General features: G+C 39.5%; 3 protein-coding genes, 1 long non-coding RNA gene and 1 other non-coding gene across 18 annotated transcripts; 1 reads left to right on the forward strand and 4 right to left on the reverse strand.

Annotated features, from left to right (window-relative positions):
• Positions 1 to 722: 722 nt before the first annotated feature.
• Positions 723 to 4,242, reverse strand: MYOCOS (myocilin opposite strand). Its single transcript, XM_033859261.1, has 2 exons — positions 4,148 to 4,242; positions 723 to 882 (listed from the first exon to the last, which is right to left on the reverse strand). The coding sequence occupies exons 1-2, from the start codon at positions 4,240 to 4,242 to the stop codon at positions 723 to 725; spliced, it is 255 nt and encodes an 84-aa protein (XP_033715152.1).
• LOC141279335 (uncharacterized) lies at positions 4,241 to 15,063 on the reverse strand. Its single transcript, XR_012333391.1, has 4 exons — positions 14,937 to 15,063; positions 14,100 to 14,162; positions 13,043 to 13,136; positions 4,241 to 4,284 (listed from the first exon to the last, which is right to left on the reverse strand). It is a non-coding gene; the product is annotated as an uncharacterized lncRNA (long non-coding RNA).
• Positions 15,064 to 22,112: 7,049 nt separating this feature from the next.
• PRRC2C (proline rich coiled-coil 2C) lies at positions 22,113 to 121,219 on the reverse strand. Of its 14 annotated transcripts, XM_019952519.3 has the most exons (36): positions 121,002 to 121,219; positions 93,792 to 93,957; positions 92,119 to 92,296; positions 90,625 to 90,734; positions 89,392 to 89,517; positions 87,218 to 87,438; positions 83,005 to 83,087; positions 82,274 to 82,407; positions 82,106 to 82,193; positions 80,929 to 81,073; positions 79,352 to 79,405; positions 74,356 to 74,989; positions 67,887 to 68,056; positions 67,182 to 67,431; positions 65,949 to 66,159; positions 62,484 to 64,736; positions 60,042 to 60,250; positions 55,573 to 55,727; positions 53,705 to 54,518; positions 53,200 to 53,285; positions 47,694 to 47,882; positions 47,303 to 47,554; positions 46,013 to 46,105; positions 42,830 to 42,931; positions 39,228 to 39,429; positions 36,818 to 37,021; positions 34,620 to 34,732; positions 34,233 to 34,369; positions 30,402 to 30,633; positions 30,058 to 30,180; positions 28,734 to 28,952; positions 28,293 to 28,396; positions 27,776 to 27,902; positions 26,694 to 26,930; positions 25,115 to 25,167; positions 24,458 to 24,665 (listed from the first exon to the last, which is right to left on the reverse strand). In XM_019952519.3, exons 2-36 carry the CDS (start codon positions 93,901 to 93,903, stop codon positions 24,593 to 24,595), a joined length of 8,493 nt encoding a protein of 2,830 aa, XP_019808078.2. In that variant the 5' UTR covers positions 93,904 to 93,957; positions 121,002 to 121,219; the 3' UTR covers positions 24,458 to 24,592. The 14 variants fall into 14 exon arrangements, with proteins under 14 accessions (XP_033711085.1, XP_019808072.2, XP_019808076.2 ...); XM_033855194.2 differs by lacking the exon at positions 25,115 to 25,167 and having other exon boundaries at positions 22,113 to 24,665; positions 90,640 to 90,734; positions 121,002 to 121,218; XM_019952513.3 differs by lacking the exon at positions 25,115 to 25,167 and having other exon boundaries at positions 22,113 to 24,665; positions 53,200 to 53,282; positions 121,002 to 121,218.
• Positions 62,328 to 62,400, forward strand: TRNAE-UUC (transfer RNA glutamic acid (anticodon UUC)). Its single transcript has one exon. It is a non-coding gene; the product is annotated as a tRNA-Glu (tRNA).
• A 64,567-nt stretch (positions 121,220 to 185,786) lies between the features above and the next one.
• FMO4 (flavin containing dimethylaniline monoxygenase 4) lies at positions 185,787 to 219,826 on the reverse strand. The gene is given in 10 exon segments (XM_019918376.2): positions 185,787 to 187,512; positions 187,514 to 187,868; positions 194,029 to 194,098; positions 199,866 to 200,218; positions 201,283 to 201,479; positions 202,383 to 202,525; positions 212,789 to 212,951; positions 213,580 to 213,768; positions 215,953 to 216,092; positions 219,537 to 219,826. Coding segments are annotated over 10 exon segments (1,734 nt in total). The 5' UTR covers positions 219,589 to 219,826; the 3' UTR covers positions 185,787 to 187,440.
• Positions 219,827 to 221,085: the final 1,259 nt, after the last annotated feature.

Raw genomic sequence — 221,085 nt, forward strand, 5'->3', positions numbered from 1 at the left:
ATTTCCCCCTCCCCAACGGCAGCTGAGGACATTTCCCAGAAGTGGATTTGAATGATCACCTCTTTAATGCTTTCTGACTCTTCAGAAGAGTCCTGTGGGTCCTTAGAAGCGCTCTGGGGAGTCTTGAGCATGAGACCTAACTAAGGTCCCTCCTCCCTAACTAAGCTGCTCTGCGCTTGGCTGCTGTTGAAGTTAAGTTTCTTCTGTTAGAGTTTGAAATTCACTTGAAAATCTCCAAGAAACAAACTTTGAAAATTTCGTCCATCAATGTGAAATGCAGCCCAGTCCAAGCCCAGGAGATGCCACAAAAGGCCACAAAACTGTCACGTCCCAGGCTGAGGTTTGAAAACCCAAACCCCTTAGGGTTCTCTGGAGCTCAGATCTTTAAATTGAGATTTTCGCTCATCCAGGTTTAGTAACAAACACTGAGGCCTGATAATTTTTTTTTTTAATTCAAATACAACTGACTACCATAAGTGTTCTACCGTGTGGCATAAATTAAAGACCAAACAGAGACATCAGAGACTTGGCTTGAGAAACCAAAGATTACTCTAAGTGCATAAGTAAGGATAAACAATGCTCAACAGTGGTTGTAGGAGAAGAAAACTAGGAAAGAAAGAACAAAGATTTTCCAAGAGAGTCTTCAAAGCCAACCCCAGTGACTTCACGGAAACTGTTTTTTGGAGTTTTCTGTCAAAGTCTAGTTCAAAATGATTGATGTTTTAGGTGCTTAAGAAGGAAACTTTGGAGTCTTCAGTTGGAGAAGGAGGTGGGGCTGGGGGTACTTCGGAGCCAGCTGCACTAGGAGGACGAGCTTGTCCCAAATCCATATCTGAGGGTATCTCCCCGGCTTCATCACTTTTCTTGGTAAATCTCTCTTCTCTGGGAAGAAAGGCACACTGAATGTCATTTAAAGGTGGGATTTTTAAAAAGAACCCCCAGATCCCAGCACCTAAAGAGCATACAGTATTTTGGAGGACATCTTGACTCACCTACCCACGTTTACAGAGCCATCACCTGGCAAAGATAAGATACACTCTATTTACACTTTGTGTGTCTGCTCTTCTCAGAGACAATTTAACCATCTCCACTGGTCCCATGGAACCAGTGTAGCTGGGGTCCACCCCTACCAGCCAGCTCTCTGTAGTTTCAGTCCAGGGCAGGCTCTCTCTCTCAATGTTTTATTTGCATACCAGCTATTCTCTGGCTAGTTCAGCCTGGGCTCACTTCAGCTCTCCTTTCTGCCTAGTCACCCCCTGCCCCCCTGTCCCCACCTCCAGCCTGCCAGGTTCTCCTTCCCATCTGCTAGAATGCACCAGGCATCTCCATTCTACTCAGGTCTGGGCAAACCCTGCCTTCAAGGGAATAGGACTAGCCAGTTAAGTGATTAGAGATTCAGAATTAACTGTTCGCTGAATGAACACCTACTCTGGTCTAGGGACTTGGAAATTAACTAGAAACTAACTACATTCAGATTCTCAAGGACAGCTCACCCCTGTTAAGTTTTTCAGCTGAGGAAGCTGAGACAGAAGGCGATTTACCCGGGTCATATGGCCAGTAAAATACAGAACTGGAGGGCTTCCCTGGTGGCGCAGTGGTTGAGAGTCTGCCTGCCAATGCAGGGCACATGGGTTCGAGCCCTGGTCTGGGAGGATCCCGCATGCTGCGGAGCGACTAGGCCCGTGAGCCACAGCTACTGAGCCTGCGCGTCTGGAGCCTGTGCTCCGCAGCAGGAGAGACCGCGATAGTGAGAGGCCCGCGCACCGCGATGAAGAGTGGCCCCCGCTTGCCACAGCTGGAGAAAGCCCTCACACAGAAACGAAGACCAACACAGCCATAAATAGATAAATAAATAAAATAAAATAAAAAGGGAGATGGGTCACAAAAAAAAAAAAATACAGAACTGGAATCCAAACTCAGATTTCCTGATCACAAGTTCACTGCTGCATCTCCCAGTGAGAGCTGATGCCTAATGTTGCTGCGGGGATGTGGGGGAATGGGGAGGGGCTAACCGGGAAGGAAGCCAGGAGAGGCCCCAGAACTGTGGGATCTCTTCCTTCCTGAGTGGATTTTAGAACATAGTGACCACAGCACCCTGGAGACAATGCCCACTCCACAGTCTAACCAGTGGTGTCAAATTTGCCACGCAGCCCCATCTGTAAAGGTTTAAAACTCCATACCTATGTTAACTAAGAAATTGTACATAATTTTTAAAATCAATTCACTAATATCTTACATCCCAACAAACTCTAAAGTCAAGAAGCACTGTGAACAAACTGGACAGAGGTTCCTATTTCAAATCAATAATTTTTATTTTGAGCCAACTTGTCAGGTTTCACAAAATCATTATTTTTAAGCTCATACTATACCCACAGAACTCAGACCAAAAGTGTCAGCTCTGCCAATTGTTGTTTACTCATATCTGCATTATTAGAATGACTTCAACCCAGGTTTCTTGGCAGAAATTTGTTAGGCCACTTTTCTCTGTTGAGGGTTGCATTCATTAAGACTAGACACAATAGGGCTTCCCTGGTGGCGCAGTGGTTGAGAGTCCGCCTGCCGATGCAGGGGATATGGGTTCATGCCCCGGTCTGGGAAGATCCCACATGCCGCGGAGCGGCTGGGTCTGTGAGCCATGGCCGCTGAGCCTGCGTGTCCGGAGCCTGTGCTCCGCAACAGGAGAGGCCGCAACAGTGAGAGGCCCGTGTACCGCAAAAAAAAAAAAAAAAAAAAAAAAAAAAAGGACTAGACACAATAACTTATAAGTCCACTTAACTCACACAGACAAATTGCAACATGTTGGCATTTGCTGCGAGTGAGTGAAGCAGTCCAGTGAAGGTGGCCTTCCTCCAGCTTTGCAGCTCCCGTCCTCCCATCTGGAAAGTCTCAATCTACACACAACCTCCTGACACACAGGGAAGGTGCAGCATCCAACCAACATCAATTTCAATAGAGCTCAGTTTTCCTATAAATTGGAGTCCTAATGTTTTCTTTATATACCTTTATATATGAGATGTCTCAGGCACCTGACTTGATCTGGGTATCTCAGACCAGAGAGAGTGCAGAGCATCCCACAGTGGCCATCGTAGGCTTGCCAGATTTAGCAAAGGAAAATACAGGGTGCCCAGTTAAATTGGAATTTCAGATAAACAACTTTTACTGTAAGTATATCACAGATATCACACAGACTTACTTAGGCCAAAAAAACCCCAAATTTAACTAGGCATCCTGTATTTTATCCACTGAGCCTACAATCAGGGGAAGGTGTCAGGCAGTGGACTTGTTTGAGAACTCCAGCATGCAGCTCAGGCAGCTAACTACTCCAAGGCAGGCAAACCCTCTCCTTTGTGCCAGATAAGCTGTCGAGGCCTCCCCTTGCTAAGGGCATGCTAGCACAGTCCTGGGCACCAGGTGCAGAGTCATGAAGGAGAAAAGCAGTCCTTGCAGGGAGCTTACAGCCTAGCTGGGAATGAGGACAAGCTTCGGGGAGTCCATGCTGTTCAAACTTTGCAAAGTCATGCATTTTTACACTGAGAGGGTACATCATAACTTCCAGCTGATTATCAACGTGATCCTCACTCCCCAGTCAAGAGCCACTGACCTGAAGTTCATCCCAGCGCCCTTATCATTGCCTATTGAAGGATCACGTGACAAGGGTCTGTTTCCCACAGTGGGTGACAAAGTGTTTTCTCATCTGTAAAATCTGCCTTGCTAGAGAATGGACTTGAGGATATGGGGAGCGGGAAGGGTAAGCTCTGACAAAGCGAGAGAGAGGGATGGACATATATACACTACCAAACGTAAAATAGATAGCTAGTGGGAAGCAGCCGCATGGCACAGGGAGATCAGCTCGGTGCTTTGTGACCACCTGGAGGGGTGGGGTAGGGAGGGTGGGAGGGAGGGAGACGCAAGAGGGAAGAGATATGGGAACATATGTATAACTGATTCACTTTGTTGTAAAGCAGAAACTAACACACCATTGTAAAGCAATTATACTCCAATAAAGATGTAAAAAAAAAAAACAATCTGCCTTGCTGCAATGGATGAATACATTTACATAAACCAGCATCTGGAGGCATTTTACGGCACTTGGTGAGGATCAGCATTTATGTTCCATCCTAACCCCCACCAGAGACCCCGGAAATACCTCATGGTCATGGTGATTCGGCGCTTGGTCACCTCGGAGGCCAGGTCTCTGTAGGGGAGGTTAATGCTGCTGCCCATGGAGCGTTTCTCTGCCATGGCCTTGCACTCAGAGGATTTATATTCACCGCACCTGCGAATCTAAAAGCACCAGCAAACATGCTTCAGGGGCTGGGACTGCTCTGCCTGGGTCCAACATGGCACGGTTTGCAGAGGACTTTCACTGCCATGTTCTCAGTGGGTCCTCCCTACAGCCCACCCCCCTCCCCCCATTCCCCAGTCCCACCCCTGTCACGAGGCAGACATTTTCTCATTCAAATACCTGCTGTGGGGGAAGAGCAAGGTCCTCCCCACCTTAGATAGAACAGGTATTATTAACCCAATCTCATGCTATGGAAACCAAGGGCAGCGATGGTTTCCCCCAGGGAACAGCTGAGGAAACGGAGGCCCAGAGAGGTGAACAGTTTCTCCCCAGGTTGCACAGCTGGGCCCTGTCGGTGCTGCTTCCCCTCTAACGAGTGCCACTTCCATGGAGCCCTTCTCTCACAGGGCTGTTTGGCATCACTGACACACGCAGAGCCGCCCTCTTCCTGGAGCACTTACCTTCTAAAGAACAGGAAAGGGACATAGGATTGACAAGGCTACTTATTCAGATATGCACCTGGCAGAGATACTGGAGGCTTGATATTGAGAAGAAAAATAACAGCAGTGGGACCTCTTTAGCGTCGGATGTGGGATATCCTTTTACAGTATTCTGTTTGGTAACCACAGTAACTCGCAAGATAAGTTATTATGATCCCCATTGAGCCAATGGGGAAACGGAGCAGCAGAGAAATTAGGTAGCTTCCCCAGGGGGAATAGACCTAGAATCTCAACCTACGTCTGCCTGGCTTCAAAGACTCCAGTACAGAGTCAAGTGACCCTCCAGTTCTGCCTCGGTGCCAAGCCATTTCCAAAGGAGTAAGGGATGAGTCTTCATTCCTGGATACCTGGTCACACTTACGGGGTGACATGGCCGTTCTCAGAACGTGAGTTGCAATGGCCTGAGCTCGCCAGCCTGGTCTGCTGGCTGGAAAGGTTTGTTCTTAGGAGGAAGCCCAAATGACTCACCTTTTGATTCCAGATCAGCTCACGATATGACCCTTTCCACACCTCAGCTCATGGTCTTTGAAGAAATGCCCTCATTCTGTGCAGTCTCTGTTCCCACACGTCAGTTACTCCACCGTCTCAGAGAAGGAAAAGTCTAAAACCACCACTACTGCCGCCAACTGCCTCCCAGCCTTTTTAAATCCTCCTGTAGTCAATCTCTCTCAAGAGCTTGAGTTAATTGATTGATTTTTGCCCTTCAAAGGTAGCAGCTGGGACTTTCCTGGTGGTACAGTGGTTAAGACTCTGAGCTCCCAATGCAGGGGGCCTGGGTTCGATATCTGGTCAGGGAACTAGATCACCCATGCATGCCGCAACTAAGAGTTCACATGCTGGAGCTAAGGAGACCGCGAGCTGCAACTAAGGAGTCCACCTGTTGCAACTAAGACCCAGTGCAACTAAATAAATAAATAAGTTAGCAGCTGACACAGATTTTCCCTGCAGAATTGACCTTGATGAGAAATCTCCAAAGATGTTGCAGCAGGGGAGATGGGTCTTGAGTGCAAAGCAGGGCAAGAGCCTTGGGCGACATGAGCAACGACGAAGCACAGAAAGAGGCTGGAAAGCATGACCTGTTACTACTGACTACATTTAAAAAGCTAATTCATGTACAGCTGTCCTCCCAGCACCATCATAATAATTGATCCCACTCCTTCCTGATGACTCAGCACTTCTGCTGAGGCGGCAGGTGCTTTGACTTTGAAATAAAAGGTATTGACTGATTTCATGACTCTCACTTTTGAGCTGCATGATCTTGGGCAAGTAATTTAACTTCTATAAGCCTCAGTTTTCCTACCCGTAAAAGAGGAGTAATACTCATAGCAGCACTATTCACAATAGCCAAGATATGAAAACAAACTAAATGTCCATCGACAGATGAATGGGTAAAGAAGAAGATGTGGTGTGTATACACACACACACACACACACACACACACACACACACACACACAATGGAATACTACTCAGCCATAGAAAAGAATGAAATAATGCCATTTGCAGCAACATGGATGGACTTAGAGATTATCATACTAAGTCAGTCAGAACGAAAAAGACAAATACCATATGATATCGCTTACATGTGGAATCTAAAATATGACACAAATGAACCTATCTATGAAACAGAAACAGACTCACAGAGAACAAACTTGTGGTTGTCAGTGAAGGGGGAGTGGGGGAGAGATGGAGTGGGAGTTTGGGATTAGCAGATGCAAACCATTATATATAGAATGGATAAAAAACAGGGTCCTACTGTATAGCACAGGGAACTATATTCAATATCCTGTGATAAACTATAATGGAAAAGAATTTTTAAAGAATGTATATATATATATATATAATTGAATCACTGTGCTGTACAGCAGAAATTAACACAACATTGTAAATCAATTATACTTCAATTACAAAAAGTAATAATCTCTACAAGGGCAGTTGTGAGGATTGAGAAAATATTTGCAAAAATCCCTAATTTAACCTTTTTTGGGCTTTTAAAATGTTTAAATTCGTGTTTATATACACATACACACACACATATATATATATACATATATATACATTTAGCCCAGGATGAATATGAATATGTGTGTATACTGCCCTTGATGTAGTAACATGAATGTAAGCCTTTTCCTCACAAACTCAATTATATACTTTTTGAAAGTAGGAGCCCTATTTTTTTTTAAATTTTTTTATTTTTGGCTGTGTTGGGTCTTCATTGCTGCGTGCAGGCTTTCTCTAGTTGTGGTGAGCGGGGGCTACTCTGTTGCGGTGCACAAGCTTCTCATTGGGGTGTCTTGTCTTGTTGCAGAGCACGGGCTCTAGGCACACGGACTCAGCAGTTGTGGCTCGCAGGCTCTAGAGCGCAGGCTCAGTAGCTGTGGTGCATGGGGTTAGTTGTTACGCATCATGTGGATGTTCTCGGACCAGGGCTTGAACCCGTGTCCCCTGAATTGGCAGGCAGATTCTTAACTACTGCACCACCAGGGAAGCCCAGGAGCCCTACTTTTTCCCTCCCTCCTAACCCAGGCTTGGCACAGTGTTGAGTTCCTAGTGGGATCCCAACAATTACTTAAATTAAATCAGAAACTGCAATAGCATTGTGTTCCCATCTGTCTCCTTTAGCCATGTGATTACTAAAGTCTAACATAATCAAATTTCTCTATTGTGTTTGAATATGTCAGAAACAATTATTGGTTTGTTTTGTGTTTGTCTGGTGTTCTTTTGGCCCAATGACTTTGGAGAACGAAGTCTGAGCTCTTAAGTAGGAACCCTTGGGAAGTTTGCTGTCGTCAGATATATCTGAATGATTAACAGCAATACAAACCTGGACAAACCCCTACCTCCTCTGCTAGCCATCCTTTATGATATTCCATACAAATCTAAAACATGTTTCTGAACCCTGACATCCAAACATGAAGTTGACACTTCAGATGTGTAAGAAGAAGCCCTGGTAATAGAGTAGTTTGGTGGTAAGAGAATCGGTATTTCTATCCATTAACTATAATGAAATCACATTAGAAATTAGCTGCTACTTGTGAGATAACATGTGTTAAAGCTGGGGTTCATGAGGGGCAGGACCAGAATAAAGACGCAGACGTAGAGAATGGACTTGAGGACACGGGGAGGGGGCAGGGTGAGCTGGGACTACATGAGAGAGTAGCACTGACATATATACACTACCAAATGTAAAACAGATAGCTAGTGGGAAGCAGCCGCATAACACAGGGAGATCAGCTCGGTGCTTTGTGACCACCTAGAGGGATGGGATAGGGAGGGTGGGAGGGAGACGCAAGAGGGAGGGGATATGGGGATATATGTATGCATATAGCTGATTCACTTTTTAATACAACAGAAACTAACACAACATTGTAAAGTAATTACACTCCAATAAAGATGTTAAAAAAAAAAAAGCTGGGCTTCAAAACATGGTCTACCTGACACCAAAGTTCACATATTTAATGACTGCGGTTTTCCACACACAAAATAGAATAAAATGAAAACATGTATTCTCTAAAAAACAACAGAAAACTATACAACTACCAATATTACTAATTTTACAACAGGGGAACTGAAACTTCTCTCTTAGGCTCTCTCAGCTATGTGGAACAAAGACCAAGGGATAGGGATTGTTGGGAGGATATGCAGGCAAAAGAGGGACAGGAATCCTCCTGGAAGAACAGGATGGGTCACCCTGCTGTGCCTCCCAGGAAGACTTGAACTGCGAAAGCCAAAGTGGAGACACCTCTAGGGACTATATTATCTTGCCATCCCTACAGCTACAAAAATTTATGGCTCTAGCACTCTACCCTGAACGGGATTCAGTTAGTCTCAATCTCTGCAAGATGTATAAGCCGGGTATAATTTTTATAGGCATAGATGCCTAGCTGAGGTAACAGGATAATTAGCACTAACACAGGTGTGTGAGCCCTCAAGTCTACTCTCAGCTCCCTTGACCCCCTCTCTAGTCTGCATTTGCTTGGCTGAGTGCCAGCCTAAGTTACATTCACCTCTCTACCTCTTGACGCTCCAACACACACCTTGATGACTACTCACTTGAAATTCATGACGGCAAACTTCAACTGGGTACTTATCTCAGGCCTAGAAACCTTCTCATCTCTTCCCAAACCTCCAACCCTTCTTCCTAATTCTCATTTTCAGCTGAGGAAAACAGCGACAATCAAGAGAACTTCCAAAAGTACCCACCACCCACCCATCTACCCACCTTCCAGCTTTTGTGCCATATTGTTTGCCTCTTCTCCCGTTACTATCAATGCCTTTTCAGAGACCAGTGCTTGCACTCGGACACCTGACCCCATCCTCTCTCATCCACATCAGGTCTTCACTCCAGTAATCCTCTCCTCTTGAATATCAAATGTCCCCTCTCTACTGGATCTTTCCCATCAGTGTTCAAACATTATTTCTCCCATCTTAAAACTCTGTCTTGAATCCAGTTTTCCCCACCGCAAAACAAGTCAAGAAAAATTTCTTGAAGAAGAGTTGTTTGTATTCATTGTCTCCAATTGCTTTCCTTCCATCCTCTATCAAATCCACGCCAGTGGTGAATTACCAAAACAACGCTCCTCTCACTCAGCCATCAGTAGCGTTTGAAACAGTAGATCACTCCCTTCCCCTTGAAACATTTCCTCATTGGCTTCCAGGACACCACACGTCTCCTGCCCCAACCTCACTGGTTACTCTTTCTTAGTTCCCTTTGCTTGTTTCTTTTCATCTTCCTAAACTCTTAACATTAGAGCATCCAAGGCTCGGTCCTTGAATCTCTTCTCTACTCTCATTTCTCTGTTGATCTCATTTAGTCACATCATTAAATTCCATCTCTAGGATGATGACATCCTGTCTGTCTCTCCAGATCTCTCTCCTGAACCACAGACTGATACATCAACTGTCCACTTGACATCTCCATTTTACTAATAAACACTTAACTCAAAACGCCTAAGAATCAACTCTTGATCAACTCCTTCAAACCTGCTCTACCTGCTGTCTTCCCCATTTCTGTTAATGGCAACCCCATCCATTCAGCTGCTTGAGCCTCAAATCTAGAAGTCATCTTTGTCTTATCTCTCTCCTCTCTCTCAAACTCACATTCAGTCCGTCAACAGATGGATTTTGAGCTCAACTTTTCAAGTTATATCCAGAATCCAGCCACTTCTCACCACCCTCACTGTTACCTGCCCTTGTCCGCAACTCGTCATTATGCTTGGCATGGATAATTGCAAAAGCCTCCTAACTGGCCTGCCTGTTTTCATCCTTGCCCCTCCTTCAACACACAGCCAGAGCAATCCTTTAAAAATATGTCATGTTCCTCCTCTGCTCCAAACCCTCCAATGGCTTTCCATTTTTACTCAGAGTAAAAGCCAAAAACCCTTGCAATGGCCTTCAGAGCTTATTACAATTTGCCTCCTTCCCTCACTCCCAATTTCTCTGACCTCGACAATTGTTACTCCCCCTTTTTCTCACTCTGGCTTCCTCGTGTTCCTGAACACCCGGGGACACTCCCTCTTCAAGCCAGGCTTTGCACTTGCTGTTGCCTCTGCCTGGAACACGCGGCCCCAAATATCTACATACCTTGTTTCCTCTGTTCCTTCAAGTCTTCGTTCAATTTTGCCTGCACAGTGATGCCTTCCTCGTGTACTCCATTTAAAATATAGAAAAAAACATAGGTTTTTGCCTGCTATACTCCCTGCTGTATCTCAACACCTGAAACAACATCCAGCGCATCGTAGCTGATGCTGTGGCACGTCATCCAGATCCTCTTTCTGGCTGAGGCACTCGTTTCCCCAGATGCTAGGAGTGTTGGCGGCTGATGGCTTTCAGGTGAGTCCCTCTCCAGGCATTGCTTTCAGCTGAAGACAGTTGCCTCAGCCCCTCCCCTAGAGACAAATGATAGCCCTCATCCAATGACTGACCAGTGTAGGGGTATGAATGCCCAGACCCATCCTACCTCAGGAGCTGCCTATAGAATCAACCGAGGCCTTTGTTGTAATTATCGATACATGGCAATTCAGCTTCTCTCTCCCATGGCTACTGATGCAGAGGGCACTCCCCCAATGAGCTTCCCGCACATAAATCTACATTTCAGTGTGTTTCCCAGGAAACTCAGTCTAGCACAGCAGGTGCCAGCAGTGGTCTAAGGAAGACGACTCTAAAAAGAGATTTTGGCTGTGGGTTACCAGGCAAAGAGAACCTTATCACTGATGGTATGTGGAGCATTAGCAGTCCCTGGCAAGCTGTAATGGCCAGTGGTTAAAATTTTCATTGATGTGCAAGAAGGAGGGAATATGGGGATATAGGTGCACATATAGCTGATTCACTTTGTTATACAGCAGAAACTAACAACATTGTAAAGCAATTATATTCCAAAAAAGTTTTTTCACTGATGGTGAATTGGGATGGGATTGTGTTGGAAGAGGATGAACTGGAAGGTTTAATATCTCAAGCTTTTCAGAGGCTCAGGGGAAGAACCAATTATAAGGACAATGCCTCTTTCTGACAAAGATGATGAAAGATTGGGGTCATTAATCAGCAGTTGAAGGTGAAGTGAGAAAGTCAGAGGCCTCTTAGGCAACAGCTTAGTTTCTGCAGCCAAAGGACAGAAGACATTGAGGATAAGGCTGAGGACGTAATTATAAAAGTAGCATTCCATGGGCTTCCCTGGTGGCGCAGTGGTTGAGAGTCTGCCTGCCGATGCCAGGGACGTGAGTTCGTGCCCCGGTCCAGGAAGATCCCACATGCCGTGGAGCGGCTGGGCCCGTGAGCCATGGCCACTGAGCCTGCGCGTCCAGAGCCTGTGTTCTGCAACGGGAGAGGCCACGACGGTGAGAGGCCTGCGTACTGCAAAAAAAAAAAAAAAAAAAAGTAGCATTCCAGAGGAGGCTGACTTCTCAGTTCCAGCAGGGCTGGGAAAAAACAGGATCCTGAGACTTGGGATGAAGAAAATCCTCAGAGGGCTTCCCTGATCGCACAGTGGTTGAGAGTCCGCCTGCCGATGCAGAGGACACAGGTTTGAGCCCTGGTCTGGGAAGATCCCACATGGTGCGGAGCAACTAAGCCCGTGCACACCACAACTACGGAGCCTGCGCTCTAGAGCCCGCGAGCCACAACTACTGAGCCCACATGCCGCAACTACTGAAGTCCGAGCATCTAGAGCCTGTGCTCTGTAACAAGAGAAGCCACTGCAATGAGAAGTCCGGGCACCGTAACAAAGAGTAGCCCGCTCTTGCCGCAACTAGAGAAAGCCTGCACGCAGCAACGAAGACCCAACGCAGCCAAAAATAAATAAATAAGTAAATTTATAAGCAAATCCTCAGGGCCTGCCGAGATGGTTTAGTCCTCCCTATTGGAGACTAGCACTCCTCTTGATTAAAGATGCTGCAGAGGCCTCTGTGTTGTAGGGTAACACACACACCCTTCAGGATCTCCATTCTGGCTGCCAGACCAATACCTAGAGTCAAGTCACCACATAGCCTGCCAGGAAACTGCTAAGGGACCAAAGGGACTATAGGAAGAAACAGCTACAGCACTCGGCTAACCTGTACCAGCTGGGCCTGGTATTAATCTACATCTGAGACCAGATCCTGTGACTGCCGGCTCAAGGGGGGTTTAGGAGAGCCCTGTCCTGCGATACATGTTTTAACTCCCCAGCAAGGACCCTGGGAGACAGTGCTCACCGGCTGCTATGATGGCTCTTGGAAGCTGACAGTAAGAGTTGGCCCATGTCAAATGAAGTACAAATTCCAGGATGGATGGTGGAAGGTAACACAAGGCTCAGAGAAATGGGCATTCTAGACTGGATATACTGTGTAGGGCAGAAAACCCAGTTGAGTAGGCTCTGGGGATGCACATGGCGGACATTCCCTTTACCAAAGGAACAAAGAATGTATTGCACAAAAGGGCTCCAGTGTCATTAGGAAGCCCAGGGGTGGCTGTCCTCTGTAGGCAAGGGCTGACAGTGGGAGATGCTATGACTGGAATTGGCCTCACGTATAGCAGCAAGCATAATAGATACTAAAGTAAGAGAGGTCAGGTGGTTAAAGATCAGGAACAGGTGGATAATGTTATCATAACCAGCAGCAAAACCAGAGTGGCAGCTGGGTGGTTTGGCCCCCACACAACTATAGAAGTGGTTCATAGAACACAGCCTTCCCAGGAATGAAGAGTCAGCAAGTATTGCTCAGTTTCTACAATCAGATCAATGCTGGATGATGAGGCCGAGGGCAGCCACCTTAATAACCCACACTCACTAAAAGAGAAATCAGGAATTTCCCCGTTGGTCCAGTGGTTCAGACTCCATCTTCCCAATGCAGGGTGCACGGGTTCGATCCCTGATCATGCATGCTGCACAGAGTGGCCAAAAAAAGAAATTAATTAATTATTTACAAATCAATCAATAAAAGAGAAATCAAGTTCTAGGAGGAGGTCCTTGCAATACCCTGGTGAGAGTATATGATAATGATTCCTCATGGGGATCTAGGGCCATTTACCCAAGTAACCATACACTGGGAATTACCTACACATTTCGAAGATTTTTGGATACAGGATTCAAGTTGACGTTGATATTTAAAGTGCCAACATGGTCCTTCTGTTAGAGTTGGGAACACATGGAGTCCAGGGATAGAGTCCTGGCCCAGGTTTGAATCACAGTGAGTCCACTGGGTCCAGGACCTACCCAGTGGTCCTTTCCACATGCTTTCCATATGCTTTTTATGATTGGAACAGACGTACTTGGAAGTCAGCAGTCCTCTCCCATTGTGCCTGGGCCTGAGGTAGGAGCTGTTGTTGTGGGAAATACTAAGTTGCTAAATGAAAGTCTCTGAAACTGTCTCCTCCCAGTCAATATAGTAAATCAAATATCTTGTGCTGGGTGGTTATCGCCCTGATGGGTACCACCCTTAGAAATCTAAAGGGTGCAGAGATACTGCCTCCCATAATATCCCCATTTAATTCGCTCCTCTGGCCTCTACAATAAACCAGACTGAAGATTACTGCAAACTCAATCCAGCTGTAGCCCTAATTGTCACTGCTGAGTCAAGTAATACATTTGTTAGAGCAGGTCGACGTGGGTCTACCCCATCAGTGAAGTTTTTAGGGATCCAGAGATCTGGGGTCATGCCGTTCCATCACCTCCAAATTAAAGGACAAAATATTGCACCTTACACCTCTCACAAAAGCACAATTGTTGGATTCTGAGGCAGCATATTCCATAATTGGGAGTACTGAGTGACATGAAAGTCTGCCAAACTTGAGCAGGTTCTAGAGCAGGAAAGGCCCCTGCAGGTACAGTGAGGCAAGTGTACTCACTTGCCACTTGGTTGATAACTGACTAGAAGACCCCATCAAAGGTATTGATGACGGGAAAAAGATCTGTGTGGCAAGATACAGTAGGAAAATTACAATGCAAGACCATCTGCAATGGAGTTTTATGTATACAAGGCTCCTGGGAGAAACAGATCACCTGACCTCAGGACGCGAAGTGACCAAATGGCCAGGACTGTTCATCTTGAGCAGCTCTGTTAGGCCCTCAGGGTCGTAAGTTGAGCAGGCCCAGCAGCAATCTATCATAAGCTATATATCTAGAACTGGGCATAAGTAGGGCCCATGCTACAAGCAGGTGGCCCAGACCCCCATATCTTTCATTAATATTGCACAGCACCTCTCCCTCAGATCATCCCTACGTTTGCATGAAGTGTCCCTTATGGTCAGCCTAGAAAGAAGGGGAAAACTCAAGTTTGGTCCCGTCAATGTAATATGTGGATGCAAGCCAAAACTGGATGGCTGCTGTGCCGTACCTCTTGTTAGTCGTGGCCCTAAATGATACGGACAAGGGAAAATTGTCCCAGTAGAGTTTTGGGCAATTCATCTGGCCATTTACTCTGTGTGGAAAGAGAAGGGCCCCAAGCCAAGAATATCTGCAAACTCATAGCAATGGGAGAAGACTTGGCTTGTTGGTCAGGAGCTTGGAAGGAAAAATGCCTGGAAGACCATCCAACCCTTTGGTGACTGGAACTGACCCATTCTGTATATGGGTTTGCCTTCGCTGCCTGCAGGACCTCAACTGGCACCATCAGAGAGCTTACAGAATGTGTGTTCTCCCCTCAAGGGTTCCTACCTCTCTTTGAACAAAGGAGCCCACCTTACCTCAAAGGAGATGTGGCAATGGACACATAACCATAGAGTCCACTGTCCTATTGCATACTGTACCAACTAGAAGCTGCCACCCCGACAGTGCAATGGAATGGCCTTTTGAAGACACAATTGAGGCACCATCTTGGAGATAATACCTGCAAAGAATGCATGGGAGAAATATGCCAACATGAAAATAGCAAAGGAATGAATCAGCAGTTTGCAGATGTAAAGAGAAATATAAAGAGAAAATGTACCAATGGAAACAGTTGAAATGTTCTGATAATTACCCACAATTTCCATATACTAGGTCCACTGCCCACTCTTATCACAGACACCATTGAATTTATTTATTTATTCAGAAAATTCCTCAATATTTATTTTAATTTTTTAAAATTAATTAATTAATTATGTCTGTGTTGGGTCTTTGTTGCTGTGCACGGGCTTCCTCTAGTTGTGGCAAGTGCAGGCTACTCTTCATTGCGATGCACGGGCTTCTCATTGTGGTGGCTTCTCCTGTTGCACAGCACGGGCTCTAGGCACACGGGCTTCAGTAGTTGTGGTGCACGGGCTCAGTAGTTGTGGCTCGCGGGCTCCAGAGCGCAGTCTCAGTAGTTGTGGTACACGGGCTTAGTTTCTCCGTGGCATGTGGCATCTTCCCAGACCAGGGCTCAAACCCGTGTCCCCTGCATTGGCAGGTGGATTCTTAACCACTGCGCCACCAGGGAAGTCCCTCCTCAATATTTATTAAAGGAAGCATGGTATGAAATAATTCTTGAGTAAAGGGGGAAATACAACCTGAAATTCCTGTTTTGTTTTTTTTTTAATTGGGGTATAGTTGTTTTACAATGTTGTGTTAGTTTCTTCTGTAGAGCAAAGTGGAGTTCCCTGTGCTATATGGCAGGTTCTCATTAGTTATCTATTCTATACATATTAGTGTATATATATTAGTCCCAATCTCACAATTCATCCCACTCCCCCTTTCTCCCCTTGGTGTCCATACGTTTGTTCTCTACATCCGTGTCTCTATTTCTGCCTTGCAAACCAGTTCATCTGTACCATTTTTCTAGATTCCACAAATGGGCATTAATATAGAATATTTTTCTCTTTCTGACTTACTTCACTCTGCATGACAGTCTCTACGTCCATCCACGTCTCTACCAATGACCCAATTTTGTTCCTCTTTATGGCTAATATTCCAGTGTATATATGTACCACATCTTCTTTATCCATTCGTCTGTCAAAGGACATTTAGGTTGCTTCCATGACCTGGCTATTGTAAATTGTGCTGCAATGAACATTGGGGTGCCTGTGTATTTTTGAATTATGGTTTTCTCTGGGTATATGTCCAGTAGTGGGATTGCTGGGTCATATGGTAGTTCTATATTTTGTTTTTTTAAAGGAACTTCCATACCGTTCTCCATAGTGGCTGTATCAATTTGCATTCCCAGCAACAGTGCAAGAGTGTTCCATTTTCTCCACACCCTCTCCAGCATTTACTGCGTGTAGATTTTTTAATGATGGCCATTCTGACCAGTGTGAGGTGATACCTCACTGTAGTTTTGATTTACATTTCTGTAATAATTAGTGCTGTTGAGCATCTTTTCATGTGCCTCTTATCCATCTGTATGTCTTCTTTGGAGAAATGTCTATTTAGATCTTCTGCCCATTTTTTGATTGGGTTGTTTGTTTTTTTGATATTGAGCTGCATGAGCTCTTTGTATATTTTGGAGATTAATCCTTTGTCCATTGATTAATTTGCAAATATTTTCTCCTATTCTGAGGGTTGTCTTTTCGTCTTGTTTATGGTTTCCTTTGCTGTGCAAAAGCTTTTAAGTTTCATTAGGCCCCATTTGTTTATTTTTGGTTTTATTTCCATTACTCTAGTAGGTGGGTCAAAAAAGATCTTGCTGTGATTTATGTCCAAGAGTGTTCTTCCTATGTTTTCCTATAAGAGGCAATTTTTTCCTCTGCATTTTTTTTTCCTCTGCAATTTTTGGGAATAGTTTCAGAAGGATAGGTGTTAACTCTTCTCTAAATGTTTGGTGGAATTCACCTATGAAGCCATCTGGTCCTGGACTTTTGCTTGTTGCAAGCTTTTAAATTACTGATTCAACTTCAGTACTTGTAATTGGTCTGAACATATTTTCTGTCTCTTCATGGTTCAGTCTTGGGAGACTGTACCTTTCTACGAATTTGTCCATTTCTTCTAGGTTGTCCATTTTATTGGCATATATTTGCTTGTAGTAGTCTCGTAAGATCCTTTGTATTTCTGTGGTGTTGGTTGTGATGTCTCCTTTTGGATTTGTTTTTATAGGTCTTTTTTTCCTCCTTTCTTCTTTTGTTCTCTTCTCTTGTGATTTGATGACTATCTTTAGTGTTATGTTTGGATTCCTTTTTCTTTTTTTGTGTGTATATCTATTATAGATTTTTGTTTTGCTTTTACCATGAGGTTCTTGTATAGCAGTCTATATATATATGCACTTGTTTTAAGTTGCTGATCTCTTAATTTCAACTCCGTTTTAGATACCCTGCATTTATACTCCCATCTCCTCATGATTACTGTTTTTGGTATATTTTCCATCTAATTGTTCTGTGTATCCCTTAATTGCTTACTGTGGATACAAGTGATTTTTACTACTTTTGTCTTTTAACCTCCCTGCTAGCTTTGTGTGTGGATGATTTCCTTCCTACCTTTCCTGTGTTTGCCTTTACTAGTGAGCTTTTCCTTTTTGTAATTTTCTTGTTTCCAATTGTGGCCTTTTTTTTTTCCACCTAGAGAAATTCCTTTAGCATTTGTTGTAAAGCTGGTTTGGTGGTGCTGAATTCTCTTAGCTTTTGCTTGTCTGTAGAGCTTTTGACTTCTCCATCAAATGTGAACGACAGCCTTTCTGGGTAGAGTATTCTGGTCATAGGTTTTTCTCTTTTATCACTTTAAGTATATCATGCCACTCCCTTCTGGCCTGTAGAGTTTCTGCTGAAAAATCAGATGATAACCTTATGAGAATTCCCATGTGTGTTATTTCTTTTCCCTTGTTGCTTTTAATATTCTCTCTTTAATTTTTGTCATTTTGATTACAATGTGTCTTGGTGTGTTCTAATGTGGGTTAATCCAGTATGGGACTCTCTGCACTCTCTGGACTTGGGTGAGTGTTTCCTTTCCCATATTAGGGAAGTTTTCAACTGTTATCTCTTCGAGTATTTTCTCAGGCTCTTTCTCTCTCTCTTCTCCTTCTGGGACCCCTACAATGTGAATATTAGTGCATTTGGTGTTGTCCCAGCAGTCTCTTAAACTGTCCTTATTTCTTTTCATTCTTTTTTCTTTATTCTGTTCAGTGGCAGTGATTCCCACTACTCTGTCTTCCAGCTCTGATCAGTTCATATGCTTCATTTAGTCTACTATTGATTCCTTACAGTGTATTTTTCATTTCAGTTATTGTATTCTCCAATTGTTTTTTTGTTCTTTATATTTTCTAATTCTTTGTTAAAAACTTTTATTTCTCGCTCTGTGCATCCATTCTTCTCCTGAGTTATTTGATCATCTTAACGATCATTACTCTTAACTCTTTCTCAGGTGGATTACCTACCTCCACATCACTTAGTTCTTCTTCTAGGGTTTATCTTGTTCCTTCATCTGAAACATATTCTGCTGTCACTTCATTTTGTCTAAATTGCTATTCGTATTTTTATGTATGTGGTAGGTTAGTTACATTTCTCGACCTTGGAGAAGTGGCCCTCTGTAGGGGACATCCTATGTGTCCCAGCAGTGCACTCCCTTATTATCACCCAAGGGCCAAGGGCCAGCTGGTCCCAGGGTAGGGTCTGGCCTGCGTTTGCCGACTCTGTCTGCAGGCCGCAGAACTGTAGTTTTCTTGCTTCTCTTTGTCCCCCGGTGGGTGGGGCTGGTCTAGAGGCTTGTGCAGGCTTCCTGGTGGGAGGGGCCTCTATCTGCCCCTTGGTGGATGGTGCTGGGTCTTGGTCTTCTAGAGATGGTGGGCAGAGCCATGTCTAAGGACGTGTGTAGAGGTGGCTGTGCTCACGAAGACTTTAGGCAGCCTGTCCGCTGACGGGTGGGGCCGTGTTCCTGCCCTGATGGTTGTTTGGCCTGAGGCATCCCAACACTGAAGCCTACAGGTTGTTGGGTGGGGCCAGGTCTTGGTTCCAAAACGACAGCCTCCAGGAGAGCTCACACGGATGAATCCTCCCTGATATGTCTGCCACCAGTGTCTATGTCCCCAGGGTGAGCCACAGCTGCCCCCCACCTCCCCAAGAGACCCTCCAAGACCAGCAGGCAGGTCCAACCCAGGCTCCTATTGAATTATTGCTTTTGCCCTTGGTCCCAGTGCACGTGAGAATTTATGTGCACCCTTTAAGAGTGAAGTCTGTATTTCCCACAATCCTATGGAGCTCCTGCAATCAAGCCCTGCTGGCCTTCAAATCCAGATACTCTGGAGGCTCCTTTTCCCAGTGGCAGACTCCTGGGCTGGGGAGCCTGATGTGGGGCTCAGAGCTCTCCCTCCTATGAGAGAACCTCTGTAATGTAATTCTTCTCCAGTTTGTAGGTCACCCACCTCGGGGGTATGGATTTGATTGTATTGTCAGTCTGCCCCTCCTACTGGTCTCCTTGTGGTTCCTTCTTTATGTCTTTAGTTGTAGAAGATCTTTTCTGGAAGGTTTTAGTCTTTTTCAGTGATGGTCGTCCTGCAGACTGTTGTGATTTTGGTCTGCTCGTGAGAGGAGGTGAACTTAGGGTCCTTCTACTCTGCCATCTTGGCAGCTCTTCTATAACTTATCTAGTTCTGGAGGCTGAGGTCAGGGTACCAGCGTGGTCAGGTAAGTGTCCTCTTCTGAGATGCAGACTTATTTTATGCTCACATAGTGGAAGGGCTAGAAATTCCAGTTTTCTGAAGAGCATAGGTACTAGTTTAGATTAAGCTATGTGGATTTAGCAAGGCATGAATCACTTTATTGCAACCTGCCAAACACCAGGCATAGTGTGTGTGGATATATGTGTGTGTATGTATATATATTTTATTTCATTTAATCAAAACCTGTGAGGAAGACTGAATCATTTCCGTTTTAGAGCTGGAGAAACAGACATAAGAGTTGTGATTTTCTTAGTAACTTCAAGTCCAGTGCTTTCATAGCAGTTCAGCTCAGTAGTTAAGAGCTTGTGCTTTGAGAATCAGAGACTTCCTGGACCAAATCCTGGCTCCTACACTTACTGCATATCCTTGGGCAAGTTATCTATGCCTCATTCTCCTCAAGTATAAATGAGAATAAAAATACCTTTTAAGGGTATTGGGAGGCATCAGTTGATACATGGTTATTAGGACAGTCCCTGGCACATTGGCATTTTCTGTTTCCTACTTTTATGCAGACATAGCAGGAGGACTAAGGAAGAAGCTAGTTTTGGACACGTGTGGCCGGAGAGTGTTACTCTTTGCGTTACCACTTTTCCCTGTGTTCTCTGGTCAGAATGTACTTGGGAGAAGCCTTTGTACTATGGATGTGGATGGGAACTTTAGAAGGAGTATGAGCATGGTCTGGCACTGGTGGCTAGGTCCTGTCCCTTCAGTAACCTAAACCACCAGGGAAGTACCACTACTGTTTGGTCACACTGTCTCTTAAACTGTGAGCTTCTTGGAGGGTGGAATCATGCCTTTGGCTTTAAACACTTAGGACCTAGCAAGGATGATGCTTCCCATGTGTTAGGTGCTGCACAAATGTTTCTGGAATAAATAGGAGTGCCCGTCTGCCTTTCCCTATGGTTAGGAATAGGATTGCTTTATGTGGGAGGCCTACTTGGCCAGGAGGGTTAAAACAAAACTCAAGCACCTGAACTATGCCCTGATTCTGGGCTGCTGAGGAAAAAAAGGTGGTAATGTCTATGAGAATTGTTTTTCCCCCATGAGGCTTTAAGCTGGATATAAAATTCTGGTAACTGAGCTGTTTAAGAGGGAACTTTATAACATCCATTTCTATTCCCAGGTTATAGAAATTCAAGACCCAATCAATCCCCCCAATGGGTATCACTACCAGCTTCTGTGGGAAGTGTGGCTTTACTCTTGGTACAATCGTCTTTTTGGCTTCTCATATTAAAGAGTTTGAGAGGGCAGCTCCTCTCTGGAATCAATTAACCTTATTCATGTTAATGCTTGTGTTTTGTAGCAGATGAATCCCTTGGCCAAAATTTTAAAGTAAAACTGCTTCAGTTGAACAGTATGTGTACTTCCAATTTGAAAACCACAACCCTAAGTCAGTAAACCACGTATCATTCCACACCTAACAGTGTGAAATTAACTGAAATTGAACACTTCCAAATCTAACTCCAGCGGGCCAAGATACATCTGTCCATCCTTTTTCTGTCCCTCTACATCATCCTTGAACCTGAACCTAAGACTTATTCATCTGGAACCTCAGGCCTGATTAACGAAATTTCCGCACTCTAATTCTCCACTGAATATTAACTCATTTAGGGGCTCCCTTTTCATCTCAGATGAACAAATTGTTGACTTTGCTTTTTTTGCTCAGAAACCAGTAAGACCAAAATTTACATATAATTCTACTACTTACTACCTAGTGTATCAAGAAATGGTGAGAAACAAGACCAGATTAGTATTACCTAAATACTTTTAGAAGGTTTTAATCATACTTAGAAGTTAAGCAGTATGGATATATGGCACGGGAAGGGAGAGATTGACTGGAAGAAGACAGCTTGAGGGACCCAGGAAATAGAGGTCAGGTATCAGTGATGGCAACCTGAAAGACTTCAAGCCAGAGATAAGATTTATATGACCAAACTGTGGAGAAGAACTTATACAAATATCTTTCTTTCATTGGCTATACTTTCATTGTCATTTTTTCCACTGTAGATCCTAGCTAATAAAGGGCCTAAGGTATTAATGGTTTCAAATTAACACAACCAACTGAACAGCACATACTTGGTGGCTTGTAAGTGAAGATGGTGCACACTATACAGCTGGTTGGTCACTCTGTAAGTCCTAAAAGTCCTAAAATTTAGGAGGACTGAACTTAAGGATGAGAATATGAAAGAGTGGTAATGGAAGTGAGTGAGAAGGCACATATGTGAAGTAGTGACTACAGCATTTTGGTAGAGGCTTGTGTTCCCAGCCTTCTCCATCATACCAAATTAGAGCACATTTAGAGAAAAACCTGAGACTGGAAAGCTTGGACATCAAGGTAGGGTTTATTAGTACTTGCATACTTTCAATGTTTAAGAATCACAGCATCTATGAGTAAAAAAGGCACACAGGTTATTAGTAACTGAATTTACTAGTTTTCCTAAAGCTGGATCTGGAAGCCACACGTTCTGGATACAGGATTTTAGGCAATTGAAATCCCTCAGTACTTCACTTCACAAATTGAGTGAATGATAAAACAAACTCCCTTACTGTCTGCTTGTGTGGGTGATAATGGCTATGAATGTGCTAGCAAAAATAAGAAAAATACAAATATAAGTACTGAGATCTATTTTGGGTCCTTCCATTTCCAGCCAGAAGCATGGCGATTCTATTTTCTACATTCAGCACTTTGCATCATCAAGAAAGACTTCTCTTCTCCTCCTCCTTGGCAGACTGCTTTCAACAGGAGTATGGCTACCTTGAGAACAGGAGCCATAAACATTATCCTCTGAAACAATCTTTACTTTGATTGAATAAGCTTTAGAGTTTTTGAAAGTTAGAAATCAAGTCTTGGGATGATGACTTTTTTCCTAGAGCATAATGTAGTCTTGATCACTCTTTTTGGTATGTGACAAGCCTTCTTGCTTCAGATTTTAGGAATGGATAAGAAGCTCCAAGACTCATTATTTAGAGAATACTTTATTAGTTTCTGTAATCAAACCCATGTAGATAAGACCTTACATATTTAATACAGTGCGTTACCCCTGTACAAATGGAAAAAATTATGTTTAATGTTTCTAGACCAATATGGCTGTTGATTTCTGTACAATGCCAACCCAACACGGTACAACTGGGATACTTCTCCAAAGTTGACAGCACAGCTAAAGTTTCCAAAAATTCAAATTATATATATATGTATATATATATATAGATAGATTTATTTATTTATATAAAAAGACCAATAGCAGTATGTTATGCATCAATAGCAGCAACAGCTTTTCCAGGTTCTGCAGTCATCTGAACAAAATTATAGAGACATCCAGCGCACTCCATTAAAAAAAAAAGTAAAAAACAAAACCTCAGAAAACAGCAAATTCTGTTACTGTTGTGGTACCTGGCACCATTTTTTTTTTTTTAATTAGCTTCTCAATTATCATCTGGAAAGAAAACATTCTAGAATAACGTCATTAAAAACAGATCTGATAAAGCACGGTCACTACTACGTATCATAAAGCAGGTACAAGATATTTTACATTCACAGAGGTATGATACAGTACTGTCCTACATCTATAATACTAGAGGATATAATTAAAAAGGCATTATTTGAGACTTGATTCTACTTTTCCAGCAGAGGGCCCAAAGGATGGTTATAACACAGCTCTAGTGCAGAAATGCACCTTCTTAGATAGGATTTCCTTTCTTTAGTGGCACAGTTCTAGGTACTCACTGATCTTCATGAACATCAGCTAAAAACCGTTTTAAAAAATAAAAAAAACTACTGGATTCATACAAAGATGACTGAGTAGAGGCAAGCAAGATTCAACCTAACTAGTATTTGACCAACTCTGTTGTGTCTGAACCGTAAGAGCTCCACGGAAGAAAGAAAACGCCAAGTAGCACATCAAACCTTTGGGCCACAACCAAAACACAGCATCTTTTCAAACAGAAGCAGTAGCCAAACACTGCCCACCTGGATATGTTCAAGGATGCTGACGACAATATTTCATCATCTGCTCACTCATTCAGGAAGAAGGGGAGATCAGTTACTGTACTTTGATTGTGTTCAACTCAATCACCACGTTACAAAAATAGCAAGCTGCCATAATAAAAAATAAGGCTCCTCTATCCAGCACCAGTTATCTTCTGTTCTTCACCACCAAGCCTATAAATGCTATAACCATATCCAAAGAACATAACGGAGCAAAGAAACCACGTCTGATGTCTTAGCTGGGATCACTGCATTGTTCAGGCTGAGCTATTCCTCTGTGATGTTACTGCCCTCACATTTCTGGTGTTTCATCTAACCAAAAGGATTTTAGTTCTAAATTATATGCACTCAAGGAATGTGTGCACATATTCGTATATAAATTTCTGACTGAAGATGCATGGCCATCAACAGAATGCATGTTATATAGTAGGTGCAAGCTGGCAAAGCCTCATTTTTACTGGTGCAGCAGCTGTGTGTCAGTGTAAATTGCTCCTATGTCCCTTGTGCACCTCCAAGCTCTGGACAGGATAACGTCAGAGACCATTTTACCCCTTTGGCTGCTGGCATTATCTGACTTCATCCTCCCTCTTTCCCCTCTCCCTTCCCCCAACCCCCTGCAACAGCCCACAGCCTTTAGGATTTTGTTTCTTCGGTTTTGATTGCCTGAGGTTTGATTGGTCCAGTTCTAACAGGTTTGGTGGCTATGGTGGGTGCAGGGGGTGGCTTTTCTTCTACTTTTTCCTGACAGACACCAGGAGGGTCGGTCAGTGTTTCAGGAGGTTTACTTGAATCATTGTCCACTTTCTGGGCTTTGCCTCCTATCTGTTTGTTCTGTTGCTGTTCAGAGAAGAACCGCTGCGTGGACTGAAGAACCTCTGCTCTCTGCTTTGCCTTAAAAAATGAGAAACAACAACTGAAAATGCTACAGTATTACCAAAGCTTGTCAATCAAGCTCAGTTCAAATTCTTTTACCAATCACAAATCAGTTTTCCCCATGTTGGTTTGGCCCCAAAGTACCTCACTGATCTTTTGGCTTTTAATGGATAGATTTCTTCCTGTTTTTGAAAACATTCCATGTGATTTAAAAAAAAAATAAAAAAAAATATAAAAAGAACAGGACCACCTCCCACCATCTTTTCAAAGTTTGCCCTTTTATAAAATAATAAAATAGAAATTGTTGTTGGTTTGTATCTTTTCTGGAACAAAGCTTATTGATATTAAATTTTATTTAGGGAGGCTGCTTGCAAATTTGAAAACATATATGTAATACTTAAAACTTCTAGTTATCAATATGTGGTCTACAATAAAATGAAAAGGAAGCACTTATATTGTGGCATTACCAACACCTAGGACCAAATGTCTTGTGGCTGAGTCCTCTTCCCACAGCTCTCTTCTGCAGGGGAAGAGCATCAGAAATTAGTAACTACAACTTCACTTGATCACTAAGTTCTGATAGCTCCTACCACATTCTGAGCTGGTAAAATAATTTCCTAGTTTTATTGACTCTGTGCCCCCACAGAATATACTTACGTCAATCTGTAAATTATACCATTGTATAACATACACAATTAAAACTAAAGTTTCTACACCTCTTGCATATAACAAAAGCCCTTCATGTTCTATAGGTAACCTGTACTATATTCAAAGATCTAAAGCAATTTTCATGAAATCTGTATCCTTCCCCAGCCCATTCATTATTAAGCTCTAATGTCATTTCCAACATGGGGATGTATGAAAATCAAGTGCCAAGAAGGCAAGAGAACTGGAAACCAAGGCCAAATGGTTTCCAAAGATTTCTACACATACTAGTATTTTTAATAGTTATGAATGGATGGAAATCCTAGGCACACAGCCTATTTTAAAATGGGTAACATTTAACAAGCATTTCACTGCAGGGCAGTCTTTAAATCTGATTACTCAGCATCAGAAACAAGGGATATCCACCCAGAAAGAAACTTTACTCAGTCAACCGAATTTTCTAGCAGGATTGTCACAAACATGTTTCTAATTCAGAGTAAAGCATTTACTATGGACATTTCCCATTTGAAAGCAGTAAGCTTTTCTTTGTTCTTGTCTGACCTGATATATAAAGTGACAAAATTGGCAAAATTATTAAGACCTCTGAAGTTAAGTGTAGAAACAGAAATAAACTGATTCAGCTAGCTGTACAGGCAGACAGGTAAGGTTTATGCTATAAAAACTGTCCCCACACAGACTCCTAAAGGCACCCTTCTGCATTAGCAAACCTCAAGTTTATCAGCGCCTTTTATCACGAAGGATCCCAAAGTGCTTTTTGAGTTCTTCATCTACACTATACAATCTGTTGTGGAATATGGCTGCCTCAGGTGGCAGGCAAAAAAAAGGGTATGAAACCAGTTTGAGAAGAAAACTATACTTGGATGACTCATGAAGGAAGAAAAATCAAGATAGGTAAATGCCTCACCCATTCCAGAGTTTTCACATAACCATGATTTATATCTTGGGATGGGGGGATGGGGGTGGGGTGGAAAGGGAGAAAAAAAAAAAAAAGAAAATGGGGAAGCCTATAATTATTCATATTACTTATTTGCTCTTCCAAAAAATGTAGTAGCTAAACTTAGATCTCCCTCAAATATTTATTTTGTAAGCAATTCATTTGGCCACAGAGTTTAAAATGTTAACTTGTTTGCTGACTATAGCTGCAAAAAACAAAAAACAACAAAAACATTAAAAAAAAGAAAGAAAAAAGTGTGGGGAGGGTAGGGAGAAAAAAAAGAAATTAAAAAAGGGGGGCGGGGTAGGATGAATAAAAGTAGTTAGTTTGGTTAAAAGTCTGCTAAGACAATGAATGCCTGGATATGCAGTTATGGGTCCAGAGGCATCTTAAGACATGGTTCAGAGACAGATTCTTGCTCTGTTGGCTGTTAACACTGTACTAACCTTCATGTCTTGTTCAGCCTTCAACGCAGCCTGGGCCTGATTACCTCTGACTCCAGATAGTGATCCACAAGGACCCCTGGCTACATGTGGCAAACGAGCATGGCTCATGAGGCCTGTGGTCAGCGGAGGAGGCATCTGACTGGCCAGTGCCATTGGTGGCCTCTGAACAGGCGCTGGGAAGGTGTTAGTATGTGGGGCTCTTACCAATGGAGGGACCAGGTTAGGCTGAGAGAGAATCTGAGTGAAAAAAACAAAACATACAACATTGAACTGTTAAAAAAAGAAAAAATTTGCCAACTAGACCAGGTTGGCTTATCCCAGAGTAAATCTGTGCCCATTCTGTCAGTGAAAGGAAGTGTATGGGTTTGTGCCATTCTATTATAAGGACCAAGAACAAATGGGCCATGCTTGGAGAATCTAACCGAAAAATTAGGCAAAGCATGCTATGGCACTTGAGTTGGTTCTAGCATTTCAGCTACAAATTCTGAAGGGGAGACAGAAAGGCTATTAATTAGGATATCTTTAAAAAAAGATATAACTGCAGAAAAGGCACATACCTATACCAAATATAATCTGAAGATAAATGAAAATAATACTAATTCAACAAATATATGAGAGTGCTTATTAACTTTAGTCCTTCCATATGATTAGCAAAGGGAAGCCAACATTTTTACACATACAATAGAACACCTTTTTGAATTTCCAGCTCAACTACATATAGTTATCTTAAAAAAACAAAAACCAACCCCCCCACCCCCCAACTTTAAAACTAGAAAACGTTAAGCACTGGGACCCTTCTCTGAAAAGTCATCTTCAAAAAGATAAAAGGATCAGGACTGAAATGAATGATCAGAGCTGTGTGGGGAATCTTATGACTATATTTCAATTGTCTGCTTTAGAACTATATGGTTACTACTTGTGTCTAGCTAAAGATTGTAGAGAATATATTTGAATGTCATAAATTTACTAAAAACTGTTTCTAAACTGGTTATAATACGGCAAGATTATTAAATCAGAGAATTAGCCAGATTAGCAATCACCTGCAAGTAAATAATACTCATTTCTCACTTATATCTGCCCACCTGGGGTGCAAACTGTGTAGGAAAAGGTTGTGTCATTCTCACAGTGGCAGGGGCTGACTGGAACTGCTTCTGATAGACAATGCTGTTCATTTTGCTGGACTGGCTGTTCGGACTTGTGGAAGTAGCCCTTGGAAAGAAGCCATCACTGGTCAGTACGGTAGTGCCACATAAATGATGCTGTTAGATTTTTAGAGACATTGCTCTTGGTAGATTCATCATACTTGGTAGTTGATGCAAATTTACCAAGGTGAGTTACCAAACATTATGGTGGTAATGAAGAGACACTGGAGGTGCAGATGTGAGAAAGCACACTAGCTAGATTTTCCCTGGGTTAAATTTTTTTTTCTTAAAATAGAGTACAGCAAATACATTCTTAATAACTTAATAGCTTAACATTTTGGTAAAACTATCAGAATGTCTTATACTTACTATAGGAAAAGTGGCATTAAGTATCTAACAAACAAATGGTGCTCAGTTATTCGGATATTCTATAAGCAAATTTAAAGGCCCATTTTACCGGAAAGGACTAGACGTTGGTGTGGTGCTTCTACCGCTGATTGGAGGTGTGCCTGGTTTTATATCAATGCCACTTCCAAAGGCTTTTAGTTCCATTTCAGACATCTGAGAAAGAGCATAAAGTAAACTTAATATTTCTGCAATTCCATAAACTAAAGTGCTGTGTTTAGTATTCTATATATGATAACTTCATCTGGCAAAGTGCAAAGAACCTCAGTACAAAATTCCTCCACAAAATTTATGAATTCTTTGTTATTAGGTAAAAACCAGAGGGGACCAAACACATTAACAGAGAGTAGATAAAAAATAAGTATATTGAGTTTGACATTTCTTGGAGGGTGGTAAAAACTGATGCATTTTATTTTTATATACTACACAGATGCATATCTAAACTCATGGCCTTAAATTCTCAAAGAAACTGCGTAAATTTCTCTTCACTTACTTTTCCTGTGGTTGCGATCATGCTGTGCTGTGTTCCAGCAGGGATTAATCCCCTGAAAGGCTGGCTTACTTGTGCAGGACGACTCATGCTCTGGGCCTGTGCTTGTGGGGTGGTATGCTGTAATGGGGGCTGAAGAGTCTGAGGCAGAGCAATTAAAGGCTGCCCGGTGGATCCAAAATTAGGCAAGGAAAGCTGGGAGGCTGGTAAAGGTACTGTAACCTAGAAAATAAGCAAACAGAAACTGTAACTATTTGCTTAGACCTGTTGTATATCCCTTTTACTATATATTATACATGACTCTTCAAATACTTTTGAGTAATGTTTTAAACAGAATACTTCAATCTATTACTATATTTCACATATAAATAGTTTGCTTAGTGACTATCTCCATTCTTTTATTAAATGTGCAACAATAAAACAGATTAGCAGTAGAGAAACTATACATATAAAATAATTATGACTATCTTTGAATTAACCCATAGTACATGCCTAATAACCACAAAATACAATAAAATTATGAATATACAATTTAAGAAAGCAGTTACAACTTTCATTTTTATAACAGACATTTTTATACTGTTTTCAGGTGTGGTCAAAATGAGCTTTGACAAAAAAATAGTCTTTCAGTTTTCATACAAATAATATTTAATTTGAACGTCAATGTGGTGATATTTTTTGAATTCTCACCCCCTAAAATAGCCACCAAAAATAGTTATGAGAAAATGACTAATGGCTTGCCTCTTTCCTCCAGCCCTCTACCAACTTTCAAAGAGTAAGCTGATTAATGACATTGCCAGAGGAGATAGTTTCATAAAAATATACATTTTTCACTGAAAATTATTATTACATTCATATACTTAAGAAATGTGTTTGGCATTTTTACTGTCATAACTCTGCCACACAGTCCTATGTATTATATTAACCGGTGTGGTGGTCTTCAGGGTCTTCCTTCACCTCTAGCACGAATGGGTAAAGCATTTATCACACTTACATGTAACTGCATATCCTGGACAATGGTTTTCAAATTTTTACATTTGTGGAATCTTTTGTTAAAATAAATGATTACACAGAAATCCATTTTAAAAAGAGGTAAAAAACATAATGGATTGAAGTGGGGGTGAGAAGAGGGGTGGTATAGGACTGAAACATGTCCCACTACTAGTGGACCCCATGGAATTCCGAGACATCTCAGAGAGAAGTCTGAAACCACTGCACCACTTCCCCATCTTGGTTCTATTTAAATTCCCCAACAATAACAAAAGCAACAGCAACAGCAACAGCAGCAACAACAACAATAATAGTAAAGAAAATTGAGGAAATTTACCATGCCATAGTTTACCTGCTGGAGAGCACTTGGTGACTGGGCAGTGTTATAAAAATTTGTCTGACCAGGCTGTTGTACTTGTCCAGAATAAAGATTTGAAGCCTGGGTAAGATTCGCTCTAGCCTAGAAAATATTTTGTAAGAAGTAAGATTGAAATATTTTTCAGTTCAGATATCAAGATCATGACTTCAAAGTAAGCTCTAAGAATTTTAGCATTAGATAGAAAGGAAGATCTTGTTTTTTCCACTGTGCCATTTAACATTTTTTTCTTTCAAAACTGTTTTCTTAAATAATTTGCTGCATAGGAATACAAAGACAGTGCATGATTCTAGCTCCTGCCTTACCTGGAGAAGATGTGTATCAATCAGTTGGGAACCCCCTAGTCCTGATGCCTGACCCAACTGATGTTCATACAGTATAGGAATAGGCTGAGTATTTGAAGTTTGCTGAAAGGCAAGACCCGACTGTGCCTTGGCAAGTTCCTGGTGTTGGACAGCTGGGAAGTTGTGGATGGCAGTACCAGAAAGTACCACAGATGGCTGGGATAGACTGCTTTGCATGAAGGCTGGCTGAGATCTACAGAAGTATTAAAGAGAAAAGGCTTGTGTTAGAAGTTAATTCTATCTGGAATCTTAAGAATGAGTATCTCAAATGACCAAATACTCTAATCAGCACAATTAAAGAGGCAGAGTGTGTCTAAAGCACTTGTTTCAAGATTTAGAGCCCTGTATACAGCAAAACTCCCCATGTAAAAGTTCTGGGAAAAGGCTTGCTCTTCCTGAGGAAATGGTAAGATTTCCTTCTCTTTAACAATGAGAATAATTCTCTTTTCATGTGTTCATTAGCCAGCTCAGAACCAAATCTGCTGTTTTTCTCTTTGGTATTGACATTCTATTCAAATTTATAGACCCCAATAGCTCTGACTTTCGTTATTCGTATTTCATTACTTCCACATATATGTGTGTGTATATACATACATACATATATATGTACATATATTTTTCCTCTAAGAGGTCTCAAGACCTCTATGGAATGAAGCAGAGTAGTAGTTAGCAACAAGATTACCCACAAAATTTTGTTTTGTTAATTGAGGTATAAGGGACTTATAACATTACACTAGTTTCGGGTGTACAACATAATGATTTGGTATTTGTATGTATGCAAAATGATCACAATGAGTCTAGTTAACATCTGTCACCACACAGTTACACATTTTTTTCTTCCTTGTGATGAGAACTTTTTAAGATCTGTTCTCTTAGCAATGTTCAGATATGCAACACACTATTATGGTCAAAGGGTATAAACCTCCCATTATAAAATAAGTCATGGGGATGTAATGTACAGCATGGTGACTATAGTTAATAATACTGTACTGCACATTTGAAAGGTTTCAAAAAAAATACAATGCTGAAATCTAACCTCAGACTGCCCTATTATTTCTGGGATGGAGGCGTCCAATCTTTACACATGTGACAGGACAAAACCCATTAAGCAGGAGCACTAGTCTAGGGTCACAAGTATTCTTTACAATGTCCACTTATAATCTGTTTCAAATATAAAATGTAAAACATAAACATACTGTTAAAACTACCCTGGTCCTGGCAGAAATTAATTCAAGGATTCCCTGTTAATAAACACTATGCTAGTTATGTTCAGAACAAGAAACAGCAGAATGATGCGGTAGGGATACAAACAACTACTTTCAAAGTTGAAACTGGTGCCTTCCAAGTAGCCATTTGCCACAATTACATATACAGCTTATATTTCTATTGAACAGGTCTGGTCTTAAAAAGTACATCTTCTGGGGCTTCCCTGGTGGCGCAGTGGTTGGGAGTCCGCCTGCCAATGCAGGGGGACATGGGTTCGTGCCCCGGTTTGGGAAGATCCCACATGCCGCGGAGCAGCTGGGCCCGTGAGCCATGGCTGCTGAGCCTGCGCATCCGGAGCCTGTGCTCCGCAACGGGAGGGGCCACAACAGTAAGAGGCCCGCGTACTGAAAAAAAAAAAGTACATCTTCCAAGGCAATTGTTAAAATGGGGGTTACAAATACAGAATTGCATTGCTAATCCATCTCCCATGGCTATGGAAGACCTTACTATTAATTACTAAACTCTTTTTAACAGAGCTGAAAAGTAGCAAACTTTTCAACAATGTTTCAAACAGCCAGTACCAATTAAAAGGAGATTAGTTCTGAGATTAAATCTATTTGCTATATCTAAATCTACTGAAGTTTTAAAATTTTAATTTTTTTTTTAAAAAATAAATTTATTTATTTATTTTTGGTTGTGTTGGGTCTTAGTTTCCGTGCGAGGGCTTTCTCCAGTTGCGGAGAGCAGGGGCCACTCTTCATCGCGGTGCGCGGGCCTCTCACTGTCACGGCCTCTCCCGTTGCGGAGCACAGGCTCCAGACGTGCAGGCTCAGTAGTTGTGGCTCACAGGCTTAGTTGCTCCACGGCATGTGGGATCTTCCCAGACCAGGGCTCGAACCCACGTCCCCTGCACTGGCAGGCAGATTCCCAACCACTGCGCCACCAGGGAAGCCTTAAAATTTTAATTTTTACCACAAATTTCAAGATAACCTCAAATTTAATAACATGAAAGAGATTGCCTATAATTCCAGTTGGGGTAAATAATTTTACTTGTAGTGAGAGAGAATTTCTTGGAATAACCAAACCCAAACTGTCATACTATACCATTACTCTGGTATGACAGAATAATACCAGAAAATAAAACATACTATATAATTATACAGATGTACTAAATTCTACTGAATAATCTTTAATAAAAAATGAAGTGAGAGCCACATTTATTAAGTTTACTAATAACTCCGTTCCTTTGAGAAAGTTTGACTAGCTGAGCCTAGCTTCTTTAGGAGTAAAACGTAATCTGAAAGAAATGAGCTGTATCAATTGATGCCAAGTTTAATCTATAAAGTATGGAAATTCTACCTGAACCACTTAAAAAGCAAAATTCCAAAAGGAAATGCCTAGTTTTGCAACCTTCTTTACAGTAAATGTCCTGAAAGGAATTTTTCTTTTTTTTAAATATTTATTTACTTATATATTTATTTGGTTGCACCAGGTCTTAGTTGCAGAAGGCAGGCTCCTTATTTGCAGCTCACGGGCTCCTTAGTTGCGGCAGGCGGGCTCCTTAGTTGTGTCATGCGAACTCTTAGTTGCAGCATGCATGTGGGATCTAGCTCCCTGACCAGGGATCGAACCCGGGCCCCTGCACTGGGAGCGTGGAGTCTTATCCACTGCGCCACCAGGGAAGTCCCTTATTTTTCTTTTTGATGGTTTAGGGCCATTACCATGAGTATCAATGACAGGTATACCATGATGATGACTGAGTTATGCCATGGTCACTGCTGTCATTCAACTCTTACCCCACTCTTCCACTCTCATTAAGTTGGAGATGAGAGACACCTGGGTTAAATCCAGGCTCTGCCACTTATTTTCAGCGTAACATTAGGATAAAATACCAAAGAATCCAAAAACAAAACAAAAAAAACCCCCACAACTTCTTCGAATGTCAAATGGGGATGACTTAATTTACCTTATATGGTTTTGTGAAAACTAAATAAATTAGTGTATGTAAAGGGCTGAATAACTATCATATATAAAGAAGTTCAATAAAGATCAGTTTTCATTACTTGCTTAACTGCAAAGATAACTTACAGTAGTGAATCTTTCAAAACAATGGTTTCTTCTACACTACAGAGCATCACCACTCATCACCACTACTTCTATTCTTTGACACTCTACTCTCTCGCTTTTATTATATTTCACCCTGGCCTCTGCCCCCTTACATACTGTAATGATATCTGCCATGCCTCAGCTCTTACACAGAGCAGGTCTGGATTTAGAGCTGTTAGCAGCGAGATGGCACTCAAACTTTCAGGTCCTTTAGCAGCTATTTTCTGTGATTTCTAATTGTTATAGGACTGCTGTTAGCCTCTTCTTCAAGACGCTTTGACGATTCACTTTGTTCAATAAAGACTGACAGAAATTACCAGAGGCTGAAGTTCATGACATATACTCAACACAATTATTTAATGTAGTTTGTAAGAGGGTCATTGAGTTTTGGAGGGGAAGGAGGGAGTAGAAAGGATATGGCAAGAAGGCTCAGCAATTACATTGTTTCCAACATCACAGACATAATTTTAAAGCTTTTACCTATATGGTTGAAGTGAAGAACTGAATAGTTCCTGAGCCTGGGAAACAGCAGGTCCAGCACCCAAACTTAGCTGGGCTTGATGCTGCCCTTGCAGTGGTGCATAAATAGGGATTGGAATCTGCTGAACTGAAGTTGGCTGCAATGCAATGAAAAAAACAATATATGAACACCATATACACAAATGACAACACCTGGAAAATAAACATTCGAGATATGAAACAAAAGATTAATGCTATGTATCAGTTCCTTTTTAAAACAAAACCAAATGTGAACATCTAAAATTTCTTTTCAATACATTACTAGTTCTACATTGAGCCCCCAAATACTATCACACCACAAAAATGCAAAGAAACAAATACAGAATGGAAGAAGCCTGTGATACTTACCTGAGAGAGACCTGGTTGGAAGCCTTGTTGCTGAGCCAAGGATGGTGGAGCCAATCGTGCATGTTGGGTATTGAATAAATGACTTGTGTCCATATAGAAAGCTGGGATTTGAGCTAGATTGGCAGGAAAAACAAGCAGCGATGAGTGTCTAAACTTCAGAATTTTCCAAATAGTAACAGAAAACCCAAAAAGCGGATTTCAAATAAAGTGAGCCCTCTGAAAATTAATACAGCCAAGGAAAAACTAGAAATGTGGAAAGATACAAATGCAAAAAGATGTAAAACTTCTTTCAGACAGGTATACGCAAAATTAAAACAATGAAACTCTAGAACTTGTGAAGGCAGACGAAAATAGACACTCTCATACAGTGCCGCCACTGCAGTATAAACTAGTAAAATTTTACATAATCCACTAAAACTGAAAATGAACCTACCTGTTTACCAGCAAATCCACTCCAATTTTAAATCTACCAACTAGAATTTAGCAAAATATTTCAAAAGAATTGACATTTAATAATTGAAAGAATTTGGTATAGATTCTTAACAGATTTCTTCTCTATGTTTATACTCACTACTTTGTATTATGCTGTTTCTATATAATAGTATGTTTGGGAGAACTTCCCATGTTGTTTTTAATTTATTATCATTATAAACAATACTGCAATGAATGAACACCCTGATACATATATCTCTGATTAATAAGTAAGTTTACCAGTACAATAAGATTCCCAACTATGAAACTGCTACTACAGTGACTATGTACACATAAAATATCCTGAGATACTTTTCTAAAAGAATTCTGCCAATTTATATGCTCACTAGCAATGTACTTTTTTTTATTATTATTTTTAATTTTTTTTGCAGTACGTGGGCATCTTACTGTTGTGGCCTCTCCCGTTGCAGAGCACAGGCTCCGGACCTGCAGGCTCAAAGGCCATGGCTCACGGGCCCAGCCGCTCCGCGGCATGTGGGATCTTCCCGGACCGGGGCACAAACCCATGTCCCCTGCATCGGCAGGCGGACTCTCAACCACTGGGCCACCAGGGAAGCCCAGCAATGTACTTTTAAGAGCCTATTAATAATACCTGTCAATCCTTATCGATAGTGGGTATTAAATATGCTGGGTATTATCAATCTTCCTAATATTTCCCACATAGAAAGACAAAAAATAGCCTCACTGTCCTTTTACTTTGAATTTAAATCATTAGTGAGCTTGAATATTTTTCAAATGCTTATTTACTATTTAACTCAGATTAACATTGTGACATTTAGGAGGACAAGTTACCCCCTGCCAATAAATATTTTTTTCTCTTCTTTGCTGTTCTTAGGTTTATTCTTCCTCATGAACTTTATCATCAATTTGTCAGGTTTCAGATAACAAACTCCAGTTATCTGTAGAGGGTTGGTTCTAGGACCACCCCCCAGATACCAAAACCTGCAAATGTAAAATGGGGTATATCATTTGCATATAACCTAAGCACATCCTCTCATATACTTCATTTTTTAATTATTTCCAATTTGTTTATTTATTTATTTTTGGCTGCACTGGGTCTTTGTTGCTGCGCGCAGGCTTTCTCTAGTTGCAGAGAGCAGGGGCTACTCTTTGTTGTGGTGCGTGGGCTTCTCATTGCAGTGGCTTCTCTTGTTGCGGAGCACGGGTTCTAGGCACGTGGGCTCTAGAGCACAGGCTCAGTAGTTGTGGCACACGGGCTTAGTTGTTCTGCGGCATGTGGGATCTCCCTGGACCAGGGCAGGCAGATTCTTAACCACTGCGCCACCAGGGAAGTCCCCTCTCATATACTTTAAATCATCTCTAGATTACTTACAATACCTAATACAATGTAAGTGCTATGTAAATAGTTACCTGTGTGCAGAAAATACAAGTTTTGTTTTTTAGAACTTTGTGAACATTTTTTTCGAATTACTTTCAATCCACAGTTGGTTAAATCGTAGACTCGGAATCCATGGATATAGACTGTACTGGACACTAATATGTCTATTATATATATAACATATGTGTAAGAAACAATTGCCACACACCCCAGAATGCTTGCCAAGGAGAGAGAGAACTCAATTCTATGAGGAAACAAATTTGCAAAGCAGATCAAAAAATATTTAAACTTGAAAGGTAAGGGAAGAGAGAAAAAAAAGCATTAAAACGTCTTCATTTTCTAAATTCCTTATATTCAAACATCTTACCTGCTGCAGACTGAGACACATAGACTTGTGGACTCTGTTGCTGCTGGGCAATAAGGGAAGGCATACAGCTTAACTGTGAAAAATGACTTGCAGAAGGCAGGCTGCTTGTCTGTAATTGTTGGGGTTTCACTTTACAAATATTAGGAGGGTCTGACGTGGTTGTAGATTTTGTACTTAAAGAAGAGGTAGTATAGGTACCAGCTCCTACATTCGGGGGAGGGATAAAATAAGGGTGAAATGTAGCATATTTTAAAGTACCACTGATGTTCACAGTAAACTCAAGCACCAACCAGAAACTGGAAAATTAATATTTATGCCCACTGTGTACTTATTAGGCGCTTATATACGGTACCTCAGACAACAAGTGGATATGAGGGGGCTTGTAAAAGGAAGACACATTTATCAGATGCAAATAAGACTATAAAATCTGGAGAAATATAAATACAAAATTAAAATGAGAAAATTTAAAAATAAACTCACAAAATAAGGAGGCTGAGAGCCTACAACATTGTTATAGTTTAGCCTCAAACTAATATTTAGTTTTTTAATCATCACAAAGGATAATCAAGAGCTTCATTCATTTATGGTGAGGCATAAATATTAGCACAAAATGGGCCTTGAGAGATCACAATTGCTCCTAAAAAGTCACATAAACTTAAGGTTAGAATTTTTTTCCTCTTTCTGGCAAAATACCTTAAGGATAATCTTTAGAAGTTCACTTATTTATAAATAAATATTTGAACATCTATTAAAGGCCAGGCATAGACATAAAAACACAGAAGGATAAACTGCCTTAAGAATAATTATTAATGTAATATAAAAATTTAATGTAAATTGCTCCTAAAAAGTCATATAAACATAAGACTATTCCTGTCTCTCCTTGTATATATACCAGCAAAAACTGGTATTTAGTGATACGTTAAAAACAAGACAAACTATTAATAATACTAGAGCAAATGACAATATAGGTATTTGATTCAAAAGTGTGATGTAGTAGTTATTATTTTCAGATATCAAATGATGTTCTAAGAGAGGACCAAGACTGAGGTACCTCTGTTCTTGCACTTGAATCTACCAGTAGGATGACTAGCCAAGAAGGTCCTTGTTAGAAGTTTATCCTAGTTGAGGGGAATGTGGGGAAACTAGACCCAAAGGAAAGGAAGTAGTTGGGTTCCAAAGAAAAAACTAGGAACCTCCCTAGTCCCTTTATTTCCTAATCTTCCTACCATACGCTCCTCCTGGTTCCTTTATAGCCTCACCCCCTATCCACCCAAGTAGTCTGGGGCCCAAGCTGGTAAGCATAATGAAGATGCCTTGGAAATGGGTGATGGGGAGTGCCTGAAAGGGTTTAAAGAGGGAAGAAGTACAGTTGGAATACTCTCTTTTGATTTGAATATCTGGGCTTGTCTTAATACATATATCTGATTCCAGATAATGTCAAAATAACTATAGTACAACCTCAGTCCTTTTGGTGCTTGAAAATAGCACAGAAAGCCAGAATACTGAAAATCATTACTGCATTCATTAAATGAGAACTAGCCAAAGCAAGTAAATTCTGTGCTGTATATATTTTACATGTATTGGAAAGGAGTTTCCCGACTGTTTTGGAAACATTAGAGAGTATTAGGAAAGCTTAAAACGAATTTCTATTTTCAGTAGAAGAAACATGGTTATACATATGGTAAAAGGGTATACCTTCTTAGAGTCAAATATTTCAGAAACATCTCTGGTTCTTTAAGAATGATAAAGCCCCACATGAAATATAGTTCAATGAAAGGATTACACACTAGAGAAACATTTAAGAAAGAAAAACATCTTTTAACTTGGGATGCTGATGGACTTTCCTTTAAAAAACAAAAACAAAAACAAAACCCCGAAACTAATGGATATCATTTACTCAAATAACACAGACTGGAAATTCTCTACCTGTAACTCTTCCCCAGAAAATATGTTAAACCAACAGACTTAGGCCAAGAGCTCCTTCAAATTAGATACAGATCACACAAAACTTAAAAGCTTTGTGATTCTGTGTTATTTCCGAGTTGGTCTAATTAGCTCTATGAGTTAAATAATAAAAATTAAAAGGTGAAATTTATAGAAAAATTTAGAGGAACAAGACAGAAAATTTCCCACCAATTCCTTACCCGTATGTGTATTGGGAGTTGGGGTGGGAAGAAGAGAGGGTCAAGCGAAGTATTTTAGTAAGCCATCATTAAATATTTGCCAAATTAAAATTGGGAGAGGGCAAGAGAGGGGAGGGAGGGAAGAAGTTTATAAACCAGCTGATAATTATCTCATGTGCAATCTTCTGTCTTTTACAAATAATACTTTGAGGGATAGTAAACAGTAAAAGATCATAAGAAACTTTAAATAATTTAAGATATTTAAAGAAAAGGTACAAGACCTCTACCTGATAGTGAAGTTGTGGGAGTGACTGAAGCAACAGGAATCTGAGGCATCGATGCACTTGAGAATGAATTGTAATTAGCAGTGCTTGGTCCACTGGCACTACTGCTGACTCCACTTGCGATTGGAGGTGCTGTGGAAGTTACTGGAGATCCCTTTTCCCTAACATTTGGAGAATTTTCCCATGCCTTACGTGCAGACTCCATCTGCAACCAAATGAACATTTTTTAAAGCCAAAAAAAAAAAGAAAATCACTATGCTAACAAAACTAATACACATATATAAACAAATACATATACATAAATGTGTTCCAACTATAACCTTTCAAAAACCACATATAAAGATGAGGACCATAAGGCTTTCAAAGCTTTCATGTTCTCCTTTATCTCTACTCCTTTACTCAAATTGGAGGCAGTGGGCTTTAATTATGTCTCTATAGAGAACTTGTTGAAAGCTTTGGCAAACAGGTCAGTGAAATATAGTCACAGCTCTTGTATCATCTAAACATGAGTCCCTATTCCTACCAGTGAATAAGGAAATGGAAATACCATGTCCCTTTAGGACTGACATAAGGCTCTGATTCTAGTAGGAAAGACACTAAAGGCCCTCCATTAAATAAATATCCATTCTCTCCAGTCTTTCTTTTTAAACCAACAGTTCTCAAATGGCAAGTGACAGGTACCTTTTGTTTGGCTGTTTTATGCTCAGTGTTTTAAAAGGCAGTGTAACCAGACAGGTTTTAGGCTTGGGTACAGTAGAAACACTTCTTGTTTCACCTCCAGACCCCATCAAGCATTTTGGGTTCTGACTGCCACCATTTGTATTTGTGGCTGCTGGTTTTACCTGTAGGCTTAGTTTAATCTATCTAGAGCTATTCAACAGACAGACAAATGAAAGCCACATATAATTTTAAATTTTCTAGTAGCCACACTTTAAAAAATAAAAATAAAGAGGTAAAACTAATTTTGGTAACATATGTTATTCAACCCAATATATCTACAATAATAATTAAAACCTATAATCAATACAAACATTGAGATGTTTTAATTAAAAAAATTAACATTTCAGATCCACCATCTATTTAATTTTAAACTTACAGCACACACCTCAACTTGGATTAGCCACATTCAAGTGCTCAATAACTACATGTGGCTTGTGGATACTGAACTGGAGAGCACAGATGTAGATCCTCAACTATCCTGAGGCTCCTTGAACAGGAAAGGAACAAACAGAGAGATTCTGAAGTTTTTAGTTCTACTAGTCAAAATACTGAGCTGAGAGGAAAAATCTAAGATAACCTATAAAATTCAGCTGCAATGACTTACACCAGGGTACTTTTCACAAATAAGATTTAAAAATACCACTGTTGGGAAGTTTGTAGGTCTCTGAAGTACCAACTTTAAAAATTTCAACCTGATTTTAAGTATTTGAGAAGTATCACATATCTCCCTACTTTCCTGTTAAAACACACACTATATATAATATAACCTCTTCTTGATGGCTAATATCATTACTACAAATTCAAAACATAGGACACTTTTAGGTTTACTTGACTCTTTCCTTTTCCTCACAATCACCTTGCTGGTTTCAAATGTATTTTATTTTAAAACAAAAGTCTTAGGGGGTAAGAAACAAAAACAAAAAACCCCCACACCACCACTTAGCAAGTTAGACAAAATGCAATTTGCTTGTACAGTCTGAGATTTTATAGCTTAGAGCAATGTTATAGACTACAATGCCTTTACAACCAGTTTTGTTGTATGGGAAATACATAAATTATAGGTTATCAATCTTACATAATACTTAAGCCATATACAGTGGTTTCATTTCATTTCTTAAGCAGCATGAAAATTTAGATTCTAATTTTGGAAATTCAAGGAAACTAAAAAGTATAATTACTTAACTACATTCATTTTTCCTTTTGGCAAGTATACTGTTGACAATACCCATATAATAGAAATTTCCATACTTCATAAATTACTCAAATAAAGGTGTCCAAAAAAAAGTGAAAATAATTGACAAGGACCTACTGTATAGCACAGGGAACTCTACTCAACATTCTGTAATAACTTATATGGGAAAAGAATCTGAAAAAGAATGGATATATGTATAGGTATAACTGAATCACTTTGCTCTACACCCAAAACTAACAAAACATTGTAAATCAACTATACCCCAATATAAAATAAAAATTAAATTAAAAAAAGTAAAAATAAACCAGAAAAAGCCTTAAGCTAATACAATTTAATTTAAATTTACTTTAATTCAAATGCATATTATTTCTTTTTGGGGTGTTAAAAACATTAAGTGAAAGGCAATGAGGAAAGGCTTTCTGAAGAATCAACAACTGGCCTGAAGAATAATTAATGATGATATTGTATTTGCTTATGCGAAATGAGACTGCCTTAAGCAGAATAACGGTAAAAACCACAAGTAAGATATAGTATGAAACACAGGTTAAGACAGTCATTCAGGTGGAAAAACAACAAAAAAGGCTGAGTAGGAACTGGCAGTAAACAGTAAGAACTGGGTAAAGATGGAGATGACACAAAGCAGAAGCGGTTGTCTTGTAAAATCTTATAGTCTCAAACTTGTATTTAAGCAGCTTCTTAAAAAGAAGTTGGGGGTGTTAAAAAAAAGTTGGGGGGGGCAAGGGGACAAGTGGTCAGGAGGCTGGAGAATCAAACAGAAAGAGTCTAGAAATAAACACTGGTCACATTATTAAAAAAAACTTAGTTACTCCCTCTCCTGAAGATCATCAAAAAGATTCACTGGCAACCAGTGTAGCATTAGAAAGCCCTGCTACAGTAGAGGATAAATACTTGCCCAGGTTATGAAACTAAACAAACAGCACCAAAGAGATAAATAAATGCAGTTAAAAAAAAAAATCCTCACTTAATTCCACATCTGTACTTTTTAACCACTGACTAATCTTGAGGTGAACAACTGATTTAAAATACTCTCAAATAACTCAATTGTAAAAAAAAGTATTAGTAACATAGCTCAAAATTATAAGAATAGGAGATTTAAAAAAAAAAGCCTAAACTTCTTGACATCAAAAAACATGTGTTGTGTAAAACTCTTTTGGACCGTTACTCAAAAATTATCCAACAAAAATCAAATCAAAATCACTTGTATTAATCTAATCAATTACATCTTCATAAAATATTCTTAATTACATTACATTCATTCAATTCACACATGACTTAGAGGAAAGACAGAAAATTAGCATTCTTACCATTATTAGTACTTAGGATAAAAAAACATGCAACACCAAGTTAGTTGTTTTCTATACAACTTATGTATCTAATAACTATTAAGATCTCTAAGAGGAACTCAGTACAAACATGAAATATAAAATGCTCTCCTGTACTTTTAAGACAAAATTCACAAGCATAATACGCCTCACTTTAAATATGAGGATATCAAGTCACTGCTATGTGGTATTAGAAACGAATACAATTTTAAGGTATAATTTGACATCATTTCTTCAGCTTAGTGTTGCTGCTTTTCACACAAAACTAGTAAAAATACCAAGAGTATTGTTAACTTATGTCCCCTTGCATGCAATAATCAAGGACCTTTAGAAATGGATGTAGTACATACCTTGAAGGTGAGGCTGAAAGTAGTGGGAGGAACTGAAGTTAGGCTGGAGCTCTGTTGTATAGTCTCCCTCTTAGGGAGGGGGAGGGTGTTGGGCAGGGGCACCTGAAAAGGTAGGCAACACATATTATAATCTAACTAAGTCTGCTACAAAAGCCCCATTAAAGATAATGCTAATGTATTCTAAGGCTATTTTCATCAGAGCCAAGAGGAATATTTGACTGCTTAGTTACCCTGTATTTATAGTAACTGATAATTCTGGACATCTTAGATAAAACTTCTGAGAAGAAATACTATCTGCTTATTTATGCATAAATTGACAGAAAAAGAATCTGTCGCAAACACAAGGTAAAAACTCAAAGGTCATGCTTCCTATATTTTAATATATATACAAAACACCTGGGGGTGTTGTTAAATGCAGATTCTGATTCACTTGGCCTGGGGAAGGCCTGAAATTCTGCCTTTCAAACAAGCTCCCAGGTGATGCTGATGCTACTGGTCCCTGGACCATACGCTGTATAGCAAAGCTCTAAGTAATATAATTTCCACCATTTACAGGGCCCACAGGTTCTATGAGAAGCATTTAACATGATAGGGTAAGTATAAGAAATTATTCTCTTTACAGCAACCTAGTCAACTTATAACTAGATTCAAGAACAAAAGTAATGTTGAGAGGAAAATATATAGTATCACCCCCACCTCATTACACTAACCAAATTGCTTTGCTATAGTAAGACATGATTATGGCAAGTACTGTTAGAAACTTGAAGATACTAGAAATTCACTACTCATATCTCTTTTCTTCCTCTAAGTCTCTGGATCTTGAGAGTTTATTATGTACTACTATATGATTGATTTGTACTACTACATGATGGTTCAGTCAGTTGTTTAAACACAAAGACTGAGTTGTTGGGGGTGGGTTTCAGATAATCACTTTGTGGTACTATGGACAATCTAATGGAGATTATTTTATAAATCTTTAAAATAGCTGTGCCATAATAATCAAAACACCACCTGCATTTAGATCTTCAAGACATTCAAGATTCCAAACAATTGTAATATAAGGTACTACAACCAATAAATATTAGCTAAGATCCTTAAAAAGTGCGTTAAGCCTCGGGAAATAAGGCTTTTTTTCAGTTTAATTTTAATTTTTAATTTTTTGGCCACGCCAGACGGCTTGTGGGATCCTAGTTCCCCAACCAGGGATCAAACCCGTGCTCCCTGCAATGGAAGTGCAGAGTCCCAACCACTGGACCACCAGGGAATTCCCCAGTTTAATTTTTAAAAAGACAAAAGTTCTATGCATAAAATGGAGCCCCCAGACTAATGAATTAGAAAGGGACATTTCAAAAGGTCCTAAAATTTTTTCCCATGTAGGACGTTTGTTTTTAACACTACGTTAAGCTCAGAATCACCACCAAACTTGGCACAAATAAGCAACACTGTGAAATCATTCCAAACTTATCACCTTTTATAATGCTCCCTGAGCCAAACTGATCTTGTTTTCAAACATACTCTGGATACACTGCTAAAGATCAAATATAGACTATTTACTTAAACCCAAGACTGGGCGTCTTCCCTTCAGTAGTCCTCTGTGTACAAGTCACTATGTTAATTAGCCTTGCAGATTAGACAGAAACCATTAAAATGCTCATATGGATATTTTCAATGAGTTTTAAGGGTTCTGAGAATAATGATCTTCCCTTCCATATTCATATTTTATAAATTATATTTTTAGAAAAGAGTTGTTTGGCAGAAAGCATCATATACTTTCTGGAAAAGGTAACATACTCTACATTTTTCTAAAGTGAGAAAAGACAGCATGATTCAAGTATAATTAAACCTTACTGAAATGTTACTAATTCAATATTTGAGAATCCATGTAGTGACATCAGGAAGTAAATTGACAGAAAGTCTTTCTGCCCTTCCCAAGTTTTCTATTACTTGCTATAAGAGGTTAAATAAACCTTTCTCCAAAAGGTCAGGGGAAGAGGATTTGGCATATGAAGTGAAGCTTCATAACATAAGTTGGACAAATTACATTAATCAGCTCCAAAAGTGTTCTCTTATCACAAAGAGAAAATGTGTGTCTTCCTCCTTTCTCTCCTTTTTCCTTCAGCTGGACTACAAAAGTTGGATTAAATGATCCCTAATGCATCTCACCTAAAAGTCTATATACCTGATGCTAGAGAGAAAAACAGAAAACATGGGAAAGACATTGTAATAAAAGATAATTGAGATTTTTATTCTAAAATAATAGAGTTAAAGCTTTTTAAGAGATCTTTAAATATATCTGTAAAGGTTATTTTTTTAAAAGAAGCCTTTGTTTAATATAGAAGGCTATATTTAAAAAAGAGACCAGATGAATTTCCACCATACCTGCTCTCCAAAACAAGAGCCATACACGTAACTTCTAAAATGCTCTTCTTCTTCCATGGGAGGTTACCTAACTTTTTTTTGGCTCACAATTTTTCACCTGTCAGTTAGTGAACTAGGCCAAATACTGGACTTCACTGGTTTTTAACAGTCTTGAATTATAACATGGTTGCTTTGGGATACTAGAGCTAAATTTACATAACTTACTGTCATCTTTTAACACATTTTTGAACGGAGACATATTACGGCCACAGGCGTTAGTTTCTGCAAAAATCCCCTGGTCCATAATGTGTTAATAGAGCATTTAAGGCTATATGAAGATATACATTATAGCTCAATCTTCACAAGAGGAATGAAGTTGTTAACGTTCAGTATAATTTAAATTCAAAAAGAAACACATAAATCTTTGGTAATAATCTAATTGTCTTTTTAAGTGAATGACCTTTCACTGCATTATAAAAAGGTGTCATTTAAGAACAAAATTACCAACCAAATAAATGCCAAATCTGTAGAATGTGAAAGCTAAGAACAAAAATTCTTACCAAACCAGGTTAATAGGATTAGTACTTATGAAACCAAGCCTCAGCATCACAAGCCTGTATATTAAACATAAAGCTGATGACTTTCAGGGGAAAAGCAACAACTCAGCTTTGACTATTTCCCCTAATTATATTACAGTGCTCCTAAATACAAACTTACTATCAACTTGTTCCCTAAGAAGAGTTAAATATTGGTTATAAAGTGTGTATTAGATAACAATAGCCAGGTTCCTATTCAAACTTGCCACATCTCAGGTTGATTACTTACATTATTAACCAAAGTATCCTCCATCTTTGCATTATTAGTAGCCACAGTGTTAGGCAGAGAGGAAGAAGGTGTAGTATAGTCTGTTACAGACTCCTGTGGAGTGGTAATAGAAAAAAATACGTTTTAAACTGAATTAAAGAGTCACTTTCTAATAACAGCCTAACAGTTGTAAAGTTGTTTGGAAGAAAGCAGGAGAGAAGAGCAGATCTTAAGACTCAAATCTTAAAGACCAAAAGTGGGATAAAACAAACATGGACCTACCACATTCCAACCACTGCTGGGGTCCTATACATTTAAAAAATATACTGTATAGTACTAGGAGGTTGTCAACAGTGTCAAATAGTTATTTCTATGGATTTCTAAAAGAACTCTGTGTGGTTCTTATACTCAATCTATAGCTTACTTTCAACTATTGATTTTTTATTTTCTTCAAAATAAAACATGGATAAACGAATGTCAAGATCTTAGTTGTCACAATTAATTAGGTTTTAGGATAAACTCCTTGTTTATCATCATGAATCTCTTCTTTAAACATGGCAGAGTTAGATTACACAAGCTTTTCACTTCTATGCACTGAGTTGTATGGCAATTAAAAAGAGAAAAATATTCAAGTAATATGAAAGATTCCATCTACCTTTCTTCTCCATGAATACATGTTCTGGAGTGAACACCAAATGGCAGATATAAATTTGCTACTCCCACAAGTGTCAGTCCCCATAAAGTCACTCAGTGTATCTTGCCTTAATGACTATTTCTAAAGATATGCATCTTTCATTCAATGTAGTTCCTAAATGCAAGTCAACCATTCCTCTGGTGCTCAACCAATGAAACATGATCTGTTCCAACCCTGAAAGAAAACTGGCTATACTGGAGTTACTAAAAGTTTATCTTTTAGTTTATCTTTCCTGACTTCAGAATCTCACTAGTGTGCAAGATAAGGAGGGGTCCACTGTAACTCCATTAACAAAATAAAAAGTAATATAGAGCAATTCTTTCAAAGTCTATAAACACGCTGAAAAGCATTCTAATCTTTGGTAAATATTTTTTCACTTTGAACTACTCAATAGTCCAGAATTAAGTTGCCATAGAAAAATAATTTACTGTAAGGAATTTCTTTAGATCACATATGCACACCATGAAATAAAATCTTCTCTGTAAGAAATAATAACCCTTATAAGCTATAGAATTATATGCCTCAAGAAAAAAAAAAAGTATTTTGTTATTGCTTTCCCCATTCATTTTAGACGTGATTTGCATCAACTGAACTGGTAATCATTGCACATTGCTTACCTTCACGTTAGTGCCATATTCTGGGGACGATACTGAGATCATTGTTCCTATTTCAGTAGACATTTCTGAAACTGCTTTGGTTTCCTTTGTTGCCACAGGATCTGTACTTCTGACTGTAGCAGGGCTTGATTTCTCTTGTCCTTCCGGCTCCACCTGTTGGGCATCTTTTACTTTTCTATTTTTTAATGAACGTTCCTTTCCAATAGGACCAGGTTTATGTTCTTTGTTTTCTACTGGACTCAAATCTGGAAGCTAAATTCAATGTTTATGACAAAAACACATCATGATCAAAGACATTCACTGAAAACTAATCCAATTTTGAAACTTATTTATTCTCCTTAAGTGTTAGTGGCTTTCATACAATTATATCTGGAACATGAACTATATTTACCTTCTGGGCTTTGATAGGGCCTGCCCGTGGCTGCTTCTGCCGTTGTTCTTTAGGTTCAGATATTTTGTCAGTAGTTTTTTCCGAAAGCACAGGAACAATTTCATTTTCACCCCCGTTTGAAGCTGGAGCACCAAACTGAATTGTGTCAATTCCAATTTCAACTCCACTTTCTTGACTATTCTTTGTTCCCTAGTAAGAGAACATTTAAAAACTTGCTTCAGATGTGAGAGAGTGGCATGGACATATATACACTACCAAATGTAAAACAGCTAGCTAGTAGTGGGAAGCAGCCACATAGCACAGGGAGATCAGCTCTGTGCTTTGTTACCACCTAGAGGGGTGGGATAGGGAGGGTGGGAGGGAGAAGCAAGCGGGAGAAGGTATGGAGATATATGTTTATGTATAGCTGATTCACTTTGTTATACAGCAGAAACTAACACACCATTGTAAAGCAATTATACTCCAATAAAGATATTAAAAAAAAACCCCTCTGGTTTTATAATGATAAAAACTTTAAAAAAAATACTTGCTTCAAAGCAGAATTCAAATTTGAATGATTTATGTAATAGCACACATTTTAAAAGTACAATAGAAGGTCTGAAGCAATCTACATCCAGCTGAGATTAACTGACCTTGGTTTATGTTTTAGGAGAACACTCCCTTAACCCTACTGATTTGTATTAGAACACAACAGATAAAATAAAAACTAGGACAAGACTTAAGTTTTAAAGTCCTGGCTTTAAGTGCCCTGGGTTGAAGGGCAAATCACAGCCTCAAGTTAAAACAAATGTAAAACATCATTTAAAACAAATGTAAAACAAATACAGAAAGGCACCACCAGCAAGAGATAAAGGAATGAATTAATGGAACAGAAAAAAGATAGGAATTCCAGTGTCACCCACTTCTGCTTTGAAAATAAAATGAATTAATATACATGAAAGTACTTCGTGATTGGTAATGGCGTGCACACACATCAGAAATTCATTCATCAATTAAACTGCTACTTTATGTAATACCTTCTTTGTGCTAGGCGCTGATCCAGGCAGGCACTACCTATCTAACTTGCATTATAATGGATGAAGAAAATAAACAACTAAAAAGTTAGATAAGGGATATGCAAAAATTAAAATATGGTTAAACCACTTAGAAAAAGGCCCTAGGAGGTCATACTGAAACTGAATCTAAACTATAGGATTAGTGGAAGGTGTTTCTGGCAGAGCAAACATCTAGTGTAAAGGTCAGGAATTTAAAAAAAAAACAAAAAAAAAAACCTAGTGAGGCTGGAACACAGCAGGTATTAGGAACAGTGGCAGAAGATGGACAAGCAGAAGGTTAGATGACATGGGGTTTTGTAAGCCTGAGGATGTTTATAACAATGTCCCTCAGTGGGCATTCAAAACCACAGATAGTACTCAACAGTGCACATACTGTGTTTTTTTCCCTATACATACACACTGATGATAAAGTTTAATTTACAAATTAAGCACAGTAAGAGAACAGCCAAATTGCCAGTCACACTATTTTTGCGCTTTGGGGCCACTATTAAGTTACGTAAGGGTTATGTGAACACAAACACACCAAAACGACCAACTTGATAACCAAGATGGCTACTAAATGACTAATGGGTGGGTGGGAACACTGGATTTCATGATGCTATTATTCAGAAGGGTGTGCACAATTTAAAACTTATGAACTGTTTTTTCCTGGAATTTTCCATTTAATATTTTCAGGCTGTGGTTGACTGCAGTTAACTGAAACCACAAAAACTGTACTTAACCTTTTCATGGAAGAACAAACAAAAAGACAAAACTAGGGACAAAGTTAAACTTCAGGCCTTGGTCTTATAATCATATCACTATTTCATATCATTTTTGGTACCCCTGAATTAAGTGTGGCAATTACTGTGTAAGGTTATTGTTATATTTATCAGTATAACAATGTCAACAGTAGGAATAAGGCATGTCATTCAGATCTATTTTTAATATCTGAACATTCACTTTCAACTACAAACAGTACTGATATAACTTAGAATAAACATCTCTGTTTTAGTCAATGTTGAAATTTTCTAGTCAGTTCAATATAAATGTACAATTAATCTTAGAAGAGAGAATGGTGCAGTACTTAATAACTGAAAGCTCTTGATTTTATGTACAAAACAATTAAGAACTTATAAATAGTTAAATGAATAGGAATATAGTTAATGGGACTAGTTAAAATAGTTAATGGGACTTAGAGAACGTTAGACAATATTATATTCTTTGAAACAAAAAATGTCTATAAAATATAGATAAGACAAGGAGAGATGACAAAATCATTCTATCCAGAAAATATAAAGAACATAAAGAGGATGAAGAAAAATATGCATGAGAAAAATGAGATACCAACAAAATATCCTGGTGCTCCAAGAGGCTGAAGAAGAATGTAAGCATCCTTCTAGTATTATCAACTTGTAGTGGAATGTCTACAACAAAAATCTTGCAGCTGAGAGATTATGGTCCCTGTACTTTAATGTCAACTTAAAAACCTGGACCAAACATTTTAATAAAATTATTAAACCAGTACACTCATCCAAAACAAAGAAAAGAAACTTTCTACTCCATCCTTCTCATTAGTAATGAAAAATCAACTTTCTATACAAGAAATGTTCTAATTAATCATAATGTCAAAACAAATAGGCAGAGGAAAAACGATTAAACTGGGCATCTCAGATACAGAATCCAGTGATTCTTAATTCTATTTTTACAAAGAGTTCTCTGTAGAACTTAAAAAAAATCAAAACAGATGATGAGGCCTACTCCAGACCTAAGTCAGAAAGCTGAACTGGGGGTAGGGAACAACAGGAAGACTTCCCTGAAAGGAAAAAAGAAGAAAAACAAAATCTCTTAACTGTATCTTCCTTGACATTTCTCTGCTCCCCTTTTATGGCAAAACTACTCTAGGTTCTCTACACAGTCAGCCTTGCCTCAGCATCCATGGGCTCCACCGCCCCTGGATTAAAAAAACCAAAAAAACACCCGAGAAAGTTCCAAAAAGTGAAACTTGAATTTGCTGCACACCGGCAACTATTTACATAGCGTTTACATCGTATTAGGTATTACAAGTAATCTAGAGATAAATATATGCAAATACCGTGCCATTTTATACAAGAGACTTGAGCATCATTCGACTCTGGTATCCGTGGGGGATCTTAGAACCAATCCCGCTGCGATACTGAGGGACGACTGTACTCATCTTTTCTCCCATTTTCTCTTAAATTCACACTAACCAGGCTTTTGCACCAAGTGCTCCACCAACATTTTTTTTGTCAAAGTCACCAGTGACCTCCACATTGTTAATGCCAACTGTCAATTCTCAGGGTCTGTCTTACTTGACTTTCCAGCAGCATTTGACACACTTGATTTATCCCTCTTTAAACTCATCTTTCATTTGGATTCCAGGACACTTTTCTCATCACTTAGCTTCTCCATCTCCCGCAACTCCCTGAGTTGGGACTCGGTTTTTGTTTCTCTTCTCTTTTTCTAACTACTTTTATAACTCATTCTCCCTTCGTGACCTCAACCAACGTCATCACTTAAGCACCATCTAAAGACTTACAAATTTATGTAGTCAAACTAGACTATCTTCTCTGAACTACAAATTCTACAAAATTCTACAAACTACAAATTTTTTTTTTTTGTGGTACGCGGGCCTCTCACTGCTGTGGCCTCTCCCGCCGCAGAGCACAGGCTCTGGACATGCAGGCCCAGCGGCCATGGCCCACGGGCCTAGCCGCTCCGTGGCATGTGGGATCCTCCCAGACCGGGGCACAAACCAGTGTCCGCCGCATCGGCAGGCGGACTCCCAACCACTGTGCCACCACGGAAGCCCTACAAATTCTTATATTCAACTACCTACTTGACATTTCCACTTAGATGTGTAATAAACATCTTAAATCTAACAAGTTCAAAACTGAATTCCCTGATCTTCTTCCCCAATGATGATTCATTTTACAGCTTCCCAATCTCAACTGATGGGAACTCTATCCCTTTTGTTGCTCAAGTCAAAAGCTTTGGAGATAACTGACTCCCTTTTCTCACATATCACATTTAATTCATCAGTAAATTTATGAGCTCTATCTTCAAATACCCAGAAACCAACCATTTCTGATCACTTTTTTTTTTTTTTTTTTTTTTTGCGGTACGCGGGCCTCTCACTGTTGTGGCCTCTCCCGTTGCGGAGCACAGGCTCTGGACGCGCAGGCTCAGGGGCCATGGCTCGCAGGCCCAGCTGCTCCGCGGCATGTGGGATCTTCCCGGACCGGGGCACGAACCCGTGTCCCCTGCATCGGCAGGCGGACTCTCAATCACTGCGCCACCAGGGAAGCCCTCTGATCACTTTTAATGTCACTTCCCTGGTTTAAGCTATCATCATTTGATTATTGCAACAGCATCTTACCATCTCTTCTTTGCTCCCACAGACTGTTCTTAACAGACTACTTAGAATAGTCTTTTAAAAAGTCAGATGCTGTCACTCTTTTTCTCAAAACTATCTACTGTCTTCCTACCATGCCCGAAGTCCCTACCGGATCCTCCACCTATTATCTTTCCAACCTCATCTGTTCTCTTTTCATCCCTACTTCAATCCAGCCATATGGACCTCTTCAAACACACCAGGCATGCTCCTGTGTTAGGGTTTTGTATTTACTATTCTCTGAACCAGGAATTCACTTTTCCTCAGACAACTGAATAGCATGCTCTCTTACCTCCTTCAAGTCTTTAATTCAAGTGTCACCTAAGTAGCCTTTTCTGGCCACCCTATTTTAAGCTGTCTCCACACCGCCTGGGAAATTCCTTATACACCTTCCTTGCTTTTGCTTTTCTCCTCAGCACTGATCACCATTTAACATTCTATGTGTTGTTTATTGTTGGTTCTCCCCAACTACAATGGAAGCCCCATGAGCACAGGGTTTTTATTCTGTTTTCACACCACCACCCACTTTTTCTAAGGCCACAGGTTAGGACAGTGCCTGATACCATCACAAGTGCTCAATAAATGTTTGTTCAATGAATGAAGAATTGCTGGCCTAAATAGTCAATTACCAATACTGCGTGTTTGAGAAATTACGTTAGAACAACCTCCCGGACACTCTGCTTCTAGGTAATTATACTGATTATTCAAACGTGCATATCATTAAAAACATAGAACAGTCCAGAAAATAGTAATTGCACTTATACTCTCTGTGTCACAAAGCTAGAACTTTTAAAATGTTAACCTTAATATGTCTAAAGGTGAGAAGCAGCTTATAACTGTTGAGATTCAGTAGCATTAACATCACTTGGGAACTTATAAGAAATGTACTCAGGCCTTAGCCCAGAACTAATGAATCAGAAACTCTGGGCATGGGTCCCAGCAATCTACTTTAATAAGCTCTCCAGGTGATTCTGATGCATGCCAAAGTTTGAAAAACTGTTTTAAGGAAACTCTGCCACACTAACCCCACAAAAGCCATTATTAAGTCTGTTCCTACCTCTGATGAAGTAGCTGATCCAAATGATGTTAGGGGCTTATTCCATGCACTGACTGAAGGTGGCTGCGGTGGACTAATGGGACCTACTGAGAAGGAGAAGCCACAGGAAATATGACCATTAAAATTTAGAGGCTAATAATCTTTAATCCATTTAACCCTTTCTTTTAATGGTAGCTAGATAATAAAACAATGACTTTTCACATGGTATATAATACTTAAAGAGATTCTTGCATACCAAAATAAATATAATCTCCTCCAAAACATTGTACCATTGTTTTATCAACACAAAGTTGTGTCCATAAAATATGGCTGTTAAAAATATAACACACTTGTCTTAGAAACAAAGGTGTTAAGAAAGGAAGCTAAGAAAAGATTACTGTTACTGCTTCCTACTGACAAAAAAGAAATGCCTAGGAAAAAACATACTGAGTATATAAATAAAATTGAAAACAAACCCCCAATTCCCATGCCATATCCCACCCCTCACTTCCTGTTGCACACTTACATTTCTTAGAGATGTCATTCAACACAGCTGGTGGGGCCACCTTGTTATCCCATAATTCAGTTGTAAGAGTGCCATGTGACTGTGGGGTCTGGATGGGTTTTCCTGTGGCTACATAATCTGTGCCATTAGGTGTCTGAGCTGAAGGCAGTCTAATTGAAGGAGGTGGCTGTTTTGAAGACTGTGTTGTAGTCTGTAGTGGACTCTGGACTGGTTTGTGAGTCTGTCCCTGAGTCTGAGCTGGGGCAGTAGGGGCTGGGACTGAGACTTGGACTAGGGCAGGGGTTGGGGCTGGGATTGAGGCAGGGACAGTCGGGGCTGAGGTGGGGGCAGCTGGGGCTGAGGTGGCTGGAGGTGGAGCTGAAGCTGGTGATAGAGCTGAAGCAAGGATAGGAATTGAGGCTGAGGCAAGGATGGGGACAGAGGCTGGGGTGGAAGCAGAGGCAAGGATTGGGGTTGGAGCTGGAGCTGGAGAAGAGGCTGTGGCTGTAGTTGAGGTGGAGGCTGGAACTGGAGCTGAGGCTGAGGCTAAGGTTGGGAGTGGAGCTGAGGTGGAGGTAAAGACTGGGACTGCAGATGGGGCTGGAACTGGAGCCGAGGGTGATGCTAAAACTGGAGCTGGGGTTGAGGCTGCAACTGGAGCTGAGGTTGTGGCTGAACCTGGAGCTGAGGCTGAACCTGGACCTGGAGCTGAGGCTAGAGCCAAAGCTGGAAGCTGTGCTTGCTGGGTTCCCGTAGCCTGTTTTTTGGCAAATCTTGGCGGGAGCTTAGAAGTCTGACTTCTTCCTTTTTCATTTGCATTCTTTTTATTCCAGACCTTAAAAAATTTGCAGGAATCATTTGTCAGTAACACAGCTGAAAGTAATAGTTCATACACAGACATTCCAACAAAGCTATCTACTGCTAATTTAGCTCCTTTACTTTACAAAATAGCTACTTGATAGAATAAAAACATCAAGGTTGCCAATGAGATTTTAAATTACAAGATGCTATAGGGGAAAAAAGACAAATATGTATTATATATTCTTGACATACAGGTCCACAATCTCTTTTCCACTATTCTGAAGTTAAAGAAATTAAGGAAATTCGCACTAAATTCATTTGGCAGCAAAATCTGACCCCACCTGACAAAAAATTACTGACTTCACTCAACTCATGTTTGCCACAGAAGCATTAATCCTGGGAGTGTTGCTAGGTATTATGCTATATAAAACACACACCAATGTATCTTCCTAAACAATAATAACAAATAAATGACTTCTGAAAATATCTAGTCCCAAGAATTATATCCAATTAAACTCAATATTACCAACCACATAGGATTTTTACAGTGTTTCCTGCTTTTAAGCCTCTCACCTGTTAGGGCTCTTTATCGGTATGACCTATGTGCTCTATTTATTTTTATCCTCTGTCAGCATTTAGTAAAATGGGTGTTGGGTTGATCTAAAGGAAATAATGTATCGTGATTCATACTATGTATTTCAAAGAACTAATTTAGATTACAACAGAAACTTGTATAGGTCAAGAATCTGCACGTTATTAGAGATCATGGCAGCTGTATTCATTAAGTTTCCAAGATGATTTAAAATTAACCCTAACTCTGCAATGAAGTATGATGGGGCAAATAAGATATATTTTGAAATAAAGTAAAGATGGTCTTCTCTAAGGCAAATGGTGAGCTAGTGATTACATTCTACTTAAAATTTACCTCATTCTGGTTAAAAAGTTTAAAGTTGTGAAAAATCAGGTCATTCTCAAAACTTGAATAATAACTGCAGCCCTGACCTTATAGGTGGATAGAAACCTTGACCATTTCCTAGTATATTTTGGGCAACAATCTAAATAACTAGTAACAAATTGAAACGCTATACCTGAATGATTTGTTCTTCCTTCTTTCGGCGTTCTTCATCCTGTAAACGTTTCTGTTGTTTTTTGGATACAACTTCAGTAAAACCATCATCATTCAAATTTGACTGGGGGTCTTCAACTACTGTTACTTCAGGATGGTCATCAATTATAACAACACCTACAGATATACAAAAAGATTTAAAATGATATTTTTTTGCAACTGAAAAGATAAATAGAAATGTTTAGTTCAGTAGTGATTAAAAAATAAAAGATATGGCAAAGATCTAGTTCTCATAACTCATAGTATATAAGTCATTTCCCACACCATAAAATGGCCATTTAGCAGCAAAATTTGAAAAGATTTCATAGATATATGAAAAAATTTCATAAACAGGTTAAAAGTCCTGAGACTATCTACTTTGAATGATATATTATACATCCTTTTTTCTTAAGCAATATAGTGGTAGCGCCTTGTTTTTTAAAATAAAAATCAAGGGCTTCCCTGGTGGCACAGTGGTTAAGAATCCGCCTGCCAATGCAGGGGACACAGGTTCGAGACCTGGTTCGGGAAGATCCCACATGCCGTGGAGCAACAAAACCTGTGCTCCACAACTACTGAGCCTGCGCTCTAGAGCCCGTGAGCCACAGCTACTGAAGCCCGGGCGCCTAGAGCCCGTGCTCCGCAACAAGACAAACCACCGCAATGGGAAGCCCACACACCACAACAAAGAGTAGCCCCCGCTCTCCGTAACTAGAGAAAGCCCGCATGCAGCAACGAAGACCCAACGCAACCAAAAATAAATAAATTTATAAAAAAAAAAAAAAGAAAGAAAAATCAAAATTGTCTTATCGTAGTCAAATCACTTAAACTCTACCTCTCCCAGCCTCAAGATGTGTGCTGTGCTATTAAAGATCTACATAGTACTTTATCTCATTTGCATCTAACCATTCTAAGAGGTGGGTATTACTATTGTTTCCCCTTTTCAAAGGATGTATGTAATAAGCTCTGAGAGGCTGATGTGCTAACAACGCGGTGTTGAACAACTAAGCTGGTCTTATAATTCTTAATGCCTCTAGTTTACGTAGACTATTGTCTATAATGTGGAGCTGTTAAAAACCATGAAATACATGTTAAAGTTCCATGTGAATGTAAAGTGGCATAGATGTACATACATCATAATAACCCAGTGGAAGAATAATTCAAGATATACTTTCAACTCATTCTCTAACAATTATTCTGGCTATCTTGTTAAATTATTCTAGGGCTTCCCTGGTGGCGCAGTGGTTGAGAGTCCGCCTGCCGATGCGGGGGACACGGGTTCGTGCCCCGGTCCGGGAGGATCCCACATGCCGCGGAGTGGCTGGGCCCGTGAGCCATGGCCGCTGAGCCTGCGCGTCCGGAGCCTGTGCACCGCGACGGGAGAGGCCAAAACGGTGAGAGGCCCCCCGTACAGCAAAAAAAAAAAAAAAAAAAAATTCTATATTCCAGTGAGTATAAGAAATCTAGATCCATTAACTAATATTTAGAAGAAAAATAAAAATAGTCCAGGTGATGTGATTTTGGGTTGTACGCATAATGTTTGCACAATAAATGTAAGAAAAGGGTGAGGCAATTCAAATAAATTATTTTAATTTTGCAAATATAAATATATAATATGTTCTGATCGGGAAACACATAATAAAAATAGATACTCGCTGGGCTTCCCTGGTGGCGCAGTGGTTGAGAGTCTGCCTGCCAATGCAGGGGACATGGGTTCGTGCCCTGGTCCGGGAGGATCCCACATGCCGCGGAGCGGCTGGGCCCGTGGGCCGTGGCTGCTAAGCCTGTGTGTCCGGAGCCTGTGCTCCGCAGTGGGAGAGGCCACAGCAGTGAGAGGCCCACATAACGCAAAAAAAAAAAAAAAAAAAAGATACTCGCTTGGGAATGATACATATACAATTCAGAATGGTGATAACTTGCGGGGCCTGGCAAGAGAATATGACCATGGAGTGGATCATAGAGAATCTACTGGCAAACAGTTCCTTTTAAATAGCTAAAAATTTGCATTTATAGAAACACTGACAGGGAAACAAAAAATAAATACTAAGACTGGCTTTCACTCTTTATAAACCTATTACTGTTACTGTTTTTCTAATAAAAGTTTAATTTCAAAGGAAAAAGCCAATTGATTCTGATTTATCTATGACGCTTCTACTTGTGTTCTAAATCCTTTAAGAAATTAACTGTGTATAACACAACACTGTAAAGCAATTATACTCCAATAAAGATGTCAAAAGAAAAACAAAGAAATTAACTGTGTAAAATGGAGCATATGCTCATCTCAATGCAAGGTTTTAGTCCAACATTTCTAAGGATGTCATGCACTCCAGTATTTCAGACTTGTGAAGAGACCTCTTCATAATTCTAAATTCATCTCGGTTTTTCACTTAAACTAAAAAGTGTGTGTGTTTAAAGCTCATCTTCATAGTCATGTCATCACTCATTATTATTATTTTTTTTTGCGGTACGCGGGCCTCTCATTTGTGGCCTCTCCCGCTGTGGGGCACAGGCTCCAGACGTGCAGGCTCAGCAGCCATGGCTCACGGGCCTAGCCGCTCCGCGGCATGTGGGATCCTCCCGGACCAGGGCACGAATCCGTGTCCCCTGCATCGGCAGGCGGACTCCCAACCACTGCGCCACCAGGGAAGCCCCATCACTCATTATTTTAATTTTCTTGCCTAAGGGCTCCGTTAGAAACCTTTTGAATAGTTCACTCAATTACATGAAGCATTTACGGACATGTGAACAATACTTTGTTCTCAACACCCTGTTCTTGCCTGGTGCTTTGCAACGTTTTGGGCTAATGGGACATTATTAGGAAGACCATTTTTAGGAAATTATAGAACATTTTTAGGAAAAGAACCTAAAGATGACTCTTAAAATTAACTTCAACAAGTTAAAACTAATAGCTCAATTTCCATTATCAATTCAGAAATAATTTGACTTCTTACCTTTTTATATTGTGTTAATCCAATAATATAATACTTTGCAAAATTTCTACTCCAGAAGTTGTTTGGAAAAAGAGAAACTAGTAAACAAATATTTGAGAAGTCTGCCATGTTCTGTGGACTTTTGTAATCTTCACTTGTCATTTTCCAAATGTAGTGTTTAGATGGATGTTAATCTCTTCTCATGGACCACAATAAGATTAGCATCCAAGCTTCCTATGGATTTACTTTAATCGCTCTCTCTAAATCAGAACTTTCCAACTTTAGCAGTATTAACATTTTGCGCTAGCTGTCCTGTGCAGGGTAGGATGTTTAGCAGCATTCCTGGCCTATACCCACTAAGATGTCAGCAGCATCCGGCCACCAGTTTTGACACAAAAAATATCTCCAGAGATTGCCAAATGCAGAACCATCCCTGTTAAGAACCACAGTTCTAAAAATTCTTAAAACGCGCAATTAAGATAAGTTTATTTCTTTCCCATGTGAATCCTAAAATGGTAGTCTAGAATTAGCTCTCAAAAGTTTGCGTGCATTGGAATCACCTGGAGAACTTGTTAAAACACAGATTGCTTCACACTCCAAGAGTTTCTAATACAGCAGGTCTGGGGTAGGGCCCAAGATTCTGTATTTCTCACAAATTTCCAAGTGATGTTGATGGTCTGAGGACCACGCTTTGAGAACCGCTGGTCTAGAAATAATAATGCCAAAGTCCTGGGCCCAAATCAAATTTAGTATGTATAAATAAGTATTAACTAGATGAAAGAAAACTCTCATCTACATCTCTAATACTGATATAACAAAAGTACCTAACCCAAGTTTCCCATTACTACTATCTGGTCTTAACTTAGTAAATCTCTCAATCTTATTCAGTATTTCCAGCTTAAGTCTCATCTGAATGAATGGCAAATAGCACCTTTTTACATGTATCAATATAAGTGTCTACTCATAGAGATTCCTTGTTAACTTCTTCATCAAATATCTCCTTCTTGCTGTGTTGTCCTTCATATTTGATATCCTATCACTCTGTGGCTTTCTGAAAGCATTTATCCATAGCAACACTACCTCCCATCCTATTATTTATTCTCTATTCATCGTATCTTAGATGCCAATTTTATCAAGGTCATAACTCACTGAGGTTAATATTTCTTTCCTTTCAGACACAGAATATGTACAGATATAACTAAGCACCTTCACATTTGGTTTTCTGTGCTTCCCCACACCTGTCTAGCAAGGTAGCGTGGTTAATTTCCTCCTTTTTTTTTTTTTTAAAGAAGAACAGTGAAACTCTGTGGATTATCTTTAACAAGAATTTTATCAAGCACTCAAGCCTATGCTAAAAGCTGGTGTTATTTCAGTTAAAGCTATATCGGTGATTCATAACCAGTCTCTATCTCTACCTTGAAGTCCAACTCTTTCTTTTTTGATGACTTCTTTATTTACAGTATCTATTTAAATGTAACAAATAGATAAACAGATAGATATATAAAAGGGACCTGAGACGCACTTGCATAGTTGTTGAGATCAAACTGTGATAGTGCATCCACTTTCTCTTTGGGTTTTTTAGGGCCTGGTTTGGGCTCTTCTCTTTTTTTCCCAGTAGAATCTTTGGAGTTCTTTTGTCCTGTACCATTAGGGGCTCCTTCCTGGTGGTGTGCAGAGCTGCCATTGACAGGATCAGCACCAGCTGTGCCTGCCGACTGGTCATCAAATGGCCTACAAAATAATAATTTGAGATTTTATTACTACCTCTACATATCCGAACAAAAGAAAAATGCTCTTAGTGGCAGTTTCTAAAGTTCAATCTAAGAAGAAATAACAGTGGGATAGAAGACCCTAACTCTAAAACCAACAAGCTTTAGTGACTTTGGTTGGGTACAACTTCACTAAGATGGAGCTTCCCAGTAAAGGAGATAAGACAAGCTCCTTAGGATTCTTTCCAGCAATTAAATTCTAAAATTCTAATTATCCTCTGAAGGTTCTTATCGTGTCTATTCTTACTGTGTCTATCATGTGATAAATGAGCTATCAACATTGTTTACAGCAGAAAATTTCTGTGATCCAAGCTAGTCCAAAGTATTCACTAGTGGATCTTCTCCACAAGAGGGCAGCATATGAAAATGTCTTTTTAAAGAATTCTATGCTTATACTACAAGTATGTTTTTTTTTAAAAGTTCAATCAGATTTATATACATGTAAACATTTTAAAAACCAGTTTTAATATGGAAACGATTCACGTCACAAAACCAAAGGTATTTCTACAGGGTTTTTTTTTTACCTAACAGATTCTTTTCTTGGGTTCATTTTATAAAAACTTCATGAAAATACACCATGAAAAATGGCCTTACCAATTCATTTCCAGCTCAGTCTATAGTATTACTCAAGATAAAAGCTTAACAAGAGGCTGACAAAAAGCATGACCTCAAACAGGTGAAGAACGAATTCATTTCTTCTAAATGGGACTCTTGCAAAACATTCATTTCACTACAGCCAGTAACTGCTATTTCTGCAGGTTCAAAGTTGTTATCATCTACATAGCACAAAAGTCTTGCTAAGTAGTTGAGATCTACAGTGCACACAAATCTGATCAATTTTTCCCTTGAGTATTATTACTTGAAATTCTAATAGTTTGGTTACAGTCAACAACTATTGATACGTTGTTATTTTAACTTATATGTTATCCTATTCTTTTGACTTTTAAAGGGAGATTTAAATTCTGTGTTAAGCAGGTACTCAAACACAACTGGTAGTATTATTTCCCTGGAACTTCGTCTAAATTATCAGAAAGCAAAAATATTTTCGCTGACTGGTATAGTAATCTGAAATGCTAAGTGTCAGTAACTAACCAATGCAGATTAAGATACTTTGCCTGAATAAATTTCCTACCAGCTCAGGCTGCAAATCTGGGAATTGGTTTTAAAAAAAAAAGAACAAACGGGCAGGCCATAATAATAGTTGCTTACTATATACCAGGTGTTACATTAAGTGTTTCACAAATATCATGTCACTAAATCTTCACACATTTTTATAAGTACTATTACTTTCTCCCCCTTTTACTGGTGAGGAAGCAGAGTTTATACCACTAGTAAATACCAGAGTCTAGATTTTAAACTAGGAATAACGCTACTTTATAATGTTTCCCAATACTAAACATAATAATAATAATTTACTATAACCAACATTTTAATATTTAAAAAAACAGACCAAGTTTAGCATAGCTGAGAAAAATTCTTTTAAAAACACCACCAATGACATGGTATTTATGTTACTGGTGGCCTTGGTGGTTGGGCAGGACTTTGCTTTCTAGGCCTCTCTCTAAGCTGGATCATTTATTGTAGGTTTGCAACTTGAGTGAGGAATATAATTTATCCTTAACTTTCAACATTCACTCTCTAGAAACCAGTACAGAGTGACTGTATATGGTTACAACATATTAATTTAAGTCCCAGAGGACACCTGTGAGCACCAGTTTTCCAAAGAGAAACCAAGAAAGAAAGGCAGGCTGCTCATCATCAGTAAGATGATTTACCAAATGGAAGACACTGTATAGGTCCTGCCCTAGGTGTGTAGATTTTCCCAAACCTACAAATTCCTAACAGGACTCTTTTGGGAAATGTAACGTAACAACAGGCAGACTCCTGAGACACACTAACCTCTTTCTCAAGCACCCTTACACTTTTAGAATAGAAAAAAATTCTAGAAGAATGTCTTGGCCCTCTATAGACTAGTTCCTTTGCACAGTTCAACCAAGAAGTATACTTTTAGCTTCGCTAAAGGTACAAAACTAGGGAATTCCCTGGTGGTCCAGTGGTTAGGACTCTGTGCTTTCACTGCCGAGGGCCCAGGTTCAATCCCTGGTCAGGGAACTAAGATCCCACAAGCCGCATGGCGGCCAAAAAAAAAAAAAGAGAAGTTGCGTAAGTAATTATATCTAACACAAAATACTCACCCTCGTTTTCCACTTTTTGATGGTGGGCCACTTCTTCTTTCATTCCTAGGACCTGAGAAATTCCTTCCGGATTTGGGTGGACCATTGTTGCCACGCCGATTCTGGCGATCTATGCCAGGTCTCTGACTAGAAAAACTTCTCTTTGCTATTTCCCTTTTTGGAGGTAAAACATTCTCTCCAGCCTTCACAACCACTTGTGCATTCAAATCAGCATTTTTTTTTTCATCCCTTTCACGCCTCTCATTGAAATCACTGCTTTCAGAAGCTGTTTCCCATTCTTCATTTGCCTGATCTGAAGAGTTCTGATTAGATAAGTCTGGTGTCTTATTCCCAGAAACATCCCCAGCAGTATTAACTGGTTCTTGAACCACATTACTAACTGTGCCATTTGTGGGCACTGCCACCTCACTGGTTTTTGAAGCAGCCTCCCTCTCTCTTAGCCGTCTAAATCGGGGAGGTTTATCTTGCCTCGGTGGTCGGGTAGGACGCTGCCTTCGGGGCCTCTCTCTAGCTGGGTCAAATTTTCGCTCAAATTTTGGAGGCCGTTTATCTGCTGGCATAGGAATAAACTGCTCATGTCTTCTTGGTGGCTCTCCATCATCTGGTTTAGGAGCTTCTGCCTGCCTTGGGTTCCACTGATTGTCCCGATAAGCAGGTCTTCGTAAAGTGGAAGGGCGTGACGGGCGACCTCCAGGATCCCTTCCACCACGTCTGAATGTTCCCCCTCTGCCTCGCCTTGTAGGCTCTCCTTTAGGAAGGAAGCCTGGTTTAGATTTATCATCATCCCTTACAAAAGGTTTTTCTAGAGGTCTACTATCTATTCGGACATGATTTTCAGGCTTGAAAGAAGATGGAGGCTTTACAGGTTTTTTGTTTTCAGACCGTTCCTCTCTTTTGGGAAGTTTACCTTTGCTTAAACTATCCTTGTCACTTGCACTTTCATGAATTTCACTGTCCGTGTCAGTCTCTGAACCTCGCTGTCTTCTTCTTTTGGGAACTACTTCAAAATCAGAGCTCTCACTTCGTGTTTCACTTTCTTCTCGCTGTCTGAGGGGCCCTGGGGGCACATGCTCTGCTCGTGGCTTACTGTCTCTATACTGAGGATAGTCTCGAGTGTGTCCTCTACCACCCCGGCCACGCCCTCCATAAGAGCCTCTATAGCTTCGCCCCCTGGAGTAATATTCACCTCGGCCTCGACCTCTGTACCCTTGATCTGGAAACCAATCTCTATCTCTAGCTTCTTTCCAATAGGCCCTAGGGGGTAAAGCTGATTCTTTCTTAGCAGTTGGTCTTAAATCTGGTCGAGACCTCTCTGTAACAAGGTCTTTGCTGATGACTTTCTCAGGTTGCTTTTCTTCCTTGACTGTTGGTGCTGGGACAGTTTGCTGGTTTACAGTTTTAGCTGCAGGCTCTACCTCAACACTACTTACAGGTTCCAAAGGCTTCTCAGTATCCTGAGGTGGCTTTTGCACCAAAGTTGAAGGTGAAGTTTCTACTGAAGGAAATTTCTCTGGTTCTGGTTGAGGTGGCAGTGGAACCGACTGTGGCTGAAGCGGTGTTACAGGTGGTGGGGGTGGAGGAAGAGGCTCTTTCTTTTCTGTCTTTTCAGGTTTTGCCATTTTTTCGGTGACCTTTTCTCCCTTTTCTCCTTCTTTCTCCTTCCTTTGCTCTCGTTCTTCTTTCATATCTCTAAGTATAGGTTTTTTAATAGGACCTGATCTTCTCACAGGCCTATCATTACCTTCTTCTCTTCTGTTGGAGCTAGGCCTTGGGCCCCAACGAGTTTCCGATTTAGATTTATACAGTTTTTCAGGTTTTGGTCCTTCAGAAGATCGTATAAAGCCCTCTTTTTTTGGTTTTTCCTCTGACCTTTCTGCTGGTTCTTTTGAATCAATGCATCTGCTAGTTACTTTAGGAATGCTTGCAGATGGCTCATTTCTCTGCTCCTCTGATTTTTGAGTATGGTTAGATCCATGGGAAACACTTCTTTTCCGGGCAGGCTGACTTTCTCCAGCTGAAATTCGCTCTTCTTGAGTGGATACAGTCTTTTGATCAGGTACATCAAAACAAGCAGGCTGATTATTTGTGTCAGTATGATGAGGTCTAATGTCTTCCACTGATCTGCTTAAAAACTTCTGTACTTCTGTCTCACTTGATTCTCTGACAAAGTCTGCTTTTGGATGAGCCTCTAACTGACTATGTTCTACTGGATAAGCAGCAGTTATCTGTTCCTGATCCAATGGGGCTTCAGGCCTATGATAAGGAGAATTCAAAGAAATAACAGCCATCAAGGCAAAAATCTTTCTCACAGGTACATGTACAGCAAAATAACCCCTCTAATTTAAAAAGAAAAAAATGGATTCTAATCATAAAGAGCTTTATATGTCTCTATAAAAAGTTTAGTGCAACATTATTCATAATAGCCAACAGATAGAAACAACCTAAATGCCTACCGACAGATGAATGGCTTAAGAAAATGTGGTAAATGCATACAATAGAATGTTGTTTAGTATTAAAAAAAGAAAGAAAATCCTGCTATATGCTATGTCATGGATGAGGACATTACACTAAGTGAAATAAACCAGTCACAGAAGGACAAATGCTGCATGATTCCACTTATATATACTATATAATGTAATCAAACTCATCCACACAGAAGGCGATTGCCAGGGACTAAGAGGAAGGCGGAAATGAGTATGATTAAATGGGTAAAAAATTTCAGTTGTGCAAGATTAAAAAGTTCTAGAGATCTGTTGTACAACATTATGCTTATACTACACACTTAAAATTCTGATAGGAGGGCAGATATGCTATGTTTCTACCCCCACAATTAAAAACAAATGAAGCTCATTCCTTAAGAGGAAGTTTAGACCATGCTGATGTGAATTTTTAAGACCGAAACTAGTCATTTCCACTTATAACGAGAGTGCACTAGAGTAGGTCCATCTTTCCCACTGAATCAGAATTTTAAAACACCATAACATACTCCTTAAAAGGGCAGAAGTTCTAACTTCATGGTTATAAACTGTTAGAGATCACCAATTGTCTGACACTTCATAGTAACTCTGTAAATTAGTGTTTGTCCTCAACTCAGCCTTAGAAAACTTCCATAAGATATCGATAATTAAATGTCTACCATATTTCTCGTTAGTGGAAGAACTACATCCACACTTTAGCCACATTACATGTCAAGTACTTAATCAACAGCAGAATCTTGCCAATTTTAACATCTACCACTGAATTTCAGCATTTAACTAAGTGTACAGAACTACGTTACAAAATGCCCTAATCAATACAGAAATGCCAGAAAAAGGAAAATACGTCCTAGAATGAAATAAGGCATACTAAAATGGGAGAAAATCAGATCGGTGGCTCAGTCCTAAATCAGAAAGATCTTCAGAGAGACTACACAGTTTTCGTTTCCCCACAATATTCTATTGGTCTACTAATAATTTTAATAATTACCTTATATCCTCAGGTTCTTCTGTTGCCTTGGGAGTGGTGGCCTGCTGAGGCTCAGTATGAGGATAGGGATCTGACCCCCACATCATACGAGGCTCAGAAAGGGAAATTGCATGATCTCTTGCAGAGCGAGCTATATGCTCAAATGACTCAGAGCTGCTCGGTGACCCTTCCATCTGGTCTCTTCTCATTAATGGCTTAGGAGGCATCATTCCTATACAAAAGATCAGAAAAAGATTGGGGGGTGGGGGTAGGAGAACGAAGGAAACAAAATCATTATAGACGTAGAATCTACATTATTACTTAATTACTATTTGGACATTCTATATTTAAACCAAAGAAATACTTTTGGCAAGTAAAACTGATTAATTCAAAAAAATAATCAGTGAAAATTATATTGAGTTTTTCTGTGAATGAGATTTTTACCGTTGCTTTTAAATAGATTTAAAAATTGAGGTAGCAAAGCAAGCAAAACCATAAGAACAGCCTATTTTACTTTAAAGGAAAGAAAAGATAATGCCTATAAAAATCAGATAACAAGCACCGTGACTCTACGCATGTTAAACATTATGACAATTACACCAAGTGACAAATTTTCAGAAAAACATTTTCTATAGAAAATCCCATTAATCTAGTTTAGTTGATCAATATGCTATAAATTATGCCTCTTAAATTTAAAATTTTCAGTGTAAATTTTAAAATAAAGATGTGATTCTTGATCATATTTTTGTCACCTCTAAATTTTCCTCTAGACTGTCTTGGTACTGGATTATCTGGATTTATTCTGATAAAGACTGCTATTTTATTTGTTTTTAGCTAAACTATTAGGAAATCCAAGTGTTAGGCTGGCAAATGACAGAGAAAATTGAAAAGCTGTAATATATAATATATGGACAAAATTCAAATGCTGAAACACCTGAAAGAATAAAAACAATGTAGCGAATAACAGATATTATAACTAAGATAGCAATTTTCCACCTGAAAATTTTAAAATAGTATTTGCAAGAGAGAAAATATATTTTCTCTTTGGTCTTACCACACTGTTGGTACAGTACCTGGCATTTAACTACTCTGTGCTGAGAGAAGACACATAATTTTATGATTAAAAAGTCCTACTTAAGTTCTGACTAGATTATAACTCTCAAAGGAATTAGGACTAAAAACGTGGGGAAAATGAAAAACTTTGAACTTGCAAAACTGCAAGTGAGCCATGAGACAATGCCAACTTAAACTTACCAGGATGAATGGGTGGAATATCCATAGCAGGTCTACCTGATATCATTCGCGGATCCATGTATGACTGCATCATGAGCCACCTTGGATCAAAACCCATAGAAGCCAAATGCTGAGGGTGAGGCTGCATGGCCTGGTAAAGAGGTCTGTGTGGTGGTGGAGGGACAGCACCACTGGATGGCTGTGAAGGAACCGTTTGTGGAAGTACACCTTGCTGCTGCTGCTGCTGCCACTGCTGCTGTTTCATCTGTTCCTAAAAAAAGCAGGACCCTACATCTGAGACTTTAGTTCCATGTGATAAATTAATACAATCAATCAGAAAACAGGCTTTTTTGAAACCTTGAGGGAAAAGAATTCCAAACACATTTGACAGTGAGAGGTGGCAAGACAAAAGAACAAAGAATAAGTTATGACATTTTGCCTTACACGTGACTTAAGCAACTAATCACTCATTAATTATACTGCAGAAACCACTTCCTAGAACGGAAGATGGTTTCTATAAATGAGGCAGATGGAAAAAAGGAACGACACAGAAGTTTCACAGTAAAGCCCTTATCAACAAACTTTTACTAATTTAAAAGGAGGAAATTTTTCAGGGAAAATTTGTATGCTTTGTGTATTTTGAGTTTTATGTCAAATTATTTCTTATACTACTGAACAATAAACCTTTTTAATCACACATACAAGATAAAATGTTTTTATTGTTACCTGCTGCCGCTGGAATCGTGGTGGTAAAGACTTCTGAAACTGTTTAAAATAGCCAGATAATATAGCAGGCCGAGGCTGAGACCCTGACTCTGGTTCTGTTTCATGTGCTGCTTGTGTGGTCTCTTTTTCACTGTGATTGTTATCTTGTCTACTGAAAACTGGGTCATCCTCTGCCCAAAGAAAAGGTGAAAGATTATTATACTCATCAACGACACTTGACAAATACATGTTGTTTGTACTGGAGTGAAATAATTAGATTGATATATTTAAAAAGTTAACAAGGAAGAAAGCATCCTTACTCTAAAACACTTTTGTATTTTAATATTGGTAACCATCAATGAGGTAACATTAGATTAACAAAACCCTAGACCTTCTCAAAGCTGGATTCTTAAGACAAATCACATGCCCAAATGCTTTACCATACAAATGTCTGTATTTGATATTTTGTGATAATAAACCATTTCAAATACTACCTATTTTGCACTGTTTCACTAAATATTAACACTACTGTCAAAATTTACTTGGGGTCCTCTAGGACTTAGGTGAAAACATAAATGGCCTATAAATACTTAAAATAGAACATACTGGTTTACTTAAAAATTTTTTTGATCAGGGGATGTTATCTATAAAGAAAACTAATGAATCTAAGTCTGATGACAACAGTGATCACCAGCTATCTTCAAATATATAAATCATTATTCTGTGATATATCTGAAGATAGATGGTGATCACTCTGTTGTCATCAGAGTTTAAAATCATTATTTTATGTAAAGGGTATCAATTATGATACACGAGAAGGAGAATCACACACATCCCCCACACACAAAAAATGTTCTCATCCCAAAGAAAACCAGAGCCATATATACATTCTAGAGAATGCTATTTGTCACAACTACAAAGCCATGCATACTATAAATTCTTTTCTCAGATAATTAGGGGTGGATTTTAATGGGAAAGTTAATGTAATGCCAATGGTAAAACGATGCAGTAAAGAATCACAAATCACATTTTGTCTGTATTACATTCAATATTAAAAATGCTAAAAAAATAAAATATTAGCGAGAAAAGAGAGCCAAGTAGGTGCAACATTTAAAAATGAAATGGGTACATCTCATGATAAACCCAGCTGAAATTAAACTGCCATCAGAAGACATATAAAATGTGAATGAAAATAAACGTGTCACTAAATAACGATTATTAAAAACAAAAGCATAATTAATTAAGTATATATAGTGGCTGCTGATGGTTAAATTAATTAATCAGGGTCATTACATGTATTCACTGGCAGAACTAGGACTAAAATGCATTTCCTTATTTCTAATCCATGGTCCTTTCTCATTAACTGTGAATGAGATTCCCTAAGGTTGTTCTCTTTCAGAATTCATCAATTTTAAAGTATACAAATGTTTTTCATTTCTGTGGTGAGAAATTTTACTTTACCTTTTTTGAGTGTTTTGAGCAAAGTGCTTAAGATATATAATAAAAGCCCATTATCAATATCAACTTATCTCTAGACTGCTTAATATAAAAATTTGTGAAATCTGGTAACTAAACAAATAATCCACATGGGCTGTATCTTATTTTTTTTAAAAATTTGAGATAAAACACTCTTACTCTTTTTATAGTTACATTAAGGACCAAGTTTGAAGGTAACCCAGAATATAGATAAAAACTTAAAGCAAAACTTTAAACAGCTTTATAACTTCAAGCAGCAGGGTCTTATAGAAAGAGCATTGGTTTTGAGGTAAAAAAAATTTCAGTATTTCCGTAACAGAAAATATACTGAAATAAAACTATTTCTATTTTAAATCACTGTTAACTCAAGCTATTCATTAAGACTGAATTTTACAGCAAGTTTGGAGCAAAGTTTTATTAATTAGAGTTTATAAGCTAAGTTGGGAAAGAACAAAAAAGCTGATTATAGCTAACAAAGGCTTTGGGTTTTTTTGGGCAGCGCTGTGTGGCTTGCAGGACCTTAGTTCCCCAGTCAGGGGTTGAACCCATGCCCCCTGAGGTAGAAGCGCAGAGTCTTAACCACTGGACTGCCAGGAAAGTCCAGCAAAGGCTCTTTTCAAAAAGCATAATTACTGTCTGGTAAGCTTATAAATGACCTGTGGAAGCTTTTCTATTCCCACTGGTAGAAAAACAAATATGAAATTATGAACAGAGTACAGTCATTTAATTATGACAATCCAAAATTCCCATTAACCTCTATTCAACTTAAGTTTTAGAGGTATTAACACATGTGAACAAATGAGATTTTATTTAGTAGTTAAATGTCTTGGAATCAGAAAAGAGTAGAAGAATCAGCATCTCCTAACTATGAAGCTAATACAATTTTGCAGACAAAATAGAATTAAAGGTCATCTAACTATATGGTATCTACAATAAACTCACTTTAGATCCAAATATGTAAATAAATTGAAAATGAAAAGATGGACAAAGATAGTCCATGGAAACAGTAACCAAAAGAGAGCAGGGTGGCTACACTAACATGAGACAAAATTGACTTTATTTATTTTTTATTTTTTTTGTGGTACGCGGGCCTCTCACTGTTGTGGTCTCTCCCGTTGCGGAGCACAGGCTCCCGACGTGCAGGCTCAGCGGCCATGGCTCACGGGCCCAGCCGCTCCACGGCATGTGGGATCTTCCTGGACCGGGGCACGAACCCGCGTCCCCTGCATCGGCAGGCGGACTCTCAACCACTGCGCCACCAGGGAAGCCCCAAAATTGACTTTAAATCAAAGAAGTTTTACAAGAGATAAAGAAAGTCATTAAATACTAATAAAAGGTTCAATACTGCAAGATACAACAATTATAAAACACTTATACACCTAGTAACAGACCATCAAAACGTATGAAGCAAAATACTGACAGAATTAAGGGGATAAATAGTTGCACATTAATAGTCAGAGGCTTCGGTCTTCCCTGGTGGTTCAGTGGTTAAGAATCCATCTGCCAGTGCAGGGGACACAGCTTCGAGCCCTGGTCCAGGAAGATCCCGCATGCTGCAGAGCAACTAAGCCCATGTGTCACAACTACTGAGCCTGCGCTCTAGAGCCCGTGAAGCACAACTACTGAGCCCATGTGCCTAGAGCCTGTGCTCCACAACAAGAGAAGCCATCACAGTGAGAAGCCTGCGCACTGCAACGAAGAGTACCCACAAGCTTGCTGCAACTAGAGAAAGCCCGTGTGCAGCAACGAAGACCCAACGCAACCAAAAATAAACAAACAAACAAATTTATATATATAAAAAAATAGTGGCTTCAACATTCCAATCCCAATAATGGCTAAAATAGCCACACAGAAGATAAATAAGGAAAGAGGACTTAATAAACCAACTAGATCCAACAGACATATACAGAACACTCTATCCCAAAACAGCATACACATTTTTCTTGAGGGACATTTCCAAGACAGATCACATTAGGCCACAAATCATCTCTCAAGAGTTAAAAAGATAGACATCACATAAAATATTTTCTCTAACCACAATGGAATGAAGTTAGAAATCACCAGAAGTAAACCTGAACAATTCACAAATCTGTGGAAATTAAACAATACACTCTTTAACAGCCAAAAGATCAAAAAAGAAAGTGCAAGGGAAATTGGAAAATACCTATGAGATGAATGAAAACAAAAGCACAACATACCAAAACTTCTGGGATGCAGCAAAAGCAAAGCAAAGAGGGAAATTTATAGCTATAAATGCTTACATTAAAAAACAGGAAAGCTCTCAAATCAGTAACCTAGAGTTATGACTTAAGGAACGAGAATAAGAAGAACAAACTAAACCCAAGGTTACTAGGAGGAAATAAAAATCACAGCAGAGATCAAGAAAATAAGAGAATAGAAAAACAGAGAAAAATCAATGAAAACAAAAGTTAGCTCGTTGACAAGATCAACAAAATTGACAAATCTTTAGCTGGGGTGGGGAGGGGGTGAACTAAGGAAAAAAGGAGACTCAAGTTACTAAAATTAGAAGTGAAAATGGGGACAATACTACCAATTCTACAGAAATAAAAAGGATTATGAGAGAATTATGGACAATTGTACACCAACAAACTGGATAACCTAGATGAAATGTACAAATTCCTAAAAACAAAAAATCTACCAAGACTAAGTCACAAAGAAATAGAAAATGTGAATAGACTTTTAACTAGTAAGGAGACTAACTTGGTAATCAAAATTCTCACGACAAAGAAAAGCCCTGGACCTGATGGCTTCACTGGCGAATTCCACCAAACATTTAAACAAATAACATCAATTATTCTCAAACTTTTCCAAAAAACTGAAGAGGAGGGAACACTTCCTAACTCATTTATAAGGCCAGCATCACCTTGATACCAAAGCCAAACAAGAACACTACAAGAAAACTACAGACAAATATCTTATGAACACTGATGCAAAAATTCTCGACACAATACTAGAAAACAGAATTTAGCAGTATACTGAAAGTGTTATACACCGTTTACCAAGTGGGATATATTCCTGGGATGCAAGGATGGTTTAACATACAAAAATCGATCAATATATTATACGCTGACAGAATGAAGGGAAAATAACACATGATCATCACAATTAACACAGAAAAGGATTCAACGAAATTCAACACATTTTTATGATAAAAATACTCAAACTAGGAACAGAAGGAAACTACCTCAACAGAATAAAATCCACTTATGAGAAACCCACAGCTAATACCACACTCAATGTTGACAGACAAAGCTTTTTTTGTAGGATGAGGAACAAGACAAGGGTGCCTCCTTTTGCCACTTTTATTCAACTTAGTACTGGATAATTTTGAGGGATTCAACACTGCAGTGGAGGAAGTAACTGCAGATGTGGTGGAAACAAGAGAACTAGAATTAGAAGTGGAGCCTGAGATATGGTGGAATTGCTGCAATATTACAATAAAACTTGAATGGATAAGGAGCTGCTTCCAATAGATGAGCAAAGAAAGTGCTTTCTTGAGATGGAATCTACTCCTAGTGAAGATGCTGTGAAGCCTGTTGAAATGACAACCAAGGATTTAGAACATTATTACATAAACTTAGTTGGTGAAGCACTGGCAGGGTTTGAGAGGATTGACTCCAATTTTGAAAGAAGATCTACTGTGGATAAATGCTATCAAACAGAACGGACGTTACAAAGAAATCATTTGTGGAAGGAAGAGTCAATCGATGTAGCAAACTTCACTGTTGTCTTATTTTAAGACATTGCCACAGCACCCCCACCTCAGCACCCTGATCAGTCAGCAGCCATCAACACTGAGGCAAGACCCTCCCTCACCCCCACAGCAAAAAGATCATGGCTCACTGAAGGCTCATTGATGGTTAGCATTTTTAGCAATAAAGTATTTTTAAGTTAAGGTATGTACATACAGCATATATGTATTTTTAGACAGAATGCTACTGCACACTTAATAGTCTATAGAATAGTGTAAACATAACTTTTATATGCACTGGGAAACCAAAAAATTCATGTGACTTGCTTTATTGCCATATCTGCTTTATTGCAATGGTCTGGTACCTAACCTGCAACATCTCTGAGGTATGCCTGTGCTCAAAATAAATGAAAGCAAGGTCTCAAAGAGATATCTGTACACTCACAGTCACATCAGTGTTATTTAAAATAGGTAAAACATGGAATCAACCCAAGTGTCCATCAACAGATTAGGTAAGCAAAATGTGGTGTGTGTGTGTATTTATATGATGATTAGTAGCCTTAAAAAGGAAGGAAATTCTGTAATATGCTACAATGGACGAAACTTAAGGACATTATGCTAAGCAAAAAAAGCCAGTTACAAAATGACAAATACTGTATGATTCCACTTACGTGAGGTACTGAGAATAGTCAAACTTACACAGAAAGAAAGCAGAATCACCATCCAGGGAGGGGCTGGGGAGAGTTACTGTTTAATGGATACAGAATTTCAATTTAAGAAGATGAAAAGAGGGGCCTCCCTGGTGGCGCAGTGGTTGAGAGTCCGCCTGCCGATGCAGGGGACGTGGGTTCGTGCCCCGGTCCAGGAAGATCCCACATGCCATGGAGCGGCTGGGCCCGTGAGCCATGGCCGCTAAGCCTGCGCGTCTGGAGCCTGTGCTCCGCAACAGGAGAGGCCACAACAGTGAGAGGCCCGTGTACCGCAAAAAAAAAAAAAAAAAAGATGAAAAGAGTTCGGGAGATGGATGGTAGTGATGGTTCATTATGAATGTTTTTAATACCACTGAACTGTACACCTAAAAATGGTTAAGATGCTAAACTTTATGTTACATGTATTTTATCATAATAAAAAAAATTACAGAAAAAAACATTTTAAAGTATCCAATAAAATTCAACCTTATCCAAAAAACACTAATCACTTTTATTCGGATTACATATTTTAAAAATACAAAAATATCCAATATCCACATGTAACATGAAGCCTTTTGTAAAGCTTATATAAAGACAAACAAGACTGTCATACCTTTGTTACAGCTGTTTTCACTTTCTGGTTTTTCTACCATAGGCTCTAAAGTAGGTTCTTTGTGTTCAATTTTTTCCTCCACCTTCTCCCTTTCTTTCTTCTCCAACTCACATTCCTTTTCCTGTTCTTTCATCTTCTGCAGTTCTTTTTCCTTTTCTTGCTGCCGTTCTAGTTCTTTCTCTTTTTCTTGCTTTCTTTCCTTCTCCATTTCTCTCTGTATTTCCTGCTCTCGCTCCAGTTCTTTTTCCTTCTCCTGTTGCCTTTCCCTTTCTTTTTCCCGCTCCTTCTCTCGCTCCCATTCTTGTTCTTTTTCAAGTTCTTTCTCACGTTCCCGTTCCTTTTCTCGTTCTTTTTCTCGCTCCCTTTCTCGAATTTCCTCTGGAGAGGGTTGTTTGTCCACTATACCAAGCTTTTCGTCTAATCGTTTAAGCTTCTCTGCACATGCTGCTTTCCTTTGCTCTTCCATTCTTCGCTCTTCCTCTTCACGCCGTTTACGAGCACGTTCCACTGCTGCAGAAAGTTCTGACTGTTGTCTTCTTCTTTGCTTCCATATTTCATCTTCATCCGGAACCTGTTGCTTAGGGGGGAAAGGGCCTGGTCTTCCAGGTACTGCCTGTCGGTCTGGAGGAGGATGCTGAAACATTAAGATAAATTATCAGATGAGTATGACAACAAAGGATATATCACAGACACGGAGCAGGAGCAAAATTCTCCAGTGTGTCAGAAATTTTCCTGAAAAACATACACGTTAAAATGTAAACAAGTAACAATGTGGGGAAAATAGTAAATCTAGTTAATTTTCGAGAATAATTAATCCAGCCATCTAATAAATATTTACTGAGAGTGTACCTATTTACTGTGCCAGACATTACTGCTCACTCAGTATTTGTTGAATAAAATTAGAAATTGCCACAACATGAATTTCAAAATCTATATTTAGAGACAAAGGAAATTTAGAATGTGAGTGCTTTAGCAGGAACTTCCAGAGATGGAATGCCTAAAGAGGGAGAAAAGAAGTCCATAAAGATGCAACATGGCACCACATGAGCCCTGAGAAGGTTGAGATACAGTTACAAGGAAAGAGCACACAGTCAAAGATGCTAAGTAAAGGACATGGAGACATTGCTGCTGCTGACATGCCAAAGGAGAGGAAATTCCTAAAAAGCAGCTTGGGTAGAGAGAATTCTATCTTTAAACTGAAAGATCCAGAAAGGCGTATCTAGATCCCATGGTGAAGAATGGGAGGATGACCTGAGAGGCTGAGTATTAATGATTTAATTTTCAACTAACGTGTTCTAAAACAATTACTACAAAGCCTAAAAATGCCAGCAACTTTGCAAAGACAAGCAGGATGAAAAAAGCACATGAAGAGCTGCAATATCAAGGAACTAAAAAATTTGTTTAAAAAGTATTGATTTTGGAGACTTCTGTGGTGGTGCAGCAGCTAAGAATCCGCCTGTCAATGCAGGGGACACAGGTTTGAGCCCTGGTCTGGGAAGATCCCACATGCCGTGGAGCAACTAAGCCCATGCGCCACAGCTACTGAGCTTGCACTCTAGAGCCCACATGCCGCAACTATGAGCCCACACACCGCAACTACTGAAGTGCACGTGCTCTAGGGCCCACGTGCCACAACTACTGAGTCCATGTGCTGTAACTACTGAAGCCTGAGCACCTAGAGCCCGTTCTCCGCAACAAGAGAAGCCACTGCAATGAGAAGCCCATGCTCAGTGACGCAGCCACAAAAAAGATTTTTAATAGTATTAGGGTGAAGAAACCTTAAAAGCCATTAGTCAGAATCCCTACAAAAGAGAAAATAATGATATGGTGAAAACACTGGACTGAATACAAAACAAAAAACCCAAACAAACCATGAATCCAGACTACCATTTACTAACAGTGCTGTCTTAGGCAAACCGTTTAATCTCTCTGGTATTTAGTTACTTCATCTATAGCTTGAAAGACAAGCTGCAAAAACAAAGTAATTATATAAACACACCTAATTTACACTGTAAACTCAGAGAGTAAGCATTTTTTAAAAAGCAACTTCACTGAAGTATAATTTACATAAAATGTGATATATATATTTTAACTGTATAGTTTGATGAGTTTGGACAAATGATAAACTTAGGTAACTACTGCCCCAATCAACATATAGAGCATTTTCATCAGTCCTCTGCCTGCATCCCTGACCTCAAGCAACCAGCAATCTACTTCTGGCAGTATAGAGTAGATCTGCCTTTCCTAAAATTTCACAAAAATGGATACATCAAGTTATATACTGTTTTGTATCTGGCTTCTTGCATTCAGGGTAATGGTTCTGAGGTCACTGTGTGTAGCAGGAGTTTACTCCATTCTATTGCTGCATAGTATGGCATCATAGGCATATTGTTTCATCTGTGGATGAACATACGGATTGCTTCTAGTTTTTTTGTTGTTGTTGTTTTGTTTTTTTGCGGTACGCGGGCCTCTCACTGTTGTGGCCTCTCCAGTTGCGGAGCACAGGCTCCAGATGCGCAGGCTCAGCGGCCATGGCTCACGGGCCTAGCCGCCCCGCGGCATGTGGGATCTTCCCGGACCGGGGCATGAACCTGTGTCCCCAGCATCGGCAGGCGGACTCTCAACCACTGCGCCACCAGGGGAGCCCGCTTCTAGTTTTTTTTTAACTAGATATAAGACAGCTATGGTCATTCATGCCTAAGTCTTTGTGTAAATGTATGTTTTCATTCCTCTTAGATGAGTACCTAAGAGTGGAACTGCCAAGTCATATAGTAACTATGTGTTTCACTTTATAAGAAACTGCCAAACTGTTTTCCAAATTGATTACAAGGTTTTACAGCTCCATGAGCAATATATGAGGGTGTCACCTGCTCTGCATCCTCCGCAATATTTGGTGTCATCAGCCTTTTAAATTCTGGATGTGTAACAGAATTTCAATGTGGTTTTACTTTCCATTTTCCTGCTGACTAAAGATACTGAACATCTTTTCATGTGCTTATTGGCCATTTGTATACCTTATTTTAAGAAGTGAATGTCCAAATCATTTTGTTGGACTTTTTGTCTTATTATTGACTTGTAAGGGCTTTAAATACACACACACCCCCATACAAGTTCTTCGTCAGATGTATTAATATCTTTCCTGTGATATCTTTTCTTCGCCTTAGAGATGTATTTCAAAGTCCAACTGATCGATTTCCTTTTTCTTTCTAATTCTTGAATTTTTTGTCTTATCTAAGACATTTTTGTTGGCCCAAGTTCATAAAGACTTTCTTCTACATTTTCTGCTAGATGTTTTAGTTTTAGCTTCTATGTGTATAGAAATGCTACAAAGAGCATTCAGTGGTTAAAAGGAAAATGACTGGTGGAGATGACGGTGATGGTGATGGTATGTGCACTGTCATTGTACAGTGATCAGGGAAGGCCTGTGCATTGTTAACACCTGAGCAAAGAACTCGACCACAGCAAGAACCTCGGAAAGAGTCTTCTGGTTAGAGGCAACAGCAAATAAAATGTCTTGAGGGTAAAATTAACACAAGAGCAATAAAGCTTGTGTGGTAAGAACAGAGAGGGAGAAAAGTAGATGAAGTCAGAAAAGGAGACAGAAACTTTAAAGACCATGAAAAGAACCTGAGCAAGGAATAACTGACCTAGTGTATGTATGTATGTATGTGTGTGTGTGTGTGTGTGTGTGTATATGTAAAACATATACATGTAATATAAGATATATAAATATATACATATTTAAAGTTATATCTGCTATAGGAGAATTCGGGGTGGACGTAGTGGGTGAGAAGGCAGCAAGACAGGAAAACAAGACGACCTGTTAAGTCCAAATGAAATATATCTGGTGGCAGCAAGTACTCAGTATAGGAATATATTCTAAAGGTAGAGGTGACAATTTGCTGATAGATTAGGTTGGATGTAAGGTAAAAAAGAAGAAAGATTTAAGAGTGACTTCCACGTTTTAACCTCAGCAATGTCATTATCTAAGATAGGGAAGACAGTAGCTGAACTGCCTAAGTGTGGGTGGGGGTTGTTATGGTTTGGACTATTAACTGTCAGATATCTACCAGAGATCCAAGTGGAAATGCTGAGCCGACTGTTGAATACATGACTTTCGAAGTCAGGATAGAGCTTTAAGGGCTCAAGAAACTTACTGAGTGCCATCAGATGATCCCCCAGGGAAAGAATATAGTTAGAAAAAGAAATGAGAACACAGCCCTGAGCCCTCCGACACCCAAAGGTTTAAGTATAGGAGGTCCAAAAGGAATATAAATTTTAAAAAGAGAACAAAACAGTATGATGTCTCAAAAGCAAGTTTTCAAAAAGTTTTAAGAAGGATGGAGGGATGAAAAGATTAACTATGTCAACTGCTGCTGAGATGAGTAATCTTGTAAATGAATACAAGAGAACTGTATTTGGCAAGATGCAACAGTCATTACTAACCTTGATACTAACAGTTTCAAAGGTATAGTGGGGAGATGAGAACATAACTGGAGAGGGTTAATGAGAGACAAAGTGAAGCCAGTAAGTGTAAACAGCTCACTAAAACAATTTTGCCATGAAGGGGAACAGAGATACAGGTAGGAAACTGGGGAAATGGAGTGTAGTGGGAGTTAAAGAAGGGTTGGTGTTTAAAACTTTTTTTTAAAGATGAGAGAGAATATTACTGGTAACTGATAGAAGATGGGATCCAGAGGACAAGTAGAAGGGTCGTCCTCAGGAGCAAGGGCAACAGGAAAGAAGTCAGACCAGGAAGGGTACTCAAATGGGAAGAAGAGCTGCTTCTTATTTTCTTAGAAAAATTAGGAATATGCTTATCAGCTGAGAAGGAAGAGGGACAGGCTAAAGAGGAAGACGTGCAGGAGCTACAAAGTAAAGTCAACAACTGTTTCATAAAAATTATAAATAAGAAACACACAGAGGACGTTTCCATTAAAACAAATAGGGCGAATAATACACACAGACCATTAACAAGCATTTAGTTAAAATTTACCTGCTGTGCAAGCAACTTTGGAGGTGGTGGCAAGTGTGAAGATGGTCCACGTTCCTATTATAAAGAAAAGGATTTTTACAAAGTAAGATAAAAAAATATCTACTTGAAATATTTCTGATTGCAATGTTTTTCAGTGAGACCAAAAGACTGCAAAAAGTAAAACATCTTTATCCTTTTCTCTTTTTAAATAAAAGTACATCAGTCTCTACAAAATAACTTTATGTTCTATACAATCACTCAGCCACTTTAATTAAGGTTACAATCTCAAATTAACTTTGTTAAGAGTAGAATCTTAGTGTACAAATTCTAGAATTTTAGCCCAGGTAATCTGGCTGTGAAGAAGTATGCCTCTAATTTCAAATTTTTATTTACATAAACCCAATATTTTTTCTAATGGCAAACTAAACCTTTCAAATTTATATAAGGAAAAGAAACATCTAAAACATTGGAACCAGATATATATAGACTATTCACTTGTTATTATACATATCAGTGTCACACGCATGCAAAACAAAACATCAAGATATGGTCTATATTTTTCTATTCTTTTATCATTCCCCATTATGCCAGTAAGTTAAAAATCACACAAAACAACAGATTTTATTTAAAAATTACTTTAAAAATCCTTCTTTTCCAGAATTCACAAATTTATTTTCCAATGGCTAACCAATGCCTTAAGAATAAAATTCAAACCTCTTGTATAGCATACAAGACTTAACAACTACTAGTTCTTACATAGCTCTCTTACTCCTCTCCCACGTCAAACTGTTGGGGACTTCTTGATTAGGCCATGCTTTACTATACTTCTCTACCCTGAACATGTTCCCACTGCTTGGAAGCACCCTCTTCCCTCTGTTTACTGGCTAATTCCTGCTTCAAGTATCAAGTCTTTTGTGAAATGTTTTACATAGAATTTTCTAAGAACTATGTGCACCCTATCACGGCACTGTTAGCTACTTACTTTTACCTCCCTGAAGGCACTGATTCCTCCATCTGTTTGGTATGAATTCAACAAATACATGCTGAGTATACTATGAATTACTTAAGTAGGCTCTCTGGAAGATAGCCCTGTTAAATTCTCACTTTGCAGTGCAGTTCTTGCTACATCTTTGAGGTAGGATCAAGTGTATCTGTTGCCCACATACTTCCCCCTTTTTAACAACATTCTTCAAAATGGCTCAGACTACATAGACTGCTCTACTCCCTAGTGTGATTTCCCTACTCAGATAACATACAATTTCACACATGAATACTAACTAGGATTTACAAAGCATTCAGTAAACTATAAAGCACTTCAGTTATGTTAGTTTGGAAAAACAATTTATCCCTCCACTCTGACATGCCCAAGCTGCTCTAAGAAGGAAGAGTGAAACTTCAGTTTCTACTTTATAATTTTAGCTACTGCATTGATAATTCCTGTTGGTATGGAATAAAATTATGGTTTAGGTCTAGAGCTATTTAAGAAAAAATATATAGTTTCCATTCCCTAGGTCTTTTTCCAACTAACTCTATGATTATGATTAATTCATCCTTGTCACTTGTCTGCAGTGACAAGAATCTCCATGAGTCCAACAAACCTGATTAAGTGGAGGTCCTTTCCCATAGGGACCTTTTGCTACTGATGGATGGGCAGGTATCTGAGAAGATGACTTAGTGTTGAAAACTTCATCTGCTTCTTTTCGGTTTTCAGTGTTTACAGAGGCTTTTGAACCTTGATCCTCACTGAAGAATCAAAATCCAGGTGAAATAAAAAATAGAGTGGACAGAATGTACCATAAGTAAATGCATTTTCTCAACGTAAAAAAGACATTATTTCCATACAATTTCAGGGGAAAAATGTATCAAGGAATGAGATGGTGTTGTAACCTAGCAGTGTTAATTTATTCATTCAAGAAATATATGCTATATATCTATAATGTGATGGGGCCTGGGCTTGGCCAGATTTATCACCACAAAATACAAGATGCGATATAGTACTTATCAAATAAGGACACTCACACCTGACACACAATATGATTCCATCATTTTCTATTACCCCCACCCAAAACTCTCATCTGAACACAACTAATATTCCAGATAATTAATTAATTAATGTATTCTAATTTGTTCTGATTTAATGGAAAAGAGAAATCAAACTACAGTATTTTTAGTAGGCATCTCACAACTGATCACGAAACAGCAGTGTATTATAACACTATGGCTGAAAAATTATACCAATATGTGCATGCAAACTCCTGTTTATCTTAAGAGCCCAATTTTTATGTTACATAACCCATATATTCCTGACTCTGATGCCCCTATATTCCAGAAAAAAAGAGAAAAAGCTCCTATTTTCAAAGATCTTATTGCTCCTTGCTAAGTTTAAAAAAAATCAAAGACTTGAAGCAGCTGTTGTAACCCAAGTAATTTTTCTCCAATTTTATAAATATGGATCAGGTCAAGTAAGTAACAAGTTTTAAATGGTCCCAAATACGGTTTCTCAAAATATTTCCAATTAGATGACAAGCATCTAAATAGCTTCTTTTTAAAAATATGTATTTTCTTTAGAAACATCAAACTCTTAATTCCTTGATTATCTGTACTTTTAAAATTTGGCTCATTAATCGCCTTCCCACTCAGTAAAACTCCTTGGGGTAGAATGTAGAAATTCTGTAAGCGGGGAACAAATACCTATTAATGAAACCTCTCTGCGTAAATGGCTCATGTCACATCAACAAATTCATACTATTATTAGTAAGAGATATCACAACTTACCTGTTGTTTTCTTTAGGACTACTACTTCCCTGCTCATCATCATCACTGAAATTCAGCTGTTCTGTATAATCTACTTCCATCTGAGCACCTATTAAATTAAGGAGAACTCAGATTGACTGTTTCAAAGCATCTAAAAACTAAAAGTGCTTAATTAATCTTGCCTCTTACCTGCCCAACCTTCATCAGCTTCAGCATCTAGATTATCAAATTTATCAAGCTCCTTCAGTTCTGATGCACTAAGGATGGAGGGGCGTTCAGGCTCAGAGGCCCATGAAGGAGGTGGGCCTCTTCCTCGAAGGCCTCTAACCAGTGACAGGTTATGAGAGAAAAGGATACTAAGTTTTAATGATACTAAATTAGGAAAATATTAAAAGACTGGAATTTAGTTCATTTCAATTCAGCATTAGTTTTCTATACCGTGATATACAAAATATTTTGCACCTGACATGTATGAAGAGATTATAAAATTAACAAAGAAATTTAAGATAATATATAATTATATTTCTTATGCAGATATTTAATAGCAAAGTTTTCAAACATCTAAAATAAAACAAATATATGTTAAAGGATGATATGGCTAAGACTAATACTAATCTCAAAATACACTAAGCAAAAAAAAAAGAGAATGGGGGTTATCAACATCATGGAAGGAAGGAGTAAACAAGTGCCATACATTTTTGGGGCCACAATTTTCAGTTTTTAGAATTTTATGTCAGCTGATTTAAAGTTTTAGAAGAATAAAGTATTTTTGTTCTGTCTTACGAAAGTTAGCCAATTACTTGTTAATGGCAAATGCACCTTGAGGACAGAAAAATAAATCCCCATAATCCACTCAACCTCCAGAAAATCTTAACAAGTATACATATACCCTGCAAACTTTAATCATTTAATAGTCTTACTTGTTTGTTTCAGTTAAAGAAGGTGGAAACCTCATGGGACCATGTAGAGGAGGATAGGCCATCCTTGGATACTGCTGAAACATCTGTATAAAAGAAACAAAAATTGATAAAATCTAGCTACCCAGTTATTTTTTTAAAAAAAGATCACCCTGACTAAGCCTGAAATTATAATTTATAGAAATGATTAAAATAAACAGTACTGTCAATAAATAATTTTATCTACTGGTATAGATGATCATTCACCCTCAATAACAAGCCATTTAAATATCTACTGCCTCCAACAAGTCATTACAAATACAGGTAATAACTAGGACACATCTTATTAAGAACTTCTGTTATCCCATTAATTAAGTTACATAAAAATGACTGTGTACTGAAATGAAAAAGTAAAAACGACGACATGCATGCACCCCAGAAAACTTCAGTTTCTTAACCAAGTTCAAATATCAATACTTGACATGATATAATGTGAGACCTCATCCTAATGCAAGAGTAGATTTGCAGATTTGCTGATAAAGAGGAACTCAGTTCAGATAAAAGGGTAGTCCATAACCCAACAGAGTTGAAGGAGGAAGTGGGTAGGGAGCTAATTGAGAGATTTTCTATGGGTGGGGCATAGGTGGATTCTGAGTCATTACACAGATAGTAATTATATACAGAGGCGCAAAGACGATGCTCTCCACGGGAACTTGGCTTTGAGAATCTGACTTTAGGAGAATTCTAAGATTATGAAGACAAATAATAACACCAAAGGATTCATCCTATGATTTGGAAGGGAAGAAGTGTCAAGGAGTGCTTGATTATTTACTATTTGCTTATATCCAGGTTAAATTATGTTTAAAAAAATGAAATTGTATTATCTTAAATACATAATTTATATCCTGAAATAGTTTAGTTTTTCTTTAAAAAAAACTGATGAGGGAATTACTTTATACTAGAAGAAAGGCTATGTTTATATGATTGTACTGTGTAAACAAGAAATGTCTAAGCAGGGTTGGAGCAAAAGTTAATTAAGATAAGCAACAGCTGAAACACAACAGGAGACGTTTTTTGTTTGGGGAACACTGCAGAATTTTTGGTTGCATCACACTTTACACTGAAATTAGCAAATACACTATTGGAGGCAAATGTTCATAGGATAAGTTGCATTAGATCTTTCTGATTATTTAGGCATAGGTATTAATTTCATGTGGTATTAATAAATGTTTGAAATTTAGGAATTTGCCACAAAAACTGCATAAACAGGGGACTCCCCTGGTGGTGCAGTGGTTAAGAATCCGCCTGCCAATGCAGGGGACACGGGTTTGATTCCTAGTCCTGGAAGATCCCACATGCCACAGAGTAACTAAGCCCGTGTGCCACACTACTGAGCCTGCACTAGAGTTGCATACACCCCAACTTTTTAGAGCCTGCGAGCCACAACTACTGAAGCCTGCGTGCCCTAGAGCCCACACGCCGCAACTACTGAATCCCATGCACTCTAGGGCCCACGTGCCGCAACTACTGAAGCCCGTGCCTAGAGCCTGTGCTCCGCAACAAGAAGCAGTGGTTAAGAATCCGCCTGCCAATGCAGGGCACATGGGTTTGATTCCTAGTCTTGGAAGATCCCACATGCCACAGAGCAACTAAGCCCTGCACCACAACTACTGAGCCTGCACTAGAGTTACATACACGCCAACTTTTTAGAGCCTGCGAGCCACAACTACAGAAGCCTGCGTGCCCTAGAGCCCGTACGCTGCAACTACTGAGCCTGCACGCCGCAACTACTGAAGCCCATGTGCTCTAGGACCTGCATGCCGCAACTACTGAAGCCCACACGCCTAGAGGCTGTGCTCCGCAACGAGAAGCCACCGCAATTAGAAGCCCACACACTGCAACGAAGAGTAGCCCATGCTCGCGCAACTAGAGAAAGCCCGCGCGCAGCAACGAAGACCCAACACAGCCAGAAAAAAAAAAAAAAATGCAGAAACAACTATAAGTTCTCAACACATAATAATGGTGTTTTAAATGTTTTTGTTTAGTGAAACGTTTTATTTGAATAAACTCATTGATGAAATTGGGAACAAAGCTCACTTGGTCTCACCTTTCCCCCTTATCCCATTCCACCCCTACACCCGGAAATTCAGGCAGGGGTCCTTGGAAGCACAATTTGAAAAATCTTAGGAGACAAGTATTTGGATGCAAATCATTATTCAAGGTCAGGTTAGCACATAAGACTGTTTTATCATACACCCCAAATTTTTAAGAAAATATTTAACAAGTAATTGTATTTAATAATTTATTTCCCTCTACCTTAGAATGGTTAAGTAATAATGATACAAAGAAAAAATAGAAAATATGGTTGGACCTTGACTACTTAGGAGTTAAGTAATAAGAAAAATAAATGTATGAACTAGATTGTTCTTTCCTTTGAGATTAATGGTTTTCTCAAAAAATGTAAAGTTATTTACTTGAGCACATGTAACTTGCCATATAATTTCACAGTAGACTGAGAGCAAACGAATGAATGAGGGCACCAAATCTAACTACTAATTTATAGGAAATATGGGGGTCAAAAGTATATATATATATGTGTGTGCGTGTATATGTGTGTGTGTGTGTGTGTGTCTGTGTGTGTATATATATATATATATATTTGTTTATTTTTTAAATTTCCCCTGTTTCTTTTTTCTTTTTTTCTTTTTGGCTGCACCGTGTGGCATGCAGGATCTTAGTTCCCTGACCAGGGATCGAACCCGTGCCTGTATTGCGAGTGTGGAGTCTTAACCACTGGACTGCCAGGGAATTCCCCTCAGAAGTATATATTAAATGAAACTACAAAGATGGAATCAGCAAAATCCAGACTATGAGAAACTGCACAGGAAAACAAATAAATTGTAATAGATATGCTCCAAAGAAAACAAGCGATAAAGGAAAAGAGGTACCCATAGATAACAAGATTACTAACAAAAATATAAACCATCTCAAGAATAGATGTTACCTGGATCCTAATTATGAGATAATCAGGGAAACTAGAATATTGACTTGGTATTTTAAAAAGAATTTTCAGGGACTTCCCTGGTGGCACAGTGGTTAAGAATCCACCTGCCAATGCAGGGGACACGGGTTCGATCCCTGGTCCAAGAAGATCCCACATGCTGCGGAGCAATTAAGCCTGTGTGCCACAATTACTGAGCCTGCGCTCTAGAGCCTGCAAGCCACAACTACTAAGTTCACATGCCACAACTACTGAGCTCACATGCCGCAACTACTGAAGCCTGCAAGCCTAGAGCCTGTGTTCCACAACAAGAGAAGCCACTGCAATGAGAAGCCCATGCACCTCAACAAAGAGTAGCTCCCGCTCACCACAACTAGAGAAAGCCCGCACGCAGCAACGAAGACCCCATGCAGCCAAAAAAAAAAAAAAATTAAATGAATAAATAAATAAATAAGAATTTCTTTTTAGGTGTGGTAATGGCACTGTGGACGTTTCCCTAGTCTTTATCTTTTAAAATATAACCTAAAATATATATGGATGAGATGATATATCTAGGATTTTAGTAATCCCAGGTGGTGAGAAACAGGTAAAAAAGATGGACCACAAATCGATAACCATTGAAGATGTATGGTAGTTATGGGAGGAAGAAAGCTCACGCTTTCTTTTATCATTTCTATTTTTGAATGTTAAAAATATTCCATTATAAAAAGTTTTTTTAAAAAATTCAAGGTATACTAATAAAAACTTTAGAACTAAAGCAGGTATTATCCTTTTCTTGTGCCATGAACAACCCCTCTGGCAGTCTGATAAATCTTACGGACCTCTTCTCACAGAAATGTTTTTAAATGTATAATTAAAAACACAGTATTACTAAGGAAACAATTATACTAAAATTCTGTTACCACAATATTTAAAAAACAAATTTGTGATACAGTAATGTATGTGCTTCATTAAATAATACTAATAACTTTTGAAGGAATGCTGAGTATAAACAATATTTGCAATACCTAAAAACAATGTAATGTGATATGAAAATACCTATGATCCCTAAGGATAAAACATGGGTACTGATACTTTCTGTGATTTGATTCCTAAATTCATAATCAAAGAAAATTTTAATTTTTAGTTAGATGTTAATGAAAATAAAGACTTCAACTTTTTCCCATTCCAATTCTTTCCTTGGAATCCAGATCAAAAACCTCTTTTTTAACCACTTGCTGATTCAACAATACTCACGTAAGAAGGCATCATAGCTCTGTATTGAGAAGCAAGGGCAGGCTGTTGTCCATTCAGTTTAGCCTGTGGAGGACCACAAGCTATCCTCTTTTCCACCACTTTGAGGATATCATTTTGCTCTGATGTTCCAGTCGTGCTTTCATCCTGGCCAGACTTTTCATCTTGGTCAGATGTTAAAGGCGAACTAGCAGATTTACCACCATCTCTCCAACAAGCAACATCTGGTATGAAGAGAGAGAAAAAATAAGAAAAAAATCTGAAAATGGAACAGAGTGAAACCAAACTAGGCACATTTCAAGAGAAGTTAAGCAAGTAAGCATAGTGAAGGAATAGTGAAAGTCTAATCTAGGCTGTACTAGAAATTTAGACTTTGAAGGTGTTTAGGTAGTCAAGAGCAGTGGCTTCCAAAGCAGAGAGGATGTACCTCAGAGCAGCGGTCCCCAACCTTTTTGCCACCAGGGACCGGTTTCATGGAAGACAATTTTTCCACAAACAGGGGGAGGGGGGTAATGGTTCAGGTAGTAATGCGAGTGATGGGGAGCGGCAGATGAAGCTTCCTCACTCGCCAGCCGCTCACCTCCTGCTGTGTGGCCTGGTTCCTAACAGGCTGTGGACTGGTACTGGTCTGCGGCCCAAGGGTTGGGGACCCCTGCCTCAGAGGGTACCACCAAAAGCAAATACTGGGGTCAGGGAAGAAAATATTAGAACTTCCCTATTAAGCTTCACCAATTTTTGATACAGAGATTAAAATCACTGTTATACCTGAGGTGTCCTAAAGAAGGGCAGAGGGAGTTCCATAACCCAGAAGGATTGACAGTGATGCATGCTCTCATTCGTTTTCAGTCTACTATTGCTAGTTACATGTGCCCAAGTGAGCAGATTTAGTGACTGCATTACCTGATTCAACTACACTTAACCAAATAAAAGAGATAAATGGTTTTACAAGGAAACCTTGTTTGGTTCGAATGGTCTCTACCTCCTGCTATTCACACCCTGTGTAGTCCCCTCTCAGCAGTGTACCAGGATTGGTCTGTGTAACCTGTAGAATAAGGCAGGAGTGTTGGCTGTCTTCTCTGAGAACAGGCTATGAAAGCCTAGGGGTTCCATCTCGGGTGAGAGATGTCTGTCTGTCCCTCCTTATTTTTTCTGAGGAAATCTGTTGTGAGCCGCCCACACAAATGAGCCACCATGAGAGAGCTTAAAACAGCAGCCCTAGTCAAGTCAGCATCGGATGACAGTTTCACTGCAATTCTGCTGACAGAGAACCAACAAAACCTAAGCTAGAACCCCCAGCTAAGTGGCTCCCAGATTCCTGACCCTCAGATACTGTGTGAAATGGTAAGCCCAGTTCAGTTTGTCTTTTTAAGCTGCCAAATTTGTTACACAGCAACAGGTAACTGGTGAAAAGAAACTAAACAAGAGAACAGTGGAGCTGACACATCTATTCCTAATACAAACTCATCAACCACATTACAGTAATTAAAAATAAAAATTAAAAAAGGTGATTTACCCAGACCTGGCAAGAAATGAGCCAAAGAGATAGAAAATGTATTAGGTTATCAAAAACATGAATTTGTAATCATTACTGTAAATAGGAACTTCCCTGTACATGGTACAGGGTTCTTTGAGATATTTGGTGACAACACTATGAATCCAATATAATTAATAAGATGTTTTAAAATCTCTCAAAGATTTTATATTTCTATTTTTAGTTTCTGCTTTATAATGTACATAATACGAGTATCTCTTACTATCCAAATTGACTGGTTCCTCGGTTTGATTTCAGAATATTAACAGAAAGCAAACGAATGGATATAAATTATAAACAAATATTTGCATATTGGGGAGGTGTGCTAAAAACTTTTACTATTGTAAAAATGACCAAATATTGATGTGCAACCAAGTCACCTAGGCATCTTGTTAAAATGCTGACTTTTGATTTAGTAGGTTGGGTGTGAGGCCCAAGACATATACTTCCAACAAGTTCTCAAGTTAAACTGATGCTGTTCATGTAAAAACCATACTTGAGTGGCAAGCAACTACAGTTACTATCTGCCTTTTCAAACTAGGTGAGTCATCATACATACAACAATAGCAGACAGGAGGTTATATCACAAGATAAAACACAAATATAATCTCATTCTGTATTTTTATTAAATAGAAAGTATTCTTACTTGGTGGGCGTAAACTGGGTCCAGGTCCATAGCTGTCATCAACTGATTCTTTTTCTTTTTTTTCTTGATCCCCAGCTGCCTGCAGGCTGGGAAATTCTTGCTGAAAATGACTATTCACCTGGATTCCTATGGATATTTTTTAAAAAACCTTACATGTAACTTTTATACTGAAGATAATTCAAAAACCCTCCCAGGATAGAGCTCTGTCTTTTTTTGATAATTTATTCCACATTTCAATGATGACTGTTTGTATCCATAAAACTTTTAAATTTATCTAGAATTAGAATCCCTTGGAAAGTTAATGAACAGCCATGAGGAAATAAAAATCTAAGAAAGGAATCTGCCAGACATTGTTCCAGTGGACTCATTAAAGATAATGAGGAAAGTAAGGAGAATTTCACTTCTGTTTCTCTTTTATTATGACTCCTTTCATTTTCAACATAAGTAAAATTCCTTTACTAATAAATAACTCTAAGAATCAGTTCAAATAATACTGCTAAAATAGAATTTATGAATCAACACTACAAGTATCATGGTGAGACTAAAATGCTTCATTTTAATTTATTGCAGAGATACTGATTGCACCTCACTATTCACTCATTCACCTATCTACCTACCTGCCCGCCTATTTATTTTTATACTTCCATATATTTAAAAGAGCTGATTTTATTAGCTTGAGGGCCCAGATGGGTTTTTCCATACAATGTTTTATAGATATGTTTTGCAAGTGGGAAAATTAAGTTTTGTTGGGGATTCCAATCATTTCTAGTAGGGAGGGAAGTATTACAGCTACTGTGCTTTATGGCTACTCTCTAGGTCTTCTCTACCACGGAAATCGTGAACAGCATATTTGAAACAGAAGAGGTTTAGGGGCACAGATGGAAAATAAAATGGTTTCTAGCAATCAACATAACGTCTGGGTACTTTTATGTCTCAGAGCTGAAGGCACAAGATTTTTTCTGGTCATGTAGGGTAAAGACAGAGTAATGTGGGGCACAAGGTACCTTAAAGGCTCCTTCTTTAATCTCTATTATTGGCTCATACATGGCTCTTAACACTGAAACTTAAGTAGCCCAAGAGAATTTTTACAAGACCCTTTTTTTCAGGGCCTGATAATACCTTTTGACAGTGTTCTCTACCCCTGCCAAAACACCATAATTCGCCCCTTATCTCCTGCATGGCTGTTCAGTAACCATCAAGCCTAACCAGTTTCACCAGCTAATGTCCACTTACCATCTCCTTGCCCACCTTGCTTGTTACTGGCCCATGATTTGGGAGCAGGTGCTACTTCTGGGGGAGCTGCAACCCCAGGTTTTGGTTGTGCTGGTGGAACTTCTGGTGCTCTTAAAAAAAATATGACTCCATTATTTCAGATATTATATGTTTAAATAAAATAAATATTGCATTTAAGCTAAATTTGTATACAAATTATTTTGGCTACATATTTACTCAGATGCACGCCACCATGTTTTCCCTCTGCAACATTCCTTTAAATTTTGTCTCCTTTCATTTCTACCCATGAATAACCCAAGGAGATGACAGCTTTGTTTTTAACTTTGGAAAGAAAAGGGGAGGAAAGGAGGGAGGGAGGAGGGGAGGAGGGGAAGAAGGAAGGAAGGAAAGAAGAGAAAGAAAGATAAAAAAGAAGCACTCATTATTGAACATAGCTACCAAAAATTTGTTTTGAAGAAATGAACATTTATAATTAGGAATAACATTATAGTCATACATACAGTCTGGATTGGTGGGATTAACCAGGGGCTAAGGCTAAGCAAGCTCTCCATTTGGCAGTCCACAGTTTCACGACTGTACATATTACTGTTAATCAAAAGAGGTAACAGCAACCTGCCTGATGCATCCCCATGAGTAAAAGGTGTTTTAAAGGGGTCTACAGTTTTATTCAATTCTTGTAATGAGTTAAGGCTTAAAAATGAAAAAGGCAGTTAACAGGCTTAAGAAATGCAATATATTTCTGGTATACTTAGATCTAAAACTGACTTGCTACTATAAAATAATTCTATAACAACTAAGAAGTAGAGAACAATAAGTCTTTAGTAAGCTTCACCCAAGCAGTTGTATTTATTATATAAAGCTCCCCAAACCAGAATATAGAAATTTAGTAACAGATATAGGCAAAAAGCATTAAGTATTCATGTTCTTGTGTTATTTTTAAAAACTACCACTACTTAGATTGGTCATTTAATAAACCAAGAGCCCTGAATAATCCATGACACAGAATGCTAAATATTTATTGAATGAATGATGATTAAGCGGGATATTACTAATTCCACGCCAGCTTTCTTGTAAATTCTTTATTCATTCAAATAATATTACTTGAGCACCTATGATGTGCATCAGGTATAGTTTCAATGAATCAGGCAGACAGAAACTCTTAGCTTCATGAAAAGTAGTTAACAGAATCAACTCTTAAATCATTTTAGAAAGAGAATGCCTGATTTGGTGAGGATGGGATAGGAGGGAGCCCGACAGTGTATGATACAAGGAAAACTGTGATTAGCAATTCTGTCAACTGTTCTACCCTGACACATAAAAATACTGCCACTAAACCCACGCATAGGAAAAATTACACAAAAGTTGACTATATAAAACACAAAAGTTGACTATATAAAAAAGGGCATAGCACAACACCTAGCACGTAACGAACTCAAACATAAGTTCCCACAAAGAAAGGGGAATGATTTCATTCTTTAACAGACTTTGACTCACTTTTCTTCTTCGTGTTGCTCTTGTTTTGATGCCCATCCTGTGCCATCTTTAGGTACGATGTTCACATTAGGATCATTGCCTTTGTTTTCCGCTTTGAGACTTGGGAGGTTAGCAGGTGGAGGCATACGCCGTGAAATACCAACTTTTCCAAGACTCTGCAATCCATGTCGAGCTGCAACTGAAGATCAGTAACATCAACTTTCTTAGTAACTATTTTATTCTTAAAACAAAATAAAAAGACAATAGGAATTAACGGGATCTTGAATTATTATTTTCTATTTTAAAATGAAAAAATTAAAACTAAGCCACACCTGCAACATAACCCAATGTAGAAATTATACTAAAATTAACTATCAAGCCACTGAGCAGATGCTTTAAAAATTCTAATAACTGGGACTTCCCTGGCAGTCCGGTGGTTAAGACTCCATGCTTCTGGGCTTCCCTGGTGGCGCAGTGGTTAAGAATCCACCTGCCGATGCACGGGACACGGGTTCAAGCCCTGGTCCAGGAAGATCCCACATGCCGCAGAGCAACTAAGCCCATGAGCTACAACTACTGAGCCCACGCACCACAACTACTGAAGCCCGTGCACCTAGAGCCCATGCTCTGCAACAAGAGAAGTCACCGCAATGAGAAGCCTGGGAACCACAATGAAGAGTAGCCCCCGCTCGCCACAACTAGAGAAAGCCCGCGCGCAGCAACAAAGACCCAAGGCAGCCAAAAATAAATAAATAAATAAAATAGAGTATACAGAAAATAAATAAAATAGAACATACATTAAAAAAAGAAAATTCTAACAACTGAACCAACTCTATAAACTATGAAAAAGAAAACACTGACAATGCTGTTTTTTAATTTTTCCAGGGAATCGATTTTAAACTCGAAACTTCGTACGTTAAAGAATAAACATGATATGAAACAGACTCACAGACATAGAGGACAGACTCATGGTTGCCAAGGGGGAGGGGAGTGGGGGGGTGAACTGGGAGTTTGGGGTTAGCAGATGCAAACTATTAAATACAGAATGGATAAACAACAAGGAGCTACTGTATTCAATATCCTGTGATAAACCATAATGGAAAATAATATGAAAAGATTGTATGTATATGTATAACTGAATCACTTTTCTGTACAGCAGAAATTAACACTACTGTAAATCAACTATACTTGAATAAATTTTAGAAAAGAAATATGCTACCTTTATGTACATAATGAACACTGTTAATGCACCATATAGCTATCATGTGTACATGGTCCAGTTTTCACTCTTCACTGTAAACACTGGGTTCAAGGTATTAAAAAACAAAACAAAACTAAGAACCACAGGACTCTCTAGTCCATAACTAAAAGTGGTAGAATAAATCCACTAATATTTATGCCTATTAATTTCATTGACCAAGTCTCCCTTTTGGAACCACATAGTTTTATTTATTTTCTGATGACAACAAACAGGAAAAAAAACCATATTTTATAACATTTATAAATTTTCAGCCTAAAAAAATTCATATCCCTTCAAAGATGTGTACGTATATAAAAAGCCCAATGTAAACAGGGCTGCATTAACATATGTTTGCCCTAGATCCTAATAGCAATAGCCCTAGTGTGTCATTTACAGTAATAAAACAAAACCATGAAAACTATAAAAAATATAAATGTCACTTGATTTTACTCACCTGTGGTTTTCTGAGTTTCTAATGATTTACCCTTGTAAGTATTAAATAAACTGAGTGTCGCATACTTTTTCCCATCCTTTGCTTTTGTGTTCTGGCCTGACTTCTCCGACATTTCAGTGGAAACTCATCGAGTCCAGAACGTCCTGCCACACCCCTTAAAACCAGTCTTTAAGATGCACATAAGAAAGAAAAACAAGGAGGAAAACTTTAGAATTAGTTTACTAAATGCTGTTAGTAAATTCAAATGTTCACAGAAATTCTGAAAAATAAAAACATGAGAAATTAAGTCAATCTTCAATAACTCACATCAACAATAATTTCAAGAGCCTGTAAAATTCCAACAACCAAAATGTGACAAAATTAATCAAAATAAACTTCCATGTGCTTAGTGAGTATATTGTTTATGATTTGTAACCATTTAACTACACTATAGAGAATAAGGGTTTCAATCCATACTGAGATGAACAGTTCAAATACAGTGAATCTATGGATAATGTCTTTCTATTTAATAAACAAATATCATTCAACTTAATAGGGTTGAGATGACTGGCATGATCAGCTTACACATATGGAATCCAAACATGACAGAAGGATAACATCATTTCCCTATAAACTGCATGCCTGTGTTTTCAGGCAGTATGTGTCTAACAAAGATCTATTAGTTTAACAGTTTAGAATAGAAAGAACATTCTATTTTCTTGATGTTCTGCAAAGGGTAGATACTTCTTTATAAACCCAAAGTACATAAAAACAATATTCTATTTCATGGCTATGGAGTAAGTGTTCAAGAAATGGTGTACACTTGTCAAAACAAATCTCTGTATATATAAGAAGTTATTAGAAGTACATAGTATTTTAATGAACATTCATATACAAAGAGAATGTTCATCTTTGGAACTCATGTACCCAATTAAAAACTAGTTTATTAATAAACAGGGCAAAAGACACAAATTAGCTCTCATACTATTTCCCTTCAATTTAGTGAGGTGTACATTATCAACCTTAGGAGTTGGATTTTTTCTGTTTGTTTTGTTTATTTTGTTTTCAGGGTGGACGTAGGACAGGAGGCGGTGAATTCCACCAATAAACCATCAACAGCTAAAAGCATGGGAGCTAAAGATAACACAGAGTAGTATATAATGCAAAAAGCATTCAAAGTCAAGGAATGCCTGTGTAGACCCTACCATCATAAAAATCATTTTATGTACTGGTTTTACATTTGTCAATTGCAGAATAAGCATCACCTGCAGAGACGTGATTTTATATTCATATCACCTGCCACAGTATTTATGGCGTTCCATAAAATTTATCAATAATTTTCACATCTGTTATCTCATTTCAGTCTAGTAACTTTATGATACAGTTAGTATTCTGATTTTACAGATAAGGAAACTGATGTTCATAGGTAAACAAGATTGGATTTGAAATCAAGGCTTCTGGGTCAGTCCATTTACACCATGCTGCCTCCTCCCCATGTAACTGTAATCACTTAGCTTCTCCAAGTATACATTTACGATAGACCATCTTTCCTTGAAATAAATTGTGAAAACGACTCATCTGAAACCAAAAGAACTACATTAATGAATATAAGATGGCTTACAATCATATGTGGCAGAATGTATATAATTAATTTTATCCCAAGGGTGCTAACGATGACGGTGTGAAGAGAGCTATCTATATACTCCGAGAATCTATCCTGTTGACATATTTTCACCAATAACATGGACAAAGATATACAGGAAGAATATTCAGCTCCAGTGACAAAAGAGGACAGTGCATATTCATTAGACGACAGAACTAAGATTCAAGGAGATCTTTCTTCAAGGTGAAAAAAAATTAACTGACATATAATAAAAAGTCAACTTGTTCTTTCACCCTCATTTGATGGCAATTTTAACACCTAAGAATCCTCAAACCCCTCTTAACACTACAACTACTCATGCAGCACTCTTAGTGGAGACCCTAACGTGCCTACATCATAAACAACGCAACGTTAAGAAAGAAACTCCTTAAACTTCCTAGGGGCAAACCTACAAGCCCACCAGCATCTACATCCATCTTTCCTAAGGGTTTCCTTTCCTTCACCTACTGTTACAGTGGTTCTCAGCATCATCTAGAAACTTGTTAGAAATGCAAATTCTCAGGCTCCAACCCATACCTACTGAATCAAACTGAGGATGGGGCCAACCACTGTGCCTTAGAAAGCCCTCCCAGTGATTCTGAAAAACACAAAAGTTCAAGACTCACTGACTTACTACAAACAGATATATGCTAAGCAGTGGTCGGTCCTTAACTCTTGCCACACATTAAAATCACCTGGGGATTTAAAACATACCAGTTTGCGACTTCCCTGGTGGCACAGTGGTTAAGGATCTGCCTGCCAATGCAGGCGACACAGGTTCGAGCCTTGGTCTGGGAAGATCCCACATGCCATGGAGCAACTAGGCCCGTGCGCCACAACTACTGAACCTGCGCTCTAGAGCCTGTGAGCCACAACTACTGAGCCTGCATGCCACAACTACTGAAGTCTGTGCACCTAGAGCCCATACTCTGCAACAAAGAGAAGCCACTGCAATGAGAAGCCCACGCACCACATCGAAGAGTAGCCCCTGCTTACTGCAACTAGAGAAAGCCTGCGTGCAGCAAGGAAGACCCAATGCAGCCAAAAATAAATAAATTTATTAAAAAAAAAAGTTTCTAGGCATGTGAGGTGGGATCTCATCATCAATCCTTATTTTGAAAATGCTCCTCAGTCAATTCTAATATGTAAGCAGTCTTCAGAACCACTGCAATAAAGGAAGTGTATCTTTCCTCCCATTCCATCTAAGGCCAGTCCTTCCTTCTGTGCTACCCATCCTGTCCTCACCTTCTTTCTCCTTCTAAATTCATCTCTGTAGGAAATCTCATCCAATTCTAAGGCTTCAACTACCAACAGATCATGCCAAATTTATATCTCCAGCCCAGAACTCTGTGTTCCTACATAATTCTACTTCCTGTTTACATTTCTCCTTTGTTTTGAATAAAGTTTCAACTTTACCTACAACACAGGCATGTATTTCACATTAAACGTTTCAGAAGCAAACCTACCGAATATTCACAAATCACAAGAGGAAAACTGTAGTTAAAAATATTAAGTTGAGAGTCAACAGGGAAAATACCTCAACATTTGACAAAATGCAAATGTTATGTAAGAAGTCAACAAATTGAAGAAAAAAACTTGCAGAAACCCAAATATTAATGCTATATGTAACAAACAATTCACTATAGAGAAATACCACTAAGCAAATGTATTAAAATGTTCAATTTTATAAGTAAACAAAATTAACAAGATAGGGCAGTTCAGCTTGTCCATAGGCTTACACAAGGAAAACAAAGTTAACATAACACAATTTAACTGTAGGGTGACAGAATATCTAATTCAACTCAGCCATCACAAAACATTAGAGCCTGGAAATAATCACAAAATGAACCTTAATTTTCCTACTTAAGAGTTAAATAAACTAAAAAATTTCCTTTAAATTATAAGGAATTTCCAAATACAAAAAAAAAAAAGAAAATTCCTGTAAATATATAATAAAATTCAAGTTTGAGTAGTTCTTTTTAAGGTTCAAAATTCTGTACAAAGTTTCTCCTTCCCCTATTAATAAACTACTGCCTATATGGTATGCCCTTCAGTACATGCTCTTTCACCAAACAGATAAACAAAATACATACTGGGTATATTCTGAGGTAAGAAATATGGCCAGGGAGTCAGCTTCTCAGGCCATTAGAATAGAGAATAAATTTATTCTTTCATATCCTATGAGCCTTTCCAGTATAAAACCCAAGAAGACTTTATAGTACCTACTACCCCCCTCCAAAAGTAAATCATAAATACATGATTGAAGCTAGTACAAATGCATTCAAAAGATAATTCAATCAAAGATAAGAACAAACTATCACAATGTACCTATTTCTATAAAAGATCATGCATTTCTAAAGACAAAGAATTTAAAGCCATAAACAATAAGACTGGATAAATCAGAAAAGCCAATTGCACTCTAATGGTTTGCCAGTTATATGTGGGCACTTTCAGAAATCCCACCCCTGGGCCTATATGCAGAGAAATCTCTAATATGAAAAGATACATGCACCCCACCCCTATGTTCATAGCAGCACTATTTACAATAGCCAAGACATGGAAGCAACCTAAGTGTCCATCAACAGATGAATGGATAAAGATGTGATATGTATCACAATGGAATACTACTCAGTCATAAAAAAGAATGAAATAATGCCATTTGCAGCTACATGGATGGACCTGGAGATTATCATACTAAGTGAAATCAGAAAGAGAAAGACATATACCATATGATATCACTTACATGTAGAATCTAAAATGATACAAATGAACTTATTTACAAAACAGAAACAGACTCAAACATAGAGAACAAACTTGTGGTTTCACCAAAGGGGTAAGAGGGGTGGAGAGGGATAGACTAGGAGTTTGGGATGAGCAGATACAAACTACTATATATAAAATAGATAAACAACAAGGTCCTACTGTATAGCACAGGGAACTAATAAACCATAATGGAAAAGAGTAGGAAAAAGAATTTGTATATATATATATATATATATATATATATATATAAAACCTGAATCACTTTGTACACATGCATATGTAATGTGTTTATATATACTGTCCAGTGCAGGTAGGTGTGTATAATTTTACTTATATATAAATAAAACAAGAACTTAAGATACTGAATTGATGTGATCCCTAACAGAGAGGAAAGAAATGAAGTGAGCCCTATGGTTTCCTGAGCTTATTGCCTGGAGAGCTCCCAGGTCATGGCACTGAGAAGGGAACTCAGAATAGAATCCAAGTGGAGGCTGGGAGACTCCCTAAGTTGAAGAAATGAAGCTGGGCATTCAGGATGACCAAGGTAGCTAGGATATAATACTGGAAAGAAGAGAGGTATACAAAGAGAAAATGCTACAGATCTGCAGAGGATCTGTTCCCCCTTGTGTATTCAGCAGAGTATCAATATGTACGTGTGTGAGGAAACCACCCAAAGCCAGGAAAGAACCATCTGAAATAATCAGAGGGAACACTGCCTGTTGCTCAGGAAGGACTGGGAATAGCACCAATTCTCACATGCTAGACTTTAAATCACACTGTTTCTGGTAACTGAGTCCCAAGCAAATCTAAAGAATGTTTATTTTAAAAAATGGAAAAATATCCAGCATCCAAGAAGGCAAAATCCACATTGAACAATTTAATTAAAAACTACGCAGGCAAAGAAGCAGGAAAATATGAACCTTATTGAAGAGAAGAATCAATCAACTGAAACCAATCTAGCTGACCTAGGTATCAGAATTAGTGGACAAAAATGTTAAGTTATTTTATATAACTGCATTCTATATGTTCAACAAGTAAAAAGATTAAATACAGAGACATGAAAGATAAGCCCTGAGACAGAGTTAGACAGCCTAATCTATGTGTAACTGGAGTCGCTCAAGGAGGTGGGGTGAAAGAAAAAATAATGGCCAGAATCTTACAAAATCTGATGAAAACTATAAATACAGATGCAAAAGACTCAACGAAGTCCAAGCATAAGAAATATGAACTAAACCATACCAAAGCACATCATAATAAAATTGTTCAAAACTAGTGATAAAGAGAAAATCTGAAAAGCAATAAGAGAAATAAACATAAGAGTTAGAGCAGAGGGAATTAATTCCCTGGTGGCCAGTGGTTAGGACTCTGCCTTTTCACTGCCAAGGGTGCGGGTTCAATCCCTGGTTTAAACTAAGAGGAACTAAGAGGTTTAACAACAACAACAAAAAAATTTGAGCAGAATCCTTGTTGGAAACCATGCAAGTGAGAAAATGTTGCAGCCACATACTTAGAAAGAAAAAACTGATAACCTAGAATTCCATATCCAGCAAAAATACTTTCAGAAATGACCAACAGGGGCTTCCCTGGTGGCGCAGTGGTTGAGAGTCCGCCTGCCGATGCAGGGGACACGGGTTCGTGCCCCGGTCCAGGAAGATCCCACATGCCGCGGAGTGGCTGGGCCCGTGAGCCATGGCCGCTGAGCCTGTGCATCAGGCTCCGCAGCGGGAGAAGCCACAGTTCACCATATAGTAAACTAAAACACACACACAATTATCTCAATATATGCTGAAAAAGTATCTCACAAAACACAACACCCATTTCTGATAAAATCTTCTCAGGAAATTAAGACTCAGCCTGATAAAGGGCATCTATTACAACCTATTTAAAAAAAATAGTCTACTAATAAAAAACAAAAACCTATAGCAACATCATACTTAATGGTAAAAGACTGAATGCTTAACCCATGTTCTAAAGAACAAAGAAAGGCTATCAACTCTCACCACTTCTGTTCAACACTGTTCTAGAATTTCTAAGCCAGTGCAGTAAGACAAGGGGGGGGGGGAAGGAAGTCAGATGGGGAAGGATGAAATAAAACTGTCTATTTGCTGACATGATCATATACGTAGAAAATCTGACTAAGTCTAAAAAAAGCTACTAGAACTAAGAAGAGAGTTAAGCAAAGTTGTATACAAGATCAACATATAAAAATCAATTATATCAGTGCATAGTAGCAACGAACAATCAGAAATTAAAGTACAACTTATAACAGCAATTAAAACTAGGAAATACTTAGGGATATATCTGACAAAAATTGTGCAATATTTGTATACTGAAAACTACAAAACACTAAAGAAGACCTAGATAAATGGAGATAGGCCATATCTGTGGGTCAAAAGACCCAATAATATGTCAATTCTTGCCAAGTTTATCTGCAGATTCAAAGCAATCCCAAACAAAACCTCAGAGGGAGTTTTTCTACGATAAACAAAAGAATTTTAAAAAGAAAAATAATGTTGGAGGGCCAATGTCACCTGATTTCAAGACTTATAAAGCGGCAATGAAGACACTGTAATAACAGTGTAAAACAGATCAACAGAACAGAATATAGAAAGATATACAAAACTTGGGACTTCCCTGGTGGTCCAGTGGATGAGATTCCGTGCCCCCAATGCAGGGGGCCCAGGGTTCCATCCCTGTTCAGGGAACTAGATTCCACATGCCACAACAAAGATCCCATATGCCGCAACTAAGACCCAGTGCAGCTAGCTAGCTGAATGAATGAATGAATACAAAAATATACAAAACTCAATGCAAAATGGACCATAGCAAAGGGTACAAACTTGCAGTTAGAAGATGGGGTAAGTTCTGGAGACCTAATGTACAGTATTATGATTATGGTCAACAACATTGTATATGTATTTCGAAGCCGCTAAGATCTTTTTTTTTTTTAAACATCTTTATTGGAGTATAATTGCTTTAAAATGGTGTGTTAGTTTCTGCTTTATAACAAAGTGAACCAGCTATACATATACATATATCCCCATATCTCCTCCCTCTTGCGTTTCCCTCCCACCCTCCCTATCCCACCCCTCTAGGTGGTCACAAAGCTCCGAGCTGATCTCCCTGTGCTATGTGGCTGCTTCCCACTAGCCATCTATTTTATATTTGGTAGTATATATAAGTCCATGCCACTCTCACTTCGTCCCAGCTTACCCTTCCCCCTTCCGATGTCCTCAAGTCCACTCTCTATGTCTGCGTCTTTATTCCTATCCCACCTCTAAGTTCTTCAGAACCTTTTTATTTTAGATTCCATATATATATGTTAGCATATGGTATTTGTTTTTCTCTTTCTTGCTTCCCTCTGTATGATAGTCTCTAGGTCCATCCACCTCACTACAAATAACTCAATTTCGTTTCTTTCTGTGGCTGAGTAATATTCCATTGTATATATGTGCCACATCTTTATCCATTCATCTGTCGATGGACACTTAGGTTGCTTCCATGACCTGGCTATTGTAAACGGAACTTCAATGAACACTGTGGTACACGACTCTTTTTGAATTATGGTTTTCTCAGGGTATATGCCCAGTAGTGGGATTGTTAGGTCGTATGGTAGTTCTATTTTTAGCTTTTTAAGGAACCTCCATACTGTTCTCCATAGTGGCTGAATCAATTTACATTCCCCCCAACAGTGCAAGAGGGTTCCCTTTTCTCCACACCCTCTCCAGCATTTACTGTTTGTAGATTTTTCGAGCTAAGATCTTAAATGATAATTATGCACGTGATGTGTGGAGGTTTAAGCTAATGCTTAACCTCCACACATCACGTGCATAATTAATCACACTGCAATATATAAATGCACAAAAATACACCTTAAACTTATATGACATCATATGTTAAAAATATCTCAAATTTTTTAAAAAGGACCACAGACAAAAGGTAAAACCTGAAACTATAAAAACTTCTAGAGAAACCATAGGAGAAAATCTTTGTGACCCTGGGTTAAATATAAAGACTTCTTAGATAGTACACTAAAAACACAATTCATAGGGAATTCCCTGGCAGTCCAGTGGTTAGGACTCAGAGCTTTCACTGCCAAAGGCGTGGGTTCAGTCCCTGGCTGGGGAACTAAGATCCTGCAAGCCGCATGCTGGTGGGGGTGGGGGCGGGGCTCACAATCCATAAAAGATGAAATTTTTAAACTAGACTTTTGCCTTTTGAAAGTTCTCACGGTTGACAATGAAAACACAATCTACTGTCTGGGAAAAAACATCTGCAGATCATGTATCTGACGCAACACTTTTATCCAGAATATGTACAAAACTCTCAGAACTCAATAATAAAACACATGACCCAATTATTTTTAAAGGGCACAGGATGTGACACTTCACCAGAGATACACAAGTGGCAAATAAACACGTGTAAAGATATTCAGCATTTCAGCACCATTAGTATTTGGGAAATGCAAATTTAGACCACAGTAAGATAACTCCATACTTCTACCGTATTGGCTAAAACTACGGAATAATTATACCAAGTGTCGACAAGGATGTGGAAGAACTGGAACTCTCATAGCCTGCTCGTGGGAATGTAAAATGGTATAACCACTTGGGAAAACAGTTTGGCAGCTTCTTTAAAAGGAAAAAAATCCCCAAACCGTACAATCCCAATTCCATTCCCAATGTTTATACAAGAAAATGAAAATATATGTCCATATGAAGACTCAGACTTGTACTCTGGTTCATAGTTTTATTTGTAATAGGCAAGCACTGGAAACAACCCAACTGTTCACGAACAGGTTACTGGATAACCATATTGTGGTATATACATAAATGGAATGAATACCCAAGTAATAAAAAAGAATGAACTACTGATAAATGTAACAACATGCATAAATCTCAAAGTCATTATGGTGAAGGAAAGAAGCTAGACTCCCAACATATACACTATATACTGAATTCAACTGTGGATGAAAAATGTTGCCTCCCATATCAGTAAACAAAGGATGTTGCCGCAGGCCAACAAGCCAGTAGCTACAGCAGCCACCGCCAACTGTGCACCCTGAGGGGATCCAGGTTGGAGAAAAAGGAGGATACTGGTCCTAGAGAGTTAAGGTGCATATCAAAGGAATGATTTCAATAAGCCCAGACCCTTGCATCTTCCCATACTAGAAAAGAGCTAAATTCATTAACTTGAGACATCTGGTTTTCTTTAATTAACCTTAACCTTTTTTGATGTTCCAACTACCTGGGTTTTGTTGCAAAACTTCTATATATCCTGGCTCCTCCCTTACCTCTCTGGACTAGTCCCTAAGAGCCATCTGAAAGGCTAACTTCCAGGCTTAAGTCTTCAGTTTTGTCCGCCAAATAAAACGTAATTCTCAACTTTTAGGTTGTGCTTTTTTTTCAGTCGACACTACAAAATGCAAATGTATCTATGGTACAGGAAGCAGATCAGTGATTGCCTATGGATAGGAACTGGGAGGAACAGAAGGAAATTTTTCTTGATATGTTCATTATCTTGACTGTGGTAAGAGTTTCATGATGTGTATATGCAAAGCATCAAACAGTATACTTTAAGTATGTGCAGTTTATTTTATGTCAATAAAAAATATTTTTTAAAAGATCAAGGACCCCTAGATTCCAAGCAAACAAGAGGGATTAGAAATGAAGTTATTACAGATATTTACACAAATTTATTGTAAGTGGAGTGTAGACTGCAAGGTATGATATTGTGATTTATAAGAAAATTATACTTGGTCTTCAGCCCCACTCCTGACACAGGGCTAAAACCCTTGGAATTTCCTAAATAATAGGAGATAAAGGTATCTTTTGTTATTCATAACAAGCCCCTTACAACCACACCTGAGGATAAGTTAGTGTAGTGACTCCAGGAAGGCCTCTAGGGGTGAGGGCTGGTTGCCAGGGGAATCAACCAAGTGATTAGAGGGCTGGCACTTTCAACACCATCCTCCTCTCCTCCAGGGTAGGGAGAGGAGCTGGAGGTTGAATTAATCACCATTGGCCAAAGATTTAATTATTCATGCCTCCATTAAGGTTGGGAGCACTTCCTGGAGGATGGAGTTCCATAAACTACACAGGGACAAAAACTCATGTGCTTGGGACTCTTCTGGACCTTGCCCTGTACATCTTTTCATTCACTCCCATACTTTAATATCTTTGTAATAAACCAGTAATCTAGCAAGTAAATTGTTTTCCTGAGTTCTGTGAACTGCTCTAGCAAATTAATCAAACATGATTTACAGCCAGCCAGCCAGTTAGCTAGCAGCATGGTTAACAATCGTTAACAATCTGGACTTTCAACTGGCATCTGAAGTATTTGAGGGGACAGTCTTGTGGGACTGAGCCCTTATTAATCTCTGGGATATAATGCTATCTCTGGGTAGTTAGATCAGAATTGAGTTAAATTTCAGGACACCCAGACAGTGGCTGGAGAATCTAACTGCTTGGTGTGGGGAACCCTGCCCTCCACGTGGTGACCAGAAATGTCAGAAGTAAAGTAGAATATTAATATAGGAGATATACAATAGTGGTTTTTTTCTTTTGTTTTTGTTTTTTTGGCTGCATTTGGTCTTCGTTGCTGTGTGCGGGCTTTCTCTAGTTGAGGTGAGTGGGGGCTACTCTTTGCTGCAGTGCGTGAGCTTCTCATTCCGGTGGCTTCTCTTGCTGCGGAGCATGGGCTCTAGGTGTGCGGGCTTCAGCAGTTGTGGCTCGCAGGCTCAGTAGTTGTGGCTCGCAGGCTCCAGAGCGCAGGCTCAGCAGTTGTGGCACACAAGCTTAGTTGCTCCACGGCATGTGGGATCTTCTTGGACTAGGGATTGAACCCATGTCCCCTGAATTGGCAGGCGGATTCTTAACCACTGCCCCACCAGGGAAGTCCCTACAGTAGTGTTTTTCATTTGTACAAGGGAAGAGGGCAGGGATGGCAGGGAGGGAAACAGGCTGGCAAGATATGAAATTGGAGAAATCAGTAGCTCTGAGAAGGAGTAATGAAGAACAATGTAATAATACAGCTCATACCAGAGCAGAAAAAAAAAATGTCAGAACATCATAAACAAGGAATCAACAAACTGTTTTTGTTCCTGGGATTGATAAGACAGTAGTTTAATATTCCTGTGGCTACAAAGTTAATAGACAAAACTAGAAATGTAGAAGAAAATCAACTGAAAGTGAAAAACAAACACACCTCTTATCAAACCATAAAGCGCAGAATCATATAATTCAAAGGAATGCTCTTAAGGACTTTCATTACCAGACAAAACAATATGTTTTAAAAGTTACCCAAAAAAAAGCAGAAAAGAAAAATCAAATTAAAAAAAAAAATAATAACTACTGATAAATTCAAGAGCTGGCTCTTTTGGAAAAAATATATATAAATTAGCTGAATCACTCTAATTTTAAGTTAACACTAAGAATGAGAAAGATGATATAAAATACACACATGAAGAGAAGGCTTTGAAATAAGGGTTTTCTAGGAAAACAGAAATTACCAGATTTGGCTCAAAATAAACAGGTAAAAACAATGGGGAAAAAAAAGTTGTCCAAAAGCTGCCCACCCCCGAAGTGTCTGGCCCAGGTGATTTCACAAGGGAATTCTGACATTAAACAGAGACAATTCACATGCTATTTACAATGAACTAAAGGCAGGCTTTGGCAAACTAACGCCTATGGCCAAATCCAGTCTGTGGTCTGTTTTGTAAGGCTTGGGTAGAGAGCTAAGAATGGTTTAGAACCCAGCAGCATAGCTTAAAACAAAGTCTAAGAATCTATCCTAAAAAAATACTAATGCGTGCAAAATACACATACACGTAAGGATATTCACTACAATATGGTATGTGGTAAAATTTATTTATAATCTATGTCAGTCATTAAGTGATCCATATTTTGAAACATTTACTGAACACCTACTATGTATGCTATTCTGTGCACTGGAGATACAAGGGGTAAGAATCTGCTCTCTCCGGTCTTACTTTCTAGTTTGGTGATTCAAATAATAGGTAAATAAAATCATTTCAGATGGTGACAAATGCCATAAATAAAACCAAACAGGACAACATGAAAGGGTGGAAACTACTTTAGAAAGGGTGGAACTACTTTAGATAAGTTGATCACTAAAGGCCTCTCTGAAGAGAGAGCTTCTGACTTGGATCTAAAGGGCAAACAGGCAGCTTCAAGGTTGAAGAAAAACCAAATGCAAAGGACCTCCGGCCCTGATATGCTAACCATGTTCAAAAAAGCTGGGGAAGCAGAAGCTAGTAAGAAAGGGACAGCTGAAGGAGAGAAAGAAGGTTGGATGAGGTGGGCCTATTAGGATTAAAAACTTTATCTTTGAAACAATGGGAAACCACTGAATTCTGAGCAAAGGCTTGTCTTTGTTTTAAAAATAGCATTCTGGGAGTTCCCTGGTGGCCTACTGGTTAAGATTCTGGGCTTTCACTGCTGTGGCCCAGGTTCAATTCCTGGTCAGAGAACTGAGAACCCTCAAGCTGTGCGGCATGGCCAAAAAAACCACCTATTTTTTATATTACTACCCTGTCTACTATGTACCTAAAAAAATCTAAATCATTAAGGGCTGAGGGTCAGTCTCCAAAATAAAGCTTTTTGAATAACACATCCCCTTTCTCTGTTTAAGGAAAGAGAAAGTAAACATCTCTCTAAATTCAAGGTTCTATAACTGAGCAATGCTGGTAAGAAACTAGCATTTTTTTCACTGAAATTAGATGTAGCAAAACATGCACCTACATTTTCCGGATTTTGAATAAATACATATTACCTTTTTTGACCAAAAAAAAAAAAAGTTAAGATGGAAGAAAGGAAGAAAAAAGAAAAAAAAAAAAGGAAGCCAGTGCTTTTAAAGCCAACAGACTGTTTCCAAAAGGTCCAAGGGAAATTTGGAAGGCAGCAGTTTACCATAATATAAACATCAACTTTTTGAAATGAAAGAATAACAAACAGTGGTAACAAAAAGATGGTTTTCATGAAAGGATAGGTATTGTAGGCGGAAAATTTGTGGGAAAAAAAATCTGTAAGAGATTTCCACATCAAGAGGAGATTAGGTACCACCTCTAAAATTCCATCAGTGCCAAAAATTGTAAGATTCTAAGGTGACTCACCTACGATTACAAAATAATTAAAAGTATTTGATACCAAAAATATTAAGTATTTAAAATCTAGTATTTAAAATCTAGTATATTTGGGGGGGAGGGAGGAACCTCATACTTTTGCAAATCACCAATTTGCAAAATTCAATTAAATGACAGAATCATAATCTTTCAGGCCTCCATGGGCTTCTAGGTATCCAGCCTCTGTTTACCTCCTTCCTCCTTATTCTTATGGTGATTGTTTAGTTCCTCTGGGAAACACAGCACAATGTCCCACTCAAATTGTTAACATTAAAAAGAAACTGCAACCATTTCCAGATGAGCCTGCTGGACACATTCAACAAATGTTTTATTGAACAAATATAGGAAGAATATATACTAATAACAGTCAAGTATCACATACAAATATAAAAATAAAGAGCTTCTGTGTAAACCATTTTCACTGGTTTCTGTGACTGACATCTGCCTCATTTTTTTTCCTATCCCTCTACATAAATGTTAGCTGCTTTTGTCAGCTCTCTTCTCTATGTGCTTACCTCTTTAGCCATCTCATCTACTGTTCACTGCTTCAGTAAGGATAATTCCCAACCAAATCCTTCCTTCAAGCTACAATCTTTAGACATTCATTTTTAATTGCGTATAGAACAAAACATCTTCACTTAAGTTTCTTGACAGAACTACGCACTAAAAATGTTTAATTCCGCCATCCACGCAAAAAAAATATTTACCCAGTGCCTACTAATCAGGCACTACTAGGAACAAATGAAAAAGAGACATGCTGATCTCATCAACTGAGTGGAGATTTGAGAAGGCTGGAAAAGATTTGCAAAGAACTGGGAGAAAAGACAGCCAACTAGTAAAACGAGGCATTGACAGGCAGCACTGAAACCTGAGTAGAAGCTGGAAACCGGGAATATACAGTATTCCCAAGCCTGTGCAGTTTGAAGACTGTTAACAATGTCCAGCAGCATGTCTAGGAGTAGGGAGTGGTGGGAGGCACAAAGCAGCTGGATCGAATAAGAAATTAGAGTTGCGCCAGGCAGGTGTAAAGAAAAGCAAGGGAGATGAGGATACTGCCAGGAGAATGGTTAGATTAACATTTCATGGAAGTCTAAATCAGAGAGTGAAGTAAGACAAGCTGGAAAAAAATAAGGAGGAGAGGAGAAGGAACTGGAAATTTCAAAAAGATTGAATAAAAGCTCTTAACAGTAGTGATTATTGAATGCTTGCTGAGTCAAGCTTACTATGGATTGCTCTGTTCATTTAATAAAAACAGCAGGAGAAAATGTACTGAATGAAAAGTGGAGGCATAGGAGCTTGTGATTTGAATGTAATGTTTCAGGTAATGACAGGGTTTAGACCAAGACATTAAAGGTCAAGAACATATGTGTGAGTGTGTGCATAGGTACATGTACACACAGAGAATGGTAAAACAAATACAGCAAACTATTAACAATCAGGGAATATGAATGAACGAATATGGAAATTCTCTGTATTATTTTTACAACATTTCTTTGAGATTAAGACTATCCAACCCCCAAAAAAGTCTAAAAGCTTATCTGTTTTCCCAAACATGTTCTTCCCAATTTCACCATAACCATTTTCCCTAACCTCTAGTTTAAAACCCTGAATAATCTTCTATATTTATTTCTCCCATTTCTAACATAAGGAGGGATCCGATTTCTATACATTCTAATTTTGTAATGTCTCTTGAAGCCAATTTTTTAAAATCTGAGCTCTAGAGATTTAGAATGTAAAAATATCAGACTGGAAATAAGAAGAGCTCAAAGCCCAAGTCACCAAAACTTACCCAATGAAGAAACAACCTTAGAGAAGTAAAACTCATAAGGCTAGGAAGTGATGGAGCCGAGATTACTGTCAAAGCCAGTAACCAAGATAACCTCACCGTATGAAAATCAGAACTCAATTTTCATTATAGAAGAGATAAGCATAAAACCTTTAAAATACATAATAAATAACATGTCATTTGAGGTTAAGAGATTTTAAAAGATTCAAGTTTTTCGTATCAAAACTTACTCTGGGGACTTCCCTGGTGGTGCAGTGGTTAAGAATCCTCCTGCCAATGCAGGGGACACGGGTTCAAGCCGTGGTCCAGGAAGATCCCACATGCCACGGAGCAACTAAGCCAGTGTGCCACAACTACTGAGCCTATGCTCTAGAGCCCACCAGCCACAACTACTGAGCCCACGTGCCACAACTTCTGAAGCCCGCGCACCTAGAGCCTGTGCTCCACAAGAAGAGAAGCCACCGCAATGAGAAGCCCATGCACTGCAATGAAGAGTAGCCCCTGCTTGCTGCAACTAGAGAAAGCCCGCGAGCAGCAATGAAGACCCAACACAGGCAAAAAATTAATTAATTAAAAAAAAAACTTACTCCGTTACAATACAGAGTTGAATATCAAGGATAAAAAAATTAAAGCAACAAAACATAGTAATATCTCAATTAATGAATGTATTCCAACTGTTGTAGAAATATTATTTTGAAGTGTAACAATGTAAAAAGCATAAAAATCAATGCACTATAGACTGTAAAAGAGGGGGTTACTATGAACTGAACTGTGTCCCCCCAAAATTCATATGTTGAAGCCCTAACTACCAATGTAATAGAAAGTATTTGGAGCTGGGACCTTTGGGAGGTAATTAGGGTTAAATGAAGTGATGAACGTGGGGCCTCATAATGGGATTAGTTCTCTTATAAGAGGAAGAGACATCAGAGCTCTACTCAGCCATGCGAGGACTCAGCTAGAAGGCATTCAGCCAAACCCGACTACACTGGCACCGTGATCTTGGACTTCCAGCCTTCAGAACTGTGAAAAGTAACTTTGTTTTTTAAGCCACCTTGCCTATGGTATTTTCTCATGGTAGCTAACAAAGATAGAGGGGATTGATGTATTAACTTCAGAAAACAGCATTTTATAACTCAAATTTTAACTCATTTAAAATAAAAAGTCAAGACATTCACCACACTCCTCTGAGTTCCAGGTCAATCAGCATTCACAAAATATTACCTTTCTAAAAAATTTTTTTAAATTAATTTTTATTGGAGTATAGTTGATTTATAATGTAAAATATTACCTTTCTAAAAAGTTTACTTTTGACTAACTCCCCCCCCGCAGTTTGACTTTAAACACATTAATCAAAGTACTAGTCTTTATACACTCCTCCTTAAATACAAATAGGATCATATAATATTTGAGGCTGAAAATTATTTTATATTCAAGTAAGTCAATATGAAGTAATGTGACCAGAAAAACTAATATATTGGACCCTGTCCTTTTCAAAGCCTTTTGTCAAAAACTTGAATAAAGACCTGGAAAGTAGACACCACATATGACACAAACATCTGAAAGAGTAACAATGCGCTTAACGACTTTCTTAAGATTTAATGACTTTCTTGGAATGCTGGATAAAATTAAATTGGATTTAAGAATAAGTAGTGGGCTTCCCTGGTGGCGCAGTGGTTGAGAGTCCACCTGCCGATGCAGGGGACACAGGTTCGTGCCCTGGTCCGGGAAGATCCCATGTGCCGCGGAGCGGCTGGGCCCGTGAGCCATGGCCGCTGAGCCTGCGCATCCGGAGCCTGTGCTCCGCAATGGGAGAGGCCACAACAGTGAGAGGCCCGCGTACCAAAAAAAAGAAAAAAAAAAAAAAAGAATAGGTAGTTAGTCATAGCTCAAGAACTGAATTCCATACAGAATACAGACCCAGCCTGTTCATATAAAACAGGACAGTTAGTAACAGCTAGTAGTGTGACAGCACTGCTTTACAAAAATTGCTACTTTGATAGAAATCTAATGCACAAATCTAGAATTGTGACAGTTCTACTGAATCTTGTGTTTATCACATTGTTTAGAGCATTACGCTCAATTCTGGTCTTCATTAAGACAAACATTAAAAACAAACTAAATTGGATACAGAAGAAAAATTTCGTAACTGTTCAGTTTACCCATAGGTGGAAACAAGTTATATCTTAAACTCATTCTCTACTTTCACCATTAGCCAAGCAACCCAAAGAGCTGTGAAATGAAGTGATAAGTAATTTTCCTGAGGCACAAAATGCCACAATGCCATGAGGTATGTAAGAGAAGGATGCTTCTAGGAAATAAGCTTAGACATCTCTCCCTATCTCTCCTGCTGTCTCATCCTCAGAGTTTGTTTTGCTTTTTAAAGAAACAGTAACTCTCGTGAAGAGATACATAACTGTTTCTTTGTGGGGGAAAAAAGAGCTCTGAAAAGAAAGCCAAATCCTCGTGCAGATGATGGAAGCCAAGTGAAAGTGAAGAGGTTTGAATGCTATCATGGTGTTCAAATATTTGGAAATTTAGAAGATCTTAAAATGACTGTTAAAGGTTGACTACAGTGTCTTCCTGGGCACCACATATGTTCAAGCAACAGCAAGATAAGCCTTTATCAAAAATATTTTAAAAGGTAACTTCTGCTTTGAGTGAGAGGTTGAACTGGTCAACTTCTAAGGTCACTTCCATTGCTAACTGTTATAATCACTTAGTTATTCAGAGTGACATAACACTATTTGCAGCAACATGGATGGACCTAGAGATTATCATACTAAGTGAAGTAAATCAGACAAAGACAAATATATGATATCACTTACATGTGAGATATCACTTTCTGTGAGAAAGACTCACAGACATAGAAAACAAACATGGTTACCAACAAGGAAAGGGTGGGGGGATAAGTTAGGAGTTTGGGATTAACAGATACACACTACTATATATATAAGAGAAACAACAAGGATCTACTGTACAGCACAGGGAACTATATTCACCATCTTGTAATAACCCATAATGGAAAAAAATCTGAAAAAGAATATATATATATGTGTATAACTGAGTCACTTTGCTATACACCTGAAACTAATACAACATTGTAAATCAACCACACTTCAATAAAAAATAAATTAAAAAAATAAAGTTAGAGTGACATCCAATATTTTTAAGATCATCTGCTATTATAATAGTAAAGCTAAGAATATCACCACGTTGACTGCCTCTACTACAAATAGCACTACAGCAAAAGCATTAAAAATTGTTATTTTTAAAAACAAAGTGTAATACCAATAAATCTGTTGCAGTTTTAATCAAAATGGTAGAAGGGCTCAGACTGTTCTTAGAAACTGAAATATGTGAATTAAGTTTCTGGGGCCAAGAAAGCCTTATCAGAAAAGAAATGTAGCTATCAAATCTTCTGTATTATAAATTACTATCCCAGCAAAGTAAAGCTGTGTGTCTATCACTTTACTCTATAAGGTGACTGCCAGAGCACTCTTTTGGACAACTTGTAGTATTTTAAAACTGTTCGTATTACACAATTACTTCTCTTACAACAGATTCAGTTTAAATCCCAGCTCTAACATTTAGTAGCGACGTGTTTTTATAGCATAATTGTGGCATACACATATTTATGGCATAAGCATTTCCAGTCATTAAATATAATCCTGAATTTTTATTTCCTCATCTGTTGGCTATATCTTCTAGTCTGTTGTGAGATTTAAGCGTGTATAAAGCTTTAGATGGTGTCTGGTACTTAATAACGAGCTTAATAAACGGTAATAACATTTTCAAAACTTATAGATAGTAAATAAAAACTAATGCATAAATAAGTTCTTAGTCAACTTTATTTTTTAAAGGCAAGTATGTTGGATTTTATGGGAGAAAAAGAGAAGCATTCTGTTCAAGATGCTCATCCAACATCATGAATTATTCTAAACCTTTCATATAACTAAAGGGCTGCCTTTAAGGGTTGGAATTGTAAGTTTAAATTTTTAAGTGTAGAGAATGGGTTAGCATCCCTCCCCACCAAGCACTGGCTCTATTCCTCTACCATTAAAACGATCTGTCTTGAGACATGTTAACCTACCCATCTCTTTCTCCTACTTTCTACTTTCATTTTTTTCCATGTTTTCAAATTTGTCATAAATATAACTATACAACCAAAGAAATTTATTTATTTATTTTTTGGTCAGGTCAGGAAATCAAGCAATCAGCACATATAAGCTATTCTTGACTTTTCAATCCTTACTCAATAGCTCTTTCTTCATCAGGAGAGATATTTTGTGTCTCCAAAATGTCAGAAGACTCTGATTCTACAGTTGGGAGATATTTCATCTTTCTACATTCTGTATCCTAATTGTGGTGTGGGCTACATGTAACTACACATATCAAAAAATCCAATTTTTCTTAATCAAAATTTTAACACTTATACAGCAATATAACCAACCTTCCACATCTCTGTCAAAAGGCTTATTTCAATAACATCCTTTCCCTGCTTTTAAAATAAAATTTCTCTATCTGTCCCATTTCAGAAGTAATTCTTCATATTATGTTCAATTAAGATCTACAAAGTTTAAACCTAACATTAAAAACAGTTACTTAGGGCTTCCCTGGTGGCGCAGTGGTTGACAGTCCGCCTACTGATGCAGGGGACACGGGTTCGTGCCCCGGTCCGGGAGGATCCCACATGCCGCAGAGCAGCTGGGCCCGTGAGCCATGGCCGCTGAGCCTGTGCTCCGCGACGGGAGAGGCCACAGCAGTGAGAGGCCCGCATACCGCAAAAACAACAACGACGACAAAAAACAAAACAAAAAAAAAAACCCCCAGTTTCTTAAAAATACAGGCCAAGGGACTTCCCTGGTGGCACAGTGGTTAAGAATCCACCTGCCTGGACCTAGAGTCTGTCATACAGAGTGAAGTAAGTCAGAAAGAGAAAAACAAATACCGTATGCTAACACATATATATGGAATCTAAGGGAAAAAAAAAAAGGTCATGAAGAACCTAGGGGTAAGACGGGAATAAAGACACACCTACTAGAGAATGGACTTGAGGATATGGGGAGGGGGAAGGGTAAGCTGTGACAAAGTGAGAGAATGGCATGGACATATATACACTACCAAACGTAAAATAGATAGCTAGTGGGAAGCAGCCACATGGCACAGGGAGATTAGCTCGGGGCTTTGTGACCACCTAGAGGGGTGGGATAGGGAAGGTGGGAGGGAGGGAGACGCAAGAGGGAAGAGATATGGGAACATATGTATAGGTATAACTGATTCACTTTGTTATAAAGCAGAAACTAACACACTGTTGTAAAGCAATTATACTCCAATAAAGGTGTTTAAAAAAAAAAAAAAAGAAATCCACCTGTCAATGCAGGGGACACGGGTTTGATCCCTGGTCCGGGAAGATCCCACATTCTGCGGAGCAACTAAGCCCGTATGCCACAACTACTGAGCCTGAGCTCTAGCGCCCATGAGCCACAGCTACTGAGCCCTCGTGCCACAACTACTGAAGCCCACGCACCTAGAGCCTGTGCTCCACAACAAGAGAAGCCACCGCAATGAGAAGCCCGCGCACCACAACGAAGAGTACCTCCCGCTCGCCACAACTAGTGAAAGCCTGCACGCAGCAATGAAGACCCAACACAGTCCCAAAAAAAAGTTCAAACATCAAAATAAATAACATTAAAAATATATACAAATATAGGCCAAGCAATAATAGTCATATTGCCAAAAATATAAATTGTAATTGCAACTGAAAAAGTATAAAGTGGTTTTTTTGAAGATTAAAATGTTAAGTATAGTTTTATTCATATATTCTCTTTCCTCTTTGAAAGCTGATAATCTACATATGATATTTTAATAAACATTTGTTTCCAAATTATTAGAAACACTTAATAAGTTATAATGCCCATCTTTAAAATACACTGGATAAACTAGAATTCTGTACTTGCTGTTGGGCAGCTACTTAACCCATTTTCATAATAAGTTCTAAGCTTTCTGTTCCTAGTGACCATTTCTCCAGTCTCCCAAATGTTTTTGATGTTGCTCTAAACCCATATCCTTAATATGTCTCCTTAAGGAGCCTTTCAGAGCACTGGCCTCCACAGGGCCTTTGTGCAAATAGAAAAACACACCCTCTGGGAAGATACAGGTACTCATCTTGGTGAGAGGGCTGATGTCTTGTGAGGGAGAAGAGAAGTGGAGGCACAATTTCTGCTGGAGGCCTAGCCAGGGCACAGGACTCTGAAAGCAGATCAAGGGCTAGATTTCAGTCCTTGTTGCCTCCTTCAGCCAGGCATCTTTGTGCAGTGCACAAATGGTACAACCATATACAGCAGCCCTGCACTTTCAGATTATTCATTAGGAAAGGAGGAAGATCGATTATTAACCTCTCTAGACACCCATTCTCTAACTACATATGCACCATGAGGAGATCTTCCAATCTCGTTGAGAACCTATCCTCCCGTAATTCAACTTTCTACTTTTCACGCGTCCCTTTTGTTTTAAATGTGGTTAAGACTCATGTGATATCAAAGAATATTAAACTCAAAAAGTATAAGAAATACATTTAATGTGATCTTTGTAACAATCCTCTAAGATAGGGGAAACCGATATTATCCTTATTTTCCAGATGAATAGTGTATCCACAACTTGAAGAAGCCAAGTCACTTGCCCCCAAGTGACAAAAGGATTAACCCCAGATTTTCAAACTCCTAGTCCAGAGCTCATTTTGAGTATTCAACACACCTAAAAATCAAGAGGTCTCACTACTTATTCCTCCCTGCTTATAACCTTTCAGCCTCATTAATTGACTTAAATTCTCTTAGGGTCACCAAGGATCACTCAAGCCAAATCCAAGAGCCCTATCTCACATATTTTTCTGAACTCTGCTACATTTGGCTGTCACAATCCTATTTTAGAGATTTTCCTTTTCCACCCTGATTTCTGTAGTGATTTCTTTCTTAAGTTAGTCATTCTTGTTCTCCTTCTCTTGCCATAGATTATCTTAGACATCCTGTTACATTTCTCTGTCTAAATAAACCCACTCCACTTTGCAGTTCATCCTGGAAATGGTTGTCCCAAGTATGTAGTTAAGGCTCTAATTTATATCTCTACTCCTGTAATGCTGCCATTTCCTGTTTGATGAATCTATTCTATTTTTAGGCTTTCATCACTTCTGGCCTTCATTAATTCCAACTGCTGCCTGATCCTATGCAGTATTCATTTCTTATAGCAGTTATGTCCCAAAGGGTAGGATACAAATGAGTACTGATGGTATATTAGATGATTTTAAGTAGTCCATAGAGGAATATTTAAAATTACATGTTTAACACATGTTGGGGGGAAAAAACTCTAACACCAAATAATCACATAAATTTTTCTTTTAAACTCACTTAATTAAAAGATAGGAAGCTAAATTAAACAAAAATATTGACAGATGGTTTGAAGATAAAGCAAAAATTGTGAATGACTGAAGTTTGAGAAACACTGGCCACTGGGAAATCCATGTAGCATAGACGTTAAGCACTCAGGCTCTGGGTCAATAATCTGAATCTCACCTTCTAGCTAAGTAACTTTGAACAAATTACTACATCTCTTTAAATCCAGTTTTCTAGTTGTGTAATGGGAATAAAATAATCCACATTCTAGGCTTATTGTATGGAATGAAAGAGATAATCCTCAAAGTGTTCTTAGCTCAGTGCCTGGCATGGTAAGTGCTCACTAAATATTAATAATTACAATTATTCTTAGTCCCTCCTGGCCATCATGCCTTTACTTGTAACCAACTGGGTACTCGACCTATATACTATGGACAATTTTCCATATATGAATTTTCTGCCCCAAATTTCCATTACCTGTCTGTATATCTTTATTTTTATATTCTGGTATGAATCCAAAGATCACATGATAACTTTTAATATTAATCCTTAAGACTGTGAACATCTCGGCAGTACGAACCAAAAGCCATTTTCCTCTCATGCACTGTGCCTTACAAAATTAAAAGAATCTGTAATGTTTGTTGAATAAATCTAAAAATTAGTAAGGATAATCTGATGCAAAGAAATCTCACAATGTACAGAACATAAACACAAACTATTTGAAAGCATCTGATACTATTCTAATAGGTAAATAAAGGGGGAAAAAGGACTGGGGTATTCTTTTGCTCCACTAAGGCATTTGTCAGTTGAACCTTAGTTGTGGGTCTAATCTTTCTGTTTCCTAATCTCATTTATTCAATAACATATAATAAACTCTAGATACATGCGAACCACTGTACAAAGTGATAAGACACGGAAACAGTCTAGTAAAGGAAAACAGACTAATATCAGAAGGCAGACAAGAAACAGAAAACTACTATATAATGTTATGTAAATAATACCCAGTATTGGGGCTTCCCTGGTTGGCGCAGTGGTTTAGAATATGCCTGCCAATGCAGGGGACACGGGTTCAAGCCCTGGTCCGGGAAGATCCCACATGCCGCGGAGCAACTAAGCCGCCCATGTGCCACAACTACTGAGCCTGTGCTCTAGAGCCCGTGAACCACAACTACTGAGCCCGCATGCCACAACTACTGAAGCCCACATGCCCAGAGCCCGTGCTCTGCAACAAGAAGCCACCACAATGAGAAGCCTGTGCATCGCGACGAAGAGTAGCCCCCGCTCGCCGCAACTAGAGAAAGCCCATGCGCAGCAACAAAGACCCAACGTAGCCAAAATTAAATAAATAAAAAAAAAACACCCAATAGTGTTTTTTTAATACTAGATGTGCTTCACAATTGCTGATTATGTCCTGCTCTTCTTTAATATAGAGCACCTAGCAGCACCACACATGGGTGAGTACATTACATTAACAGTAATAATTCCACTGCTATCTTGTGTTCAACTCTAGGTATAGGCTAACCACATAAAAGTTTCTGTCAACTAGACAACTGTTGAAACTCAGTAATAGTCCTTGTTCTGATTTGCCAGAAAATATGTGCACACAAAGCCCCCAAAATGTGACAGGCATTCTGTCAATCTAGAGCAAAATAATGACTAGAAATATAACTGGCAAAAGGGTCAGACTACATTTAGCCTTTGGGGAAGGGGGGAGGACACACATACAATAAAAACTTTACTGAAATCACCCTCTCTAGAGAACACTTTTACCCCCAAAGATGTCCTGACTGATGCATCAATGGCATTATTGAGAATTTTTAAATGTTATGACTCAAAACTAAGTTATTAATTCTCAAGACTTCGAAGCAACAGTTAACACAGACTGAGACAAGCTTTCATTGTGTCAGCCTATTCATAAGATGACAAGGCTCGCTTTACTGAAAGTATATTAGTCATAACTCAGGCAGACACAACTTTTGGATCTCCTTCATGGTAAGAATAGGGTTCTATACCAGTTTGTGTCAACATTTTATGAATGATCAATTCGTGCCTTACACAAATATGGCATAAATAGCATCTGAAAAACGAGTTCCTCAACTGAATTACAAACTGAAGTGGTGTTTGGGGTCTGGGGGAAGAAGGAAACCACTTGGAGGGAGAGGAGGACATAATATAATCTTCAAAGACATTTTACCATAAGGATGGTGGGGTGGGGTAGGGGTAGAGGGGAGACAGGGACTTTGAATGAGGCAGAACTTCTGTATTTTCAGCTATGCCCAATATACTGATCACAGGGGTACTGACTCTAGAACATGAAGAAATCTTTAAGAAACAAAACCCAATATATAAGTGTAAAAAAAAAGAAAAAAAAGATATTTAAGTCCAAAAAAGCCTTAAAAAAAAAAAAGGAAAACTATTTCTTAAGTTCCCAAAGGTATACTCCATTCTGAGAATATACAGGTTACCCACTGCTTGGAAGAAGAGTATTTTCTTCTACCAGTATTCTGTCATTCTCCTTCCACTACTAGTTGACCTTTTACTATGTACTGAGCACAGTAATAAGCTCTTTACATACATTATCTGTGATAAACCTACAGCAAGCCTTTGAAGGAGTTACTACTATTATCACCTCCATTTTACAGATGAGGAAATATTTTATCAATAATATAGGCCAGATATCAAAATTTAAAACTTATCTGTCATACCACAGCATTTGAGTTTTACTCGACTGGCTTTTCTATCCCCAGAGTAGCTATAATGTATTTTTTACACCTTGGAACACTTCAACCTTCACATGCAACCATGTTTCTATACTAAGTCAAGGAAAACAAAAACTAGGTTAATAATGCTGTATCTTATTTAGGTCCTATAGTTTGCAAAATTACAAGAAACAGGGAGGCAGTTCGACAGCTTAGAGCATCCCCTTTGCGTTTAGACAACCTGGGTTTGAATCTATACAGCACCATCAATAACTGCTGTGTGACCTTGGTCAAACTACTTTAATTTCTCAGATTTCATTTCCTCATCTGTAAAATGGGGATGATGATAGTACCTCCCTCAAAGGCTTGCTGTAGGATTAACAAAGAGAATGTCTGTAAAGAGCTTATTTATGTGCTCAGTACATGGTAAAAGGTCAACTAGTGGAGGGAAAGCAGCCACATACCGAAACACAAAAGTAAAAAGTCTATATTCTGAAAATTCCATTATGGAAAAGGAGAGAATTACTCGTTGACTATATGCTAGAAACTCAAATTCAACCTATTCCTTTTTTTAGGGGATCAATGCATTTGAAGTGAACCAGAAAAGATGCTGCAGTGCATTTATGACACACACCTAAAAATGGCTCCAGTCTGAGCAGTATCTTAATTACCAACAGAGGAGGTTAATCTACTTCTAACAAATGCTGGAGTTGGGCTTAGTGGGCGTTTAAGTATCACCCTATCATTTTTATTTGCGGGAATAAGCTATCAAGCATTTAATCAAAAATCCCGATTCTTCTGGGGGCATTCCAAATGAAAATCTTACAGCACAGTTGCCTACTGTACAATTCTAAGTACCCTGGCGAGGTATGAATCTATGGACATAGTCTGAAGATCGGTCAATGCGGAAATCCGGCTAGCCTTAGAAGCCAGCAAACATCAGACACGTCGGAAACCTCAAAAGAATCTCAGATCAAGTCAAAACATATACACATCCCTTTAAAGGAATTAACATCCCTTTAAAGGAATTAGACACATTCCTCTCAAGGGAAGGAAGAATTTATCAGTGCTCCTATTGGCCCCCTATGCCCTTTTCTTCAAGCCCTAAAGTGGGGCCTTTACCGTAACACCAACACTAATGCTATCTCAAAGAGAGAAAGCTGCGGAGTGAGATTCACCAAGCAGGTTAGCGGATGCAGAGGCCTAGGGTGAGAAAAGACTATCCGAACCCGCCTCTGGAGTTGGGGAAGCACGTCCCTAGCGGAAGTAGGACTGGTCCTCATTCCCCGAAGAGCCTCTCACCGAGCCCGGCCTTTAACCCGGTCTCTCCCGCACACTACTCATTGCAATTTTCACCCTCACTAAACATGAAGAAGAGGTAGGCATTAAAGAGCCTAGATGAGCCTCTGAGTTGTTTGGGGGGACACATACCCACACTAGGAAAAGAGACCGCGCACCCGCCTATCCCGCGGGAAGGAAACTCCCTTCCCTTACCCGGCAACGCGCGTAATCCCCCTACAGGGCCTGAGTGGGAGGAGGCCGACGGGTCCGGAACTCCCGCTGCAGACCACATGGGGCGGGTCTGACTCCGGTTTTTCCCGCTCCCCAAGCAGGAGGCCGAGGCTCCCCCAGAAGCAGAGATGATGGTAGCCAAAGAGAAAAAGAGGATGCCCGGACCCAAGGCCCTCTCCACGCGGCTCCCTCGTCTCTGGGCGCCAGGTCGGCGTGTGCTCCCACGCCCCGGGCCGCCCCACGCCAGCCCTCCCGGATAGGGCCCGCTTTGATCGCAGCTCCTACGCCCTCGCTTTCCTTACCGGCCAGGATGAGTGTCAAGCTGAGTGTGCCTGCGCGCTTCGAGGGGCTCCGCAGAGCGCTGATAGGGGGAAGGGGAAGGGGAAATTAGGGGTAGGGGGCGGCTGTAAGGACCCCGGGCCCCAGAGAGCCGAAGCTGCGGATGGACAAACCGCCAAAGCACTTTCGCTCCTTCTCGAGAGGGAAATAGCGAGCGAGAAAAAGAAGCAAGATGGCGGCTAGCCAGCCCCTACGTACGACGTCATGCGGCGGCGTACGTAAGGCAAATCCCCGCAAGACCGCCCCCCGGCGCAGAGACGGCCGGATCACGTGAGGTCTCCGTGACGACCCAACCTCGACGGAAGGCGACGGCGCCGCTTGCTGGACCGAGGGAGTTCCTGCGATCAGAGCTCAAGATGCAGGGTGAAGATTTCGCCTGAGATCTCTCCAGGAACTCTTAGAGACCTCATTACAGGTTGTTATGCCTCACGGAAGTGAGCACTCTTGTAGGTGCTGGATAGTTGTGTGAATTGGTTAAAACAACACTTTGGCAGTGTGTATCAAAATAAAACTATGCATAATCTTTAACCTTGGTATTTGGCAGTATCAGTATTTTCTAGAAATGTACATACACAATACTCAGTATTCATAATACCAAAACCTGTTTGTTAATAAAGATACAGAGATAAATGCATTATGTTACACCAATATTATGGAATATTTGGAAGCCATTAAATTCAGAATAATGTTTAAGGACAAGGGAATGCTTAAGCCATAATACGCTTATGCCCTAAATATGCTATTAAAAACACACATATATGCATAGTCATAGAAAAAAAAAGACTTTAAAATGTACTCTGGGGCTTCCCTGGTGGCGCAGTGGTTGGGAGTCCGCCTGCCGATGCAGGGGAGGCGGGTTCGTGACCCGGTCCGGGAAGATCCCACATGCCGCGGAGCGGCTGGGCCCGTCAGCCGTGGCCGCTGAGCCTGCGCGTCCGGAGCCTGTGCGCCACAATGGGAGAGGCCACAACAGTGAGAGGCCCGCATACCGCAAAAAAAAAAAAAAAAAAGTACTCTGAAATGTTTATAATGCTAAATACTTTAACAATAGTTTTCTTAGAGCCATCAGATGTTTAAAAATATTTTATGCATGGCTTTCTGTAATTTCCAGATTTTACAATCAGAAAAATTTTTGTGAGTGATAAAATTGTTATGAGAAACAAATGATAAATGTGTGTATACATATATAGTGCATACATGTGTGTATATAGTGTGCATGCTTATGTAAGTATATATAGCATTGTGTTTAAGATACAAAAAGGATTACATATTTTTTAGGCTTTAAAATAAGACTCAAACAGGTATGAATGAACAGTTCTGCTAATTAATTACTATGTAGTATGGATAAGTTAACATCCCTTAAATTCAGTTTTCTCATTTTGTAAAATGGAGAAGATAACACCTACTTCTCAAGTTTGTGTTATTGACTCACCAAATATTTATTGAGCACCTACTATATGTGCTAGGTACTGGGATACAAAGGTAAAGAAAAGTTAAGATCTTGGTCCTAATGAAACAGTGTAGTGATGCAGATCACATAGTAGATTCGGATATGTGCAGTGAAGGAAACAAACAGGATATTAAGGTAAAGAATAACTGGGAAAAAAAGGGAGAGAAAAGAAGGTCAGGAAGGAAGGAAAGACAGAGGGAAGGAAGGAAGGGAAACAGGAAGGAAGAAAAGAATAACCAGGAAGACAGGCACTCCAGATTTACTTTATGTGGTCAGTGAGTACCTTTCTGAGAAGGTGCCATTTAAACTGGGACCTAAATGATAAGAGTAGGGACCTACTCAGCAATGCATAGAGTAGGTGGAAAAGTGCTCTGGACCAAATGAACTGCAATTACAAGTGCCCTGATTTGGGAAAGAGCTTGGAATGTTCTAGGAACTAGGAGGAGTCTGTCTGGAGCTTAGTTAACAGAGAGTGGCACAAGATGAAACTAAAAGGAGAGACAAGGGCTAGGCTTAGATAGAGGGGCCTTGGAGGCCAGGGTAAGGAGTTCAGAATGTCTTCCAGGTACAGTGAAAAGTCATTGGAAGATTTTAAGAAGGGGAGTCACATGGTCTGATTTTCCATTTTAAGGAGCTCACTGTTACTGCTGAGTGAAGAGTGTGAAGAATGGATTAAAGGGAGGTGAGAATAGAAGCAAGGAGCCCCACTAGGCAGTAATGAAGTAATTACAGTAGTGAAGAATGATAGTAGCTTGGAGTAGGATAAGAGGCTGTGGGATGGAGAGAAGTAGACAGGTTTGGTATATATTTTTAGAGCTAGAATATATTTGCTTGTGGGAGATGATCACTTCTAAGTGAGGGGAAGGTGTGAAGAAGAGAGAAGAATCAATGATGACGTAGATTTAGGGACTTCCCTGGCAGTCCAGTGGTTAAGACTCTGCACTTCCACTGCAGGGGGCACAGGTTCCATCTCTGGTCAGGGACCTAAGATCCTGCATGCTGCACAATGCGGCCAAAAATTAAAAAAAAACAACGATGACATAGGTTATGGCTTGAACAATTGGGTGGATGACAGTGACATTTATAGAGACCATGGGGTTGGGAGAGGGAAGGAAAGCAGTTTGGTTGGTGGAGCAATAAAAATTAAATATTAAAAAGAAAAAATTGAGAACAGTTAGATTTTAGGCATGTTAAATTTGAGGTGTTCACATAGTGAACAGTGTCCAACTGTAGATAAAGTATGCAGTTGACATGGATGTCTTGGGCTCAGAGGGAAGGTTGGGGTTGGAGATAGAGATTTGCTCTTCATAGACATGTTTCATATGTACTTCACGTGTTTCAAGCAGTGGGAAGAAATAAGATAACTCAGAGAGAGAGATTAGAGAAACAAAAGAATAAAGGGCTAGACCTAAAGAACAACAACATTTGGAGGTTAGGTGGAGGTGGAGGATTAAGCAAAGAACACTGAGCAGATGCCAGAGAACTGGAAAACCCAAGAGGATGATGTCACAGAAGCCAAGAGAGGAGAGTGTTGTAAGAAAGTGTGAGCAATCGACTATGTTAAATGCTGCTGAGAGGTCAAGTCTTATGAAGAAGGAGCCAGAAGTGTCCGTTGTATTTGGCAACATGGAGGTTACTGGTATCTTTTACAAGAATTTTTGGTGGAGCACTGAGGTCAGAAAGCCATATGGTAGTGAGCTAAAAATTAGATAGATGTTGAGAAAGTGGAGACTATAGATAAACCATTCTTTCCAGAACTTGAACTCTGTCATGACAGGGAAAGAAAGTAGTGGCTGGAGAGATGTGGAGTAAAGAGAGACATTTTAAAACATTGGAGACAATAGATCATGTTTGTATGATAATAGGAATAATCCAGAAGAGGGAAGAGGTGGCAATTATGTAATAGAGAGAGGGAAACTAAAAGAGAGAAATCCATGAGAAGGTGTGAAGAGGTGAGTCCAGAGCACTGATGGAGGAGAAGATAGTTGCAGCTCTAGGGACAATTGATGATTTGATGATGGGAGCATAAGGGAAGTCCCATTGATGGCTTCTATTTTCTCAGCGAAGTAGGGAGCAAAGTAATCTGTTGAGAGGGCTTGGTATGTCGGAGTTTGAGGAGAAGGAGATTCAAAAGCTATCTCAGAGAGTGAAAAAGTAAACCTAGTGTGAGGAAGAGTAGGATTCGCATGATCTGCTGAGAGCATTTTTTGAAGTTGTGATTATGGATCTAAAATATGCCATTCAGTTTATTCATATGATTTCTCCAGCAATGTTAGCTCTTTTGGTACAGCTACAGAAAAGATAGAAAGATTCACCCATGCTGAGTTTTACCAGGCATGTGTAACATAGGGAGGCAAGGATATCTGTAAGTGAGGGACTGTAATGATAATACTGTGTTTAAACATATGGTGGATGTGTAGTAGATGGTAACTTGTGTCCACTTTATAAATTGTTTATGGTATATTTTATATCCAAAGGTTACCTACCACCTCTCCTGGTCTGAGCTGTCTTCTATACCATTGTGGTCATGAAATTGTCACTGTAGCAATGTTGCAATAAATAAAATAATAAAGAGAGGTAAATCACAGGCACTCAACCCCCACCCCACTGATAATCAATAGTTTTTTGAAATGGAAAAGCTTGGCTGATATAGGGTCATTGCCAGCGAAAGGCCTGCTGACTGTCCCCAGGCAGACAGGGAAGCATAACTTTGGTGAATTTTCCAAAATACTCTAGGATGTTGTCTAGAGTATTTTAGAACAGAAATATCTTTCATTAGCAATGTAGAACAGCTCCGGCCATCAGATGAACTTACCTTAACTGAGGTCACAAGACTGGTGTATACGGCCAGAATAGTTGTTAATTTCCAAGAGCTGTAATTTATATACCTGAATACTCAAGATTGCAAAGCCAGCGCATTTTCTATGTAGACAAACCTACTCAGGAAACCAAAGGCATTAACAGAAGGTTGCTTGATGAGCACAGGTTCAGAACAAGTGGAGTTGTGTATACAGACACTTCTTGATTCATCTAACTCCATGATCAGACTGTTTTGTCCCAGAGATAGAAATACTCAGTTTCCAATGGTTGCAACTTTGTACATTGATCTCCAATATAGTCGGGGCATCCTGCTGCACTGTTGATTTGGGCTCCTTCTCTCCTGACAGCATTTGGATGGGCATTGACCCTAAAGTGACCCTGTATGCTCTTTTCTCTGTTTCCATGGCTACCCAAACCTCTTAACAATATTCTTCATTAAAAGTCAAGTTACAATCAAGTCAGGCCAGTTTTTCTTTTTTTTTTTTTTCCCGGTACGCGGGCCTCTCACTGTTGTGGCCTCTCCAGTTGTGGAGCACAGGCTCTGGATACGCAGGCTCAGCGGCCATGGCTCATGGGCCCAGCCGCTCCGCGGCATGTGGGATCCCTCTGGACCGGGGCACGAACCCGCATCCCCTGCATCGGCAGGCGGACTCTCAACCACTGCGCCACCGGGTGAGCCCCAGTTTGTGTTTTAAAGGTGACTTTGCCTACTTCTGCTCATATGCATTGTATATAATCTTAAAGTTTAGCTTTCAGGAAGCAGTCGTATTATCCTTATTTCCAATATCTTGGGGAAAATCTCACTGCAATCTCTAGATATTGGTACAGTGTTCAAAGCCAAATAATACTCTTTAAAAATTTTATTTTGTTTTGGATTATTTGCGTCTCTCCTAACACCCTTTTAGTGTAGATAAATTTGTCATAACAAAAATGTTTTCATGACAGTTTGAATGAAAACTTGCATTTAATTTCCAGTTCTGCTTTTTAAACATTAATTTTAGGTTAACATCAAATTGCCAATTGATATATGAAATAGGGCAACCTAGTTTCTTACTGAAAACAAATTGATTCTCCAAACAGTATGACCTACTTTGTTTGTGATTGCCCAGGCTTATTTGCTAGCAGTTTTATTGTTTCTACCCTTCTCATTGGGATTGATTCTATAAACCCATAGGTACTGAACATTTATGGGGTATGAGGTGAAAAACAAAAGAACCAATGAAGGTATCATTCTTCATTAGTAATAGTGTTTCTTAAATATTTAGGTGCACATGACAATTTTGGTTTCCTTTCACCAATGGCCCAGCAAATCTTAATTAGTAAAATTGTGAAATAGTATGAGCCTGATATAATGAAAACCATAATACCCAAATACTGTATGAAAATGTAATCTCATTATATAAACCTCAACAGATATTGTAATTTTGCTAATAAAGAAAACATATTGCCAGTGCTTTGAAAAATTACCTTTTGCCAACTTGTAAGATGTTATATACTAAATATATTACTATATATGTTATATAAAAATATATGTAAAGGATAAAGATTTTCATTATTTATCAGACTATTCTTAATTTGCTCAGCAACCCCTTTTTATAATGGAATAAAAGGTGCATTTTTGGCTAAAAGTGTTCATTTATCACAAGTCATATGTCAAAGAAATTTGAATTAAGTGGAGTCTACTGTCCACCCAAAATTTCCCCACAATTTTCTTAGCTAAGAGGAGAAACTAAGTTCTTGGAGCAGTGGATTTAAATCAAGAGGGTATAATGTCATTAATGAACAGAGAATATCATGGAGAAGAAAGGAGGGGAAGAGGAAGGAACTAGAGGAGAGAGACTTACTGGTTCACAGTTTTGCCTTAGGCTGGAAGTTACAAGTCAGGTAGTGAGTAATGATAAAGGGCACGGATCCAGAGACCAATAGGAAAGGGAGTGGGTCTAGGGAATGCAAAATAGAAAAGATTACAAAGGAAACTAGGCAGGTGGTAATTGAAGATACAGAAAAGGTGATTTCTTAATGTTTTAGGGCAGATAATAGAAAATTGATGTATTGCTGATGGATGTAAATACAGTAGTCACTTATTACCTCTAAAGTTGTAACTTTGGCTGCTGCCTGTAGCATTCCTCAAAGTATAAGTCACTTTTAATTTTTTTGCTGCCCAACCAATTGTATGTAAAATGTAAAAGTGAAGCCACCAATTCAAATCATTTATTGCTACATAGCAATTAAGAGAAGTAAGGTTGTAGTACATTTCCCTTTTTTTAAAAAAACTATATATAGTGCCCATCAACAGATGAATGGATAAAGAAGATGTGGCACATATATACAATGGAATATTACTTAGCCATAAAAAGGAACGAAACTGAGTTATTTGTAGTGAGGTGGATGGACCTAGAGACTGTCGTACAGAGTGAGGTAAGTCAGAAAGAGAAAAACAAATACCATATGCTAACACATATATATGGAATCTAAAAAAAAAAAGAAAATGGTCAGAAGAACCTAGGGGCAAGATGGAAATAAAGATGCAGACCTACTAGAGAATGGACTTGAGGATACGGGGAGGGGGAAGGGTAAGCTGGGACAAAGTGAGAGAGTGGCATGGACATATATACACTACCAAACATAAAATAGATAGCTAGTGGGAAGCAGCCGCATAGCACAGGGAGATCAGCTCAGGGCTTTGTGACCACCTAGAGGGGTGGGATAGGGAGGGTGGGAGGGAGGGAGGTGTAATAGGGAAGAGATATGGGGACATATGTATAGGTATAACTGATTCAGTTTGTTATAAAGCAGAAACTCACACACCATTATAAAGCAATTATACTCTAATAAAGATGTTAAAAAAATTATATATATATGTGTATATATATATGCTTTCTCAGATTCTTTTCCATTATAGGTCATTACAAGATAGTGAATATAGTTCCCCGTGCAATACGTAGGACCTTGTTGTTTATCTATTTTATATAAAGTAGTGTGTATCTGTTAATCCCAAGCTCCTAATTTATCCCTCCCCCATCACTTCTCCTTTGGTAACCATGTTTGTTTTCTGTGTCTGTGAGTCTGTTTCTGTTTTGTAAATAAGTTCATTTTTATCATTTTTTGAAGATTTTTTTGATTCCACATATAAGTGAAATCATATGATATTTGTCTTTCTCCGTCTGACTTATTTCACTTAGTATGATAATCTCTAGGTCCATCCATGTTGCTGTAAATGGCATTATTTCATGATAGTACATTTCTTTGTTAGCACTGGGATTAGGTATTTTGAATAACTTTCAGGCTTCTATTGGAAAATAGAATTTCATGTGTTACAGAGTATCGGTAGTTCACACGCAGTTCAGATTTTATTTCTTTGTATTCTCCATTTTTATTCCTGCTGGGGTTAATTAAACAGTTATTTCAGAAATATTTCTTTGAGTTGCTGAGAGTATCAGTGAGATAATTGCTTCAAATGGGAATTAATAGTAAGCACAATACTCGAGGGATTGGACCATTGTTAACTTTATAGGGCACTGTCTTGATAGGAAGAAAAGAAAAGAGGAATAGTGATTGAAAGAGAATTGAGAAAAAGCTTCTCAAAGTATTTAACAGACTGGGTAAATTGCAGTGAAATGAAACTCTTCAATATTCATTATTACCTGTATGAGATTTTTACTTGGAAAGTGTTAATCATGATTAATAAAATAGTACCACCTATTAGGCTACATGTTACCAGGCCACCTGCCCAACCTTGGAAAATGCTAGGATAATGAATCATCTCAGTTTGCATGAGACTTTCGTGGTGTTAGTACTGAAGGTCCCATGATCCAAAAAACTTCTCAGTCCAGGGCAAAGTGGGATTGTTGGTCACCCTATGCTGGCTGCAATGAAGTGGAGCCATAGATCTTAGTTCTAAAGTTCTTCCACATTAAAGTCTCCTTTTGATCTCTACAATCTGCCTGAGAAGATGCCCTTTCTGGAGACCACTAACAGGAAGGGAGCCTTTTCTGATGCCAGAGAAGGTTCTTTTAATCTTGAGGGGTTAGCCAGGCTGCAGCAAACCAAGAAGTTAGGCCTTAGGAGCCCCTGGCAGCAACTGAACACATCAGTTCTGTGGTTCTCACTGGACTGTTAGTGCTGCATTAACTTCTTCTACACTGTTATAGCTGCAAATTATCACATGCTTGCTGGCCAGCACTGTTCTGGGTCCTTTACACATATCATTTTACGTGGCAAATTGCAATGCGGATCATAAAACTGGGCTCAAAAAGGATAAGGGGCTTGCTTTAAGCTCACAATGCTAATCGGTGCTAGAGTTGGTGTTTTGAACTTAGGTCTAACTTCAAAGCTGATGCAGTCTGGAAGGTTCTTTGCATACTTTCTCTGACCCTTCACTCAAGGACTGTATCTCTTCATCACTTGCTCTGTGACCTTCAGGTACAGTGACTGATGCTGTTAACTGGATCAGGCTCTTTTCTTGCTGGTAGAGCGTTATGCTGCATGACCATTGCTGGTGAAATCTCCCTCAACTCAATGACAGAAGGTGATTTAAAGTGATTCTTTAAAAAGCACAGAAAGAATAAGCATGAACAAATACTATCCATTGTTAAAAGATTAACACCAGAAGCAAGAAATACAGTTGCTTAAAATCATTAAGTAATAAATCATCAGTAATTTGGTCTGATACAATTAAAAACACTAAAGTAACTAGATTACTGATTTAGAGTGAAATCCCCAGTCACTCTCCTTAAAATTCAAATTGAATCAACAATTCAGCAATGCATTAATTATCCAACTTTATCAATGTTATGAAATGAGGAGGTAGTGAGAAAGTATTTACGCTTACGTGGTACCATGCAAATATAAGTTCTAGTTATTTGCTTAACATTTTGACCTTTATCTAAAGTCGAAGAATGAAGGAAAATTTGGGCTCAAGATTTTTATTATTACTTTTTGTTCAGCACCCAAATTTGCAAAAGGTAAGTTTTTTCCAGGAACAGTGGAAGAAAAAAACAATGAGCAACAGCCTGTTGCCTGTTCTCTAGCAGTGTGACTTCTGGGCTGGTCAGCCAGCCCATGGTACTAGTTAAGGGTTTAAGGGCTTATTAGGATGAAGTGCATTGTTAACAAATCATAACTATTGTTGCCTTGTATTAGAAGAAAGTTTCCTTAAATCAGCCTAGAGGGGACTTCCCTGGTGGTCCAGTGGTTAAGACTCCACACTTCCACTGCAGGGGGCGCCGGTTCGATCCTTGATCAGGGAAGTTCTGCATGCCGTGAGGTGTGGCCCCCCCCACCAAAAAAAAAAAAAAATCAGCCTAGAGGGAATTTTGCTTTAAAGAATTGGCATCAGTCTTGCTAATAAGTATTGCATAGAACTTTATTAGGTCACAGAGATGACCTAATGTCAGGGGAAGAATTTACCTTTTTTGAAGTGGATCGCAGAAAATAAATGGAATGGGAATTCTTTTTTTTTTTTTTTTTTTCGGTACGCAGGCCTCTAACTGTTGTGGCCTCTCCCGTTGCGGAGCACAGGCTCCGGACGCGCAGGCTTAGCGGCCATGGCTCACGGGCCTAGCTGCTCCGCGGCATGTGGGATCTTCCCAGACTGGGGCACGAACCCGTGTCCCCTGCATCGGCAGGCGGACTTTCAACCACTGCGCCACCAGGGAAGCCCTATAAGCATTTTTTATTTTGGGGGGGGGAATTCTTAATACATTACTCAAACTGTATTTGCTATTTGTAAATGTCATGATGTATATCATAAATCTGTATTATTTGCTTTAATTTTAGTATGGGACATTTAACTTTATATATGTTATACTTAACTTTTCTTTTTTCCTTCAACAAATAAGACAGTCTAAACTCCTGCTCTCAGGGAGTGTATAATCAAGTGGGATGAGAAAGGGGTGAGGTTAAAAAAATTACAAGCAATTATAACTAATGGTGATAAATGCTCTGATGAGGGAATTAAAAGGTACCATGTGAGCCAGAAGAATGGGCACCTAAGCCAAATATGCAGAGAGGGCTGGTCAGGGAAGATGGATCCTAACATTTTATAGGAATTAGCTACATATATGGGTGTATGTTAAGAGTGAGTGTGTGTCTGTGATGGGGGAGGTAATTGCAGTATTTGGTGGGACAGTGTTTGGGGAAAGAGAGGCAGCTGGCTTGCATATAGAGAAGGGTGAAGAATGGTGCAGGCAGAGGAAGCATCATATGGAAAGACACCCCTAAACCCAAGGGAACATGGCATGTTTGAGGATTTTAAAGTATCTTGGACGACTTCCCTGGTGGTCCAGTGGTTAAGACTTCACCTTCCAGTGCAGGGGGTGTGGGTTTGATCCTTGGTGGGGGAGCTAAGCTCCCACATGCCTCGTGGCCTAAAAACCAAAACATAAAACAGAAGTCATATTGTAACAGATTCAATAAAGACTTTAAATATGGTCCACATCAAAAAAATCTTGAAAAAAAAGAAAGTATCTTGGTAGCTCTGTTGCTTAAAGCGAAAGAGAAGTAGAAGTAAAAAGCAAAACTGCAGAGGTGATCAGAGACCAGACAGCAAAGAGCCTTCTAAACTGAGTCTGGATTCTACCCCAGGGGCAAGAGGAGCCTTTGGATGAATATACACTAGGATATTATGTAGTCTAGGTAAAATTGGTGAATTTTCTTGGCATCGCACATGGAATACAGTGTAATGTATATTATTCCTTAGTCATCTGTAGTCAAATGAAACTATTACCACAATCAAGGTAACATTTTCATCACTGATCTTATTATTTTTTAAATTACAAAAGCTGCATGTGCAAGCTAGTTGGAAATTATATATATGTATATATGTACAATAAGAAAATGGAAACAGAAATTTGCTCCACCCTCCCTTGGGGTAATCTTTTAAAATTTGAATCTCAACAAGTTTCTTCCTCGTCTTAAGTTCCTTTAATTGCTTCAGTTGCCTCTGTATAAAGATAAAAATCTTTACCTGAAGGCTTGCTGTGGTCCCCCACCTGCCTTTCCAGCTTTCTCTGGCAGAGCTCTCTACTTTCTAGCCAGCAGGACTGGATCTTAAACCAAGTTATGTGATGCTTTGCCCCTCTTGCCTTAGGGCCTTTGCCCTGCATTTTCCTTCTCCCTCTACTGCTCTTTTCTCTGTTTTACCCCTGCTTTTGTATATTCTTAAATATGAATGAATATTTTAAATAACTGCTAATTAATGATTATTGAGTAGTTATTTTGTCAGGTTCTGTGCTTTACATACATTGTATCTCTTTCTGGTTTTTTAAATATATTTATTTATTTATATATTTATTTTTGGCTGCATTGGGTCTTCGTTGCTGCGCGTGGGCTTTCTCTAGCTGTGGTGAGCGGGGGCTACTCTTCATTGCGGTGCACGGGCTTCTCATTGCGGTGGCTTCTCTTCTTGTGGAGCATGGGCTCTAGGCACGTGGGCATCAGTAGTTGTGGCTCTCAGGCTCTAGAGCACAGGCTCAGTAGTTGTGGCGCACGGGCTTAGTTGCTCCGCAGCACGTGGGATCTTCCCGGACCAGGGCTCGAACCCGTGTCCCCTGCATTAGCAGTCAGATTCTTAACCACTGCACCACCAGGGAAGCCCGTATACATTGTGTCTCTTAACCCTCACAAAACCTGTAACTGGTGTTGTCATTATTTTGCAAATAAGGAACTGTCATTTTCCCCAAACTGTGCAGCTAGGAAGTGGAGTTCCTGGGTTTACATGGATTCAGCTACTTCCTGAATCCTTAGACCAAAATAAGTTCCTGGTTACAGGTTCCTGTATAACATCCTTATAGTTCTAGTTCTAGTTCTAGTTCTCCCTTATAATCCTTGTTGTGTTTACTGTTAATGTCTGCCTTTCCAATTAAACTAGAAACTGTATGAAGACAGAGACCCTGTGTGATCTGCATCTATGCCAGGACCTAGTGTATAGTAAATGCTTATTACATACTTCTGGAGTGGATGTTGAATGGATAGTAATCTCCATTGCACGGTGCATAGTAGTTTTGGGGCAATAGCTTGAATTCTGGAGTCAGAAAGAAGAGAAATTCAGATACAAACTCTGCCAATATATAACCTTGAGATGGTATTTAACCTCTATAAGCCTCAATTTCTTCACCTATAACATAGAGATAATACTTTTCCCTCCATAGACTTGCTCTGAGGAATGAATAAGATGATATCAAAAAGCTCCCAGCACAGGACGTGACACATCCTTTTGTCTTATCAACTTTGAATGTAAAATATTCAAGGACATGTATCAAGCCTTGTAATCATTTTGTATCTTATACTGTGCATGACATATATAAAGTCTATAGTAGATAACCAATAAGTAGTTCCATTGAATGCCAGAGGTATTTCTGTGAGGCTAGGGTTTATGATTTCAGTCTGTTTACCTTACCAGTCAAGGGGTAAAAATAAAGCAGTTTTCTTATCACTGTTTCTTGGCTAAGTGGGATTGTTGCTGGCTGCTCAGGGTAGAATGGGGGTGAGATTACACAGATCAGAGTTGAGTCAGTGTCTATCTAAGCCAGACTATGCAAGATGCAAGACACTTAGAAGGTACGTAAACCAGTAGATCTTGGGTGTGGTTAGAACACATGGATTTGCTAATTTCCACAATCTTGACTTATTCATTCATTCAGTTATCAAACATTTATATAAAATAACTATGTGTAGAGTGCTGTTTTAGGTATTCTGGGCAGTGATTCTCACACACTCTTGGTGCTGGCCACAGAAAAAGCACCTGAGGAATTGTTAAGATCATAAATTCTTGGGTCTCACACTCTGGGATTTGTGGTAAAGGGCTGCAAGGTCCTGGGGACTCATGTTTTTAAAAAATTCTTTATGTGATTCTGATGAACTCTTCTAAGAAAGCAAATATACTGAAGGCACTGTTCCTATTCACAAAGATGACTGGGAGAGGAGCATAGCTAATAAGGAAAACTTAGTCAAGCCACATCAGTTTTTGTTGTTGTTGTTTGTTGGTTTGATTTTGGCTCTAGGTAATATAAATTTATTTGTCCATATCATCCCTCCTGCAAAATACAGCCTAAGGCTTCACAGGCAGGCCAAGTGCTATTGTTTTTTTATGTTACTGTTGGGAGTAAAAGTGTGCTGGTAGACAAATATGTGGACTGATAGAATGTGTTTATATATAAGCTGGTATGTAATTAGAAGCATACATGATAATATAAAGTCTACTTAGGTTTAGTGAATTCTAGGTCAGGAAAAGATGAAATAGAATTGTCTGGAGAGGTCTGATATCCTTACCAAGTAGGCTGTCTATCCTGAAGAATTAGTGTAAAAATAAAGTGTCGGTAAGTACCTTTCTATCAATGCCCAGAAAATGCCCCCATTATCACTCACTCTGTGGACAGTCCTCTGGCTTCCCTGAAATTTGGGGATGGGGGTGAAGTAGAGACGCTGGATGTCTCCATCCACACAAACACAAATTCAGCATGAACCCTGAATATGAACGTATAGGTTTGGGACAGCAGAAAAAATGCTGAGTGCAGAGCAAAAGCATGTATAAGAAAAACGTTTTCTCCTATTCAGTTCCAGGATGTAGAATAATACATATCCATTACATTTTACATAATCGGAAATTTAATAGTTGCTATGTTGCAAAAGTTTGGTTCCAGCATTAAATCCAGTCAGTGAATATTATTGAGCATCTACTGTGTATGGAGGGGTCTTTCTAAATATTCCAGCAGAAGTAAAACTCTGGTACTTTACTTTGACTCTAAGTTTACGCAGAGCCAGATGTTTTTACAAGCTATCTCAACATTCCTGTTATTAGTGTCTGCTTTTAGTATGGAGGGTAATGTGACCTATCACCCAATTACCATTTATATATTTTTTGTGATTTTTTACCTTTCCGGGTGTGAGTTTTTTGAGGGTGTTTTTGTACTATCTCTATGAGGCAGATAGTTGAGTCGTAGAATAGACTATTAACACGAGACTTTCCAAGTGAGTAAGTAAGCACCTCATCCAAGGTCATGGATATAGGCTCTGACAACCACCCTAATTTAGCTTTAAATTTATCTTTTGGTCAAAATTTTCTACCTCAACCTAAAAGACTTTTTCCCTGAAAAAAAAGTGTGATTAAATATATTAAACTGATTTTGAATTAAAATATCAGGAAGAAACATAACTAAAAATAACAGGATATGATTAGTGGTTTTGATTCATAGACTATTTTTATCTTCTTCTGGAATCTGAGTATCCAGATTTGTATTTGCAGAGCAATACAAGAAAAAATGAGATTGCAATCTTTAGTTTTGAAGTTCTCCTCTTTTGAATTCTTAGCCTTATTGAAAAACTTGAGATCTTGATCAATTCTTGAATACTCTCATAGAACTAAATTTCTCCTGGACTAGATGTTAGCCTGTTTAAGGGTATAATAATGTTACTGTGGTTATGTTGTTTAAAAATCCTCATCTCCTAGAGATACATATAGAAATATTTATAGGTAAAATGATACAATGTCTCAGTTTTGCTTTAAAAATATTCTAGGCAAACAAAACAAAGCAAAAAGAAAAAAACAAATGGAGGAAATGCATATGTAATAAGAATGGCAGAATGTCAATAATTGTTTAAGGTGGTTAGGGATACATTGTATTCTCTTTTCATTAATTTTTTAAAATTTCCACAATAAAAATTTTTTAAAGGTTTTTCTCAGTGACACATTCTACATCATATTCTTACTTCTCCCTGTTTTAGAAATCTTTCTGTTGACAAACCTTCTTCCAAAAGCACAGCTAGAATATAAGCACCATGAAAATGACCCTTCCCATGCTTTGCTCATGAATACAAATTTAGCACCACTTACTGAATAACTTACGCTTGGTGCAGTTGCTGCTGAAGCAGGGGGGTTCAAAAGGAGCACATGATCTGGTTACTGAGAGCAAGTCACATTTCTGATCTTCAGTTTCCTTATTGGAAAATGAGCAAACTGAACTGGATGATCTCAATAATCCCCTTCCAGTTCTAAGTGTCTTTGAATCTAGCTTCTTGGGAATAATGACCATAATGATCTTTTGGTTGAGACAGTGTAAAACAATTGGACTGTATATACATCTGCATAAAATAACAGGTGATTTGGCACCAAATGCCTGTTCCTTCATCTGATAATAGGATACCCTTCATAGCACTCCTTTCCTAGCTAATCACCCTTTATTTTCTCTGCTGGTGCTCATTTCTTTCCAAGGATAATCTGGGTTTTCCAGCCAAATCATTGCATTCAAGAACCTACCCTACAGTTTTTATGTTAGGTGAATCTTTGGAATTAGCTGGCAGTAATGTTTATTTATAGTGGAAGATGACCTAGTTGTCAGATAATTTATGCTCTAGCTTTGAAAATTCATGACATTCTAAAATATATTAGGGGCTTCCCTGGTGGTCCAGTGGGTAAGGCTCCATGCTCCTAATGCAGGGGGCCTGGGTTTGATCCCTAGTTGGGGAACTAGATCTCGCCTGCATGCCACAACTAAGAGTCCACATGCAGCACCTAAGAAGTCTGCACGCTGCAACTAAATGATCTCGCATGCCTCAACAAAGATCCCACATGCTGCAACTAAGACAGCCAAAATAAAGCGCAGCCAAAATAAAGGAAAAAAATATCATATTAAAACTTTATAATTTAATTGAGCCTAGTTTTTTTTCGTCCCCCCCCGCCACCCCACGGGAGTTAACACATTCTCAAACTTAACATGGTTATTTTCCTTAGCTACAAAGAGTAAGATCAGGACCACACTAACAGTGCAATTTTACATACTATAAAAAGAACAAATACCAGGGTATCCTGAAGAAATGAATTCAAAGTAACTGTGGTTGTTTAGCAGAAGCATGAGCAAAATGTGTTTACAGAGTTGAATGTTGCTGTGGAGAATTCAGAACTATATATATATATATATATATATATATATATATATTATATATATATATATATATAATATAAATATATATATAATATATATATTTGTCACTCACAACAGAAAAAGATAAAACAACTCCCACAATCTTTTCTTTGAAGCTTTCTTCACTAAATCTTAATTGTTATGTCTTTGTATTCTTTGGGTTCTGTTGGTATTATTAATTACATATAAGAAATAATTTTTAAATACTGTCCAAATAGTATTTTACTCAGGGAGGCTTAGAGATATATTTTGCAGCCAACATGACCAATTGTGTGTCTTTTTGCAATCTTTTCCTGGGAACTGGGAGTACAGAATGCAACTGTATGCCTTAGTTAACATTTTTATTTGCAGGGAGGTGGGGCTGGGCTGGCAGGAACAAACGTAGGTAAGTTGGTAACTTCGATTTTTCTTGTTTTACAAGTGAAAGAAAAGGCCTGTTTTTTTTTTTTTTTCCAGATCCTTCACCTATTCTTCCTCTCTCCCTTCTTTCCACAAATGTTTATGAAATTCTTTCTATGTGTCAACTTTTAGGGATTTAAAGAAGTGAAGATGGGGTTGTGACAGAGAAGAGGTTCTGACATTCCAATCATCAAGAAAGTCATGGGACTTCCCTGGCAGTCCAGTGGTTAAGACTCTGTCCTTCCACTGCAGGGGGCACAGGTTTGATCCCTGGTTGGGGAACTAAGATGCCCCTGCAGCATGGCCAAAATAACAAAAAAAACAAAAAACGTCATGATTTGTAGATTGTGGGACAGAGCTATACACAATGGCTCATATCTCTGATTCTCTCCTCAGGTCTGGAATTGCATTTCCAATTTTTAATGGGATTTTTTTTCTAGCTGTCATTTGCTAACAATTACTATTAAGCTTTACATGCATTCTGTCTTTAAACTCCCTTAAGAAACCCGTGTAAGATGGGTACTCTGCCCATTTTTTGATAAGAAGATACAGGTTTAGAGCAGTTAAGTAAATGGCTGAACCCTGGATTCAAATTGTCTGTTTATGGAAAACATCCACACTTTTGTGCCACCTCATCACTTTGCATACAGCAGGATCCCAATCCCAAATGCCTATAGGAACTGAGGGCCCAGTGCAGACTGTGGGGAGCTGTGGAGCTCCTGCTACATTCAGCTGAAGCCAAACAGAGAAGCAGTTTTGGTGTTACGGTGGTCCTGATCTTTTGAAAGACGCTGAATATAGATTTATAAAAAATAAAACCTCCCAGTTATTAAATGATGTTATTTAATTAACACATTATTTTTTAAATAATGGGAGAGCCAAAGCATATCTACAGGCACCCCAGCCTCAACACCTCTGCAACTGTGTTCTTCTCTTCTCTTCAAAACCTGTTCACATTCCTGTCCTTACCTCAGTAGTGGCACCTCTAGCCACAGAATGTGCTGGGTTCAAAACTGAAGTTGTTTCTGACTCCTTTCTCTCCTTCATCCCACATTTCCAACCCAGAAATATCTCTCAAATCTGATACTCCTCTCTATCCATTCCCCCCAACCCTCATGCTACTGTCTTTGGTCAAGTTCTTATTTCTATCTGGATTGTAGCAGTATATCTTCCCTTACATCCCTATTTCTAATCTTTCTTCTCTGCAGAACTGCCAGTCAGTTAACTTCCAAGAAAAAAAAAACAAAAACAACAAATTTGCTCCCAAATCAATAGAGAGAAAGAATGGATTATTAAAAAGATAATTTGGGGGAAATTGGCTCACTATATGGAGAAAATTAAAACCTACTTCCCACCTAACACCATATAGAAGAGTGGGCTATGGATGGATTAAAGATCTAAAAGTGAAAGGCTAAATGACAAAGTTAATAGAAGAACACGAAGGAGAATATATTTGTGATTTCGGGTCAGATGGGACTTCTTAAAATAGAACAGAAGCCTCCACTGTAAGGAAAAAAAATTGGCAAAGGCAATTATATCAAAACTGAGTATTTCTGTAAATGATGTTAACAAAGGAAAGAATAGGAAAAAGAATTTGTAATGTCTAAACCTACCTGAGGATTAATATACAGAATATTTTAAAATATTCTTACAAAAGGCAGCAACCCCAATGAAAATGGGCTAAGGATAAAAAGAAAAAAAAAAAAAAGGGCCAAAGATGTTTACAGAAGAGGAAACTTGAAAAACTAATGAATTTATGAGTAGAAGCTGGTCATTGGTAATCAGAGAAATGCAAATGAAAACAGCAATGAAATAGTTTATACCAAGTAAACTGGCAAATATTAGAAAGTTTAAGCAAAGTGAGGGAATTTACCCTCATGCATTACTGGTGAAAATGTAGGCCGGTGTAGCTGCTTTGGAGAGCAGCCTGGAATGATTTAGCCAAATTAAGAATTATCATACAGATGTATAACAGGACACATAAAAGGATGTTCATTGTAGCTTTTTCTTTTTTTTTGGTATGGTAGTGAGGAGTTGAGCATTCAACATTTGGAGAGTGGATAGTAAAATGTGATGAATGCACACCCTTATATAGCAATTACAATAAACAGATTAGATATACACAGCCATACAGATATACTTTAAAACCATAATGTTTAGTTAAAAAAAATGCTAAAGGGACTTCTTTGGTGGTCCAGCAGTTAAGAATCCACCTTCCAATGCAGGGGACGTGGTTCCATCCTTGGTCAGGAAACTAGGATCCTACATGCCGAGGGGCAACTAAGCCTGCACGTCATAACTAGAGAACAGCCTGCGTGCCTCAATGGAGAGCCTGGGCGCCACAACGAAAAATCCCACGTGCCGCAACTAAGACCCGACACAGCCAAAAATAAATAAACATAAAAAAATGCTAAAGGACTTCCCTGGCAGAGCAGTTGTTAAGAATCTGCCTGCCAATACAGGGGACATGGGTTTGAGCCCTGGTCCGGGATGATCCCACATGCCGAGGAGCAGCTAAGCCCGTGCACCACAACTAATGAGCCTGTGCTCTACAGCCTGCATACCACAACTGCTGAGCCCACGTGCCACAGCTACTGAAGCCCGCACGCCTATAGCCTGTGCTCCGCAACAAGAGAAGCCACCGCAATGAGAAGCCCGTGCACTGCAACAAAGAATAGACCCTGCTTACTGCAACTAGAGAAAGTTGGTGCACAGTAATGAAACCCAATGCAGCCAAAAATAAATAAATAAAATTTTTAAAAAGGCCCTTTAAAAAAAAACTAAAAAAAAGACCAACAAAAAAAAGAAAAAAAACGCTAAAGAGATGAACTGTGTGACAAACTATCATTTACAGAAATTAAAAGTACATGTACATTTTGTAAGAACACATAAAACAAAAAATATCATTAAACATAATATGATTACATATGGTAGGAGTTAAGGGAAATGAAAATGAATATGAGGATAAAAAGAGAATAAAAGGACCAAAAAAAATGGTACTATGCCATGACCTATCAAGTGATTAACTCATCCCTGTGCATCTGAGGTCCAATAAGAATCCTATCCCTACACATGTGAACACACAGCACAGAGAGACACACACTTTCTCCTTATTACTCCCAAAGTTAAAACCCTTCATTGACTTTCTGTCACCTATAATTTAACGTCAAATTTCATAATGAACTGGCCCTAAAGTAGGCCATCCTCCACCTCTCCCTGAAATTCTTGCCATCTGAACACAACTTTCCTATTGTTCCTGTCATGATTTTTGACCCTTATCAAATTGTATTGTGATAATTTACCTGTTTGTCTTTCCTATTAGTCTGTGAGCTTCTAAAATTCCCAAGGGCATATAAACTAATAGAATGTCTTTTGTGTTTTTTTGGCAGCACAGTGCAGCATGCAGGATCTTACTTCCCCTACCAGTGATTGAACCCGCACCCACTGCAGTGGAAGCCCGGAGTCCCAACCACTGGACTGCCAGGGACGTCCCTAGAATGTGATTTTAATCCTCAGGAAAATTATAGGTTGTCAGATGATACATCTATTGTCCAAATATACAAACATTTATTGAATGGTTTCTAAATGTTTGTTGAGTTAAGTAATCAGTGAATTATCAAATCCAGCCACAACCTTAAGAAATGAAATCTGGGGGACTTTCCTGGTGACGCAGTGGTTAAGACTCCCTGCTCCCAATGCAGGGGGCCTGGGTTTGATCCCTGGTCAGGGAACTAGATCCCACATGCATGCCGCAACTAAAAGTTCACATGCCACAACTAAGGAACCCACCGGCCACAACTAAGACCTGGTGCAACCAAATAAATAAATAAAATAAATATTAAAAAAAATTCAGTACCATGTTACCTATAGATTTTTAAAAAAGAGAGAAATCTGGCTCCAATCAAACCTCCAACGTCTTTTGGAATTGAACATTGCTGTGGGGAAATCTGGGGCCATCCTGATTTTTTTCTCCTTTATAAATGATTTAGTCTTTTTCCTGGCTGTCCAAAGTATTCTTTATTTATCTTTTCAGTCCAATAACTTTCCTAGGAAATGCTTGTGGAATAAAATTCATATTTTATGGCAAGACAAGAAAAATTTAAATAAAAAATTTCCCTGCTCTTTGGCCTCCTCTCTTCCCCCACTGTGCATTATGTATCTGCATTTTGCATCAACCAAACTTCCCCATCGGCAAAAATACCTGCTCAACCATAAAGAGCAATATTCTCCTAGCATCAGTAAGACAATTCCTTAAAGATAACATTCCTTCCACGGCACTTAGATCTGGATTATGTAAACTGTCAATAATACGTCGTTTGATGTATAGCCCCCGTCTCAAAAAACTTATATAACTGTGCCTTGACTTCTGTTGGGCAAAACAGTTCACAGAGCTTTCTGAAATGCTCTTCCTGGGTTATACTCCTCAAATTTGGCTCGAATAAAATTTTCCATTTCTTTTTTAGATCGACTGATTAATTTTTCATTGACAGCTTTTTCGGATGAATTTTCTCTGGTACTTAGTATGTTCTTCCAAAGTGTACATTCATGTCCTCATTTATTTCAGGAAAGTTTTCCTGGATATCTTTAACTATTTGTTATGACATTATTTTGGGTTTCTTCTTCAAGGATTTAAATTATGCTTGTGTTGGTGCTTCTTTACTTGTTTCCTGTATAATGCTCTCTCCTTTAAAATCTTTATATCACTTTTCTTATTTTTATACTCTGTGATCCTTACTGTGTTTTCCTTCTGTGTCTGTTCTCCCTGTGTTCCCTCTGTGTCGTCCTCATCTCTGTTGGGTTTGCTTTTTCCTGTACTTCTTTCTGTTCACATTTTATCTCCTATTATAGTCTCATCATCTCTTTCCAGAATTCTCGTCTTTCCACTTTGTGGGTGTCTTCCAGAGATATAATTACTTCATTAAGATTTCTTGAATTCATGATGAAAATTTTGGTTAAAATTTCCTGTTTCTTGATAGCTATTTTTCTCCTGGTCAGTATGACTTGCCCACTGATAAGTTTGTAATGTTTCCACATTAAAAAAAAAAGTATATATGTATCGTTCTGTGCCAGGACTTTTACCTTTTTTTATTTTTGGTGCTGAAACCCAGGAGTGCCAGAACCTTTTTTTATTGCCTAATAATGAATGAGTTAGATTTTCATAAACCACCTTCTTGCTGATTATGCACAGCAAGAGAGGTGGGTGAAGGTGGCTTTTGATGTTTTATAGCCCAAAGGTTCTCTCTTCTCTGTTGCTACAGAAGCATACTACTCCTAAAGATTTGAATTAGCTGTGTGACTCTTTGGGTAGTCCCTCCACCCATACTTCTCTTGTGGACCATACCGTGTCCAGGAAGGCTTCTGGTTAGAGCCTTGCTCACCCAAATTTCCACAAGAGTTTTTGCAAAGAAATGATATTGCCTTTTAGCTGAAAGTGAGCTCTTCACCTAAGAAAGTGAATTATTTTTCCTGCTATTTTCTGAGCTCTAATGTAAGGGTTTTTCACCACCCTTCAAATTTCTCTTCTTCACTTACTCTCACATGGATTTTGTCCATTCCCAACTGCTTTTAGCTGCCCTGACATGTTTTGGAATCTGCAGATTATATCTGTTACCTGGTCTCACTAAAAATGGAGTGTTTTTATGTATTTGTTGGGTTTTTTAATTGTGGTAAATATATATCACATAAAATTTAACCTTTTAACCATTTTGTTTATTTATTATTTATTTATTTTACGGTACGCGGGCCTCTCACTGTCGTGGCCTCTCCCGTTGCAGAGCACAGGCTCCGGACGCGCAGGCTCAGTGGCCATGGCTCACAGGCCCAGCCGCTCTGCGGCATGTGGGATCTTCCCGGACTGCATCGGCAGGTGGACTCTCAACCACTGCGCCACCAGGGAAGCCCTATCCATTCATTCTTTAATGGACATTTGGATCGTTTCCACTTTTGGGCTCTGTGGATCATGCTGCTATGAACATTTGCGTACACAAATTATATATTTGTTTTTATGTTTTATTATTGCTTTCCTCGTTGTTTTGTATACTTTCCAGGAGGTTTATGATGTTGATTTATACAGCTATAATTATTCTGGAAGTTCCTTGGAAGCTACATTTAAAAATAAATATTCCAGATATTCTTATGATCAGGCAAGTTTGGAAAACACTTTTTGCCATTTCCATCTGAATGAAATCAAGTCAAAATAATATCAGGGATAGTCTCTGAGAAGAGAAGGAGCACCCAGAAATCTGGGTAAGGTTGGTAGCAGGAGAAGCATTGATGGCAAGAGAGAGGATTGGTGCTTATGAACAGGTTACATACAGAAGAACCAATTTTTCCATTAATCACTGGCTGCCAGAGCAGCTCCTGCTTCTGTGAGTCTCTATGCAAGCAGAGGGTGAGATAGATGGGTTAAAATTTGCCTAATTCCATTTCCAGGTTGTCTGTACCTATGGAAAATTCCTATTTGGCTCTGCTTGAGGAATGCCAAGCTTAGCTCAGCACTTCCCCCGTGCATCTGCTGATGCTCACTTTTTGGACTGGAGGTAACCCAATCTATGTCAGAGTAACTGTGGGTTCTTGGTTTTAACATCAAAATTTTAGAATTTGTAAAAGTTTCCAAGAGTTAGCATCTAGTCTAAACTCATTCTTGTGTATCTCAGATTTGCACAAAGGGAATAATATGAGTACCCCAAGGGAGAACCTTGATGACATAAGCAAATTGTAGTCTCGGGAGTATCTTTGAGGCAGTTTGTTAGTGAACTGCTGTTCAAATTCCATAAAGCAGTGTGACAGTGACTCGGGTAACAGCAGTTTGGGATTTTATGGCCGACAGAGAGACACTCAGGTGGCTTTCTAGAGGGAGAAAAAACATTTCACTAGGTGCTGGCACATGTTCACTCCATAAATATTTATTGAGCTCCTATTATGTTCTAGGTGCAGTAGATCAAGCAGAGGAAAAGACTAAAAAATGTTCCTTAAGTTACTGAGCTTTTATTTTGGTGTGAGAAACAGATAATAAACAAGTGAACAAATATAAAGAGGTTTTCAGACACCAGAGTACGAAGCACCAAGTGGACCTAATTAAATACTTAATAGTGAATGATTAAAGGTATTGCAAGAATCCTTAAACTGTTAGGTCCAATGGTGTATTTCAGGTATGTTTTATCTATGAAAATATAATTTACAAACAAATGTTCCTGAAAAAAAATTACTTTGCAAAGTGAGATCTTCCTCTTTCTTAATGACTGAGAAAATGTGAAGATTTATATGTAAAGAGAACTAACAATATCAGTTAATAATATGGTTAAGTGCAAACTGGCTAGTACAGATTCTAAGTGCCATGACATTTCAGATAAGAACCAAGGTTTTCCATGGTTTTGGAGTCTCACAGTTTGGAAGCTTTTGCATCCTCAAGCAGGTTTCTAACTTCACCCACAATTTCTTAAATTGGCTTATCCACTTGTTCACTTTCTTCAGTGTTTCATCCCTCAGGAGGGAGTGGGAGGTGAGAGGAGGAGGATGTTATTATGTGCTGCTGCCTGTGGGCTGCATGTATATAAAAATGGCATGCTGGAATTGTTAGACTAGTGCTTGTTGTGTCTAACTGGGATGGCAGTGGTTGAATTTTTTTTTTTTCCTCTTCTTTTCTTTCTTTTTTTTTTTTTTGTTCAGGAAAATGTAGAAAGGAAGATCCCTGGATATTAGAGTGCCTCGAATGTCCATGCCCTTTAGTGGAAGACCATGATTCTGCTCTGGGATTTGAAAAACCCCTTCAGGAGTGAAACACTAGTCATTCTGGCTCTGAATGTGTTTCACTTCCTTTTGATAATTCTGCACAAATTACTTTCCTGAAATATTTAGGTCGAAAAAATGATTAATTACAGAAAAAGGAACACTGCCTGAAAGGTTAGAATCGGACTCAACACCACAGATTAGAAGCATAAGAGATTAAATTGGTGTATATCAAAGAGTATTTGGTGGGAGTAAAATCATTCATTTAGGTGAGATGTCACCATTGAGTATAAACTATTTCATGTACAGATAATTTTTTTTCTCTAGATGATGTTTGAACACGAATGGAATTCCTCTTTTAATCATGCCCACACATAAATATTTTGAATTTTAATTTTTTTTTAGTAGATGTTTCACTTCCAAGTTTACTCCCTTTCTAATCATATTAGGTACAAATAACTTTGCCTGTTAAATATTAATTTATTTGAAGAGTTATGAAGAAACATTTAGAAAATAGGAAGCTAGATCCAAAATTTTAATCCAATTATCAAATAGACTTCATTTTTATGGTGTTCAAATTTATGTCAAACAAAGAGAATTGCATTTTTCTTATGAAAGAACTTACAAATAAGAGAAAACATACCCATCATTCAGTTAAGTATTGTCTGGTGAGTGTGTCATTATCTGTTTATATAATAAAGTCCCAAAGGTATATGGGAAATAACTGCACGCAAATTTTCTAACCCTGAGGGACTGAAGCAATTAGCCTGGAAACTGTTTTTTAGAAGGATTGACTTTCAAAGAGTCTCCACTTCACACACTTGTTTATAAGGGCTTCCCCCCCGCCCCACCCCCGTTGTGGGGAGCTGGGGAAAACTTGTTAACAGCAGAGATGATTTAAGTTTTTCAGTAACTTTTTTAAAAATCAGAAGAGAAAAAAAATCCTTCTTTATGCAGGCTAAAATCTATTATGTTGATAGTTAAAAATCAAGCTTAAAATTTTCACTTTCAAGATTGCTTTTAAAATACGATTTAAAACAAAATGGTTCACACAATTTTGTTTCACTTATTTGTAAGTGTTTATGGACATTGAGCTGATCAAAATTGACTTTTGCTTGTTTAGTCAATAAAAATTGACAAAATTAACTTTTTGAGAATAGTGTTCTCATGTCCTTCAATACTTCTTAGCATATTGCTTGAACATGTGACCTTTTCTTTTTACACTGCTTGTTTTATAATTGCAAGACGAACCAAATTAGAGATGACTTGAGAGTAAATTATATTTACATAAGAGATAGATTGCTTACTATAATAAAATTTGATAATCTATGAAATAGGCTTCTCTACTATATTATTTAGGAGATTTTCCTCCTGAAAGAGTTGAGAATACTTTTAGAATTAGGATATTCTTAAAATGAGTAATTACTGGGGACAAATCTATATCATTAAGAAGTACATTAGAAAATATGTTTGGGGACTTCCCTGGCGGTCCAGTGGTTAAGACTTCGCCTTGCAATGCAGGGGGTGCAAGTTCGATTTTTTGGTCGGGAACTAAGATCCCACATGCCTTGGGGCCCAAAAAACATAAAACAGACGCAATATTGTAACAAATTCAATAAAGGCTTTAAAAATGGTCCACATCCAAAAAAATCTAAAATAAATAAATAAATAGCAATAATTACTCTTTAAGAAAAAGAAAATGTGTTTGGTATACTAGCAAGAGTATAATAGGTCTGGAAACTTCATAATATTGATGGTATTATTATTAATACAAATGCCCTGGAAATCCTTTGAATAATTATGAACCTCAGATGTGCATACTGATGATCTGTTCCGTAAGTGTACTGCTTTCCCCTGTTCCTCCTTCTCTTCCTCCTCTTCCTTTCTCTTCCACGTCCTTGTCTTTGTCTTTTCAACTCCACAGAGTTGAAGTCATTTAGTCATTCATTCAACATATTCTTTTTGAGTGCCTATGTGCCAGGCACCATTTTAGGCTTTGGAAATATAGCAGTGAATGAAACTTACAAAATTCCCTTTTTGGAAAAACTTGATGGACGCCACCTTAAGCAAGAGATAACATCACTAACCTTGGCACAGGCCAACATCTCATGTCTCTGAGGACACATCACTTCTGCGGTGTTCCTGCCAAAAACCCATCATCTGAATCTGATCATGAGGAACTAGACGAACCCAAATTGAGGGACAGCTACAAAATAACTGGTCTTAAGAGATGTCAAAGTGAAGAAAGACCAAAAAGAGAAAAAAAAAGGACTGAGGAGCTGTTCCAGATTAAAGGAGACTAAAGATACATGACTACTAAGTGCAATGCATAATCCTGGATTGCGCCCTGGATTAGGAAAAAAAAAAAATCTATAGACGGCACTGCTGGAACAATCGATGTTACTCGAATATGTACTGTGAATTAGAGAATAGTATTGTATAAATGTTTATACAATAAACATTTTTTAGGATTTTAGCCATTCTAGGTGTGTCATGGTATCTCATTGTTTTAATTTGCATTTCCTTAATGACATGATGTTGAGCATCTTTTCATGCACTTACTTGCCATTGGCATATCTTCTTTGGAAAGGTATCTGTTCAGATCTTTTGCCCACTTTGTTCAGATCTTTTGTCCACTTGAGGGTTGCAATTTTAAATAGTGTTGTTGGAGAAGGTCTCACTAAGACTTCTAAACAAAGATCTGAAAGAGGTGAGGGTATGAGCTGTTTGTAACTCTAAGGAAAGAGCATTCCAGGAAGCAGTATAAACACCTACCTGCAAAGGCCCTAAATAATGGGTGTGCTTGGTATGTTCTAGAATAGCAGGAGGCTAGTGTGGCATGAGGGAGTGGCCAAGGGGAGAGATTAAGAGATAAGGCCAGAGAGGCAGGTGTGTGTGAGTGGGGCCGAGTCCAGCTCATGTGACCTTGTGGGTCATTAGGACTTTGCTTTTTTTTTACTCTGAGTGAGACAGAAAACCGGAAGACCTAGAGCAGAAATTGATGTGATCTGACTTGTTTAATTGGATCATTCTGGTTGCTGTAGTGAAAATAGACCAAAGGCTGGCAGACGCAAAAGCAAAGAAACTGGTTAAGAGACTGTTGCCAAAAGTAGGCCAGAGGTGATGGTGACTAAGCCCAGGGTGATATTGATGGAAAGAATGACAAATGATTGAATTCTGCATATATTTGGAAGATAAAGGATTTATGTGGGAGAATGTGGGGGTGTGAGAGAAAGGAATGTGAGGGTGTGAGAGAAAGAAAGAAATCAGGGCTAGTTCTGTTAAAAGATAAACTGTGGCATATTAAAATATTTACGTTTATCTGAGCAGACATTGATTTTAATCAGGCAGTGCCAAACTGGAAGTGGTTAAGAGCACTCCACTGGCAGGAACTAGGGGCAAAGCTTTTATAGAGGAAACAAGGAAGCGAAGCAAGGATATTATTTGAATGGCTTTAACTTAAGGGATGCGTTATTTGGGAAAGCCTAGCTGGCTGTTTGTGATTTGTTGTTCTTCTTAACCTTGAGGCATTCACAGGATTGACTCTGGTTTAGGTTTGCTTACCTAGGCTATGCGGACACTGGAGCCACCTCAGTCTAATGGCCTTTTTGTTTGATTATTTTAACAGTTCCAAGTTTCTTTGTTTTTTTCCCTGAACAACTGAAAGAATAGCATCAATCACACTCTGTTATCTTAGGTCTACACCAGGCCTTCTCTTCTCCTCATTTCTGCTCCCCATTCTCATTACTTCTATTATCTCTCATAGGCATCCACCAGTATGCTTGAGACTTAAATATTATTTAGAGTGTTTTAAATTTACGTTGTTACAGTTCTATCCATTTTATTTTGTTTCTTACATTTTTCCCAGTTGATACTATGTCTTAAGTGCTAACCGTAGATCTAAATGTATATCTTGTTCATTAATTCTGACTGCTGCCATACAGCACAGCTGACAGTTATATCCCTGTCTACTAGCCCCCAGGCGGCTTCTAACTCCCTGATGTTGCAAACAATGCAGAGATGCACATCCTCTTACAGATTCCCACTTAAAGACCTGCATGCATGTTCCTGTGGGGTATCTTCCTAGGAGTGTGAATGCTGGGACATACTTAACTGTATAACTACTGGTAATTCACTCTCCAGTGTGGCTGCCTCAGTTAATAGTTGCAGACCAATAGCATGTGAGAGTAACCTTCCCCCACATTCTTATCAATTCTTTTTTTTTTTTTTAATAAATTTATTTATTTTTGGCTGCGTTGGGTCTTTGTTGTGCGGGCTTTCTCTAGTTGAGGCGAGCGGGGGCTACTCTTCGTTTCAGTGTGCTGGTTTCTCATTGCAGTGGCTTGTCTTGTTGCACAGCACAGGCTCTGGGCACGTGGGCTTTAGTAGCTGTGGCACGCGGGCTCAGTAGTTGTGTCTCATGGATTCTAGAGCACAGGCTCAGTAGTTGTGGTGCATGGGCTTAGTTGCTCCGCGGCATGTGGGATCTTCCCGGACCAGGGCTTGAACCCGTGTCCCCTACATTGACAGGCGGATTCTTAACCACTGCACCACCAGGAAGTCCCATTCTTACCAATTCTTTTTTTTTTTTTTTTTTTGCGGTACGCGGGCCTCTCACTGTTGTGGCCTCTCCCGTTGCGGAGCACAGGCTCCGGACGCGCAGGCTCAGCGGCCATGGCTCACGGGCCTAGCTGCTCCGCGGCATGTGGGATCTTCCCAGACCGGGGCACGAACCCGTGTCCCCTGCATCGGCAGGCGGACTCTCAACCACTGCGCCACCAGGGAAGCCCCTTATCAATCTTGATATGAAACTTTAAAATTTTTATAAAGTGCTATTTCGTTATTTTAACTTGCATTATTGGATTAATAGAGAGTTTGAGCATCTTTTCATAGATTTTTTAGACACTCAGATTCCTCCCTCTGTGATTTGCCTATTCTAATTCCTTGTCCAATTTTCTATTGAATTTCCTGCTTCTTACTTGTTGATATACAGAAGTTCTCTGTATATTCTACATACGAATTCCTTGAGTTTTAGAGGTGGCAAATATATTCTTCTAGGCTGTCATTTGTTAACTTTGTCTATGATGTCCTCCTTTGAAAAGAAATCCTTTTTTTAATATACTGAAATCCACAAATTCTCCCCCATCCCTGATGATTTGTGGTTTTTAGGCTTTCCTTACTAATTCCTTCTTAATTTCAAGGTCAGAAAAATATTTTTCTATACTTTCTGATCTTTATTGGATTCCATTTCAGATTAAAGTATCTAAAATCTACTACAGTTAGCATTTCTAGGTAGTATGAGGTAGGAATCCAACTGTATTTTTCTCCATGTAGTGAGTCAGCTCTCCTAGCATCATTTCCTAAATAATCTATCTTTGTTGATTAGAGATATCACTTCTATCATATAGAAAGTTTCCATATACATGTGGGTCTGTTTCTGGATTCCTATTTTATTCCATTGATTCATTTGTCTATTCTTATGCCAATATTAACTTATTTTTGTTGCTGTAGCTTTGTGGTATGTCTTAATATCTGGTAAGAAAAGTCCTCCATCTTTGTTCTTTTTCAAAATTGCCTTAACTACCTGTGCCTTAGCTATTCTTTGTACTTTTTTTTCCTTTATACTTTTTTAGAATCAATTTGTCACATTCCTTTCAAAATTGTGCTGGAAATTTTGACTGAAAATATGTTAAATGTATATGTTACTTTTAGAAGAAACTATACATTTTTACTGGTAAACTATTCAGCATGAATGTGATATTCTTTCTTTTCTGGCCTTCTCTTATGCTTTAATAAGGTTTGTAAGACTATTTTTAGGACTCTTGGGTATGGAAATCATTAGAGATGTATTTAAAGATATATTTACACAAGTGCAATAAATATTTGAAGACTACATGTTCCATAATAGAGGAATGGTTAAATAAATTGAAAATATTTTGATGTGTGCATTAATAGAAAATTATATTAATGAAAGCCATACTTCTAAAGAATCTTTAATGACATGAGAAAATGTTCTTGCTAAAATATTACATCATTAGTTGGTGAGATTACAGGGATTTAAATTGTCTTTATTATATATTTTTGGGTATGTCCCAAATTTTTGAAAATGAACATGCTTTATTTTTGCAATAACTGTTTGTTTGTTTGTTTGTTTTTAAAGTTATTGGAAGCAAATAAGGTTTGCCTTTGCCATCTGACTGTACAGGAACATTGGGAAAATGGTTTCTGACTCATTTGATGAGTTCATCGGATAACTCATATGCAAATTTCCTAGCTTGACTCTCAGCTTGCTCCATCTTCTGGGACTCCTCATACTTTGTTAGGCCACCTGACTCAGCTAAGCGTGAGTAAATGTAATTTCACACATTTGCTTTTTCATGTAACAAATATTTAATAACCTGCTGCTATGCGCAAAGCACTCTATTAGAACCGTTAAAGAAAAGGGATGAGTTAAATAGCTTTAGCCCTGAAGGGGCTTAGCATGGCATATAAATATCAAGAATTTGCCAGAATTTCAGGCCTACCTTTTGTGCTAACTCTCAATTCTTCTATGCTCCAGGCACTCCACACTTTTTTCACTTTTCTCATACTGTTCCCTCACTTAGGATTTCTTTCCCTCCTTATCCACCTATAAAAATGCTACTTATTTCTCACTGATGTGGGAGGACTTCCATGATCCTCTTACTTCCTCTGACACTTCACCAGCACTTTAAATAAAGCTCAGACTTGGCACATTCTTTGTGTGTTCTTGTTTTTTTAAAAGCAGAATTCTTTCCAAAAGCAAAGATGGAGGCAAGATTGTTGTCTGCGTTAAATATTGCATTTCTGGTCTTAGGAGCCAGGAAAGATGGAAATTTAAACACCTATGTTTTAGAACAACACACCCCATAACACTTTTTCCCTTGTGATGTTGGTCAGCGGATAGAAAGAATAGGGAAAGTTGTCCTGGCAGTCCTGGGCAAGTACAGGGCCCCACTGGCCACCTATGACCATTTAAAAATTTCTATCAAGATTGTCTGATTTCATTGAGTCTGAGGGGATATATATGTATATATATATATATATATATCACCGCTGTGGCCTCTCCCGCTGTGGAGCACAGGCTCCGGACGCGCAGGCTCAGCGGCCATGGCTCATGGGCCCAGCCGCTCCGCGGCATGCGGGATCCTCCTGGACGGGGGCACAAACCCGTGTCCCCTGCATCGGCAGACGAACCTCAACCATTGAGCCACCAGGGAAGCCCTGAGGGGATATTTATAGAGGCTTAAAGAATCAACAGATCTTGATAACTTAGAGACTGAAAAGAATGAATCCATCAGGAGCTGAACAAACAGAGCTTGGGGGTGGCCCTCGGGACCCTGTCCTGGGCTCTGTCCACCTGGAGAAGGTGTGTCTTATTCTAGTTCCCACAGGGTATCTTCCAGTCACCAAGCTTTGTTCTCCAGGGCTGTGCTCGCCTGTGGAGATGCCTTTTTGGACTTTGCAGAAAGGAGATATATAGGTTCCACCTGGCCATGTGAGCAGAGCAGGCTCCATTCCCTCTCCCAGATTCACCTGTAAGTTTACTCTCTTCTTCCACGTGGAGGAGTGAGTGAGGGGGTTTGGGAACATAGGCGATGTTCCTTCCATACTTCTCTCTCCTGGGATGTGAAGTTGAAATCCTCCCCACCTTCCCCCACCGTGGAAATGTGGAATGACCTCTAACAATAATCTTCAGTAGTTCTTACAACTACTCGGTGGTATTCTTACCCTCATTTTATAAATGTATGAGAAAATGGAGACGACAAGGATTGACAGATCACTTTGGAATTTTGGATGAAAAGAGGAGAAAAAGAGCTTGAGGTGCAGAGTCAGGGAACTTTTTTTTTGGAGGGAGAGACTTGTTTATATAAACAGAGAGTTTGTTTAGAGGTTAGTAGTTCTCAAACTTGACTGTATATCAGAATCACCTGGAGGGCTTGTTAAACCACAGATTGCAGGTTGTACTCACAGTTTCTGATCAGTAGGTCTGGGGTGGAGCAGGAAAATTTGCATTTTTAACAAATTCCCATGAGATGCTCATGCTGTTCTGCCCACACTCTAAGAACCACTGTTATATATAGGCTAAGGCAGAGGTTGGCAAAATATGGCCTACCTCCTGTTTTTTGTATCTTGCATGAGCTAACAGTGGTTTTTACATTTTTAAATGGTTGAAAAAAATCCAAAGAAGAATAATATTTCATGTGAAATTCAAATTTCATTGTCCATAAATAAAGTTTTATTGGAACACAGCCCTGCTTTTTCATTTTGTATTGTCCATGGTTGCTTTCGTGCCACAAGAGCAGAGTTGAGTAGTTGTGACAGAGACCATATGGCCTGCAAAACCTAGAATATTTACTATCTAGTCCTTTACAGAAAAAGTTTGTTGTCCTCTGCCCTGGCCAGGAGTCAGCTGTGATAAAGAGGTTAGTAATATAGGAAAGAGGTAGCATTCTGCCTGAGGCAAGAGGGAATGCAGTTAAGAAAGGATAGCTCATCTTCTGAAATTGGAAGGAAGTTAGTGAGGATTAGAATGAATCTAGGTAAAACTGTAGATGTGTCAATTAGTTGGAATCTGATAAACATCACTTGCTGGAAGTGAGGGGAAAGGAGAATTGATAAAGTTTGCTAAGGTTTAGAATAATATTTAAGGGGAAATAAGAGAAATCACAAAAGGCCCAGCTGAGGGGCCTTTTCATTAATTTTTACAGTGGTTCCATCTGTATAATGTGTATTATTCTATCCAGTTTTGCCTATTGTCCCAATGTTGTAGCAAAGAAGATAATCATAGGCATAGAAGATAATCCAGAATGTAAAGATAGGTGTGCCTTGGAATTGATGATTTCATGAAAGAATTGTGCATATGATCAATTACATGAGTATCCTGGGTTCAGAAGGGGAAAAGGCTGATTGAGAGAAATGAAAGGTCAAAAGGTAGGGCTGTCTAGTGAGAGTCAGAAACAATGGTGCTTAAAAGATGGGAGTCCACAGTCAGAGAGTGAATTATTATAGCTAAAAATCTAATCAATGGAACAATTCCAGGTGGTAACAAGGTCCAGGTATGATCACAAGGATGGAAACCTGGATGAAGTAAAAACAGTCATTATTGAGGTATCAAGATGCTACAAAACTAGAATATTAGAAGGATTATCCAAATGGACATGTAGGCCTTCCAAGATGGTGCCAATTTACCAGGCATTTCAAGAATGTGAGCATGTAAAGTAAGTAGATGTCAGAGACAGAACAACTGTCACAGGACCAGTGATACTTCAAGGACAGTGAAGGCCTGAAAGTGCGATTGGGAGTAAGGAAGACATTAACCTCACTTACCCACCTTTAGGTACGTAGGGTGGGAAAATGGTCAACCACCTCAGCTAGGCAGCAGGAAATTAGTGGTCTTGGACCAGAGTCAGGTCTTAATTATGACTAAGGGATTGAGGAAGCATTTTATGAGTTAGGGTACAGCGAGGCTACAGGAATAGTAGCAAAAGAAGCAGTGGAGCAATATGGGAATGAGGGTATTGGGGGGACTCTATTTTGGTAACCAGCCAATTTAGCCAACTGTTTGATGCCTAGTATGATTGAACAACTGTAGAGTCGCTCCATGCAACTCTGAGTTACATAGTCCCTGAGTCTCAAGTTCAGAGGTGAGGTCTGGATGCTGAGCCTTGTGCATTTAAAGGCCTGAGATGGTTAGTTGTGTGCCTCACTTCTTAGAAATTTTAGGCTGATGCGGGCTGAAGCCTGCTAAGTGAATTTCATCATGAAGAATTTCCATACTCAGCTTTCTGACAGGTGATTATTGAATAACTATGTTCTAGGCAAGGTAAGATACTTAGGACATAGAGATGAATAAGACAGGATCATGGTCTTTGTGTACATAAAAAGTTTAGTGTAAGAGTATGATAAGTGAACATCTAGTGGAGCGTGCGTGCGGGAGTGCACGGGAAGGGCACTTAACCCTGTTTGAGAAGATCAAGGAACACTTCCTGACCAGGTCTTCATTTGGACTCAAGAGATGATTTGTATTTAGGCCAAGCTGGGTAGAGTGGAGATGCTGGTAGTTGAGGAAGAAGAGGAAATGGAGACCGTGAGCAAAATGAAAGTGCAAAGGCCTAGAGGCTTCAAAGAATTGGCATGTTTGTAAGTAGTTGAGAACGATGGGTTTGATATGGCTGACGGCTAAAAGAGTTTGGAGATGAGACAGACACACTGTAAGCCAAATCTGTTCTTTTCTGTCAGGGTTTTGGTGAGTCACTGGAGATTTTTAAAGCCAGAAAATGACATGATGCAATTTCCATTTTAAAAAGTTCATTTTAATGACGGTGTGGAGAATGAATTGGAACCCTTTCCTCTCTAATCACTCACAAAAATTGGCATAATTGTAGCACTTCTCATGGCCAGCTGTATACTACAGATATTTGTGTAACCTGTCTTCTTTATTATTTTATGAGTTCTCAGATGCCAGGGAGCCTCATATTCAAAAGTACAATATCCACAACCATCTCTTAGCATGTTCTTGAACCTAATAGGTTCTCAGTAAGTGTGTGAATGCCAATATACTCTGTTATAGACAACAATCTTTCATATTTATCCTTGTTTCCCTCTTCTCCAGTTCCCGATTCATGCCCCACACTCAGAAATCAACATGGTTTCTTCTAGATATGGAACCCAAAATCAAAATAGATACTTTGACCAAAAATATTTTTCTTTAATTTTGAACTTATGTATATAAAAAGTCTGTGAAGAATAAGTTGCATTTGGTTATACACTATTGCTTAACACTGCTTCGGAAAGCCCAGATGGGTGGTGTCTATGCTTATGTGCATCAGGCACTTAGAATGTGATGAGGTCATTCATTTTGTTTGAAGGGCCAAAGTGACTTGTGGGTCTCCCGGGACCTCAGGAAGAAGAAAGGAAGTGGATTCTCTGCAGCTGGTCCAGGCTGAGACTCCTGAGAAGAACTCTGAGAAATGGCTTAGACTCTGCCTGAAAAATGGAGGCAAGGCCAGCACTCTGCCAGTCACCAGCAGTGATGAAAATGACTAGTGACATGAGGGAGACAGAAGGGAAGGAAGCAGAAAATCTACTTGGGTGGGGGTGTCAGGTTCCTGTGAAGCAGTGGCTGGGGGGAGTGGGTGATCCATGGGGGAGGGGGTGATCCATGGGGGAGGGAGCCAAGTGTATGCACAGGAGTCAGGAGGTTGAGGCCATTTGTAGTGACTGGGAAACTGCACGACCGTCTTGGGAGGACGCAAGGTGGGAGCTACCACCATCCCCTAAAGATTCCAAGAGAGAGCAAGGGGCTTGGACTAGGCTGGACGTTCCCAGTGTGGAAGGAAGGGTTCAGGGACTGAATGAAGAGTGGGGGGTAACTACTGGGCATATACCCTGAGAAAACCATAATTCAAAAAGAGTCGTGTACCACAGTGTTCATTGCAGCTCTATTTACAATAGCCAGGACATGGAAGCAACCTTAGTGTCCATCATCGGATGAATGGATAAAGAAGATGTTGCACATATATACAATGGAATATTACTCAGCCATAAAAAGGAATGAAATTGAGTTATTTGTAGTGAGGTGGATGGACCTAGAGTCTGTCACACAGAGTGAAGTAAGTAGAAAAACAGATACTGTATGCTAACACATATATATGGAATCTAAAAAAACAAAAAAAGGTTCTGAAGAACCTAGGGGCAGGACAGGAATAAAGACACAGACATGAAGAATGGACTTGAGGACATGGGGAGGGGGAAGGGTAAGCTGGGACGAAGTGAGAGAGTGGCATGGACCTATATACACTACCAAATATAAAATAGATAGCTAGTAGGAAGCAGCTGCATAGCACAGGGAGATCAGCTCGGTGCTTTGTGACCACCTAGACGGGTGGGATATGGAGGGTGGGAGGGAGACACAAGAGGGAGGGGATATGGGGATATATGTATATGTATAGCTGATTCACTTTGTTATACAGCAGAAACTAACACACCATTGTAAAGCAGTTATACTCCAATAAAGAGTGGCCTTGTTAAACAAAAGGCGGAGCACAGAAGAAAAAAAAAGAAAAGAGTGGGGGTAGGAGTGGTAGAGACAGCAGAAACCCTGTCCTCCCCACTGTTTCCACAGGTTGTTGTGGCCCAGCAGAAAGTACACTGTTACAAAGTCACAAACTAGAACAGTAGGGAATTATGGTTATTGTTATATTTATATCTAATTTGTATCTAGCATTTTTTCATGACTAATAGAATAATATGAGGTTTGTGCTCACTCCCTTGTATGGGAGAGGGGAGGAAGGAGGTTTACTTCTAGCTTCTAGAATTAAGGTTTTAATACTAATATTGAGCCATCACTATTGTCAGACGCCACATTTAATTATCACAGCAACTCTGGGAATTCCCTGGTGGTCCAGTGGTTAGGACTTCACGCTTCCACTGCAGCGGGCACAGGTTCGATCCCTGGTCAGGGAACTAAGATCCCACATGACCTGCAGTGTGGAAAAAAAAAAAATCATAGCAACTCAAGTAGGTACTCCTGTATCCTTTTACAGATGAGAAACTGAGGTTCAGAAATATATTAACAGCTTGGAAGTGGTTAAGTCAAGACTCCAGTGCTGACCTATGGGTCTCTGAAGACTGTGCTCCTAACCACTGGGCTCTATTGCTTCCTTAGTGCTTGTATAGTAAAGGGATCCTTCTGTACACATCCTGCCTCAGGTGAGCTTTCATAGAAGGCACTCTGGCCTGGGACACAGGTTTTCATTGAGGTGGGAAAGAAGAAGAACTGGGACTGACTCAACAGTTCTGGCTAGCTTTGCCCTGAGAAGTTCAAGTTCCCTTGGGCATGGAAAATGGGAAGGGAGGAGGAAATGTGAGGGTTTTGAGAGGAAATGAGAAAATCCCAGGTTGTAACTTGTGAGGGTGTGATTTGTCCTCCCCACAGTGTTCCCATAAACTCATTTATCTTTAGGGACCGTCTACCTACATAATGTCAGATTCCCTCCCCCATGTACACATTCCAAAATACTGGTCAAGGGCATTATGTGAAATGGGAAGGCATTGAAGGGTTTTTTTGTGTGTGTGTGAATTTTTGAATTTTATTTTATATATTTTATTATACAGCAGGTTCTTATTAGTTATCCATTTTATACATATAAGTGTATACATGTCAATCCCAATCTCCCAATTCATCACACCACCACCACCACCCCCCTAGCCGCTTTCCCCCGTTGGTGTCCATAGGTTTGTTCTCTACATCTGTGTCTCTATTTCTGCCCTGCAAACCGGTTCATCTGTACCATTGTTCTAGGTTCCACATATATGCGTTAATATATTTGTTTTTCTCTTTCTGACTTACTTCACTCTGTATGACAGTCTCTAGATTCATCCACGTCTCTACAAATGACCCAATTTCATTCCTTTTTATGGCTGAGTAATATTCCATTGTATATATGTACCACATCTTCTTTATCCATTCGTCTGTCAATGGGCATTTAGGTTACTTCCATGTCCTGGCTATTGTAAATAGTGCTGCAATGAACATTGGGGTGCATGTGTATTTTTTTTTTTTTTTGCATGGGTATTTTTGAATTATGGTTTTCTCTGGGTATATGCCCAGTAGTGGGATTGCTGGGTGATATGGTAACTCTGTTTTTAGTCTTTTAAGGAACCTCCATACTGTTCTCCATAGTGGCTGTATCAATTTGCATTCCCACCAACAGAGCAAGAGGGTTCCCTTTTCTCCGCACCCTCTCCAGCATTTGTTGTTTGTAGATTTTCTGATGATGCCCATTCTAACTGGTGTGAGGTGATACCTCATTGTAGTTCTGAGTTGCATTTCTCTAATAATTAGCGATGTATAGCAGCTTTTCATGTGCTTCTTGACCATCTGTATGTCTTCTTTGGAGACATGTCTATTCAGGTCTTCTGCCCATTTTTGCACTGGGTTGTTTGTTTTTTAATATTGAGCTGCATGAGCAGTTTATATATTATGGAGATTAACCCTTTGTCCGTTGATTCGTTTGCAAATATTTTCTCCCAATCTGAGGGCTGTCTTTTCATCTTGCTTTTAGTTTCCTTTGTTTTGCAAAAGCTTTTAAGTTTCATTAGGTCCCATTTGTTTATTTTTGTTTTTATTTCCATTACTCTAGGAGGTGGGTCAGAAAAGATCTTGCTGTGATTTATGTCACAGAGTGTTCTTCCTATGTTTTCCTCTAAAAGTTTTATAGTGTCTGGTCTTACATTTAGGTCTCTAATCAATTTTGAGTTTATTTTTGTGTATGGTGTTAGGGAGTGTTCTAATTTCATTCTTTTACATGTAGCTGTCCAGTTTCCCCAGCACCATTTATTGAAGAGACTGTCTTTTGTCCATTGTATATCCTTGCCTCCTTTGTCATAGATAAGTTGACCATAGGTGTGTGGCTTTATCTCTGGGCTTTCTATCCTGTTCCATTGATCTATATTTCTGTTTTTGTGCCAGTACCATATTGTCTTGATTACTGTAGCTTTGTAGTATAGTCTGAAGTCAGGGAGCCTGATTCCTCCAGCTCCGTTTTTTTCCCTCAAGACTGCTTTGGCAATTCAGGGTCTTTTGTGTCTCCATAACAATTTTAAGATTTTTTGTTCTAGTTCTGTGAAAAATGCCATTGGTAACTTGATAGGGATTGCATTGAATGTGTAGATTGCTTTGGGTAGTATAGTCATTTTCACAATATTGATTCTTCCAATCCAAGAACATGGTATATCTCTCCATCTATTTGTATCATCTTTAATTTCTTTCATCAGTGTCTTATAGTTTTCTGCATACAGGTCTTTTGTCTCCCTACGTAGGTTTATTCCTAGGTATTTTATTCTTTTTGTTGCAATGGTAAATGGGAGTGTTTCCTTAATTTCTCTTGCAGATTTTTCATCATTAGTGTATAGGAATGCAAGAGATTTCTGTGTATTAATTTTGTATCCTGCAACTTTACCAAATTCATTGATTAGCTCTAGTAGTTTTCTGGTGGCATCTTTAGGATTCTCTATGTATAGTATCATGTCATCTGCAAACAGTGACAGTTTCACTTCTTCTTTTCCAATTTGTATTCCTTTTATTTCTTTTTCTTCTCTGTTTGCCTTAGCTAGGACTTCCAAAACTGTGTTGAATAGTAGTAGTGAGAGTGAACATCCTTGTCTTGTTCCTGATCTTAGAGGAAATGTTTTCAGCTTTTCACCATTGAGAATGATGTTTGCTGTGGGTTTGTCATATATGACCTTTATTATGTTGAGGTAGGTTCCCTCTATGCCCACTTTCTGGAGAGTTTTGATCATAAATAGGTGTTGAATTTTGTCAAAAGCTTTTTCTGCATCTATGGAGATGATCATATTGTTTTTCTCCTGTTAATATGGTGTATCACATTGATTGATTTGCATATAGTGAAGAATCCTTGCATCCCTGGGACAAATCCCACTTGATCATGGTATATGATCTTTTAATGTGTTGTTGGATTCTGTATGCTAATATTTTGTTGAGGATTTTTCCATCTATATTCACAAGTGATATTGGTCTGTAATTTTTTTTTTTTGTATTATCTTTGTCTGGCTTTGGTATCAGGGTGATGGTGGCCTTGTAGAATGAGTTTGGAAGTGTTCCTTCCTCTGCAACTTTTTCAAAGAGTTTGAGAAGGATGGGTGTTAGCTCTTCTCTAAATGTTTGATAGAATTCACCTGTGAATCCATCTGGGCCTGGACTTTTGTTTATTGGAAGATTTTTAATCACAGTTTCAATTTCATTACTTGTGATTGGTCTGTTCATGTTTTCTATTTCTTCCTGGTTCAGTCTTGGAAGGTTATATCTTTCTAAGAATTTGTCCATTTCTTCCAGGTTGTCCATTTTATTGGCACAGTGTTGCTTGTAGTAGTCTCTTACGATGTTTTGTATTTCTGCAGTGTCCGTTGTAACTTCTCCTTTTTCATTTCTAATTTTATTGATTTGAGCCCTCTCCCTCTTTTTCTTGATGAGCCTGGCTAATGGTTTATCAGTTTTGTTTATCTTCTCAAAGAACCAGCTTTTAGTTTTATTGATCTTTGCTATTGTTTTCTTTGTTTCTATTTCATTTATTTCTGCTCTGATCTTTAAGATTTCTTTCCTTCTACTAACTTTGGGTTTTATTTGTTTTTCTTTCTCTAGTTAGTTTAGGTGTAAGATTAGATTGTTTATTTGAGATTTTTCTTATTTCTTGAGGTAGGCTTGTATAGCTATAAACTTCCCTCTTAGAACTGCTTTTACTGCATCCCATAGGTTTTGGATTGCCGTTTTTTCATTGTCATTTGTCTCTAGGTATTTTTATTCACAAACATCTCAAAAGTACTTAAATTGAACACCTAATTTCCCATTCTCAAATCTGATTTTTATCATGTCTGCTTTGTATCAGAAAACGGTGTCTCTGTTGAATCTATTTTCATGCCAGAAAATCAGAATTAAAACACCTGCTCCAGGACTTCCCTGGCGGTCCAGTGGTTAAGACTCCATGCTTCCAATACAGAGCACCCAGGTTTGATCTCTGGTCAGGAAATAGATCCCACCCGCATGCCACAACTAAGACCTGGCACAGCCAAATAATTAAATAAATAAATATGAAAAAACAAAACAAAAACACCTGCTCCTTCAATGTTACAGAGTTCAAGCTTGTATGGCCCATCACATGACAGGCCAATCAATGGAGAGATGAGGTTTTGGGGTGAGGAATAGTGACTTTATTCAGAAAACCAGCAGACCAAGATCTGTATAGCAGACTAATGTCCTAAAGAAACATCTTGTCTGGGTTTCAGTGCTAGTTTCTTTTATGGTACAGAGATGGGGAGGTGAGGAGGTAAAGTAAAAAAGGCAATAAGCTACTGCACTTATTTCCTGGTTCTGACCAGACTCCAGAGGAGATGTGTTAATATTCTTTCCTGCAGCCATTTACAGGTGGGTGTGGTCAGGATATTTTCTGTGAGCTAAACAAAAGTGTTTTAGCTTAATATCCAGGCATGGGGGCAGGGTTCCTGGAGATGAATCCTAATGTATGTTTTAAGCTATAGGGAACCTTCCTTTAGTGATTAACTTGCTGCAGGGCGATAGAATACAAAAGTTAAAGAAACAGATCCAATATGGAGTCAGACTTGTTCTTCCCTATTACAAAAAATATATCTGATTGCCAACAGGCACATGAAAAGATACTCCACCTTGCTAATTATTAGAGAAATGCAAATCAAAACTACAATGAGGTACCACCTTGCACTGGTCAGAATGGCCATCATTAAAAAGTCTACAAATGGGAATTCCCTGGCAGTCCAGTGGTTAGGACTCTGTGTGTTTGCTTCCACTGCAGGGAGCATGGATTTGATCCCTGGTCAGGGAACTAAGATACTGCAAGCTGCACAGCATGGCCAAAAAAAAAAAAAAAAAAAAAAAAAGTCTGCAAATAACAAATGCTGGAGAGGGTGTGGAGAAAAGGGAACCCTCCTACACTGTTGTTAATGTAAATTGGTGCAGCCACTATGGAGAACAGTATGGAGGTTCCTCAAAAAACTACAAATGGAGTTGCCAGCGATCCCACTCCCGGGAATATATCCAGAAAAAACTATAATTCAACAAGATACATGCACCCAATGTTCATAGCAGCACTATTCACAATAGCCAAAATATGGAAGCAACCTAAATGTCCATCGACAGATGAATGGATACAGATGTGGTATGGAATATCACTCACCATAAAACGAATGAAATATTGCCATTTGCGGCAACATGGTTGGACCTAGAGATTATTATACTAAGTGAAATAAGTTAGACAAAGACAAATATTATAAGATACCACTTATATGTGGAATCTAAAAAAATAATACAAATTTACAAACAGAAGCAGATTTACAGACATAGAAAAGAAACTTATGGTTACCAAAGGGGAAAGGGGAGGGAGAAAGATAAATTAGGAGTATGGGACTAATAGATACACAGTGCTATATATAAAATAGACAAACAACAATGGTTTACAGTAAAACACAGGAAACTATATTTAATATCTTGTAATAACCAATAATGGAAAAGAATCTGAAGCTGTATACCTGAAACTAACACAGTATTTTAACTCAACTACAGCTAAATTAAAAATAAATAAATAAAAATGAAAAGATGCTCGACATTATTATTCATTAGGGAAATGCAAATTAAAAACACAAAGAGATACTATTACACACCCACTAAAATAAGATAAAAAAGTCAGACTGTCCATGAAAAAATTAATTAGTCGATCTAAGAAAGAAATGGAAAATTTTATTTGAGCCAACTTGAGGATAGTAACCCGGGAAGAAGTCTTTCAGAAATCTGAGGACTGTTCTGCCTATTAAAGGTCAAAGCACAGTTATATAAGTTTTTGAGACAGAGGGCTGTACATTAAATGACATATTATTGACAGTTTGCACAATTCAGATCTACAGGTACAAAGTAGTGGGTGGCCTCTTAAGATCAGGGAATGTTATCTCCTAAGGAGTTGTGACCCTTGTTGAGATTAAGAAGGAATGTTATCTCCTAAAGAGTCCTGGTTAATGCAGAGGCACAATACCTACTAAAGGGGAGACAGGAGGCTGAAATGGCAAAGAAAAATTTTATGTTTAAATTTTTCTCATCTTGCTATAAAATATGGATTTTATTTCATCAGACAATAACAAGTATGGATGAGGATATATAGAAACTGGAAGTCTCATGTATTTCTAGTGGGAATGTAAAATCGCACAGCCACTTTGCAGTTTCTTTAAAAGTTAAACAGGAACTTACCATAGGACCTTGCAATTCCACTTCTCTACCCCAGAGAAATAAAACAATGTCCACACCAAGACTTGTAGATGAATGTTAATAGCATCCATATTCATAATAGACATCACCTGAAAACAATCCAAATGTCCATTGACTGGTGAATGGATAAATGTGTGTTATATGCACACCTTCAAGTGCTACTCAGCAATAAAAAGGAACAAACAGAAACTGTAACTCAGATTAGGACTTGAACCCACGATCCTTTTTTTTTTTTGCGGTACGCGGGCCTCTCACTGTTGTGGCCTCTCTCGTTGCGGAGCACAGGCTCCGGACGCGCAGGCTCAGCGGCCATGGCTCACGGGCCCAGCTGCTCCACGGCATGTGGGATCCTCCCGGACCGGGGCAGTAACCCGTGGCCCCCGCATCGGCAGGCGGACTCTCAACCAGTGCGCAACCAGGGAAGCTCGAACCCACGATCTTTTAACTGAGATCACACACCTGGTCTCAGGACTTAATGCAGCTCAGGTTCTTGATGTCTCATTGCAGAATGAATTCAGTGAGAGACAAAGTTATAGGTAAGAAGTGGATTTATTGGACTCTGTGGTGGTGCAGTTGTTAAGAGTCTGCCTTCCAATGCAAGGGACACGGGTTCGAGCCCTGGTCTGGGAAGATCCCACATGCCGTGGAGCAACTAAGCCTGTGCACCACAACTACTGAGCCTGCGCTCTAGAGCCTGTGAGCCACAACTACTGAAGCCCTCGTGCCTAGAGTCCGTGCTCTGCAACAAGAGAAGCTACTGCAATGAGAAGCCCGTGCACAACAACGAAGAGTAGCCCCTGCTTGCTGCAACTAGAGAGAGCCTGTGCCCAGCAAAGAAGACCCAACACAGCTAAAAATAAATAAATAAGAAAAATATGAAAAAAAAATAAGTGGATTTATTTAGAGAGAAACACACTCCACAGAGTGTTAGCCATCTCAGAAGGTGAGAGTGAAACCAGGGTATGGGGTTGTCAGTTTTTATAGGGGTAGGTCATTTCATAGACTAATGAGTGGGAGGAATGTTCCAGCTATTTTGGGGAAGGGACGGGGATTTCCAGGAATTGGGCTCACTTTTTGACCTTTGTGTTTGGCCTTGGAACTGTCATGGCACCTGTGGGTGAGTCATTTAGCTTGCTGATGTGTTACAATGAGTGTGTACTGAGGCTCAAGGTCTAGTGGAAGTTGACTCATCTGCCATCTTGGACCTATTTGGTTCTAATCAGTTTATGTTGTGTCCTCGGGCTATGTCATTCTTTTAAAGGTTGTCCTCTGCCCCTTCCTTCCTGTTTCAAAACTACAATGACATTGATAAATCTCAAAAACATGGTGCTAAATGAAACAAGCCAGACACAAAAGTCTATATAGTATATGATTCTATTTTTATGAAATTTCTAAAAAAGAGAAAACTGTGGAGACAGATATCGAAACTGAGCAGGACCCTTTGGGACCCTCCTGGGTACAAAAGCCCCTCCTTGCTTGGTCCCCTGCAATAACGTTGTGCTTTCCTTCACCACAATCCTGTGTCAGTAGATTGGCTTTGCTGTGCAAAATTTAGGTTCAATAACAACATCAGATTAGTTGTCTCATGTAGGGGTGGGAACAAATAGGTGCAAATGGGCACAAATGAACTTTTTGGGTGATTGTAATGATCACTGCACAACTGTATAAATGTAATAAAACTCATCAGACTCTAGGCTTACAATGGATTAATTGTATGGTAGGTCAATTATACCTTAATAAGGCTGTTAAAAAAACCTTTGTGGTACTTTTTGTTTACAACAATTATCTTGGTAAAAGCAGACACCCTTCCCATGACCTATAAGGTCTTGCTTTATTTGGCTTGTTTGGTTTTGCCTCCCTGCCCAATTACCTTGCTCACTGATTTCCAGCAGCGCTGTACTATCTTCTGCCTCAAGGACTTCCTACTGCTGTCCTCTGCCTGAGATACCTTTAACCTTCCACTCTAGCTGGAGAGCTATTACTAATCTTTTACATCTTAGTTTAAATGTCACTTCCTCAGAGAGATTCCCTGATAAAATCCCTTCACAGTTTAAATTAGGTCTGTCATTTTCTCTTACTAGACTGCTCCTTCAAAGCATTTTTCAGTCTATAATCATGTATTTACTTGTGATGATTTAATTGCTATCTTTCCACTTGAATGTAAGCTCTAAAAGGGCAGGCACTATACCTATTTTACATATCATTTTCAGGAAGTATGCTCTAACGTTAAATTGATTCATATAAAATAAACAAGCAGGGAATTCCATGGGGGCGCAGTGGTTAAGAATCCACCTGTCGATGCAGGGGACACAGGTTCGAGCCCTGGTCCGGGAAGATCCCGCATGCCGTGGAGCAACTAAGCCTGTGTGCCACAACTACCGAAGCCCTCGCGCCTGGAGGCCGTGCTCCACAACAAGAGAAGCCACCACAATGAGAAGCACATGCACCGCAATGAAGAGTAGTCCCCACTCGCGGCAACTAGAGAAAGCTCGCGCGCAGCAACGAAGATCCAACATGGCCTAAAACAAATGAATAAAATAAAAAATAATTAAAAAGCCAGTTCTTTAAAAATAAAATAAACAAGCACATTAATTCATTTAATTACCCAGGATTACATATTTCAACTATAATATCTTGAAGGGTTCACTGCAAAGTGCACTGCTAAAATTAAAATATTTTATTGATTTTTCTTTTTACCAGTTGCAATTGGTAACATTTTCATTTTAAATTGGAGCATAGGATTTTTTTCAGGTTAAAGTTATTGCAGGCAAGCTCTATGGTATAGAGGTTTGAGTCCTCATAGTTGTGCAAATGTTTCTATATACTTTGGCAAAGATACTCCCTTAATTGGCCATGTATCTGTAGGGAGCTGAACCATTGCCAAAAGCTCATTTGAGAGGAATAATATATTCCTGAATAATATAATATTCAGGGAAGATTTCTAAAGGATATGTAGTCCTTCCAGATTATCAGATACCTGCTTACTCGTACTTGGCTATTTTGGTCCCTCCTAAAATTGCTTTTAGTGACTTATAACATCATTTAATACACAGAGCAACATTATAAGAAATGCTCCTCCTGACTTTATCACAGAAATGCAGTGTTCTATATTATCCAGTCCTTGTTTTTTTTATGAGAACCCACTGTTTTTCAGGTGCTTCAGACCTGAATATCCAGCTACCTCCTGGGCATCTCCACTTGGATGCAGAACCAGGGATGAGAGTGAAATGACTGAGTATGACGTTTACACACAGAATGCTCTTCTATTAGAGTTAGTAGGAATGACGGGCCTTTAAATTTTTAGCAGGGTATAATTTTCCCACAATAAAATATTAGTGGGTACCCCAATATGTAAAACAGATAAAAAAGCAGCAGTGTGGAGAGGGGGTGTGCACATTTCTTTTGGAACCTTCAAGAGAAAATGGGTCCCGGGTTTTCGTCTCTCCCACCCTCGGAAAGGAGAGCCTGAGTCTCCGCCCTGCCAAGTTCCTGCATTGGAGCCGTGTGGATGAAAGGCTCTTGGTGCTGCAGCCAGGAGTCAGTGCTGTGACTCTGATGTGGGAGGGCCAACTTCAGTTCACTGGTCCACAAGACACCTCCCAGCTCCACATAAGATCAAACGGTGAAAATCTCCCAGAGATCTCCATCTCAACACCAACACCCAGCTTCACTCAACAACCAGCAAGCTACAGTGCTGGACACCCTATGCCAAACAACTAGCAAGACAGGAACACAACCCCACCCATTAGCAGAGAGGCTGCCTAAAATCATAATAAGGCCACAGACACACCAAAACACACCACCAGACGTGGACCTGCCCACCGGAAAGACAAGATCCAGCCTCATCCACCAGAACACAGGCACTAGTCCCCTCCACCAGGAAGCCTACACAACCCATTGAACCAGCCTTAGCCACTGGGGGCAGACACCAAAAACAACAGGAACTAAGAACGTGCAGCCTGCAAAAAGGAGACCCCAAACACAGTAAGATAAGCAAAATGAGAAGACAGAAAAACACACAGCAGATGAAGGAGCAAGATAAAAACCCACCAGACCTAACAAATGAAGAGGAAATAGGCAGTCTACCTGAAAAAGAATTCAGAATAATGATGGTAAAGATGATCCAAAATCTTGGAAATAGACAAAATGCAAGAAACAGTTAACAAGGACCTAGAAGAACTAAAGAGGAAACAAACAACGATGAACAACACAATAAATGAAATTAAAAATACTCTAGAAGGGATCAATAGCAGAATAACAGAGGCAGAAGAGCGGATAAGTGACCTGGAAGATAAAATAGTGGAAATAACTACTGCAGAGCAGAATAAAGAAAAAAGAATGAAAAGAACTAAGGACAGTCTCAGAGACCTCTGGGATAACATTAAACACACCAACATTCGAATTATAGGGGTCCCAGAAGAAGAAGAGAAAAAGAAAGGGACTGAGAAAATATTTGAAGAGATTATAGTTGAAAATTTCCCTAATATGGGAAAGGAAATAATCAGTCAAGTCCAGGAAGTGCAGAGAGTCCCATACAGGATAAATCCAAGGAGAAATACGGCAAGACACGTATTAATCAAACTGTCAAAAATTAAATACAAAGAAAACATATTAAAAGCAGCAAGGGAAAAACAACAAATAACTTACAAGGGAATCCCCATAACGTTAACAGCTGATCTTTCAGCAGAAACTGTGCATGCTAGAAGGGAGTGGCAGGACATCTTTAAAGTGATGAAAGGGAAAAGCCTACCACCAAGATTACTCTACCCAGCAAGGATCTCATTCAGATTCGATGGAGAAATTAAAACCTTTACTGACAATCGAAAGCTCAGAGAATTCAGCACCACCAAACCAGCTTTACAACAAATGCTAAAGGAACTTCTCTAGGCAGGAAACACAAGAGAAGGAAAAGACATACAATAACAAACCCCAAACAATTAAGAAAATGGTAATAGGAACATACATATCAATAACTACTTAAATGTAAATGAATTAAGTACTCCAACCAAAGACACAGACTGGCTGAATGGATACAAAAACAAGACCTATGTATATGCTGTCTACAAGAGACCCACTTCAGACCTAGGGATATATAGAGACTGAAAGTGAGGCGATGGAAAAGACATTCCCTGCAAATGGAAATTAAAAGAAAGCTGGAGTACCAATTCTCATATCAGACAACATAGACTTTAAAATAAACATTATTATAAGAGACAAAGAAGGACACTACATAATGATCAAGGGGTGAATCCAAGAAGAAGATATAACAATTGTAAATATTTATGCACCCAACATAGGAGCACCTCAATACATAAGGCAAATGCTAACAGCCATAGTAGGGGAAATCGACAGTAACACAATCATAGTAGGGGGCTTTAACACCCCACGTTCACCAATGGACAGATCATCCAAAATGAAAATAAGTAAGGAAACACAAGCTTTAAATGACACATTAAACAAGATGGACTTAATTGATATTTATAGGACATTTCATCTAAAAACAACAGAATACACTTTCTTCTCAAGTGCTCATGGAACATTCTCCAGCACAGATCATATCTTGGGTCACAAATATAGCCTTGGTAAATTTAAGATAATTGAAATTGTATCAAGTATCTTTTCTGACCACAACGCTATGAGACTAGATATCAATTACAGGAAAAAAATCTGTAAAAAATACAGACACATGGAGGCTAAACAATACACTACTACATAATCAAGAGATCACTGAAGAAATCAAAGAGGAAATCAAAAAATACCTACAAACAAATGACAATGAAAACATGATAACCCACATCCTATGGGATGCATCAAAAGCAGTTATAAGAGGGAAGTTTATAGCAATACAATCCTATCTCAAGAAACAAGAAACACCTCCAATAAACAACCTAACCTAACAACTAAAGCAATTAGAGAAAGAAGAACAAAAAAACCCCAAAGTTAGCAGAAGGAAAGAAATCATAAAGATCAGATCAGAAACAAATGAAAAAGAAATAAAGGAAATGATAGCAAAGATCAATAAAACTAAAAGCTGTTTCTTTGAGAAGATAAACAAAATTGATAAACCATTAGCCAGACTCATCAGTAAAAAAAAGGGAAAAGACTCATATCAACAGAATTAGAAATGAAGAAGGAGAAGAAAAAAGTGACACTGCAGAAATACAAAGGATAATGAGAGATTACTACAAGCAACTATAGGCCAATAAAATGGACAACCTGGAAGAAATGGAAAAATTCTTGGAAAAGTATGACCTTTCAAGACTTTCAGCAAGAAATAGAAAGCATAAAGAGACCAGTCACAAGCACTGAAATTGAGATTGTGATTAAAAATCTTCCAACAAACAAAAGCCCAGGACCAGATGGCTTCACAGGTGAATTCTATCAAACATTTAGAGAAGAGCTAACACCTATCCTTCTCAAACTCTTCCAAAATATAGCAGAGGGAGGAACACTCCCAAACTCATTCTATGAGGCCACCATCACCCTGATACCAAAACCAGACAAAGATGTCACACACAAAAAAAAAAAAACTACAGGCCAATATCACTGATGAACATAGAGGCAAAAATCCTCAACAAAATACTAGCAAACAGAATCCAACAGCACATTAAAGGGATCATACACCATGATCAAGTGGAGTTTATTCCAGGAATGCAAGGATTCTTCAATATATGCAAATCAATCAACGTGATACACCATATTAACAAACTGAAGGAGAAAAACCATATGATCATCTCAATAGATGCAGAGAAAGCTTTTGACAAAATTCAACACCCATTTATGATAAAAACCCTGCAGAAAGTACACATAGAGGGAACTTTCCTCAACATAATAAAGGCTATATATGACAAACCCACAGCCAACATTGTCCTCAATGGTGAAAAACTGAAACCATTTCTACTAAGATCAGGAGCAAGACAAGGTTGCCCACTCTCACCACTCTTATTCAACATAGTTTTGGAAGTTTTAGCCACAGCATTCAGAGAAGAAAAGGAAATAAAAGGAATCCAAATCGGAAAAGAAGAAGTAAAGCTGTCACTGTTTTCAGATGACATGATACTATACATAGAGAAACCTAAAGTTGCTACCAGAAAACTACTGGAGCTAATCAATGAATCTGGTAAACTTGCAGGATACAAAATTAATGCACAGAAATCTCTCGCATCCCTATACACTAATGATGAAAAATCTGAAAGTGAAATCAAGAATACACTCCCATTTACCATTACAACAAAAAGAATAAAATATCTAGGAATAAACCTACCTAAGGGGACAAAAGACCTGTATGCAGATAATTATAAGGCACTGATGAAAGAAATTAAAGATGACACAAATAGATGGAGAGATATACCATGTTCTTGGATTGGAAGAATCAACATTGTGAAAATGATTCTACTACCCAAAGCAATCTACAGATTCAATGCAATCCCTATCAAACTACCACTGACATTTTTCACAGAACTAGAACAAAAAATTTCGCAATTTGTATGGAAACACAAAAGACCCCGAATAGCCAAAGCAATCTTGAGAACGAAAAATGGAGCTGGAGGAATCAGGCTCCCTGACTTCAGACTATACTACAAAGCTATAGTAATCAATACAGTATGGTACTGGTACAAACACAGAAATATAGATCAATGGAACAGGATAGAAAACCCAGAGATAAACCCACGCACATATGGTCAACTTATCTTTGATAAAGGAGGCAGGAATGTACAGTGCAGAAAGGACAGCCTCTTCAATAAGTGGTGCTGGGAAAACTGGACAGGTACATGTAAAAGTATGAGATTAGATCACTCCCTAACACCATACACAAAAATAAGCTCAAAATGGGTTAAAGACCTAAATGTAAGGCTGGAAACTATCAAGCTCTTAGAGGAAAACATAGGCAGAACACTCTATGACATAAATCACAGCAAGATCCTTTTTGACCCACCTCCTAGAGAAACGGAAATAAAAACAAAAATAAACAAATGGGACCTAATGAAACTTCAAAGCTTTTGAACAGCAAAGGAAACCATAAACAAGACCAAAAGACAACCCTCAGAATGGGAGAAAATATTTGCAAATGAAGCAACCGACAAAGGATTAATCTCCAAAATTTATAAGCAGCTCAGACAGCTCAATAACAAAAAAAGAAACAACCTAATCCAAAAATGGGCAGAAGACCTAAATAGACATTTCTCCAAAGAAGATATACAGACTGCCAACAAACACATGAATGAATGCTCAACATCATTAATCATTAGATAAATGCATATCAAAACTACAATGAGATATCATCCCACACCAGTCAGAATGGCCATCATCAAAAAATCTAGAAACAATAAATGTTAGAGAGGGTGTGGAGAAAAGGGAACCCTCTTGCACTGCTGGTGGGAATGTGAATTGGTTCAGCCACTATGGAGAACAGTATGGAGGTTCCTTAAAAAACTACAAATAGAACTACCATATGACCCAGCAATCCCACTACTGGGCATATACCCTTGAGAAAACCATAATTCAAAAAGAGTCATGTGCCAAAATGTTCATTGCAGCTCTATTTACAATAGCCAGCAGATGGAAGCAACCTAAGTGTCCATCATCGGATGAATGGATAAAGAAGATGTGGCACATATACACAATGGAATATTACTCAGCCATAGAAAGAAATGAAATTGAGTTATTTGTAGTGAGGTGGATGGCCCTAGAGTCTGTCATATAGAGTGTAGTAAGTCAGAAAGAGAAAGACAAATACTGTATGCTAACACATATATATGGAATCTAAGGGGAAAAAAATGTCATGAAGAACCTAGGGGTAAGACAGAAATAAAGACACAGACCTACTAGAGAATGGACTTGAGGATATGGGGAGGGGGAACGGTAAGCTGTGACAAAGTGAGAGAGTGGCATGGACATATATACACTACCAAACGTAAAATAGATAGGTAGTGGAAAGCAGCCGCATAGCACAGGGAGATCAGCTCAGGGCTTTGTGACCACCTAGAGGGGTGGGATAGGGAGGGTGGGAGGGAGGGAGACGCAATAGGGAAGAGATATGGTAACATATGTATATGTATAACTGATTCACTTTGTTATACAGCAGAAACTAACACACCATTGTAAAGCAATTATAGTCCAATAAAGATGTTAAAAAAATAATGATAAAAAGCAGCAGTGTGGGTTGGGTTGAGGAGAAGCCATGCTTTAGTTTCTTCCTCCCACTCAATTATCTTTGATCCCCTGAAGTAGATAACAGCGAAGTTAAAAACCACTGATGTAGTCCAATCCCTTCATTGTGTGACCCCCACTGAAAAACAGGCATACGATTCATTTAATTGAATGTAAACATAGTAAATGACTTCTCAGAAAGCTCTATGGGAAAATTTCCTCACATACTTAGCAGACATTAATACAGTCTACAGTGACAGGAGGCTGCCCAAGATTAGCAGTATGTGAGTTGGATCCGTCAATGCTGCATGAGGATTCACCAAATGTGCTCTGGCTTGTTTATTAATCCTGTCTCCCGAAGGGTGGCTTTTTTTTTTTTTCCCAAAGATGTGATTTTTTAATATTTCACCCCAAATATTCCTTTCTTTTCTTTTTTTTTTTTTTGAATTTTTATTTTATATTGGAGCATAGTTGATTAACAATGTTGTGTTAGTTTCAGGTGTACGGCAAATGATTCAGTTATAAATATATATGTATCTATTCATTCTCAAATTCTTTTCCCATTTAGGTTATTGCAGAATATTGAGCAGCATTCCCTGTGCTATACAGTAGGTCCTTGTTGGTTATCTATTTTAAATATAGTAGTGTGGCTTTTGAAGTCTTCTCTAAAAATTGAGTCACAAGGGGGAGCTCTTTGTTAATGTATTCATGTTTTGGGTGGGACTTCTCAAAGTTTCCCACCTAAGTATAATATTAATACTTTAATATTACTAAGTCTGGGCAGCCCTGGGCACTGAGCAAAATACTTCTGTGAGGTTTGGGAGAGAAGGAACATGTGGCAGCAAAGCCCTCACATGGCCCAGTTTCTTTGAAGTCCCTTGATTTATCTCAAAAAATAATGCAAATACTGTATTCTGTTCCATAAATTGTCCACATTTATTTTAATACTAAAACAGTGTTTTACATTATTTGGCACTTAAATTATTAATATCCCACATTTTTCTCTATCCCACTATATTCCTTGAAAAAATTAATGCTTCTAAAATGTGTGCTGTTCTAACTAAGGTCACTTGTGCTCTCCAACTCAGTAAATCCAACAATCAAATCTCCTATGTACTCCTATTTTCCTCCATCCTGGTTGCCTTTGATACAGTTGATCTTGCTCACCTTCTGAAGTACTCTTTTCTCCGGTTCCCTGAGACATAGCATTTATCTCCTCTGCTGGACTCTGCTCTGAGCCCTAGTCTCTTCCCTTCTCTCTTTTCTGTTTCTCCTTTTCCCCTCTCTCCTTTTTCTCTTTCTTTTTAAAAATTAATAAATAAATAAATTAATTAACTTTTGGCTGCACGCAGGCTTTCCCTAGTTGCGGAGAGCGGGAGGCTACTCTTTGGTGCGGTGCGCGGGCTTCTCATTGCGGTGGCTTCTCTTGTTGTAGAGCACGTGCTCACACGCGGGCTTCAGTAGTTGTGGGACGTGGGCTCTAGAGCGCAGGCTCAGTAGTTGTGGCTCAAGGGCTTAGTTGCTCCACGGCATGTGGGATCTTCCCGGACGAGAGATTGAACCCGTGTCCCCTGCACTGGCCGGCGGATTCTCAACCACTGTGCCACCAGGGAAGTCCCCCTTCTCTCCTCTTCTATTTAACTCTCCGTAGGTTATTTTATTCAATGTTTTGGCTTCAAATACTTTTTACAAGCTAATGCATTCCAATTTTCATCACAACCCTGATTTCTCCCCTGAGCTGTGGACTCCTGTATCGAACTATTTATGTGATATTTTCACTGGTATTTGTAACAGCTGCTCAAACCTCATGTGTCTAAAACAACTCCACCATGCCTCACTTTGAGGCTTTTTTCATTCATTGTGCTGCATACTCAGTGGGCATTTCCACTGAGTCTTCAGTTGGCGGAGGGGGGCGCGGATTTCCTCTACTCCTTTAGGTTCTCTTGGCTGCTCTGAGTATTAAACTGACATGAGACAGATTAACAGAAGAAAATCAAACAAAAATTTAATAACATATACATGGGAGAGACCCAGGAAAACTGAGTAACTCACCAAAATGGCCGAAGACCTCACATTAAATACCATCTTCAGCTGAAGACCAAACAGGATATTGGGGTAGTAGTTTGGTACTTTAAAGGGGAGGAAGGCAATTCACATGGAGATGAAAAAGAAAATGTTTGGAAAACAGGTGTTTGCTGGGCCATACAGAGACAATGGGACACAGAGTGACCTCTGATCTCTAGGTCCTGCCAAGTCTCCCCCAGCACACCTAGCCCATATTTTTTGTAGACATCTCTGGTAATAGCACTATTCCAGGAACAGACCCTTTATCTATTCTTTATGCAACTAAGGGGGAGGTAAAAAGAAAGACTTCCTGAGACTTCTGCTTTCTTAAAAATAATCCTCATGCCAAAGAGATACATTTTGGGGTGGCAAATTTTGCTTCCCTACAATAATTTTATCATGCTTAATCTCTTCTTCTGAAAGTCCTGTTATTCAGATGTTAAATTTCCTAGATGGGTCCTTAAATTTTCTTTGCTTTGGTATTGTCCATCATTTTATTTTTTGGTCCCACTTTCTGTGAGAATTCCTGAACTTTATCTTCTATTCATTTTTTTTTTTTTTGGATTTCTACAAGCTCCTTCTTGTTCTATTGCTCCTCTTACAATAATATTCTGTTCTTGTTTTATGGGCCCAACACTATCTTTTTTCTCTCAGAGGACATGAATTATAATTCTTTTTTTGTTTGTTTGTTTGTTTTGGGCTGTGCCATGCAGCTTGCGGGATATTAGTTCGCTGACCAGGGATTGAACCCACGCCCTCAGCAGTGAGAGCACTGAGTCCTAACCACTGGATTATAATTCTTTTGACGTTAATTCCCTGAATTTCCTGAATTATAATTCTTTGGATGTTAATTCACGCATTATTTTTATTCCTCCAACTTCTTTTCTTCTGTGTTTGTTTTGGTCCCTGCCTTCTGTATGAGATGATTTCCTGAAACATATGTTGACCCTTGTCTTTTTGTTCACATTTCAGAGCACAGTACCAAACTGTTGATTTGTGACTTTGTGTGCTTGTGCAGGACTTTTCTGCCAGTGGGATTGATCATGATGTAATCAGGCTGGGATTTTAGGCTCTCCACTTTTTTTGCTGGGGTCCCCTAAAAGTTAGAATCCAGAAATTTTTCTCTAGAGCCATTCAGATTTTCCAGAGAAGTGCCGCTCTTATGCCTGGATGCAGGGCAGGGAGAAGGGATCTGGGGCTCATCCTTCAGAATGGAGACTTTAACTCTCCTTGTTTTATCTACTTGCCCCATCCCTGCCCTTTGCCATGCTGGATGCCTCTAGATCCTGAGCTTTCCTAAGGTTCTGTGGCCTTTTATGACATTTATGTCTATGTTAATTTAGGCTGTAAACTTTCTCTACTGTTAGCCAGTTACTTAGCTTCCATATGCTTTTTATCTATTGAAAATGTGATGACATTGCCCATCTGTTGTTGTCTTTTTTCCCCCTTTACTGTTGTTTTAAAGAGATGAAATAAAAATAATCACATGTTCTATCTGCTATGTTTAACCAGAAGTTTTAATAAGACTTATTTTTATACAACATACTAGAAAATACTTCAGAATGCATATTTCTTTTCTTGAGGGATAGTCTACTTAGTTTAACCAAGATGCCTTTGAATAGTGGAGAAGATAATTCTGAATATGGAAAAATACTTCTAGTTATGAATGAAAATTATTTCTCTGGAAGAGTCAAGCTGAGTAAATGTTGATCTTAATCTGGAACTTGGATAGAAGGCATTATGTATGAGTAGTGGTAAGAAATGTTGACCTAAAGCAAATAGACTGCTAGATATTTCTCCAGGAAAGATGAGTTTATTGGGGTCAGCAGAAAATGGCAATTCCGGGTCTGCAACCATGGCGAGCCATATGAAAGTTCCCACATGGCAAGGGAAGGAGAACACTTTTATAGTGGGGAAAAGGAAGCTGGGAGGGCGATAGTAAAAAAAGAGTCCATGGCTTTTCATTGACTGAGTCCTTACCAGGAAAGAAGAGGAGTCTTTCTTCTTCCTGTTGGGCTCTGCTAAGGATAAGAGAGCTCCCCTTCCTGGTTTCCCAACTCTACTTAATTGAGGTTTCTATCTATTAATTTTTTCTTTTTACAGAAACATATGCAGAAGAGAAGGAAATTGGATGTGGACTCAAGTTCCAAAGTGGACTCTGGAGAACTGTCTCAATTACAGAGGTGTCAGGTAGTCAGATGACTACCATTCAGGAAGTTTGCCACCGTACTGCGGCTCTCTAACCATCAGAAAATGCTTTACTTCTGGAGAGGACTGATTTGAGCAACTTTGTGCAAAAGCATTCAGAGGAGGGCTGAGCACCAATTAGAGGGGAAGTAACTATGTACAATTTGGATGAGGGACAAAAATTCAGTTCCATCCATCCATCTATCCATCCATCCTCCTATCCATCTTCAGTTGTTTGGTTGCTTGATTAATTCAACATGTATTTATTGAACCCTTATTTTGTACCAGATTTGAGCTAGGTGCTGGGGAAATAATGGAGGCCAAAACAGATATGGTCTCTGTCTTTCTGGCACTTACACTCTAATGGATATGATAAAGGTTAATTAACTAATGGTTATAAATGTGTAATTACAAATTGTGAGAAGGGTTCTGAAGCAAAGGCACACAATAGTATAAGAAAAAATAATAGGAGACTTGACCTAACCTGGGGAACAGGGCATCTCCCCTGATGAACAGGTGTTTCAGTTGAGCTATGAAAGAGGAGGAGGAATTATAGAGGTGGAGAACAGGGATATGAGGGGCAAGTGGATGTATATTTCCAATTCTGTGTCCAGGTTGATGGGTTGAAATCACCATGGTGGGGGTGTTTATACTGTGAGAATCTACAAACACTACACTTTCTTTAGACATTTGCCAGCATCCCCTTGGGAGAAGGGGAAGGTGATGTATGCACTAATCACCTACTAGGACTCAGACACTATTTTATATATATATATATATATATCTAGGAATATAGCTTAGGTAGCTTTATTCCTAGATATTTTATTCTTTTATTCATTTGTTTTTCATTTATTTCTGATCTGATTTTTATGATTTCTTTCCTTCTGCTAACTTTGGGGTTGTCTTGTTCTTCTTTCTCTAATTGCTTTAGGTGAGAGGTTAGGTTGTTTATTCGAGATGTTTCCTGTTTCTTAAGGTAGGATTGTATTGTTATAAACTTCCCTCTTAGAACTGCTTTTGCTGCATACCATAGGTTTTGGGTCGTCATGTCTCCATTGTCATTTGTTTCTAGGTATTTTTTAATTTCCTCTTTGATTTCTTCAGTGATCATTTCGTTATTAAGTAGTGTATTGTTTAGCCTCCATGTGTTTGTATTTTTTACAGATTTTTTCCTGTAATTGATATCTAGTCTCATAGCGTTGTGGTCAGAAAAGATACGTGATACAATTTCAATTTTCTTAAATTTACCAAGGCTTGATTTGTGACCCAAGATATGATCTATCCTCGTGATTGTTCCATGAGCACTTGAGAAAAATGTGTATTCTGTTGTTCTTGGATGGAATGTCCTATAAATATCAATTAAGTCCATCTTGTTTAATGTATCATTTAAAGCTTGTGTTTTCCTTATTTATTTTCATTTTGGATGATCTGTCCATGGGTGAACGTGGGGTGTTAAAGTCCCCTACTATGAATGTGTTACTGTCGATTTCCCCTTTTATGGCTGTTAGTATTTGCCTTATGTATTCAGATGCTCTTATGTTGGGTGCATAATTATTTACAATTGTTATATCTTCTTCTTGGATCGATCCCTTGATCATTATGTAGTGTCCTTCTTTGTCTCTTCTAATAGTGTTTATTTTAGTCTATTTTGTCTGATATGAGAATTGCTACTCCAGCTTTCTTTTGGTTTTCATTTGCATGAAATATCTTTTTCCATCCCCTTACTTTCAGTCTGTATGTGTCTGTAGCTCTGAAGTGGGTCTCTTGTAGACAGCAAATATATGGGTTTTGTTTTTGTATCCATTCAGCCAATCTGTGTCTTTTGGTGGGAGCATTTAGTCCATTTACATTTAAGGTAATTATCGATATGTATGTTCCTATTTCCATTTTCTAAATTGTTTTGGGTTCGTTATTGTAGGTCTTTTCCTTCTCTTGTGTTTCTTGCCTAGAGAAGTTCCTTTAGCAGTTGTTTTAAAGCTAGTTTGGTGATGCTGAACTCTCTCAGCTTTTGCTTGTCTGTAAAGGTTTTAATTTCTCCATCAAATCTGAATGAAATCCTTGCTGGGTAGAGTAATCTTAGTGGCAGGTTTTTCTCCTTCATCACTTTAAATATGTCCTGCCAGTCCCTTCTGCCTTGCAGAGCTTCTGCTGAAAGATCAGCTGTTAATCTTATGGGGATTCCCTTGTGTGTTATTTGTTGTTTTTCCCTTGCTGCTTTTAATATGTTTTCTTTGTATTTAATTTTGACAGTTTAATATGTGTCTTGGCATATTTCTCCTTGGATTTATCCTGTATGGGACTCTCTGTGCTTCCTGGACTTGATTAACTATTTCTTTTCCCATATTAGGGAAGTTTTCAACTATAATCTCTTCAAATATTTTCTCAGTCCCTTTCTTTTTCTCGAACCCCTATAATTCGAATGTTGGTGCGTTTAATGTTGTCCCAGAGGTCTCTGAGACTGTCCTCAGTTCTTTTCATTCTTTTTTCTTTATTCTGCACTGCAGTAGTTATTTCCACTATTTTATCTTCCAGGTCACTTATCCGTTCTTCTGCCTCAGTTATTCTGCTATTGATGCCATCTAGAGTATTTTTTTTTTTTTTTTTTTTTTTTTCTTTTAACATCTTTATTGGAGTATAATTGCTTTACAATGGTATGTTAGTTTCAGCTTCACAACAAAATGAATCAGTTATATATATACATATATTCCCATCTCTTCCCGCTTGCGTCTCCCTCCCTCCCACCCTCCCTATCCCACCCCTCCAGGCGGTCACTTTTAATGTCATTTATTGTGTTGTTCATCATTGTTTGTTTCCTCTTTAGTTCTTCTAGGTCCTTGTTAAATGTTTTTTGCATTTTGTCTATTCTATTTCCAAGATTTTGAATCATCTTTACTGTCATTATTCTGAATTCTTTTTCAGGTAAACTGCCTATTTCCTCTTCATTTTTTAGGTGTGGTGGGTTTTTATCTTGCTCCTTCATCTGCTGTGTGTTTTTCTGTCTTCTCATTTTGCCTATCTTACTGTGTTTGGGGTCTCCTTTTTGTAGGCTGCAGGTTCGTATTCCCGTTGTTTTTGGTGTCTTTCCCCAGTGGCTAAGGTTGGTTCAGTGGGTTGTGTAGGCTTCCTGGTGGAGGGGACTAGTGCCTGTGTTCTGGTGGATGAGGCTGGATCTTGTCTTTCCGGTGGGCAGGTCCACGTCTGGTGGTGTGTTTTGGGGTGTCTGTGGACTTATCATGATTTTAGGCAGCCTCTCTGCTAATGGGTGGGGTTGTGTTCCTGTCTTGCTAGTTGTTTGGCATAGGGTGTCCAGCACTGTAGCTTGCTGGTCGTTGAGTGAAGCTGGGTGCTGGTGTTGAGATGGAGATCTCTGGGAGATTTTCGCCATTTGATATTATGTGGAGCTGGGAGGTGTCTTGTGGACCAGTGTCCTGAAGTTGGCTCTCCCACCTTAGAGGCACAGCACTGACTCCTGGGTGCAGCACCAAGAGCCTTTCATGCACACGGCTCAGAATAAAAGGGAGAAAAAGTAGAAAGAAAGAATTATTAGAAGTAGAAAGAAAAAAGAAAGAAAGGAGGGAAGGAGGGAGGGAGACAGGGAGGGAGGGAGGAAGGAAGGAAGGAGGGAAGGAAGGAAAAAAGAAAGAAAGAAGATAAAGTAAAATAAAATAAAGTAAGATAAAATATAATAAAGTTATTAAAATAAAAAATAATTAAGAGAAAAGAAAAAAATTTAAAAAAACAAAACAACAACAACAAAAAAAACGGACGGATAGAACCCTAGGACAAATGGTGGAAGCAAAGCTATACAGACAAAATCTCACACAGAAGCACACAAATACACAGTCACAAAAAGAGGAAAAGGGGAAAAAAATCATAAATCTTGCTCTCAAAGTCCACCTCCTTAATTTGGGATGATTCGTTGTGTATTCATGTATTCCACAGATGCAGTGTACATCAAGTTGATTGTGGAGCTTTAATCCGCTGCTTCTGAGGCTGCTGGGAGAGATTTCCCTTTCTCTTCTTTGTTCTCACAGCTCCCAGGGGCTCAGCTTTGGATTTGGCCTCGCCTCTGCGTGTAGGTCGCCGGAGGGCGTCTGTTCTTCGCTCAGACAGGACGGGGTTAAAGGAGCCGCTGATTCGGGGGCTCTGGCTCACTCAGGCCAGGGGGAGGGAGGGGCACGGAGTGCGGGGCGGGCCTGCGGCGGCAGACGCGGGCGTGACGTTGCACCAGCCTGAGGCGCGCTGTGCGTTCTCCATGGGGAGTTGTCCGTGGATCACAGGACCCTGGCAGTGGCGGGCTGAACAGGCTCCCCGGAAGGGAGGTGTGGATAGTGACCTGTGCTGGCACACAGGCTTCTTGGTGGCGGCAGCAGCAGCCTTAGCGTCTCATTCCCGTCTCTGGAGTCCGCGCTTTTAGCCGCGGCTCGCGCCCGTCTTTGGAGCTCCTTTAAGCAGCGCTCTTAATCCCCTCTCCTCGCGCAGCAGGAAACAAAGAGGGAAGAAAAAGTCTCTTGCCTCTTCGGCAGCTCCAGACTTTTCCCCGGACTCCCTCCCGGCTAGCAGTGGCGCACTAACCCCCTGCAGGCTGTGTTCACGCCGCCAACGCCAGTCCTCTCCCGGCGCTCCGACTGAAGCCCGAGCCTCAACTCCAGGCCCCGCCCGCCCCGGCGGGTGAGCAGACAAGCCTCTTGGGCTGGTGAGTGCCGGTCGGCCGTGATCCTGTGTGTGGGAATCTCTCCTCTTTGCCCTCCGCACCCCTGTTGCTGCGCTCTCCTTCGCGGCTCCGAAGCTTTCCCCCTTCGCCACCCGCAGTCTCCGCCCGCGAAGGGGCTTCCTAGTGCGTGGAAAGCTTTCCTTCTTCACAGCTCCCTCCCACTGGTGCACGTCCCGTCCCAATTCTTTTGTCTCTGTTGTTTCTTTTTTCTTTTGCCCTACCCAGGTACGTGGGGGGTTTCTTGCCTTTTGGGAGGTCTGAGGTCTTCTGCCAGCGTTAAGTAGGTGTTCTGTAGGAGTTGTTCCACGTGTAGTTGTATTTCTGGTGTATCTGTGGGGAGGAAGGTGATCTCCGCGTCTTACCCTTCCGCCATCTTCCCGGAAGCCCAATAATAATATTTCTAAATGTTACAGGATTATGAATCATCCTTGGGACCTGTGTTTCACTCTCAACCGAGGAGAGACTCCTCGCCGCCCCTTCTGAGGGAGACTGTTTCAGCATCAGCTGCAACCATGACCATTTTAAAGGCCCAAGTCAGAGCCCTGGCTGGATTTTCCAACCTCTCCCATTGAACTGTAGCACAACAGGTCAGTCACTTGATTGGTCGTTCCTTCCCTGTGTGTGAGATCTGATCAGAAATACTTGATCGGGAATGGTCAGACTAGAGCTGGGCTGAGTTTCTTAAAGCAGATCCCAGTATTTCCACTATCAGGATTTGAGGATTCCTGAAATTAAATTCCATGTACACTGTTGTGAGAATGTATGAGGTGGAGGATGTTTTATTTGCTGTTATGTGAATTTTCAGATAATGAGGTAATTCCCATTCGTACAGAGTTGCAATTATAATTAAAATTTGGTTCAATAAGAGACAAAGCAAACACTTTCATAATCTGTTTCATTTCTCAAGTTGACATATTTTTCTTTTTTATAAATTTATTTATTTATTTTTGGCTACGTCAGGTCTTTGTTGCTGCGCGCAGGCTTTCTCTAGTTGCGGCGTGCGGGCTTCTCATTGCGGTGGCTTCTCTTGCTGTGGAGCATGGGCTGTAGGCACGCGGGCTTCAGTAGTTGTGGCACACGGACTCAGTAGTTGTGGCTCATGGACTCTAGAGCACAGGCTCAGTAGTTGTGGCACACAGATTAAGTTGCTCTGCGGTATGTGGGATGTTCCCGGACCAGGGATCGAACCTGTGTCCCCTGCATTGGCAGGCGATTCCCAACCACTGTGCCACCAGGGAAACCCCTCAAGTTGATATCTTGATAAAACCTGATATTTCCCCAACTATTTACCATGAAAATATGATTCCCAGTTAAAATGATTCCTACGCAGTAGCCTTTTCCTGGTATCACTTGTTCTTTGAGAACTGGGACAATGTTTAGAAGTACATTCAAGGTGCAGAGGAAGGAAAACAGCAGGAAGACAAAGGCTTCCTGAAGGAGGAGGTGTCCACCTTTGGGCTTCGTCGACAAGCAAACTGAGGTGGCAAGAGGCAAATAGAGGAGTTGCTTCCCAAGGCAAGTAGCGAGGCAGCCTGGGCTTTAGTGTTACCTCTATGTGGGTTCAAATCCCTGTTCTGCCTCTACTTGCTGTGTGAATCAGGGCAAATTACTTAACTTCTGTGAGTCTTTGATTTCTCACCTAAAGATCACTACATGGAAAAAGATAGCAACACTAAAAATAATGAGGTAATAAAGACATCTAAGTTTTGTTTTCTCCTTCAAGAACTTGGGTATAGATAGCTTAAATATGATACGTGTATGGCTGTTAGCCAGAACTGGTGTCATCTTGGGCCCTTACAATTTCTCCTGTCCTTTCACTGACCCTACCCAGGACTGTACTGTGCAGTGAATCACTTCTCTGTTGTCAAGGGCTTTGTAGTTAATAGATATTGTTTAATAATCACTAGGACCAGGTGGCCTCTATGCTCCGTTAGTCCCCAAACAATAATGAAAACCTTCCCTGACATATTCTGGTGCTCATGAGACTAGTTAGCCTGTTCATAAGTCTTAGCTTAGGAATGCATGTCCCTTATCTAAGCACGTACCCCCCCCCAAACCCTAGGAAAACTATAAAATTGTTCCAAAGGCCCCTTGGTGGTATGGAGTGCAGCTGTGAATGCTTCCGGTTCGTTGTCTGCCTGATTCAGATCCCACCCTGTGAGTAAGTTACCCCATAATAAACTGATCCATTGATTATACGGAGCCACCAGCCGTATTTTTCAGTCTCAAGATGCCTTCTCAGTTTGGTGAGCACTGTTTCCTCCATCCTCCAGCAACACTGCTCCTGTTGGACAGCTTTAGCTCGTTTTGAAGATTTGGAATTAGGTGCTTCTCTGACTGGGGGTTGTTGCCAATAAAAACCTAGAGACACATCAACAAGTTATATCAGGAGGTCCACTCTTTTTATTATTATTATTATTTTTTAACATCTTCATTAGAGTATAATTGCTTTACAGTGATGTGTCAGTTTCTGCTGTATAACAAAGTGAATCAGTTATACATATACATATATCCCCATATCTCCTCCCTCTTGTGTCTCCCTCCCTCCCACCCTCCCTATCCCACCCTCCCTATCCCAGCCCTCTAGGTGGACACAAAGCACCGAGCTGATCTCCCTGTGCTATGAGGCTGCTCCCTACTAGCTATCTATTTTACGTTTGATAGTGTATGTATGTCCATTCCACTCTCTCACTTTGTCCCAGTTTACCCTTCCCCCTCCCCATATCCTCAAGTCCATGCTTTAGTAGGTCTGTGTCTTTATTCCCGTCTTGCCCCTAGGTTCTTCTGACAGGAGGTCCACTCTTGATGATTGAGAATAATTCTTCCTTTGCTATTATTTGCTTACTGCATCCTGGAAGGTCCATCTGAGAAGCATGAGGGTGGTGCAGTGATAGTGGCAGTGATGGTGGTGGCAGCACACCTCAAGGTTTGGGTGGGGGTGGGGCACAGGGACAAAAGAGTAATCGTAGTTGGAAAGTGCTACCAGACAATCCACAGAGAGCAAAGGCCATACTCTCTGATTAGGCAACAGGCAATCATTTTCAAATCCTTTAATTCAGAGAATTAAAAATGTCCTCAGACTACTCAGCTGTTAATAGGTAATTTACTGTGTAAGTAACACACTATATTGTTAAGTAAACTTAATGTTTACTTTTGAGGTAGGTGATACTATTCTTTTCTCCTCATTTTCCAGCTGAGGACACTTGAGGCTCAGAGAGGCTAAGTAATTTGGCCAAGGCCTTACAGCTAATGGAAGAGCTGGGATTATAATCCAGGTTGAATACTAGAGTTAGCACTTTGAACCAGTGCTCTCAGTTACGGATTAGTTAGTTGTATTTATTCTGATTGCCACAAAGACTGTCTGTGAAATAGGTGTTGGTGGACTGTCATTGTTCATTTGCAGAGCTGAGGTAATCTGAGGTAATTTATCAAGTTGGCAGAAGAAAAGAATGTGGGTAGAAGAGGAGAGACAAGGAACGTCAGCCAGTGAGGTCACTGTTCAGTCATCAAATATTTATTTTGCAGTCGTTTTATCAGGCAGTGTTTTAGCTGAACATGGTTCCTCTCAAGAACTCACCATTCATTAGGAGACAGAAAAAGAAAATTATACTATAGCAAGAACAGAACAATGAGAGAGTAGTACATGAGGCACAATCATTACGAAGGGGCAGTCAACTCTGCTTTGGGGAATCAGGGAAGGCGTCACAGAGGGTGAAGATCAAGCTCTCTCTAGAAAGACAGTCAGGTATGGATTCGACGGGCTGGAAGAGGCAACACCTTGTGCCAAAGTGAGGAGGTACAGCACAGTCCGTAGTCTGGTAGTACTAGATGGCAGGGTTTGAAGTGGAGGGGTAGCTGCAGGACAGGATTCTGGTGACCTAGGCAAAGGGACTCAGGTCCTGAAGAGTCTCCTCTTCCAGGCTAAGGAATTTATTATCTCTAATCAAGGGACAAACTTTGAAGGGCTTTTACATTGGAAAGCAACGTGTCAGCTCTGGATCCTTTCTGGTTGCCCTTTCCTATACACTCCCCATCATCTTTGCTTTGCTCCGTGGCTTAGGAGGCTCGCCTCCTAACACATCAGTTGGTGTATTGGTAACCTAGGATTGCCATAGCAAAGTACCACAGAGTGGGTGGCTTATTCTTTCACAGTTCTGGAGGCTAGGAGTCCGGAATTGTTGGCAGGGTTGCTCCCTCTGGAGCTTTTGAGGGAGAATCTGATCTGTGCCTCTCTCTTACCTTCCAGTGTTTGCTTGCTTGGCGATCCTTAGATGCATCACTCCAATCTCTGCCTGTCTTCACGTGGCATTCTCCACTGTGACTGTGTCTCTGTGTGTCTTATCCTCTTTTTATAAGGATCCTCTTTTTATATTGGATCTAGCTCACCCTACTTCAGTATGATCTCATCTTAACTTATATACATTTGCAAGGATCCTACTTCCAAGTAAGGTCACATTCACAGGTACCAGGGGTTACGACTTGAATATATCTTTTGGTGTGTGGGGGGGTGCAATTAAATCCACAATAGTCGGTAACCTTGCCCTCTAAATTTTGGTTGGGTTAGGCCACTGGGGAGCACGGGCAGCGGGATGGAAGAGCCTAAGATTCGGCAATTAATTTCCCTAGTACTTTTGGAGTCACCATGGACTGCCTTCATTGGTCAGCTGGAGGTCATAGTTCTTGAGAGGTGGCCCTCTGTACATAATCTCTCTCTCTCTCTCTCCCTCTCTCTTATTCATAATTGTTTTCTCCCCTTTCCTCATTAGGCCTACGGATGGTAGAAGCACCTCATTGTTACTAGTCTGGCAGAATTTCATTCTACTTATGATTTCCCTGCACTCTGCCCAAACCACTTGACATAATCTTTATATTAAATTACCTAATTTGAGTTCTATCTTATTCCTGCCAGGATCTTGATAGAAACAATGACAACATTTTTTATTTTAGAATAATTGCTTAGGTAAAGGAGCCAAAAAAAAAAGGGGATACTGAGACTAGAGAGAAAGATAGTACAATAATTCAGATAAGAGATGATTAGACCTAACCTTGGATGATAACAGTTATGATGGAGAAGAGAAGTGAAAAACACAAGATATTTGGGAATAGAATTAATATGACTTGGTACAACCCTCATAACCAAGCAGATTTATCCTCGCCAAATACTTACTAAGTAAGGAGAAATTCTGTCCCATAGTTTTTCTGGCACCAATTTCAAAAAAAAGTGAAGATTTACAGATCAGTAGAAGGGAGGCGAGCAGGATAGGTGCCCCCCAAGCTTTCAAATAACGTGACATGGAGGCAGGCTTGGAGGAATCGGGAACTATTCGAGTTTTTAAGGGTTTCAGTGTCCTGTCCCACTGGGTCAGGATGGCATTTCTGGCTCCATCCCATTTTCCAGGGCCCATCAGGCGATACTGGTAAGGAGTACATGGTCCAAAGAAAACTTCCCAAGCTAGTCTGGGATCCTTGAGGAACAGAAGTGGGACATTGGGCTTCGTGCCTATGCAGGCAGCAAGTTCATCCATGTAGGAAATGTAGTCAAGTTTGTCTCCACTGGTATCTTTCATCAAACCCCTGATAGGAAAGAAGATGGATCACTTTTGATTTTCAAGTTATGAGTTACCCCACCTCCCACCATTTTGTTTCTTTCTATTGGAGTCAAACCATGTCAGGAATGTTTTTCTGTGTTGAAGAGAAAAAAATAAGAGGAGTTTATTTGCATAGGGTATTTGTGAGCATAATTAATTTTGTTAAAGGAGATGGTAGAAGGAGGCAATTGGAAGAGGAGATTTAAATAATGTTTTAGGTTCTTGAATTTGATAGGAGGATAAAATCAGATCAGTTCAAATATCTTATTTGTTGAATAAATAAACATGATAAGAAAGCATCACATATATAGCTACCTAAATTATTTTTATTGATGTTAATTGTGAGTTGAGAGGACCATAATTGGCGTAGCAGTACTGAACATGATACAGATATAAGTACAGTTGACCCTTGAACAACGAGGGAGTTGGGTGCACCAACCCACCATGTAGTTGAAAATCCACATGAAACTTTTGATTCCCCTCAAACTTAACTACTAATAAATTATTAGTAGTTAACTGGAGGCCATACTGACAGCATAAACAGTAGATTAACACATATTTTGTATGTTGTATGATTCTACACTGTATTCATATAAAAGAGTGAGTAAGCTAGAGAAAAGAAAATGTTATTAAGAAAATCATAAGGAAGAGAAAATATATTTACAGTACTGTACTGTACTCATCAATACCATGAGTTTATGTCATCTGTTTATAAGACGAATTGTCTATTGGTAACTATATCAATATTGTCTTATATGATACAAAATACTGTAGATGTTGTTTGTATCCCAAACACTAGACATCAAAAATGAAAAGATAATGTGAAAGAGAAATTCATATTTATTTACAAGTATAATGAATCATACATTGATAATGAAGAAGCAGCAGCAATGTGATTATTTCATGGAACCCTAGCCTATATACTAATGAATGAATCATTATAAAATTTTTATGGTATACAGCATTACAGTCATATTCATAGTACAGTATTGGAAACATTGTTACATTAAAAAAACCCACTTACCTGTGATGACAGGCTGATAGACAGTTTCTCCAAATATGAGAGAAAGAGGCATACTGTACAGTAACGTAATTCTTTGAAAGCAAAGTTAGAAAATAGTAAGAAAACTAACACATTATTAATTTTATATTACTGTAAATATCACTCACTTTATACCTATGTAAGGATGGGCTATCCACTTCAGTACAAGTCTTACACATGATGTTCTACATGACAGATACTTAAGCAACGATGACGATGGTGACACAAAAACTTCTCATACAATTCTTGCCGTGCAGTTTTTAGATTTTCACATGAAGACAGACGCACAAACACAACAGATAAATCTATTGCCAGTAGGGCATGATGATTATTTACTATTCATTAAGGGGAAGTGGGTCATCATAAAGGTCTTCATCGTCATCTCCACATTGAGTGGGCTGAGGAGGCAGAGGAAGAGGAAGCTTGGTCCTGCTGTCTCGGGGGTGGCAGAGGCAGAAGAGGTGGAGGAGATGAAGGGGAGGCTGAAGAGGCAGGTACATGTAGTGTGACTTTATGGAAACACACTGTAATTTCTGTCTGACTTTTTTGCTTTTTCATTTCTCTAAAAATGTTTCTATAAGGTACCAATTCTTCTTCCATCATTTGCTTTGGTTTTAGTGCCTGTATCATAGAAGGGGCCATGTTATAAAATAAGTCAAAATCAGTCTTAAATAATTGGAGCCCTTCTGCCAGATTGTCTAATGTCACTTTGTTTTCTGGCACTGCTTCTTCTATGTCTTCTTCCTCATCATCTTGCACTGGTTCAGAAGCACTCATCTCCATCAAGTTGTCTTCTGTTAATTCCTCTGGTATGGTTTCTATTAGCTCGTGTGTGTGTGTGTGTGTGTGTGTGTGTGTGTGTGTGTGTGTGTGTGTGTGTGTGTGTGTGTGTGTGTGTGTGGCCGTGCTGTGCGTGACATGCAGGGTCTTAGTTCCCAGACCAGGGATCGAACCTTTGCCCTCTGTAGTGGAAGCACAGAGTCCTAACCATTGGATGGCCAGGGAATTCCCTCTGTTAAGCTTTTTTTTTTTTTTTTTTGCCTGTGTTGGGTCTTCCTCTAGTTGCGGCGAGCGGGGGCTACTCTTCATTGCGGTGTGTAGGCTTCTCATTACGGTGGCTTCTCTTGTTGTGGAGCACGGGCTCTAGGTATGCGGGCTTCAGTAGTTGTGGCACGTGGGCTCAGTAGTTGTGGCTCGTGAGCTCTAGAGCGGAGGCTCAGTAGTTCTGGCAGACGGGTTTAGTTGCTCTGCAGCATGTGGCACCTTCCTGGACCAGAGCTCGAACCAGTGTCCCCTGCATTGGTGGTTGATTCTTAACCACTGTGCCACCAGGGAAGCCCTCTCTCTATTAGCTCCTGAATTTCTCCAAGATCTTTATCTTGAAACCCTTCACCCCCTGCTTTTTATTTTTTTTTTTTTTTGCCATATCTACAATCTCTTTCATGGTTTTCTTAATTGGCTCTGTCATAAATCCTGTGAAGTCACGCGCAAGATCTGGACACAGTCTTCTCCAGCAGGAATTTATTGTTTCAGGCTTGATGGCTTTCACGGCTTTTCATATAACAACAATGGCATCTTCAATGGTGTAATCCTTCCAGACTTTCCCGATGTTCTCTTTTCTTCCATAGCACTGACAATTCCTTCCATAGAGCACTTCAGCGCTTTGTTTTAAAATCATGGGTTCTGGGTGGCCAGGGGCATTATCCAATATCAAAAGAACTTTAAAAGACAGTCCCTTACTGGCAAGGAACTTCCTGATTTTAGGGACAAGGCATGGAAGGAACCAATCCAGAAAAAGGGTTCTCATTGTCCAGGCCTTCTTGTTGTACACCCAAAAGACTGGCAGCTGGTATTTATCTTTTCCCTTCAAGGCTTGAGGTTAGCAGCTTTATAGATAAGGCAGTCCTAATCATAAACCTGACTGCATTTACACACAACAGTAGAGTTAGCCTACGCCTTCCTGCCTTAAATTCTGGTGCTTAGTTCTCTTCTTTACTAATAAATGTCCTTTGTGGCCTTTTTTTCCCCTTTAGAATAGGGCACTTTTGTTTGCATTAAACACCTGTTCAAGCAGGTATCCTTTTCTTAATGGTGTCTTGGAACTTTGTCTGCTGCCTCTTGGTCAGCAGAAGCTGCTCCTCCCATTATCTTGACATTTAAAAAAAAATTAATCAATTAATTAATTAATTTTTGGCTCCATTGGGTCTTCGTTGCTGCGCACGGGCTTTCTCTAGTTAACGGTGAGTGGGGGCTACTCTTCGTTGTGCTGTGCGGGCTTCTTATTGCAGTGGTTTCTCGTTGCAGAGCACAGGCCCTAGGCGTGCAGGCTTCAGTAGTTGTGGCACGTGGGCTCAGTAGTTGTGGCTCACGGGCTCTAGAGCGCAGGCTCAGTAGTTGTGGCGCGTGGGCTTAGTAGCTCCGTGGCATGTGGGATCTTCCCGGACCAGGGCTTGAACCCGTGTCCCCTGCATTGGCAGGTGGATTCTTAACCACTGCGCCATGAGAGGAGTCCCTATCTTGACATTTCAAAAGACAAATCTCTTTCTAAAGTTATCAAACCATCCTTCTCTGGCATTACAATCTTCCTCACTTTTCTTTTGCTTTAAGTTGTTGTGTAATGACTTCACTTTTTCTCAAGTCATGTTAGTCTATAACTATGCCTTTCTTATAGTAATTCTGCACACATATAAAAGCTGCATTTTCAATACAAGATAAAAAGGTATTTCACAAAAAGTGCAAGGTTTTCATGCCTGCTGGCATAGCTACAGCGATGGCTTCACAAATTTTCTTTTTTAAAATAACAGTCCTTATGCTGGATTCATTTATCTTGAAAAGACAGGCAACTGCAGCTAGCAAACCTCAATCTATTGTACATATCAACTTTTTCTTGTAATGTCATGACTTTTTTCTCCTCCTTGGGAGCATTTCTAGCATCACTAGTGACACTTTTGTATGGGTCCTGTGGTATTATTCAAGGTTTACTAAACACGACGGAAAATACGTGATAACTGCAAGAGATCACTTTTTACTGAGACACGAAATTTACTGGAGAGATGAACTGCTCTTGCAGAGATGATTAGCATCACATGACATATTAAGCTGATAGTTGATACACCTGAGCTGATCACAATAGCAACAGGAGGTGGCTATGAAGTTATTGCAGTAGTACAGTATATACTACAGTTAAGTTTCTGCTGTTACGATTTAATACTGCATCATTTATTTACATTTATTTACATTTCTCTTGATTGTGAATGGTGCCATGCATGGTCTGTGTTTATGTGTGCAAGTTTTGATAAATTTTAAAATAGATTTTTGTATATTTGATGGTAGTAAATAATAAAATAGACTAGTATCTGATACATATATTTTGCGCATTCATAACATACCTAAATTTTCTTAATTTTTTCAGTATTTCTAGGCTTTGTGATTCATCTGTGAGTTTTTTCAAATTGTCACAAACCTCCCCCAATTTTTCCAATATATTGAAAAAATTCTACGCGTAAGTGGACCCACGCAGTTCAAACCTGTGTTGTTCAAGGGTCAACTGTATAGTGTATATGAAGGCTCTGTTCCCACTTATTTCTGTTGTTAGTAAACCTTCATGATGTGCCAATGTCATTCTTTCAATTATTCATTCTTTCCTTCAATTAATCAATCAGTCTTAAGTGTGTATCACATGACAGGCACCATCCTAGGTGCTGGGAGTTCAACAGTGAGTAAAACAAAGTCCTTGCTATCAAGGAACTTACATTCTAACAGGGAAAATCATCAGGCTGTAGAAAAAAAACCCCAGCCAAATAGATATAGAATATATCAAGCGGTAATAGGAATTATGAAGAAATATAAAGGAGGGTAAAGGGGAAGAGGCAATGATGAGACTGAGTGGTTTGCCATTTTATACAGTGTTCTCAGCGAAGGCTTCTCTCTTATTAGGTGATATTTGAGCAGAGTGAACCTACAGGTACGGGGTGGGGGCAGAACATTCCAGGCAGAGGGAACAGTAAGTGCAAAGGTTCTGAGGGGGCTATGCTTGGCATGTTGGAAGAGCAGGGAGCTGTCTGGAGTGACTGGAGCAGTATGGGTGAGGTGGGAGAACGGGAGGCAATGAGGGCATAGAGGTAGCTGGTTGCCTATAGGGGTGCAGAGCTGCAGGGAAGTTTCTGGGAGTGAAATGGGAAGCAGAGGGTTTTCAACAGAAGAGCAATGTTAGCATTGGTCACTCTTGTGCAACGTCAAGGTTAGACTGTAGAATAGCAGACGGGAGGTACAGAGACCAGATAAGAGGTGACAGCAAGTGTCCTGGTGAGAGATGATAGTGGCCTGTTCTGGGGTGGTAGCAGCCAGGGTCGTGAGAAGGGTCTGGATTCTGAATTTATTTGAAGGTAAGAGTTGACAGTATTTGCTGAGGATGTGAGAGAAAAAGAGGAAAAAAAGATCATTCCAAAGTTTTTGACTGTTCAACTGGAATAAGTAGCCATTGACTGAGAAGGGGAAAGTCTCAGAGCAGCCCATGTGCAGGTGGAGGTCGAGGGTTAGTTTTTAGACATATTAAATTTCAAACACCTATTACATATCTAAGTGGAGCTATCTAGAGGGGGTTGGATTAAGAGTTGGAGTTCCGAGGAGAGATTTGGGCTAGAGATCCAAGTTTGGGAGCCATGAGTGTGTGATGGCATTTAAAGCCACAGGCCTGGTGAGGCCACCTAGGAGTGAGTGTTAATAGAAGTGAGAAGAGGTCTGAGGATTAAGGCTGGGGTTCACCACTTTTCAGGAGTGAGGAAGAGGAGACACCTGTAAATGCCTAGAAAGAGCAGCCTGAGAAGTAGGAGGAGAACAAAGAGAACAGGGCTTTGAGGGCAAGTGAACAAAGGGTTGCCATCTGTCCTGGGCCAGACTCAGTGGAGTGACCTGGTCCCTCCATTGGACACATCTAAGGCCACAAATCTAGTTGGTGGAAAAGTAGGGACTGAAAACATATTCTTCTGACTCATAATGCAATTATTTCCATCCTACCACATTGCTTCTCTAGGAATGGCTTTTATATTGAAAATCTTTTTTTTTTTTGTAATGGAATATATTGGTAGCAGGCTATATTTCATACCTTTCTATGAGCTGCTCCTTTTTCGTAGCCTCAGCCATCAATTTTTGAGATGGAGGTATCTTACAGAGTCCTGTAAGGAAAGTCAGAAACAACAGTAAAGTCACATGTGCCTCTTCCGTTGAGTTCTCCTCCCCCTGATTTCTGGCCCCCCACTGCTCCAACCTCAAAACATGTGGTCATCAAAGCTTAGAATGGAATTAGAGTGCAGAGGGTAATTTTTTGGAGGTAAATTCCTCCTCTGAATTCACTTAAGCAGGGTACTGTACTGCTGGAATTGTGAGGACAGACGCCCCGTGGCTGAGCCTGCACTGCACTGGTCATCAGGACCTGCCCCTCTTCATCTGCTTGCACTTTACATATATTGACATATAATATTATTTACATTATATTGTATATATACCTCCACATTATATTTGTGTGTGTGCATTAAAACTATTAGCTGGTTAACTGTAAACACTTAAAATGACCCCATTCTTATAACCCTGCTTTGGTATGTCTTCATTTTGTTACATGGGGAGGCTCAGGCATGGAAGGGGCCAGGCAGTCTCTCAATCTCACAAAGGCTCTGTCTGCTTGAGCTGTTGTGAGGATGTGCTTGTTCTCAATAATCCACCTAGACACGGACAGTCTCTCTTTTCTGGCCAGTCCTGCCCTTGTCAGTTGCCAAGTTGCTGACCCCAGGGTGTGGGGTTACTAACCTACATGAGAAAGGTCTGACTTAGCTCTGTAGTATACTTGCCACTAGGATCATTTTATCCTGTATAAAGCTGGAAAGACTTCACTTGGTGGTTCCCAGACTGCCTCTTGGAGGCTTTCTGGAGAGGCTTGCAATCACTGCTATGGTGTGATCTAATCAAGTTTTGTTTTCTCAGCTCTGTCATTCCTTTTTTTTTTTTTCTGAACGGGGGAGGGGGAAGGGCTGAGCTCTGTCATTCTGATAAGCATTTTTGAGCTCATTATAAAATACCTAAAAAATCCAGGTACTTAAGAGTCTTCTGTGTTGTTTTTGTTTTGGGATTGTCTTTTTTTTTTATTGAACATAACATGAGATCTGCCCTCTTAACAAAATTTCTGGTGTGTAATACAGTATTGTTAAGTATAGTCACTGTGCTGTACAGCAGATCTGTAGAGCATATTCATCTAGCATAACTGAAACTTTATACTCATCAAACAACAACTCCCCATTCCCCTTCCCGCAGTCCCTGCTAACCACCTTTCTACTCTCTGCTTCTATGAGCTTGACTATTTCAGATTCCTCATATAAGTGGGATCATGCAGCATTTGTCCTTCTGTGACTTATTTCATTTAGCATAATGTTCTCCAGATTCATCTATGTTGTCACAGATGGCAGGATTTTTTTTTTAAGGTTGAGTAATATTTCATTGTCTGTATATTCTTTACCCATTTATTCACTGATGGACAGTTAAGTTGTTTCCATATCTTGACTATTGGGAACAATGCTTCCATGAATATGGCAGTGCAGATATCTCCTTATGATGCTGACTTCAATTCTTTTGGATATATACCTAGGAGTGAGACGGCTGGGTCATATGGTACTTCTAATTTTAATTTCTTAGCCACCTCCATACTATATTCCATAGTGGCTGCACTGTTGCATTCCCACAAATAGTGTAGAAGGGTTCCAATTTTTCCACATTCTTGTCAACACAGGTTATCTTTTGTTTTTTTGATAATAGCCATTCTTATAGGTATGAGGCGATATTTCATTGTGGCTTTTTTAAAAAATTAGTTACCTATTTTGTACATATTAATGTATATATGTCAATCTCAGTCTCCCAATTCATCCTACCCCCTGCCCCCACTTTCTCCCCTTGGTGTCCATAAGTTTGTTCTCTACATCTGTGTCTCAATTTCTGCCTTGCAAACTGGTTCATCTGTACCATTTTTCTAGGTTTCACATATATGCGTTAATATACAATATTTGTTTTTCTCTTTCTGACTTACTTCACTCTGTATGACAGTCTCTAGATTCATCCACGTCTCTACAAATGATCCAATTTCGTTCCGGTTTATGACTAATATTCCATTGTATATATGTACCACATCTTCTTTATCTATTCTTCTGTCGCCAGGTATTTAGGTTGCTTCCATGACCTGGCTATTGTAAATAGTGCTGCAATGAACATTGGGGTGCATGTGTCTTTTTGAAATATGGTTTTCTCTGGGTATATGCCCAGTAGTGGGATTACTGGGTCATATGGTAATTCTATTTTTAGTTTTTTAAGGAACCTCCATACTGTTCTCCATGGAGGCTGTATCAATTTACATTCCCACCAACAGTGCAAGAGGGTTCCTTTTCTCCACACCCTCTCTAGCATTTGTTGTTCGTAGATTTTCTATGATGCCCATTCTGACTGGTGTGAGGTGATATACCTCATTGTAATTTTGATTTGCATTTCTCTAATAATTAGTGATGTTGAGCAGCTTTTCATGTACCTCTTGGCCATCTGTATGTCTTCTTTGGAGACATGTCTATTTAGGTCTTCTGCCCGTTTTTTGATTGGGTTGTTTGTTTTTTTAATATTGAGGTGCATGAGCTGTTTATATATCTTGGAGACTAATCCTTTGTTGATTTGTTTGCAAATATTTTCTCCCATTCTGAGGGTTGTCTTTTCATCTTGTTTGTAGTTTCCTTTGCTGTGCGAAAAGTTTTAAGTTTCATTAGGTCCCATTTGTTTATTTTTGTTTTTATTTCCATTACTCTAGGAGGTGGGTCAGAAAAGATCTTGCTGTGATTTATGTCACAGAGTGTTCTTCCTGTTTTCCTCTAAGATTTGTATAGTGTCTGGTCTTACATTTAGGTCTCTAATCCATTTTGAGTTTGCTTTTGTGTATGGTGTTAGGGAGTGTTCAAATTTCATTCTTTTCCATGTAGCTGTCCAGTTTTCCCAGCACCACTTATTGAAGAGACTGTCTTTTCTCCATTGTATATCCTTGCCTCCTTTGTCATAGATTAGTTGACCACAGGTGCATGGCTTTATCTCTGGGCTTTCTATCCTGTTCCATTGATCTACATTTCTGTTTTTGTGCCAGTACCATTTTGTCTTGATTACTGTAGCTTTGTAGTATAGTCTGAAGTCAGGGAGTCTGATTCCTCCAGCTCCGTTTTTTTCCCTCAAGACTGCTTTGGCTATTCGGGGTCCTTTGTGTCACCGTACAAATTTTAAGATTTTTTGTTCTAGTTCTCTAAAAGATGCCCCTGGTAATTTAATAGGGATTGCATTGAATCTGTAGATTGCATTGAGTAGTATAGCCATTTTCAAAATATTGATTCTTCCAATCCAAGAATGTGGTATATCTCTCCATCTGTTTGTGTCATCTTTGATTTCTTTAATCAGTGTCTTATAGTTTTCTGAGTACAGGGCTTTTACGTCCTTAGGTAGGTTTATTCATAGGTAGTTCATTCTTTTTGTTGCAATGGTGAATGGGATTTTTCCTTAATTTCTATTTCTGGTATTTCGTTGTTAGTGTCTAGGAATGCAAGACATTTCTGTGCATTAATTTTGTATCCTGCAACTTTACCAAATTCATTGATTAGCTCTAGTAGTTTTCTGGTGGCATCTTTAGGATTCTCTATGTATAGTATCATGTCATCTGCAAACAGTGACAGTTTTACTTCTTCTTTTCCAATTTGTATTCCTTTTATTTCTTTTTCTTCTCTGATTGCCATGGCTAGGACTTCCAAAACTATGTTGAATAAGAGTGGTGAGAGTGGACATCCTTGTCTTGTTCCTGATCTTAGAGGAAATGTTTTCAGCTTTTCACCATTGAGAATGATGTTTGCTGTGGGTTTGTCATACATGGCCTTTATTATGTTGAGATAGGTTCCCTCTATGCCCACTTTCTGGAGAGTTTTTATCATAAATGGGTGTTGAATTTTGTCAAAAGCTTTTTCTGCATCTATTGAGACGATCATGTTGTTTTTATTCTTCAATTTGTTAATATGGTGTATCACATTGATTGATTGGCGTATATTGAAGAATCCTTGCATCCCTGGGATTAATCCCACTTGATCATGGTGTATGATCCTTGTAATGTGTTGTTGGATTCTGTTTGCTAGTATTTTGTTGAGGATTTTTGCATCTATATTCATCATTGATATTGGTCTATAATTTTCTTTTTTTGTAGTATCTTTGTCTGGTTTTGGTATCAGGGTGATGGTGGCCTCGCAGAGTGAGTTTGGGAGTGCTCCTTCCTCTGCAATTTTTGGGAAGGGTTTGAGAAGGATGGGTGTTAACTCTTCTCTAAATGTTTGGTAGAATTCACCTGTGTAGCCATCGGGTCCTGGACTTTTGTTTGTTGGAAGATTTTTAATCACAGTTTCAATTTCATTACTTGGGATTGGTCTGTTCATATTTTCTATTTCTTCCTGGTTCAGTCTTGGAAGGTTATACCTTTCTAAGAATTTGTCCATTTCTTCCAGGTTGTCCATTTTATTGGTATAGTGTTGCTTGTAGTAATCTCTTATGATGCTTTGTATTTCTGCGGTGTCCGTTGTAACTTTTCCTTTTTCATTTCTAATTTTATTGATTTGAGTCCTCTCCCTCTTTTTCTTGATGAGCCTGGCTAATAGTTTATCAATTTTGTTTATCTTCTCAAAGAACCAGCTTTTAGTTTTATTGATCTTTGCTATTGTTTTAATATAATTGGAAAATGCTGTGAAAGCACTTTAATTAGCCTTAAGTAAACATTTGTAATAATTTAATCACAAATGCCATGGAATTTTTTCTGTAATACAAATAAATGAGATTTCCTAATCACCTTCTCCTCCCTTCCACTCCTCACCCTCCCAGTTAAAATATCATGTTTGTCAATTTAGGAGAACATTTTAAAGTATGGTTGATATCTAATACATTTTTACAGTGTGACAGAAATCAATATTACCTAATATTGTGTTATATGCTATTTATTAATTATTGGTGATTGTTTCTATTCATTAAGGGTATAATTCTGCTAAAGGACAGCTGGTTGGCTCAACTGTGATTGCTGTTTATATTTTTACAAATGCAATAATACAGTTACAAATGGAATTCTTTAAAATGCTTATGAATCTAAAACTTGCCCTACTTTACAGAGGTATGATAATAATAGCAATAGTAAGAACAACAGCTATAAGTTAATGAGCATTTACTCTGTGCCAAGAACTGTGCTAATTGCTTTGTAGACGTTATTCATTTTACAAAACCTTTGTGAAACAGGTTTTATTCTCATTTTACAGAAAAAGGGACTGAGATTTAAAGAGGTCCTTGCAAAGCTAATGAGTTGGGATTGGACCCCAGTAGCCCTGACTCTATCACCTCTGCTCTTAGAGTGATAACTGATAGCAATCTGTGTCCAGTGTCTACAGTGTTTTTATGGGCATTGCTTAAAAGTCACTATCTCCTTAGACCTCAACTTTATTCACAGCGTATATTATTTCAGTGTCTTTCTTAGGAAGCAATATAAAACTCTACTGATAGTCATAAATGGAAAGACTTAGGAGTAAATGGACTAAACTAGACTTGATTTGACTAGAGTAGTATAAAACAGGATCCTGAAGCTTCTAATATTTTCAGTTACTCTGAGAAATGTGATTTTATTTTGTTGTCCAAATTTATTCTATCCACAGAGTCAAAGCCTCTTTTTCCACTCAGTCACATTAATGACATAAGCACACCCACCATAATATTACACATATATAAAATTAATTCTTCACTAAAATTTTTTTGGATGTTTTATGTTACTTTAACTCACATTTGTTTGATTTTAGCTAAATCTCAGGGGACTGGTTTCAAGACTCATTTGTTCACATAGGGCTTTAAATAGAGTCCAGGTACCTTTGAATACTCTTGTGGCCCATCGTGCTTGGAGCTCCGTGCCTGCTAAGATGGATCCTGTAAGGCTGATGAAGCCAATCATAGCCAGTGTTGTCCTCTCTAGGTTTGAGGGAAAGACCAGCTTATACAGGAATGTCTTCTTTGTACAAAGGCTTTTGAGAGGTTCTTCCAGAAAGGGAAAAGAAAAGGTGTATCCTGTAGTGAAGATCACAACATCGATGTTTTCTTCCACTGTCCCGTCTTCAAAGAGAGCAGAGGTTTCTGTAAACTCCTTCACGCTGGTTTTCATAGTGACTGTCCCACAGAGGATACAGGTTGGCAGCTCATCATTCACAATTGTTTTTGGTTTTTTCCTTTGACACAGAGGAGAAAATTATTCACTGTGGTTATATTTATAAGACACTCAGCAAATGATTTATTTAGTCAATTCAAAATATCTGCCACGTCAAGGGAGTAAATTGACCAATGTCTAATTCAGAGCTGTCTATCTGACTTACTGTTTCTATAACATCTTTTGTTTTCCTGCTCCCAGTAGAAGGCATGTAGAAAATGACTAAACCTACTCTTTCCTGTGGGGTTTAAAATTCTCTGTCTCTTGGGTCTAATTTCTGGAGCAATGTCAGGATCAAGTACACAACAATCCATTTGATAGTCAGTTTTGGGTCCACATCACCCAGGCCTCAAAGGATTGGCATTTGGCAAAGAGGAAATTACAAAAAAATTTTTGGATTAAAAAAATTGAATCTACTGATAGATTTTCATAATAAATATTTTCATTATGAACATCATTCTACCTAATTGCAGCAGACATAATGTCTATAAAATTTACATATTGAATCATTCGTTGTTATTAATTTTCTTCGTAAGTTGAAAGCCATCTTACCCAAGAAAAAATATTTGGGTCATGCATATAATAAAAATCACATTTAATGACTTTACATGCATTTCAGTTTTCCTTTTCCTTGCCAATGTGTAGCTCTATATAGATGTGTATTAAAATATATAACTCTAGGAATTTCTATTGGAAATTCATACCTCTAATCATTCAGGCAGAGTAGACATTTATTAAAGGTTAGTGAGAGCTGGCCATCTGCACTCACTGTTGCTGCAAATATTCTATTTGTGGATGGCAGCCATCCTGTGAACCCTCAAGGCCAATTTAAATTTCGTAATCTTCAAACTGGAAATAAAGTTTCCGTCCTTCATTTTCTTCTAGCCTCATCAATTACTATTTTGCTACCAGACAGAGAGTACTCCTGTTTCAAGAACTTCTGTGGTACTGATAGACATTGTCTTAAAAGAATAAGCTTGGATAAACAAAGGCAATGTCACAATTATTGAACATTTTGAGTTCTGAATAAAATAGAATGAGAAATATTGATTAAATAACTTTACCATTAAATAAAAATATAAGTACCCCTTAGTAATATTTAGTCCATAATTCGTATGATCAAATCTTTTATTCAAGCCCCTCTCTCGACTCCACTTTAGTACACATGAAGGCAGAACTTGTGCAGTAAAATTGTGGCGTCTTGTATCCATCATATTAAATGGGTAGCCCCCATTTGAAGAGCGGCTGACGACCCAGGTACCCGTTCTAGTACTGAGAAGAACCTAAAAAGTAAGGCAAGAAGGATAAATACATGCGCATCAGTTTTGTAGTATTTTTCTTCAATATGTTTCAAACGATTTATAACATTCTGGTCTTATAACAACAGAGGACTGGTGAAGTTGTACCTAGATCTCCAAATGACTAGGTGTTCCCCCGCTGTCATTATTTTCATAAATCACTTTGACCTGACCTATGTATCGGTTAAGTATTTTCATCATGTTTAAAGTAAAGAATTATAGTACTAGCAGACATGTGCTATTGAGCTGGCAATGTTTTACATGTAAATAATATAGGATTTAAAGTGAGGTTTTGAGCAAGCAATTTTAACTAAATTAAATAAAAATCTATTATTTCTAAATCTAATCATTGTCCTATAATTTATGATAAAGTGGAATAGATTTCTAATTTGTGGATCTATGCTTGGAATTTCTAAAATCATTATGCATACTTCTTGGGCAAAGTAACGGGTGCTTTTACCTCAAAACGAAGTACAAATCTGACTCCTAATTGAAAACTTGGAGATGTTCAGAAAACAACCTCCCCTTTCTCTTTTTACATGGATTTTCTTTCCAGAATTACAGAGAGAGAGTGTGAAAGAAAGACAGTTGGCATGGGTAGAACAATTTGCTCATTTGATCTTGTTCCAGGGGTACCTCTGAAAAATACTTAGTGGTCTGGCATTCACACAATTTTCTTAGACCCTTCTTGGACATCTCTTGGACATCTTTTCAGTTCTGTAAAGCGTGTGTTATGAGAGGCTTTAGGGATTTTCAAGATTTTTTTTTCACTTACCCTGTGTCCACATAATTTAGCGATTGGCCGGTGTGTTTTATAATCTTGAATACCACTCTCCAGATACCAGAAATGATGCTGGGGGTGGGAGTGCAGATTCAGAGATGGTGTACCTGAGCTGCGGTTCGACTGAGCTCCACTGCAATGTCCCCTCCAGTGTTCCCAAGACCGATCACTAAGACACGTTTGTCCTGAAAGCCTGTTGGGATCTTGTACTCTTGACTGTGCAGGATCTGGCCTTTAAACTTATGGATTCCTGAAGGGACAGAGGGATCAGAAATATCTAGAGTTGTAACTCCTTCGTTGGCAGGCATAGGGTCTGTGGGAAAAGGCAAGTCCCAGAAATATGGCAGCCCTTTGTTCTTGCTCCCAATTGCAGGCAGTAGAACCAGTATATCATCCCCTATCCCACTGGATGCTGTAAGCTCAGATACTGATTTAGTATAACATGCCTTGTTAAAAACATAGGAGAACTTATATTTCATGCGTGTTCCGTTTTAAAGCAATTACTTAGGGAAATCAAGCTTACTGCACACAATAATAAGAAACATCTCATGCATGACCTGAACATCCTAGACAAGAAGTAGACTGTTGATGCATGTTATTTTACCCAATAGATATATTCTATCAAAAATGTGATTTATGTATATAACATGCTTACAAATTGAATTAAGAAATTTTCCTTTTTACAAAAAGAAATTGTGTGGCATGTTCTCATGTAAATAAAGTAATTATTCTTGTGGTTTAGGCTTGTTACTTCATGCTTATTTTACTTTGTGTCTTATTATACGCTTAATGTCTTATTATACTGTATGCTTATTTATACTTTATTCTTTTGTTATTTATATTTGTATTTCTGACTGATCTTTCAAGCTCCTAACACTCTGTCAATGGAAGTATCACTATTACGATATTGATATACTATATATGAAAAGGGCTACCAAATATTTCTCCTCTTGATTTTTTTTTTGGTAATTATCTCCTTGGCATATATAACAGACATAAACCATGGATTCATATAAACTAGGAATGGTAGTAACAGTGGAAGCAGAGCTATTTACAGTGGTGGCTGTGTCACTGGCAAAGTCCATTAACAATTCCCTGGAAATAAAAGTAGAAACTGGGTAATAAAGTCTAACCTTTTTCTTTTCCTTTGTACTTAGTCTAGTTTCACCTGCTCATAGGATACCATGTGAAGAGGCCTTGTACCCAGCATTTCAGACCAGAGTTCCTAGTGTGAAATGGCTGTGCCTGACACTTCAGCTCAGCAGACCATGTGCAGAAGTGCATTCAGGAAATGCCTCTGAATCTATACTACCACCCACCCTGAGTCTTTGGAAGGGAGTGCCAGATAGATGAAGAATGATGGGGCCAGGGGGCTGCTAAGCTGGCACACCAATTGACCCCTAGGAGCCCCAGCCTAATATTGGACATGGGGGGAAAGCCTGTTGAATTCTTAGTTGACACTCATGCCACTTACTCAGTTCTGAACACCAGATCAGGTAAACTCAGTCACAAGAGTTGTAAAATTATGGGGGTCTCAGGGAAGGTCCAAGAACGAGCATTCATAGAACCATCAGAATGTAAACTGGACAAACATAGGCTCACCCATTCCTTCCTGCATGTTCCCGAGTGCCCCGTACCTCTGCTAGGAAGAGATATCTTGGGAGCTACTATACACCTAATGGGAGACAAATTGGAGACTGGTGTCCCCTTAGACAAAGGGCACAAGATGATAATGTTAATGGCTGAGGACAAACCTCCCCAGACAGAGCAAGTTGATCTCCCTGGAATAAATGCCAAGGTCTGGGCCCAGGGATGGATGGGATGAGCTGTAGGAGCCAGTCCCATGATAGTCCATCTAAAATCTGTACATACATGGCCCAATAGAAAACAGTACCCACTCTGCTGGGAGGTCTTGTTGGAAACTGCCTGTGTCACAGGGCCTAACTGACCAGGGCCTTATTAGACCATGTCAGTCAGCCTGTAATACCTCCATTCCCCCTGTAAAGAAACCCAATGGGAAATACCAGATGGTACAGGACCTCAGGGCAGTCAATGAAGCCACTGAAGATATACACCCAGTAGTGTCTAATCCTACACCCTGCTGGCCGCTCTACTGTCCACCAGGACCTGGGACTCTGTATCAGATTTAAAAGATGTCTTCCTCTGTATTCCATTAACCACAGAGCCACAAGAAAGTTTTGCTTTTGCGTGGCAGGACCCAAACATGCAACAAAAACAACAATACTGCTGGACAGTCCTGCCTCAAGGGTTCAAAAATTCTCCCACCATCTTTGGGGAAACTTTAGCTAAAGACCTAAAATATCTACATCTGGAGGAGGGAACCCTCCTCAAGTATGTAGACGAAATTCTGATTGCCAGCCTTACTAAGGAGGCCTCTGACAAAAATACTATAACCACCCTGAACAACCTAGCAGATAAAGGATATACGGTATCCAAGAAAAAGGTTCAAACACCACAAACTAGGGTGACCTACCTAGGCTTCGTTCTCACAGAAGGCAAGAGAAGCATACCCCAGGAAAGGAAAGAAGTCATTTGCTGCCTCACCCCTCCTGAAACTAAAAGACCGCTTAGGGGTTTCCTGGGGATGGCCAGGTTTTGCCACATCTGGATCCCTAACTATGGTTTAATAGCTGGGACTCTGTATGAAAAGTTGAAAAGAAAAGATAATGATCCTTTTGAATGGAATTCAGAATGTGAAGGGGCCTTTGAAGAACTGAAAAAGCAGTTACTTCAGACTCCTCTCCTGGCCCTCCAAAATTTAGCTAAACCCTTTGACCTTTATATTCATAAAAGAAAGGGAATCGCCCTTGGGGTATTAGCTCAAAAAATGGGACCCCTTACTCAGGTGGTTGCTTATTTCTCCAAACAATTAGATCAAACTACTAAGGGATGGCCTTCTTGTCTAACAGCAATAGCAGTTACTACAACCCTGCTAAAGGAGGCTGAAAAGTTAACATTTGGTCAGCCAATCACTATACGGACTCCACACCGGGTTCAGGCTTCAGTTAAGTTGTAAGGGAACAGAATGCCTAACCCCCAGAAAGTCGATTCAAGTTCAGGCTATGCCTTTAGACAACCCAGTTGTTACCATAAAAAAACTGTCACAGGCTAAATCCTGCTACCCTGCTACCCACAGAAATAGGGCCCTTGGAGCATGATTATATAGAAGCCATAGACACGATCTATTCCAGTCGCCTTGACCTAGGAAGTGACCTCTCCCAAACACTGAAGAGGAATGATTCACAGATGGGAGCAGTTTTATGAGAGAAGGAAAAAGGCTGGCAGGATAGGCAGTGACCTCCCAGACCTAAGTCATAGAAGCAAGAAGCCTACCCCCAGGGACTTCTGTCCAAAAGGCCTAGTTGATAGTTTTCACCTGAGTCTTAGACAGGGAAGATTTTACACAGATATTTACACAGATTCCCAGGATATGCCATCCTTCACACACAGGGCTACCTGGAAGGAAAGAAGTATGCCTGCTGTGGAGAATAAACAGGTGAAACATGGCTTAAAAATACTGAAGCTCTTAGAAGCAGTACAGCTTCCAAAAAAGGTGAGTGATTCATTGTAGGGGTCACCAAGAGAAGGATGCAGAGGTAATAAAGGGAAATGACAAGGCCAATGCAACTGCTGAAAGGGCAGCCCTAGAACCAGTAACTTGGCAACTACCCCTCATACCTCAAAGGCCAGATCCATCCAATTGTTCCTCAATCTGCACAGAGGAAGAATTAAACAGAGCCTGAAAATGGGGCTTCGACAGAGATCTAGGAGGCCATGGGTGGCTAGTTAGTGAACACGGGCAATACTTCTTCACCCAAACTGCAGCTTGTCAAGCCATCAGGGAGGCTCATCAAGGAACTCACTACAGGTATATAATTGGCTAGTTGAGGTCATGGTAACTCCTGGCATGAAAAGTATAATCAGTCGGATAGTTGAGACATGCCCCATCTGCACAATGAACAACTCCAACACCAGACCCCCTAGAGGCCCCCAGGTGAGGCCCATTCAGACCAGAGGGACATATCCTGGGGAAGATTAGCAGACATTTTACTGGCATGGCGAGAGTACCTGGCAATTTCAGGTATCTCTTGGTGCTAGTAGACTCTTTTTCTGGGTGTATAGAAACGTTACTAAAAGAAATAATTCCCAGGTTTGGGCTTCCAGGGTCCCTACAAAGTAATAATGGTCCAGCATTTGTGTCTCAAGTGATGAAGGGGATAACGGGCACTGTGGGTGGACTTTGCACTCAGCCTAGAGACCTCAGTTGTTGGGGAGAGTAGAAAGCTCCAATCAGACTTTGAAATGGGCCTTAGCCAAGCTATGTCCAGAAACTCAAGAAGACTGGATGAAGTTGCTTCCAGTTGCCCTGCTCCGCATGTGATTAGCCCCAAGGGATAAGTGAAAGTTAAGTGCATTTGAACTCATCTATGGTACAGCCACTACCCGAGCCCGAGAGAAGGGACGCCTTAACTTGAAATGGAACAACTCAAGTGTGCCCTCCAGGGAGGAGAAACTATGAAAGCTTTCATGGAATATGGTAACCAGGTGCTGCCTGCATCCACCAACCTGGCCCTCCACCCATTCTGGCCAGGAGACTGGGGACACCTAAAAACCTGGAAAACCAGCAGCCTGCAAGACCAGCTCAGTCCTAAGAGGAACGGACCCCACTCGGTGACCCTAACCACCTACTCTGCCCTGACGTTGCAGGGATCGCTCTGTGGGCACATCACCCTTGAGTGAAGAGGACCCTAAACGCTACCTCTGGAGAGACAACCTGGGGCCATGGACCCCCCCTGACTCATGTGAACCTCTCTCTGACCTGAAGCTTTTCTTCCAAAAAAACAACAAAGTGTGACCAGGGATACTTAGGCCACTGCAGTGAGCCTCCATATCAGGGCACGTTTGCCTACAGGCAAAAGACCTAGATACCTGCATTTTTAGGAAAAACTTGCTCTTGCTAATATTTGGACCATGTATCTTAAATTATCTGGTGTCCTTTGTCTCCAAAGGGTTAGATAAATGATGGTCGCTCAGCAATACGAACAGTTAGTGTTGAGGCCTGGTGACCATCAAATGCATCTAAAAGGCATCTGGGAAGAAGTCTGGTCCTCTTCCAGGGGGGTACAAAAGATGGACCTGCGCCCCCTAGCGCCCCTCAAGAATGAGGAGAAGGACAAAAGAGAGGAGGGATTTGTCACCAGCAGAGCCTAGTCTGGGTAATAAGATAAAGTTTAACCTTTTTGTCTTTTCCTTTGTGCTTAGTCTAGTGTCACTTGCTCACAGGGTTCTGCGTGCAGAGGCCTCGCTTCTGGCCCTTCAGACCTGAGTTCCTAGTGTGAAACGGCTGCGCTGATGCCTCAGCTCAGGGGAGTGTGCAGAAGCGCAGTACGTGACCCTCAGTTGAAGGTGGTGGCGGTGATGGGCTGTGTGCAGAGTCTCTGGGTCCAAACTTCGATCTGGAGTGTGAGCCTGTGCCTGTCTCTGCCCCCTCCCTGCTGACAGAACCCTGCAAAGCAGCCCCACCACGTCCTGGGGGTCGCCTGCTCTAGAGCCAGGTCTCGCACCTGTCCACTCTCTGATCAAAGAATAAAGCTTTCCTCTGCTTCTGAACCAAATTTGGCCTCTTGGCTTGAACAGCACCGGGCAGGAGGACCCTCGTTGGGGACCAGCTCGAAAGGGTCGGTGGTAACAGCTTCAGCAATGAGAGGTGGCAGAGGAAATAAACAGCGATGGGGCCAGCCACCTTCAGACCCTGTGACCTGTGAGATGAAGCACTGACAATGAATCGGAAAGGGAGGCGCTTCACTTTAGAGGGTTCCTCAGCCTCTCACCCCAATGCTTCAAGTACTTTTGCAATTTTAATGTAAAAAGATGAAACTGTCTCCTGGAACCTATCATTCTCCTACCAGACAGTCACTGATTCATTCATTTACTCAATAACATTTATTGAAGAGCTACTATATATAACACAATGTTTTAATAGGAGTCTTTGCCTGCTGAGGCCCCCAAAGCTGAAAACTAAATGCACTAAATATGGCAACAAATAGTTGCCACATTCCTAGGGAGGTGCTAAACCCACTAGGCAGAATTTGCAAAGAAGGTGTATGCAGACCGGTTTTGTGATCCTTTGCCTCTCACTTTCAGGGATTGAAGTCAAAGTGGCCAGAGGTTGGAAATTGGAGACTTTCAGGAAAGGATTTTAAAGTGCTGTTGCATTTTTTGTCTCCTTGACACGAAGCAATATTCAAGGGGCTTCTGGGAGACCCCTGCGAGACCTCGACCCTTGGAGTCTATGGAGCACAGAGACTGGTGTGTGACCCACGCTTGAAAGGCTGTGACTGGAACTGCCTGCAAGGCGTGGCTGCACCAGTAGCAAGTTTTTCATCTACTACTGATGACAGTGTGGAATACATGTCTCATGTGGACCAGATGAAAGCCATGTAGGAGAGAGCCTGTCTGATGCCAATTTAAAGGCACTTTGCACAAGGTAGCCATCTGGACTGGCAACGAGACCTTAATAGATAGTCTATGGAAATGACCTGGGGAGGAGCTAGGGTTTAGGGACTTGTAAAGTGGCCAGTCTGAGAGTGCTTGGTCTGTAGCAACAGGGGCTGCACGGAACGATCCCTAGTCATGGGGCGTCTCTCTGGAGGAGAGCCTAGGAAAGCACCCCCCAAAGCATGGATCTTAAACACCCCCAAGGCCTGAGAGAACTAGCACCTGGTTGGTGCCAGTGAAGAAAGACTTTTCCTGCCCCCTTACTTCTTCTTGTCCTTGCCCTGACTCCAATTCTGGAAGGGCCAGAGACTGCAGCTGGTGAGTGAAAGGTTTGGAGGAGGAACTGGCAGAGGAAGAGAGCAGCCAAGCGCACCATCTCTTCTCACTGCTGCTGTCAGCACAAAGCAGGAGCCGGCTGGGGGAGGGGAGAAGCTTCATCATTACAGGTAATTGCCAGTTTTTACTATTACACGAGACAGAACATTTCAGCTATAAAAATGAGAAGTTGGGGGACTTCCCTGGCAGTCCGGACAGTGGTTAGGACTCTCTGCTTCCACTGCAGGGGGCACAGGTTCCATCCCTGGTCAGGGAACTAAGATCCTACATGCTGCATGGCATGGCCAAAAAAAAAAAAAAAAAAGATGACAGAGGGGGACTTTTCATTATTTGAGAGTGAGCAGAAAAGCGGTGGGAATGGCCTGAAATTGCAACCAAGGGCAGGAGAAGGACAAGCCCCACAGATGAGACCTGCAGGGACATTACAAGAAAAAGTACAGTTGGTTAATAACTCTATATTACATGACCTGTACTTTCAACATTGTATAGCCCAAGGCACTGTTTCAGGTTTTAGGTTTAGGAGATGTGAGAATAAAAGGCAGTCTCTACCCTTAAAGAGTTCATCCTCGAGTGAGAAATAGGTAATCAGACAAGAGCTAACTAACGCTTATTCAGACCTTACTAGCAAGTCCTAGACATTCTTCTAAGGATTTTATACATATTAATTAATTTAAACCTCACAACAACCCCATAGGGTGAACAATATTATGATGCAATTTTACTAATGCTGAGAGTGGAGGCACAGAGAGATTAAGCAACTTGCCCAAGCCCATACAGTAAGTAGCAGAGCCAGACGGGAAGTCAGGTCATCTGACTCTGGGCTCAGCTGTCAAGCATGATACTATGCTGCCCCCCAGAACAGGAGGTGTTACGATGCCTTCAGTGGGGCATCAGCCTAGACTGAGTCAAGGAAGTCATCCTGGAGGAGGTGATTTTTTTTTTTTTCCAAAGAATGACATTAGAAAGATGATTAGGAATTTGAAAAGCGAAGCCCTAAGAGGGTTTCAAGAAGGGGGAAGAACACGTGCCTCGAATGCATTAGAGAGTGGGGCTTCAACCTATTCACTGAGGTTTGGCTGGAGAGAAGCTTCCTGAGGGCTCAACCTTGGTTCATAGATTTTGTATGTAGCTAACACAATGCTTTTCAAATAATAGGTTCTCCATAATTGCATATTTGAGCAGGGGACCCAAGAAAAAGTATGGAATGCATAGGTAGTTCTGAATCAATGATACGTCAATAATGCCTTGCCCCCTCCCCTGCCCCAAAGGAATCTATTTGGTAAATCAAAACTACTAATTCAGAAAAAAAAAAAACGGTCTGCTAGGAGGCACAGGGCCTAGTTTGCCTTGTCAGCAAATATCTCTGGAATAGTTTGCTATTGTGGTTTCTTCATCTTATACTTATTCCCCTACTGTTATGTGTTGAAAAATGCTTAGCAACTACCTTAGGAGAAGGAAGACCAGAAGCTTGAAGTCCATGCACAACGCTCACAGAGTTTAAGAACATTTGTTAATAATTGATCAAATATAATTAGGCATTTGCCACCACTAATCTGTAACTAATGATTACAACTGATGTGTGTTTAGAGAGTCACGTTTACACAACTTCTTGGTGTGGGAGAGAGAAGAATCAAGAGGGGTGACCTGCAGAACTGCACTTTGTGCCACCCATCCCGTGATTCCTGTATGGGCTCTGGGGGGATCCAGCACTGAGATGGAATGGCTGCTGAGGCTTATAACTGGGGTTATAACTTAACTAAGAGGGAGAAATACTTCTTCGTCTGGGGGACGCATCTGCTTCTTAGGAAGCAGGTTCTTCCAAGCAATTCTCAGCTGGTGGATAATAGCTTACTAAAGGTCACGATCCATAACAGTAGTAGCTATTGTTTATAGAGTGCTTACTGTGTGCTCTGTACTATACTAAGTATTTTACATGATGATCTCATTTAATCCTCATCACTACTCTGAGATGGGAACTTATATTTCCACTTTGCTGAGGCTTAGAGAGGTTATGTTCATCCAAGATTAAGCAACTAGCACAGGGTCTGGATCCAGAGCTTTGTTCATAACCATTATGCTAAATGCTACTTATCCAGGGCCATTGCCTGCAGGGAACTGTAGCAGACCAGAACTTCTGGAAAGTTTACATCGTATCCACTCACCAAGATACCTCACTCTGGAAACACAGAGGAAATTGGGATTATCTGTACTGCTGTCCCCCATAACGGATTCTTCTAAAGTCTGGTCATAAACCAAGACCCCCTCAGGGGGAGCCTCTAAAATCTATGTGTGTGGGTTTCTTCCTTCTCCAATATCTGGGTTTTAGGGCAAAAGAAAGGGGCACCTCCATATTTCTGCTACAATTATTCCTCCCCCACCTCCCTGAGGTCATTAAAGTATGTAGAAATGTCTGCTCTCAAGATGATCCAAAACTATGTTGCTACTCTATGTTTAGCCAGTCTCTTTCCTTGGGCCCACTTCTGCCAGTCTGGACACTTCATGCTGCCACAAAGATCATCACCTCTCAGCCCCTGATTGCTCTTCTGCAGCAGTGTTCTTTAGTTATAGTCGCAGTGGGACTGAAGGTAGTTAGGAGTAAAGGATTAGCCACCTCAAACCTGACAAGACACTTAATTCCCAAAGCATCTCTTATTTGACACTTGTGACACATTTCCTCATAGAAACATTGTTATAGAGGCAGTTATATATTCCTTTGGTACTATGTGATTATGTATTTAGCCCATAGACTAGCGGCAAGCCTGAAGCTGACCCACCATTTACAATATTGCTTCTTTGTAAAATTATGTACTGAATTCTCCCTTGGTCCCTAACACATTTTGAAAACAGAATATTTTGTTAATTTGAGATTATGTTTTAAGATTTATATTTCATTTTTTATTGTCTAAGGTTTGCAAACTTTCTTCTTCACATCTTCGTTTCTTAAAGGTTCTTTTAATTCCTAAAAGAAGTTTCAAAACTTCATACTCAATTGCCTTTAGGGCCACTTATGAGTAACGGAAGAAGAGTAGCTTCACTACATTTTAGTAACCCTCACTTGACTTCAAAAGATGGAGATTTGCCAATTGTGAGTATATTAAAAAGAATGTGCCATTGGATCCAAAGCATTTCCAAAGGGGAATTTCTAAAACTCCTTTGTGTGGATAGCCCTGCTTTAAGAGGTGGATGGATTATTATGGTGATGACTATTTTGAAGGGTGACAATATTTCTTTGTATGTATAATTTCTGGTCTATTTCTTAAAAAAAATTCTGTCAAGTTTCCTTGTATTCTCACTTCCTTTAAGTTATTGAATTACAGGTCACTCCTAATTCAAATGACCTGTAATTTAATGACGAAATTCAAAGCCTATATTTTTTCATGACCGATCTGATAGTTTTGAGCCTTCTGTGATCACTGAGCTTGAATCAGACAGGCATGATAAAACTTAAATGATAACGTCAGCATTTATATTAATAAGTAAATAATAAAATCTGACACCTCTATAGTGTTTTATAACTTTCAAAGTTATTTTGTACATATTATTTCTGAGGGTAAACATAAAGTTGTCTATAATCACGAGGAAGTATTTCCAATTACAAATCAGTAACTTCTAGAAGAACCCAGAAGAGTAGGCATGGTTTTAGGCAGAAATGACTCACCAGGAAATGACTCCAAAGGTAAACGGGGATTCAGGAAGTGTCCAGTGCAAACCATGACAGCATCAAAGATAGCTCTGTCCAGCTCCCCCTCTGTCTCTGTGACAACATCCCACTGACCAGTTTCGGAGAAGTCAGGACGCTTTGTTACGCTGCACACTGTGGTCTGAAAGCAAAAGACAAACACTCGCTTTCCATCAGTCATCTTGGGACCTCATACAATGACCGTACGGTAACCATGTCTGTTATTTCAAGTGGGCCAAGTCAGTCCCAAGATAAGAGGTCTGTTAACATTGGCTTATCTTTTCCCTAGAGAAGTTAAATAACTTGTGCCAAGTCTCAAAAGTGGTCATATAGATTAGGACCCAAAACATCTGAATGCCTTCACTGCAAGGAAGAAACATTCAGTTTTTATTCCTGGTGAGAAGGAGATGAATTAAAACACCGAATGTTGAAAAAATTTAGGAAAATGAGTTTTGACCCATTCTAATATCTGTGGTTCAGACTTCTAGTCATTTCTTCCTAATGGGTTTCATGAACTAAATCCATTTTTCCTTTCCTCTCAAAAACATTCTAAATTTTATTCTGAATGAGAGTCTGGATTTAGAGGAAGAACCAGCAAATTCAGTATTTTAGTGACTTATTTGAGTAAAACATGACCAGCAGGATTATTATCTGCCTTATTCATATAGAGAGAAAGTCAAGAAGAAGTTTACTTAAGTATCCCATTTCCATCAGATTGGTGAATGGGCCAGCCCCTACTCATTAACCTTCCATAACCCAAGGTATCTTACTCTAAACCGAATGTATTTCAGAAGGTCAAAGTGCTCAGCAAACTCTTGGAGGTAGTCCCAAAATTTTTCTTGCTTCATGAAATTGGGATAATCTTCTTGGAAGGGGAAGTCGCTGTAACATGACATTTCTTTGCAGACGTTTGTCACTAATGACTTGTAGACCCTGGTCATCCCATCTTCAGAAGTTTCCTGTGGTGAAAGCACAGTTAGCTTGATGGGGTGGTGGGGGGATAGGAGGAAGAGAACAGAGACCATCAGCAGTTAGCGTTCCACTTGTAATTCCAAAGAGTTCCTGGAAAAGTTAGCATTGGGTCCCCATGCTATAGTTATCAGAAATCATTGGTGGGGTTGGAATTGTTAAATACGATATCTTTCTCAATCTATAAAGACGCTAACAACATTTAATAGGGCTCTCCAAGAATGACACTGCCCTTAAAATATTCCATGAACACAGGCCCACGGTCTATCTTGCTTATCTTCTTCTTCCCTTGCCATGATTATTCCGTCCACTCATGCTCTGCACCTCTTCCTCTTGCCTTTGTTTAAGGAACTCCTCACTAATTTTTCTATTTATTGTCTATGGATATTTTCAACCGCTCTCTTTTTATTGGCTCCTTCCCATCCACACTTAAAATACTGAAGACTCAAATTTTCAAAACAAAACAAAACTCCCTTTCAACCTGTATCCCCTTCCAGCCTTGTCTCTCTCTGTCTTATCTCAGTCGTCATGAAAGAATCATCACATACTGGCAGCCTGTGTTTTCTCCTGGACTCCTCAACTTGTTGTCTTGTCTCGATCTCTGTCACTCAAAAACAAAACAACAAAACAAAAAGATCTATATTAAAGGCACCGCTGAACTTCTCGTGGCCGAAGTTTTCTTCTTCAAGTCTCTTCCTTCACCATCATGTTCTCTAAGAAGCCTTCCATGACCCAACAGATCTTCACAAGGTAGCTATTGTGCCCTGCCCCAGCACACTGTACTTTGAGCACAGAACCAATCACACTGCATTGTAGTGATCTGTTTACTGTTTCTGTTCCCCACCAGACAGTAAGGAGGGCTGGGTCCTTGTCCATCTTGTTTCCCATAGGTCCTGGTAGAGGGACAACACGAGTACTTGTTGAATGGATGAAAATGAATACTACAATTGCATTTTTGAAAAAAAAAGTATTTGTATGACAGGAAAAAATTACATCAAAATTTTGTTAGTGCTGCTGACTCATGAGAATTGATATTATATTTAATTTGTATTTTTCTTTTGTTTAACTCAGTACTGTTTTCTAAAATTAATCTGTATCACTTTACAATAGGAGAAGGAAACCAAACGAACCATGGGGTCAAACAGCAGACCTAATACTTTCTTCCACATTGACATTTGGTGGCTTGAAGAGGCCCATAGTACACCAGAAAAAAATTATTTTTCCCCAGTATGCTATAATCCTAGGGTTGTGATCATTTACATGTATTTGCTTATTCTGTTTTCTTCACCATCCATCAAAGACTGGCAAATGCTGCCTACTCCAAGAAGGCTTCCCTCATTCATACCAGTTTGAAGCACCCTCCCCAACCTTGAGCTCCCACTAAAGGCTGCTCTTCTCTCCCCAGCCAAAGCATTTAGTACTTGGGCCTCCCATCTTCTGACACCTTATACCCTACCACTGGGGCAGGTCCCTTTATTCCCTCTGAAGGCCCTGCTATTCCCAGTAACCAGGACCAATTTTGGCCAGAGGCAGGGGGTATTTAGTCATTTCCAGCCCCACTTCCTGATGCTCAAGTCACCTAATAGCTGGCCTAGCCTTGAGCATACCCCACTAGGCTGCATATTACACTCCTAAGAAGGGTGGATTAGTGCCTGTGTTCTTTTTCTTCTGATAATGTGAAAAATACCCCCTAGACCTTTCAAGGTCTGGATTCTTGCCTCACCCTTGCCAATTCTCTTCCCAAAGACCTGAACAATGCCTGGGGGCTGGGGCTCCACTCCCTGATGCCAACTTCTGTCCTTCCTAAAGTGTCATCTGCTCCATATTCACCAATGCCATTCAGCTACCCAATGTGACACGCTGCTACTTTGTCTTACAATGTCCCTGCTCCAGAAATCATTGTAACTTCCAATACTATGTTTGTGTATTAGACTTAACTCTTTCTTCCTCTCTCCTCCAACTGTCTCTTGTCCCTACCCTGCCAGTTGTCCAAGTTCATCCTATCAGACTGCATCCTGCCTGGGGTCAGCACAACACCATAACAAACTTGTGCTGCTGCAGTGAGCTGCTCCCGTAATGATCACCAAGGTAGGCTAAAGCGACCATGCCTCGGCAGGGACAAAGCAAACGGCCAGATTATGATTGGTGGAAGTGGGAGGGTATGAACTACGCACGGTAAACTTCCACAGTCCCCCGATGTCATTACTTCTTTCAAAGCAGGTAGGCTCCAGGTCTTCATCCAAGCAGCATTTGATGGAGGACAGGCCACTCACACCAGCTCCAATCACTGCAACTCGCTTGGCCATGGTGTGTTCTGTATGAGATAGGTTGAGCAGAGCATCTTTATATGACAAAGCTAGAAGGGAACCCTTGTCATAGAAGTCAACTTTTACAGTGATCCTTTCATCTTTGAGCTGAGGCAGAATCACATTTTGTTTAAAGATGAGGACTCTGAAATCATACTGGTTTGGTTTGAATCCTCGCTTCATTTATTTACAGTATGACCTTAGGCTAGTTGTTTATCCTCTCTGTGCCTCAGTTTTCTCATCAGCACAATGGGAGTGGAAATAATAATACCAATTTAAAATATCTGTTATGAAATTAAATGACTGAGATATGTTGGAAGGGTGATAGAAGTGTGTCTGCTACATAGTAAGTGCTCAATTAAATTTTGCTCTTATTATTAGCTAGTGTAGCCAGGACCTTGATCCCCTTAAGACTTTAGATCCTCTCAGTATTAAAAGGACTCTTTGCTAACACCTAGTCCCTCTGAAATGCTAGGAATTGCAACAAGCAAAAATGTTAGTTTTTATTCAAAGCGTCTAAAGTTCTAAAGAATAGCTAGTCATGGACCATGTCCTGCCAGCAAAAAAGATATTACATGCATTTAGGGGAGGTTCTTAACTTTGCACAGAGAAAGGTTGACTCACCATAATACAGAACTGTGGTCATATGGTCATATGGAAATGGGGATGCCATGTTGTCAGGAAAGATTGGAGGAAGTGTGAATGTGTCATGGAGATTTATAACCAGTTTTTCTTGATTTTATGTTTTGGGCTTCTGCAAACATCAACATAGCTTTTGCTTTGATCAGATGGGCTAACCACCGAGTTGATTTCAGCAAATCAGGTTTATGTCACACGGAAGACTTTGAAGTGTCAGGTGTCCTCACTCTCAAGTGCTGCCTTTCCCTCAACCCTCGTGGCCAGTCTGAGAAACACACAAAGAGTAGTTGAGACCTCAAAGTATTTGCTTTATAAAATATACTTAACTGATTTGACTTTGCCTATGAAGACATGGTACTTTTTGAGGAGAGATCTTGCTGTATAACTCTTATGTGACTTTTGTAGTGTCATGACACTTACCATAGTGGTGTTTGCCTTGAGGAACCTAGGGAGAACATATTTATTGAGCCCTGAATACCAGTAAATGGGAAAACATAAAGCATCATCACTGAACACGACTTAAGGCCACTCTGCTAATAAGAGGTTGAGTCTGGAGAGACTTTGGGTATCTGAGTATGAGCCTGGATGTGCACATCTCATTGGTCTGAGAGCCTGAAGTGTCCTGTGATTCCTGCTACTAAGCCTCTTCCCTCACCTGAGCTCAGGTTTGCTGCCACACCTTCTGGTTGGGCTTGGGGGATTTTGTCCTTTTGGTTTTGTAGTTTGCCTCCTAGCCAGATCAGAACCCCCAGGCACAAAACCAAAGTGAAGTTACTGACTTTACAGAGGGCAGAAAACTGCTGAGCCCTTGGACCCTTCGGACTCACCTGGTTCCAGAGGAGGATCTAGGCAGGGACTTGCAACAAGGATCAGAGGGATTTCTCAGAGCTGCCTGTTTCCAAATCTTACCTGCCACCCTACCCTTTGTAAGGTTGAGACCTTCACGCCTGGCTTCATTATTTATAGCAAAATTTACACTTTTCCCCCTGAGACCTTTTGTTTATTTAGAAGTCTCTTTTGATTTGGAAGAGTTGGGCAGGCTGCAATAAGAATGGACTTGGGAGGCAGCAGAACTGGGTTTGAACTCTGTCTCTGCCACTGACGAGGCATGTGACCCCAAACAACCCACTTACACACCTTAAGATTTACTGTTTGCAAATAAGAAAAATAGCCATATTGAAGGATTGTTTGGGTCTTAAACAGTGATAATAATTACACAGAACTGCCTAGCACCAAATATTTACTCAGCATTCATTTCCCACCTCCCTAACTGACTCCCTCCTTTCCTCTCTTCCCGGAAAAGACAGCTCATGCAGATAAAATTTATCAACAAGTTTGGAAACATATAGGCAAACATACCTATGACTTCCTTTGGATTGAGTAAAAGGTTTAGGTGGCTTTTAATCAGAAATAAATGGCCTCCACCAATAAGAACACTTAAACTTCCAGGGCACTAGGTAGAGGTCTGGAATTGGCAGATCCCTCTGTGCTGTGTTTTTGCAATAATAATATGAAAGAAATAGTTGTTAATTGATCTGGTTAAAATGCAAAATGTGCTGCAGTGAATAGACTGGCAGCAAATTAATTCACTCAACAGATGCACCCTGTGTACCTCTAAGGGCAGGTACTGAGCCAAGCGTGGGGACCCCCAAGATGATTAAGAGCCAGTGACTTAAATAATAGTAATAAATATAGACCCAGTGACTGTCCACAGGAAGATGCCACTATATGGAGAGAGGCTGACACACATGATATCATGTGGTACGTCCTGTAATAGCAGTGTGCTCTGGGTACAAATGCTTGCAGACACTCTTGGGCTGCTTAGCTATGCCTGGAGATCTAGTTAGAGACACATAGTAGGCTGTATTTTTCCTGGGCAAAAACACCTTGTCCTTTACAGACTGACTTAGAGACTGTTTAAGTGCCAAATAATTGGTGTCCAAAGTAGATGTGAATTGAAAGGCAGGAGAGAAGACTGCAGGCTTGAAGGGGCGGGAGGACATAAGGTGTGTTAAGCTCTTTGTAAACTGTAAAGTGGGCTATAAACATAAGGTCCATTGTAGGTCAAAAGGTTGCTGACATTTAGTTCCTTAATCGAAAGAAGCTCTAAACTACTGAACTGGACTTTTTTTTTTTTTTTTTTGCATCACGTGGGCCTCTCACTGTTGTGGCCTCTCCTGTTGCGGAGCACAGGCTCCAGACGCACAGGCTCAGCGGCCATGGCTCACGGGCCCAGCCGCTCCGCGGCATGTGGGATCCTCCTGACCGGGGCACGAACCCGTGTCCCCCGCATCGGCAGGCGGACTCTCAACCACTGTGCCACCAGGGAAGCCCTGAACTGGACTTTTGAACAACATGAAAACCCCATCCCATACCTGACAGACCAGAAAATGCAGGAATCATTTTTGAGACATGGAGAGACTTGGATGATTAGCAAATTATGTAGCTGATTATGATTTATATTAGTTTGGACTTGGATCTATTTATATTTCTTATTATCACTCTACCAGTGCTCTTCCTTTGCTACGGTATTTCCTAACATAACACTTGTGGAGTATTTTGTGTTTCCCAATGCCTCACAATTCCATCTCATCCAAAAGATGAAATCAGAAGTGAGCCTGGAATCACAGACAGTCCCATGATTCTGTTATTCTCACCCACACCTTCCTTCAGGGTGGTTTTCCCCTACAACATAACTTTGTTTCCTTAGCACGTTCCTTTGCTTCCTGGTTTTCTCTAATTCTGCTGCTTTAACCCTAATCAAGAGGCTCTCGAAGGAGAAGATCACATTCATTTTTAAGGAGTGTACTCACCAAGGAAAGTATTCATCCTCTGTGAAAGCAGCTTCTGGAAACATTTCCCCATAAAAAAAAAAAATCCAGGACACTTACCTTGTTGGCATAGAGCAGATATTTTGACAAATTATTTCTCACAGCCCAAAGCCAAAGATAGTGTTTGTCTTAAAAAAAAAAATTCCAAACACAAACTCCTTGTTCTAAAAGAAAAATAAAAAATAAACTAATGCTGACTTTAATCAAAGTACTCTCGGTTTAAAACAGAAACCATCCGTTTTTCCTGTCATGCTAGTGACAGCAGAAAGTATACTCACCGAGGAAAAAAAAGTTGTGTAGGGCACCAGCTTGATACTTCCGTGTTCTCGAAGGAGGGCTAAATGACGAGTTAGAATAAAGCCGTCAGATTCGAAGGCCACAAACGACTTCTGCCCCTTTCCCCACCCTCCTAAACGTCACAGTTCCGACGGAGCCCTAAACTTAAAGGGGAGCACGTGGTAAGCGACTGCTCTTCTCATTGTAGCCTTTAGAGGGCGCCAAGTCACTCCAAACCACGATCCCCAGTGAAACAGACGTTCTACGTACTAAATTCTGACTCTTGAATTAGTCCCTTGAACCATCATAGGAACTGTCCATAGGAGAAAGTCAATTAGGTGACTATCACGTCATCAAGTTCTCCCAAGTCTAGAGTTCCCTAACCCCAGAAGTGTGATTTCAAAATTCAGAACTTATAAGGAATTTAAGCTGTTTCATCCTTTTGGAAAGGGTTAGCAGAGGGAGCTGGTAAAACCTGTTTGAAAACCTGTTTGAAAAAGCGTAAAATTGGTTTTAGGTATTAGCCTAGGGCTAATATCTCAGAAGAGGAATTATTACAGAAGTAAGCACTGGGAATAATAATAATAGGCCACATCTTTTTTTTTTTTTTCTTCTCCATTGAGTGCTTGGAAACAAGCATAAAATACCATCTTAAGCTCATTAAACAGTTTCCAGACCAGGGGATCAAATGCAGATGCCCACAGGGGTCATGAAGGTAACCCAAATGAGGGAAGAGGGCCGAGATAAGATCTGACTGGAAAGCACATCCCCCACCTATTAGGTTCAGCTAAATGGTGTAATTTGAGAGCATAAGCCCCAAATTGCAAGGTTTTAGGTTCCTTTCAATAGAAACTGCAAATTCAGATTTTTATATAAAATCTTCTATTGGCAACAAATTAATTTTTCTTTTGAAAAATATTAAGCCCACAGAAAAGTTGAAAGAACAATTTTATTAATGCACACTAATGTATCCTTCACCCATTTCAGCACATATTTCACAAGAGTAAGGGCATTCTCCCTTTCTATACTAAGAAAGTCAGTATAAATTCAATAACATCATCCAACATACAGTCCAAATTTCTCCAATTGTCCCCAAAATGTTCTTATCTAGTGGTGTACTGGAGCTGGCTTGCAGAGTGAGAATATGCATCTCTTCCAAGTTCAGTGATAGCTTGGCATTACACACAGTAATGCTCTACACAATAGCTTGACATTGTTCATGGTGGGGGTATTTACATCATGGAAACAGGCAAAC

This window comes from Tursiops truncatus, chromosome 1 (assembly GCF_011762595.2).
Source record: "Tursiops truncatus isolate mTurTru1 chromosome 1, mTurTru1.mat.Y, whole genome shotgun sequence".
NCBI lineage: Eukaryota > Metazoa > Chordata > Mammalia > Artiodactyla > Delphinidae > Tursiops > Tursiops truncatus.

Coding starts and splice junctions, on each gene's coding strand:
- MYOCOS (XM_033859261.1), bottom strand. CDS start 4,242: ATGGCAGAGAAACGCTCCATGGGCAGCAGCATTAACCTCCCCTACAGA. Junction 883..4,147: donor CGAATCACCATGACCATGAG/GTATTTCCGGGG, acceptor CTTTCTTCCCAG/AGAAGAGAGATTTACCAAGA.
- PRRC2C (XM_019952512.3), bottom strand. CDS start 93,903: ATGTCGGAGAAGTCAGGCCAGAACACAAAAGCAAAGGATGGGAAAAAG. Junction 82,408..83,004: donor TCTTTAACTGAAACAAACAA/GTAAGACTATTA, acceptor GTCACTGGTTAG/AGGCCTTCGAGGAAGAGGCC. Junction 81,074..82,105: donor AGTCCTAAAGAAAACAACAG/GTAAGTTGTGAT, acceptor TTGATTCTTCAG/TGAGGATCAAGGTTCAAAAG.